General features: G+C 36.6%; 2 protein-coding genes across 9 annotated transcripts; both read right to left on the bottom strand.

Moving 5' to 3' along the window:
- Positions 1-61,807: 61,807 nt before the first annotated feature.
- LOC145689111 (tudor domain-containing protein 1-like) lies at positions 61,808-249,728 on the bottom strand. Of its 8 annotated transcripts, none has more exons than XM_081763241.1 (26): positions 249,653-249,728; positions 245,328-245,383; positions 237,014-237,134; positions 218,898-218,960; positions 210,580-210,643; positions 208,637-208,752; positions 205,601-205,789; positions 200,280-200,483; positions 197,580-197,703; positions 180,678-180,865; positions 176,310-176,961; positions 169,818-169,892; positions 164,510-164,670; positions 162,516-162,642; positions 146,353-146,442; positions 141,895-142,022; positions 139,580-139,780; positions 126,304-126,550; positions 114,030-114,354; positions 109,635-109,828; positions 106,699-106,812; positions 96,799-96,931; positions 92,021-92,254; positions 88,038-88,208; positions 84,263-84,476; positions 61,808-78,308 (listed from the first exon to the last, which is right to left on the bottom strand). In XM_081763241.1, exons 3-25 carry the CDS (start codon positions 237,124-237,126, stop codon positions 84,286-84,288), a joined length of 4,104 nt encoding a protein of 1,367 aa, XP_081619367.1. In that variant the 5' UTR covers positions 237,127-237,134; positions 245,328-245,383; positions 249,653-249,728; the 3' UTR covers positions 61,808-78,308; positions 84,263-84,285. The 8 variants fall into 8 exon arrangements, with proteins under 8 accessions (XP_081619367.1, XP_081619379.1, XP_081619375.1 ...); XM_081763253.1 differs by having other exon boundaries at positions 139,580-139,777; XM_081763249.1 differs by having other exon boundaries at positions 218,898-218,957.
- LOC145662992 (protein FAM200A-like) lies at positions 246,358-248,616 on the bottom strand. The gene has a single exon (XM_081729138.1). The coding sequence runs from the start codon at positions 248,614-248,616 to the stop codon at positions 246,358-246,360; it is 2,259 nt and encodes a 752-aa protein (XP_081585264.1).
- Positions 249,729-282,161: the final 32,433 nt, after the last annotated feature.

Genomic DNA, 282,161 nt, shown 5'->3' with positions numbered 1-282,161 from the left:
ACATTTACAGATTTATCCAAGGAAGTGAATAAAATTAAGTTATTAAGATTTCAATACGTGTTTATTGTTATTGAGATTAAACAATGAAGAATAAACTTTTATATTAATTCAAAGAAACATGAATTTGCTGAGAGAAACTAAATCAAATATAACTAAACATAACTACCAAAAACGTTTCCGTTAGATTACATAGAAACATTTACCACAAGGCTTAAAAATAAATTATTAGGATGAATCGCACTTTTTTCTTTTCATTAGAAAGGAAGGTATTTAAGTTGGTTTAACAGTCTTGTAGGGGGCAAATGGACTCGCAACTTTTTACTATATTCTTTCACCCTTTATCAGAAAATTAAGTGCTTGAACTATGTTTAAAACTTGATCAAATGAGACATAAGATCTGTGCTTTTCATCAAAACAAAACTTTGTACAACTGTTGTCCATGCATTTCAGATTTGTTACTCTACTGTCCCCATCTTCTTCTACATCACTTTTAGACACACATACATACCGATATTTAATCCTATTTCTGGAAGAACCACAATCAAATTTCACTAGGAGAAATACATCTGCTCTAATATTATCCATTCTGAGCCCGACAGTTGGAGGGTTCGAATATCATTATGAACATAGTCTTCAAAGTTGTATTCTGAATTAATGTCGCTCTCATCACTTGGTGAATATATCATTCTATACACTGGCACTCTTTTCGTTTTCCTTGAACCAATATAAATTAAATTACCTTGTTCTTCTTCACATTTTAGAGTGTTTTCCTCTTCTAAATGGCCAACAACGAAACAATGCGGATTGCGTTTCGCAAAAGGAACATGAGAGGAAAAGAGTTAATCTTTTAATTTGCCTATAACGCTGCATTCTCACTTTATTTTTCAGTCTCAAATTCTTGCTATGCTTAAGTCTAAATTTTCTAGCCCTTTCAGCGCCACTGATTGCTTTTGTTGATCGATTCAGTTCATCCCTGACAATATTACTTGGAACAGATTTACTTGCCTGTGAATCCATATTACTTATATAAAAAACTCACACTAAAGCAAATCTTCACTGTGAAGTAACAAATAATCATACAAAACAACCAAAAACCAATTTTTCCTTTCAATTCACTTTCCCGCATTCTGATAATGGCAGCGTTCAAACGACTCAACGTTTGGTGGATAGCACAGAGGATCGAGCAGCTCAACAGTTGTACAACATTATGTGGTTTGAACGCCACCAATCAACACTCAGACAAATACCCTAAAGACATGGTAATAACACTAAGCAAGTTGCCTAGCACAAGTTCGACTTTGATACTTTGGAATGTAATTTAATTTATTTAAATTAAATTATGGATGTAAATATTTTATGCTTGTTAATGTCCAAATTCTAATCTTAAAATATCAGTCTCTTTAGTAAGGATATTGCATAATAACAGTCTTAGAACAACCAAACAATTGCATGGTTACTTTTCTGTCCCGTGCGTAACGGCGAGTCAAAAAATAAAACATAGTGTAAAGCTAATTAAATTCTATTTTCCAATTTAAAAATTATAATGTACAGTAAGGAGAATGAATGTAGAACATAAGTGATGGCATATAAAATTAAAATGCTGCCATAAATCGCAGAGAATGTCCAATGAAATTGAGATTGTCAAATGAGCTTTTTGTCTGAGTCCCGTGCGTAACGCTTAATTTTGGCTTATAACTCAAATTTGCAATTGTTTTGTGTGTTTTATTTTATATAACTATACACTAATAATTTTTCCCCTAATTTTGACATACTTTTTATTTTATTTGAAAATACATTTTTGTTTAAAAAAGCAGTTTTTGTGTACGAATGTCCCGTGCGTAACGCTGAGAATCGCCCTTTATTGGTAGTTCTTTATTGGACTTACGGAAGAGAAGAGTTTGGCAAACGTAATACGAAAGAAACAAATTTTAATATTCATAAGTATGTAATTATTAACTTAAAAAAAAATACAAAAATTAAATCAATATGTTTTAATTAACATTAAGAAAATTATTAACAGTTCGTCTGATTCCTTCATTTCCTAGCTTTCTTATATAATACAAAAATTAGATCAGAGGTACAAGAATCGTGAACAAGCGAAAAATCAATCCATGACTAGGTTAGGCAACAAATGCCACAAACGCATTAAACTATTTAATTTAAATGAATAAATAAGATAGATAGAAAATATACGGATAAATGAGGTGAGATAAAGATAGAAGTGTAGGAAATGTATATATCTTGATTCGCGCTTAGTTTTCAGTGCCCAGCTTACTTTATATGTCGTAAATTGTGATTTTTACTATGTACCTCGTGCCCAAACGTCCTGTCCCGCTAGAACTCACTCTCGCTACCGCTCGGCCCCCGTGCTGCGCTCCTTCCTGACTCGGTTAGTTAACATTCGTACGTTTTACTGACTACCTGGTACAGGTTGGTTTATGTTTTTACACAGTAGTTTTTATGGCATATTTCCTGACGCAATAATTACATGCAAAACGGTCTTCTTAAAATGAATATGCAACGAGGAATTGTTGAGAAATATTTTGTAAGGTAGTGAAATTGAATTTCCTGAAAATGACAAAATTTTCAGGTTTCTAAGCCTGAAAATACTGGACCTACTCTGCGGTATAAAGGTCATATGAGGTTAACGTCCATGAATGTTCCGAGGCTAACAAAAATCTTGTACACAGCATTTGTCCACTCCAAAGCCCGCTTGGCGCGAGTTAAGATCAAACCAGTGACTCCAAATATCATAGGAAGCACTGTACTACTGAGCCATCACGTTAATCGTACGCAGTGTATTCTCAATCAGAAGGGGATGACGTAATAAAAACAACACGAAAATTGCCATTGTATATTATTAGTATAAATGCACCATCCTTTCCATAAAATCGATTGGCAACGGAAGGTCTTTTTCACTAATTTAGATAATCATCACATATACAGTACCTTCTTATCGCAAATTCCTTTATCAATCCAATTACTTCTGCCTTCTATTCACTGTTCAGAAGTGATGACCTTGACAATTACTGACATACTGGACGGAAATCTACGTTACAAAAATTTGAAATATTCGTTTTAAACGACTAGCGCAATTTGAACATTAGACCGAAATAATGCTGCATCATTATATGACACGAACTCGAACGTTCTAGCGTCATTCGTGTTGGTCTTCAGCCATACAATGTAGCTAATGTAAATCACGTGTTTAAAAGAGATTATAAAGCTAAAATGTACATATAATACGTACCTTCAACAATAATGAAAGGCAGTCCCAAACACTATTGCTCCTTCCTAACTTTAGCACGGATTTACCTAGTTTCAATTCTATTTTAGCCTGAGCGTGCTACTGCTAAATAAAATTGAATTTCCCCTTAGCAACCAGACGAACTATGCACTACCCCGCCCTCAAGGCTATTATCTAATAAGCCCTTATCATTTGACATTCCAAAGTAATGAGTACACAAAAATATAAATTACATAAGCGTGGTATTTACTTTCTACTAAATGCGAATACTTATGATAAGAGTAAATACAACACAAAGTAGTGAAATAACGAACGCGATTGATAAGGGTATCCCACAACAAATAGATCAATTTGATTTTCCTAATTTAAGGTAGAATAATATTTTTTGATGTAACAATTAATTATATAATGCAACTAGTAGTGTAGCTATACAAAACAGTTTATCATGACACAAACAACTATTAATTTCCAATTTAAAACACCCTACTGTCTACATCTAACTCTTACCGGCACACATGCGTCAGCCGCACAGACGAAAAACAAAATAATAAAAAAAAAAGAAGCCGGTTGATAACAGAGTTGCCAAACTCGAAATTCGTGATTATGCTAAACACGGGTCTAAATTAAGCTAGATTTTCATTAGTTGTGTCGTATTTTCAAATGATCTTTCCTTACTAACTTTAGGCATTTGTGCCGTATCGCCAGACCACTTTGAAAAATGAAAAAAAAAAAAAAAAAAAAACACACACACACACAAAAGTGTATTGCATTCGGTTATATTTTTGTTGGATTATACAGTGGTGCCCACCCCCCCTTATGTCTATGACGCACCCCCCCCAATTGTCTATCCGTAGGTGTTCTCCCATGAAAAAAATCTTCTTTTCGATTAATTTTACCCCCCCTCATCAACCATATTTATATAGATTTTAACCCCCCCCAAATATTTCAATGACGCAGTTTGCGTCATAGCCCCCCCTTGTGGGCACCCCTGGATTATATTAAGTTACGCTAGATTACGTTACATTAGGCGTGCAGTATTACTTTAATACGGAACGGATCCATAGTATAAGTATTAGTAGCAGTAGAAGCAGGAGTAAGAGTAGTAATAGACAGGGTGCGAATTGGCGGGGAGGATGCCAGGGATTTCCCCCCCTGACAAAAATCTTTCCCACCCTGGGGAAGAAAAATTTTATCCCTGGCAGGGATAACTTTTTTCCCCTCTGGAGTATTTTTAAATGGACATAAAAATAAGATACAAAAAGGGAACAGTTCTTACTTTGCGTAGCTAACCTAAATATTACTTGAGTGAAAATTTATGAAAGATTTCACATCTCAACTGTTTTGTAGTTGTTAGTTTATATACATGGGCGGCGATTAGGGGGGGCAAGAGGGGGCAGTTGCCCCCTACTTTTTTGAAGTGATGACAAATTTATATAGTTTCATTTGGATATGTAAACAGGGTGTCCACACAATTTGGAGAAAAGATCTCTGACTTTTCCCTGACTCCATGACGAAAGTTCCAGATTTCCCTGACCCCTGAATAACTTAAAAAAAAAAAAAAGAAGAAGAAAAACAGAAATCCCAGCCTCCACAGTCCCCATAGTTGGCCTTGTTCTCTTCCGCTTCTGTTTCTTTCTTTTTTCAATTTTCTTTCCAAAGGAATGTAAATTTACAAATATGTGCATTAGGCCAATATTGATTAGGCCTACGTATTACACAAAATGTAAAGTTACAAACGAAAGTGTCCAGTATACAGAGTACTTAAGATATATAAAAAAATACACATTATATGCTTACACATTAATTACACAGCATTATAATATTGCCTACAGTAATAAACAGTTCATACATGATTTAACTGATTATTTTTAAAAAAAGAAAAAAACACCCATTATGTAACACACACACATTACTACTTTTGCTGGTGCAGTGGTTAAATGCAACCCATTTAGAAATTTGTTTTCATCCTTTCTCGCGTAGTTTTCTTCTCATTGATCTGAATATTCTTCTTCTTGTCTCCACAGTTTTTCTTTTCTTCTTCTTCCAGCTCCTTTAGTTGTTGCTGAATCTTCCGTTTCTCTCTCCTCTTCTCGTTTCCAGCATTTATTTATCTGTTCTTTTCCGAATACACCTGATATTGTCTCATTGAACTTCTCACTGAATTTATCATACCTCTTGTAATTATTAATCCTGATGATCCACATATTCTCATCACAGAATCATATATAATTCGTTAAGCCACCAGAGATTCTTCTTGTAAGTTGTCAACAATGAGAATTTTATTTATTGTGAGACCACTTTCAAAAAATACGTTTCCGTGAAAGAAGATAAAACACAATTTCATAACTGACCATAACTCAATGAAGTTCTTCCCATTTCCTAAGACTAAGTAAAAAACTCATAAAGTCCAATACCATCTCTATCATTGGCTATGAATTCATTCGAGTGTTCCTTAAATTCTTCAATCTGAGCTTTCACTGTGAGCTGGAGATATTATTTCTTTCCGTTCTCAGCCACTTGTTCAGATATCCTCTTGGCACCATTCAGTTCTTCTAGAACAGCGTCTACCCTTTTGAAAAAATATGCCAGGATGCAGTTGATATGTTTCTCGCAGAAAATTAGTTTCAACAACTGTATCAGAGAACACTGACTCCCTCAATATCATCACTGAGAACACCACATTTTGCATCCAGTAACAGTAAAGAAAATAACCCTATTTCATAAATTCAGTAATTGACCAATACACCTTTCCCTGACTTTCATTTATTTTCCAGAAAGTGGACACCCTGGTATAGGTTTTGTATGTATTACTGTTTCATAGAAAAAATAAATGGTGCCATGTGATATTTACCGTTGTGTGAGTACGTACTGGTTATTTGTCTTCCCTAGAGTTAAGAAAGCTACAGGACTTGCGTTTTAATTGCAGTTCAAAGCAATTAATATTGGAATTGCATATTTCTTTAAATGTCATCTATGCAGTAGCATATGCTTGCAGTACTTACTGTATTTCATTTTCTAAGAGAAAAAAACATTCATTTAATAGCATGTATGGAATTAAAAGTATAAGTTGTTCATTAATTCCCAGTTTCAATATAACTTCTGTAAAACATGCGTCATTATTCATTACTATGATTAATATTATCCCTTTTATTTTATTTATTTATTTATTTATTTATTGCAAATTTATTAAATAATCTGATCACACAATTTTCCAGACAGAATTTTAAGATATTCATGAGCAAGAACTCAAATCTCTTCTTACACTTTCGTTGTTTAAGAGTACGAGTATAAAGGGCTAGTACCTACCTGTATTGCTCTTATGAATTTACTTAGGAAAATAGAAATACGATATGTGGTATTTTAAGTGAAAAAGATAGTATCCTATTAGTTATACAACCTTTCATTAAACAGTGTTAGAAACAACCAGGAAATCTAACATTGATATACAATTGTTCAGATCATGTCTTGCCCCCCCACTTTTAACGTCCAACCGCCGCCACTGTTTATATATATATATATATATATATATATATATATATATAGATAGATAGATAGATAGATAGATAGATAGATAGATAGATATAGATATAGATATGTGTGTGTGTGTGTGTGTGTGTGTGAGGACTGGGTGCGCATATGGATGAAATTCATCCCCCCCTGGGAAAATTTTTCAATTCGCACACTGGTAATAGAAGTAGTAGGACCGGGTTAGAAGCCCGGCAGGGGTTGGTTGGGTTCTGTTCTCGAGCTGAAATGGGCAAATTAAAGACGCCAATTTTTTTCTGTACATTTTACAATTTCTGAGTCCGTATAGTAAAACAAGTGTACCTCTCTGCGAAATAGTCCATCCGCCTCCACATACAGTGCCGCTAACAACATGAAAAACAATCAACAAATACAGCCACTTTCTTAACTTTTCCTATTCCCCTTACCTCCCTTGTACTCATTCTTTCTCACAAACTTAAACAAATTTTAACATTGACCCGGTAAATTTCCTAAAATTGGTCCGGCGATACGGCACTTAACCCCTAACTTTAACCCCCCTATCCTCTATCTTTTAACCCTAGATTAGGCGCGTGGGTGACAGGTGTCACCCAGTGATTTTTGTCTCTAACTTGCAACACTGTGCGTTGGTGTTCGGAGCCATGCCTTTCAGTTGGTGAAGGTTTATTGTTAGTGTTTGATGTGGCGGAAGTAGTACACTTCTGTTTCTCGTTTACAGTTTGTAAGAAATAAATTCTCTCTGCAGCAGCGTGTTTGGGTACCAATTGTCAACCACGCGCCTATATACGTAACAAATAAAATGTTAAAACGCTAAAAGACAAAGATGACAAAACATAAGAATGATGGGAGAGAAGCTGGCCCGCACAAATTGCAAATTTGAATGAAAACGGTACCCAATATGTACCAATTTGTACCACCAAAATTAGAATTTGTACCACTACCAACTTCGACAAATTTGAATTTTTGATGGCGGGCCAGCTTCACGTGAAGCTGGCCCGCACAACTTGCTTTTTTTTTTTCAAATCGAATGAAAACGATACCAAAAATTTGTACCCAATACGTACTAATTTGCACCACCAAAATTAGAATTTATATCCCTACCAATTTTGACAAACTTCAATTTTTGAATGGTGGGCCAGCTCCCCACTTATTTTTCTTTTCAATTCGAATCAAAATGGTACCAAAAATTTGTACCCAACATGTACCAATTTGTACCACCAAAATTAGAATTTGTACCCCTACCAGTTTTGAGAAATTTTAACTTTTGATCGCGGCGCACAACTTTTTTTCCTTTCCAATTCGAATCAAGATGGTACCAAAAATTTGTACCCAATATGCGTCAGGGGGCGCGGTGGCTCAGTGGTAGAGCGTTCACCTCCGGTGCTTGGGGTTCCTTGTTCGATCTCAGCTCGCGCCGTGTGGACTTTGTGGTGGACAAACACCGTGCTCGTGGGTTTTCTCGGGGTTCTCACGTTTCCTCCCACTTTCTTCATTCCACCATTTCAGTCATTTCTCATAATCAAAGTCTCCTTTAGCCTAACCGGCATAATCGTGGGACGTTAAACTTACAAATTTCATTTTCATTTTCCAATATGCGCCAATTTGTACCACCAAAATTAGAATTTGTACCCCTATCAATTTTGAAAAATTTCAATTTTTGATGGCGGGCCAGCTAAGCGTTTTGTTGGCAAGCCGACTTGACTATTTTTCTTTCTAATTCGAACCAAAATTAGAATTTGTACCCCTACCACTTTCGGAAAATTAATAATTTTGATGTCGGGCCTGGTTGATGTTAAGCTGACCTTCACAACTTATTTTCTTTCCATTCGAATAAAATCCGTACCAAAAATTTGTACTCAATATGTACCAAGTTTTACCCCCAAAATTAAAATGTGTACCAATATTAATTTCAAGAAATTTGAATGTTTATTGGTGGGTAAATCTGGCTTGCACAACTTATTTTTCATTCCAATTCGAATCAAAATATTACCAAAAATTTGTACCCAATATGCACCAATTTTTACAGTCGAAATTAGAATTTGTACCTCCACTAATTTCGAGAAATTTGAATTTTTGATGGCGAGTCAAGCTTGCCTGTCCGACTTATTTTTCTTTTCAATTCGAATCAAAAGGGTACCAAAAATTTGTACAAAATTTGTACCACCAAAATTAGAATTTGTAACCCCACCAATTTCGAGAAATTTGAATATTTTATGGTGGATCAAGCTGGCTGACGATTGTATTCTTTCGAGAGTGCTAGAAAGAATAAAGGAAACCATTATCACAAAACAATTCATTGGGGAAGCGATAGATTAAATATATAGTATTGGGTTTTGTACAACTTGGTTGGGGGAGAGAGTCAAATATCTTCACATGTTGAGGACCCCAAAATATTTTATGGGTGCGTGATTCCTTTCCCCAACCGTCTGTGATCATGGAGAATACTATTTTTTATTATAGAACACGATCAGAGGATCAGTTTGCTGTGAAGTCGTTACCATCCACTCATATCTCCGTTTCGATAACAGTCTAAATTCTAATTTTGTTGATAGAAATTGGTACAAGTTTAGTCGTCATCAATAATAAGTACCAGAGTAAAAATGTTGAATGGAACCAGTCAAACATTCGTTTGCATAGTGCTAATGTCGAACTTAAAACAAAAAATATTTGGTCTAGGAATTAATTCGTGCGGTTGGTACGCACACATTGAAGCTGTAGTACAAACACAAAATACATAAATACCTTAAGAAAAATATTGTCCATCGCTAGCCACCACTTTCGCCCATCTGTCAGGCAATGTACGGATTCCGTGGCGAAAGAAGTCCTCATCCTTGGAAGCGATCCAGTCAGAGACCCATGTTTCGATATCTTCTGAAGAAGTAAACCGCTGTCCAATCAAATCGTTGTTCATGCAATCGAACAAGTAGTAGTCCGAAGGAGCAACGTCTGGTGAATACGGCGGGTGGGGTAAAACTTCCCATCCGACATTTTCTAAATAGGTTTTGACCGGTTTTGCAACATGTGGGCGAGCGTTATCATGTTGAACAATAAGTTTATCATGTCTGTTCTGCCATTCTGGTCGTGTTCTGGCCAGAGCTTGCTTCAAACGCATTAATTGTCGTCGATAACGTTCTCCATTCATAGTTTCACCCGGTTGCAGCAGCTCATAGTACACCACACCTTTCATATCCCACCATATGCACAGCATAACCTTTGCACAGTGAATATCTCGTTTTGGTTGTGATGGACCTGGTTCACCTGGTTTCACCCAGGCCTTTTTTCGTTTAGGGTTCTCGTAATGGATCCACTTCTCATCACCCGTAATAATTCGATGCAGAAACCCCTTTCTGCTCTGTCGTTGAAGCAGCAATTCGCAAATGGTTTTTCGTCTTTCAACGTCTCTGTCTTTCAATTCATGTGGAACCCAATGTGACATCTTTTGAATCATTCCCATGGCTTTCAAGCGTTTGGAGACTGTTGTTTGATCAACGCCTAATGCTGCTGCAAGTTGTTCCTGCGTTTGACACGAATCCTGCTCGAGCAATGCTGTCAATTCTTCGTCTTGAAATTTTTTTGGCTGTCCAGCTCGCTCTTGGTCTGCCAAGCCGAAATCACCACTTCTAAACCGTGCAAACCACTTCTGACACGTTCGCTCAGCTAGAGCATGGTCACCATACACTTCCACCAAAATACGATGACTTTCAGTCGCACTTTTCTGCATGTTAAAGTAATGCAGCAGGACACCCCGCAAAAACACTTTATCAGGCACAAATTGCGCCATGTTCACTTAACTACAAACTGGTGTTGTTGACGCTTTAATCCACTGCCCTATACTACGAACGATACGCGATGACAGGGGTTTGCAACACATGTGTGGATACACGGAACTGTGGGACGCTCCGTTCGTTGCGCCATCTCTTGTCCACCCGCACGAATTAATTCCTAGACCAAATACGATTGTGCTGACTACCTTGATATCAAATAGATTCACATATTTAAGTAAACAAGTTAACTTTATTGAATTGGTGCAGGTACAATTTCCCCCTTATTGTTACAAATTGTCCAAATTTTTTTTAGACAATGTTCATTTGAATTCTAAACAAGACCTTGCGCTGGAGGATTTAACTTGGTGACAAGTTCCTGCTAGTTGAATAACAATCTCGAATCTTTATTCGTACATGATTTTGCTGAAGCAAGTTATATGCAAATTATTCGTGCCGTTTTTACGAATTCCAGGGAAATCTGATTATGCATGCTCGTTCGATTTGAATGCGAAAAAAAAGAGAGAAAGGTTTCGTCTGCCCGCCCAGACCGCAATGAAAATTTAATTTTTAGAAATTAGTGGGGATACAAATTCTAATTTTGATGGTAAAATTGGTACATATTTGGTACAAATTCTTGGTAACATTTAAATCCCAATTTGTAAAAGAAATGTGTCGCGAAAGCCAAATTTTGACATCAAGTTGGCCCGAGAAATAAAAACTCAAATTTCGCTAAATTGTTGTGGGGTATAAATTTCATTTTGGTGCTACAAATTGCTACATATTGGGTACAAATTTTTTGTACCTCTTTGATTCGAATTGAAAAGAAAAATAACTTGTGCGAGCCAATTGACGTCAAGCTAGCCCGCCATTAAAAATTCAGATTTCTCGAAATTGGTGGGGGCACAAATTCAAATTTCGTGGTATCAATTGGTATATAATGGGTACAAATTATTGGTAGCGCATTGCTTCGAATTGAGAAGAATAACCAGTTGTGGGGGCCAGCTTAACGCCAATCTAGCCGCCTTCAAAAAGGCAAATTTCTCGAAATTGGTGTGGCTCCAAATTCTAATTTTGATGGTACAAATTGGTACATATTCGATACAAATTGTTAATACACTTTGATTCAAATCGGAAAGAATAATAAGTTGTGCAGGTCAGCTTGATCCGCCTTCAAAAATTCAAATTTCTCGAAATTGATGGGGTAGAAATTTTAATCTTGTGGTAAAAATTGGTCATACTGGGTGAAAATTTTTGGTACCCTTTGATTCGTAATGGAAAGGAGAATAAGTTGCAGGGACAACCTTAACATCAATTTGGGCTGCCATCAAAAATTCAAATTCCTCAAAATTGGTGGGGGGTACAAATTCTAATTTTGATGGTACAAATTGGTATAAATTTTTGGTACCGTTTTGGTTCGAATTGAAAAGAAAAATAAATTGTGCGGGTCAGCTTAAACGTCAAGCTGCTCGCAATCAAGAGTTCTAATTTTCTGAAGGGATTTAGGTAAGTAGAGTGGGGTCACTCGGGGCAGTTTTTTTCTTACTGCGCATGCGCAAACCCTTGACGCTGATTGGCTGGCGCAGGTCACGTGACCCCGCCCCCTTGGCCACGCCCCTTGACGCTGATTGGCTGGCGTCGGCCACGCCCCCTTGACGCTGATTGGTTGACACCAGCCACGCTCTTTTACGACCTCCATTTTAGGAGTATCTACTGCGCTGACTGGCTGGCGGCGGACCCCACCGATTGGCTGGCGCAGGACCCACCCCCTTAACGCTGATTGGCTGGCGTCTGCCACGCCCCCTTGACGCTGATTGGCCGGCGCCGGATCCCCGTCACATAAGATTCGTTCCCTTTTATGAGCACTTTACGAACACATAGCAGATCGATAACACATTCTTCATCCGCCTATTTAACATAGCACATATTACACAGAGACTCGTTCCCTTTTATGAGCACTCTTTTAAACATAGCAAAGACTCGTTCCCTTTTATGAGCACTTTACAACCACATAGCAGAGCAGATATCACATTCTTCATCCACCTATTTAACATAGCACATAGCAGAGCTAATAAAAGAGTATGGCTTATTATAACATAACAGAGATTATTTTCTTTTACGGGGGTAGCAACCCCCAACCCTCCTCCTTTCTCATCCAGGGCTTGGGACCGGCAATGGCGGAGTTTAAAAAAATAATACCATCATACTCTCATAAATGAATAAAGCATAATATCATTAGCATCAATAGTGGTGAGTGAGAATTTGTTTAAGAAATCGTGCAGTGAATAACCAGATGCACGACATGCTAGATATAGAAAACAGTAATGTCCACAAAATTGATATAAATCACCTTGAATACGTCTATTATTCCATGTATAATACAGACAGTTTCGTTTTAAAAACCTCATATGATGTTGTATATAGGGAGGTATACCATAGCTATCGAAATACTCTCCCACACACATATTAGATATATAAACAGCAACCCAATGTTCACCAGGCTTATCACTAGAATCAGTGTTTATAATTATGGCGGCTGGAAATGTATGAATAAACAGAGGTAACTCATCTGCGGCATACACACCAATAAAATGATCTTTAGGTAGATTTTGTTGTAGTGCCTCATAAAGTTCAATTGTATTTAACATTTTTTAAAAGTTAATTAATATATGTTTTTCTCTGGAAATCGATTTCTAATTCTGAAGAGAATTCACCATAAATAATTGTTGTTACAGGAGATGGCAGTGCTTCTTTAAAATGAACCTCTAGGCGTACACTTCCTTGCCGTTGTGGACTAGTATGAAATCCAGCACTAGCACTAGAATCGGGAGTTAAATCAAACACCAGTAGAGTATAACCATTAGGATATTCGGCGAGTGAAATATTATTACCTTGATTAGAATAATAAATACCTGAACCTGTAAATAACGTGGAATATGCTTGTATATATAGCTTATTATCAAAATCAGGTTGTAGTGGTTTGGATGGCACAGGCGTTCCATCAACATACAATGTAAAAAATGACATATTAAAATGCTGAAAATTGAACGGATTTGTCTGATAAGTACCATTAAAAGCAGTATTACTAACAAAACCAATAATAATACGTTTAGGTACTAGGCCTGAAAATAGATCTGGAAGTACTATCCATAATTCCTTGTGGCAGAGTTTCAGTCTTCACTTGCACTTTTGTTATAGGATATTTTACTCTAAATTTAGGATTTTGTAATACTTTATTTTGTGCTATTTTAACAGCCGGTGACACATCAACCTTTTTCACAAGCAATGTTGCATCTGTAATTACAACTTTTCCATCAGCATCTGCGTCACCCATTAGACAAAATGTAGGTTTAGCTGGAATTAGTTTAATACGCAGTTGTACACCATTCAGTAAAAATTTCTCCTGATTACATATATCAGCATGAATATAGCCCAATAATTCAAATGACTGACTTAAAGTAGTGAGAAGAAAACGTTGTTTAAATCCTACATTACTATCGGCCACACTATCCATATGCCCTGCAGTATCTTTAAACCACATTGATGTTTGAAGTTGCGTTGATTTAGCTTCAGCATTATAATTTAGTAGTTTTTCAATATACGATCGATATGGATATGTATGTGAAGAGTAGGAAATAAGTTGATTATTTAAATATAATTGCAATTCACTGAGCATTGCGTTGAGAAAATCATTTACAGGGCCGATTATCTTATCGGCAGAAGTTAAATTAGAACCATCTGATTTAGTAATTTTACCTTTAATATAAAACATTGTGTGCGGTAAGTCAATATAGTCATCCCCATGACCGGGGACAACAAATTCTATTGGTGCATTATCAGCTATCGAAGCCACAGGCTTATATGGAACTATTTTATTACCTATAATACTGGTTTGAGTGGGTAAACCAGCAAATAAATCTAATTCTGATTTCATACACTCACATTGCATTTTTGTTTCTTACTATTAATATTCACACATGGTAAAATTTATAATACCGTATTACGTTTGCGAAAATGTAATTTTACACATACACTGTCATGTTAGAAAGGAAGTGGATTACCTGTACTATCTCTTAAATCAATAATAATTTGATCAAATTGTTTACGTTGCACGGGGACATAGTGAGGATTGTCAAAAATATGTACATTATTACCATACTCTGTAATATTTGTATTTATAATAGGTAACAATGGAGCTACGGTGTCACCCATCATTTGTGGTTCTACAATATCACTGTAAATATACATAAGTGTAGGTAGCGATTTTTGTAAATCAGGTGGATAACGAGCATGATGCACAACTGCAATATCTTCTTGTTGTATGTGATCAAAGCCTAGTATTCTGGCTAGTTCAGGAGATAGACGTACTTCTATATGCCTCTCTTGATCTTTTATCACTCTACTGACTTCAATTCGTTTTACTGATGCTTTAACTTTTAATTGTAAATTTAATATATCACTTTTATGATTAATTTGAGATAGAATATCATCAACATTATAATAGTGTCCTGGTAAGATTTTAGTTATGTTCCAGCTTTTTGTATTCATGAGACGGTAATAAATATTATTAGTATATTTGGAAACATTCTGAAATGAATTTGAATAATGTACTTCAACAACCGCCGTCTCCCACTCACCTTTCTCTAACACCAATGGATGATATAATTTGGTAGTATAACATGACAAAGTATTTTGTGGAAAATACTCCATAGAACTGTTACTCGGTAATGTAAGATAAAAGCTAGTAGTACTCTGTTCCATATTAATCAAAAATATCACTCTCCCTCTTCCTTTTCTTATTACCACCAGTCTTTGCAAAATGAACTTTTTTTCTTTTTCTTCCAGATCCTTCCAACACTTGATTTATTTTATTTTGAGCTTTAGTTTTTAAATTATTTTTAGCTTCTTGCCAACGTGATGTTAAAGCTTCGTCAATAGGTCTATTATCACCTAATACATCTCCAGCTACATTAATTCCTGTACGTAACAATTCTTTACCAACAGTTTTTGCTCCTTGTTTAATTAACGGAAATACACTTCGAAATAAACCACCTAAAAAACTTCCAATACCATAACCTTCTTGATATGGTGCACCCCTATACACGTTATAACCACCTCCTGCTTGGTGCGTATAGTATTTAAAGTATGGATCATTCATTATTATTTTTCCTATATACACAAATATAACAGTCGTTTATAATATTGTATTGTAGCTAAATGTTTTTTAAATGTGTCACAGGAATCCATGAATTAAAGGAAGGGGGTATCCCCGCCAACGAACAAGTACACGTTTACCTTTAACTTCTAAAATTTCGTCTATTTCATAAACTTTAGGCAGAGGCACTCCTTGTAATTCCTCTTCGTAAAATGTACCATCAATTACTTCACCATTTAAGTCCTCCAACACATAAACCACTTTCTTTTCCTTATGTATCACCTGTTTTATTTCAAATATTTCTACAGTCCACTTTTCTTTGTACCCTTTTTCAAAATGCCGTTTTGCTTTAGTAATGCGCACAGTATCACCTTTTTTATATTTTGCAATGTTAGTATGTGGCATCGGTTTTATTAATTTATTCCAAACTTGTTGAAAAGTGTCCTGGTTCACACTGGCGGGTGGTAATTGATGAGCTCTATGTGGTCTAGAATTATACGCCTGAACAAGTTTCGATAGCACATCTATGTATCGGTAAGTCTTCTTTGCTGTAAAATATTTCCACATTCGTTCTTTAAGAGTTCGATTAAAACGTTCCACTACACTTGCCTTAATATCGGAGTTTTGTGATGTGAAGAATTTAATATTTTGCTTTTTTAAGTATAACTGAAATGGTTTATTAACAAACTCTGTACCTTTATCTGTTTGTAGACCTAAGGGTCTACGACGGGTAGATGCAAATATTTGCTTAAATGCTTTTATAATGTTTTCACCAGTTTTTGTACGTACAGGCACAGCCCATGCATAACGACTAAACAAATCAATCACTTAAAATATACCTATTGCCATCATTATACTTCTGCAGACTGTGCATATCGTTTAAATCAGCTTGCCACTGATCATCAATATTGAACACTAAATAGGGATCACGTGGAAACTTTTTACGTACTGGCTTATGCAGAGTATAAGTCGACTGTTCTTTTACCCACTGTTGCACTTTGTGTAAAGGAATAGATTTCTTCACAGCTCTCCATAATGACGTAGCAGTTGAAAACGAGGCAGGTGTGAAGAGTTATAATAAATATCGGACAGCTTCTTCATATTTTATAATCACGCCATCTGTTGACAACTTTACGTTTACGTGGTGGCTCCTCCTCTTCTTCCTGTTTTGGATCAGCAGCAGCGGCAGATGATATATCTTACGAATATATTCTATACGCTGTGGGTTACCTATATACTCTAAAGGTATATTGGATTTTGCTAACAGTACAGCAAAGGGTTTCCAACCTTTAGGGGGAATATTTTTCTTGCGACACCTGACAAAATCTGCTATTAGATCTACTATATTAGCTCCAGGAATTAATTTATTATAAATATTAACATTACCATTGTCATCCCAATGAATGCTGGAATTTTGTTTTAATTTACGTAATAAAGGTCTTGCTTTATGCAGACAATTTTCGGGGAGAGTAGATAGTATTTCATCCTCATCCTCCTCCTCCTCCTCCTCCTTCTTAGTACCAACACTAGTTAATGTTGTTGCAGTAGGTTTTTGCACAATGTGTAAATATTTTTGTAACACCTCTTTATAGCGTATCCATTTTTCTTCAACACTCATATTTTTATTATTTAAAATATTTTTCATCTCATCATCTAAATTAGATATAGTTTGATATTGGTGCAATTTTTCTGGTGCAATTAAAACAAGCTTTTGTGCATGCTGCATAATTATTTAATTAAACTAGATAGTATACCTCCAATAATAGGTGCAAGCAAAGTAGTAAGAAACCCACCTTTTTGTACAATTATTCGTTTTTTCTTTTGTTTTGATGATGGACCTTTTTTCGCTAAATACCTCAATTCCTTTCGATATCTTTTTAATCTATTTTTCTCTTTTTTATTTAACGGAACATTTCCTTGTAATACGTTATAGGAACATTCACAAATAGATTAGGATGAGGATGAGGATGAGAATTAATTCGGGATCAGCATTTTGTAAAATTGCTTCGCGTACTTTGGGTTTTGCCTTTGCTAAAAGTTTTGCTAATCATTTTTTGTAGCTATTATATTAAAGTTGAGTATTAAAATATATCAGTTATTGAGATTATTTTTTACTGGTACATAAACATAATTGTAAGAATCTGAGGGGAAAACTTTGTACGAACACGATGTTCGTCGGGAGTGCCCTGTTTTAAATCAAAAACCAAATAACTATGAGGATCTCGTGTTGCGTCCTGATAGGCCTTCTGTACAAATTTTGTGTTACCAGGATATAATTGGCGTGCTAGATAATTAATTTGAGCCTGGTCTCTGGGGTTTTTAAGACATTATATAATGGCAATTTAATGATATGTCTCGCATACCTTTAGCTTGATGAAACATATTTTGTGTTATAAAAATAACACTTAAATTTCGGTGGTGGCTACCTTTAGTAAAAAAGTCAACAATTCGTGTATCACATTCTCGCATTAAATCATCAATAATTACAAGATGTGGGCCAGCTTGTGCTGAAAAATCATCTATTTTGGGGAGCCCTTCTTTAAATGTACAACCTGAGGATAGAGTTTCATACAGAGGTTGCCACTGACCATAACACCATACTATATTTTTCCATTTTTCGGCATAATGTTTTAAAAACTCTTTTACAAAATATGATTTACCACACCCAGTGGGGCCAGCTATAATACAAGTAAATGGATGTTGAAACTCCATATTCTGATACACCACAAATAATTATGAATATAATAACATATTATTATTATTACGGCTCAAAATGTGAATACTTTCAGACGGTAGATTGGTAGTAGATTCAGATATGTTTACAGTTTTATATAATTGAGAACAAGTAATTATGGCCCGCTGAATGCACGGCAAATGAAGCTGCAGTTTTCGCCATGTACAAACACAGAAATTTACCTGACCATTACTATCGTCATCTGACGAGTGAATAAAACACTGACGAATACCTTTAAGAGTATCTGACAATGATATTTTATAATTTTCACTAATGGAAAATTGTGTAGGCAATGAAGAATTTGTAACAGCATTAAAGTAGTTTTCAATATATGAATAATATGATAGAAAAGTATACCACTCATCAGGTGAAAGACGAATACGATCATAGTAATTATGTAAAGTGATAATAACAGAAAATTCTCCCTCATCATCGTATGCTTTATTTCATTGAATAATAACGATTTAAAATTTGATTATTCATTTTTTTACTCTCTCTCTCTCTCTCTACTTAATTAAAGAACTAATACTGTATTTACTGTATTTTCTTTTATACCCGTAGGGAAGTGTATGAAAATTCTCTATTCGTTTCCTTTTGCTAGAAGTAACCTGATAGATTTTATGCGCCTCCAGCTTAGTAATCAATTTATAATCTTTAGTACGTACAATTTGTCGACCGAGAGGAACGCTAATAGAAGGTGACTTATTTAAAATCATATCTTTCATTTGTTCAAAGTTAACATATTTTAATGTTTTATTATTCAGTGTGATTCCCTTGATTTTACATATTGTCTTTGTTTTACCATTAAGAGTGTTAACAACGGAATAGCCGTAACATTTGGGACCACCAGCACAAAATTCTTCGATATATGCATTCGGACCATATTCCGCCAACTCATTCTTCCATTCTCCTAAATGCACTCCTATTTTTAACTGTGGCTCACCAGGCGATTGAGTGTAAATAATACTATCGGCATCATAATATAACACACGCTCGCCAAGTAAATCCAAATAACGAAATAACTCGAGGCGAGCGTGTGTCGTGGTGTATGCTGCGATTATCACGTTAATATTTTTAGCAGGAGCAATAACGCTCTCATTAACACTCCAGTTGAGCACACGAAATTTGTCGCCGATTGGAATACACGATTTAACCTCAATATTCGGATTTGTTAATTTATCGAAATACTCCTCGGGAGTTTTAATGATAGCGATTTGCTCCATGTTTTCTCTTTGTGCGAACTTACCCCACAGGCTGTTTACTCCTATCATTGAAATTCGTTTCTTAGGTTTGTTGCGCATAATCTTTTCCCGGTCTAATTGGATACCCTCTTTCTCACAATACTCCTGTATGAACTGGTCTTTTTGTTCTTCAGTGACGCATCCTGCAGGCCAACCGTTACACTCAGTCTTGATCTTCATAAACAGGTTAATGTATTCCGTGAAAAGACCGCCCTCTTTCTTTTCAGCGTCATACATTAGAACCTCATAGCTCCATACCTCGTGTTTTTCTAGCACTCTATATCCTTTCTCGACAGCTACACGCACTTCGTCTACAACCCCCACTCCAGTCAAAGCTCTCTCCCCTTCCGAATGCGTGCATTCTTCTTCTTCATTAAGAGTGTCCGCGCACGTTCGGCATAAGGGGAATAATAACTTTCCAACACTCCGATAGGGCAGCACCGGGTGGTAGAGATTGGCCGGGGGTAATACCGTGCACTTTATTATTCCCTCAAACCCCGAAATATCAGGACACTCGTCATCACCCACATAAACTTTCGGATGACACACAGGATATTTTTCCCCTTACAACAATAAGGATAAAGGGAGATTATATCGGTATACATGATACGTTCTCCCCCTTTCACCTTTTTGTAGAGCTTCATGGCGTCGACTCTACCGCCATACAGAGCATCCCGCGGATGAATTGGGGATTTCTTAGCCATGCTGTGGTTTTTTACAAATATATTCACCGGTAGGTGTTCTTTCAGAAACTCGCGCCACCGGCATTCCCACATTTCATGTACTATATTCCTTAGCTCTTAATCGATTAATTTTGTTTACACTACTCTCTAACGCATATTAAAAGTAGTGTACGCGTCGTTATATATGGGGTTATCACGGCCTGTGGTTTAACACTCCCGGCATCCATGGAATAGACACCCCTGGTACTCCCAAACATGTTCTGCACCATTATAGTGCGCATAACCATCCACTTTATACCCTCCTCTCACCACAACCTCTCGTCCGTTACCAGAATGCTGGATTCGGGTTTTTAATTTGTCGGCCTCGTACACGAGCCACTGAACGGCGCCGACAGATTGATTATCACGCCACCTGTACCCACTATGTGGGATAATACCAATGGTGTCTGTTCTCAATAACTGTTTTCTATATATTAAGTTGCACGCGCTGGCAATGCTTATACTTTCTAGGAACGGGTTGACGCCAGATATAACCTCAAACTCGTTCATAAATTTTATGCAAGCATTGCGCAGCACGTTCACATCGTTTACACAGTATTTAATAAGCTGTTCTTTTAAAATGAAACCCGTCTCTCCAAGTATTTCCTTTTCCTCATTATACCAACGCAAAAACTTCTCTTTCTGCTTCTTTTTCAAGCCCCCCACATCGTAATACTCGATGCCTCGTAAAGCACCCCTATACTCCTGATTAGCTTTTGTGTTGAATAAATTAGGGAAATGACCCTTCGAAACGGGCAAATCGAACGCGTCGCCTAATTTGGACAAAGGCATTGGTAAGAAATTTAGACTATCAATAAATTTTAAATATAAATATTCCATCGATAAAATTTTGCACCCCCGCATAATTATTCGCGGCGTCCAATCTTTATGAAGCATCATCGCGCGTAAAATAAAATGGCCGTCGTAACCCTTTGCGTTATGAGCTACAACGACTATTTTATTTATTTCAGAACGCCTTTGTGCTAAATAATCTAAAAATTCGACAATGCATTTGTCCCCATAAAATACATGTTCTCTATCGCCGCATACACCACACCGTTCACTCGCACTGTTTTTACAACAGTAGCACACCTGTTGGCTAACTAACAGGTTAGGCTCATGCTCAAAAATACCACCGGCTACTTCTTTATCCTGGCGGCACTCAATGTCGTAAAACACTAATAGCCATTTCTGTGGAGTAAGCATTCGACACGGTTGTATATAACATAAATGTCCTGACGGCATCATATTATTACACCCTGTGCAGAATACTTCCCCACAGACATGGGGATTCCGCCCTTTTTTCACCACGTAGGCTTTACGACATTGAGGACACACTTTCAGAATATCACACAATGAAGCCTTATGGTTTTTAAGGCACTGAGCCCCATAAAAGCATTTATTGCATTCCCGGCAATATATTACACTTTTCGTAATTGTGCATGGTGGTCTGTTCTGGCATTTATTGCATAAAGCTTTACACTTCCCCACGTGCCTGTCTTTATTCTGAAATTTTTTGTGGCATTCTTCGCAATAGTAAACACATGAAAAGGCTGCTGTTAGGCTAGTGATGACATTATAATGGTTGTTAATATATAACAAATTAATCCGTTTCCCATGACCGTGACCCTCAAAAAATATTTTTTCCCCCGATAGGCCATCATACACGGTGATTTTACAATCCGCTAAATATGCCTCAAATTTTTTTAATTCCCGTATCCCCCCGCCATTCTCTAGGCTAACACCAGGCTTTTCACTTAGCTCGGATACCTTTTGAAACATATTTTTTGGGCATTGATGGCGATATCTATCTCTTTCTTTTGTATCATTTTTATATTCAATAAGCCCTATAGCTACCACCAGAGCTTGACCCAAACAATAGTATTCAGGGTTTTTAATGACTATAATACCTCTGTTATGTTTTATGTATTCGTTTATGTCAGAAAAATTGTTTCACCCGTCCCATACCAATAGGTAATTCGACGTGGTGAAAATAGAGAATAAAGCGATCTTGATATAAGAATGATGTATTGGATTGAATTACTTTTTCTAACGCGCCCCACACATTTTCAGCAGTCATATTATTAGCAGTTCGAAAAGACAAATAGAATGGTTTATCTGGGTGATTTTGGTTTATAAAAGTCAACCCTACACGATGATGAGGGAGCACACCTCTCATTACATACCGTACCAAATCATTAATGCCGTGTTCTAACCATTCAAGGGGGTTTTCTCCCTCTGGGGGAGGAGTTAATTCAATTGTCAGTAAATTCCCGTTATCTTTAAACTGTCTATAATATTGCTGAGATTCGGATATTATATTAAATCGCTCCATTCTTTTTGCTGTTTATCTAACTTTTAGAATATTGTAAAATCGTTAATGCTTGCTGTTTTATCATAATTGTGGTCTTTCAACTATATAACACCAATTAGTGTTTTTTCTAATAACCTATTATTCTTAACGATCAACAATTATTCACTGTAACGCTATATTGAAAGCAATGCTTATAGAATTTTTTCCTAATAATTAATTATTGTAATTTTTTTTGCAAAACTCTTCTCGGAAAAATCAGGTGTTTGCAAGAAAAACGTAATTGGGGCTGTTCCCACTATAGATCACCAAAAGTGTTTTTCCCAATAACGTATTCTTTCTAAACCTGTAAATAGAAAAAAAGGAATCTTACATTGCAAAATCATCCAAAAAACACCACCGAAAATTTTGACAAAGTTCAAAACACTTAATTTCTTTAAAAATCGATATTTTGCTTATTTTTGACCGCTGTGACCTCGGGTTTTCATGAACGTATTCAACACAACGTATATTTCAAAAAATAATCGGGCTTGGGTGCGGTTATAAGGAACACTTAAAAATTACCACCGAAAATTTTGACAAAGTTAAAAAATACTTACCCTTAATTCACACTTAAAATTCACTTCAATGTTCTCACACACTGCACACGATGTTGTATTTTTACAATCCAACGAATAACTGACTGAGAATTGCTTCGAACCTCAGTCCTTATATAGTTGTTCTGCTTTCCTCTGATTGGTTAAAATAAAACTCTTTTTCATTGGAGCAAAATCTGCAAGTCAAGTACCCCATTGGCTAAAATATAACTATTTACTATTGGCTCCAAACAAAAACGACTAAGATATGTGCTAAATATTTTCTAAGTCCATTTGAGCATCCAAAATTCATAAAATGGCCCATATCTCGAAAACGGTCAAAAATATCAAAAAAATAATCGAAAAAATCTCCCCGTACCTCACCCCTTGCCGTTTTTACACATGAAGAACCCATGGAACCATGTTTCAATCTTGTACGACAAGGGTGGGCCAAGGTGCCCAAAAAACTTCGGATCGTCATATCTTGAAAACTGTAAGAGATAGAGCAAACATAACATATTGAAGCACTGTTTCTCGACTTTCAGAGCGTCATTGCAAGAAATACTCCAGACAAATCGTCTAAGTTCATTTTTGGGTGTCCAAAATTCATAAAATGGCCCATATCTCGAAAACGGACAAAAATATCAAAAAAATAATCGAAAAATCTCCCCGTACCTCACCTCTTGCCGTTTTTACACATGAAGAACCAATGGAACCACGTTTCAATCTTGTACGACAAGGGTGGGCCAAGGAGCCAAAAAAAACTTCGGATCGTCAAATCTTGAAAACTGTAAGAGATAGAGCAAACATAACATATTGAAGCACTGTTCCTCGACTTTCAGGGTGTCATTGCGAGAAATACTCCAAACAAATCGTCTAAGATATGTGCTAAATATTTTCTAAGTCCCTTTGAATGTCCAAAATTCATAAAATGGCCCATATCTCGAAAACGGTCAAAAATATCAAAAAAATAATCGAAAAAATCTCCCCTTTATAAAAGCCCTTGCCGTTTCTACACATGAAGAACCCATGGAACCGTGTTTCAATCTTGTACGACAAGGGTGGGCCAAGTTGCCAAAAAAAACTTAGGATCGTCATATCTCGAAAACGGTGAAAGATAGAAATAAAATTTTAACGGCATTCGATTTAGGATCATCAAATGTATAATCTACCCACGTTTGGTAAACATCGCCCAACTTTCAACTTTTTTCGAAAATCGCAATTTTTGACTGCTTTGTTCATACAAGAGAACAAGTTTTTAATGTGTTACATTGTCCACCACTTTCTGTTCTCATCTGAGCCCTGCTATGTTATATTAAAATAGTGGTTGAATGAATACACTCCCTTACTATAGGGTTGGAAAATAAGCCAGTCTTTTATTAATTCTGCTATGTTTAAATAGGGGTTGGAAAATATGCCATACTCTTTTATTAGCTCTGCTATGTGCTTTGGTTAATAGGTGGATGAAGAATGTGATATCTGCTCTGCTATGTGGTTGTAAAGTGCTCATAAAAGGGAACGAGTTCATCCTTGTTATGTTTAAAAGAGTGCTCATAAAAGGGAACGAGTCTCTGTGTAATATGTGCTATGTTAAATAGGCGGATGAAGAATGTGTTATCGATCACCTATGTGTTCGTAAAGTGCTCATAAAAGGGAACGAATATTATGTGGCATGTGGCAAACTCCCATATCCCGAGGTGCGCGGGCGGGGGTCCGGCGCCGACCAATCAGCGTCAAGGGGCGTGGCCGGTACCAGCCAATCAGCGTCAAGGGGGCGAGGTCCGACGCCAGCCAATCAGCGTTAAGGGGGAGGGTCCTGCGCCAGCCAATTGGCGGGGGTCCGGTGCCAGCTAGTCATCGCAGTAGATACTCCTAAAATGGAGGTCATAAAAGAGCGTGGGTATAGCCAGCCAATCAGCGTCAAGGCGGCGTGGCCGGTGCCAGCCAAACAGCGTCAAGGGGCGTGGACGGGGGCGTGGCCGACGCCAGCCAATCAGCGTTAAGGGGGAGGGTCCTGCGCCAGCCAATCGGTGGGGGTCCGGTGCCAGCTAGTCAGCGCAGTAGATACTCCTAAAATGGAGGTCGTAAAAGAGCGTGGCTGGTGTCAACCAATCAGCGTCAAGGGGGCGTGGCCGACGCCAGCAAATCAGCGTCAAGGGGAGTGGCCGGAACCGGCCAATCAGCGCGAAGGGGCGTGGCCTGGGGCGGGGTCACGTGACCTGCGCCAGCCAATCAGCGTCAAGGGGTTGCTCATGCGCAGTAGGAAAAAACTGCCCCAAGTGACCCCACTCTACTTAGGTATTTAGGATTTAGATTTCTGGGCTTTTGGCATCTATGGCCATTTAGCACGTCTCGTTTTGAGGGATGACGTCCCTATTCGAGCACTCTATACGGGAAAAGGGAAGGAAGAAAGAATTGTTGAACGAAGGGGCCTGGGATCTATGTTAGGTACCACCACGGCATTTGCCTGGTGTGAATGAGGAAAACCCAGGAAAACCTCATTCATGGTGGCTGGTCTGAAAGAGCGTTTAACACTTTTTTGACCGAGTGCCCCCACCGGGAATCGGACCCGGGACTGCTCGCACCGAAGTCGAGAGCATTAGCGACTACGCTACGTGGGGCCACTAATTTTCTTAAATTGGTAGGGATACAAATTTTAATTTTGGTGGTACAAATTCGTACATATTCGGTACAAATTTTTAGTACCGTCTTGGTTCGAATTGGAAAGAAAAATAAATTGTGTGGGTCAACTTGATGTCAAGCTGGCCCGCCATCGAAAATTCTGATTTTCTTAAATTGGTGGGGATACAAATTTTAATTTTTGTGGTACAAATTGGTATATATCGGGTACAAATTTTTGGATGTAATGTTTGAAATGTATGAGATAGATGTGTGTAGAACATCTCAAAGACATTTGTGTAACAACTTGCAATCAGTCTAGTAGTCATGAAATAAGAAGTCCGTTATGTTCAGTAGAACACTGTGTACAACCAAAACTATAAACTGTAAAATAACATTTTATCGAGTAAATGAAAGAATCGTCATTTCAAGATGACTTTAAGCATTCTAGATGCATTTTAAAAGGTGGGTGACACCTGTCAACCACGCGCCTAATTGTGCAGCACAAACGTACGCGTCTAACGCAGGGTTAAACTGTATTTACACATAATATCAAGAAACATGACACTGTTAGCGGACAATAACAAAATAATTGGTAGATAATATATTCATATTATACACCCGTTTCATATGAAAAAAAATACTAGCATGAACTATTACAAAATAATATAAATCTAGTTCTAGAGGAAGTTTAAGTCACATATGTTCCAATGTTCTCTGAACATCTTCAGCAAAAGAATCGGTTTTATCAATGGATATTTTTGAGACATTCAATAACACATGAGAGAGAGAGGGGAAGGACGAATGAGTTAATATTTTATGAAGAGATAACATTGCAAGCAATATATACAAGACATGTCTCTTCTAACACAGCACTCACCCGAGATGAGTTTTTTTTTTTTTAAGTTTACGTCCCACAATTATACTACGAGGCTAACAAACACGATGATGATGACAATGAACGAAATGGTGGAATGAAGGAAATGGGGGACCTCTAAATAAACCACGGAGACGGTGTTTGTTCACCCAAAGTCCACTTGGCAAGAGCTGGGATCGAATGACAGACTCCATGCACCAAAGGTAAACGCTCTATCACTGAGACATGTGACCTGTGAAGTCAACTTTTTATTGACAATAATAAACCAAGCGATCAAGTTAGCAGTTTGTTGTCGGGTCACATTATATTTTTCGAGTGTATTTTTGAATATTTTTGAGAAACTCAACGACACAAAACAGAAGAATATACAGGATTGTGAACCAAGAAGGGATTGTACCTCATGATAGTTGAAACATCAAGATTTCTTGTCCTTTTTCCTGTCCTGAGGTAGGAAGGAAATTAAATTAATTTGGTCAAAATGTTGAAGCTAAGATAATATTTAAGTTGCTGAGTGTGCGTAAATGTATCACACTTAGCATCAAGATTCTAGATATAGTTTCACTGGTGGACAAGGACAACAGCAAAATACGACGGTTATATAAATACCGTACCAACTTGAACGAAAATCTATTCAAGTACGAAAATTATCTGGATTTTTTTTTAATCGGGGCCAGAGGATTATTCGCCTATAGTACGGGACTACAGTCATCGTTCATTCTTGTATGATTTTAACCACAGGACTGTGGGAAAGCCCCAAAGAAAAATCCTTAAGACTTTTTCTAAGGATCATACTATCTACAACATATTGCGGTTTTAAGCACTCCACTGAAATCCAGAATACCGTTACCTTCTGATGTTTTCAAAAAAGTGGTCCCGCAGTGGCCAAACAGTCAGTGATGGTTGGTTGTGTGGTGACCAGTGTCCGAAGTGGGGAAAAAAGCAGAGGGTTTTATTATGATTTTGACTCAACATACCGGATATTTAAATATTGTCTTGATCACTGGAAAACCAGATACGGTATGTCCTCATTACTGAAAAACCAGAGGAGGTATGGCATACCACCGCATACCGTCTCACTTCGACCACTGGTTGTGACCATTGAGACTTTCTCAGGATCACAATATCTACAACATTATAGGGTTGCCGACTGGCCGGAAATATTGCTGTTATTTTTATTAAAACCGGTGACCGGACAAACTTCTTACCAGCCCCTTTATGACCGTTTTTTTTTCAAATTTGTATCTAGTTCAAGGTGACCAGACGTCCCGTTTTAGCCGGGACAGTCCCTTATTTTCAACCGTTGTCCCATTTTTTCTGATTCTAAAACGGGACACCTAAATGTCCCGTTTTTAAGCAAAAATGACCCAGATGTCCCGTAATTATTATTCAAAATATAAATGGTCAATGCAAATTCCACACTCTTCCGTACCAACACTCATTGTGAAGGTTCAGCCGTGATTAGAATTTCTGAATATTCAAATGAGAATTGAGTGTTCTGTGGTTCAAGTGGGAATTGAGTGGGAATTCTGAGTGTTCAAGTAGTTAAAAATATTTTTGGGTAGTACTTAAGTTAGAAACGCTGTGTTATCATTCTTAGTTGTGTATTTTGTAAATTGAAAACACTGCTGACAAGGGAACATCTTATATTGATAGTAGCATTGCCCAAGCAAACAATGCGCAACCGATAGAGGAGTGAAGAAAAGTGAGAAATCCGAAGTTTTACGGGCCAACACAGAGAAACTCTGGAGATACAGAGGAAAGAAGGATCTAGAGTCATGTGAAGATAGCAATGCAAAAGATACACTTACACAGGAAAAGCTTTAAAATGATTAAAGTAATCCAAATGACATTGACAACAGTATAGTAAGCAAACACTGTACCTATAGGCATGCTTAATAGCATCATATGTAATGCAGTGTTGCCAACTGAGCACAAAATGAAATTTTGTTAAATGGCTCGGAACACAAATTATAACATCTAGCAAATGTAATTATGAGTAGAACCATACCTGTGAAGTCTTGACATACTGTGTTGCCAACGTTTGAAGATAGACCTATATGAACTCCGATATGAATCTTGGATGTAGAAGAGTACATACAGTACACGATTCCAACTAGTTAAAACCAAAATATGAGACCAGAAACAAGAATATAATCACCGAAGTACGAAAATAAGGGACGAAGCACAGTGTCGAAGCAGTTTTACCCAAGTAAAAAATCAGAATAGTATCAAACATAACACACAAAACTTTGTATAGAAAATCATATAGGTCTATCTTGAAACGTTGGCAACACTGCATTACATATTATGCTATTGAGCATGTCTGTGGGTACAATATTTGCTTACTATAGTGTTGTGTAAATGCCATTTTGATTACTTTAATCATTTTGAAGTTCTTTCTGTATCAGTGTATCTTTTGCATTGCTATCTTCACATGATTCTAGATGCTTCTTACCTCTGTATCTCCAGAGTTTCTGTGTGTCGGCCCGTAAAACTTTGGATTTCCCACTTCTCTTCACTCCTCTATCGATTGCGCATTATTTAATTGGGCAATGCTACTATCAATATAAGATGTTCCCTTGTGAGTACCAAAATGCAATGTGGAACACCTCCCTGTGGCTGATTCGTATGCGTCCCGTTTTTGAAAGTAAAAGTTCTGGTCACCTTGATCTAGTTCGAAGCAATGTCATATAGTTCGATAGATTTAAAAAGTAACTTTCATTCTGTAAATCCAAAACTGTCACTTTTCACTATCTATCAACGATTAATATATTTTGTTCATCTGTTTAGATAATTTTAAAGATATGATAGGGACTGTATCAGGGAAATTTGAAATTTACTTGTAAAGAATTTTACACATTTATTGATAGTGAAAATGGACTTCTTAAAGCCATTTCCTGTAGTTGGAGTATAAGTTTAAAGAATAAATTTCCCAAATCCAAAACTGCCGCGTAAGGATTAATATACTTTTGTTCATCTGTTTCGATAATATTAAAGAAGTGGCAGGTACTGGTAAACACAAAATGATCAATGCCGATTTCAGTTCCTTATTTATAGCAATGTATGCATTAAGCTTATTAGTGAATGTACAAAGGATATGTAGAATAGCTACAGGTGCTAATACACTTTTGTTGATGATAGTACATTTCCTTCCCATGGATGGGTCCGAACAGAGATACTTCACAGTTAGACCTATATCATAGGGAATTTTTAGGAAGGGAGGGTGACGGTTTTCTTATTTTCCAGAGTTGGCAACCCTAACAACATATCATGGATTCAAGCAATTCCACCGAAATCCAATTTCAATACAGATTGCGCGGGTAGGGTTGCCATATTTTAAAATTAGAAAAGCGGAGGATTCAAAATCGTAAGTACTAATGTGAACTTGTATATTACAAATACTGATCTGGGATCCTTCTGATTATTATTATTTTTTTTAGTGATTTCTTTGTTAAGTGACACTTCCAATATACTTTACTTACAAAACTAAAGTAAAACAAATTTATTTTTTGCCTTAATGTTTTATTAAGTTCAGTAGCGTAACGCAAAAATATCACCACCTCCCGCCCGCAGGATTATTTTTGGGCCCCCTTCCTATGCCCATTAACTTCCCACTATATTATGTTCCTGTATAAGACAATGGTTAATAAATCCATGGAATATAATAAAATTACAATTAAAATTAATACTTACCGAAAAAGGCAAAAATTATTTTCCCTTAACCTTCGAGTACTAAGATGATTTTTTAAACTGATGTTGCTAGAATAGATGAATTTTCACTCGGAGCATGTTTTTCTTTTCTAAAGTAAATATGTTGTTCAGGGAAATGGATATTCCGTATTCAGCTCACTTTTTGTAGCATATAGTTCTTGGTATTTGCTTCGCGGTGGGCCCCCAAACTCTGCGGGCCCCTCAGTTACGCCACTGATTAAGTTCAACAAATGTGAGTCTCAAATTACAAAGTATGTATTACAGTAAGATATCTGCAATTCTGAGAATATCTGTAAGATTTTTTTTAAAGCAAGCGATATATGACAGATATTGTTCATACTGTTTTCTTTCTAAGGAACACAAAATAATTTCTAAATTTTTATCAGAAGAAAGGTAAAACATATTTAGGAGTCTTGGTCCATCTCTTATAAAATTTCTAATCATTTTTAAAGGTTGCTACTTGAAATCGTACTAACATACAAAATTACCACTATTTCACAATATATGAAATAGGCTATATAAATCTTTTATTATCAAACGGCTCTACGCTCACACACTGGGCAAATTGCTCAGCCTGAACCTGAGCGCGATTCCAAATTTAACTCAATCGCGATTGAGATTGACACAAAGATGTAGCAGTTTACGTTGAATATAACAACAGTTTATCAACAAAGTCGTCTTAGATTTTTCTCCAATCCAAAAAAGCGGGTGGTTTTTCGTGATTAAGAGATGATTAAACGGGGGACCAATATAGGACCTGAAAATCGGGTAATATGGGGTGGGGTCCTTTGCAACATGGGATTGAATTTATCCTATTTCAACCCACTGTTCTTAATGGATTGCAATCCAAACAATAAAGTTCTATGGGATTGTTGAAGGAAACCACATACTAAATATAATTGAAATCGGATAAATTTTACGAGAGCTATCATTAGAGCCGTAGTTATGGGGGGCGAGCGGGGTGGTCGCCCCGGGCGCTGAGTAGAAGATATCCGTAAAAGTGGTAGTATTCTTTTCAATCGCGTCTCATTGAGACAAGTTATGGTAATTTCAAAATAAGGCTTATTGTTATAATTGAAAGGATGTCCGCAATTTATTACCGTGTATATGTCAATTGTTGAGTGGAAAATACAGGGTGTCCGAGAAGTCCTTCCCTGATTACAGAAATTGATAACTTAGGCTAGAAATAAGATAGAAATATGAAACTGGTGTTGAATTGTTTACAAACCATAAACGTTTTTGTCTGTGTTAGGTTTGTTCTGTTTTACCAAGTCGCAATTTTTTTTGTTTTAGGTTTGTAGTACGTAAGTAAGAAGCCCAAGAAGCCATGCCAACCAACCAGGAGAAGGCTCAGTGTGTCCTGTGGTACCATGAGACACGATCACCAACCACGGTGCAGAGACAGTTCCAGACAACATTTGGGAGGACTCCACCTGATGTCAAGAGCATTAAAGCCTGGTATGAGAAGTTCAAGAACACAGGGTCGGTTGCTGACCTTCCGAGGTCTGGTCGACCAAGAACCTCAGCAGACACGGTGGAGGCTGTGCGGCAGTCTTTTCTGAGAAGTCCTAAGAAATCGGTGCGCAGGGCCTCACGTGAATTACAGATGCCAAAAAGCTCTATCCATGACATTTTACATAAACGTTTATTGTTTCGTGCTTACAAAGTGCAACTCGTTCAGGCCTTGTTGCCCGACGACGGTACACGTCGATATGACTTTGCGGTCGAAATGCTATCACGTATTGAGGACGATAATGGTTATCTCAGACGAATTGCCTTTTCCGACGAAGCGACATTCTTTGTCACTAGAGTAGTGAATCGCCATAATGTACGCATTTGGGGTTCAGAACCCCCCAGGGAGGTCAAGGAGTTCACCAGAGGCAGTCCAAAGGTGAATGTTTGGTGCGCGTTATTGCACGATCGAATTATCGGGCCATTCTTCTTCGCTGAGGATACCATCACATCTGCAGTGTACCTGGATATGTTGCAGCTGTATGCTGTTCCTCAGCTGCTTCAGTATCGCCCCGATGTCAGCAAGACGGTGCACCACCTCATTGGGGTTTGGACGTCCGTGCCTATCTCGATAGGACATTTCCTGGGCGATGGATTGGTCGTGATGGACCAACAGCTTGGCCTCCACGCTCTCCTGACATAACCCCATTAGACTTCTTTTTATGGGGTTATGTCAAGGATGAGGTCTACCGAACACGTGTACCAGATCTTGAAACCCTGCAGCAACGAATGACCACAGTCGTTGCATCGATCCCTCCAGTGATGTTGGCTAATGTGTGGATGGAAATTGAATATCGTCTAGATGTGCTACGTGCTACCAAGGGTGCTCATGTGGAAGTGTACTGATGTGACCAAAACTTTTATAGTTTGTAAACAATTCAACACCAGTTTCATATTTCTATCTTATTTCTAGCCTGAGTTATCAATTTCTGTAATCAGGGAAGGACTTCTCGGACACCCTGTATGTGTTAATGATAATTTATGATCGTGAATGTCAAAATTCTTAGAAATTATGGAGGCACGTCTCTTTGAGTCGAGCCAAGTTAACTTCAAAATAAAGGCTTATTGTTGTGATTCGAAGTTTGTTTGTTTATTAATTACCGAGTATATGTGAAATGATGAAGAAAAGGCTTGGAAAGACCTGAATTGATCATTTATGTGTGTGAAAATCGAAATTCTTAGAAATTATGATTTGACTCAAGGTTTTTTGGGAGACGAGCCAAGGTTAACTTCAAAATTAAGGCATATTGTTATGATTGGAAGCTTGTCTGACATTTATGAGTGTGTATATGTGAATTGTTGACTGGAGAATATTTGCTAAATGATAATTCTTAGAAATTAGGGATGGAGTTGCGTCCCTTTGAGTCCAGCCAAGGTGAAATTCAAAATAAAGACTTGTTGTGATTGGTAGCTTGTGTGTTCATTTATTACTGTGTATTCTTACAAGAAAGGGGAGTCAGATAGAGAACTAGCTTTCTTTGTTCTTGTTATAGGCTACACCTGTGTGTACATGTGTAGCTATAGGTTGGGTGTTGGAATTTATGATGAGAAATAGAATTGGATAGACCTTCACCTCAATTGATCATTTATATGCGTGAGCAATCGAAATTCTTAGAAATTAGGGTTGCGACATAGAAGTACTTGATTGTTATATAAGTTTACAGCTTCCATGAAATTTGTGAGAGAAGAATGTGCAAGTATTTTATTGCAGAGTCACCTTCACCTGAATTGTTCACTTATATGTGTGAAAGATGAAATGGGGAGACTTGAAAGAATCCAAAATATTTGGAATACAATTCACGCAATTTAGTTTATTGGCGTTGTGCACCTCGGATTTTGTTTATAACTATGATAGAGACCGTGGAAAGAGTTGTGTAAGGGTTTATTTATTTATAGTTCACCTTATGTTATAGAGAATTTTGTTGATAGTGCATTTTAGGAATGTGACTATCCTTCAAGAAACTTCTGCTCAATTTGTTTTGTTGCCTTATAGAAAAAAGAAACTGGGGATATTGAACTTTGAAATTTTTAAGTCCTTGACCATATATAACCCCTTTTTACGAAAGAGTTACGTTGTTTCCTTAAAAAAAAAGATATAACGTGTGAAGACCTCGTTTTGTTACATGAATCCTGATTTCTACGAGTTTTTGTAAAGAGATACTATGGCGTTACATTGGCAGTTATCCTTGAGAACGAGACTTTAAAAAATCCTTCTTTTTATTGCCTTAAGACTGTTGAAAAAAGGAAAGAAAAAATGCATATTGAGGACCAGAGGCGGGGAACTGGAATTCACAGACTTGTTTTTGGTGGATTTGTACATGTTGTTGTTGTTCTTGTATGAACTGATAAATGTTCAATACAGACTCTTCTGATTATATTTACAAAACGTATATGCTACATGTAATGTTTATCACATAGCATTTGATGTATGATGACCTCATTTGTTGGTCCGTAAATATTGTTTGGAATGAATAGAGGTTGAGTGAATAATACTTCCTTTTTTACGCTTTGGTTGGAAGAAACACTAATGAAATTAAATCTTTGACTTTTACCATCTCCTTTCCCATCTTTTACATATCGTTTGTTACACAAACTCCTAAGAGCAAATTACATTTGCGAAAGCTCATTTAATTTTAACATTGTGTATGATACACGGCTAAAACCACAGGCTATTAAGGATTAGCTAGTTCATATAATGGATTTAGTTTATTGTGTTAATTGAAAGTAGGCCTACTTTTTACTTTTATTAAATTATGTAATTACGTCATTATATTCTAACCATTTAATATTTATTCCATCACTTGAATCTTTTTGTTTCCTTGAATTGTGATTTCTAGGAAGAAATTTAGATATTAAGACTGGCCACCCTGTAAAAATTCTTCACAGCCGGGAGTGGGTGGAGAAACTCAGCTGGAAGGGTCGCTAAGACCGAATTCCGTAGCCTTGCCACCCCCTGAGATATGGATTATACTTTCTTGGGTATTGAGGAAATGTGATGTGTTTTCACCATGACCACCGATTCTTCGGTTATTTATCCTGCTGTTTCGGTTGCTTTCTTTCCTTCTTCAGTACTACTGCTAGAACTGATGTTACAAACTTCTTTTCTTCATTTACCTGTGAAGATTCCTTTGGCCAGATGAAATTATCCTTGAAGTGTTTGGATGCTGAATACGATAAGAAACGTTCCGCTGGAGTACATCCAAGTGCATCACACCAAGAATGATTACATAGATCTTGCTCTGTTTACAGAGAGTTATTCCATTTGGATTGGTTCTCACTGCAATAAAGGCGGAGAATACGATGAAGGTCACGATGTCTTCGTTCAATAATGCCATGAGAGGCAGGATGATATGGTGAAGTAAGTATATGTTTGACACAGTGTTTTTGACAAAATTCTCGCCAAACTCCCGAACTGTGGATCTTGGTCACTCACTAAGTACTTAGGGTATGGCAGGTTATAATAATATCTTTTCTCAAGAACGGCCACAATCTCTTTTGTGTGTGCCGTCCATAATGGGAAGAAACACACAAGCGACTGTAGACGTCCAAGATAGATAAGATATATTTATATCCTTGGCTTTTAGGAAAAGGTCCTACCAGATCTAAGCATTGCTTTTCAAAGGAAGAAGACGCCTCAATATGACAGGGCTTCTTTCTAATCACCGTGTAGGAATACTTAGTACGCGCACAAAGAAGACATTCTTGTATATACTTAGTAAATGTCTCACGCATACCCTTCCATTGAAACATGGCCTTAGCGAACGACAAACATCGCTTCATCCCATGAATTGTCGAAATAACGTTTTCCACTAAGCTGGCAGGAATAACCAGCAACGAGAGGGAATTTTGTGAATTTTTGACGTAAACCAAACTATTCTCCAGACGTACCCTATTATTGTTTTGAGAACCCTTCCAAATAGTATGTAGCTTTCTGCAATACGGATATTTCCGTTGTTCTCGCCTCAGTTCCGCGACATTCAAGAAATCAGCGTCCTCCGCAGTCATGAAATTTATAAAATGATCATCTTCTGCTTGCTGAATTTCTGGAGGATAGCGACTCAATACATCTGCAATTTCATTGTCGGAGCCTCGGATGTGTTCAAATTGAAGATCAAAACACTGTAACGTTAATAGAAGACGAGTGGTTCTAGCATCTAAATTACGAAGACTGAAAGCATATGTAACTACGGCATTGTCACAATGGACCGTAGTCCGTCGACCCAAAATGATATATGAAAACTTCTCACAAAGGAAAAGGACAGCTGCCAATTCTAGTTGGAAAACTGACAAAGAAGCCTCGTGTGGTTTTATTCGTCGACTCGCATACGCAATAACCTCCGGATCATATTGTCCCGGCAGATATTGCGCTGCGTAACCAGCCAATGACCCCGCAGAGGCATCACTGAACAAATGAAAATCAAGATTAAAATCCGGTTGTGCAAGTGCGGGAGGACTGCTTAAAAGCTCTCGTAAATGATCAAATTTTTCAAGTAACTCTGGAGAGTATTGAATCTTTCGGTCCTTCTTAAGATCATAAAATGGAGGCGTTAAACCAGCAAAATCAGGAAAATGTCGCTTTCGCCATCCCACGAGACCGAGAAACCTTCGTAATGCCTTCTTGGTCCGTGGAAGAGGAAAGTGACGTATAGCCTCATTACGTTTCGGATTAATTTTGACTGATGATCCCGAAATTATGTCCCAGAAAAGGAATTTCAAATTGAAGAAAGTTACACTTTTGGAAATTTATAGAAAGATTAGCCGAACGAAGAGTTTCAAACACCGGTTCAAGATATTGGAAATGCTCGTCAATTGAAGAAAAACATAAAACGTCATCTAGGTACACTATAAATTTTTGAAGGATTCTAAGCCGAAAAAAGTGTGCATCACTGATTGAAACATTGCTGGTGATGATTTCAAACACATCGTTAGACGAGTCATTTGATACTGGCGTCCTTTATAGATGAAACTTACATACTTATAGGAGTCCGGATGAATCGGTACACTGTGATAGGACTGCGTACAGTCTAACGAAGAAAAGATGGCAGCACCACTGACCCGCGCGACAAGATCAGTGAACGGTTCGACCTGAATCTTTGGACTTATTACCTTCTCATTAATACCACGCAAATCCACACCGGTTTCAGATCTCCAGACGCTTTCCGCACCACATGCACAGGGTATCGGTAAGGAGAAGGGCCTTCGATTATAATCCCAAGTCTTAACCATGTATCCAGCACTTGCTCGAACTCTTTCTGAAGATGAACTGGCACATGATACAACTTTCCTACCACGGGGACGTCGTCAGAAAGCTGTAATCTATACGGCTCTGCAGTCACCACTCTTGGATTCTCTGTGAAGAGACAGCGATATTTGAATAACAACGAGAATAATCGATCCCGAGTATCTGAATCAAGATTGGTTCTCTTTGAAACGAAATCTTGAATTTCTTGCTTTGTAACAGACGGCTGATATAACGTGTCTTGCTCTTTATCTGATGACAGTTCTGCAACCGTTACTTGGTAACAATGTTGTTGTCCCATATCAACTGAGATAGTCTGTCCCGAATTGGTTTCAAAGGAAATTTTCAGGGATTTACAATTTAGAAAAACGTTATGCCTAATGAAAAAAGGAAAACGTAAGATACAATCCGCTTTTAGCTATTGTACCACATATACTGGAACTTCAAATATATGACCTTGGATAGTGAAATTTAGGATCTGAAAGCCCTTTATACGAAATGTTTCGTCTTCTGCAAAACCTCGAAGTGAAAGATTAGATGATGGAACAAGTCAGTGTGGGTGATGGGTAAGACAAAAGTATACATTTATCCGCACACACACACTCCTCGTCTATCACAAAACGAATCGAGAACAGAGGCGTGCCCGAATTGTGTTGATTTTTGGAATTAGCCAAAACAATCGATTTTGAATTTTGAGGTTTTATATAAAGTTCTAATGAGGTTCTGGCCAAACTATAATTTTGACTTCCCGATAAATTATTTTGCTCTTTCTGGGGAGTTGAGGAATCCATCTCGCAGTCCACACTCTCCCCTAATGAGTGTTGCAATATGCTATTCCCATACTATCCCCATTCGATTCCGGCGGCTTTACCATCGGTGGTATAGACGTCGGATATTGTGGAGGCCAACCAGTGGACATAGCCATGTTCACCGCTGGGGAAGGAGTGGACGTGAGAGTTACCAGTCCCCCTCCAGAAGGCAAACCTGGCGCATACACTAAATAAGCTTGCGCTCCCGCGAAGTTCGTCGGATTCGGCGCACACGATTGGGATGCACCTCGATGATATCCAAAATTCATAGCTCCCGGTTGAAATGATTAATTCGAACCGTATAGAGCATATCTATTTCCATGGTCTTCTCTTCCCCAATTCTGGTTTCCATTATTTCGCCAAGGTCTCCGCGACTGAAAATTTCTTCTACGGCCTCTGTTTCTGGAGAATATGTCACTCCTTTCTCCTTTTCAATTTGATTCCCCGTTTTCTTTTTCCCTTCGTCATCTTCAGTTTGTGACGAAGAATCTTTTCTCGGTTGTTTCGTTGTTTTCTCCGACTTCTTAACAACTTTCGCCTGGCGGACATGAAAGTGCTTAACTGCAATTTTGACAATTAGATGCTGGATACTTTCAGGCTCAACCGCTCGCAACAATTTAGCATCACCCGCTGGTAAACAATCTAGAACAATTTCGATCAGCTCGGTTTCGTCTGGATGCTGCGCCACCGCATAATATTCGGCAATGATTTTCCATGGGAAATCCGTGAGTCTATTATATTTTGTGCGATCATACTTCATGCTTTGTATGAATTTTTCTGTAGACGTTCCATCCTAGCCGAAAAATAATGTTCCTTGAACAGACGTACAAAATCTGCATAACTTTGGATATCTTTACTAATGGTTTGATACCATGTCTTAGCTCCAGATGTCAAACAGCAAGAGATTAAGATCAGACGTTCATGTTCGGAAGCCGAAATTAATCTGAAAGTTTGCTCTAAATTTTGTGAAAATGACCTGGCTAAACCGTATTCGCCTGTGAAGGTTGGTAAATAATTTAGCTCGGATAGCCTTAAATTCAAAGTTCGATTACCTGAACATTCCCTGTATTTGTTGGTATTTAGGGGAGAGTTGCAGTCACCCACGGGGCTCTTTGCACCCGGAAAATTTTGTCCGAAAGTAGGAAGAGTGTGATAATTCTGAGCTAAAATAGGATTATTTTGCATTGATACCACCGTGTGACTACACATTCCCTCCTGAACTACAAACGTAGAAGTCATGTCTGTCTAATTGTTTAAGGACACCACATGATTCGATGTTCTGTGTAGTGATGGGCAGTGGGAATATTCCCGGTGGGAAGGAATTTAAAAATGGGAATATTCCCGGGTTTTTTCCCTGGCTTATAAATTCCCGGGAAGGAATTTATTTCCATTTCTTTACTTTACTCTCCAAATTATAAGAACCATATGACTAATTACTTTATTTCAATATGTTATGATTTACTTCTACGTTTTAAAGAATTTGGAGGTTAAAAAACTTAAAATTATTTGACGGTATTTTATATAAATAATAATATGATTTTTAAGTTCCATTTTCATTTGCAGTAAAAAGTATTGTAATTGTTTAGTATTGGAGGCCAAAACTAGCAAAGAGTAGAATGATTTACGGAAGAAATGTGTTGATAGTGATGTTCAAGTAGTCAAGAAAGTATCGAACATATATTTTAAGGCAGTAGGGAATTTATACAAAACGGAAAGGTAAGTGGAAGTGATTTATGTGAGAAAAGAAAGTGAATTGTTGGTAACGAAGATATAAAACAACGTGCCATGCGGGGCTCTAACCCGCCTTCATACGCTAACGCTCGCTCTGCAATACTGTCTGAATTTAATGTTGGTAACGTAATTTAACGTATGAAATCAACCGCATCGTAATAGAATATCGCAAAAAACTAGGTGCAAAAGCTGGCCCCCAATGCTAAAGAACAGCCAAAATTAGCAAATTACAAATTTACAAATGATGGAAAGGACCATTTTGTAAATGAATTTAGAATTATGTAGATATAAAGATGAAGTACTATTAATAAACCCTGAAGTACTATTAGTAATAGATGTCGGTCTGTCTCCTCTCTCTGACTCTAATTTCTGAAGAGATACTCGGACTTCTTTTACATGTGAATTAACGTATGGAATTTGGAGAAATAGGTAGAATGAAAGGTTGTGTGGCAATGTTACGTGCTAAAATATAAAGATAAGTAAGTATCTTGCAAATTTTGTGAACATAAATATGTATACGCAAATGTTGATAACATATTCTAGCATTTACCCAATCTAATTGGTTTTTAACATTTATAAATTTAATGTGTTTCTAATATCAGTAATAGAGTGAAGTTGGGCAAATCCACTTACATATAAATTTAAACTATTACTATATATTTTTTCACACATATTTAATTGATAGAACATATTGTAAATAAATATACATTTATGCGTTCTCTCTAAATATAATAAAGTGTTAATAAAGTAACATAGTACCGTTCAGAATATATAGATTTTAAAGAATCCTCTGTGAACAACAGTAATAATATGCTGTGATATATAAATTAATTCAACTTTGAAACCATAATATAGCAATAGAATGCAATTTTCTTTCTGATTGTACATAAATTCCCGGATAAATTCCCATTTTGGGAATCTTCCCAGGGAATATTCCCGAAAAATATCTTCCCGGGAATTTACCCATCACTAGTTCTGTGTTTAGCCTGACAACCCAATGTTTCCCTACCGGATAAGTTTAGATTACTCTGATGTGGAGGTTGTGGGAGAAAGTCGAAAGGAAGTACACTTGTGCCATGAATACTAGTCGGCTGACAAACAGAAACTGTCACCGTGGGAACAGCATGACTCTCACTAACAGAAGAAACTGGTACATCCACTTGGATGTCTGACTCCGTTTCATCAGACTCAACCTCATTACAAGCAAGAATGTCACCTGACCGCTTACGACCGTACCGGCTACCTTTTCTTTGCTTTTGGTTTTCCGTTATGACCTGAATTTTTGTCTCAAGTGAACTATATGTTTCCCTGATGCAGACTCGAGATGTGAAAATTCCTTAGTCAATTCATCACATCGTCGATTCTGCTTTTCGACCGCCAATCTGAGATTTTCCTCAGCAGTGTCTACTCGAGCATTTACTGTATTCTGACAGTCCCCAACTACGGTATGCAAATCACGAACTTCGGTTCTGATATCATCTACGTCCTTGTTTACACTAGTTACCTTACCGTTAATTATCTGTAACAGTTGGATTTTGACATTTTCAAATTTCTGGTTCATCGCCTGAAAATTCTTTGTACACATCTGATTTACATTTTCAACTTTTTCACCCATCGCCTGAAATTTATCATTTATTGTCAAAGTCAATGTCTGACTAAAACGTTCTAACATCGCGGCTAAGTCAGAAGGAGGTGTGCTAGAGCCTACAGATACTTTTTCACTTGTTCCTGGATTTTCTTTTGTTAGGTCTAAGTTACGAAATGTTCCATTGTTACCTTCTCCTTCGGTTTCATTATCCGGCGACTCTGAAAGTGGTAATACTATTGTTTGTTTCACCATACAAGGCCTACATAGCCACGGTTCGTCACTTTTGTTTAGCACTTGCACCTGCTCATCCGATAAATCGTAACACTGACCATGCATCCATAAATGACAACTATCACAGTACACACTGTAACCCGTTAGTTCACTATTGCAACACACATACTCGTCTGCGTTACGAGATTCATTACTAAACCTGCTACCAGCAGACATCTTCACTTTCATGATTGTTTCCCCGAAACTACACATATACAGATTCACAAGTGACCATGCATCACTCAATGAGTCGATTGTCATAAATATACCCATTACATTCTATGCTGTGATTTTTCCTTTTCTTAGCACTCGCGTGAAACTAAAACAGAAATCCTGGCTGTGGAAAGCGAATTTTACAATAATAAAAAAATATATGAAATAAAAATAAAATGAAATGAAATAAATGTGTTAATGAAATGTGTTTTCTGTATGATGTTCACTTTCCTTCGGTCTGTGTAAATGTACCACAGACTGGTGGTCGCGAACCTACTGGGAAAGGTGCATGTATGCCACCAACAATCACCAATCCATTCACCAAACCAGTTGTCTCCGGAAAATAGAACTCAAATTTGCCCAAAGAATACGATTTCAGGTCCTCTTCCATCTCAACTCGCAGCTCGGCATCCAGGCCTGCAGTCCGTCGTCCGCGACCCTTCGAGTAAAAGGTTGTGAACCACAAACTACCGACACAGGAAGTCGACCTCCCAGTGGAGTCGACAATGAGGACTATGGAAATCTTAAAATTAGTCTGTAATGGCCCTACCAGACAAAATAAAATACTTTCAATACAATCCCAAACTGAATTTAGCGCAACGGAAAAAATATTCCAAACTGAAATTTTGGAAAAGAAAAATGATTATAAACTGAAAGAATGAATTTCTTCAGGATTCGGTTATTTTCGTCTCCGGTCACACTAAGAAAATACCTCTTTTGTTTTCTTCACAGCTGTACTATTCAATTTTACTAGAGTGTATTGTTCATGTACTGCTCTGAACCTCATCAATATTTCATACACATTGCACATTACTCTATCCTCAACTACTTAAATTTAAGTAAAGTGTTTCTCTGTTTGAAAGGAAAATCAAATATTCTATCCACGGCTCATACACTTTATTCCTATAATCAATAGAAATATTCATAACAAAGTTTGCAGAAAAATATGTTTAAAAAAATGTCAACTATAAATCAGCATACCCATCAGAATTCAACTTCACAAATTACTGTTAAATTTTCTTTGGTTTGAACAGTCTCATTCAATATAGGTTGTTTACTTTTAAAATTTAAAACAAATTTACTTAATGAGCATATATTAGTATTATAAGTTGGCAATGATAAAAGTGAAAATAACATCATACCGAGGTTGCAACACTTCAATAGTATTTAAATCATAATATATTTTCTTTCTTATTTTCTGATAAGTTATTTCTATGCGTTTCCCTCCTTTCTTTTGTTAATGTCAGTTCTGCATGGTGATGACCGGTCAGAGGATTTTACGCCATTCTTAGGTACCTCATTCTTCAACACGGTCTTCCTAACCTACCATGTTACAACTTACACTGACATTTCTTCCAGAAAAATTTTATTCAAGAGACAAGATATCTAACCTAATATACCTAACCTATCGTAACCTAAACTAACCTACCTTAACTAAACTAACTTAACCTACAATCACAAATACACTGACATTTTTATTTTATGATAGCACAATATCTTTCCAGATACCGTACAAGGACGTTTAGTTATCAGATTATTCATTTGATTACTATTAATGTTTCTAATTTGAAATTTCCAAAATTATTCCATAAATACTATAAACTTAAGATGGGTATCAGAATATAGATCGAGATTCGAACTACTGATGAAATCTCGCATTACCGGTACTAAAGAAAATGCACCCATATTGTCTACTTGAGCCGGGAAGATTCTAAAATGAAGTGGTTATACTTCTCGCATATAAGCAAAGAAAAGAGAGTTAAGTTACATCCACTGTCAAAACACCACAATTTTGAAGGTTTGAAACAAACAGAATTTTCCCCAGGTTAGCTATCAAACAACATTTCTATCCTGTCAGAATGTAAACACTACCACACTTAATGGTCAATCTTCTCAAAAAAAATTAAATTGGATACCTCTTATCCAGTGGTTGTTTGGACCATCTATAATTATTTCACACCAGCTCTCGAGGATTGAGAGCTTTCGTCGGTGTTTTCAAAAACAAATTTTCTATGTCCTGGACTACACAGCCATACACTTCTAAAACAGGGAAGATGGCTGACCCTCAATCACTCTCATCCTGGCGTGAAAAGACTTGCTCTTACTGAAGAAATCCAATGTCCATTGGGCACATCAACTTTCTCACTGCACTATTTCACTGTTTTAAAGATGTGAAAATCCAAAATCATTTTTTCTTTCTGTCACTCTTCAAATTTTCTTTCTCCCGTTTTATATAGACGAGGATAACTTTACGTCCAGCTCTTAAACTGCTTCTGGTAAAAGAGACAAAGATAATAGGCAAAAGGTTCCTAATTGGATATTTTCGATGACGTAACTATAGGAGCCTATTTTTTCTACTAGACATCAAAAGAACCGCACAATCTCAAACGCAGCTGTGATTGCGGATGATCCAATGATAGATAATTCTGACCGAAACAAAGAGATGTATCAAGAAGACATTATGGTTGACTTTTCTGAACTAAAATTTTTTAAGAATATACGAAATAAAATTTTTGATTTTCTTTGGAAGATATCCTTACTTCAAGATATCATTGGAAATAAGCTAAAAACCCACTAAAACTACCAAATATACTTTTATTTCCTAAAATAATGCAATATTTTCAATTAAATAAGCGAAATTCTGAAATGATAATACTATATATATATATATATTATGGAATATAAATGAATATTATTGTATTGGGCAAAATTTATGCAAATTTTGCGACTCACTCCTATAATTCTACGATAAATCGAGACATATTTTTGAAGTCTCTACTAATCGAAATCTTGCGAATATATATTTAGGATGTTCCAAATTCTCGGACCGTGTTACATTATACTAAAGTATAAGGTAACAAGCGCATGCACGTGGTGATGGTGCCTAAATTGGAAAACAGATGGTGTTTAGTATTCTAGATATTGCCAGTTTTTTCTGTATAAATGATAAATTATCATTGGTAAATGATGTTATCTTGCTCACAGCATAGAAACATATAGTATACATTATTGTTTTAAGATCAGCTAACATCACCTGCAAGCGATGTTATATAAAGCATACAATACTGAATATAGATAAATAGAAAAAATGTATAGTGCATAATAAATGGATTTTGAAAAGTTCACAATCGAATTTTGAGAATGAGTTTCCAAAGGGAACGAGTTCTTAATATAATCACAATCATATTTTAATAATTTCGAAACATTTTTTATCGGCTCACAAATAAATATGTTCATAGCTTGAACAAGGGAATCGGCAAAAAAATGAAATTGATCCATCAAAATACAAGTTGCAAGCAATTATTTGACGGATCAAAATCATAGATTGATTGAGTTTTTAATAGGTTCACAGCATAGCTGTTCTGAATTTGCAAAGCAAATGATCCTATTTAAATAAATATAAACTAACTAAAGTTAAAAAATAAAACATGACCGACTTCCACGTGATGTATATTGCCGTACAGTGCTTAGCATACATGACGGGTAATAGTTAATATATCTGTTGTATAGAGAATATATTTTAATCGATTTATAAGGGTTGTATACGAAATATGAATGGTGCACAATATGCTTAATAAATAAAAGTTACAATGTACTCCCATGCGCAATAAAAATTGCGCGTATACTGTAACTCACGATTTTTCGCATTTATTCCATTTTCCTTACGTTTATGGGTAAAATTCAGTTAGTATGTGGAGATAATAGAAAGCAATCCATCTAAGGAGATATTTCCAAAAAATATAATAAAATAAAAAAAATAAGCAAAAAACAAAATTATGCTCGGTTTTGTGTATACTGGCAATCATGTTCGAGGGATTTGTACAGTAGCAAAGCACGATTGAGGAGGGCAATTGACAATAGACAGTGAACAAGCTGGGGTAAGGAACTGGAAAGTGGAGTAAAATATTGAATTTATTGGTTTAAAACTAGTGTCTAGATGGTTTGCCAAATATAAATTAGCTTCTGTAACCACGATGTCGTACGGAAATATAGAAACAAAGAGGAAATCTCCTGTCTTAAGGTTGGAAGTGACATGCGCTATGGATATTGGCATTTATTTGTTACGAAAAAGAGAACAAGCAAAAAGTAGTCTCCGTGGTTAGGTGGGTAGCGTAGTGGATTAGTATTTCTTACACTATTTTGACACTAGATCGAATCCCATCCCATCCCATGCTTTTGTTTTTTTAAAAAACATTATAATTTTAATGTTAATAGGAACCGAAGCAATATAATAAGGACATAACTTATTGATATTTTGCTATGACTCATCGTGTGTAAACAATGAAATAAAAGAAACAAATAAAAAAATTGACGTGTTGTGTAAAAGTTTCAAAAATGTCAAACTTCTTGATGTAAGTTGTGTGCCCCGAAACTATCATACTAATCACGGCCTCCATTTAAATCGTCTGGGGAAATTGTTTTTACGCAACGCACTGTATAATATCATTATGTCAAATAAGTTGAAAGCACAGTGCACAACTTATAGTACGTTAATACCTATCAATTGTGGAAGTACATCAGCACTGGTAATAGACGGAAATGGAAACGATTGTGAAGGTGATCAAATTTCGTCTGAACAAAGGAGACACAGTTCGACTTACAATGGAGCGAATCGGGATGAGGGTGAAGTGTTAAAATTGACAGGAAACTCACACGTAAGCCATGATAAGGAGCCAGGAGTACTTTTGGCTACTGAAAGTGAAGAAATTGATCGAATATCGTTAATACAAGGTCCACATAATATAAATCACGGTACGAAAGAACCTGGACTGGATATTAACAGATCGCAGCAAGTATCCACAAATGGTATAGAACAAAACGATCCATCTAGTACAACTCAGCGAAAATCAAATAGAATAAAAAAGGTTCCTACAAGGTATAATGATAATAGTTTTTTAATGCAAGTCCCAATAAAAATTCCAAGCACTTAGCCAATAGAGGTAACAGTGACTACAATGTAATAAATGTATATTACCAGAACGTGCAAGGTTTAGCTAGTAAACTTGATTTTTTTGATGTATTAGTTGAAGAGGATCTTAAAGGTATGCATGTCATTTGCTTTAGTGAACATTGGTTATCTGCTAATCAGATGAATATGGTACACTTAAATAACTATCGGTTAGCTACAAACTATTCACGCGCTAGTAGGCAACATGGTGGGGTATGTATATTTGTAGGTGACCATTTACGTTTTAAGGAAATAAATGTAAGTCAATTCGTTGTTGAATTGCATTTTGAAATAGTTGCTATTTCAATTGAAAACATGTGTATAATTTGCATCTATAGGTCATCAGCAGGAAATATTAATGTATTCTTTAGGAGTCTTGAAACTGCTCTTGAGTCTCTGTGTAAGAAATATAGTACGGTAATAATTTGTGGTGATACTAACATTGACTGGCTGGTTCAATCAAAAGAAAAAACAAAATGTCAAAATATATTAGATATGTTTGGGTTGCAGCCTCTTATCAGAGAACCAACTAGAGGGAAATCTGCGTTAGATCAAATAATAATAAGTAAACAATACACAGAGTCAGTTACTTCTTTGAATATCTTTAAGCCAGGCTTTTCTGACCATGATGCAATAATAGGGCAAATACATACATCTCAAATATTCGTACCTACTCAATCAAAAATTATAACAAAAAGATGTTTCTCAAAAACTAATATTAATTACTTTCTACACTTGCTAGCACAAGAAACCTGGCACAAAATATATGAAATTGGTGATACGGATGGTAAATTTAACTTTTTTCTAGATACATTTCTCTTTCACTTCAATATTGCGTTTCCCAGAAAGAACTACAGTAAGGTTAGGTTGGGGAAACCATGGGTCACTATAGGAATTAGGACTTCTAAACTCAAACTACTTGAGTTATCAAAAAAACTAAAAACGTGTAAAGATGTAACACCTCAATTTATTGAATATGTAAAATACTATAGAAAGACATACAAAAGAGTCATACAAACAGCAAAACTTTTACACAGTACAAATTACATCTTAGCAGCGAGAAACAAAAGTAAAGCTATGTGGAAGTTAATTAATGGTAAGATGAATAAGGAAAAAACAACAGGAATTGATGCAATAAAAATAAACTCTCAAGTAGTATGTAACCCAGATAAGATTGCAAATCATTTTAATAAATATTTCTTAACTTTAGAAACATTTAACCCAATCAAAATAGCTCATCAAGAAAATAACTCTAAGCTACAGAGCGGAATAACTAAGTCGCTTTTCCTGAAACCAGCTACACCAGAGGAAATCTTACAAATAATAAAAAGCTTAAAAAGCTCCAGCTCTCCAGGTTGGGATGAAGTGCCATCCATGATTGTAAAGGAAAGTTCTCTTCTTATTGCACATCAACTCTGTCATATAATAAATCATTCATTTTTGACAGGAATTTTTCCTACGCGGCTTAAGTTAGCTAGAGTTACACCTGTGTATAAAAAGGGAAGTAAATTGGAGTTAAATAATTATCGTCCTATTTCAGTTTTGTCGTGCTTTTCTAAAATATTTGAATTAGCAATGAAAGCGCGACTAAATAACTTTTTCCTTTTAAATAATATAATATCCACAAGTCAACACGGGTTTCAAAGCCAGAAGTCAACCAACACTGCAATCTTTAATTTCATCTCTGATGTAGCAATGGATATAAATAAAGGAAAGCATGTAATTGGCATTTTTGTTGATTTATCTAAGGCGTTCGATTCTATAGACCATGGTATTTTGCTAGAAAAATTGTATTCTTATGGCATCAGAGGTGTGGCAAACAATTGGATAAAGTCGTATTTATCTGAACGTAGTCAAACTGTTGTCATCTGTAAAGAGGTAAATGGCAGAAGAAAAATGTTTAAATCATCTTTAATGAAAGTAACAAAAGGAGTACCACAAGGATCAATATTGGGACCTCTTTTGTTTGTTGTATATATTAATGATTTGGTTAATAGTCTAGGCTGTGTGAAGTCAACATTGTATGCTGATGACATAAATGTTCTTGTCAGTGGAGACTCAGTAAATGAAGCAGAAAGGCTCACTACAAAGACGCTAACAAAAATTATTAGTTGGTTAAACATAAATAAATTAACTATGAATTTAGGAAAAACTAACATTGTCAAATTTCGTTTCCCGGGCCAAAGAAATGAACTTGTACCAATAATTGTAGACACTGTAGAATTATGTCAAACACCATCTATTAAATTTCTAGGAGTATATGTTAATGAAGATTTAACATGGAATACTCATGTTGAATACATTAATACAAAACTCAGTTCACTCTGCTTTGCATTCCGTAGGTTGCAAGGTAGTTTGTGCAAGGAAGCTGTCATGTCCTTATACTATAGCAAAGTTTTTTCAATAATAAACTATGGTGTTATATTTTGGGGGAATTCGAGAATAAGTGCTAGTACATTCCGAATACAGAAAAAAATTATTAGAATTATGTTTAGTATGCCTGAACGATCCTCATGTAAAAATGTTTTTAAAAAATATAAATTATTGACATTACCTAGTTTATATATATATCGCACAATTATGTATGTAATCGAGCACAAGGATTTATTTACTTTAGCTAATACGATTCACTCATACAATACTAGGCAGAATTGTAATATGTATATTATCCAACAGAATTATGCAAATTTTAGCAAAACTGTGTATATGAATTGTATAAAATTATATAACAAATTACCAGCAAGGTATAAGGACATTAACGAAAAACGGATATTCAGAAATACTCTGTTAGAATTATTGTTAGAAAAAAGCTATTACTCTGTGGAAACTTATCTTACTGATAATATATAGAGAATGTAAATATCTGACAACTGTAATGCTTAATTGAGGATTGTCCTCATTTGTAAGCTATGAACAGGCAAATAAATATGAATATGAATATGAATATGTAATGACGTATTTATCCAGGATTAGTACTATTGGTAATAGCTACATCTCTTTAGCTTTTAGCTAAAAAAAATATTTTTTCTTTATAAGACTATGCCTTATAAGACAAGGTGTGTAATCACACCCCCAAATTTAGCTAGAGAGTGAAAGATAACTATTTATACAAACATTTTACAGGTTTAGGTGCATGAAACACCAATACACCATGGTCTCGCTTATCCGACCTTGCTTTCTCTCTCCGACAAAACTCTTCCTAACGAGAATGTGTGGTTTGTTTTTTCTCTGACCTTTAGACATTTGAAAGTACGTAAGAGAACAGTTTAATATGCACGAACACCCTGAACATATGCAGAAACTAGCGAAGAACAGTATTAGCATTCTGTGTACGAAAATTAGATCCAGATGGACGAAATATGTAAAAGTAGGAAAAAGTTTTTGAAATCTATATTTAAATGGTTATGCCAGTCTCGATTCAGGAACACACAAAATAGCGTCATGTTCATTGCAACAGGGTGCAGGTGATACACTCAGCAGCAACTGTCGTGGACGTCCACAGAAACGTTTTGCAGAATCAAGTGCAATATCTAAGAGAAGGGAAGTTAAAACTGTTGTAGAATAGAAATCACATGAAGAAATAGGACTGCAGCGCAGAAAAATTTACGTGATTCAGGAAAAAAAGTGGGAGAGGTGTCATTTGCCTCTTTACAACGCTCAACGAGGCTCAAAAAAGCACCATAATTGTTCGTGCAACGTAAATCTGGTATGTCATCTGATGAAGCTCTCTCCAGGGTGTCTAGCAAATTTTACTCAGCAATTTCCCAACTTTTTCCAGACCTTTCCTGACCATTTCCTTATTTTTCCCGATCTATCCTAAGAAAAAAAGTCGTAAAGTAAGGTTAAAATGTAATGAAAAAGTGTGCAAAATCTTACCTGATCAAAAAGTTTCTCCTTATTCATGTATGCAATGAAGTAATCTAATCGCCCAACTTCTTAATCTCCTCTTCCATGGTAGCGACTTATTTTGACAACTGATTTACGATTTTCTGTTTCTTTGCTTCAGGTTCTTTTAGCCTCTGATGTGCTTTTTTTCAGCGACCCTGTGATCATCTTCTGACTTCACTTTCATGTGGTATTTTTCGTCTTCCTTGAATCGCGCGTATGCATTTCTCATCGACAGTATCATCTGTTTTAGGATAGGCAGGGCCTGTTCGCCACCAGCTACATTAACAGCATCATACACTACACGTTGAGCCACCAAAGAATCCTCTGACAAGTTTTCTATTATTTCCTTGTTTACGGATAAACCCTTTCTAAGGCTGCATTACGATAGGAAAGAATTAGGCACATCTTTACTATCTTGCAGAGATATACATCATTTGGTGATAAAACACTCATCCAAAAGTCTAAGTGTGTGTCCACTTCTTTTGTAAGACTCCATTTTCTTCGAACGTATATCTGATCTGCTAGAGCCTTGTATTTTCTGTCTGTCTTTTCTGCATCAGTCGCTGAAATAATACAACTCTGCACTAAAATTTCGAACGTTGCTCTCATTTAACAAATAAGCAGCCCCCTGTGAATGAGCAACGATGCAGGGATTAAGAAACGTCAGTGCTTTTGTAATGGAATACTTTAGCGGAAACCTCTGCTGCTGCTTGAACAAAATGCTGATAGCATTCACAAACTTGTGTATGAAAACCCAGCATTTCCTTTTCAGTAACCTCTGCACATTTCCTCAGTGCTGATCTCGTTGTATACCAAGGTCAATTTCTTTGATAAGTACTAAATTAACATAGATGTTTTCATTTTTCTCCATAACATCAATCTCATTGATACTCTTTCTGTCCGTCGTTTTTTTTCTTTTTTTAACGAAGCGTGACATCAATATTTTTAATAAGTGAGTGAGGCTGCCGCGTAAAAATGGAGTCATAGCAGGGTGCGAAATCATTTGAAAATGGTGGGGGGGAAGAAGTTCAGCGATCCACACTAATGCTTCGTGGAGCCTCCAAAAAGTTGAAATTTTAATGGATTATTATTATTATTATTATTATTACTACTACTACTACTACTACTACTACTACTACTACTAATAATAATAATAATAATAATAATAATAATAAATGTTCAAACTAGTCAACATTATTATTTAAAAAATACTTTAATGTTATTTATTCATTTAACCAAAATTGATAACATATCTACTACATTTAATATACACTTCGGTGCGTATGGTCCAAGGTTAGAGTCCCGTGGGACCACAGTACCCTTGTGTTTACCATCATATTGAAGATGCATTCACGAAAATGCGGTAGAGATCTATAAGTCAGAAATAATAGTCCCTGAGAACCGATGTCCTAACCAAGCATTAGAACTACTAACTTGAAGAGCTTCACCTGGCCAGCCATAGATCCCCATGAGCAGTAGAGTCAGAGCATCGTTTTTATTATTTATGAAATTCCCGTTTCTTCGCTAAGTATTTAGTGTTTCAGTTTGGTCGCTCAGATATCCGGTCACTTATGTAAGTCTAAATAAGACTATGTATTTATATTGTATTATTAGCAAGAATTTATTATTATAAATAACAGATATGATTTTAATACAAATACTTGATAAACAACAAAAAGCCGTGCTACTTCAGTGGTTGAGCGCTCACCTCAGGTGCGTGGAATCCCTGGCTGGATCCTAGCTCGCGCCAAATTCTGCTTGTGGTTTACAAACAATTGTGTTTGGGTTTCCTCGGGGTACTCCCGCCTCCTTCCACTATCTTAATCCACCATTATTATCTATCTCATCATGACCGTCTTCCTTAGTTTTACTGAATATTCGTAGGACGTTAAACCTTAGAAAATGAAAGGACAAATACAACAATACGATTGATTTGCTTATTTAAATTTAGTGTCCCTTTTCAGCAGCGAAGCTATGAGATGTGGACTTACAGTTTAAGGTGGAATCCGAACCATGGTAATCGTTCAAATTTTTGTAAGGCGCTTCCTCCGGGAATCGAACCCGGGACCCCGTGCACCGAAGATGGTGCGCGAATGCTAGCCAGTAGACCAGCGGAGAGAGCCACAATAATACGAGTAATGAATTATTGTGTTACTGTATTTATAGACCTAAAATATAGTTTGCAATAACGTATCTTACCTTAGAGAAAAAAAATAAGATTAAACTTCACTTTCTTTCCGTGTGTAACGAGAGTTGAACATGTGATGGCCAGAAGAAGCCCACGTATGAGCAGCAGTAACAGCATCCCATAATTTTAAAGGAGATCCACTGAGTTTAATTGTTAATAAAGATTGAAAGGTACTCGCCAACATACGGATTCTTTCGAAACTTTTAATATAAACAACAATGAATCCACGTTCACAGGCAGCAGTTGATAATGGCACAGAACGAACTTTCCGCGTTAAGTCTTTTAAGAACTTGAAAATCATTTACCGACTTAGAACTTGACTTATACTCTCTCCATTGACACTGTAGAACCCCCGTTTGGTCTAGTGGCTAGCACGCTTGACTTCGGTTAACGTGGTCCCTGGTTCGATTCCCGGTGGTGTACAATTGAACGACCAAACTGGTCGGATTCAATTATAATCAGTAGGTCCACGTCTCCTTTAGCCTAGCAGGCATAACCGTGGGACGTTAAACTAAATCAAACCAAGCCATTCTAACACTGCAGTATCAGGATTTAATCCAAACAATTGAGTTTCTTTATATGCGTCTACGTTACCGTATAAACGATCTTACTCATGTTATTACGAACACTGAAAAGCACTTTAGGACAACATTAGAAGGAAACCTTCTTTCCACTTCTACTAAACCCTGGATTACCTACCCCTTATTTGATCAAACTCACTATCATCACTCCCTGTATCAGACGCTTGTCTGCAGTGCACTAATACAAAGACTTTGGTAGACATCATCTTTCATATGCATTTCTCTCAGAGCTTGCATTAAATATTCAATTCTTGCTCTATTTCATTGTACGAAACTGGTTCCTTTTGCATCGTTTTACTAATATTAGACAGAATGGACGCAATATCCAGAAGGAAACCGAGCAATAGAATGTTCTTTTTCTCCAACAGATTTTTTTTTTTTTGTAAATACCACTCAGTTTAAAACTATCTCTGTTGAAATGGTCAGCATTTTCATACTCCAAAAGTAGAAATTGCATTATACAAGAAAAATATGTAAAGACTGCAAATAATACATGCTCCTCATTTGAAATCCAACGTATGTGAAACAATCTTTTGATTTTTAGCAGTCCTGCGGCATCTGTGATTGACGCGATACTTTTAAGTTTTGCAGCTGTATGAAGTTCGCCTAACAAATATTCAAAGTTGTGAACAGCATTCACAACATCAAAAACTCTTTCAGATACAAGATCCATTCGATGTGCCATGTAGTGTACGCTAATTAGGCACTGGTCGACATTTATTCTAATTTGGGCAGCAACACCTTGTTTCTCCCAGTAAACACTACATCCCCGTCCGAACCAAATCTAACAAGCTTTTCTTTAAAATTAAAAATATGCCATCTTCGGAAAACGCTTGAATAATTTTCTCTTCAACGAATTTTGCATCGGCATTTTCTACAGGCACTAATTTATAAAAAAAACAACAATGGTTATTTTCTTCGTCCACATATGTTACATATAAAAGCAAGTGCTTATCCGCAAACCTGTTTGTAGATTCGTCAACTGTTTAAGAAATTTTACCAATTTTGCACGCAACTGGTACACTAGAGAATAAAGGTCTCCATCTCGTCACAAAGAAACAGCCGACAAAGTTAAACACCTGATACCTTTACAACTAAACTACGTTTTTGAAAAACAGGCATGCATTCAAATTTATTGTTTGAAAATTTTCATTATAGACCTACTTATATTTTCATATTAAAGTGTCCCCCCTTACATATTTTGGTGGGGGGAAACGCAAGTATAAAATTTTTGGTGGGGGGAATCCCTCCCATCCCCCCCGGGATTTCGCACCCTGAGTCATAGGGATATGTCTGACTGATATTCGGTAAGGAGAGGCTAACAGTCCTCAGCTAATTTTGTAATGAGCAATAGTCGTTCAAACTTCCAACTACTATTCAGTTACTATTCTGAAACTGCTACAGTTGGATACTTTGTCTGTTCCCTTAACAGTCTCAACATACTTTCCCACATCCGGTAATATTCCTTGGCTTCGCTTTGCTACTTTAACATTTTCTACCCACCGAATGTGCAAAATGGAAGAGGAAATCATTTATTTATTTAATATACAACACAACAGGCTTAGTGCCCAATTATAGTGTTGTGTACATACAGTAAATGTTACATACATAAAATTCTTAATTATTTCTGTAGAAAATTTCTTGTTTTAAATATGATCGGAACCTTTTTTTCTGATAAACTATATATATCCACTTTATCAAACTTATTTACAATGTCATATAACGTACACAGCCTCCATATAGGGGATATACATAATATATTGCTTCTGGCTTTCGCACAATAAAATGTACCTTTATTCTCTACTCTGGTTTTGCAAGTGGGAATCCGCAGTGATATTTTCGAGACCAACTCCATACAATCAATCTTATTATTTAATAACTTGTATAAGAATAACAAGTCTAACATCCATCTTCTTTTTTCTAAAGTTTGAAAATTTAAATTGTTTACTAGATCAATGTAGGAAAAATATTTTGGATAAAAACTAGTTTTTTTGTATGTAAACATTTTCAAGAATTTCGTTTGAATGCTTTCTATTTCTTGAGAGTGTTTTATTATTATTATTATTATTGGGAGTCATATAGTAGAACAATATTCTAATTTTGATCTAACATATGTAAAATAAAGTGTTGCTAGCGTTCTCACTGAAAATGTCTTGCCCTATTCTGTACATTAAACCTAAATTTCTATATGCGCTGTTTGTTATATTTATATGTTGATTGAAATTTAATTCAGGATCAAAAATAACACCTAAATCTTTAACAGTACCTGGCCTAGACAGTTTGGTTTCTTTCAGTGTATAGTCAAAGGTGATGGGATTTCTTTTTCTCGTGAAAGAAAGGGATTTACACTTAGATATATTTATTATTAATTTGTTGTCATCGCACCATGTTTGAACTCGCTGTAGGTCTTGTAGTTGTATGCAGTCTTCAGTTGAATTAATTCTAGAATATAATTTGAGATCATCAGCGAATAGGAGAATCTCAGAGTTTTCAATAAAAAGCGGAATATCATTAATAAGTAGGAGAAATAACAGAGGACCCAGATGAGATCCTTGAGGAACCCCAGACAGAGTAGCAAACTTTTCAGTGATATGACCCTTGTATAGAACAGATTGTTTCCGATTGCATAAATATGACACAATATATTCAATTGCCGGCTAGGAAAAATTTAGGCTTGCTAATTTCGCCACTAAAACATGATCCACGACATCGAATGCCCTACTGAAGTCGGTATAAATAACGTCTACCTGGTTGCCTTTGTCTAATTCCGTTGCTATAAAATTTGTTACAACTGCTAGGTTTGTTGCAGTAGATCTATTGCGTAAAAAACCATGTCGATGTATGGATATAGTTGGTTTAACGTGTTTCAGAATTCGTGCATATAAAATACTCTCAAGAATTTTGGCAAAAGGAGATAATATAGCTATAGGTCTGAAGTTTTGTATTTCGTTTTTATTTCCCGACTTTGGTACTGGACACACTAAACTTTCTTTCCATTTGTCCGGAAAAGTGTCTGTTCTTATGGATATATTGAATATAGTATGGAGTGGATACTTGAATATATCAATACAGCCTTTGACAACATAGGAAGGAATGCCATCAGGTCCACATGATGCTTTTGGTTTAAGTGACTTTATAGTCAATTCAATTTCTTGAAGTTGTATTTCTTCAAGTTGAAAGTTGTTCAACAGCCTACTGCATTCCGTCTTGCTAGAAATTAAACTATCTACGTCGTATTTTGCTGAAACATTGCTATAAACACATTGAAAGTAATGTGTAAAGGCCTGAGCAATCTCACTGTCATGATTTCTTTCTTTTCCATTGTAAGTCAAGGAAACTGATGACATGTTTGGTTTTGCTTTTGACAAAACTCCAAAGTTGACCCGGGTCATTACGAATAGAAAGTTCAGATTGTAAAATGAATGTCTTATACAATAGTGATATGTCGGTCTTTATCTGTTTACGTAACTCATGAAATTTCTGACGATAATATAAACTTGCAGTTATTCCACTTTTCCATTTTTTATGATGATTATATGATTTGGATTTTATTTGTTTAATTACATTGTAAGTGAACCAGCTCGGATAATTTGCATTAAAATATTTCTTACGGGGAATACACATGCTAAATACATCATTAATCATGTTGTAAAAGTTGGATAGAACACTATTGATATCATTTGTTTGCGAAAGACAGCCCCAGTTTATTTTGTTTAGTTCAACGTATAATTTTCTGAAATCTGCTTTCCTAAAATTGCAACCAAATACTTTAGGTTCTATGTTTTCTTTCTTTGGAAAGTTTAATGGGAGAGAGATACTTATTGCTGGATGGTGTCCGTCTTCTTTAGCAATAAGAGGATATTCTCTTTCAACGAGAACCTTATCAATACTAAATCTAGAGTTCGAGCATTGCTGTTATGAATATAAGGACAAAGTTATATAACTTTTTAGTTTGTTGTTGATGATAAGAAATCAAAATCACAGTTATTCAGGAATATTGATATCCCCTATGCAGAGAATGTTGTTACCTATTGGGCAATTAGTCTTGTTTCAAAATATTGAGCACAGCTTGTTGGCATTATTTTGAACAAGTTATACAAGGCTCTAACGAAAGGAATCAAATCCCATCCAGTTTTCTGTATGCCAGTCTTAAAACCAGTCAACAACTTGAAGACCAAACGAGCCAAGGAGCATCTGTACCAAGGTTGGCACAACTTTTCTCTTTAGTTAGCCTTAAAGTGCCAACTTGACGTCTGAAATTTGCAGAAGTTTAGTCTCAAGCGACTGCTATACATACTGTATAACATGTAGGTCTGTAGCTGCACTATGATCCATAAAAGCAATTCAAATACCATGTTCTGACTGTTGTTGCTGTCGTACACTCACATACATTAGAGCCCTTTGCGCAACATGATTTAAACTTTCATCAAATCCAACGATATAATGTTCGCATTCTTGCAACAAGGATTTAAGTTCATGTTGAAAATATGGACACAATCCATACACTATGCTATGCTACATGACACTGTTCTTGTGCAATTGCATCTCGCTAGCAATTGCACTGTCTGGAAACATCCTAGTGGAAAGAACAACATTATTTTCAGTACTGCATAAAGAGTCGTGATTCATCACCGCATTTATACACCACAAAATCTTTGCCTGTGTAACACTATCCTTCAGTTTACATTTGTCCACGGTCGAAGTACTACTGGGAGAGAGAGTTTCACTCGGTGAGCATGTAACAGGATCAGTGCTGGTGCGAGGTACATGTACACTCATGTCCAAAATTATTGTCGCATGTCTATAAATATGTTGTTGTAGGAATGCAATTTCATAACGAATTCGCCCGGTATTTCTTATAATGTTAGTATGTGTATAATCGGCAAAGACATGTATGTGGCAAATTTCATGTCAAAAGGGCAGTAAATAAGAACAATAAAATAAAAATAAAACTTTCTTGTCCACTTAGCAACACTTTGTTATACTCATTCTAATTTTCGTATTTATAGTTCTTTTCCTATGAAATTTACCACAAAGATACATTTTCTGATTATACACATAGTATCAGTATTAAAAGTACCCTGCAAAATCATTATCGAATTATATTCTTATAAGAAGACAGTTATAGATATGCGACAATCATTTTGGACATGAGTGTACATGTGATGCTCAGGCAGAAATAACTGAACTTTCTTTAGGTTTTGTTGGGAGATCATACGTCATTGCGAAAGTCTTCTGTCGAGTTGCTGCTTCTTGCTCTTTGTAAGAGCAGTAATGTCCCATGGTGTCAAACGAAAATGAAGTGTTACACCACACACACACATTCTGCAGTTAATTTTGTCTTCCTTTCTTTTACTCAGGGAAATTCAACTTTTCTTGAAAATTATTTGATGGCATGATGTATGTTAGAATTTGAAAACACGAAAGATAAATCACAGCAGCACTACACGACTATGTTGAATGATAAGACGTGTGTGTATGTAGGCAAAGTAAACACACAGTAGAATCAACGAATGGAAACAGTCATGACCAAACTAACTTTATTATAAGGGAAAAATGAAATATTCTAGAGAATATTAAGAACCAGAGCCAAGAAATGGTTACTAAAATATTTCTAAACTTTACGCAGATAAAACATTTTCGTAAGAGACGTCAATTTAACATTAAAATTGTGAGAGATCACTAAAGTCACTATACTTCACTGTTGGAAAATTAACCTTTAATTTTTAAAACAAATTTCTTGGTTTATCTTAGTATGTTGATGCAGAAAACGCCAACTCCTCCGATACACCTCTGACGTCTTCAATTTTACTTTCAGTTATGACTGTTGTTCCCGCTAACTTTGACGCGGTACACAAAATATTTCGAAGATTCTAAAATATTCTTCCTCAATTTTCATAAGTTCTGATTCGCTCCCTCTCGCACAGCGGCTGTTTCTTCATGATTGTCTGGAGTATTTTTTTCTTCACAAGACATTTTGACGAGTTTGCCACATCAACGATATAACCTATTAACTAAGTGGGGTTGTGATGGTAGTTCCGATCAAAAGCCGCTATAAACAAAAATTCGTGGTGGGTGAATTAGCGAGCGACGAATCTTTGTTTAGTATTTCTCTTGTGCCACTCAAGCTTGTTGCCACTGACAACGTAAAAAACGCAATACTTCGTCAGAATCCTAGACCATCAGTCCGCTACTGTCAACCCATAAAATTGAAGTTCGTGGAAGAAACTGGATTTAATTAGGGAAGAGGTAACAAGTATTCGCACACAAGAAGTGGGTTTGGTGCCAACAGAGATGGTTGTGAATGATAAACTCAAAATTGATGTTGAACATGAGCTGCACTTAACAATGGTGGACGGGAAGGTTTGCAGTGCATTGTCTTCCCAGTCATATCATATAGATGTTACGTATGTGTGGCAACGCCGAAAGAAATGAATAACATCACTAAAGTGACTCAAAAATATGACCCTTCCACTTCACAATTTGGCATATCGCCATTGCATGCATGGATTCGATGTTCCGAATGCTTGGTACACATTTCATACATATAAGTTGCAAGTTGCAAGATGTAAGTTGCAAATAAAAAGGGGAAATGGAAAAAGGCATTAGTTAATACGCGGAAGAAGGCTATGCAGGATTGGTTCTGGGTCTGTATGTTGATCTGCCAAAGGAAGGAAGTGGAAACTTCAATGATGGGAATTCAGCTAGGAGATTTTTTTAAAGGAGGCTTTCTTATCATCCAAGATGACAGTCATAGATATCGATTTCATACCTTTTTTATGGACACTATTAGAAGCAATATCAAGTGGATATACCATTAATAAAGGAGTGTTTGGTCTCTATACTAAAGAAACACGCTATTTATATATGAAACAATATGAGTGGTTTTGTATGCCAGCAAGTTTACACTAGTTGTTAATTCAGAGAGAGCAAATAATTGAATACTGCATTTTATCAATCGGTCAACTATCTAAGAAAGCACAAGAGGCAAGAAACAAAGACAATAGCGTTTGTAGACTACCGTTTACATGAAAAACTAAGACGGGATACAATTGACAGATCTTTTCCACAGACTCTCGATTTCTGCAGATTCTTATGTCATCAGTTTGCAGAAATTACGGTCAAGACAATCCAAAGCAATTTTTTCTAGATGTTTTACAACTGTTGTCCGAGCCTCATATAGCTGTTACTGATGCACAACACAGTGACTGCGAGGACACATGAACCGCCTCTGCAGAGTCTGACTAAAACTAAGTGGAAATATATACTGTCCGACTCATTGTATCTAGTGTTTTTGCCACGAACAATATTTCAACAGTTATAAAAATATTGTACTTGTATTCTGATTTCATTCATAATATCACAGGCTTCCTTTGTAGATATTAAATTTATAATTACTGATAATATATAGTTAATATACATAATTATTATATTATTATTATTATTAAGCTTTATATGAGGTGGCAATCAAAACGTCATTTTTCATGGAAATTGGACTATTCGTTGTCGAGATACGGTTTTTGGCCACCTAGATTCGTGAAATTACACACTGTGCGGTGCCATCATCATTGGATAGCAGCCCATGAACCGGTTCCAAAACAGCCGAAACCAGCACTGCATCAGAAGGTTTTCCTATGTGTTTGGTGGACTGCTAGCGGCATCGTACATCGTGAGCTGCTACCAGCTGGTCAGAGCATCAATGCAACTGTGTACTGTCAGCAGTTGAGCCGTGTTCAAGAAAAACTCAAAACTCTGGAGACAACACTTCCGAATCGCAAAGGGACATCCTGTTACAGGACAACGCTAAGCCCCACGTGGCTAGAATGACCCGGGACACAATTCTACGCTTTGGTTGGAAAACTATTGCATCCGCCATACTTCCCGGACATCCCACCGTCCGATTATCACCTGTTCTATTCCTTGCACAATCACCTTAGAGGACGTCAGTTGAAATCCCTAGTAGAGGTGCAAAATGCATCTGATACCTTCTTCGCTTCACGGCCCATCAAGTTCTACCGCGATGGAATTCATGGCCTTTTCCAGACGTTGGCAGAAGGTCGTCGATGCTGATGGGGACTACTTTTGATCTTCCAGGTAGTCTTACGTGACACATTGATGTTTGAAGGTGGTGGATGAAAAAGGGACAGAACTTTCTTTGTTACCTTTATATATTACGAACACTAATTTGGTTATACAACCTGTTATATCTTGCAGTAAATAAATATATCAATTCCCTGACAGTTAGTCATGCTTGAAATAAAGCTGTTCAGAAGTAGAGTGCTCAGGTATTATGATGATCTGTTTCATGCCAACTGAAGTAAGATTGTGGTGGTACCTTTCATGAAATGAATTAGGAACATTTTTAATGACAATATTAGAACAATTGAGTTCGAAATAGCTTTATTTAACATAAAAAACGAACGAAAATACATTTTTTAAACAAATACATTTTTTTACGATAAACAAAACTAAACTGCTTTTCAGTACAAAATAGGAGACAAAACAAAAAAATATTTACAATCTAAGGTTTAACATTCTTGCCACGGCGCCAAACAAAATATGATTCCTCCTTAGAAACGCGCAGCATGCAATAGCACAGCACCGTTCATTTTAATTCTACTTTTGTGCTAAGTTAGGTGTTTTCTCCTTGAAAATAGTACAAATTCTTTACTTTTATTATTACATAACATGTGTGTATCAGCACTTCGTATTTCCTCTTATTTTAAACCATTTTCCACTTTTACAATATACGACATAGTTCTACAGAAATTTAAAGCAGGAAAACAACGAACTGTAATGCCAAGGCTACAGTATAAATTACCACACATGAGAACAATCTTGAGTTATCAAAATTTTGTGTTTATTTAGACTACAAAGGTACTCAAAAATGCCTTTATCATAATACCTATTTTGTTTCTCTCTAAATTACAGATGTATTGGTTTACACTTTCTTTCCTACTAGTTATCTGAGTTTTATCAATGAACAAACTTATTATATCTTGCACTTCTGTACGAAAGTACTTTCCGCCAGTGAGTAATGCCGGTTGAAAGTGCTTCAAATAAGGATGTAACTTGTATAGTTTATTCTAGTAGTACGAGATGAATGAAATCCAAATATATATGAGTCTATCCCGACTACTGAGAGAATAATCATCAAGCATTACATAAAAATACAAGAAGCCTGAAGATTGGTACTTACAATTAATGTGACAAATAATGGTGTGTAATTCTTACGAGTCCACAACACACACAATTTTTTTATTGCATAAACTGTAACATTTTAGCAATGTATAAGATTGCTTGGGTGCTTATGTAATAGGCATACTTTGCAGATCCTCCAGTATTGTTCGTGTTACTATTACCATGGAAGCACTAACAACAAGGTATGATCATTTCGTATAGTGAGTTGGTTGGAATTACCTGAGTTATCATGTTTGAAATAATGCAAGTTCCTTGATAAAAAAATATTTGTTAACTGACTATTACGCAGTGTGTATCTGAACTTTGGCGTAAAAATAACCGTGACCGTAAACATGCAAGCAAACTGACTTATTTGCACCATCATATGTGTGTGGAATTAGATTTAGCTATTATTGAAACGTTGGAACTAATGATACGCGACATACGAGTATAATGTGGATAAAGTGAAATAATCAAGTAACTTTGATCGGGTTGAGAGATCAAAAGATAGAAAAAGAAAATGTGAAGATCTTGTGGCGGAATCTCCAGATTATTTTGTTTGTGTAATTAATGGCTGACGAACCGCAAACAAGGCAACTTTTAACTGAAGGACTTCGAATGTAAAAGGCTTATGTGAAGTTTGTTTCTCATATTTTGAAGAATGAACAGAAACAGCGGTGGTTGTAAGCTGTCGTAGATGCTTGGGGATAAGAGGTTCTTGAAAGCAACTACAGGTAATGGACCCTCACTATTTCCAATACCATCCCCAAATCAAAATCACCACAGCATGTAGTACAAATCCCACATCGAAAGAAAAGCACGTACGTCACTTTCTCAGTTCACGTTCAACATGCTAGGCTCATGTGTTTCTACCACTAAAACTCAATAGAGCACATTAATTTATTACTGGTACTAGTGATAAACGTCCAACCAACAATGCTATGTACAATATCAAAAAGATTATGGAATTCTGCTCAAAGAGAAAGATCTGACAAGTAGATCATAATGAGTTCATTGTGAAAAAGTTTGTGACGATAAAATAGTCATCGGATTATGTAGCGTCTCTTTCGGCAATGAGGCTACATAAGACGTGAGTCTACAGCTTAATTTGAGATTCGAACTGTGGACTCACACCGGAAATCGAATCAAAGTCTCCCGCGCCTAAGGCGCGTACGGAAACCATGTAACCACGCGGGAGCTCGCTTCTGATTTCTAGTTGTTCGAAGTGCGTACCAAAGAGAATTCTACGTTATCATAGTAACTAATGCACTCCTGGGAAGTGTTTTTACAGCACAATTGATGACTTCAGAATCTTAGATACACATTCCACACTTCGAGGATTTGGTAAATACCTGAAACTTAGTGGTCATATAATATGCCTTTGCTTGTTTCGTTTTCTTGGACGATTACTAGTATTATTATTATTATAAATAAGATATTCTTGGACATTATTTCCAGAAATGGCAATACAGTTTATACTACTGTATAGTATCACACATGGACTACTCTGAATGTGATGTCACTAATGCTGTCAATTTGTTCCTCACAGGGGCACTCCGAAAATTACATTATTATCACGTCTAGGACATGTGTGTACTCAACATTTCGACAGTGGCACAATATTTGCAAACTCTTCGGCCAATTGATCATCGTGCATTCGATTCACACACAAAAACTGCAGTCTCGTAGAATTATATTTGTTCTTGAAAATGTAGCCCCATTAAGCAAACACGTTATAAACGAGAATATTTTCCCGATCCACCTGTTAGAAACCGGTATATATTTTAAGGGAACTACATTTCAAAAATCCATATATGTTGATAAAGGAATAATACAAGAAAATGCCAGAAATTCAATTGATAACTTGCTGAGGGATACGCAAGTATTTGAAAAAATGGCAGGATAATCCAAAATACTTCTTTAACTCGGAACTGCACCAAGGAAATACAAAACACTAACTGAATATAATCAATTTCAAGTATTAAGTTTAAACTTCTGAAATCCTCTGATGTTTCGTTATGCATATACATTGAATAAAGAATCCTCTGAATTATATATAGTATCCTCTGAAATGGTGTATCAATTGAGGCGTTTTTCATTTCAATTAACCTTTTTCGAGTTTTCGTAAAATATTGTATTATTACTTACTATATTGGCGCAAAGAGACTATTTGGAGTGTTGGCCAACTATAACATCATACATTAAGCATATGCATTAATTTATTTAGTTTCTTTGGTGTAATATAATAACCAGCATTTTGTTAATAGGTACGTATTTACATGATATATACCACTTTCTACACAACTGAGTGAATTCAGACAGAATTTACAGAAATCAAATCAAATCTAACATTTTCATTTGTGAACCTGAAACAGTCTGCTCATTTTTTTCATCAAACCTACAAAACCAAATCCCCATAGATGACCTTTATACTGTGCCTTCGTATTTCGAAGCTATCTCGGCCTTTTAACAGTATACGCAATTTGAACTACATAGGCGCGCGCGCGCGTGTGTATGTATGTGTGTGTGTGTGTGTGTTTGTGTACGTATAGTCACCAAGTTAATTGATACAGTGAGAAATATCACTAAGAGTGTACTATAAAACATTTAATTCTGATGCAGTAGGCAGTACGAATACCAGCAGCTTCAGGTACTCAAACATGCGCTTATTTGTATCACGACTCACGTACTTACTAAGATCATTAGCACAAGTATTGGGTATTTCCGATAGAAGCTACCGCGTATTAGTAAAAATGATTATTCCTCGTTGAGATTTGTCTTACAACTCAGTATTTTTATAATGAAACTTTAATTGTAATGTTACTTGATCAATGAACATCTTATCTATGCAGACTGAAGTACTGCCAACTGTCCGATGCAAGTACAGGAGTTCATCATAATTATGCCAGGTAGTCTAAAATGTTCTGAATGTAATTGATGTATGTGTTTCAATGCCTTCTATGGAACTACACGTTAAGAAACGAGGGATTAGTCACACAAGGTAGAATCTGTGATTCCCTATAGTGTGTTGAATATAAGGTCTAAAGTTCCATTTTTGACATTATATTATTCATCTATATAAAAAAAGAAAAGAGTGAAAGCACTACACAGAGTGCAAGCAGATTTGTTATGAGTATAGTCAAGATGCTGCAAGTGAATGAAGGATTCGAAGATGGTTCACCAAATTCAAGCCAGGAAGTTTCAGCCTGCAAGATTAAGCTCGTGCTGGGTGACCGTTAACAAATGGACGACGACCATATTAATGCTCGTTTGAGTCCCACGATCGTCAATAAGTAAATGGCAGGCACAGAATATAACCTAAAATCACGTTTTATAAACATTTAATGAAATTTTTAATAGATCTTTCACTATTGTATTTGGGTCTCTTACGGGCTGCCAGAAAATGGCCTTGATTGTTATTTCGCCTGCAACATACTCCAGAAACGGATCATTCATTATTGAAAAAAATAATTTGTGGCTGGTGATAGAAGTGTGACTGTTGATGAAATACAAGAACATGAAAGAAATCCAGCGGTTGTTCAAAAACCTGCATACAATGGGTCTGATAACACCTCAAGGACATTCTAAGATACTCCCACTAAATCGGACAAGAAATTCAGACGTGTACTACACTGAAATTACGATACATCAAATCATCCAGTAGAAGCGGCTGGAACTACTGAACAGGAAGAGTGATGTGCTTCACCAAGACAACGCGAGATAGTATTACAGAAATACGGATGGTCATTGGTATTCGTAAAAAAAATTGAACGAGCTAGGCTCAGTTCCCCTTATCATACTCACCGAGCATTGTGCCATCTGACAATTACAAATCCTCAAACAACACGTCCCCCCCCCTCTCCTCCGGAACAGCTCAAATTCCACGCTGAGGGCACTGTGAAGTTGTCCGAAACATGAACTAAGGTCATCGAAGAAGTGGAAAATCATTTTTCTTCGCAATAACGTTTTGTTTTGTCCGGCGAAAACGTTCAGAATTTTCGATAAATTCTTTGCTAATCATACCATTACGATTCATTCTATCTTAAGTTTTTCAGTATCTGAACACAGAATCATTTGATCACCGTACTACATTCTGCAAATACACTTATGAATAACAAAACCTGTTCACTCGGATATTTCTTCCAGAATATAATAGAGTACCGTTTCATGAATAACGAACTAATGGAATGTATAGAACATATTGATGTGTGGATTTAGCCAAGTTGACAATAATTAATTGGCAGGACCGTATAACTTCTTGTCAATATATGAATAAATGAACTTTCAACATTCCAAATGGGCTTATCAAAATTCCTTAACAATGTAATCCACATCTGATAAAGTAGTTGCAAATTGGTAATCGATTACGTGCTATATCACGAATCATTCAACTTTCAAATGAATTACTTCATTTTACAAATGAAACCATTACACCCAATGTAATTCTGTATGGAATACCCGAAAGAAAAGTTTTGAAAGTGACTCGAACGGATCATTGATACTGCATGGTAGCAGATTTGCTAACGCATCTTCTACCTCTCGTATTTAACACTTCGTAACAGCCACGCAAACAGAGTACTACTCCGAACTGAACTAAGTATTCTGTTAATTGGAGTAAATTATATACATTTCGAATAGAAACGCATGCAACACACAGAATTAATGCCAGTACTAAATATTTGTTTTATACCAAAACTATCCCCAAATATAATTCTTAGTTTTAAGGAAATAAACCGTGTATATTGCAAAACTGCAGGTAATACCTTGTGTTCATCCGACATCCAACCCAATGGATCCATAATAGAATGGAACACAGTTAAAGCAGACCGTTAACTTTTCAGTACGTTATAGTAGATTTAAGTACCAAGTGTCCTACTTCACTGATTCAACTGTAAACAAAAATTTGTCTCTTTCAAATTTAAGTGTGAATTTCCTTGTTAAGTAAAAAAGATAGGAATTAGCAACCAGAGAACTTAAGATGTCACGAGAAGACAACCTTCACTAAACAGAACGAAAACACCTGCAAGTAGCAGCAAGGATTAATATAGAAAGTTTCAAACTGTAGACATATTTATGAAGTTATTACAACAGCGAAGAAAAATGTAAAAAATCCATGCTGTTTTAAAATCAGACTCATACCAAACATACACGAAAAATGCTATCTACGCTTGTTTTAGCTCTGTTCACAATTAGCCAGTTATCAAAAATAATGTTCTTTCAAAGTCTACACGCTACTCGCAGTAAGGCAGATATTTTTACATAATACGATAAAGGGTGGCCAAATTTGTCACTTTTTTTTTTTTTTTAATAAGCATTGTTGGAAAAATTTACGTCGAGAAATTAGATATGGTATGCGCGGTGTGTACTAGTTATTTCTGAATGTAAATTCCTTGTTTTGTTCCTAATCAGATATGCCCCTCCCCAGAAATTCTAAATTTTCTTTGCACATTTAAAATACAATATTGATTTTATAGATTACTCTCGACGCTGTATGGACGATTTCATAAAACGTATCAATTCACTATTGTCAAGTCAAGGAAAATAGGGGAGAAGTACTGATTTTAATGATTTTAGTCCAAAATAATTTTAAAAAATTTACTTCATAAGCGACCTTCCATAACGTACTAACAATAATTTTGCCAAATGCACGGTATATGTACTCTTAATCTGCACTTATACGATTATCTTGAGTGATTTCCCAATTTATGTACTAAACGATAACTCTTTGTTGACAACTCTGTCGGATGTTAATTTACCAGATAAATAACTAATTTATTTTAGTTTAAGCAGCTAATACAGCCCTGATTATTCACTGATAGTGTGTTGCATGTATTTTCTAGGTATATTATACGGGAATTCAATTGTGTGTTCCATCTGCTGCGGATTTTTTACTTTTGGTATATCATACATATATACATATAATAAATACAATGAATTTTTGTTCCGAAAGGGAACTACCGGATTTTTTTCATTGAAAGTTCGTATATTGTGCTAGACCAGGCGTAGCCGTGTTATTCACGTATGCTATTACCACCGTGAAGCTCGATATCAACTAGATATATCTATAGGACTTTTCATATAGGCGGTACATAATAAGAAAACCCGCTAAGTACAAAGTGCGGTTAAAGGAGTCTTAACTGACACTAGTATATTACACTATACCAGAAGCAGGACCTTTAGGCCCGAATAAAAACTGCTGTACAGCGGGAGGCAGGAGCTCGGTGCACTTGGGATCACGTTCTCACCCTATTGGTAAGAAAAGAAAGTTCCCTTCCCGCAGTCTCTCAGCAGAAGGGAATTAAAAAAAAAAATCCGATCTCTACTGATCTTGATCATACAGATGCTGTCAGAAGGTGGGAAAGATTTAGTAACGTACGTACATTATTATTATTATTATTTGTAGATGGGACAGTCATGCAGTCTACACAGAACATCTAACCTACGCAAGCTGGGAACCGAAGGTAGTGTTCCAATTGTGGCGACAAGCATTTTACACTTACAATATGTAATGTACAGGGAAATCACGAGTTTTTGATTTCCAGCAGCTATAGAAATCTTTTATGAGATAAAAGAAGAAAAAGAAGTTGGTTTTATTAATTCACTTTTCTCTTACTCGAATTTATACTTATTACAAATTGTTTTCAAATAGGACTAAACTAGATATTTTCAAATACGATGTACGGAAAGTTTTCTTTCCGTGTTATCAATGAGTTATAAGTATAATGTAAAATTTAGTTAAGACTGTACTCAGCTACAACGCGGGACTGTGATGCGAGTTAGATGGAAATTTATTGAGGTCCGCACACACCCATATTTTATATATAGAATGGGGAAAATATACAGGATGTACCATTTATCTTTAAACGCCCTTGTAACTTTTAGCATAACATTCACTTAAATTCTTCACGATGCAAATATTGAGAGGAAACAGTTTGATATACTCTAATACCACCAGATTAACATTGTTGCCAACCCAACATACACATTTTTCTACACGACACTATGTCAAATTATTACATATTTTGAATCTACTTATAATAATATTCATTATTCAGTGTTACAAACTAAGGACGCTAGAATATCGTAAACATCCAATGTTTGCAGGCATCTATGGCAGTAATAAGACACATGAGACGAATGGCGCAATGCACATCCGAAGTATCTAAGTGTCGAGTACTGTGGCCATAATGCGAACGAGGTTACAAAGAATTGAAAATTTGGAGTTTTCCCCACGGTTTTATTTCGAAAAACTGCGTAGGTAAGTGTCACATCCAAACACGTACGTAGGTGGTATAACAGACATTAAGATCATAATGCTTTTACAGTAATTTGGTATCTGAAATCATCCGGATATAACCACTAGTAAGGTTTGCAATACTGCTTAAAATTATGTAATCACAAGAGCTTGAAATTACAACTATAAAAAAACAAACTTGCTCTTGCGTTACAGAAATTAAGAAAAGCAACAATTGTTATAAACATTCTCAGAATTGTCATTTTAAGCAACACAGCAATTTCTACCCATGTTTTTGACCTTACGGAATACTGGTAGTTTGAAATATCAAATGCTGTAAACGGCATAGTGATCTCTGAGTCTTTTGAAAAGTATATAGGTGATTGGATGTGATACCTATCTAAACATTTCTTCGAAATAAAGCCTTTCGGAAAGTCTCATTTTCAATTCCTTGTAAATTTGGTTCTATTCATTTCAAATAGATCAAACCGTGATCACAATATTCGACACTACGGTACTCTGGATGTGCATTGCACCGTCCATCTCAGTTACTTTATTATTGTTATGGAAGACTCCCAAACATTGCATGTTTGTGTTACGGTAGGGTCTTTATTTTTGTAACTCTGAATAATAAATGTGGTAGTGTGCTTTTGCCCAACATGCAATACTCTGACGTAATGTTATATGAATCGCTGAGTTGGCAACTGTTAATCTTCTAGTCGTGCAGCGTATGTAAATATGGACTTAACCGAGATTTGCAGCACACAATTGTTTATTATTATTATTACTATTATTTAATCCATTACTTTAGAAGTTACAATGGCGTTTTACGATAAAGAATCCATCATGAACGAGAACACATAGGAAAATTAGGATTTACGACACAAGTACGACTTATCGGAAGATAAATATGTTGAGAGTTAACCAAATATAACTTATTTCAAATCAAGTTTCAACTAAAACTATAATCAAGAAATAAATTTTCTTCTCTTTCTCAAAACTATATTGTTTGCTGATCAACTTATTAAACCGATTTGTATACTTCACAACTCCATCGAGGGAGGGAGAGGAGGAAAAAAAAAACTCTGCACACTTGTAGTTTTTATCACATTGCTAGTAGCCATCATGTTCATAAAACGAATACGGAAAGTTCGGAAACGAGTGAAATGTATAGTTGTATGTGTGTGCTGTATATAGTGTAAGTACTGAAATGTGTTACAAATATGAGTATAGTATTAGTTGAGTTACGTAGATGTAATAAGCCAGCAAATACTTGTGCCGCATGACTATTTTTACCTACGTATAAATAACCAATTATTTCTTGTATAGGACTGGTAGAATGCGACTTGTATACGACTGGTTTTTAAATTATTCCAATAGAGACTTTTAAATCACGCTCAGAAATAACTAGGGACGACCTCTGAATTCAAGAGTGAAAACTGTTGTCACATACTCTACCTTATTGGCAGAAACGTCTAGGTCAGGATATGTATTGAAATTATATTCTAAATTTACTTGAAAAATGTAAATATAATCACATCAATTACTACAATCGTGTTTGAAACATTCTTTATGTTTGCTGATAGGTTAAGTGAACTGAAATGGTCTTTAATTACTTAGACATTAAATGAAGCCAACTGAACCACAAAAGAGCAACACTAATAACGGAAAAGGACGCCGACTTCCAGCCCCAAGGACTTCATGAAGATTGTGATGCGATGTAACTGTAAATCCGAAAAACCTACATCAAGATTCCACAATGTACGTTGTTAAGAATCTGTCTCCGTAAACAGGATGTACGTAACAGATATCGCTTACCTATTAAAAGCATATAGAACTAGGAATTTCAAGGAAAGTTACAGGAATATATAATGACTTCAAAACATTCAACTGGAAGTTCCAAATAAATACGCATGCATGAAAGTGACAGTATGGCAGACACATTACAGCGTATTATTTAAAATGTGTTCGTATGAATTACAATTGACAGTCATATCTTCTTGTCGGACGATGCAAGTTTCTCTTTAACCAAACTCTTCAGAAACCTAATATCTACAAACTCGACTATTTGCACAAAAATTTCCTTCTTTTTTAATTTGGTAGTTTGTAATACTACTTTAATTGCATCAAAATGTAAATGCAATTCATTTATTTATTACTACTTCAAGTTCACGAAAACTATATAAAAGTAACTCCCATTAAAATATATTACAGTACTATGTAAGTACGTGAAGTACGGCTAGAATGACAAAATACTCTTATTTTCCTGGTGAAAATACCTTACAAATATGAGCACATAAAAATACTAAAATTTGAAGTTTATACCTTGTAAGTGTAACAAACATTCAGTTTATTTATTTGTATTGAGTGTCGATTCAACGGATGATCGAGTGAAGGTTTTTACCTCCTAATAAAAATGCATACAAGCACTTGAGAATATGATTCCTTCAACACGCTTCTGAAAAATATTGAAAACAGTAATTTTATATTCTCAAATTGCTGGAATTACGTAAGAATTTTTTTGACACTGCAAATACTATACATTCAAGAAATTCTATCTGTAAGGATTCTTCAGAATCTTAGTTACGTCGCTCGCTTCTTTCCTGGAACTGCTTACTTATGAAATTTTCTTATTCCTTTTACTGTGAAATGCTAAATAAAAGCGAGGAAAACTCTTCAGTAAGAAAGAAAGAAAGGAAAGAAAAAAAAACGGATCAGGTAACGCAAGAGCTATAGAGCGCCAAAAGTACAGGCAAAAATACTTCAGAGATCGATTGTAGCAAAACTATTAGTCGAAGAGCACAGAGAATGTGTTGTCAGAGAACCTGCTCTATCAAATTACGCAAATTTTCAAAATAGTGAATTAGCTGTGCACGGAACTTTCTCCAACCGAGCAACAATTCTCTAAATTCTAAGTAAAATAATCATGTGTAAGAAAAATCTAGATTGTAAAAAAAATAAAATAAAATAAAATAAATGGTTGCGAATTTACATAAACTCATGACAATGTAAACTCACCATTAGAATTAAAGTTGTGGGTATTGGTAGGTAGTAGAGGGTTCGTAACTAACTAATAGAAAACAAATATGATGGAAAACTATTAAAAATGCGTTATTACGGAAGATATTGTGAAGTCTGATTTTCTAAATGTTCAGATATGAGATATTCGGGCATTAACATTAACAGACAATAAAATAGGATATGCAAGTAGCTCAACTACTGTAATTTTCGATGTCTGTTCAAGTGGATGGTCTGCGATCGGATTCATATGCCATTGCCGCTTCCTGTATTCTATCCTTGCCTCAAAGGCGAAATTATGTGCTGACAAGCAAAGGGTACGATATCAGGACTCGAATTGCGCAATAAGAGATATATCCTTAAAGAGTATCAAGTAGTTAGTTAATCGCCAAGTTATTAGCTGCAGTCCGCCAATAAGGAAAAAGTGATGGGACTTCAAAGGTAACACACGGGACTATGGCAAATACAAGAAATAATCTGTTTCTCCCATCTTTCCTATGTATTCAATATTTGGGAAAGTGAGACAGCGATTCAAATAACATTCAAGTCGCACAGTTGATGTGTAAAGTAGAAAAGATCGAATGATCCGAACAAAAGCAGTTTGTACAATGTGCCCATCTTCCAACAACTAACAAAGGCAACGAGCTTTCCGACAAATTTGTTCCTGCGAATGTCACATTCACGAAGAAACTAATCCCGACTGGATGCACAGGACTAGTGCAGCCCTTGGACGTGTACTTTTTCCGACCTTCCAAAAACTTTGTGAAAAGACCCCGCTTAGAGATTATAGAAATCCGGTTTCCGTTAAATTGGCTGGTATTGCAGTATGTCGTGTATTTTGGTCCCTTGATGAAAAGTCGCAATGGGCACGAAGCCCCAAATCCCCTGATTATTATCGTCACTCAAAGGCATACGCTCCCTCGTAAACTAAAAATAATAATTAGGTCGACATTTTATCTATGATGTATGAACAAGTCTCACTAGGGTATACTATGGTTTTTGGGATCGCTGATTCCGAATCCGAGGTTGGTTAACCTCCATGACGTCAGGTTCAAGGTCATTTGAAGATCAAATTGAGAGGATTTTTTTTTTAAATCTGAACAAAAAGTACTTTTTTTTTTTGATCCCCTGGATCCGATTGTCATTTTCTTGACCCGACAAGATCATTTCAAGGTCAAATTTGAAAAACCGTCGGGAAAATCTAAAAATCATTGATAGGGTTTTAGGGTGAGCCAGGATTGTTACGTTTTAGAATCTTTTCAAGATCTAGAAAGGCTACTCGATATCAAGTTTTGATCTATGCTTTGCAGTGAATGATGAATTGCTGGCCATGGATGTAGAAGATGATCTGATATCAGGGCTTTATTGCACTAGCTAAGGCATGCTTATCGAGTTACTGAAAGTTCGCCTCTGACAGATAGCTGCACATGCTGTAAACAAAACGAGAGGGAGGACTGTTCGCCAATCACAGCAGTATTCTTTCACGCTGTTGCTAGGCAACGAAGGTCACTGACCGCGCTGTTGCCGGTAGTTGAGACGATTTGTTAAATGTGCTGTCTCTGTTGCGGAGCCTCTGGCAACAGCGCCTGCAGTACTCCATGTGCACTACCCAACTGTCAGAAGCCACCTTTCCTTGCGCACACAGTAGGTTGTTGTGCACATGTAGCCAGTATCCTATGGTTTTTAGGATGGACTCGACATCAACAATAAATCACATACCCTAGTCGAGCTCTACTGGAATACATGCAAGATGCTGGTAATGGTAATGTGAACAACGATGGAAACGAAGGTGAAATACTGGAGGTTGAGTTTCAAGAATGATGAGATGTGAGATGCAGAACAAATCTTCATTGACTGCAAATGACTGGAAAACTAAATGGACAATATTAATGGTAAATTTGATTAAAACGGATCTCAGATTCAGAACTAGCTACACTAAACACCTATGATCTGTTTGAGGATTTTCCGACTGTTTTTCAAGTTTGATCTTGAAATGACCCTGCAATGACCTTGTTGAATCAAGAAAATGACAAATGTTTTTTTCAGTCGCTTGATCCGATTATGTACTTTTTGTTCAGATTTTTGCCACATTCCCTCTCGATTTGATCTTCAAATGACCCTGAACCTTACCTTACCTTATGGAGGTTAACCGACCTCGGATTCGGAATCAGCTATCCCCAAAACCATAGTATACCCTAGTATGACTCTTTCATATTTCATAGATAAAAATGTCAACCTAATTATTATTTTCAGTTTACGGGGGAGCGTATGTCTTTAAGTGATGATGATAATCAGCGGATATCTCGAAAACATAAGTTTTTCTGACTTCGTGCCCATTGAGACTTTTCATCAGGGGACCAAAATACACAACATACTGCAATACCAGCCAATTTAATGAAAACCAGATTTCCATAAACTCTGAGCGGGGTCCTTTGTCACTGACACAATCCCAAGACAAGAACATCTGGCAACGTCACAAGTTCTTGAATCTCCAATCGTTTATGCTGTATCAGTTCTATGGTCCTCTGTTTCTCAACAGGGTTCGATTTGCTTCCTACAAAGCAGTATACCTGGATATCGCAGCGGAAGCATTCCAGACACCCATTCAGTACTGCTTCGACTCCCTTACCACTGAATTGTGTTCTTACTGCGTGTCGATGGCCATTGTAAGATGTGCACATTGTGCAAACTGCTTTTGTTTGGATCATTCGATCCTTTCTACTCTCCACATCAACTGTATGGCTTGAACACGTTATTTAAATCGCTATCTCACTTTCCCAAATATTGAATACATAGGAAAAACTAGAGAAACTTTGTTTCCCATAGACCACCATGTTACCTTTGAAGTCCCATAACTTTTTCCCTATTGGCGGACTGCAGCTAACAACTTGGCAATTTAACTATTTTATGCTCTTTAAGGACATAAAAGGCTTATTGAGCAACTCCAGTCCTGATATCGTACCCTTTGCTTGTGAGAATGTCAACGCATAGAGGATGAAGTAAAGATGACAGTAATAATAATTGGTTATGCGAGTCAAACACGTGTAAGCATTTATTTCAATACATAATAAACAGGGATTATTACCAAACTGTAACGTCAATATATCTGTTAGTAGTGTCCACCACTTCGGTGACACGTTGTCACTGCTTCGGAAGCATGCAAATATCCTGTAAAGAGGCAACGCGTGACGCTAACTTTAAATAAGCTGAATCTACTATTCAACCCATTAGTGATTACCGGGTTGCACATGGCCTATTTCGGTGTGTTAGCATATCTGCAAAACTGAAATGTCAGAATGTCTAGTGAAATAGATAAGTATTTACACATATTTAATCAGGACAATTTAATATAGGAGGTCCAACTGCCCTTGCTACATTAGATATAGTGGTACTGAAATGTCAACTTTCCCACTTGGTAAGGCTAGTTAAGAAACCGAAGGCCACGGTAGATTATGATGTTCTATTCTTTTCAGGTCTCCTACAAATACTGACACTGAAAGAATAGAAAGAAAATGAAGTCATCATACGCACAACTTCCAAAGGCTGAGACTGATGAAAAGGAATTGGATAGAGGAGGAAGTAGTGGAATGAAGACAGTGAAAGGAAATATGAGAACCCATAAAACCACACGACTCAAAAGCTAGCCCATCAAAACAAGTGCATGCTGTAACATTAAGACCTCGGACCCAATGGTTTTTGGGCTCACTTGAAAGTATATCCTTTGCAACAATGAAGTTGCGCATAATAAAATCTAGAATAAACATTTGTGCCGTATAACAATATGTTTTATACAGGCAGACGTAAGTATTTTGAAGTCTGAACGTGAATATACCGTCTCGTATTTTCATGTAGGTTACTCTAAAGACATAATATAGGTATTTATAAACACCTTGTGTAATTTTTTAACCTCGCTTAATCCTTCCCCAGCTACGCAACTATTAAATTTATTATGTAAATCCTCAGCTACTTGTAAACTGCTCCAAATGTCGATTTTCTGCAGGGAAAACTTACTTCACGATAGTTGGTTGGTTAATGAACACTAATTTAGATCAGTTTTTACTTTGTAAAATTCTGAGATATCTGTTCCTCTTCGAAGTAAATTTTTGTGGAATCACTGTAATTTAAAATGTGTATAATTTAAATACTTTCACTCTGCTGGCGTACTATAGCTCAAAAATGACATTTCTCAACCTACGTTTATTTACAATCTTTGTTTCTTTAGTTGTCTTTTGGTGATGTAAGGTTTTCAGATGAATTTTATACACACACCATTCTATACACGATATACACACTAAATTTTATAGATACTTTGAAGCCACTTCTCAAAGTTATTTTCAGACTTGACTGATGTAAATATCGTTGTAACACTAAACATGTATTAAGCAGAAATCCATAGGATCTGCAACTTATGCACCAGTCACCAAATAGATGCAAAAGCAGGCGGAACTAATAGTAAAACCCTTTTAATTACATTAAAAGGTTTCTTAAAATATCCAAGGGATAAGTCTGAAGACTGACAGAAAAACTACATAATATTCAGTCGATATTACCAAAGCTCCTTACATGTAAGTATCAATTTTTTACTTTCTTACTGAAGCTTTCGAGGAAAGAAGTCCAGTATCTTTGTGTCGTATATTTATAGTTCACAGGAGATCATTTTCCATTTATTCTTGTTACCTAAACTTTGTATGGGGAAAAAATAGTTTAACTCACTTTCAATGCTTGACAATTCCAGCTGCAATTCACAATTAAAATAGCGTCACTACCTGAAACTTGTGTCACTTAACATGATAGATAATTCAGTCATGCTGGTCTCTATAAAAAATTCTCAAACTTGTTAAAAATACCAAGTAATTTCAAATGAGAGAACCAATTCTTTGCATAACGTTTCCAACTGACTTACATTTCTATCGGAATTGTTTACCGTATTGATTAATGGAAGTTATTATTTATTTACGAGCAAAACTAAAATGGCAACTATGGCAAAATTATGCTTATAGCTAAGTTTAGAGTAATTATATTGTACACATATCACAATCTGTCTCTAGTTTCATACTACTACTAATATATAAATGAAAGAACGTAACTGCAGATATACTAATAAGAAATCTTACTCAAAGGTAATCGTAAACAATAAAAGCCATTAACACAAATTCAAATTTTCCTGTGGATTCAACGAACAGTAACAATATACAACAGAGTTTTAACAGAAATGCTCTCACTGTTGAGAGCCACGACTCACAAAAGTTTCACTTAGCTTCAAGTGACTTGACCACTAGATTATACAAGGAACAATATGTGAATATAACATCTACATTATGAAATAACATAATAATAATAAAAGTGATACGCTGCCATACCACGATCTTACATATTTGTATGCGAGTCAATAACAAAGTTCTTCTCTAGTGAATACCTTCTTATTGCAGTCACTCCTTATACAACATATTTACTGAAAGAAATGAAACAAAAATGAAAGTCATTTGAACATTGTTAATTGGTAACCTAGTCATGCAAGATGTACCTCAAAAATACATAATGCATGAAAATTAAATTATTCAGTTCATTATGAAATGGAAATGGCTCGACGCGCCACTGGCACTTTCATCTGACTCTTAGGTGGTGAACCACTGAAGCCTCAACATTTGTCCTTTTCATTATATCATGATTCATAGCGACATTCTGCTCATGCTCTTGTATTTTAGGGAAGTTCAGCCACGAGGTTCCAAGATTTACACATCACTGAGTTAATACATAATGTATTGAATAAATAGTTTCAACACAACCGAAGTGTTTGGCAGGGAAAATTAACGATACTTCCCCGGTAATACCAAAAGGTATGCCCTCGTCAGCATGAGGCTGACCATCATTCCCGTATACAAGAGCAAACTACCAAAAATAAAAAGCCGAAACAAAAAAATTAATGATAAAAAATTTAAAGTAGTAACTTTCACCAACTCGAAGCAAGTGCGGATCTTTAAAAATAATCTTTAATTTATTTATTTTTAACGAGGGGCGTTTTATAAATCTTGAATCTACCTACGATGAGAATGTCCCAACGCATGTGCCATTTTAGGATTTTTCTACGTAACTTCCTGATGTTTTACGCACTTCTCCCAGCGAAGCTCTAGCGTTATCAATCCTTAACGAAAGAAGTAGCAGTAGCAGCGTCACCTGTACACTACATGAAGGAGTAATTTGTATGGTGTGATATTTTCTCAATATTGAAACCGGCAGTAGTATATTTCCACCACATCTCATTTCAATAGAGAGCTTACAGTTGAGACAAAATGTAGTCTCGGGACGCTTACCCTTCTTATGGCCCTGGGGTCAAAATAACTCCAAGGGACACATATTCCTTAAATAATTTCTTTGTACTTTGTTTTTGGTTACTGATAATTTTAGTATTCCTCGACCCAGTCGAGTTCTTTCCATAATCCAAAAATTAAAAGGTAATTATTTTAAATAACGTTGTTGAATAAAAAGGTAACACGTCAGACCTTGGGGTCAATATTTCTATTATTCATTCTTCTTCTTCTTCTTCTTATTATTATTATTATTATTAAGCCACACCAAGACACTAGATTAAGTATTATTTAGTCTATCTTTCATGTTTGCATGTCCTTATAAGAAATTAAATAATTGGGATCAAATAGAGCAGAAGGACGGGCGTGTGTGTAGGTTTGAGGGGCCATAGGAGGGTTACTTTATTGCAGAAAATCGCTTCTTGCTATCTATTAAAGTTTTAACAATCTCAGTTAAAACCGGAAGTAGCCGATTTTCTGCCAGTTTCGGTTTTAGCAGATTAGTGTGGAATTACGAGGACCACTATTTATATTTTGAGCCTTGGCACTGATTGTAGTTAGGCGCTATTTTTTGTTTGCATAGAAACTGACATTGTTGACCATAATGTTCTTCAATGTTTTGTCAATAGCTTTATTTGTGTTATTTACGTTCACCTGAAGATTGCGTGACAACAGAAAAATGGAATTAACTCTTGCAAAATTTTCGTCCGATGATTTATTACGATTTTCGACGTGGATTATCAAGACAAGAGTGCATCGATCAACTTACTTCCACATTTGGCGATGAAGCCCCATCCTTTGCCACTGTGAAACGCTGGTATAACGATTTTACTCGTGGCCGCCATTCGCTCACTGACGAAATTCCCGAAAGTCGTCCAAAATCAGTTATTCAAGAAAACATTGGTGGTGTTGATGCTGTGCAAAACCAATACTGCAAGATCGTCATATGACAAACTGAGATTGAGGCAACCCTAGGCATTAGTTCCACCAGCATATATAAAATATTACATGATCATTTAGCTGTGTGAAAGGTTTGTTCTCGTTGGATCCCACATAATTTGACAAAAACTCAAAAAGAATTTCGCGTCGATTGGTGCACACAAATGCTCAATAAATACAATGGCGGTGCTTCTAAAGACTATACAAGATTGTAATAGGTGACAAATCATGGATATATGCATATGAACCGGAACGTAAACAGCACTCGACTGTATGGGTGTTTCAAGATTAACAAAATCCAACGGAAGTTGTTCGCGCTCGAAGCACATCGAAACAAATGATCGCCTGTTTTTTTTGGGAAAACTGGTCATGTGGCAACTGTACCTTTAGAGGAAAGTAGAACGGTCAACTCTGAATGGTACACAACAATTTGCCGGAGGTCTTGGGTCAAATACGGAAAACAAACAAGCGCCATTGGATCATTCTTCATCGAGACAATTTGAGCTCTCATACATCTCATCTAACAACAGACTATTTGAACACTCAAAAAAATCGAATTGATGGGTCATCCGCCATACAGTCCTGATTTGGCACACAATGACTTCTTGTTCCCGAATGTCAAGAGTAATTACGGGGAAAGCTATTTTCGTCGGCGGAAGAAGCCGTTGATGCGTTCAAAAACCATATTATGAAGATGTCTCAAGAAGACTGGAAAATATGCTTTGACAAATGGTTCGAACGAATGCAAAAGTGTATTGATCATAAAGAATATTATTTCGAAAAACAATAAATAAATTTTCAGTGACATATTACTGTTTTTTCATTGTTAGGCTCCAAATATAAATAGCCCTCGTAGAATGTATTCTTTCGAAGTTCAACTGGCTGTGTTTCCTATTACCTATTAGTTTTAAATCTGTAATAATTAATATTAAAACTGGAAGTGGTTGATATATGAATTTTCGGTTTTAATAGAAAGTTAGAGATGATATGTATTATTGGGACACCTAATCGACTGAAGAAAACAGCTTCTCGCTATGAAGTACGTTACTGCTCTGTAGTGATCGTGAAAATCGGAACCGGTTTATTTATATCACTTCCGGTTTGAATATCACCTGAATATACGAAATTTTAACCCTCTATATCTTGACTCAATTTTGTTCTGATTTATCAACTAGTTCTTGAGATTTTCGTCTCTCGGACGGACACAGACAGTAAATATATAAAGTCGGTAAACTCAACTCCTTAAAAAGGATTTGTCTTGGTCCTCACACCAAACATGTACAGCTTCCATGGCGGCATCATTACCATGGAATTTTTATCCCTTGAGATTTTTGATGTGCGTGTGAGGAGGAAGGGGGGGGGGGGGAAGGGAAGGTGCAGGTTGTAGTTAGTGTCAAGTCCAATGAACATGATTGGTGTAGTAGCTATTTGAAGCTACAACCGTGGATTTGCTCAGAAGGGTAATACACTGCATTGTCTTGATGGAAAATTACGCCAGTTTCCAGTTCTTTTTTTCGGCAATTGCAGCCGCAACTGGTACAGGAGATTCGTTGATTTGGTCTTTCTTAATGAAGTCTCAATAGCATCTCCTGCATCCCAGAAAACGGATTCCATCATGTTCCAAGTTAAGGGTTGCACAAGAAATTTCTCGGATACTAGTGGTGATTTGCCACGTTTTCATTGCTTCGATCGATTCTTCGTTTCCAGGTCAAAATGATGCACCCATGTCTCGTCCTGGGAAATCAGATTGTTCACAAAGTAGTTTATGTCCACACGAATACGGGTCAAGTAGGTCTCTGGAAGCTGAATTCTGTGTCACTTCTGATTGATAGAGATATATCGTGCAACCTCGTGTATAGAGATAGCTTCCTCTTTTGCAGAACGTTATGGATAATGTGATGAATAAACTCAGAGTTCCGATAGTCACACTGCAATTATTCACAACGATATATATCAACGTCTTCTGTCACTGTTTTGGAGCGGCCGGCACGAGCTTGTAAGACAACGATGTCCTGTCTTGTTTGAATTCTGCTACGATCGGTACCTTCCTCTAAAGAACTGAGCTTCTCGCTGCTGAGGATTTCTTCAAATCACACAATTCCTTCCTAGATAGACTCAAGTCTTAAGTGCTCCTCGCAAGTTTTACGTTATAAACAAAAACACTGGACTAAAGCACAAACAGGTCGAGATGGTGCATAACTATCTCAGTCACAGGAAGACGTCCACTGATCATCCATTCGCAAGAGTCGCATCAAGTACCTGTGATTAATATATGATAAATGAATTCGCCCCCAGGTTTACCGTTTTCCCCTGGATGAAGGTTGGTTGAGTATGTTCGGATTACAATTATGAGGTAAAAGAATTAAATTTAAGAAGTAAATGGATACGAAAGAGATTGCGTAGCTTAATATTTCCAGATTGAAAATATGATGCAGTCGCTGAAGTGCCATAATACATTATCAAAAATACTTAAATAATCGAAGTAGTAGTAATAATATATAAAGTAGACACTGAACGACTGAGAAATAAAAATACATCTGGAAAGGCAAAAATGATTAGTACGAATTTTGGCAGATGCCGTTTATTGAAAACTACAGGATGTAAACAGTCTCTGACACAATTCACTTATTAATAAACCACGAAATGAAGGTATAAATAAACTGATAACGATGGCAGAAAGAAACAGTTTTGTGTTCTTTATCAGTACACTACTATATAGGGTCCTTTAGTCGAACGAAGAATATCAGAACAGAGTTCTTCCCACGTACGATTCTACATGTCGATATTCAGAGTCGTTAACGCGTTGGTTATTCTGGTTTTAAGTTCATCAATACTTACATTTTCACATATCCACGGAGGAAAAAAACTCCAGTAGAATAATGTCGGGTTATCTCGGAGGTAACGGATGCGAACGTTCGGAAAATGTTCTTTCAAAGCACGATAAACAATGATACCTCCAGTGAGGTGGTGCTCCGTTCTGTTCGGGAATAAAGTCGGGGTGAAGCTCTGACTTGTCAGAATACACAATTTTCTAACATGCCTTAACTGTAGTGACGGCCGATTCCACGAAAAAGACTAGAACAATGACGCGATCGTACGTACCACCACACCACACACTGACTTTTGAAATCTCTTTTCATTTTACGATATGTGTTCTTGGATCCCCAAATGTGCACATTATGGCAACTTACTGTACCTAAAGTATGAAAACAAGCTTAGAGAACATTATGCTTTTAAGAGGTGTTCTATTTTCTCCGTATCATGTCAGTTGATTGAATGACTTGTACAAGCTGAACCTCATATGGACAGAGTCATAGTTCTTTCGTAGAATCTTGTTAACCAATACACGCATATCCAATTTCTTTGCCTTTGTTCGCAGGATTTACTAGGGCTGACTATGAATGCATGTCGGACGCGTTCAATATGTTCACTGCTTTGCTTAGACGCTTGAACGATTCTAGTGTAAAAGGCAATGCGTTTCTACTTCTCTCTCTCTCTCCCCATTTCCTTGAAGGATACAATTTCTAGAAGAATGTGTTCTAACGTTTCTCTGGTGCAGCTTAAGCTTTCTCATTGGGAGTCGCCATTCTCCCAATTAAGGTAATTTTTTCCTCGTAGCGCCGTCTATGGACTTACTTCTGATCTAGAACGAGTTTATATGTCTGTCACGTCTATCAGTTTATTTGCATCTTCATTAGTTTCTCATTTATTAATAATTAAGTTATGTCAGACTTTCTGTACGTGCTGTATACATATACTGAGTAACAACATGTCTAAGTTAGAGCAGAATAATATTTAGATGAAGTAAATGAAATTTCACGTGATGTATTTTATTATTTCATAATCGATCTGAACAACAGTAACTTACAGCTGTTTTATGTGCATTCGAGTTTCTATAATTTGTATGATTAGACAATTGTGCATTATTGTATGTAACAGAATCCTAGATTAGTGAGGATGTTAGTTTATTTTCCCAGAAATTTCCACTCTTGCAGAACCTATCCTTTAAAAGACCCTCCACCGAAGCAATATCACTTTAACAAAATCCCATCACGAAGATTCTTTCCACTTTATTTATCTCCTAGAAAGTACCCAATGTCAAGCCTTTTATTTTGACGAAACAAAGTATACATTAGTGGTGAATATCACATAAGCCTCTTACCTATTTCCACGATTCTATTAACACTACTTTCTTGCTTCAGGCGGAACCACAATCAGACCTTCCTTCTCCAAAACATCACAAACTCCTTTTGCGAAACACTGGTCCTTGTTATAAACGTAACATTCATATGTCTCATCAGCTTGAACAAGTTGCTCTAACCTTTTCCTTAATTTCTTCTCTGTTTCACCTCCGGCTTCTAAGACTTCTGTGACTCCTACATTAAATGTTTCAATTAGTATCAAATAAAAACAAATAGAGCACGTATGCACTACGCAAATATTATTTCCTTACTCTCTCAAATTATCTGACACTTATATACAGCAACGGAATTTTGCAAGTCAGGGCAGGGTTGCCAACAGGCAGTTACTGTTTAGTACTAGATTGGGCGTTTGAAAATCACTAAATCATAATATATATAACTTACGCCTATCCTGAAAGGATATGAGATTGAATGTTTGAGCCCTCCTTGAGGAAATTCTTAGTACGTTACTATATGTTACGAATTTCCTCGTGGCTATATTAGCATACGCATTTTGGACGCGAGAGATCTTCGATCGATCCCCGATGAGAGCTCATTTGAATCGGATTCCAAGTTAAAGTATAGGTCCACTCTCATATAGCCACGCATATAATGGATATGTCGTTGGTACACTTATGTTCTAACTTGGGTGCAGTCGAAAAATTGTCAAATACTGAGCCTTGGACAGAAAAGTGGGAGGGACTGCCACAGAGAAAAACTCCTATAGAAATTGAAGCTTTACAGTCTATGCTAATTCTTATATATGAAGTAACTAGTTGACCAAGTTATAATAAGATGAAATACAATCACTTCCAAAAGCTTGAAAATAGGAAATATTCGCCAGATGTTATTATCCTTCTCCCTCCTGACGAAAAATGTAATATCCACGATCTCAATTTGTGTAAATGTAGTAAAGTTGCGATTAGTATTCAGTGTCCTCTTCCAGACATCCTTCCGGTGGGCTTGCTTCCTCCTTTTTCAGGAGTTAAGATAAATGGAATTTGCGATTACATGTTACTCTTGTACAAAGAACGTAAGTAGAGTCCCAGTGAAGCCCTCTCGCACTTTGTTTTGCCTCCGGACAAAATTTTCTAAAGGAAACCTTGTTAATATTATTTCTTTGTCTCTCAGCTAGGAACTTAAGAGTTAGGTTAATGGTACAGAAACAAAGTAGAAATATGCAAAATCGTATGACAGTTAATGGAAATCACCTCCTGAGGTCAAATTTTTATACGCAGTAGTGTACGCGGAAGTTCGTCAAGGGGAGGGGGTCCAAGCTCTCAAGCTTATATAACTTCAGGCATATACATATAAAAACTTATTTCTACATAATGCCATGCTCAAGGGAGTTCAAACCTGAACTTCCTTTCTTACGCCACTGATTATACATATAAAACGAAAGGATGGAACAAGTTTAGTGTGGTTGAACATGACATACAACTATGATTAACTGTCTGTGCTGCGTCTATTTTTTCTGGTGCATACGCTTTATTCATACTATGTATATTGTTGAAATATATTGAAAACAACAAAGACCGTGCCTCCATGCGTGACAAAATGTGAATGTACCTGATAAATTAATTCTCCAGTTGTTTCTCAATCTCACCCCATCCCAGGTCGGCTAATAAAAGAAGGTAGCGGGCCAAATGTAGTTTGTTTTCCTATGGTCATTTATAACAAGGGTTTCATTTAGTGAGAGGCGGGCAAATGAAATTGAGTTTTAGTATGTTTCGAACTGCAATATAGTTCTTTCTCTTATTTATTTGAAGAACCCCTTCTTTGTCATGTGTCTACATCAGAAATGGAATACCAAAAATCACTAGAAAGTTCAGATTTTTGCGAAGTAGGTACTAGATCACTAGTTCAATAGTAAAATCACTGAATCTAGTACGAAATCACTAACAGTGGCATCTCTGAGCCAGGGTCCCCCACTTATTTGGCAAGCATGAACTTTTCCAGATCACGATTTACATATTTCTAGTCATATACAGTATATAACGTAAAAAAGCAAATATATTTTTCCCGATTAGGGATTTCTCATCTACTATGCATGTACATAAAATATCCCCTACCAAACAGCCGAGTAAAGCAAAATGAGGAATCTAGGAGATTTGCAATTTGAAGATTCTGCAAGAAAGGAAATAAAGTACAATTTTCGAATTATAACCGAGTTCACGTACTTTGTGCAACGGTTATTCATTACAAGTAATTTCATTTTTCGTATTTTCGAATTCTTGTTTTATATCTGAATTAATTTTATTCGTAATAACAAAATAAAGGGTAATTAAGTATTTTGCTTTAAAATTTTATTAAAAAGGATATAATTTCTTAAATAAGTATTATTATGGACCTCCTTAGCTAAGGAATTCAGTATAAGACGCAAATCGTAGTTTCCTTCATTGATTGCAGCTGTGTAACCGAGCCTATAAGTGAGAAAATTTACATCTTTTATGTTTAATACCCGCAGTGAAAGGAAGCTCTTATCATAAATGAAGTATGGGTAGAATAATAACTCCGTTATTGGGAGTGAAAGCTTGTTATAAAAGCTCTATTACCCATGGATTGGAAATTCAACCTGGGTATATTAAGAAGTTCATTAAACTGTAAAATTTAAGCAGTGTTTATAATCAGTTAAATTCTAATGAAATGAATAAAAAGATATAAATTCAGTTATAAAAATCGAATGACAGTGAATTAATTCATTAATTACTAAAAATTAAGAGAATTCAGTTTGAAAGTCTAATTTTTCCGACGTTTGATTTTACAATCTTTATTTTTGTGCCACGTTTGCAGTGTGTTCTTTAAGAAGAATAACGAGAAAAGTATTAAAAATTTAAATTTTGAACTAAAATTCTCAACGATTTTGTCGTCAACCAGTGCAATGAAATTTACTAATAACTTAAACATTGTGTTTAAATTCTGGAGAAAGGGTGTAGTGGCGTTGGTTAGTATCATAGTTTCTGATCATATTCAGTAAATCAAGTAGTTCAATAAAAGTTGCATTAAAGAGTGCTGATTGACGAAGTATCGGCAATATGAATTTATCAAAATCTGTAGGCAGGAATTACTAGTTTAAAAAGGTGAAACCTTCTTATTATATATTGGTGCCATATATTAAGCTTTAATATATACATAATTTTTTAACAATAATTTTGTTTTGCTTGAGCAAGTTTGCGAAACTAATTGCAATTGAAGTGCGCTGTGGAAATATCACATACAATTACCTTTTACTTATTCGTAACCAATGACATGCTCAGTTGCACCAATCGAGGATTAAAATCAGATAAAAGTAATCCGTTGATTATTTTCATCTTTGGATAAAAATCTTACAGTGTCGTATCAAGAGGGTGAGAAAGGATTAAGGAAAGTTGCATAGAACTATGACGTTTATGACATGACGTCATGTAATGTACATTTGATTGGCTACAACGTGAAATAACAGAAAACTGATTCGCGTACCACGTGGTAACTTACTAAATATGGAAAGAAAGCGAACGAAGAACTTCAATCCTCGGGAAGGCGAATACGCCGTAATGCTAGTGGACAAATACAAACATTCTTAATACACTTCAATAAAATAGAAGTTACTACTTTATTGGTATAATTACACAAGTGTGTTACACTTTGATTATAATACTTTTAATTTCGACATGGTTTCTATCGATTGTGTTCTCTTTACATACTACTTCTAAAACAAGACTCTCAAAAATTTACGTAAAATCTATTAGTACCATGCAAAATTTACTGGCTACGTACCTGAAAAATGAAAGATGTTGCCGAGCATCGGTCTGTCAATGATAAAATCCGGTACAATCTTCCTAATACTCACATTTTCAATTACACACATATTTCCATAATCTGGGAACAAAACACTAACTACAGTTCCCCTTGCCTCCAAGGCTATTGCCCGATACCAAATGTTATCCTCTGAAACCAGAAACCAAAATATATGAACAGCTTGTTAAAGCAAAACTTATTAGCTTATAACATCTAAGTCTGAAAGAAAAAGAAAGTAATAGTATGAGGGGTGCTATTAAGCCAGCCTTCTCACGTTGTTAACTTTATAACGTTCAAATGCATTCTTTTTAAGTCACACCATAAGTTATATGGAGGTATAAAAATTTTTTCCTTCCTTTCATGTCCATGAAAAAAATGTTAGATCAAAAACCGAAATTAAGTCCACGGAATACTCTCTTTGAAAGGAAAGAACTACAATAAGAAATATAAAAGGTAAGAATTCGGTGACGCAGTAATAAAAACAGTGAATATGTTTCCAGACGGAATGAAATATTCAACTGAAGTTACAAACATGGAGCACAGATAAGTCCTTTTTCTTACGATTTCTGCCATTAAGAGCAAACAAAATACTGAAGTTTAACACGCACAATTACATAGTAAGTTTAAAAGAGGTGAAGCAACTAATAGTTCGTCGAGGAATTATTAAAGGCTACGCTCTCCTAACACAATTTTCAGATCTGAGAATTAAATACATAATTTAAATTTTGGGAATTCTTAATGCATTCTTATTTATAGTCACTAGCGTCGCTAAGGGTTTAGATTTCATGGTGCACAAAAATGCTAGTATATCTTTACATTTACATGATGCAGCAGAACCAAATTTAACATTAGGTTTTTCGTTCTTACCGAATGTCGAGTGAGCTTACGCTCTCTTACTACTGCTCATAATCCTTAAGACCAATAGTATATCTTTTAACATATTTTTCTCAAAGTTAATGAAAACGCAGGGAAACGAATGTTCTAGTGTTGTTCAATGAAGAACCTCAAGGGTTTTCTTGTTCAGTCACATACTTAGAAGGAATTAGGAATGCTATGATTGACAAGTGAGTATAATATGAAGCGCAGCATCATATGCAACAGTAAATTATGGTAAACCATGCAGAAATTTTTGTTACTGGTATGTGCAGTAATGACCATAGTCTTCCAAAACAGGCCAAGTTAAATGGTTTGTTGCAACTGATGTGCACTTTCAGAACGTTATGTCAATAACATTTCCTATAAAATGAGTTAAGCCCACGTCAAATTATGGTACAATCCGCGGCAAAACACCTGCAACATGAGGATGTTAGTTTATTGTGAAACTACGCCTAACAGCACAGGGAATGAACATAACGTCTAAGTGGAACGAATCACGCCAGTATAAACCTCGGCCTCCTCCCGTGCACACTTATTTTGGAGCAAAAGACTTCGTCATTTCACAATAAACTTATATGCTCATGTTGCAGGTTTTTTGCCGCGGATTGTACATTCCTGGCCAGAAAAAGTGGGTCTGCCTTCCAGAGACTAAGTCCAAAGAGTTGAACCTAGATCCTTACGTTCCTCGGATCTCCTTATAAAGGAAATCTATTTTCCCTCCACTCTGTTACAGACCAATATGCGTATTCTTTAATAGAAATAGACCATCTGGACATTGCCTCCAACAAATTAGTAAGATGGCATGTAGAAAATAATCATAAACTATGACAAAAATTAAGTAAAAACTTGCATACTACACGATACAAAATTAAATCCTGTGGAAAGTACACTTAACAGAATAGTACCAGAAACAATCGAAAAAGGCTAATAAACACAGACATGTATGTGGCAAATTTCATGTCAAAAGAGCTGTAAATAATAATAATAAAACGAAAATAAAACTTTCTTGTCCATTTAGCAACATTTTGTATTACTCATTCTAATTTTCGTAATTATAATTCTTCTCCTATGAAATTTACCACAAATATACATTTCCCGATTATACACATAGTACAGTGAAACCTGTCAACTTGGCCACCTGCTTATCTTGGCCTAGTTCGTCTTGAACCTGCATTTTCCCATAAGACATTCGCTACTTACTACTCTATAAGTTGGCCACCTGTCTATCTTGGAAGTTGGGCACACTGAAGCAATGTTTACCCTATGATGATAATGATGAATTTACCTGCGTATCTTGGCCACGAAAAATACAGTTTTGTTATTTTTCTTAACTCTTTCGAATTCCCATATGAGAGGCAGATGTTCTTTATTTGTGACTGGACACAAGAAGCATAGATTAGCACGATTTGTTCTTGGAGGTCAATGACCAAAACACTACCCTCATAAAAGGGTGGTGAAGGAAGATGTGAATAAGAAAAAGCACGTACAGGAATTCAGGAAATGGTTGTACGTATTTGTTTACCCTGTCTGTTTTGGTAAAACCATTAGCTATATCGGCTCCTTTCATCAGGGGAAAGCTTTAGTAATTCCGGAAAATTCTCAAGGTTAAAGCTCAATTGTCATTTATTGGTACCTGACTGCATGTCAAAAGGTAGCGGAGGTTTTGAGATATGAATTCCCTCAAGATTTTCTCAAAACATATCTTGCTCCGAGGGAAACATTTCTAGCTCATTAACAAGAGGTAGTTAACTACAATATTAGAATGTGCATATCTGCCAAAAAGAATAAAGCAAATATGTCTAGAATGAACCACCATTCAGTAACAACTGAAAAGAAGTCATAAATTGCATATGAATTTCTCAATTTATAACTTAGCTTTTCTTGTTTTCAATCTGAATAACTCAGTATGCTATAATATCAATTTCAATAAACTGCGTACATACACTTCTATTTCATGGTTGTTTGTGTTATTGTGTTTTCAATCCGAATAATCCAATGTACCAGACTAGTTTTCAGGAAGCGAAAGGTATGCATATATATCAAACATACTATCAATAGCGCCGATCCTGGGGGGACCGAGGGGGCCCGGCTCCCCCCCAAAGCTCATGTGGCCCCTATTTTATTTATGAGTATACAATATTTGGAATAATTTGAGTGCAATTTGTCATAAAATCTTGATATATATACCTTCTGCATCTGAATGGGCCCCCCCAAATTTACAGAGAAATCGGCGCTCTTGCATACTATAGTAATATTTTCTAGTACTGTATATTTTTATGGTTACTCTATATACATTATTTATAAGTAGCTGTCGTGCCACTGTTTATTAAAATTTTACAATCGAGTAGTACTAGAAATCCTATTCTAAAAATACACAAATCACACTTATTTTTTGTAAGTTGGCCACTTTTCGATGGAACCGATGGTGGCCAACATAGACAGGTTTCACTGTATCAGTATTAAAAGTACCCTGCAAAATCATTATCAAATTATATTCTTACAAGAAGACAATTATAGATATGTGACAATCATTTTGGACATGATTGTACATGAGGTTCGGGACTGGCATGATTTTTATCATTTCACTTTTACGGTGCACCCTAGGGGAGGGAGAAGGGATATATATATATATATATATATATATATATATATAAAAATTGGATTGAAAGTAATTACTGTTCCAGGAGGACTCTAAAATAGGAAACTTTAGCTGTACTTAATTTGAATGAAAACAAGTTGTTATTTTCTGAAACAATAAACATCTTGAACAAGAGAACTCCATCATCGCACATATTTCTGTAAGCTTTAAGAGGACATCAAGTTTTCTGTTATATCAAATAAACACAAAATCTACCTATTCATTACAAATCCCTCAAAAAATTTAAGTGAGGCTGTCAACTTCTTGTGTCGCACTTATTTCAATATGACTTATATAATTTGATTCAAACTGAGAACAGAACAGAACAACAAAAATGAGTAAGTGTAAACGTGTTGAAAAACTGAAGAATAAGATCAAAATAATTACCACAAAAGTGATAAGAGCTAATTTTAGAAAACCAATCATACGGTAATTGTTACCAACCTACCTGGGTACTTTGCAAGACACAACTCCTGCTTTCGTGGAACATAGGGATCTGACTTGCTCGAGTTGCAGTAGTCGTTTATTTCCTTTTGGAGAAGATGGAAGTCGTTCAAAAAGGGATTGTCTACTGGACAAGCACACATAACACCAGCATCCGGAATTGACAAGCATACCAATTTCATTTTTCCCCTTTCAGGTAATTCAATGAACTTCATGTGTTCTGCGCCTAACACTACACCTGAAATAGAAAATAAGATTAAAAATTAAAAAAACAGCCCAAATGTTGAGATGTGTGTCAGTTTTATATTAATGGAAAGTTCCTTCACAGTTACTTTCTATTCTGAGTGTAATGGTTATCTGAGTGGCAAGCACAAATATTACACTGATTTCTTCTTTTACATAGAGTACTAAGAAAATCAATATAGTATCATATGATGAAATATGATTTTTTTTTCTTTTACGCTGAGTTGCGTGGTTCTTTTTTCATTCCTAATACCTGTATTTCGATCACGTTTGCTTCTGTGAACTTTAACAGTAATTCGAAATTTAACTGTAAGAAACTTATTCTCCGAATCAGCTCGGAGTAGCGAAAGAGGGTGAAATATTAGGAAGAAAAGACCACATAACTCAAGGTTATAATAATTTATGAGTTGCATAAACATGAAATTCGTAACATATTTTAATCTTAGGTATTGAAAAATCACTAGAATAGTTTTCGTTAGCTACCACGGACATAAAAAAAAAAAAAAAAAAAACAAGAATTAAGGAAAATTGTAAAAAGATTTTTTTTAACCTAACAAGAAACTCAAAATACAAGAAACGGAAGACAATAGTCAATTAAAGTATTTCTTTTGAAACTTACGAAACACTAATAACTAGAAAATGAATAATTATAACAAAATTAGTAGAAAACTAACGTAATAACAAAATTGATAACATCTTTATTTTACAGAAACGCATTACGCGTAACTTTTCAGAACTTTCTTCAAAAATTAGAACAGCAAATAATCTTCTCACGAAATGTTAATGAAATTGTGCCAACATGCTTCATTTAGTAGTTCACTTAACATGTTTTTCCTGCACGAGTTACCTGCTGTCGTTGACACACATACACCTGATATGTTTACAGTTTTTTTTTTTTTTTTTTTTGTTTGTTTGTTTTCTGAACACTTTCTACTAACTAATTCTTTAATTTAAGTGCGAAATTTTTAAAAATAATTTTAGTAAAACTATGGAATATTGATTCCAAAGTTTGCCACTGCCCTAAAGCATGTTCTTTTAAGTTGCATTTTTTCTCTCCATTTTCTTTTCATATTTTTAAATTATGCATACTAACATGGGATTTTTATTCACCTTTTTCCCGTTCCTGGTATATAATACGGACAAACGAATGGTACCATTGGAAGTGGTGCTCTGTGTGTGTGCGAGAGACAGAGAGAGAGAGAGAGAGAGAGAGAGAGAGAGAGAGAGAGAGAGAGAGAGAGAGAGAGAGAGAGAGAGAGAGAGAGAGAGAGAGAGAGAGAGAGAGAGAGAGAGAGAGAGAGAGAGAGAGAGAAACGAGTTACGAACAGTGATCCTGCGGTAAATCGTAAGGCAGCAGTAGCTGTTTGAAAGTGTAATATTTACCTCAAAAAGTAGAAATCCCGAAAGGGGTAATTACGCAGGCCGTTTTGAAGAATAGTACGAGGGACGGCTGTAAAGTTCATGAAATCAAGAAGAAATTTACCTGGAAGAAACATTTTAGTACACTAATCAACGTATTCCCCCGAAGCTCAATACACTTTTCACAACGATGTTGCAACATTTCTAACCCTTGCAAATGGAAAGTCTTGGCCTGCTGTGCAAACCAACCCTTCACCTCCGCAATGAGCACCTCATCGGATGGAAAATATTTGCCTTTGAGATGTGGGAAGAGGTGATAGTCGGAAGGGGCTAGATCAGGTGAGGTACAAAGGTAAAACCCAGATCCACCAGCAATTGCATGGTTTGATGAGCCTAGTGGGAGGGTGCATTGTCCTGGAGAAACTGAACACCACTGCTCACTTTTCCCGACCTTTTCCTTCAGAGCCCCCTTCATCTCAATCAAATAGTTGGAATAAACCCCAGCATTGATAATTTCACCCTTTTTAAGATATTTGATAAGGATGACACCGTCCTTATCACGAAACACCGATGCAAGCACTTTCCCAGCTGATCTTTGGCCTCGGAACTTCGGCCGAGGAGATCCACTGTGGCACGACTCCATGGATTGCTGTTTAGTCTCTGGATCATAGTAGTGCAGCCATATTTCATCATCTGTCACCAGACTGCGCAAGAACTCACCAGGGTTTTGAAAGTTATGCAAAATTTCCTGTGACATCTGCACCCGTGTTCTCTGGTCAGCATTCAAACATTCTGGGATCCATTTGGCACCAAATATTCTGCTATTATGACATCCACACGCTCACGCGATATCCCCACACACGCAGCAATGTTTTTGATCGATAAGCGCCTATCCTTCATGATCATGTCATGCACTTTGTCGATGTTTTCCGTGGTCACTGCACTTGAAGGCCTGCCTGAGCGAGGTTCATCTTCAGTCTCACGATGTGCCATCAGTTTGTAGCTCAGAATAATCTCTAAAATATTCATTGAATAATTATGACTATTGGGGATGAAACTGATGCACAACACAGTTGCTTTAGTTGTGTATCCAGGAGCGTGTTCCCCCAAAGTATCCTGCAAAGTTTTATGCATTTCTATAGAGGATTTGTCTTGCAGTACAAAAAGCTTAACACTGCGAAGCTCATTCTTCTCTAATTCCCTTAGATCCTCCGCCATATCTTCTTACAGACCCTGTAACAAACGAAATATCATATACGGGATGAGAGGTTCACAATATATGACCTTTCTGATGACTACAATGATGCGTTTCCATTTTTATTTCTTCTTGATGATTTCATGAATTTTCCAGCTCCCTCCTCGTAGGTAACCATATATCAAGTGTCACTGAAGCCTGATTTACTACGAGGGTCACTACGAAAGTTTTGAGATGTGAAATAAGTTACATACTTAAAATCAATTTAACACTTACATTTTCTCAAAATATTCACCATTACACTGTACAAACTTTTGCATCCTCGAAAACCATTTTTGGAAGCAGTGTTGCCAGTCTTTTTCTTCAAGTGTTGAAAGTTCTTCTCGTAAGCCACTACAGCTTCTTCAGGGCTGCAAAATCTCTTCCCACGCATGCGATCTTTGATCATGGGGAACAGAAAAAAAAATTACACGGGGCAGGTCAGGGTTATACGGCGGATGAGTCATAAGTTTGACCTCCGTAGTTTCTAAAAAATGAATTGTAATGTTGGCTGTGTGCGCGGACGCGTTCTCATGATGAAGCAGGATCCCACGCAATCCAGTTCTTGGACGCCTTTCCCGAAGCTTCTGGAACACTTTTGTTAGGCAAACAGTGGTGTACCACTGAGCAGTAACAGTCCTTTGTTCTTCAAGTGGAACAGTTGCAACATGGCCAGATTTGGAGAAGAAAGTTGCGACCATCATCTTCCCCACACTTCGCGGTTGCTTCACTTTCGTGGGTAGATTTTCGTCTGGAAAGATCCAAACTGTAGACTGGCGTTTATTTTCAGGGTCAAATTGATAGATCCAAGTCTCATCACCAGTAACAATGTCAGAGACGCGTCGAGAATTGCCTCCATCAAATCTTGCAAGCCTTTCTTCACACCATTCCAAACGCATGCGTTTCTGCTGTTCAGTCAAAGTTGAGGCACCTAACGAGATGAAACCGTCCTGAGCCGAAGATGATCATGAAGAATTTTTGTTACTGCTGGCGATCCAATGTTCACTGTAGATTCAATGTCCTTGAAAGCTGTTCGAGGATTGTCTCGAATCATTTCTTCCACAGCGGCAATGTTTTCATCTGACACAGCTGTTGCCGGACGTCCAGCTCTCTTCATCTTTAAGCGATGCCAGTCCTCTTCTGAATTCACCAAACCACCGAAAAATTGTAGCAGGGGGAATAGCAAGGTCCCCAAATGCCCCCTGCAAACGCTTTGTGTCTCGTTCAAATCACTTTTGAAATCGTAAAGGATCCCTGCCCGAAAATGTTCCCTTTCGAGCTCCATTCTAGAAAGCCGAATACTGCTCACATCAACAAACAAGTGAAGGCGACACGGCCACGCTGATAAGTGAGGCGAGTTGAAACTTTCTTCGCTTCTTCCCTCTGGATACCACTACCGAACGCAATTGTTGGAATTCAAATACTGTGCCACAACAACGCGTATCTCAAGAAAACTTTCGTAGTGACCCTCGTATATTTCATCCCCAAAACAAAGAAGTTTTGCTAAGCATGTGATATTCATTAAATCTTGCTTAAAAATATTTAAAAAATGATCTTTGGATATTAATAAACAGTCGTGACAGTGTTGAGAGGGCAACGAATATACCCCTTCTTCGTTCTCCACTTATACAGCTCAAATTTCTCTTATCTCTGTAACTTAGTATAAGAAGTTTTAATATTAAAAACTACACACAAATTATATATATATATATATATATATATATATATATATATATATATATATATATATATATATATATATATATATAATTTTAAAAATTTGTCTTCCACAATATCCTGAATATATAAGAAAAAAGGGGTAACTTGTATATTAATCATGTCCTTTAATGTTAAGTTTATACAAATTGTTGCTTGTGCTTTGGTGTACAAGTACCGCTATTTAATTATGTTTACTAAACTATCTTAATCTTACATGCAATACGTACCACAATCTGAGGGATCATCATCATTTTCGAGAGCTTTCTTCCATCTTGGTTTCAGTAACGTTGCTATCTTGTCGTTAACGTTAGTACCATCCTTCAGCTTTAGTTCAACAAGATTCTTGTCATCAATGCTAACCTATGGAACGTACAATCGTAGATTAGTGAAAATTTACAGATCATACCTCATAAATAATTCTTCAAGCAAGATATAGTACTGATCTTCAGACCTATTTTACAATAATATTGTGAGAATTTCTCTCAAAAATTCTCACTCAAACCTAATATTAATTCTTTTTCGGATTTCAAATAATACAAAAACGACGGAATTTAGGAATTTCTTTCCTATAATCATGCCGTATAATCCTATACTTTGGCGGTAAGGGACGTACGCGTGCTACATACGGTTTAGACTTAAAAACTGCACTTCACGACAGGTATATACAGAGTGGACCACGAGACAAACGTTATCCTGCTGGAAGGTGGAGCCCTGCAAAGTATTAAGATAAAAATCTGGAGACTGACGATGCCCTTGTCTTACTCCTCTGACTGAAGACCAGAGGCATGCGATATGTATAACATACTGCACATCACAAAGGCAGGTGTGCTTCCTATATGATGAGTGGGAACATAGGCTACGTTTTTCCACCGGCCTCCGAATGAACTGACACGCATCCGGCCTCATTGTGTCGGTAACAAATTGTCCAATTCGCTGACACATTCCCCTTGCCACTGAAGTTTTTCACGACATTCCGAAGACGTTCTCAGCAATGAGCAGGTCTCAAGGGAAATTGTGAAGATGTATGTGGGAATGCAAAATTCTCTTACAATCAACTGTTTATTTCGTACACTCACTCGGTGAATAGGTGCCAGATAACGGCAGCTCCTCTCGTGGTTCCAATATACGGCCACGCAGGTAGCCACTATTAGACCTTAGATTTTAAGATGAACGTTCTTACTCTCCCTTTTTTTCCCAATGCAAAAAGAAGTGTGTGTCTAACGTTGTTAACGTAATTTTTCTGCTAAGATACAGTATCGTGTATGATCTAAATTTCCACACTAATTCACTCGCACTTTATGTTGAGAAAGCAAAGTTAAGTATTGTTCCAAGTACTGCAGTATTAACTTCTGCTAACAAAAATAACTACTTCAGGGGATGTCTACCCATCATCAGAGCCGTTTGAATCTCCATAAGATAACATGTAAAATTTAATTCATAAATATCTTACAAAATACTATACTTAGAAACTTACAATTTTCTATATGAATGCTAAAGAGCAATACAAAGTAGATGGTCATCTCAACTTTAAACTTAATGACTTGGATTAATTGTAATTACTTCCGTAATGAGATAATCACTACTGCAGGTAAAGAGTAAAAAGACCACTTGCAGACCTCATAAATTACTACGGGTGATTCTTTGAAGAACACATGATGGGGAGGGGTACATTGTGGAAAGATCCAGAGAAACGAAACTTATGTCTAGCACTTCCATTTTCATAATCATTTACGCCTTGAGCAACTTCCCTCTCCCAACCCCCATTTGCTTACAACTTTACGATGGCAACTACCTGAATTTACTTTTTCGGCGGAAGCTAATGAATGTGACGCACTTGTCAACAAAATACTTTGTAGAACCAAGATAATGATCTTTGAAAGCTCGGTATCGAACATACGTTTCCACTTTTGTAAATCTTTTGTTTCTTGTGCGCTAAAAGAATCCCCTGTAAACTAAGATAGATAGATAGATGGATGGATGGATTGGATGGGATGGATGGATTGGATTGGATGGATGGACACCTGATAGAAATATTGTACTGCTCTTGCATATACTTGCGAATATTTTAAGAGTCACTTCAAAAAAAAAATAAATAAATAAATAAATAAATAAATAAAAAAAAATAAAAAAAAAAAATGCAGAAGTGAACTCACTACAAAGTGTAGTTATTTATTCCTCCAAGTTAGTTCACTGAGTCAGAAATACAGTGACTGAATGTAACTTGCATATACTAGTCTACGAAGTGAATAACGATATGAATCATTTGAATTCACTCTGGTTCCGAATCATTTATATTATTTTTTTGGTTTAAGTCAACTGTTTGTTAGTCAATCCTGATTGTATGTATTTACCTCAACTCCAATAGAGAAAATAGTTTTGGTTCCCACAGTGGAATAGATATGAAGTTAGTGACCTGAGGTTTCACATCAAACAACTTAGGGAAATCCTTATACGGGAACATAAAATGAAACGTACGGACCACCGTACTAAAAAAATCCAACTCAAATTTCTTAAACTAAATCATATTATGCTGCAGTAAAGTACAATAAAAACTATAAGGCGTTTGGAAAACTGAATTTCCATCCCCGAAAATAAACCACCCTTTGTGGATTCTTTCATGAGAAATGACATGCCATATATTAGGGTTATTAATGACATATCTGTTTATGAAATAAAATAGCATAAGTCATATCTTAGGAAATATTAAAAGAAAGAAAGAAAGAAAAAAAAAAAAAAAAACAGAAGAGACAGAAGGAAAGAAAAAGCAACCCAAGAGTAAACTACTCCTTGGGGATTTTTCAGAGTAAATACATTATGACATTATGTCAAGTTATTAACCCGGGAACGATCGAATGTTGATTTGTGACGCGAGAGGTCGACAGGTGAGCGCGGCGCTCACTTACAATATAATAGTTTCTATGGCCGTGAATTAATTTTGAATACATTTCTATATGTTGAAATTTTGTGATTTTATTATTATTATCATTATTGTCATCGCAAGTAAAATTATAATACGTTTATATAAAACTATTTCTTATTATAAGTTATATCTATTTTTACTATCAAAGTTTTTTTATGAAATCAATTTCTGTTATTCCATAAACAATACAATTATTTGATTATCATTATCACATAAGGATTACATTTTCTAAAAAAGTATTTACATACTAAGAGTGAGTTTTCAGTATATGCTCTCCATATGTTCATACTATTCATATTTTGAGTTGGAAATTTCTAATGAAATTAAATATATAAATATCTTAATGTAAACACTTTACTTATGTCTCTTGATACATACAGTAGGAATTTCAATAAGAGACTGTTCTACTCATGTCTCATCACTGTCTTGTTGTCACCCATTACACTTCCAGCAGATGCTGACAGTGTGTTTCTCACAGATTGGCACTTCACAGGTAGCATACGTACAGCTTTTTTTCTGCTTTTCGCAAGCCATAGCTGAATCTGCTCCTTTTTGTTGTCCATGATCTCGTAAAATCACTCACACCGTCGGTCGACAGGTGAGCGTGGCGCTCACAAATTACGCATAGTCACATTTATGAAGCTTGTGCTACACCAACAGAAGAGAATGAAAAGGTCACACTTGATTCTCACACACAAGACACATCAAGAGACAGTTACACGAAGTCTCAGGTCTGTGACCCCACTAGGGCGGCTTTGAATCGAAAACAAACCAGGGTGAGCACTGCGCACACCTGTCGACCGTTCCCGGGTTAATGAAATGAGCAGTTTGAGAAATTGTCCCAATAAAACTCAACCTCGAAAATAAATTACCCCTTGTGGAATTTTCAGGATAAGTGATTTACACCATATTGATTTGATTTGTTATTGAGTTTAACGTCCCTTTCAGCAGCGAGGCTACATGAGACGGGATCTACTGATTAACGTGGAATCCGAACCACATGAGCTCCCGCTGGGGGGTCGAACCCGGGCCCTGACGGCCAAAGGCGCGTCAGGGTATTAATAAAATATTTAACAAAGTTGCCTTTGTCATTATTTTTAGAAAAAAGGAAACATTTCCAAGAGTACACTATCCCGTCGATTCTTTGTAGAACAATGAGTTACACTATATATATTATTTTTTATTTATTTATTATTATTATTTTTATTTTTTTGAAATGACACAGTATAGGGTTGTTAATACAATATTGATGTATGAAACAAAATCCATTAGAGACGTTTCCGAGAAAATCGTTTTCCACTCTAATTTTCACCCTTCAGGAAACTAATTACTGTAAAATTAGCGGTATTTTAATTTCGCCGGGATGAGGCCTCTTAAGGGTATTCAATACCACCACCATCTTGAATGTGTTACCCATTGATTTATAGGGAAACTTACTTTTTGTGCCTAAGTGAGACGGAATTTTAAGATTATGATTGTATTGATTTCTTCTGTGTAGTTACTCGATTGTCTTCATCTTCGCTAAAATGAATTTATTTCGTACATAAATATATTATTTAAAATAGCAAAAATTGACACTGATGATTTGAAGCATTTGGTCCATTTCTGCTTGGAAATTAAAAGAAATCAAAATAGCTACCGTGGGCGGTGAATAATATCGTTCTGTTGATAGTTCAAGTAGACAGAATGAAACTTGCAGTACGTCAAATTAGAGTTCCACTTTACATATATCGTCTCGATGAGGTCGATATGATGTGATCCGCAAAGGTGGGTTTTTCGTCAAAGACAATCTACATCTTTTTTTTAGATGAAACCCGTTTATTGTGTACATGATTAATATGGTTTTCTAATATTTTCGCAGTACTACACTTCACCTCTTGTGTATTGAAAGTTCCCCGGAGAGAAATCTGAAATCAGCACTATTTCGTAAACCCTCTAAAGTGCTCAGCTGAAAATGTAATGTTCATTGAACGCACGTTCTGAAAAATGTACTGTAAATCTGGTAACATTTGCTTGAATTTTGTTCTTATGCAATTATATTGTAAACGGCTCGAACACCCGCTAGTAATGCCTCAAACTGCAAATGTACATTTATGAAGTTTAGGGCCGAGAAATTTTCCGAATCACCTCTGAAATTAATTATGCATAGAAAAACTTAGCTCTACATACCGTGTGCATTATTATAATACCGTCATTACGTTTCAATATTATTTTTAAACCTTACTATCGAAAACCGCAAATAAAATAAGTTCATGAGTATACACTACGTACGAATACTTTTAATGCTTCTTGAAGATGATTCATAAGATTTGTGCTCATTTGTACTCGCAGAACATGTTTGAATTTCGTGATACACTAATTTGTCAGGAGTGCGCTTTTCTTTTTCTAACTACCTAATAGTTATGAACTGTGTAACTACCTAGTAGTTAGGCAGACCGTCCGTGTTAAGAATTGAGATAGAGTTCTCACATCTATTACTAGATATCTCTGATTTCTAATCTTCTGCAGTGAGTCTCCAGAACCGAGAAAGTTGAAATGCACTCGACATCGTTATTTTCATCTTTAGAAGTATTATTCGAAATTGCAACCCGACTGCAAATGTTATTTAGACTGACTGATTGTACAAATATGTTCTCAACGTAGACAAGAGTTCAGCAGTCTACCACATTAGCAATGATTTTCGTTGTGACAAACCTCTTCTACATTCGTCGATCTCTCTCGCTTAGACTTGGTTTCCATTTATTATGCCTTTATTTTGATGTTTTGCGGTGGGTTCTTTGTGCAGTCATCCCCTTCGACATTGTTGCTGTTAGTACACCTTCTATACTGGCAACCTTAGATATATTTAATCCAACTAACCGCGCACCCGAATTTGCTCTATCTCGAAATAGGAGGTTTCTTATTTCGCACCAGCAATGTACTACATCGCTTAGCGCACTACTCACTATTATCTAATAAAGTACTAACACCAGACAGTGGGAGTTCACGAATATCCAGTGTTATCGATTCTGAATTTTTAAATTTTATTTATTTTTGCATACATTCTGCAAATAATATGTTGCAGTACATAGCTGTTTACATTATTTTGATAACTATATTCATAGTTGAACTATGAAATTCCGATGCGGGAGCAGAAAATAGTAAAAGTTATCTTCCCTTATGCAAGTACGTCACAAGCCTTTTTGCAAATGTACTTCAACAGGGAGAAAGAGAAAAATTAAAGAAAAAGCTGATAAGGGTGCAAAGTAAGAGCCATGACGATTCCAACAGGCTCCAAAAATATTCCCCATATATTAATAGGGGATTAAAAAGCCCGCCATCTTCAATGCATTTCCACGACAAAAGAAACTTTATGAAAAACTGCATATCCTGAGGCACATTTATCTGTACTTACCAATTTCCACTCCGCACCATCAGTACAAATAAGATTTTTGGCTAATTTGTTCGAGAGGCAAGTTTCACCACGTTGTTACTTCTTTCTCTTTCCTTGCTTGGCACTGCACGCACTTCGGACGTATTGCTCTCATTACATTCAACGTTTCCAGCTGCATATACAGAGGTTTGTACGAATGCCTTTTACGTTTGGAAGGTGGAATGAGATTATCACTTGCAATGTCAGATGCCATGAATTATAACATTTGTTCAGACTGGGAATCATTATAAATATCACTTGAGTTATTGGATGATACGTCTATTGATGGTACAAATTCTACTTCATCACTATCGCCGTACTCTGATTTATACTCTGGGATATCACAAAGGAACGACAGGATTTCATTCACAAAACTTCGTATGTTGCGACATTTTTACAAACTGGCAAACAAAACACTGATTACAGCTATTCAGAAACCACAGACCGCTTGAGTGTACTGCTTTTAATCAACGTACAAAATAGTGATCACAATTGCCAGTATGTGAATAAATAAATAAATTTAAAAAAAAAGAAAAACACTAATTTTCCCTCCATAAAAATTCTCATTGAGTGATGTAAGACAAAAAGCAGTAATTTACTTCATGTAGCTGTCAAAATGTTGAACAATTTTTCATTTTTCGCGAATTTAGAATATACTGCAATTAAACAGTGAGAAGTTAAAATGACTCCGACAGACATGTACGATAAAACTTAAAATTTCCTGCGCAATTATTACTTACAGCTAGAGATGGGCGAGGGGGAAAAAACCCAATCGGAGGAAAAATTATTTTGGGTTTAAACCCGTTTTTTTTTTAAACCCCAAATAGTATTTTACCACCCAAAAAATGGGTTTTTATTAAACCTTTTAAATTATATCGTATATTTTTATACGATAGGGTAGAATCTTCATTATCCGATTAAAATGGTACCAATAAAGTTTTTACTATATTTTTTTTTTTTTTAAGCCTGGAGGCACCGCAGAACATGTTACGTATACTTTTACGCATTCGTGCGTCGAGACATAAGATACGATGACGTCATAACTTTGAAACCAAAGAATTTTTGTTAGGCTTATTTTTATTATTTATGGCGGGCTTATTTTTGCACCTAAAAGATTGAAATTTTGCACACGCAACCCGTAGTATTTTTCAGATTTGCTTTAAATCTCTTAGTTGAGGCAAAAAGGTAAAAATCACTTCTTCGCGATTTTACCGCCTGAGATATATGATTGAGACATGTGAAAGATGTCGTTTGAAAAGATGTTCCATTCTGAAGAGAATGATGTACGAACCATGATCCTAGGATGAATAGGGATTATGCTATACCTGCTTGACAAAGTCTATAATTTACCTTTTAAAAAGGCATTCTTTAAAAGGATTAATAAAGCAAAAGTACGTTATTTTTAGTTTATGTTTATTGATTTTAATTTTTAGAATCTTTACCGTTTAACCTACGTCAATTTTAGTCACTTAACTTCTTTGGAATCTGGTGACACTGGAAACGTTATTCACTTACGCAAGAGGTGAAAGTTCGGCTGTGTAGTCAGTGTCATTTCTATTTCTGATATTTGATAAACGCTTAGCTCTAAGAATGGGACGGCGTAAAGGCGATATCTGGAAGGCGTACAGTGAAAGGAAATAAATCTGTGGAATATAAATTCTGCAAAAAGACCTAGAGAGTTCCAAATGTGAAGAAAATGTCAGTCCACATATTAAAATGCTAAGAGTGTCCACAAGATGTAGAGAGAAAGCTCCTCCAAACAAGCCGGAAGCGTACGTCTCTATTTAGTAGGCCTATTCAAAACCAAGGGACAAATACAAATGCTAGGCTACAAATTTATACAATCTTTAAATTCTAATACAATGTCAGTGAAATGAAATGAAATATTTAAGCTTTACGTCCCACGCTTATGCCGGATAGGCTGAAGGAGACGGTGATGATGAGTAATGAATTAAATAGTGGAATGAGGGAAGTGGGTACAATGTCAGTGTGCAGTACGAGTGGAACTGCATCCCTACACTTAATTGAATTAGATTCGCAATAAAGACAACCTCCAACCATAGCTTTGTGGGAAGCTCAAGAGAGAGAAGTAAACTAGCATGAGATTCGTTCTTTTATGGATAGTATGGCAGACGGAGAAACGGTAAGTGCGTATTTTGTCCGTAAAAAAATTTTCAGAATCAAAGTTTACGGAAAGGTGAAGAAAACTAGTCCACTTTAATTACACATTACTGACTTCGGGTTTGTATTAGGTTTAAGTGTATTTTACTTAAAAATACTTACATATAACGTGATAAATGTGATTTAGTGATACCTGGCCCCTCGTACATAAGAAAATTATATAATTCTTACCATTTTGTGTGTGTGGTAGACCAGTTTTTTGATCCTTGCAAAAATTTACATCATAACCAGCTTTTCACTAGCTATGTATCGTTAACCAAACAAGCCAACCTATCTAACATAATTCCCGTAATTGAAAGTACAGCTGAGATTTTTCTAATATGGAGAAAATAATGTATTTATATTAACAAAGTGTTTGGGTTCTTTTGTTATTTCTTAGTAAAATCAAAGTAATTTTAATTGACCTAGAGAAAAGTTATGGTAGTGCGGGCCAGCCAACCACTATTTTCCGAGTCTAACCCGAAATTAGTGATATTTTTGGTCAAAGGTCCGTAGCTAGACCCCATAATCATTATTTATTAGTCATTAAGCAACTTTATGATACAGTGGACTTCATCAGCCAATACACAATCACAAACTTACAAACAAGATACTATTATTAGGATACTTGGTGTTCTCTTATTTTATACAAAAAATAATTTGAAGGATACACGAAAAAAAAAAAAAAAAAAAAAAAAAAAAAGGCTCGTTGCAATTTTTGTGAAAAGCTGACATGGGTAATACATGTTGGTGCTAGTCTGTACTTCTAAATGCACTATGAATATTGTGAAAAAAGTGACTCATTGCAGAGAAACTTACGAAAGAAGCAGCAATACATGGAAAGAAAGGGACCATCAACATTTTAAACTGCTTCTCCTGAAGCAACGTAAAATGTCGATTAGCCCCTTCTTTCCGTGTACTCTTCATTTGGCTTAAGTTATTTTAGGTGATATTTACTGTTACTATGCTAGTTTGCTCGGACACGTGGCACGTCCATAGGCTACTATTTTTGTTTTGTGTGTTGTATTTATGATTACTTTCAGAAGCATCTTAAGTGGTAAGTCCTGAGAAATATTTCTTAATTTCCATAAAATAGAAAAATTTATGAGAATTGTGTTATTGTATTGCGAAAGTACATGTAATTTTCTCCATGTCAAGAGAGAGAGCTACATTTAACAAAAATAATTGTAGATAAATATTATAGATATATTTTCTCGTCGTTACACGACAAAACCCTCATATTTTCCAATTGGAAAAAAAAAAAACTGGGTTTAAACCCAGAGAAAACTCAAAAATATTCTCCCGGATTTTTGCCCATCACTACTTACAGCTAACGTTTTTGTTAACATCATGTCCCTCTACTAAACACTTATTTCCAGCCTGCTCACACTGTCACATGATTCACATTGTAACATGGCGCTCAGAAGCTTTGCTTCACAGCTATTTTTCTACTCTCTTCTATATGATACGATTACTAAAAAGGTTTATATGCTCTTTTAGATTGTGTGATTATGTTTTCAGCATTTTCTGGTAATTCACTATAATGGATTAATCAAACACGAATCCAGTTAGTGTAACATATGGAGCAATAACCTTAAATTTGAAATAAAGAAGAAGGTAAAGAAAGATTCTTACCAATTCTAACGGCAACTCTTTGTTAGTCAAATCATCCAGGAAACTTTTCGCCTCATCAGTTAATTTACAGTCTGGTACATTTTTAAATGCACAGGAAACTGCGTAGAATGGATGCTGGAACAAGAAATTCAAGAACTTATAACTTTTTTTTTTGTAAAAAGTCTATCCATGTTCATTACCGAATAATAATATATTCTGCTAGACAGTGAAGTGGATCATGAACTAGAATTTTCAATTTAGTCCGGTAACGACAACCGCTGAAGCCTGCCATCTAATCTTTGCTTCAACAATAGAAAATGAAATATGGATAGCCGCCGTTACGTGTGAAGATGCTAATAGACTTATTCCATTAACGATCTCGGCTGAGATGATAATCACGCTGTAGTCCACGGCAACGTCGGCCAACCCGATTGGAGCAACTTGGCAGCGCAATAAAGTGGAAGACAGCTTCGACCGAAGTTAATATACAAACATTACGTTCCTAATCTAAAACTTAATATTTAAGGGTTCTAGAATATACTTTTCTGAGAATATTGGAAATGAAATTTTTAAGTTTACGTCCCACGATTATGCCGGTTAGGCTAAAGGAGACGGTGAGTGAAAATGGTGGAATGAAGAAAGTGGGAGGAAACGGGAGAACCCCGAAAAAACCCACGAGCACGATGTTTGTTTACTATAAAGTCCACATGGCGCGAGCTGGGATCGAACCAGGGACCCCAAGCACCGGAGGTGAACGCTCTACCACTAAGCAACTGCGCCCCCTTCTGAGAATATTGGTGAAAACCGTAATTCTAGAATCATTTGTTTGTATTTTACAATCGTTCTATTTTCCTGATTTCTTGTGAATATTGCATCATCATGAAAGTTTATTTTACCAAGAAGAATTAGCAGAAAACATTATTATTTAAATCCGATTTAAACTACTCGCTGAGCATAAACAATATGTTTATTGTAAAAATTATAAATGTGTAACAGTTTCGCCAATCATCCACTTGACTTCATCGGACACTATGAATACAGAGGTAATGGCAGATTATACATAAGAGACAGCGAAACAATTACTGAATGCTGATTGGCTATCATAGGCTACTGCAGCCAATCTTCTTTAATCACAAAACCAGAATCAAAAACAAAAAAAGCTACTTTCCCCCCTTCCCCCGTAGACACCATATACATAAATATCTAATTTACAAAATAACCTTTACAAACAACTTCAATATGAATACGAAATAAATAGAACAGAATAAATACATAAATACTAAAATTTAGAAATATAACCTGTGCAATTAATATATATTCAATCTTTAAGGCTCTTACAATTTATTCCATTGTTCATCAATTTTAAGTCCTGATTTTTTCCCCCCATTTTCTCACTTACCTTCTCGCCTTTTGGTTCAGCACTTGCCAAGAAGTTATATTATTTTATTATATTAGTATGGAGAGATCATGAATAAATACCAAAACTTTGCTGAATCAACTTCTATTGAGCTACAGTTTACGATGACATAAGCGTCACGAAGATAAACTCACTGCGACTATAGTAATTCATGTGAAGCAAATATAGAGAACTAGTCTTGTCTACAGGAAGTTTAAATTCTACTATTTCCCATTCAACATGCAGGTAAGTGAATTAACATTACCAAGAAAATGGCACCAACATTTTAGGAAAAGGAAGAATATATATATTGTCACTATGCCTTCAAAAATAGCTATGTATAAAAGTCAAATTTTTTATGAAAGAAAGAATAAATGAATGTATTGATTATCAGGTACGGTTATACCGAAATTTTCCTACTTCATCCTTCCCCTTTCCGCAATCAACGGGACAGAAAAACAAAAGCAAATAAATCAATGGGACGGATCTTCATATACAGTATATCTTTTCTTTTTTTTAAAAAAAAATCAACAGATCATAAAGTAGACAGTACGCTCATTGGCTATATTATATATATTTATATCCGTTCTGTTTGCTTAGTGACGTAGGGCTGCATGTCTTCATTTTATTGCAATATGCTGCTGCTGCCTGCACCGCAGAGAACTCTTTAAACGTGCTTGCTGTCAACTCTGATCTGGTACCGAATGAGGAAAATTCGCTAAACTCGGCGTAAACGATCTGTTCTATGAAAAACGAAAGGTGATTCGAGAAGGGAAAACTAATAAGGGAAGTATGACAGCAAAGATTCGGCATAATCATACCTTAAGCGGCTGGAAGAAAATCAGATGTGCTGCAGCGGAGCACGCCATTATTGTTACCATTTTAACGTGAAATAAGCTTTGTATATTAGAGAACACTTAGGAAAAAATAGTGGGAGCAATTTAACCGCAACATCACATGGCGGGTTTTGTTTTAGACGTACTTACCCTTTAAATGAAAGATACATGTAAGGGCTTTTGTAGGTATATGCGTTGCATCAAACTCCTTCGAAATCTGTAAAACTGCACTTTCAGCAAAACCGGCACGTAGCGGTTTTTGAAGAAATAGTAATGATATATCATCCTTCTTTTAGTGGAGAGCTCATCGAATTTGTAATATCTTTTTTCAAGAAATTAAAAACAACATAGTTTGAAAAATAAATATTTAATTTACATTTTTCCCTCAGAAAAGTTCTACAGGAAGGCAGGAACCCTACCCGTAAATTGCTAAATTACCCTACCGAATATAATTCCTAAATATGTCAGAACATAGGACCAGTCTGAAAGAATTTTCAATTCTCGTATACAACGACTTTTTATATTAGTTTTTTAGTATGTGTTTTATAACAACTGTTCGTAATTACTTGATGTAATATGTAAAATTGCCACGCAATATTAAATACTATTTCTATATATTTTATATATATATATATACACAAATATACAAGATAAGACAAAATTGTAACAGCACGTCTGCAAAAACACAAAGAAAATAAAAGAAAGAGGATCGAACATTATTTTACCTTGCAAAGTTCCTCTGATAGTGGTTTCAATCTCTCCAACGGCACCGTTTCTACATTACCAAAATCTACATACTTCACACGAATTGCCTTAGAATCCTTTACATCGAGAACAATGGCTCTGTAGAAATTCTCGTCACCAGTGAATTTGCTCGCAAGGATAGTATGTATTTGTGGAAGATCTTGCAAAGTTTCAGCTATATAAAGAAAAATTCAGTAACTATACCTACATTAAGAATTAGGATCAATATTGTATACGATAATAGCGAAGTCACCAAAACAAATGTAACTGGGCTGAATTGAAAGTACTTCAAAGAAAATTGTAACTGATTCGAGTATTAATTACTTTTTATAACGGCGATTGCTACTAGTCAATTACATGTTACTTCCTTGATTTTATACCACAGGATTCCAAACAAAACATTGGAAAATAAATGGACAATTATTAAATTAAGTAAAATCTGAGACGTGGCTACACAGTTAGCGAACGCACCTTTGGCTGGGAGTCCGAGGTTCGATTCCCGGTGGGAGTTCATGTGGTTCGGATTCCACGGTAATCAATAGGTCCCGTCTCATATAGCCTCGCTGCTGAAAGGGACGTTAAAATCAACTCAGCTCAAATTACCACATGGAGAAAAGATCAAATACCACAGTAGTGTGAAATAGAGCATTAAAAGATTTGGACATATGATTAAGAATGAGAAGCACAAAATGTTTCCTTATCCTATTACTTCTCATATTTGTAAACTTAAACCGTTCAACCACCATCAACTCACTCTATTGGATATACTCCTTACGTGTTATAAACGACGACTTCCCAAACAATGTAATTACACTCAGTTTACCAGTCATATTCTTAATAAATATGTGGAAGTCAAGACTAAACGCATTTCATAAGCATCTTCCAGAAACATTTTTATTGCAACTAACCACAAAGCTATTACCCATTCATTCAAAACATAATATTACTGTAAAATGCATTCTTAATGCAGACGAACTGCTCCAAGTGTTTTTCAGTTTCCATTTTCTATGCACAGTTTACATCGTAATCCTTTTTACGTATGCTAGCTCCAAGAATTTCCTATGTCAAGTGTGTCCCTGCTGTGGATTTACGTTTTCCCGTACCTCTTTCAAAAGAGAAGGAACAAGTTGCTGTGGTCGAGATCTTTCAACAGCTGGATGCAGACAGGGTTGCCACATTATTTCATGAGATTCGCTGTGCACTGTCTTGACATTCTAAGCAGCCTACGATCTTCACTCACCAAGACCAAACGACTGTCAAATTGGCAACACAATCGAGATCATTCACTTCTTTTAGCAAAGGGAAGGTTTCCTCCGTAAAAAGGATTGGGCGAGGGTGGGGCCGAAATATATTTTACATATTTTCCGAGGTCACACTTTAAATAGAAAGGCTCTAGAAACCTTTTTCTTTACAGATTGTCAACCACATTTTCTTTCAAGGAAGAGATGATATAGAAAAATGTGAAGCAACGAATGACGATTGGATGCTCTTATAGTCGGCACTAAACACTTTTCCTCAAAGATATTTGAAAATATAAGTAGGAGCTTTCCAGAAATTTCACCAACTACAGTCGATAAAGTTTAACTTCTAGACATCTTCGTACATGTCGCAGAGACTTTTCTGATGAACATTCAGTCTACGGCCTGCTCAGTACGTTCGAAGTGGTAGATATCGAAATCTAATATGTTCCCACGCTAACTGTCAATGCCCAATATGCTGTATGTTCATAGGACTTTTTTTTTTTTTTTTTTTTTTTTTGCGTATCTCGATGTTACGAATCACTTTCAGACGTTTGTTACATTAAGTTACAGCCTGTATATACAGAAATATAAGGTAACTAAAGAAGTTCTTGCCGTTCGTGCTCGTCAGAAACAGAAACAGCACGGTACTCAGTGTTAAGTAATTATTATCAGCACCCAAAGTTTCTGCAGGCGATAAAAACACACGGATCTTCCACGAAGAAGTCTATGCCACTGGTCTACTTCATTGTTCAAGGATTTCCCATGGAGATGATTGACCAGAGAATGGAACAGATAGTAATCTAATGGTGCTGGGTCCGTCGAGTATAGTGAATGACTGTCTCTCAGCGAAGTAGCTGAATGATATCCTGGTTGTTCTTGCCATGTATGGATTTCCATTGTTAACACCCTTGCGATCAACGAACACCGGCTCCTCCGGAATGCATGAATGCATGTTGTACTCGTTGCATCTGCTGTAAATATAGGATATGTCCTGGCGGTAGAAGCTCATAATGCACCACTTGCCGACTAGTCCACCACACAAGAGTATGATCTTAATCTATATGTGTGAGACACACGACCACGTGGTAACAACCAAACGCTTTGGAGTGTCATACTGGACGCACTTTTCATCACCTGTGAGAACTCTACTAAATATGAGTGTGTTGCGATGGCAGACTGTCACTCGTTCTTCCTTGATACCTGTTAATAACTTGTAGGTACCCAATTGCTCAATTTGTACTTTTCCTACGCGGCGTAGGTGGCGTCTGTTTTCTGGGAAACTTGATGGAAGCATCGGCAAGTTCAACACACGTTTGATTCCTATATTCCATGACTGCTACAGGACCTTGTAATCCAACAGATGATGTTATCAACTGCGTAGTTCATCACAAAGGTTCATATATCTCCCGACCTGAACTTCCGTAACCAATGCTTGACGGTCAATTCGCTCACAGCATCCTCCCCAAACACCTAACGTATTCGACGACTTGGTGGGGCTGCTATAGATCCATCTTTGAGTCATACAGAAAACAACCGCCAACAAGCTGCTTCGATACTTCCATTTTTCTTCCACAATGAACGAGAAGTGATTGCGGTTTACGAAGATCATTAGTCACACTAACCGCCCGTAGCTTTTCTGACGCATAAGTCACTTCGCTTTCTCTCTGAGTGATTAATCAAATAGGACGTCAAAAGCGGCAAGAACATCTTCAGTTATCTTATATAATACATTGGCAACAGAGAATGTAAGAAGTTGTGTCTCTGCATTTCAATCAACAGTCATTTCAGGTTTTGCATGATGGGGAGGGTAAAAATCGATCCCTTGAAGCACTAAATGAAGTCCATGATTGTCCACATGTTTCGTAGAACTCCATGAAGCATTCGGTTATCTACATTTTGTATGGCAAAAATTATCTTCATTTTTAGCTCTTCCAAGGTTCGTAGATTGTGCCTGGATACAATTACTTCAAATGTTCCAATCAGAACGTAGTCCGGAATGCTAACGTGTGCAGATTTTAGTGGCCACAGTCCTTTAGGGGTGATTTTGCCGAAAAACAATTCCTTCAGCATTATCATGGTGGCTGCAATGTCTTGCTGTATCCAGCAGTCATGATTATCTTTTTCCAGCAAAACTACGAGTTGTATCACAATACCTTGGTAAATTTCAGAATCCACAGTTGTTTCACCAGCATATAGGGGAAAATACGAGCTCTATTACTCGTCGCCTCAATAAGGCACACACAACGTTAATAGAATAAAGAATAAAGTTTATTAGAATAAAAACGTTAGTAGAATAAATACGTAGAGTAAATACGTTAGTAGAATAAAGAAATGACTTGGGTAAACAGATACGAGTTCTCAAACCACCATGTTCGATAATTATGACAATAGACATACTCATTTAAGTCAAATTACGCTTAATCTCTGAAGAAAATAATGTAAAATGTAAATATTCCACCTAATGAAGTCTTAAATCACTAACAATAGTGCACAATTACAGTGTTCAATAGAGTTCATGTTCATGGAAAACTCGTACAAGACGAAGTTCAAGCATTTTCCTCACTGCGATCTAAGAGTAACCTACAGAAATATTTTCTTAGCTTAACCTTCCTATGCTTTAGAGATAACAAATACGCACCTACATTGCACATCACTCCCTCACAAATGACGAATCATCTGGTGCAGAGAATTCACTTTTATTCCCCGGTTTTCCACAAAAACTATTTCCTAGCAAAACAATATCGGTACCGGGTTACCAACAATAAAAAATGTATTCAGTTCGGTACTCGTCAATGTCATAGTTCGAAACTGAACACACTACATAAAGGTCAAATATTGTTTGAAAATATATCTGAGATATAAGAAGTCATCTCTGTTACCGTTACAAAACAAACTAAACTATAAAGTACACATAATTATCTAAAGTATCGAACTGAATAATGAAATAATTGGTAGAACAAGAACAACAACTACCTTAGCTCAAAAATCGTTGTCGAAATCTTCATATATAAGTAGGACGAGAAAGACAAATTTAGCTTATTTTCAAATCAGTTAACTCCTAAATGATTGTAACAGGATTTAGAAGGTATTTACTGCATTTAAAAACCAGGATAGTTATTGCACATAATGCTTTACCTTTCATACAGTACAGAGCAACATCTTGTAGAATTCTATTGAATCTCTCAACCTGACGCTTATTCAATGGACGGACGAAAAAATGTTGAACAGAAAGAAAAGATGTGATAACTACATCAGAATTTCGAGTCAGTGAAACGAACTCGTATTGTGGTGACTGTTGTGAGGTAGTATTATCTGACGCACTCTTTTGCTTCAAAGCTGTAGGTACCAAATCTAAAGGTACGATTTCCACCTCTGCCCACAGGGTTTGATCTGAATAGAATAAACACACAGCTGAGTTTCCAGTGCATGTCTGAACTTCAACGGTGAACTGAGACCCATCCTGGAAAAAGAAACAGTATGAACTTTGAATAATGTGAATTCCATTTTTTTTTATTATTCATATAAAACTAATGTGGACACAAAGACTAATGAACCTACACATGGCCATGTTCTTTACAAAGCAGAATAGATAGATTTCAAGATCACTCTTCAATAGAAATTCAAGTTTTTAGTGAATTAATATCGAATACAGTAAATAATTGATTTTAGACCTGTTTGGCAATGTTCGGAAACTCAGTATATTAGACTCACCACACTACCACTGTTCACCATTTGTGCACTGTGCAATTCCGAGTTTAATAATAATAATAATAAAAAAAAAAAAAATACCAAAAATAATTATGTTCAGAATTAGCTTAACGTCCATTCTTCGCATGGAAGAAATAGTTCATGGGATATATAATGTCCACCTGCCCCTTTAGGATGCGTATTTCAATCGAAACTGAATGAGAACCCGGCCTGATCAGAGTATTAAAAATGTTCATTCGTTTCTCTCATTTAAATGCTTCCGTACGAATTTCTCTTCTTCTGCTTTTCGTCCATCGTTATCATGCTTTAATTTCCTTCCTAAGTTCGTTCGTTCGTTTTCTCCTAGGGTTATGTGGTTTATGTTGAAAGTCAATATTACGAACAATGGATAATATTTAATACTGTGTAACAATGAAAAACATTTAAGTATAAAAAATGAATATATTGTTGCGGTTTAAAAATATTTTTTAGGCATGAATTTTGAACTCACCTATTTCTCTTATTATATGGATTTTAATGATGGTGACAAAAGAAAACCTGAGATAGGGACTACGTTTAAAAGTCTATGTCGAACGGTTCAGTTGTTTCGTTGTGATGCCATCACAAACACGATTACATTCAATGTTTACTATAGGTAGAGATGCAAAAAAGCCGGCTTTTTTGAAAATTTTGGCTTTTTTCATTTTCATGATTTTTCTACCTAAATAGCTTTCGTATAGTATATTCTATAGTTAGGATAAGAATTCCGTGGCCTAAATGCCATATTTCGCTCTGAAATTCACCATCAAGATGGATGGAGCACATGTTTTACGAATTAAAGCTAACATGAAGAATGTAGTATTTGAGGGCAATTTTAGAGGTTATTTAACTTTATTTTAACTTTTGAGTTATCGACATTTTTTTCTTCTCTAGATCATTTAGTTTGTCATCCGTGTTTCATTTTTAAGAGCTTTTAATACTCTAGGTTCTAGCGCAAAAGTTAAACTTACGTTTTTCTATATATCCGTCAAGCCATACTTCCACATTTCTGTTATACTGTATCTGTGCAATGATTTAGCAATAATTTTCCGGATACAACCTTCAATAAAAATTTATACAAATAATCAGTAGCGGATTTAGAAAAGTACTTTGGGAGGGGTTTCTGTGATTGTTTCGTTTTCTAAAAAGTCCTAATTTTATTTGGGAGGTGCTTGAAGTTTATGAGTACAGGCATAACTAATATTCCGTTTCGATTATATGTTCAGCAATCATCTTCCGGACACAACCTTGAAGTCCATTTTATACTGAGAATCAGTGGCGGATTTAGAAAAGTATTTTGGGAGGGGTTTTTCTTACTAATGTTTAGTTTTTCTAAACATTCGTAATTTTTATTTGACGGGAGCTTAAAGTTTATGAGTAAAGGCATAACCAATAGATATTTCGTTTGTTTTAGACATTCCGTAACTTTGGGGAACAGGCTTCAGTCCGAAAGACCGCCCCCCTAACCTTCGCAAAACCGTCACTGCTGGTAATTAGTAATTATAGCGATTTATAAACAACAAGAAAGGAAGTCGGCCAACTCACAGTATACGCACTATTTCTACATTCACAGATGGAATGAAGAAAAACTTTGTCAGAATGGTCGAATGCTGGATTGAATCCCTGACTTCCCAATAGAAGCGCAAAAGCTAACCACTCAGTCACGTTTGTTGTGCAGTTATATTTAGCTTAAATATATTCCGTAGTCCTTTTCTTTGGGAGGGGGGGGGGGTCGGTCCGTAATGATATGTTGCACCCCTCTTGTTACAATTTCAGAAAACTTGAGGATGGGGTAAACCGTGATGGTGGTTATATAAAACATAACTGTAGATTTTCAAGAATATACAGAACCAAAAGCTCTAGATCTGCAGTCTTTAAGTGTATCATATAAATCTAAGTATTTCTCTTGTTCTTTTTTTAAATTTTATTTTGTTTCAAAAAGAGGGTATGAAATATTTTGAAGTAAAAATACTACATACAATTTTGCTAGTTATTTGTGTATTTTTTAAAGAAGTGTTTACTTTTAGGGTTGGCAGGTTTACACCAGCTGTTTTTTTTAAATAACTGGTTTAAACCAAAAAAATAAAAAGAACGAAAAATGCGAATCGTGTGAACTTCATGGTGACGTTTCCACATATCAAACCATCTGCATTAGTTTTATTTCCTTTTCATCTTAAGATGTTCCATGTTCAATTCTCGGTCGAACCACAACCCTTCCTTCATGCGTAAACCAAGTAGCGGTTAGGATGTCACTTTAAGCGAAAGTCTTCTCCTTGATAACATCGGTATTACGTAAGGATGTTGAAATTAAATTGTATATTTTTGCTTGCCTGAATGTCTGTTTTATAAAAAAGCCAGGGTTGCTTAAATATATTGATAGAAATTGGCAAAATTTATCGACTGTCTACGTAGCTTCCAACATTAGCTTGGATTGGACTTTCAATGATATCTACATATTAAATTTGTACTCAGTTTTAGCGTACTGATGATACATTGACCTTAAATTTTACATGCAAAGCAATAACAGGATTTTTCCGTTATTGTTTTACATTTAAAGTAATGACGGGGTTTTCTCGATGGCTAGGGCGGAAGTTTCTCAATGTAAGAAATTTGATGACCGGACTTCTTTAAGCTTATGGGACCTCTTCCAGCATAACCACGTTGTTGCATAATAATATAAATACATAAAGCAAATATCTAAATCAAAAAACCTGGTTTAAACTTCCACCAAAAAACAGGTTTTTGGCATTTTCAAAAACAACCATGGTTCTTGCCAACCCTGCTTACTTTTGTACATAAGAGGTTAAAAAATTCTTATTATATACATTGGTTAATCCTTTGGAATTAATAATGTAAATATGTTGAAGTAAAATTGTTTGAAATAACTTTTCGAAATTCATGGTTTATTTTCGAGGTTTTATATTATTATCAGCATCAACCACTAATTAAATGACTTTTTGTGTTATAGAGAAGCGAAACAAAGTCTGCTTTATCAATTTAAAGCAGAATTTTGAAAAAAAGCCCAAAATTTCCCAAGCAAAAAAGCGAAGCAGAAAAAACAGTTTAAAAAAAAATTCCGAGCCCTTGCATCTCTAACTATAAGTAAGAACCAATTTTTAACTTATCATCCAAATTTGTTGATTCCTTCGTATAATGTTTCAAAACATTGTTTTCTTTTTCATAAGATTTAAGGACTAAGAGGACAAAGATCTGGGAAACAACTTAATGATATTACCTAAGCCCGTTTTATCTCCCTCTGAACGTTCATTTCTCGCACAGTAACATTCCTTTCCAATATTCAGTAGTCATTTTTACGTAGTTACGCTAACACTGAGATCGAGCTGAAGGCATTATGTCTAAGACATCCAGCTTTGTCAGCTTCTGAATATAATGCATTCACTGCTGTAAGTAATTGGCAAAGTTACTTTCAGTAAGTTCTTAGGGCGATTCTACTGTGTTGAACACAAGGGACTGTGACGCTTCTTATGTCATATGATAATGCCTCACCAATCGCCAAGTTTTCCCACTCCGATTGGATGACATGCTAGCTTTTATCTTCCTTTGGCGGGTGGCTAACTACGCCATGACCATCTCGTTTCATGATGTGTCAAATACTTGCTTATAATAGTGTACACCTTTGTATTTTCTTTACATTACGATTATATGAGAGAGTTAGTCAACACTTCATGTAAATAGAAAACCATAAAATACGAGCGCAGATCGGATCGGACAGTAACGCGCAATATTTTGTTGCTCCCCAGGTATTGCAGCTGGAATGGTGAAACTGCACGACGAGAGATTTTGAAGTTTGCGCTACAGAGGGTATTTTGTTCTCCTGTGCAGCTCTAGCGAGAGAAGCCTGAACTACGAAAAGTGGCGCGTATTTTACTGTCGTCCACGTGTGAAGAGCAGCGAGGTATGGTTCGATTTTTGCGGGCCAAAAGGGTATACATCGAGTGAAATTCACAGGGACATACGCGGCGTGTATAGGGACGGTTGTATAGACCGTAACAATGTCTCCAGGTGGAGTGTATTCTTAGAAGAGGGACGTGAGAACCTTAGTGATGTGCCACGCTCTCGTGTCCGTGAGAAACTCAACAAATTTGGGTGGAAGGTGCTCGAGCATCCTCTGTACAGTCCAGACTTGGCACCGTCACTTTCATCTCTTTGGTCCCATGAAGAAATTCCTGGCCGGCGACAGATGCAAAGTCAAATCAGCAGTCCGCAGATGGCTACACTCCAACCAAACGGACTTCTACGAACAGGGATCTTGAAACTGGTACAGTCCGCAGCAAAAAACTTGCAACATGAGCATGTAAGTTTATTGTGAAACGACGAAGTCTTGTTCCAAAATAAATGTGCAGGGGAGGACGCCGAGGTTTCTCCTGGCGTGATTCGTGCCTCTTAGACGTTATGTTGATTCCCTGCGCTGTTAGCGTAGTTTCACAATAAACTTACATGCTCATGCTGCAGGTGTTTTGCTGCGGACTTGTACCACGCTGGGAGAAATGTATTGAGAAATTTTGTGACTATGTAGAAAAGTAGGTCAAAGATGTAAGTTCATTTGTCCTTTGTTTGGTTTTGGTACATATTAAACTTAAAAATAAATAAATAAATAAAAATGTGCGTTACTGTCCGATCTACCCTCGTATATTTCGTGATGCTACGATAGATGAAATTTCATCATACAATAACAGCAGAAGCAACTTTTTGCCAAAGATTACAACTGCCTGTGAGATCGTAACTTCGCTTTATAACACAGGCATCAGCAGCAGTTACTGAATGCAGGTTGAAGGTGTTTCGTAGTGTAGAATAGTGAGCTTATATCGAATCCAACAAAGAACTGATAACAGCACATTCACTTCTGAGATTCTTACCATACGTTATTTCATTGCAGTGACAACGAAACGAGACAGGCCACAGTACGATAGCGAAAGTAACAAACCAAATGCGCATAAAATTTAATTATTTAAGTGATTTTGTCAGCTAGCAAAAAATAAAAGTGACATGTAGAATATATATGTAATTTCATGTTTGTAGTTTGAACGTGTATGTTTCTCTTCTAAACTTTACTGACATTAAAAGCAAGTAAAAACTGTATTTGATGATCTCAAATATTTGAATCTTGGAGGTTGTGACAGTTTAACCATTTCTCATTCTTCCTTCTTACAACGTCGTACGTAAAAGTGATACGAGAAATTTCCCAACGTTTGGAGTATATTCAATGATGCGACGTAGGAACCAACAGTTGAGAGGAGGTTGTATGAAGTAAACATTTTCTTCATTTTGCAGCAGAGAACTGTTATTAATCTAAAAACAGTATCTTTCTAGAAAAATCCACAACTATTGATTGCACCCGTCAAAGAAGGATCAATATCTTCCATCCGAAAAGTGGTGTCTGATCATCACTGTACACCTAGTCACACTTTAGAGCAAGATTGACCTATTGTTCATAGATGCATTATGTATGAATCAAATTTTCCGTGTAACCATGTTTCAACCCACGTCCAAATCTAACGAGGCTGAGGTTAATCCATGGTATTTAACTTGAATAAACAAGGTTTCATCGTTTTCTTTTGTCTTATTGCTAGATTTTGTACTCATCGTGTGGGTCGTTTTCTAAAATGTTGTGGTAATCTCGAGTCAGAAACATCATTTATATCAATAAGAATTTTTATCACTCACAGAAAAAGTTGTATATCAGTCACCTAACAAAGTAGTATTTCTTCAAATGGCAGTACGCAGGATCATTACACATTTCAAATCTGTACGTGGAACGAACACTTCTTGGGTCTTATATGATTTCCAATAGTCCAAAAAATTATAATGCCGTTTACAGTTTTAGTTTAATATACTACGATTATGTACCGAGGCTACGGGAAACAAAACCAACCTAAGGATAAGCAATTTATTTCAGATCATTTCAGATATGAAACAGACTGCTATACTGCTTAAAATAATAAGTGTGAAAATATTCAAAAGGCCATTTGCTTTCTTTTGCTCCTAGAAGATCATAGCAGCAGGTTTTGGTAGCTATAATTATAATTTTAAGCAATGTTGCAAATTTTTCCAATATTTATCACATTTCCGAAATGGTTTGGGAAATTGCTGTAAACGGCACTGATTTTCCTTTTCGACTCTTGGAAACTAAATGACATCTTAGGTAAAATCTCCAGTTTTTTAAAATAAATCTTTAAAAAATTAAATTTCCAATTCCTTTTAGCTCTGTCCCTATTTCGAAATACGTCATGTATATTATGATCGTAGTATCCAACTAACTTACTTTTGTCAAGCCCTTCTTCGTCACTCTCATTCTCTTTTCATCAGATGCTACTCAGCGAGTTTTTTTTTTTTTTTTTCCACGGAAACATTCGCGCTCTAGCTATGATTGATTGTCTTGTGTTGTCGACGATTTCCAGGTGCTGCCTGCGTCGTACGTAAGACGACACGTATCTCACATGTTAACAGGCTGTCGGAGAACTGAGAGACGTAGACGTATAATTCTAATCGAGTCAGCTCCCGGTATCTCTATAGGGAAAGTCGCGAAATGCTGAACAAGTTAGCCTATTTGTAATGGACCACCGTAGCAACGTACGGAAAACTGGGAATGCATCTAGGTGCTTCGGAATAATTGCCAGACAGCAAGAAATTCTACAATCATAACACGTAGGCAAAACTATACGCGTGTACTTAGTAAAAACTAACATGTATCATATGGGTGTTCATAAAATAAGTCTATACAAACTAAGATGAGATATTACATATACTTAGTTATTATGTTGTTACATAAATGGATATACAGGGTTCATTATGAAAGTAATGAGCATGATGGTACCCTGACAACAATCCACCGCAGCGCGCGCTGCAGGCGCGGAAAAAGTAGTGGGTGGTCTGTCCTTCCAAACGCGCCCGCTGCTGCGAGCAGTGGCAGCGTGTGGATGTCGATCCGCGTGAAGCACGTTTTTACAAGTTGTAATACGGCGCGATGCAGGGTTCGCTCGAACAACGCTACGCCATAAAATTTTGCGTCAAGTTGGGTAAGAATGCTACGGAAACTTACCAGATGCTGAAAGAGGCCTACAAGCAAGAGTGTTTGTCAAGATCCCAGGTCGGAAAATGGCACAAGTCGTTAAAGGAGGGTCGGGAGGAAGTCGCCGACAAGCCCCGTTCTGGACGCCCAACAACGGCCAGAACTGACGATGTTAACCGTGTGCGTGAAGTGCTGCGCTCAGACCGGCGTGTGAGCATTCAACAAATCGCGGACACCCTAAACATGTCAACATTTGCGGTGCATGGGATAGTGACCGAGGTCCTGCAAATGCGAAAGGTCTGTGCGAAGCTTCTGTCGAAGGTGTTGACGAACGAACAAAAAGAACTTCGAGTTTTGCGCTGCAAGGAGTTGTTGGCATTGTGTGAAAGTGATCCGGACTTTTTAGACACGGTCGTAACTGAAGATGAATTCTGGATGTTCGAATACGATCCAGAATCCAAAAGGCAGAGTGCGGAGTGGCACACCTTATCCTTCCCCCGCCCCAAAAAGGCGCGCATGAGCAAATCCCGAATCAAAACCATGGTCATGGTCTTCTTCGACGTTCGAAGAATCATCCATTTCGAGTTTGTGCCACCAGGACAACCTGTCAATGCAGGATTTTATGTAGAAGTGCTCAAGAGACTGAAACGTAAGGTCGCCCGCGTTCGAAGTGACATCAAAGACTCAATGAAACTCCACCACGACAATGCACCAAGTCACACCGCCTTCATCGTCGTCGACTTCCTGGCCCGGAGCAGAACCCCAGTGGTCCCCCACTCACCTATAGTTCTGACCTGGCTCCTAGTGACTTTTTTTCCCCGTTTGAAGAGACCTTAAAGGAAAACATTGGGACTCCGTGCAGAACATTCAAGCCCATGTTACAAGGTTTTTAAAAGCCATTCCAGCCGAGGACTTTAAAGATGCTTTCCAGGCGTGGAAAATACGTCTCCAGAAGTGTATCGATGCAGAAGGAGCGTATTTTGAGGAATTTTAAAGATTTGTAACTATCGGAACAATAAAACAGTTTTTCTAAAGCAATGCTCATTACTTTCATAATGAACCCTGTATTACAAATATTGTCAAATGGTGCAGCAAGCATGTTTATAATAATAATAATAAAAATATGACATGAACATGTATGTTTCGTCATATATATATATATATATACAGGGTGGCCACTCATTTGGAATTTCAAAATTCCCTGACTTTTCCAGAAATTTTCCCGGTTTTCCAGAAAATTTCTAGAGAGATCTAAAATTGGTATATCATTGTTTTTCAAAGCTTAAACAGAAGCTACAAGTGAAAGGCAATGTGGACTAGAGGATCATTATTAAAAAAAGAATCACAAAAAACACTAGCGAAGATAAATAGTCTAATTTTAATCACTTATTTGCCTAATTTTCAATTCTCCTATGTGTTTCCACTCCACTGTAACCAACTGCTGCACAGAACGAGAAGAGGAATGTCTATCCCTATCGCTTTCCAACCTTAAGCTTAATACTAGTTACAAAAGTACACACACTTACAGTCCACTACTAAAACACAAATTACTGGAACGAACACTACTTTACTGAAATGTTTTAAAACCTCAAATCACAGATTTGCAGTTCACTAAAATCAAACTGAAGTTAAGACCACATCCACTTAAATGTTTTAAGACTTCAAACCAATAATCTCATCATCAATTGCAGACAGTTTCTCCTTGACATCATTCAACAACTTCATTTTCTTCGCCTCGAGTTCAATAACTTTATCCTTAATGGCATTTCTCTTCTTCTGTTTCTTCTCTTCCTCTTCTTGATTCCTCAGACTCAACATATACTCCATGAGCATTGCGGGCAGCATGGACAACCCTCTTTGTAATTGGAAACTTATCAATACCACCCACAGCTGAAATTTTATCATGTACCTGCCTGAGTGCAATTAGACTCAACTCGCTTTGATTTTCAATTAAACATTCTTTGTTGATTGAAAATCCCCTCTCCACACTAGCATTTCCATGAGATAAAATGAGGAGAAATTTCACAAAATCAGTCATATGTATTGAGCATGCGCCTAAATGCAGTATCTCCATCCAATGGTCATCTAATCTCTTACTTTTCTTGTCATAATTCCTCATTGCTTCCAATACAAGAAGATTTTTAGCAAAAACTTTGAATTCACCTTGGATTTCATCAGCTAATGTTCTTAAAATCCAATATTTGGATACTACAATTTCTAGGCAATTGGACAATCTCTTTACAGCTACAGTGTCATCCATAACAAACACACTTGGATCCAGGAAAGAAATTGCTCTTGCCAGGTTGAATTTTAGAGGTGACCTGTCCATTATTTTCAGTATGAATTTCTGACATCCTGCGCGAGTCTTATCGAAATTCAAGAGTCTGTCTATCCGATACGGTATTGGCTTTTCGTATAGCATCCTTTGATGTGTACCCAATGTTTACAAGCTTGGCTGGCTTTAAGTTTTCGCTATTATTGAAATCAATCTTAACCAATGGCCGGCCTTCCAAAACACTATCTTTCACAAAACGACCTGCAACAGACAATACTATGGCCTGGAGCAAGTTGTAAAGGAAAGGAGCTAATGGAGCTTCTCCCTGAAATTCACGCAGGAAAGGCTCAACAGTTTTTGCTAATGTTGTGAAAAAGCCAAGTTTTGCACCAAGCAGGTTATCATTTGTGAAATGTCTTACAGTATCAAAGCTTTTGCACTGTGGTACTTTCTTCTCATCAACAGCCCACTGTACGTATTTCTTTACGTTCGGTAATATTTCCATCGCCCGGCAAGCAACGACTGAATTTTCTGTCCATTTAATGCTGCAATTTTTTTTCGGAAACACAGAAGACCTTGTGCATCTTATGTAATCTGCACGACGAGTGGAACGTCTTTGAATAAATTATAAGACGCCCTTAGGAATTCTTCTAATTTCCAACCTGTTGCTTGCATGGCAGCTTTAAAAGCACAATTCATAATATGCAGCCCACAACTTCTAATATCAAGAAGAATTGGATCTGAAGGTGAACTTGCAAGATCTTTCTGCAGGTCACTTAAAAATTTGAAGTTAACATGTGGGCCATCCATCGAAACTTGAACAATTTTCTTGAGGTCCAAACCTAAGATACCATTCTTGAAACTAACTTGAATGTCTGCTGACGTTGAATGTTCTAGGAACACTGAATTTAAATATCTTGCTGACACTTGGTTTCTTTCATTGTCCCAAAACTGAATCGTAAGGTCCATTTGCTGCTTTTGCGAGACTTTGTTAAGGCTTTCATCAAACCCAATAACATAATGCTTGCAAGCTTCTATTTCTTTGAAATGATCACCTTTAAAAAGTCGTCCAAGACCATGAACGATAGTATAAGCTAACTTGGTACGTTGTAATTGCATCTTACTACAAATTTCGCTATCAGGGAACATGAGCTTGAAATTTGTTAGCCAGTCGGGAAGCAGATCGGAATGACAAGTGTTGCATTACTGCCTGCAAACACCACAGAACTTCAGCTTTAGTTACTGACTCAGACACTAGAAACGACTTCATAACATTAGCATGTTTATTTTTAATAGATTCTTACTCAACTATCGTTTAGGCTTTATATTAATCACGTGACTACCAAAACGGGATGCAGGGGCGCAGCCCCGAGCGAATTCTGAAAATCAAGCAGCCATCGAACTAAACAAGTGTGTTAATTACAAAATGGTCCCGATTTCGCTCCAGCTCAATTCATGGGCAGCACTAAATGACAAAAGAATATGAAGAAAGTATGCGCAGCCCAAACCAGCAGAGTTAGATAAACGAAACCTGGAACGAAGGAGAAATCTGGGGGCGAAGCCCCCAGCGACCAAAGCTATTTTGTATATAAATAAACCGGCTAAATGGCTATGAATACAGCAGAACGTAAATTTTCCCCCGAGTAAAAATTCCATGTTTTTCATCAAAATTCCCTGACTTTTCCAGAATTAAAAAATTCCCTGACTTTTCCCGGTTTTCCAGGTTTTCCAGGTGAGTGGCCACCCTGATATATATATATATATATATATATATATATATATATATATATATATATATATATATATATATATATATATATATATATATATATATATATCTTAAATATGACGAAACATACGTGTTCATATCATATTTTTGTTGTTATTCTATATATATGTACCATGAATAACAATATACCTAGCGCAGATATCCTGTCTACAGGTAAGTATTCCTCTGCTCGGTGGAGTAATCCCCATTAATTATTAAGGTAATGTAACTACTTTTACTATTTATTGTTTCTTCTATTTTATAATATTTCTATTAATATTAACCACTTAACGTGTATATTATATATAATTACTCTATTTCTATAGCCACACGTACTTTATTCGCGCAGAATTACTTCAGTGACATATAAATTTAATTGTGTCCCGGATACCCCGGTTGCCCATATAAACGCTACAAAGAATTTTAAGAAGAATTATGTCTTACGTTAGAAAGCATATTGATAATAACTTGTAATAAAATGTGATCGTACTATTTCACTATCATGTGCATGCACAGCAAGATAACGCTTAAGTGACTTGTACCATATTAACTAGACGAAACCTAATTGAACTATGTTGATTCCGTAATATTAAGCAAATATTTCGCTTACCTCTAAGGACTTGCTTAACTCTTCTGGTGGTACATGGGGCTTCATTATTTTGCATGTAGCACCTAATATTGGGAGGTCTGCATCCTCAACTTTCAACTGTTTTATTATTTGTATGTTCTCCGAATTTCCGTAGTCCACATACACTACATGGAATCCGTTCTCTTGAACTTCCTTTACAAAACATCTATAGTACATGCCAAAATTTGATGAAAAACCGGCAACCATTTCGCCACCTATCAGCGATGATCTAAATGAAAATAAATAAATAGAACTAAAATTAAACCTCATGAACGTACCGCATATATTTTCTTAGATCTTTAAAAAAAGGTATTAAATTCAAGGGAATGCACCATATCTCACATGAAATATCATTTGCAGATCAACCATAGCGTTATATACAATTTAAACTAAATTACAGAAGTATGTAACTCACTGTAAGGAACGTCTGAACGTTGTTACTTCACTTCTTATTACGAAAGATGCTTGGAAATATTACTGTTCTGAATAGAACAAACTTCAGAATATTACTGCACTTCCTACAATTTTTTCCCCCATTATGGAAAGTAATGTTTAAACTTCTTTAAATCATTAGAAATTACATATTTATCTCAGCAGTCATTATGCCTTCGTCTAAGACCAGAACTAAATGTATCATGAGTACTTTCACTACTCATTCACATATTTTTTCTTGGCTGGTTTATCATGAATATATTACAAAACTAGTTTTTCGTCTCCGGGAAGCGATCATTTACAATTTTATATGATCCTATTGTTTAGACTTGCAAACTATGCTATACATAAGCATCAGAAAGGCTATGATCGTCTGTTGCCAGGTTTCACACATCCACACCATCAACCACACACGCACAGACAGACAGACACACTAACAAACAAAAATCGAGAAGTGTTTTTCATTTTTGTAATCGATTCAGCGTCCCAAGAGTAGGTTCCATCTCCTCTGTTATCCTGTTCAAATCAAAAGAGGTAGAAATCAACCACTTCCAGTTTCAACGTTCACCACTTAAATATAACAACTAAGGCAGTGACAAGCGGTCTTTTGGAATCGATTCAGTGTTTTAAGAAATTATCTTCCTATTCTCTATATTAAAACCGAAAGCAGTTGGTATTTGCTACTATTTCCAGTTTCATTACTAATTTCCATAGACCAAAAGAAATAAAAGATCGAGACTGTTTTCTAGAATCGATTCAACATCCGAAGAATATATTTCTTCACTTTCATTAACCCTATATTCAAACCGAAAGTGGTAGAAATAAGCTTTCAGTTTCAACATTGATCGATATAAAGGGTCTAGGTCAAAACCCCCACACTCAAGAAATGTCAAAACGCCCACACGATCGGTCATAACCCCCACACAAATGGACAAATCTCCCAAACGCACGAACGGTCAAAACCCCCACACTCAAGAAATGTCAAAACGCCCACACGATCGGTCATAACCCCCACACAAATGGACAAATCTCCCAAACGCACGAACGGTCAAAACCCCCACACTCAAGAAATGTCAAAACGCCCACACGATCGGTCATAACCCCCACACAAATGGACAAATCTCCCAAACGCACGAACGGTCAAAACCCCCACACTCAAGAAAAGTCAAAACGCCCACACGATCGGTCATAACCCCCACACAAATGGACAAATCTCCCAAACGCACGAACGGTCAAAACCCCCACACTCAAGAAATGTCAAAACGCCCACACGATCGGTCATAACCCCCACACAAATGGACAAATCTCCCAAACGCAAGAACGGTCAAAACCCCCACACTCAAGAAATGTCAAAACGCCCACACGATCGGTCATAACCCCCACACAAATGGACAAATCTCCCAAACGCACGAACGGTCAAAACCCCCACACTCAAGAAATGTCAAAACGCCCACACGATCGGTCATAACCCCCACACAAATGGACAAATCTCCCAAACGCACGAACGGTCAAAACCCCCACACTCAAGAAATGTCAAAACGCCCACACGATCGGTCATAACCCCCACACAAATGGACAAATCTCCCAAACGCACGAACGGTCAAAACCCCCACACTCAAGAAATGTCAAAACGCCCACACAATCGGTCATAACCCCCACACAAATGGACAAAACAGCCACACATAGCAACGGTCATAATCCCCACATAAATGGACAAAACTCCCACAAAATCGGACAAATCCCCCACACTCTGAAATGATCGTTATTTCACGTCTTTGTTGCGGCTCTTTATGATGCCCAAGAAGAATAGTTGCAACATCAGTTTAAGTGGAATAAAAAATGTTATTAAAAAGTACAAGGGCAATACATGAGTATGGGGTTTTGTCAATTTGTGTGGCAGTTGTGACTATTTCTGCATGTGGGAGTTTTGTCCATTTGTGTGGGGGTTTTGTCCATTTATGTGGGGATTGTAACCGTTGCTATGTGTGGCTGTTTTGTCCATTTGTGTGGGAGTTATGACCGTTCGTGTATTTGGGAGATTTGTCCATTTGTGTGGGGGTTATGACCGATCGTGTGGGCGTTTTGACATTTCTTGAGTGTGGGGGTTTTGACCGTTCGTGTGTTTGGGAGATTTGTCCATTTGTGTGGGGGTTATGACCGTTTGTGTGGGCGTTTTGACATTTCTTGAGTGTCGGGGTTTTGGCTGTGGGGGTTTTGACCGGTTCCCGATATAAAGCATAAACTGTAATAGATAGCGACAAATTGTTTTTAGACTAGATTCAGCGTCAAGAAGAGGCATCTCCACCTGTATTTCATTCAACGAAGTCGTGGAAATTAGCTAGTACTTTCGGTTTCAACTGTAGAGCAAAACTAAGCGATAGCGAGAAATGACTTTTGACACGGATTCAGGGGCCCAAAATCAAGTGTAGTCTCGACCTTTATGTTTCTATGTAAATTGAAAATGGTAAAAATCAGTTTCCGGTTTCAACACTGATCGCCAAACTTAAAAACTATAACATAGAAGTAGCTTTTAAATGAATTCAGTACCGCAAGAACAGGTTCCATTTTCGACTTGACTCATGTACTGAAAGTAGTAGAAATTACCACCACTTCCAATTTCAATGTTGATCTTCATACAGCGGAAAATATAAAGAGGAGATAAGAAGTTGCTGGTATGGATTCAAATTGCCAAGAACAGAGGACATCCAAGCTTTATTCTTCTACTGAAACCAGAACAAGTAATAACTAGTACAAGTACCGGCTACTTTGAATCCTACATGGTGATAATTGCAAAAGATGCCGAAAAACTGTTTTTGATATGGATCCAGCATTCGATAATCAGGTTCCACCTCACATTGTAGCCACAACTAGTAGATTTACTACTTCTGGATTCAATACTGAAATCACTTAGTTTGGGTATCTACCCTAGTTCACAACGTGAAACTAAACTAAATTTGTTATCCCTATATTACGTTATTCTCCTTACTAATATCTGTAAGTCTTATCTTCTCGTCGCACTCGAGAAAATTCAAACTTCAAAGAGATAACTTTTAGCGTGTAAACAGAACTAACTAATCAAGCCATTAGTTCTATGTAACGTATAACTTTTATATAAGTTATGTGCTTTCAGGTACAATGTACAATGTAACAATAAACAGGATCAATTAAGTGTGCAAATCGTCGCTGTCCAAAGTAAAGGGAGAAATTTTCTTTAAAGTATATCGCGGATAATACATATTACGTCTCAGGAGGGAACATATGGGTGAGGACTAAAAACATTTGTTTCTTACGTTTTTAAATTGTATTACTAGTATATGAACTGCGCGGCTAAAGACGACTTAAAAAAACACTTTCGGATGAGGGGAGAAAAAGAACTTTTTTTCTTTGATTTTATTCATCATGTCAAAGTAATTTTCGCTCGATGGCCACTGATGTTAGGAAAACTTATTTGTAAGATTTTCCTCTAGTGGCAAAATCATAAGACTTTTACGTAGACATATAACTCATGCCCTAATTGAAGAAGAAATGAGATACACCTAATTTAAATTGAAATTACGTGGCCTTTCCTTTGGTATAGATTTAGTTTGAGTGTCTCCAAGAACAGGGAAATCACAGAGAAGTGCCGATAAAAATGTTCGATTTTTATTCACTTATATCGCGGCAATACTATCTCTGAGACAAACGTAAGAGAACGGAGGCATAACCCGTGACATTTCAAATATACTGTGTGAATGTGTTCGGTGTTCTAATAGTACTTGAGGAAAATATAATATGTTTTCACTTACCGTATTTGCGCGAATATAGGCCGCACTTTTCCTAAATTTTGGCTTGAAAAATCGTGGTGCAGCCTATAATTGAGATTTTTTCCCCTCAGATCAAATCGTCAATTTCAAAATGACGTACGCGTATCTTGTGATTTGAAATTAATACCATTACAGGTTAATGCAGTTACACTTGTGAACCATCAAAGACTTAAGAAAATAGCAGAAAAACATTCCTTCGCAAAAAATGCCACCTTTACTGGTACCAGTAGCACTTTACTTTGGCATAAAAAGCACTTGTACACTTAACAGTTCTATTAACAGAATTACATATCTTTGTTATACAGTATATATAATATATACGAAATATCTATATACAGTTGCTGTTCCTGAAGAAAAAGAAAAAAAAAAGCAACTGTTTCGCAAGACTGTCAGCTTATTAGTACCTTTCCAAATCACGCACAATCACTTCCCACTATTTCAGCATCGCGTTTGATTTTTCACACTCGCTAGACGATCCAGAATGCTACTCAAGGTCACTATTACAAAGAATGTCATCTTCATGAGTCTGTTATGCAAGAGTTGTACAAGGAGGAGGGGGAGAGTGGTACATTTCCGAGTACTGTCTAATTGAACTTTCTCGTTAATTTAGTACCGCGGTCTATGTTCGCGCAAATATGGTACAATGAGAAAGCAGAAATTGGGAAAGAAAGCAAAGGGGAAGATACTGTTCATTCGTACAAGTTCGAACTGAAATATATATACAGACAAAAACCCGGCTACTGATTTTTCTTTAACCCGGCAACGGTTGACACGTCAGCGCAGCGCTCACTCTGGCATATATTTTCGTTTCAAATCCGCCCTAGTGGGGTCACAGACTTGAGGCGCATTCTAGCTGTATCTTGATTTGTCTTGTGTATAAGAGTGAAGTGTAACCTTTTCATTCTCTTCCATTGGAGTAGCACTGGCCTTATAAAAGTGACAATGCGTAATTTGTGAGTGCCACGCTCGCCTGTCAACCGACGCCGTGAGTGATTTTTCTGAGATCATGGACAATAACAAGGAGCAGATTCAGCTATGGCTTGCTGAATAAAGAAACAAACTGTACGATATGCTGGCTCTAAAGTGCCAATCTGTAGGAAACACACTGTCAGCATCTGCTGGAAGTGTAATGGGTGACATCAAGACAGTGATGAGAGACATGGAAAAGAACTGTGTCTTATTGAAATACCTACTGTAGTACCAAGAGACGTAAGTAGAGTGTTTACACTAAGACATTTATATCTTTAATTTCATTAAACATTTTCCAACTCAAATTATATATAGTATGAAAATATACTATATATACTGAAAACTCGCTATAATTATATAAATATTTTTTTAAGAAAATGTAATCCTTATGTGTAATGATAATAAAAATGTAATATGTGATAATGATAATTAACTAATAGTATTGTTCATGGGATAACAGAAATTGATTTCATAAAAACTTTGATAATAAAAATAGATATAATTTATAATAAGAAATGGTCTTGTATAAACGTATTATAATTTTATTTGCGATTTTATTTTATTAGTAATAATAATAATAATAATAATAATAATAATAAATCACAAAATGTCAACATATGTGTTCAAAATAAATCCCATGTAAACTCATACACAACCATAGAAACGATTATATTGTAAGTGAGCGCCGCGCTCACCTGTCGACCGCTCGCGTCACAAATCAACACTCGACCGTTCCCGGGTTAAATTAAATTAAACAAACGTAAATTTTCATCATCTACTTGAGATCTTTATTATTTAGAGCCGAATTATTACAATTTTCTTCCTAAGGTAGCTAGACTATCGCTTTTTAATTAAGGGTGGTGGTCAAGATTTATTGAACAACACTGTACAATCTATATCTACTTTGAACTGCAGATGGCAGAGCCTCCTTGAGCTTCCTTTTAATAAGTTCTATGTTGTGCTTGGGCACAAAGTACGAAAAAGTAATAGAGGAATATTTTGAAAATTTACTTTAGATATCCAAAAGCTTATAATGAATTTAGTTATTATTTGGCAGCCACGTGTCTGTGACAGGTAAAACAATCAAGACATGCCCTTTCATGTCGCAAAGTATCCTGTACGTATGTGTTGATAGCTCTAATAGTACCTTTAGTATTAAGATATAAATAAATAAATTAAAAATATATTTACTATACTAAATAAATTAAAAATATACAGAATGTTTAAACTACATTGCCTATTTTCGTGCAAATTGTCCGAGTGGAGAAGGGAAAGGGCGGTGGCAACAAGTGGGATTTTCTGCATCAACAATACAAAATTTAACATTCACACTGTTGTTGAGAAGTATTACGTGTATTAAAAGACTTGTATTAAAAAAGGACTAAAATTATAAACGAAAAAAATAGGAAAAAGTTTTAGTTGGGAAATTTGGAAAATTTAAGTTTTTGAGAGTATTCAAAATGGACTTACACCAAAGGAAAGGCCACTTAACTGCAATTCTAAGGCAGTATAGATTGTTCCTGTAGAACTTGTGTAACAATCTATACTGCCACTTTCACTGTGCTAAATTCAAATTTTCTACTTTTTCATTACACGTGCGAACATATCGTATTTTATCACAGGTTCTATTGGGGCGCTGAACTCGACATCCATACAGTGTCGACGAAATGAGGAATGAGAATTCTGGTTTATTTGTCTCCGAGGTGGGGTTGCCAAGTTGTAACCGAATAAAACCAAGAGACATTTTTGTTGGGAAATTTTCAAAATCTTCCTGTTTTGGGAAGTACTCACACTAAACTTATGCCGAAGAAAAGTTACTTAACTGCAACTAAAATGAGGCATTACTCGTATTTCTACTCTGATTACAGCTTGAGTTGTATGCGCCTAAGTAAAAATCTACGACTTTCCCGGCGATCGAATTGAGGAAATTTACCTGAGCGTTTATTTTGGTATACTGATTTTTTTTTTTTTTTTACGCTCTCATTCAAACGTTTACTTGTTGGTGTAAAATAATGATCAAAATAACTAAGATTCTTCTAAAAAATCTTGATTAGCGAATACTCCACGGCTTAAAATTGGTATTAACATGACCGATGAATTCGATGCCACCAGTGATTGATTATTACAATTAAAAAAGAAAATAAAAAATCTGAAAAATACCAGAAGCCGCCACAAGCAAAGGGTCTTTTCCCAGTAAGATAGTGAAATGGGCCCTTGATCCAAATTGGGTTGCTATTGACCCAAAAGGTCACCCTTAACCTGAAACTACCTTATATAATAATAATAATAATAATAATAAACCTATCCCCTCCGCTTACTGATTTATCATATCATACATGCTCAAAATTGAATATTTTTAAAAATTTTAGTGGGGGTACGCCAAAAATTGAAAGTTTCGCAGATTATAGATACTTTTTAGATGTAAATGTGCATTTTTTTCAAAACTATCGATGTGTATTTTATTATTATTATTATTTTTTTGCGTGTTGAAAATTTCAAAAAATTGTAGAAAAAAATTTGGGGGACACCTTCCAGATTTTTTGGTTAAAAAATTTGTTATACCCTTAGACACAACATATATTTTTTTTCGGGGCCTGAAAGTGATGTCAACGTTCTCAAAAAGAAATAAAACTTAAACGTGTTTTTCGCACAGTTTTTCCACCATTTTAGGGTCCTCAAGGTGAGGGCCCCTTAAAAAATTCTTTGCCAAGTTCAAAATTTTCCTTTCTCTTGCATCCCTTCCGCATCTGTTGTTTTTTAGCTGCTTCGATTGTATCCATTTCGAAACAAACACCAAATATATTTCCTCAACAGTGCTTCCACTTCACCCGAGTCTTGCACAACAAAGTTACACATACCTCGCGTCGGCTCCCCATATCTATCAGTGTTTGCTTCACTGGCCGCACACAGTGGCGCTCTCTAGCACGAGCTGTGTGTAACTGTTTTGCAAAAGTCTGCTGAATATTTTGTTGAACCGCATCGATATTTTTTTTTAATGCACATTTACATCTAGATAGTATCTACAATCTGTGAAACTCAAAAGTTTTGGACCACCAAAATTAAATATTCAATTTTAAGCATGTACGATACGATAATTCGGTAAGGGGAGGGAGTAGGGGGTCTTTTTCTTTACAGGTAGTTTCAGGTCAAGGGTAACCTTTTTGGTCAACAGCGACCCAATTTGGATCAAGGGCCGATTTCACTATCTTACTAGAAAATACCCTTTCTTTATCGTGTAGATTCGTGCTCAGTTGCACCAAACTAGCATTAAGATCAGTTAATATAATCCGTTAATTATTTTTAACTTTCGATAAGAACTTTACATAGTTGTACCAACAGTTAGTGGGAAAGGATTATTTACAAATAATCAGAAGCTGTATAAAACCATGACGTTTACGACATAATGTCTTACAATATCTTACTACTAATAACTGCTAAAGTGCGTGTAAGAGCTGAAAACTGATTCTCATAGTGCGTGTTAACATTTGGTACTAGATTTGGAAAGAAAGAGCGAAGTTCACTCCTCGGGAAGACGAATATGTCTCAATGCTGGTGGACAACAGAAACGTATTTCTTTAAAAAAGCAAATACTGAAAAGAAATCTGCATGAGTAAGTAGGATACCATGAGAGATCCGCCGACGGGAGCTCATGACATTCGGATCCCACGTTAAATTGTAGGTCCGCATCCATATAGCCTTGTTGCTGAAAGGCAGTGGTGCTATTCAGCCGGTTCGGGAGAACGAGTTGTTAAAATATTTTGAATTCGCAGAACCGTTTGTTATACCCAGACAAACACACACAAACGCAAGACCTAGCCAAGAATGAAAGTAAGAAGCCAAACAAATTTGTGAAAACAGCTCTTTATTTTCCCGGCATTCTTGTGAAAGCAAGCAACTTGGGATTATTTCAATTCAATGGGCAGACATATTGGGGACTTGTGAGTGTAATGAATGTGATCTATATAATGTTTATTACGTGTGGTATCTGTATGTTTTTGTATGATTCCGATACTTTCATCAGTTCCGCAGATATGTGTCTTCGAAGCAATGTGCACGAAATATTGGTCTTTTCATCGATATCTCGAATGACTGCTTGTCATGACCCATACTGCTATTCCTCAAAACATGGCCCATCCCTGGTGGGATACCATATTTTATATATATATATATATATATATATATATATATATATATATATATATATATACCGAGAAAGCTAATTAGATTAATTAAGATATGATTAAATGAATCCCAAAGTAAAGTCCAGGTAAGAAAATTTTTGTACACGAGCTTTCACGTCGAAAATGGCCTGAAACAAGGAGACGCGTTGTCGCCATTATTATTTAACTTCGTTCTGGAATACGCTATAAGGAAAATCAAAGATAGCAACCAGGGCCTACAGTTGAACAGTATTCACCAGGTTATGGCATATGCTGATGATATAAATTTAATAGGGGATGATAGGAGAACAACAGAAAGAAATGCAGAGATCTTATTAAACGCTTGCAGGGACATGGGTTTAGAAGTAAATGCAGAGAAAACTAAATACATGGAAGTGCGTCGGGACCGTAATACGGCAAATTGTGGAGGCGTTAAAATATTAAATAATACTTTTGATAAAGTGGATAGTTTCAAAAATCTAGGATCAATGTTAACAGAGGAAAATCATATGCACGGAGAAATTAAATGTCGACTAAAAGCAGGGAATTCGTGTTACTATTCGGTTCAAAATCTCTTGTCGTCGCGAATTCTGTCGAGGAATTTGAAGCTTAAAATATATAAAACGATAATCATGCCTGTTGTTCTGTATGGTTGCGAAACATGGTCGCTTACTCTGAGGGAAGAACATAGACTGAAAGTATTTGAAAACAGGATCCTGAGAAGAATATTCGGACCCAAGAGGAACGAGAATGGGGAATGGCGAAAGCTTCATAACGAGGAACTACATAGTTTATACGGTTTACCCAACATTGTTAGGGTCGTCAAGTCTAGGAGGCTTAGGTGGGCAGGTCATGTAGCTAGAATGGAAGAAATTAGAAACGCTTTCAAAGTCTTGACTGGAAGACCAATTGGAAAACGACCATTAGGAAGGCCTAGGCGCAGATGGGAGGACAATATTAAGATGGATCTCGCAACCGTTGTCCACCAAGCCACCGTTTCAAATGCAAGAAGAACTAAACGTTGGGAGGCAAGGTCGGGACTGTATGGAGGGTGATCAAACAGATCCTAAACGAGAATCTTGAATCTTTTTCTCGACGACGGCAGCGGTATGAGAACGCGCATTGTCGTGAACGAGGATGATTCCGGACGACAGTTTCCCGCGGCGTCGATTTTGAATCACACGACGCAGTTTGGTTGAGCGTATCGCAGTACACGTCAGTGTAACTGTTGTCCCACGTTTCAAGAAATCAACCACCAGGACGCCCTTGTCGTTCCAAAAGACAGTAGCCATCAGTTTGCGACTCGAGTGCAACGACTGCTTAAACCTTTTTTGGCTTAGGGAACCTGAATAGCGCCACTGCATGGACTGTTTGGATTCGGCGTTGGTGTATGAGATCCACGTCTCGTCGCCCGTCACAACGTAGGAAAACAAATCTGTTGTCGATAGCGATCCAAAAACTGTCGGGCACTGCACATTCGTTGCTCATTGTGCTGGTTCATTAGCATTTTCGGCATCCACCTTGCACTCAACTTGTGATATCCAAGCATTTCTGTGAAAATCCTGTACATGGTGGTTCATGCAATGTGGGGAAAGTCATGAGCCAGAGCACTGATTGTCAATTGCCAATCACTTCGCAGTTTTTGGTTCACTTGCTCTACGATGTCATCCGTCTGAACACTAGGCCTGCACTCCGGTCTTCATCATGCACCACCATTTTGAAACTCGCGACGACATTTACGAACCTTCCCTGCACTTATTACTGTAGGTTCATACACTATGCACAATTCCAGATGGATATCAGCAGCAGAATTTCCTTTTAAAAACAAATTATCACACCGCGCACTTCACAACTAGCGGGAGGGACAATTCTCGCGACCATTGCACGACTGCCAAACTCCTAGTGACTCAAAACAACCATTGAGTGGCTTCGTCAATATTCTGTCATTGGCGTTGAATGCTTGAAACTGTGTTCCAGCCTATCCCCATTTCACTATACGTCGACGGCCCTTACTTCTGGAATACGCCATATATATATAGACAGAAAGAGAACCGGTTGTTAAAAATTAGAATAGCACCACTGCTGAAAGGATATGATAAGATCAAATCAAATCAAATATGGATAATGTACTATATCCGGAGTCCAAATATTAAAGGGAAAGAAACTTGGTTCTGGAAGATTACACTTTACCTGCCTTTCAAGCGACATTTTCAAGCAAGGGTGGGTTTGAGGGGAGCAGTCCCTTTTTCTTTACATGATGTTAAGTTATAAACTACGCTAAACTTCACACAAATACTGTCTTCTCTTAAATCAAATATTTGGCTCTTGCATTAAAATGCAAGGTAGGATAGAGATACAATGAAGTACTGCAAATATGATACTGCAATTGTTCCGTTGTAGTAATGACATTTTTATTAGCATAAATATCACTTTTCTTGCTACAGGAACAACTGAAATTAATACAACACCATGATTTATATCCACATTGCCACATACGATGGCTGTTACATGAATTCTAAGCCTAACTAAGAAATATTGTAACTAGACATGTAATACTTTTAGGCCGTATTTATTAAACCTTTCTATGTCACACCAAATTTGACATTAATATCGACTTTTATTCTGTTGTTACTTGCCCAGAAAGACAGAAGAGTGCGAAAAGTGAGACCAAATGGAAAAACTGAAAGCGAGAGTTGTTATTGAGTTATCTCCATATGAAGGTTTAAAGCTGAAAGAGATCTACGACGACGTAGCTGCTACTTTAGATGATAGTGCTCCTTCATATCCACAGTGAAGAATTGAGCAGATGAATCTGAGAGGGAGGAACCTCTATTGAAGATATTCGATCAGGAAGGCACGTGAAAAACACTAACTCAGGAGAACATTGACAAAGTTCATGAAGTCGTCATGAATGATCGGCGAATGACCATCAGGGAGATTGCTGAGACAGGGACTTATCTACTGCAAGCGTTGATCGAATTATACCCCTACATCTGAGACTGAGCAAGGTTTTCACGAGATGGGTACCAAAACTTTCGACAGGTGATTAGAAGCTCACTAGATACATTTCAAGGGACAATCTTCATCTCTTCGTAAAAAGCAATAAAAATATAAAAACTTACTGAAATAATACAATTCTCTGTATCGGCGTGTAAAACGCATTCTACTTTTGAACTTATTCTGAAAAGAACCAAAACTGCTTATTATATGCAGGCAAATACAGAACTTCCTCTACTAAAACATACATTTATATACAAATAAGACTTATACTGATTACTCAGACACGCCCATAAATTGAAAGGCTGGCTTATATATCTTTCTCGGACCAAAAGAAATTTTTCTCTTGGCCACCATTCAAAAATTTTGAAAGGATCCGAACATAATAGCGTGACACTGTACTAACATTATTCTGATTATGTTGGAGTTCGTCACCTTTTACCATCTCAAGGTTACATGCCGCAATCTAGGTTAACGTGAAATCGATACAATTCTCAACAATGCTCACATCATAAAATTATGTAACAAGATAATCTTATTTTTTTATTTATTTATTTAACTATTTCTTTAAAGAGCGTAGATGAGTAAATATAAAAGGTTTGTGCTAATGTAAGCTATTTTCGTATACCGAATCAATATCTTGTTATACGCAGAAAAGTGTAAGCCTTACTCCTATTTATTTAAGAGACTCCTCCATTAAAAAAAACTGAGCTTAATTGCTCAATTCCAAAACCTAAATGTGCAGGACCTCTGAATTTCACCTCTGTCAAGCCACTTCACAAATACACTATTTTATACGAATTATTTTTTTTTCCACATTATTCAGAGACATGTTATTTATAAAAGAACAAGAAACAATTACCATTTTACCTTAATTTTATTCAGGAATAGACTTACTTGAATTTCTCATCAACAGGTGCATTGCTGTATACATCAGCAAAAGAGGCAGAATTAAGATGTTTATATGCATCCATTACATCATTTACCAGCACACTGACTGTGAAGGTTTCTGAATCCACTAAAGCGGCGAAGGCACATAGCATAGGTTCATCCTTTTTCACATACTGTATTACAGACGCAGGAAGTTTAATGGACCTACTAGTATAGTTGAATGTCAGTATTTCGTAATTTGAAAAAGTCAGTAATTATAAAATTTTACTAACACTCATATTGCATAAATATGCATTACTTACTAGAAAATAGTAAAACAGACTAAAATATTAATATATTATACTAAAGTACTTTCGCTACACGCTTATGATACAAAAAATCCTATGAAGTCAGACAACTGAAGAACAGGAAAGTAACTGCGTTCAAGCTACCGCTCTAACTGAATCCTGATTTCTTTTAAAAGGAAATTATGAAAAAAGCACCTAGATAATAATAATAATAATAATATGCCAATTAACACAAACTCTTCCAACGTTTGCTGAACAAGTCCTCAGTTAAAATCACCTGTCATTCTACAACTAGTCAACTCCGTTGATACGGAAATAAGATTTGACAAATGTGTGATTATTTCAATTTTCATCACGGTTTCTTGCGGGACAATCAGTTAAGTGAGCAGCATAAAGATGATTAACGTCTTTTTATTATGCCACTCCTTTTTCAACACAGTCGCTTAGGTAGACGTGCTTCGTCTATTATTGCAACCAATTTCCGATGGTTACTAGCTAAGTACAGTTTTGCTCCTCTTCGCGGTATGTCGTGGTGTTAACGCATGTACGCTGTTCTTGTGTACAGTTTGTAGCCTCAATTTGTGATTATTTACACCATTCACTGTTGATTATGCCATATTTAATAGTTTGGCTGTAACACACTGTAGTAATGGATTCTCACAGGCTGCATACCTGGGATCGTCTTTAGTACACGTTTTGTGACTTTCAATCGCTAGAATATCAGTGAAAATTCCATAAAACTTTCAGAAAACCCAGTGACATAACGATTAGATATAGACTGGTTGATGGAAGCCTGAAATTAAACATTCCTGCTCGGAAACCAAAGCTATGACAAAAACATTAAGGATAGCGTAGCATTCTCAAACTTACACTAATTTGAACAGACCAATGGAAAACTTAGGTTTTCTAATAAAACAACATTCCAGCAATTCATTCATTAGAGACTACTATGAACAGAGGTACATTTATTGTTTTGTTATCCAAGCTGTGGAAAAGGCAGAAAAAAGAATCGTATATGGGCATTATTTAGAGAGCTTATAGTGTAACAAACGAAAATGCTTTGAAATGGATAGAAGAGAAGAGGATACTTTTAACCAGCATTTTTCGTAGGAAGGCCAATTGGATTGGACACATCTTGAAGATTTTTTTCTCTTCATACCGCAATAGAAGTAGAGGAAAGACGACTGCGCTTTTTTTTTAACTTACGTCAAAGAACAGAACCATCGGAGGGTCAGTGTATCTTGGGGATTCTTCAACAGAAGTTTCCAGCATCTTTAAACATTTACAAGGTACATATTTTCAGCAAGATGCAGTTAACTCCATGGCATTAAAGCAGCAGTCGCTGCTTCATATAGTTACTGATTGCTTGATTCATGACGAAGTAATTTCCTAGACACGTTATCACTCATGAGAATAAGTTGAATCTCATTTACTTTTACATATTTCTGAGTAATACAGGCACCTATGGCCTTACGCCCACCACTTACGAGGGATGCCGTCTCTCGGCAACACAATATCCAAGAAAGGGGACAAGAAAGGAAGCAGCTTGGGACCTGTGAAGTACAATCCCGGAATTTGTCTGGTGTGAATAAAAAACATCTAGGAAAAGACTTTCAGGATGGCTGGTCTGAAAAAGCTGTTCAACCTTTTCGACTTAGTATTCCCACTGGAAACTGAACCCGGGACCGTTCGCACCAAAGGTGAGCGCGTTAGCCTATTAGAATAGTATATGAAGCGTTCCTCCAATTCTAGACGTATATTAATCTTATTACTATATTTTACAGATATTTATTTATCAATGGATAAATGGATATGAGTGTATGTATGTATTCGGAAAAAGAAAATTGTAATAATGAATAACGGATATTATTATTATTATTATTAATCATATATAAAGAAGTGATATTATTCAACATTTACGACAAACTCACACTATAATAAGAAAAACACAAATAAGCTATGATCTACAAATACTCCGGAAAATTAAAGTAGAAAAATTTTCATCTAATACCCGACATGGTAAAATTATAATACCTTTCTGGCCTTGGCTTCAGTGGTGACTTTTCCCCATTAACTATCGGTAAAATTTTCTGTGGCGACGAAGATGGAGAAGGTTGGTACACACAACCTTTTAAATGTACTGTTAACGAGCCATCAGAATTCTGTAATAGAATAAAAATTCTTAAGCAGTTTATTAGCAATAGTGCATACATTGCATCTTAATTATAAAATAAACAGTTATGTATAAAGTCACAAAAAAAGAACATGCTAAATACATCATGATAAATGAATATAAAGATGAAAAACGAACATATAGTATCATATATAGAGAAGTGATTGAAGTGCAATTTAAAAAATACATGTAAAATAATTGCATGTATATACGGTAAAATTATATGCATGAACATGAAAATTAAATTAATATTTAATATTTAATTAATATTTATAATATTGAATCCATCTGGTATGTAGAGTTCTCTTGCTAAACCGTATGGTGGTGTTTGTAAACATTAGCGTGAAGAGTTGTTTACACACAACACCACGTTGGACATTACAATATAAAGACAGACATTGATACAAATAAAAGAAAGTATATGCCCATGTTAAAGGCACCCATCCGAACAAGACTAACAAATCTAAATTAGAATTTATTAGTTCTCTCAACACAGATTTGAAAAAGTCTAGTGCAAAGAAAAGTGGTAAATTTCCTGGTTCTACAATAAGGAACTCTAAATAAAAGGAAACCATCTAAATAAAAACGTGCATGTAATAGATTATGTGAGAATTTTAGATCGAAAAGATTGTGTCTATTACTAAGGGTTAATAAGCTTAAATCCAAGCGTATAGCACTTAAACTCATATTGTTTGAATTTAAATTTTAACTACACAAGAAAACAATTCTGAACAGAATCAATGGAGCTTGCAAAATATTTGGATTCATTATTCCAAATAATAGTTGCATATTAATAATGAGACCGTACATTACATAAAATAAAGAACTTTGCATGTATTGATTTAAAATTTCTACACAACCATTTAATGAGTGCTAAAATTATCTTCGCTTAAGATGTTATAACATGAAAATGTCTACGAAACAACAGTTTCGAATCCAAAGCAGGGTTGGAAAAAAGTTTAAAAAGAACAAAACATGTGTTTGAAACATGAAAAAGATGGTGTTTAAAATGTTTTAAACATTTTGAACAGTTTAAAACATGATTTTAAACATATACAGTGGACTGTTTTAATTCGAAGTCCAAGGGGACACGAAAAACCTTCGAATTATCCAAAATTCGAATTGTCCAACAACATTCGTTTTCACATATATAACAAACAAACAAACCAAAGTACTGTGCATCAAAAACATATTCATATGGTGTAGACTTTACCTTTAAAGCAGCTTATTTGCGTGATCGAATACCGCAAACAAACGACATTGACTCCACATAATTCAAACTACGTGCACAATGGAAAATATATTTACGTACAACACTAGCCCAAATAACTGAACACCAGTAACAATTTGAATATTCTGCTCTCACTTTTAAGAAGTCGTAAACCTCATTTGCTTAAATTTGATTGTTTTTGTACGGTCAATAAATCTTGAATTTCATGTATTGCGTGGAATACGATATTAATAACATTTGGTTGACTTTATCAATAATTCATCTTAAATTTTCAACCAATTCTGAAACAAGATGAGATTGGCACACGTTCTCTATCTTTACTTCTTCCCCAACTCATCTTCATCTTTATCATTACATAGATTTTCTATTTATCTTTTGTATTACTCTTCCCTATGGCTGCATCTGGATAACTGAAAACACGTTAAAACTGTATTTCTCTGTTTACATCTGTCCAACATTAAAAATTTTCAGCTGTATTTACTTCGAATTATCCAAATCATAGGTTCAATAGTTCGATTTATCCACGACTTTTTACTATTGTTTTCAATACAGTTTTCAAGGGGAATGGACTTCTGTTCGAATTATCCAAGTACGAATTAACGAGACTCCACTGTATTTCAAAATCGGGTAATAACTCATTTGTTAAGATTTCTTACTCTTTACTAGCAATCAGTGATGTTATTCTAAATCTTTAACAACCGGTTCTATTTTATATATATATTTAGAAGAGAGAGTAGATGAGTAGGTTGATAAATAGATATAACTTTCTTAGGAAACAAACCGTACAAGGTAGACAAAAGCAGTTTTTTACTAGATACCAAAAGTGACAAGAAGAGACCTACACAGCATTCTAATACAAGGTGGTGTGACGAAATTAGATACTACTGCAAATATCTAGGAAACAAATTACCCAACATAGCTGGTTGTCAAAAAGTATTGGAAAGACCTTAATCCAGCAACGGATCGGCAAGTGTTGATAATGTGTATGAGTTTCAAATATGCGTAGACCTAAATAACCCTCATTACTACACTCATGTGATCCCAATTTTTACTCTTGATATCTGAGCATTTGAAATTGAGAAACAAATCGCTTATACTTTGTTTCTCGGAATCATATGTATAACCCTTTAGCTGTGATAATTTCTAAAACTAAAGATAGTTAAACTAAAATTTACTGTTCCTGGGTATAACTGGGTAAAATTTACTGTTATGTTTGGTTATAACAAATAGTTCTGCGAACTCGGACTATTTAACAATCGGTTCTCGTGAATCGATCGGAACCGGCTGAATAGCACCACTGCTTATAACAGACCTTTTCATTTAGTTTATCCCTGTTAAGACTACAGTTCTGAAAATATTTCAGTATCTATAGATTAGTAATTTTCATATCACGACTCCCTTTTATTACAGCCCCTATTGTCAATAACTCTCATAAGTACTTTCTTGGTTGTAATAAGCTTTTTAGGTAGATTTTAAAATCTACCTACTATGAAGATTTCACACCATCTATCAATATAGATAGTGAAATACAAGTCCTCACCATCCTTGTGTGTTGAGAACGGGTTGAGGGAGAATGATGAAACTTGAAAGTGGTCTGACACATCAGATGGTGCTATCAAGCATCATGGCGGCCATCTTTGATTGCAATTCGAAATTTCAAATACAAAGGGAGTCATTTTACAGGTTTTAATTTTAGAATTTTACCAGAAATATGCTTGTGCGTTTATTTTAGCCCTAAGACAAGTCATTTCAAAGTTCTGTTTCTGAAAGTTTCCTCGTTATGTCCTTAGGGGCTAAACTCAAGTATTGTGAGGCGGGTGAGATTTTAGTTGCAAAATTTGATTACTATTTCAGAACACTGATGCTAATAAAATTATTTTAAAATAATAAATTTTCGAAAAGTAATATTTGGAGCACACTTCGCGCTGTGTTAACTTTAGAATATTTTCTGCAAGCCTATATGTAATTGATTCCTTTTTTTCAAGCCAATAATTTATTGAAGAAAAGTAATGTTTGGGGCGTTCAGAGTACAATGGATCCAAGTCCATTTTCAATAAGGTTCAGTTTTACTTAGGAAATGAATTCTGTTTCAAAACGTAATATCTTTACAGTCAAGAGTCCGAAATAAATGTAACTAAAACCACGTACAATGGCGTAGGATAGTTTCATATGACAGCCGTTAGACAGGGGCATCAGTGCGGCAGGAGGCAGCCGCCCCCAATACCACCCTGAATCTCAGATTTTGGGAACAGTAAGGCAGTTTTAGAATACCTTTTGATAAGCAAAGTCATGTAGTTTTTCTTTCTTTCATTTCGGATTTTCTTTCTTTCTCTAAAGATTTATATATGAAGACTGACAACCAACACTGATTTAAACGAATGCCTGCAATATTTCAGAAGCACAATTTAGCAAAGAACTCTTTGTTTTCTGAATACAACACAAAAACTTGTTTCCATGATAATTTTTATTTTTGTTTCCATGATAATTTTTATTTACTTTTTAATATCAGTTCTATAAGAAGTCCAACATTCGACTACGACACTTTCTCGCAAGTTAACTGATAAGCATTTAAACAGTACAATAAACGTTAAAAACAAGGGAAAAGAAAAGAGACAAAAGAAATTGTAGATCACCACATTGACCTATTGTAGCCGCGAGAAATCAAAACATTCACATGGGAAGAAAATAGTCTTTTGAATGAGAAGCACTTTTTGACCATTTTCTTTCTCTGCAGATTTTTTTTTTTTTTTTTTTTTTTTACAAAAATGAAATAAAATAAAAATATGTTTAAAACAAGTCTTAAAAAGTACACGTGTTTAAAACAAAATGTTTAAAACGTATATAAAATTTGTTTAAAACAAAACAAGCCTGATCCAAAGTAATTCCTAACTCATTAATATAATTTAGAAATTTAATATGATGTTATCAATAAATAAATATATATATATATATATATATATATATATATATATATATATCGTGTGTGTGTGTGTGTTAGTGTTTTCATTTTATTTCTAATTTTTGCATTCTTTTTTATTTATTTCATACAATAAATAAAGTTCGTTTACTTTTTTCCAAGCACACTTACCCTTTTCACGGGTTTTACCGTAATGGACTCGTCAGTTTGTCGCTTTAGTGAATCTTCAGGCGTTCCATCAGCAAACTTAATACGCACAGCCTGCAATGAAAACGAATAGATGTATTAACTAGCAAAACATTCTCTCTCATACGAAAAGATGGAGAACTCAATTTACAGAAAGTTTATACTTATTATTTACAAATGTATACCTTAAGTTAAACACACAATTATGATCAATTCTGTCAAACCTTGAGACGCGTGCGAAAAAAAAAAAATCAAAACTACTACAATCACTGATCTTTCCTAGATTTCATTCCCCTTTAAGAAGTTTCTCGCACTACGGGTTGGATACAAATTTTACGAAAAAGCAAAATATAGCCCTACACAGCGTAGTCGCTAACGCCCTCAACCTTTGGTGGCATCGGTTTCAGATTTGTTTTCCTGTAGGGACACTCGTCGGGCCATCCATCCTGAATGAGGTTTTACCTTACTTTTCCTCATTTATAACAGGTAAATGGGGTTAGAGGGAAGGAAGGACGGTACACTTCTGATCACAAAAATCGTGACTGCCTTCCCAAGCTGTCCAAAAAGCTGAACTTAGATCCTTACGTCTTTCGAATCTACTTACAAGGGAAATCTATTTGCCCTCTGTTCTGTCACAGGATCCCAAAATGTGATGAAAAGTAAACAGTTACCAGAACAGTAACAAACAAACGGAGGTGGCTAACAGTCATGCGCTCTTGGTCTAGTAGCGAAAACTCAAAGCCTGTCTGTCCCGTTCAACCAATGAATAAGACAATGCAGTCAGCTGAAGCTGTCTGTTAATGCCGCGGTGTCGGGAACGATAGTAAATGACAAAGTCGTCAACATAAAGCAGACTACATACAGGAGCCTGGACCTGTAAAGAACACAGTTGACGGCGACAAGAAACAACGTGACACTACGGACACCGCCTTGTAGAAGACCATTTTCCTGGACAAAGCGCTCGGAAAGACTAGTTCTCACACGCACTCTGAAATGTTGCTCATTAAGAAAATTGACAAATTGAGCCATATGCCGAACTATATAATAGTTTTAATACAACGTAACACCAAATGATATTATACGCCTTCCGTAAGTCGAAGAATGTAGAGTAGGGTGCATCGAATTACCACTTTATTTGAAATCAGCTTACCCTTAGTGAAATTTTTTTGCGAAATGGTCTCTATATGTCATATAGAAAATCGCACGCCGATTAGTTAATTTCTTTAGGTGCCACTAAGGGCCTAATGTTTCAAAAAATTGTTAAAAATACATTTTTTTAAAAATAAATTATACATATTTACTTTTACGAAAACATTTTATCCTTAGTAGCTATTTTTGGCAGAAATGTACACATTGTACGTGAAAAAATTTCAGCTTGATAGGTCAAGTCCTTCAGGTGCCACCAGAGTCTTAAAATTTGGACGAAACGGCCCCAAAAGATATTTTATTCAGTGTTTTGTAAAAAAAATCGAGTTTTCGTCTCTTATAAACAGCTAATTAGGTAAGAAATGGGGTAATCAAGGTTAAAAAAAGACTTTATAGTAGAATGAATGTTATCAAACAAGACACATACCAGTGGTTGTCCAGCTTATGTTCGTAGCGCGAAAAAATAAATGATTATTTTTGTAGATAAAACTCCTTTCGATAAAAACACCTGCACTGCATAGAATGAAGTCGCCCAAAGGGGAGTTTGTCGCAAAATTAAAAGTGGGAGTAGCATCGAGAGAAAAGAAAAAAAGTGACTCACTGTTAGTGTGTCTGCAGATGAGATTAGGAGTAATTTTGCGTTTCTTTCTAGACAGAAAAATTGGTGTTTGATGTGGAAACTGTTTACGTTGCCGATTGTGTTTAAGTGAAAATACATGTGCATTTGTGTGCGTTTTTGAAGGATTGCGTCCTACTTGTGCTTATCGGCAGTCATTGAATGTGTCAGTTCGTCATTCCAATGGTGCGACAAGTTTTTTGAGGTCTTGCATTGACAAAAGTGTAACTGTTCAAAACTGGTTTCGGTGAATAAACTATCAAGTGTCCGTAAAGATGTCACCTAAAAAGAAGTTTGAATGTAAGTAACTTTGTCCATAATGTCATTGGATCTCCTGCGGAATTTATTTTTAGTCAGCTTCCAACAATCGCTGATATCCTTAAGCAATTATTGTGGGAAAGAGAGAACACGAAATGGGGTAGAGCATCTCAGAAGGACCTCTCTGCTAAAGTGCTAGCTCATTCAGTGGCAAGGAAAGTAATTCAAATTTGGGAAAATGCATCAATCAGCGGTGCAGCTATTTTGAGTGAGCAACGGGTTATAGCGTTGATTTTACATTATACATATCACAAAAACGTCCGTCAGCTGTAAAAGTTCAAGGACAAACCCGTTTCCTTTGCTTCCAAAGTTGCAAAATTCCAGAAGTTCGCCAGCAAAACTTTGTTTGATATCGCTTGTTGTAAATGCATCGACCCGGTTGCTTGCACTTGTGCGAGAGAGAAGAAAGTGCCTAAATTGGAGGTTTCATTTTTAATTGACCAGAGAACCACCCGACAAATGGGTATGGCAGGACTTGATAGAAAGGAGACACAGAAACGTGTTAAACATTTATTGCAAAAAAAAAAAAAATCGAGGTCAGAAAAATCAACCAAAGCCCAATGAAATTAGTAGTTCCGGAAGACAAAACGATAGTGTCCCTTTACAAAATGAACGGGAGAAGAGTCAGATTCCACTTCAAGTTTCTGTAAAAGAAATAAGATTAGCCCTTCTAAACAAATGAAAGTTAGGTTACCGACATTCTCCAATGCAGTATATAGATGTAATATATCAGACCGCAAGGCCGCAATTATCGCTTCGTCGCTTTTGGTAGATATCGGACTGGTTACCCCAGTTCATAAGCAGAAGGTGATCGACAAAAGCAAGATTCGGAGAGAGAAGAAATGATTAGGAAACGCCATCGTTGAAGAGGACAGTGCATCACTTGAATCGACCTAAGTAAAAGCGTTATACTTCGCCGGAAGAAAGAATCAGATTCTCACCCTTGAGACTAAAGACGGCATCAACCACCGAATAATGAAAAAAGATCACTACGTACTGCTACAAGATCCAGGATCGAATTATCTTGGCCACGTCTCTACTTTATCTGGAAGAGAAGAGAGCATACGGGTTGCCATCACAAAGTTCTTTGTTCATCAAAATATCCCCCTATCAGATCTGGTTATTTTGGGTTGCCACGGTACTACTACCAACACTGGTCAGAAGAACGGTGCGATGGCACATATTGAAGTCTTCCTGAACAAACCCCTTTAGAGAATCGTCTGTATGATACACACGAATGAGCTCCCATTTCGACATTTGATTGAATTCATAGACGGCAAGTCTACTGGACCAAATACATTTAGAGGACCAATAGGATCAGCACTTCCAACCTGCGAAGAGTTGCCACTCCAGAGTTTTCAGCCCGTTCCAGTAGACTGGGAATTCAACTTCACTAAGGATTCATTAAGTACTCATCAAAAATATTTGCTGAATATCTGTCAAGCGGCTTCTTCAGGAGAATGCCCCGTTGGATTAGCTCACATGAAGCCTGGTAAAATTAATCAAGCCAGATGGCTAACTACAGCAAATCGAGTTTTACGTTTGTACGTAGTAACAAAAGAACACACTAATGAACTTGAAACCATCGTCCAGTACATCATGATGGTCTACGTACCACTCTGGTTTGCTGTGATCCGTAATCCATCGTGTGCAGAAGGAGCTCGTCATTTGTGGCAACTTATCATGACTCTCGCCGCATGGAAGCTAAATACAGGAAAATTCATCCAGTGATCCGTAGAAATGTGTGGCACGGCCATCCTGAGAACCTATTTCTATTAATGTTGACTGACCAAGATGCTAAAGTACGAGAGCTTGGCTGAAGGCGAGTCCTAAAAGCAAGACAAACGACCCTACCTGGTGATCGCGTACTGGTACGAGAATTCGTCGTCCCTGAAATCAACTTAGAAGCGGCAAACTATGTTGATATGATTAATTGATCAGCATGCACGCTGATGGAGCCACCACTGACAAAACGCTTGAGCCTGCAGAAGCTAAGAGAAAATGTAAACACGGCTCCAATGTCTGATGAATCTATTACATCCTTACCCTGTCACACTCGCGTTGTAGAAAGAATGGTGAAGTTGGTGACAAGCGGCATCAGCGGTATGTGGGCAAGAAGCATGACATACATTTGTCCTAGCAACACTACAGTCAAGAAAAAAACATACCAGAATTTAATACAAAAAAACAATTTGAGGTAAAATAGTAACGATATGAACTTGCACTGCCATATGCAACATTAGTATATAAGGGTGGGCGAAACTCGAACTGCAGCCACCTCCTCATGGTGAGTTCTGGGTTATTTCCATCATTAATGTTTGGAAATAAGCAAAGAGCTGCAGATGTAAAACAAAATCTTTCTTATCTAATTAACGATCCAGATGAATCACAAACAACGCAACTTAATTTTAAGGAATGAAAAAAGTAGGGACATAATTGTCCATATTTTAAGCCACTGGTGGCACCTGGATGACTTGACTCATCAAGCTGAAATTCTTTATACGTAAAATATAAACATTTTACAGGAACAACACCACATAGGATAACCATTTTTCATAAAAGTACATATTTTACATTTTTTTAAATAATATTTATTTTTTTTTAACAAAATTTAAAACTTTTCGGCCGTTGGTGGCACCTAAAGATATTGACCAATCGACTTGCAATTTTTTACACGTTATATGGATCCAATTTCGCAAAAAAATATCACTAAGGGTAAGTTGATTTCAAAAAAAGTGGAAATTCGATGCACCCTAATGTAGAGCCGCAAGATGTTCGCCTTTGAGAAAGGCGTCGTAAATTTGCCCCTCAAGAAGAGCGAAACTGTCATTAGAGGAGCGGAGAGAGCTAAATCTACTTTGATATTTGCTTAAGAGCGAATTAGATTCCAAATACCATACCCGACCCTTATTAGCCATTCATTCAAACAGCTTACAGATGCAACTCACAAGAGCAATAGATTCGTAGCTCATAGCCCTAGTTGTGATTTACACCGGTTTTAAGATGGGAAGAACCAAAGCCAGACGCCGAGGTAGAAAAAATCCCTGTGACCAGATGACATTATACACGCCCAATAATCCAGACTGTGTATCGCAGGGGAGGTTGCGAAACGTATCATACGAGATACGATCAAATCCTGAAGCAGTATTGGACGATTCGCGGAGAGCAGAATCAAACGTGAAGCGGGCCTTATAGTACTCGCTGTTGACGTCACGAAGTTTAATGGGTTCCGCACTAGCCGTGGCAGAAAATGAGCAAACGCTGGATGGTAGTGTGCAGACTCAGACAGACGAAAAGTTGTAACCCAAAGTATTAGCTATCTCTGAAGCGTTAGACTGAGGACACCATCCTCATATAAAGCAGACACATCAAGAAAAGAATTATGGCCAGTAAGAGAGCGAACCCAATGCCACACAGACATGGGTGTTCCAACTACTCAGAGATGAAACTGTTTTTCCAACTGGTGTTTAGCGAGTTTTTAGAAGACGTTTATACCGAGTACGCACAATACGAATTAAAGAGGCCCCATCACGTCGAAATTAAAATACTGTTAATGTTACAGTAATTATGTGCTATCTTCAAATAGATAAAAGATAATCGAAAAATGGAACAAGAGCTCGCTAGACAATATTATTTTACATGAGATACCGTTACATCACGAATCCCTTATCTGCTTTCGATTTCCAGCCATTTAGAAAATCGGTATTTATTTTCGCGTTTCTACATAGCTGCAAACGGAAAGCTACTAGGTGACTCGTGATAACGGTACCTCATGTAAAATAATAGTCTAGCGAGCTCTTGTTTCATATTTCGATTATCTTTTATCTATTTGAAGATATCACATAATTACTGTAAAACTAGCGGTATTTTAATTTTGCAGTGATACGGCCTCAGAGATTTTCGTTGGATATTGATTAAAATTGTCAAGAGCTCGCCAACGAGTCCGGACAGCCTCACGGAGTTCTGCAGACTACCATGGAACTTGGTGGTTGGAAGCGTCGTAATGGTATTCTGGAATGGAAGCATCAGCAGCATTGAGAACAGTGTTCTCATAAACCTATGCTACAGTAGCTACGTGGAGATCATTACGACCATGGAATTCTCTAAGCTGACGGAATCTAGGCAATCCGCATGCTTCAGATTGAAATGGCCGAGAGGAAGCTGCGGGCAACAGAGACCTTCGACGAACAACGGAAAGTGATCACTGCCACAAAGATTAGGATGCACTCGCCATGGCAATGAGGTCGAGAGACTAGCACTGCATATGGACAGGTCGATACAGGAATACGTGCCATGGACAGAGGAGAATTGATTGATTGATTGAAATGGTTTGGGTGGGCGCGTCGACAACGGGGTCTTTTGCACCCTTCTTTGACAGCAAAAAATAAAAGTATCCAAGAAGAAAAAAAAATGTTAGCACAGACATAAGTAAATAAAAGAGGTATCTGGAGCATGCTAAAGTGTCAGGGCAGTGATGAAGTAAAATGTCATAGCATTTAGAAAATGTGCAAACTCAATACACAAATACTAGGGTTTGGTAGTACACAAAAACATGTTAGTCTTCTCTGCCGGGGCAGCTCGGCAATAGGTGAACACACGTAGGGAAGCCATAATTAGTATGGAATATAACAGTGCAGTAATAGAATAAAAGCAAGGAAATGTATGACAGGCATAAAATCATCATGAAAGCTAAGAAAGATGAGATAAAATCAGAAATAAATTAATTAAAAGAAACTTGTGAAATGCACTCACAGAGCATTCAGAACATGCAGATGCTGCAAGTAAGTGAAAACTTTCTGGATCATGGATTCATCGTCTCCAAGCAAGATTGCCAGATCGGCTGGTAACCCAAGGCGAGCTCGCTCAGGAGCAAGAGGCACACATTCCACTAAGAGGTGACTAATACTCAGGGGCTGACCACAATCACGACACACAGGTGGAGGCGTACGTCGCAGGAGATGTGCATGAGTGAGATGACTATGTCCAATCCGAAGGCGTGCTAAAGTCCGCTCTTCCAGGCGAGATGAGCGGGAACTCGTCGACCAGACTCGAAGGCGGGGCTTCACTGCATGCAGCTTATTGTGAATCTGCTCATCCCAGTGTGTCTGCCAGCGGTGAAGAAGAAGACGATCGATCATAGGACGAATATCAGAGCTGGGGAGCGGTGCCGGAGAGGCAGGGCCTGTAAGGCCAGCTTCTCGGGCAACACGGTCAGCATGTTCATTACCTGGAATACCAGCATGGCCAGGCACCCAATAAAATTGGACGTCACAACCTGCAAGACGTAAAGAATGGCAGGAGAGGAGAATTTGTTGAACGATAGGGTGCGCAGTTGACACGTCGGTGAGACTACATAAAGCGCTGCTGGAGCCAGAGCAGACAAGAACCTGTCGAAGATGACGTCGACGAATATAATGCAGGGTCTCCAGGATAGCAACCAATTCAGCAGTGAAAACAGTGGAAGTAGGATGGAGCTTTAAGCCAGTGCTATGATCATCCGTGACGAAGGCACAGCCTACAAAATCTTCATGCTTCGAACCATCTGTGTAGAAGATAGCGTAGGTACGATACGCCTGCAGAAAAGAAAAGAATTCCTGACAAAATTGTTGATTGCTGGTGATAGACTTCTTAAATTGCAGTAAATGAAAACTGACAACTGGTGGAAGAACAGTCCACGGAGGAATAGGAAGGAAGCCCAATGGACAGATAGCAGGGACTTCCAGTCCTAATGAAGCCACAAGGTCTAGAGCACGAATGCCAAAAGGCCGAGTAGCAGTGGGTCGTGCTTGATATCTGGCGTAGCAAGCACCAGCCTCAAGTGCAAAGGCAGAAGGATGGGCAGGTAAGGCTTGAAGATGAATGTAATATCGCAGAAGCAAGCAGTCTCGACGGTGGGAAAGAGATGGCTCATGAGCCTCAACATAGAGACTAGGAATAGGGCTGGTTCGAAAAGCGCCAAACGAAGGCCAAGATGATGAACTGCATCCAGATGACGTAGGATGGAAGGACGAGCAGAACCATAGGCAACACAGCCATAATCCAATTGTGAGCGGATGAGGCTACGGTATAAGCGCAGCATAACTACACGGTCAGCACCCCACGAAAGATGAGACGCCATACGTAGTAAGTTCATGGAGCGCAGACAGCGATACTTCAGGTCCCGAACATGAGCAGCCCATGTGAGTCTGCGGTCAAACTCCAAGCCCAGAAAACGAACATGATCGACATAGGACAATCGAGAACATCCAAGGAACAGTTCAGGATCGTAAGCACAGTGACGTACGCGACAAAAGTGTACACAGTGTGTTTTGGTGGGAGAAAAGCAGAAACCAGTAGTGGAAGACCAGCGGTGAAAACGGGTAAGCACTAACTGCAACTGGCGAGTAATAGTACGGAGGTCACGTGAGCGACAGTAGATAGTAAAGTCGTCCACATAAAGCAACCCATTAACTGTAGGAGAGAGTTGCGACATCACACTATTCACAGCTACAGCAAATAGTGTGACACTCAACACACTACCCTGTGGAACGCCATTCTCTTGTGGAAACGGAGCAGAAAGAGTAGTTCCAAGCTTGACTCTAAAAGAACGTTGTTGGAGAAAGTTCTGGATGAAGAGAGCCAAGTGGCCACGTAAGCCCCAGAGATGGAGTTGCCGCAAAATGCCATATCGCCAAGCGGTGTCGTAGGCCTTTTCAAGGTCAAAGAAGATGGCTATCCGATGTTCTTGATGACGAAAGGCATCCTGAATTGCACTTTCGAGATGCGCCAGATGATCAGTAGTAGAGCGGAAGCGCCGATAGCCGCACTGAAGATTAGTAATGAGGCCATGGTGTTCAAGAAACCAGACTAAGCGGGCGTTCATCATCATCTCCCAACAGTTTACACAGACAGCTTGTCAAGGCGATTGGGCGGTAGCTCCCACTAGAAATAGCAGGTTTGCCAGGCTTCAATATAGGAAGAATAAAGGCTTCACGCCAGGCAGCAGGGAAGGAGTTTTCAAGCCAGATACGGTTGTACAGTTCAAGTAGGTGTTGTTTGCCATCATCAGGGAGGTGCCTGAGCATAGCATAACAGATGCCGTCAGGATCAGATGCCGTATCCTTCGTAGAAGCCAAGACCGCAGCAAGTTCAGCAGGAGTAAAAGGGAGATTGTAAGGTTCCACCGTTCGGGATTTGAACTGAAGTGGTGTACATTCGATGCGGTGTTTCTGAGTGAGAAATTCAGCTGAGTAGTGAGTAGAACTGGATACATCAGCAAAATGACGTCCCAGTTCTGCAGCGATTCTATCCTGAACAGTAACCATAACACCAGCAATGACAAGAGATGGGACCGCAACAGTGGAAACATGGCCCTGGAGACGACGAATCTGCGACCAAACCTTTGTCATGGAGCTGCCGGCAGTAAGAGAAGAAACATAAGTGCGCCAGAAATGACGTTTTGCTTGCTTAATGAGATAGCGGGCGCGAGCACGAAGACGACGAAATTCAGCCAAATTATCGGCTGTAGGAGCAGGATTAAATGTACGGAGTGCTCGACGCCGGGCCACAATAGCACTACGAATCTCATCAGACCACCCGGGAACGGTGCGTTTGCACCGGGAACCACCATAAGTAGGAATAGATTCGACTGCAGCTGCCAGGATACTCTGCTGAAAGGCGTTACAATGATCATCAACAGTATAACTAGGGTCTAAAGAGAAATGAAAAGTTGCAGAAAAATGACCCCAGTCTGCTATACGTAGATTATAGCCAGTGAACGGAGTGGAAGGGATGAGCGGAAGACCGTGTACAAGAATAGGGAAGTGGTCACTGCCACACAGGTCATCATGCACACGCCAAGTAAGATGGCCACCAAGTTGAGGACTACAGATGGAGAGGTCCAAATGGGAGTAAGTACCAGTAGCAGTAGTAAAATGTGTGGGACTGCCATCATTTAGGAGCAAGGAGTTAGTGTTATTCAGGAAACTGGCAATCTCGTGACCTCGAGGCTCAGTACGAGGGGAGCCCCACAATGCATGGTAGGAGTTAAAGTCACCCACAAACAGAAAAGGAGGTGGAAGCTGGCGTACAATCAATTCAAGATCAACAGCAGTAAATGTGTCATGGCGCGTAAGATAGACACAGCAAACCGTAACAGGTTGTCTTAAGAAGAACGAACAGCTAGAAGCTGGAAAGCACTGTTCACATGTAGGAGAGTAGAGTGGTAGGCATCAGACACCAATTGCCACACCACCCGCTGCACGACCGATAGTAAGCTGATCATGACGATATATACTGTAACCAGAAAGAACAGAGTTGCTAGTAGATGTAAAATGCGTTTCTTGAAGACAGAAGATTATAGGATGAAACGTTGTCAATAACTGCTTGAATTATTCGTAGTGAGTGGAGTATCCATTTAAATTCCATTGAAGGAGAGCCATGGTCAACAAGAATCAAGTACAAGAAGCGAAGTACTGTGCCGGCTTTTTTCACAGCCTTCCACGAGGGTGAAACTATCAAGCTTCTCTTCCACCGTAGCATCCATAAGAGACTCATTATCACTGGAGAGGCTATATGATTTATATATCTGTTTCTTCGCCCCAGGCGGACTAGCAGACTGGGTGCGTGAAGCTTTCTTCGTTGATTTGTCAGAAGTAGCTGCAGAGGAGGTGGAGGCAGCCTTGGAAGCCTGGGCTTGGAGTTGTTTCTTTCTTTCCTTTTTTACTGAGAGGTTTCGGCGGAGGCTGGTTATTGGACCGCTCCAAAAAATGGGCGATCGATGGAGTAGAGGCAGATGATGGAAAACTAGTAGACTGAGCAGCAGAAGTGAGACTTAAGAGTGGGCTTAACACTTCTGGAAGGCGAAGGGTCCGTTGATGGAGGCTCACGTTGCGAAGCAGTAGAGGACTTTTGATTCGTGCGTGAGAGATCTGAGTTTGTAGACGGGGCAGTGGCACGGGACGCCTTGGGATGGGCGGGCACACTGCGAACCTCAACATCTGTCTGTGTGGCAAAGTCAACCGTCTGAGTCCCTTGGGATCGACTGTTCTTCAAAAGAGAAGAAAATAGTGCCGAAGGTGACTTTTGGTTGGATGCGTCTTTTAGCCTCAGCTGCAGAGATCTTTTCGATGACCATCAGTTCTCGGATTTTCTTTTCGGCCACAAATTGAGGGCAGTCACGTGACCAGGCTGGGTGGTCACCTTTACAGTTGGCGCACTTCGGTGGGGCCGCACATGGGGCCTGACCATGAGCTGCAGAACTGCAATTTCCACAGAGACCAGCTGCATTGCAGGAAGGTGCGGAATGTCCAAAATGGTGGCAATTGAAGCATCGCATCGGTAGTGGAATGTATGGCCGGACTTTTAATCTATGATACGCAACGTTCAAATGCGTCGGCAGGTCAGGTAGGGCAAACGTAAGGATGTAAGAATCCGTAGGTTGCACCGTACCTGCTTTCTTGGTGGTGATACGATGTACTTCCGTAACATGACAATCCTGAAGTTCTTCGCAGATTTCAGCCTCTGGTAAGTCTCGTAAATCAAAACAGGTAATAACGCCCTTACTGGTGTTGAGTTGCCGGTGAGGCTCAACCACAATAGGAACAGGTCCTAATTGGGTACAAGCTAAAAGGAGTTTTGATTGCTTGTCCGATGTCGTGTGCACAAGTAAGGTTCCATTTCTTAACCTTCTAATGTGGCCAGGAGGAAACGTGCCAGTAGCAATATGATGAAGCTGGCGATTTACAATAAACGGTGATAATTTGCTTAAAGCTCCAGCTGTGTCAGACGATCTATCTTTGATTATTAGATATCTTGGTACAGGACCAAGCTTTTCCTCATTCTTCTCTAATCCAGTAGCCTGGGAGGGTGTTTGATGCATAGCCATATTTCAAGTAAGCTCAAAATCCTCTCGGCTTCCCCGTCATGGTTCAAGCGGCCAACGAGGCTGGCAGGTCCTACCTGCATGACACTTGTCAGCAAGCTAGACTATGACCCGAAGTCAAAATGACAAGGGGGCAGAGCCACTTGCACCGCCGACTGATGGGTACTTCTTGAGAGGACCCACGTCCCACCGTGTTAGGGGAAGAACCAATGGTCCATTGGGGATCCCCGCACCGGGGATCACTCCTTCCGGTCCTGCTGGGGGCGCATGCGCTTCGCCCCGCCGTTCCATGGCTCCGGGTCCGGCGTCATCCAATCGAATCCAAAAACATATCAAGTCCACAGCAAGGTTGTCATCCAAAAAGGCAGTCCATATCCGAGGCTTATTTGTGAACAGTGCTCGATCGCAAGTTTTAGATGCCGGGGGATCGGCCCGGCACAACCCCCAACCTGGAGGACCAGTGGCTGATTGCAGTTCCGAAGAACTGGGCGATAGGGGCGACAGAGGAGAAATAAGTAGGAAAACCACCATTGAGGATAAGCAACCCAGAGGTTGGTTCTCGTCACATGACCCTCTTCCTCACACCTGAAGACCACTTCTGCACACACGAATGATTCTGCTCTCTCTATGGTGGGATTCTCGGCAAGTGGTGCATTATAAGCTCCTTGCACCTGTCAGATCATCACTGCTGCCCTCTACTCTCCGCAGTTCCAAACGGTGCACTGTGCATTGCGGTAGGAGCCAGGATTGGTGAATCGCAAGAGTGTGCTGTTCCTGCACGACAATAGCAAGCCACATGTGGTAAAGAAGACCCAGGAGACCATTCAGCAACTTGACTGAGACACTATGCCATGAGCCATATTCACCGCTCCGTGCACCAACAGATAACTACCTGATTCATTTCCTCGACAATCACCTCCGTGGGAGATTCGCCGCAAATGAGGGACACCTGTGGAACGTATTCACGGACTTCTTTACATCCACGACTGACGAATTTTATCGCCAGGGATTAAGCAGATGCAAGAACATTGGTAAGAAGTGTTGGATACTGATGGAGATTACTTCGAAACCTAAAGGTACATACCGTCCACTGTATTGCTCTTTGTTTATCACTGCTCTAGAAGAACAAGAACCTTTTTGGTTACCTTGTATTATCATTCAATATTCAACCTCGTGTGTGTCAAGAATACAGGGAAAATGAATTGGACCTAAGGAAATTCGTAATGATCTTGCGTCATTTTTTTTTGGGGGGGGGGGACAGTCTAGACGGCAGTCTGGAATTTTGTGAGCAGAAGAGAACATACAGATCCTAGGTCGCTTCCTTCTTTCCTCCGTACCTAGATAGTGTCTCGCCGAGGGACGTCATCCCTCACACATGACAAACTTAAGGCCTTAGATCAGGCCCGTAGCCAGTCCAAAAATTTAGGGGGGGGGCGGTAGAAGTTGGGGAGGGCCCGACCCAATCATTACACTTCATCACCATATTATAGTCCATTTGCAAGCTTACCGTGAAATTTTATGGGGGCCAGCCAAAATTTAGCCCCCCCCCCCCGTGGATACGGGCCTGCCTTAGATGCTGGTAATGTCCAGACACGTTTAACCGAACTCAAATGTCATTACAGGGTTCAATCATAACAGTTTTCATAATTACTTAACTCTATGAAGAACCTTTGTTTCTTGTAATGTCAGTGTGCCTTACACCGAATAAATACTGATTATGTGCGAAGACAAGACGGCAAGAATTACCAATTCTTGCACAAAATATACCAGGCTTTCTTAATGCTATTGAAAAAAATATAGGAAATCACGACTAAAAAAATTATGTTTCGTGAAGCTGTAAAAAAGGAATATATCATTTATCCAATAGGTAGAAATAATAAAGAAAATCACATGGAAATTACACCGATTGTTATATGAACATATATTCTACCCTAAATATAACTAAATGGGTAATTGTCTCGTTGCAAAATTTTATACGAGTTTCTTAGTGTTTTCGTGCGTAGCTCACCAGTATTAAGCAACGACCAAAGGGAAGTGTGAAAAGGATCCGCATCAGAAAATTGTTTTTAAGTAAGTATTGATACACCTAAATAAGTCTTTAAAATCACTACTTCATGAATATGACGAAACTATATTTTTTGTTCCATTTTGTAGGTGTATGAATACTTTTTGCACTAACTGTATATTGTTTGGTCTAATTATCTTTAGACAATAAGCAGAAAAGGACTGACACAAAAAAGTCTCCATTCAACCACTCTGCTTTGGAGACAATCACCTACACCTTTTTCCTTATGTTATTTTCTCAAGGGGAAGTAGCAATGCCACAAAAATATAGGAGGTTTCGTTGAAATGTAGGAAATAAAGGAGTTTATAGGAAAAATAGGAGCATTGGAAAGCCTGTGATTACTTGAGACGGTAGGGCTATAAATAGGGACTAAGTATTCTTTGTGTTGTATTACTAATTATTCTATCCCTTCATTCTCCAAATCCGTGATGACTAATATATAATGCACTGCGAGCAAGAACAAAGAACTAGTGGTGGGCACAAAAACCGGTTTTAGGAAAAACCGGAGTTTGAAAATGTTCAAAAAATGTTTTTCGCCGGAACCGTTTCGGTTTTTTTTTTTCAAAACTGGCTTTTTTTTTATCGAAACCGGTTTAATTTTTTCCAACACTGTTTCTATTTCTGACCAGAATAGTGTTTCGTTGTTCTCCAGAAACTGATTCCATTTCCACAGGAATAATTTGTGTTTTCCAAAAGTTTTGGGTTTTAGTTTTACTAAAACCAGTACTATTCTTAGGGAAGCCAGTATTGGTTTCATCTTATGAGAACAAATGTTTCCTTCTTATGAGACAACGGTTTACGGTTTTTATATAAAAACACGTTTTGCCCATCCCTAATAAGAACTATAACTTCATGAGGAGCATTTCCCACCCTTCCTGAGAAAACTAACGTTATTGAATGTGTCTAAATCCTATCTTTCCTGAATCTTTAATATATTCCGGGTATCCTGTTCCTAGCTTTTTGAATGTGCGCCATTTAGGACCTGAATTAAATATGCCTTTTCCTAACAATGGTAACGGCCTTACTTTGCAGAATAAACTTGGTAACCGAAAGGTTAAAGAAAATGTATTCACAGTTAAAAGTCAAGTTTCGATAACAGGTTTCGCTACTTTTTTTTTTTTTTTTTTTTTAAATCCATAATGCTCATCCGGATATTTTGAATCTACGCTTTAGTAGTAATCTGGACAGTCCTACTGTTTGGCGACACGCGAAAACGCGAAATTTATCAGTTTTGTACGAAAATGTTGTGTACCTAAAATATGTATTTTTTTCACTATTAGCCATATAACGCTCGCGATTAAACGCGACATTCTGTGAATTAGCGAAATTTGCAACAAGTCTCGATATTCCACGAAATTTATGCAGAAGTTATAATTTTTCGACGCTTTTATGATTTAGTCATTACCATTATTTCTCCCTTCTGCATACTTGACTGAGTAAACGATACTACTTCGACATTTGTCTACCACAATGAAATATGGGACTGCTGGATGTCTGGCGCCAGCCTTCCCTCAGTTTGTTTTCTTGGCTGCAACGAATGTGGTCCCCCATTTGCCTCGCGTACTTCTGAACGGAATAGCAACCGGTACAATGCCGAAAATCACAATGTGTTTCGATAGAGCACAAGAAATTAAAGATCATGGTTACTACGTTCTTGATGCACGTCAAAAAATAGTTATCTGTATATTTTGTAATATTAGACTACACTGTAATAAAGAAGAAATTTAACACCAGAAAGCACCAGAACAATGATTACGTATTATTTGTATAAGTAAGCTGTGAACACTAGTTATTTTTTTTTCTATTAATGTTCTCTTCGTTTTTTTTTTCTTTCTTTAAATGATAGTTTTATTCAATGTGATGCTTGGTGTTATTTTTTAAAAACTCAAATATTGTTTAGTATTCTAATGCATGAGCTCATGTCATGATGATTGATGAGTGGAAATTAAGGTGAAATAAAATAATTGTAATTGCTAAGGATAATAGTGTTCTTACACTGAATTTTTATTCGCAGATTTTATCCCTCTTTACGCATATTTTTTATAACGAAATTACGAATTCTTATTTACCACAAAATCCTGTCTATTCATGAGGAATAAAAATTGACAAAACCTCTGTTGAGAAGATTTATATATACATACCTGGGGTGGTATAGTCTTTAAACTGGAAGGAAGTTGTTTCATATCACTTAACGTGCACTCTTCCTCATTACCAAAATCTATGTAATGAACTTTCAACGGTGGCAACGATATAACCTTTGCACGATAACTGAAAGAAAATACAATCTCATTTACATACTTACAATGGAAATATACTAGTAAGTCTAAAAATAAAATACTATTTCTAAGCACTGACCGCAACACTATCTACTTAAGTTCCTTTATCAAATTAATTTTTCGTCTTATACCAGGGAATGATTTACCATTATGGAATACATTGCCCTCTTTAACGTAATATTAAAACACTCATATCCACGTTCCCTGAACACAGATATGAACAATCGTTTGCAATTTTTTAATATATAATTGAACTTCTTCCGGTAGCAAGTGATTTCGAATTTTACCTTAGAAATGTGTATTTTCTATCAAGCTTGCGAAGAAAGAAAAAGAAAAAAACTTACAAACTTGGGAGAAAATTAATCTATATAGAATCGACTTACTTGTATGTTCCTAGCCACTTGGGTAGCAAATACAAATTATTTTTACGTTCATATAACAATGGCGGGATATATGTTTACTGCATAACTTCGTTTATTATAATTTTAATTATAGAAACTACATAAACTAGTTTAAATAACAGGTTTGGTACATACACAGCTGTTTGTGTTGTGTGGAAAGGGGATGGTTATCAGGATTTTCAATGAACAGAAAATGTACGAAAAAGAGAGAATTTGCCATCAGTTAATGCCGGAAGTAGTACATATATTAGGCTCTGAAATATAGCTAATGATTAGCAACCAGCTTTATCAATCGTTAATAATTCATTAGACCAGTGAATCAAGGTTAATGATTATAAAATGTACCATGCTCCTTTACAACGCTAAATTACCCGAGTTTTTTGCCCTTATCATACCACAACTTAAAAGTTTTACCATGCGATTCAGAAGATAATTTCTCGAGTATCAACTTACAACATTGTAATAATTTTTCATTTCCTCTCAGCCTGTAATAACTTTTCAAATCTCTAAGTTTCGAAACCACAACAAAAATAATATAAAACTGAGCAGTAATCGTTTTAAATTTAATACTATGAACTACAGTGATCAATGCATTTAAGAAATAGCATTTTATTTATTTATTTTATTACTATACAACTTCTTGTCTGGTATACCGTTACGTGCACAAACCAAGATTATAAAATTTCTATATGATCCGGGCCTCTAACAGTCGAAATCATTTAAATTTTAATGCGGATGTAATATACAAAAACCTACAACTCTTCTGAGGGAATTATGATCGGAAATCAGCCATTTAATTATCTGATCATATTTCAACTATTTGACCTTTGAAATCGTGTTTTGGCAACACTGACTGGATTGCGGAGATTAAACTGACAATTATGTGCCGTAGCATCTGTGACAAATTACTATGGAGAGATGCAAAATTCAACAAGACGGCCCAATTTGCTATAACTCGCCACACACTAGACTTATTACATGAAAAGTTTCCCGGATATGCTGTCTACAAATCGTGATGTGAACCTGCCGCACAGATTAAAGGTTCTCTTGATTCGGATTATTTCTATAGACTCAAGTCTGAGAACAAGCCACGAACAATTCATAAACTGAAAGGGAATATTGAACCACCATTGCGAATTTACCGTGTAATGTCTGCGTGCAAAGATGAGTCTAAATTGCGGAGAATCCACTTCAACTATCGAAGATTACGAGGACATTTGAACATTATCTTCAAAGCATACTGCTATTGATTTATTTCTGTAATTAAAACTTACCACTTGTAGTTCTCATTCCATCTCCTGTTAAAGTTCAGACCTTCTTATTGATAAAACCCTATATATAGTCACATTTTACGTCGAACTGTAAAGAACATAGTAAGAATGTCACGCTACTTTTAACGGAATACTACAATTCAGCCTAAAAGTAATAAGATGTGCAGTGTAAAAGTTATAAACTTACTATAAGCCTTCGTATACAGCAGAGTACAATGCTCCAATTTTGGGATCTGTTACTTTTTCGCAGAGATTGTCCTGATTTAAGATAGACATTATTTCAAATATTTTTTCCGTGGCTCCCTGAACCCATACATCACCTGTTCCAACTACATGAGTAACAGTTACCTAGAAAGAAATTATAATAAACGTAAACAAACAAACAAACGTAAAAAAATGTTCTATTTAAAATAAACCGCTGAATCATTTTTAAGCAAAACTCACTCGTGTAACTACACCAAATCAATTCAGAAGGCAGTAATACATTAAGATTACACTGATACCATTTGCAAATTTCGACCACATCCTCTATATAGGCATTAAATATGAAAAATACAAGTTTTAACCAACTTAATACTCTATATTTGAAAAAATGTCATTTCTTTCATGAAAGACTTCAGAACAACCTCGTCCTAGCTTCGTGATCAAGACATGATTTTCAGTCAAAAATTTGACGAAATTAACTTGGACCGCGTCCACGTGTAGCACAGATTTTCAGTATTTTCTTGAAAACTGAGGAAAACAGAAAACTTCACTTTGCGATAGGTTTTTGAATTCAGTATTTCTTTTGCATACGAAATTGAACAATATAACTACACAAATCCGTCCTTTTGAGCAGATTGGCATGATCAAATCCAATGAACACAACGTAAACGTTTTATTAGAATTAACTTCTGAAAAAAGAGTAGTGTGCATTTTCACACAGGAAAAACAAAATCATCACTTGCAAGAACACGGAAATACACAAGATATTAGGAAATAGTAACTAGTTACTTAACTATTGCTTTTTACGAAAAAAATCTAAATTTTTTACTCGTCAGTTCATAATCGAGCAGCTGACAAATTATCTACAAAATATATCTGGAAGGCAATTATTACACGTTCGCATATTCTGATAAATACTAACTATTACTCAACTGACAAATACAATTTCATCTGTAGGAAGAATTATATATATTTGGAAACATTCGTTGCTGCTTGCAATTCTCAAATACTAGATGGAATTCTTAACAGATTTTGTTGTAATATTTATGTTGAAAATTACAATACCATGCAATAACAGACTACGTTAATAATGCTTTTAGTTTCTGAAAAGCTGAATGCACTAACAGTTTAATATTCTCGTAATGTTCTTTTCATATACACTGTCTACATTATATATACATACCTACTTGGGTGTTCAGAAATGATTGGCACTACAATTAATTTGTTTTCACAGGAACCATTCATTGAACAAACGATTACAGTTTATTTTAGAGGTATTCCCCGGCAATGTCTATGCACCTTTGCCATCGTTCTGGAACCTTCCTTATTTGTGTAGCAAACCATTCTTTGGTGGTATCTCTCTGCTACTGGCGGACAAATGCGTGGAGTTCATCATTTGTGTTGAACTTTTTACCTCTCATGCCCTCTTTCATTGTGTCGAATGAAGCATAGTCGCTAGGAGCCAGATCCGGCGAATATGGAGGATGCGGCAGTACACCAAACCCTAGTTTATGCACTGTGGCAATTGTCTGGCGACTGACATGTGGCTGTGCACTGTCGTGTTGAAGAAGAACGCCACAGCCCCATTTTCCTTGTCCGCGTTGTTAGATGCGTTGACGGAGTCTATGCAGTCAACTGCAGTAGCTCTCACTGTCGATGAACGTATTGGGAAGGAACCATTCCACCAGCAGTATCCCTTCCTGATCCCAGAAAACGATCGCCATTTTTGTTTCCGCATAAATAGTCCCATTCGTGCCTTCTTGGGACGAGGGCTTCCAGTATGCCTCCATTCCATGGACTGGCGTTTCTTTCCTGGAGTCTCGTAGAGGAACCAAGTTTCGTCGACGGTAACCAGACGCTCAAAGAACTCGGTCGGATTTTCACTGTACTGTTGCATAAACTGCTGGCAAATCTCCACACGCTTTTGTTTTTGTGCAACGGTGAGGTCATGAGGTGACCTTGTGCAGCTTCAAATCCTCATGAATAATAGTGTAGAGGGAATCCCGTGATAGACCTGTTTCTTTCTCTAGTTCAAACTTAATTCTCCTGTGCTCCATCATCAAATCATTCACTCGCGCGGCATTGCTTGGTCTGCGTGCAGTTGCAGGACGCATAGTGCTTTTGTTTTTTGCAGCACTGTCTTTGCCTCATTTGAAGTCAGAGATACCCAACGAAACACGGATCTGCGACTTGGTGCTGTGTCCCAACATACGGCTAATAATCTGTTGTGGATGTCTGAAGTATTCACTCCTTCCCTCCAGAGAAACCACACTGTCCACCGTTGCCCATGTGAGTCTGCTTCCATGTTGCTGGTTTTTAGTTGTCCACCAGCGTCCTGACGCGTTGGAACAACTGTGGCTATAATGTGCTACTTACGGAAAGAAACAAAACCATTTAGCGGGGTTTGATAATACTATAGTTTATCTTAATGCACACATCCACAAACATTTCAAACTGCTACTTGGCACCAGTTATAGGGGGGGGGAGTGCCATTCATTATTAAAAGGGGTATATATATTGGGGGAGGGGAATTACTGGAAACTAGGGTCTTAAGCCCGTCACGTACGAAGGATGACGTCCCTCGGCGAACACACTATCCGGGGAAAGGGAAGGAAGAAAGCGTCCTGGTCCTGTAAGATAGGTACCACCCCGGCATTTGCCTGGTGTGAATGAGGAAAACCCCATTCAGAATGGCTGGCCCCAAAAAGCTTTTTACCTTTTTTCGACCGAGTGCTCCCATCGGGAATCAAACCCGGGACCCTCCCAATGAAGGTGAAAGCGTTAGCGACTACGCTACGCGGGGTCACTCATCCTGGTGTGTGTGTGACGTGAATAAAGAAATTCTTAGGAAAGTCTCACTCAGGATGGCTTACCTGAAAGAGCTGTTACACTTTTTCGACCGACTGTCTCCACCGGAAACCGAATTCGGGACCACTCGCTGAATAAGAAAACGAACTTGTTTGGTTAGTTAACCTTACATTAATATATGACCTTCACCCGTACAGATTTGACAGACTGAAGTTGATGGCCTTATATGTTGAAATAGGCTGTGCAAATGAAAAGAACTGCATTCAAAATTATATGATCTCCGAAATAACACAAAGAATAATGTGTTTTGGTCCTTACTTTTAGGATCTATTTAGTAACTTTAAGGAATACAAATATACTAATTTAACTTTCAAGCAAATACGTTCCTTACATCTATATTTAAGTTTAATTTCTGGCTTTTTCGTTGATTAAAATTTTGTAAAGCAGTTTAAATCAGTTACAACTAGACTACCTATTTTCTTGTTTAATCCAGCACGGAATAAACCTGAATGTGCATATTTCATTGTTAATTATGACCAAAAATACTAGCTGAAATTTTCTTATAAATGACTGTACGAAATCCTGGCCTTTTTCATCTACTTTGAGAATTTTCAAAACAAAGTTATTTTAAACACAAATCGTGACAAATAGTTGGAAATAATGTTCCAATACAACGGAATTCAACGGAATCAGTGTAAGAAGTCAACTTCAATATTGCAAACACACTGAACACTTTCTAAAGTCATTCTAAATGGAAGAATGTTGGTAGCAAATATATCTGTATCTTATTCTTTTGATTTCATGTGGTTTACAATTTTAGCAGCCTACTTGTGAGGAATCCATGGATTTATCTCAAAATTCTATTCGCAAATAGGAGGAACTGATATACACTCAAGTACATAATAATTGTAGTTTAAGCTAGATATGCAGTCAAACTACGTTCTCAAAAATACTACAGCTTACTCTATATTGGCAACAGGTACCTGAAGTAACATTACGGTAGGCATTAGCAATACAATGTCCACAATATTCAAAAGTAATATGACGTGAACCTAGAATCGTACTTATTATTTTAAGGTAGGTACACCGAAAAACTTAGTACTGCAACTATTATGCTACATAGATTTATCAAGTAAGGACTACATTTGTTAAAAGCACAGAAACTTTTAGGAATATAGAAAGCAGTTCACAACAATATCAAGATAGTAGCGGCGATTTCTAAATGGAACAGTCCTCCCTTTTTTGAATCTCCGAGATAGATTTAAATTATTATAAAACTTGCACTTTCTACGGGGGAAAAAAGTCCATTTGCTGCCTCACTGCAAGCAAGCTCCATTACATCTGATCTGTAGCTGTCGGTGGTGAGAGGATTATTTCTTCCGTACAAAAAAGAGCAGACATGAACATAGCGATGAAGAAGAGGAAGCTATGCGTTTGGCCTGCTCTTATCAGTGTATTAGTCATAGTGGAGTTGAGCACATCATACAATTCAATTTGTTTATGTAATTTAATTTGCTAAAGAATAAAAGAATTTGTTCATCCTTTTGTATAACGTTGTATGTGATATTGTAGAACTTCTTTTTTTAATGACAATCGGCAATGTTTAGGATTCCATACTGCTAGTTGTGTAAAGAACACAACGGAGCAAACGAGTGGTACCTGTTTGAGGCTCACGAATTCGGAAATTTCGTTTTGCACCAGTTGGGCACACATCTACACTCTTCTGGGCCTGATATGGGTCAACTCATGTGGCACAATACACAGCTCCTGATAGTTTTCCCGAGTTTGAGAAGGTAATGCATTGCAGTGGGCTGGAACATGCAAAGCTGGTACTGGTGGATGGAGTTTCACCAATGGCGTGTCGTATGACCACAGACTGTTTTACAACTTGCACAAAATTTCTCGAACCAATGAGTTGCTGCACTGTGGTTCACTGCACCTTCCATTTTCGCATAACAAATGTCTTGGGTTGCTGTCGCAGCGTTATGACCGAGTTCGAACTCACATAGTAACAATTCATATATCAAACGTTGAACATTCATAGTCACTCACTAAAAACTGACTCAAGATGCTGATAGACTGTTGGCGTACGTGTTAAATAAACCGCTTCTCACATTACATTTTGGATCAATTTTGTCCTTGCACTTAACGGTCGATTACGGCGTACACACGCACATGCTATTTGCATTCTGGAAATGTTGCAAGACTTACGACACAGGTTTGGACTTACTTTGAAAACTACTACTAAATCATGTTATCGTAGACAAGGGTTACAAACCACCTCAACTGTTAAGGATTTCACATTTGCGGATATTCACTGGGTTTTACTGATACGTGTTCCTCGGGACTAGTAACAATGCAGTCAATTATATCGTTTATCTACATTTCAAGAAAAATACTGCAAAAAATTAAATCAGAATCTGCACTTTTCAGCTTAATGTTAAGAAATAACATATTTAAAAAATTAACAGATTTGTACGCACCTCACTAAAAGTTCCAAAAGGAATCACATCCGTTAATGGTTCTAGTACGTCTGGCTCTGGGTCTTGTTGAACTAACTGAAGGAAACAAATATACAATTAATACTGTCAGGAAAATTACCTCAACATTACACTTGACATCACAAAATAATAATAATTACGCTATTTTGTTTAAAATTCTAACTCCCTTCGAAATATTGGTGACTGGTTCAATTTATTTATATGTATTAGAACTAGCTCTGTGAACCTGAGTGGTTAGCGCCCGCAATTCCTAATCCGCAGGGAAATGTAAACCGATTTTCTCATCCAAGCCAGGGAAAGAATGAAACCGTAAAAGTTACCTTGCAATACATATGCTAAAAATGGAACCTTTAATCATATACGTAAAGGGCTGACAAATCACTGAATACTTTCACAAAGAAGAAATTATACTTAAATCTACCGATATGAAACAGACATTGAGGGAAGTTGATTTTTTGTTACTGCTTATTATATATATATATATATATATATATATATATATATTTCGTATCAATAAAAGTGATCCTCAGAGCGCTATACTAAGATCGCTGACTGAACAGCATTACTTTGAAGCTTCGACGAATGATCCATCGCTACGTAAGAACCTATAGTACTATGTGACCATCTCTATCGGGAACAGTAACGACAATGTTATTGTATTGTGGCATGTTCTCCATTTCATATAAAGCATGCTGTTGTAAGAAAGAAATTAATGTTAAAATTATTGTGACAACAGGTTTAAATCCTACAGCATTTATTTATTTTCTAAATTTTAATAATCAAAGCTTTTTCTTTTACAACATATATTATCCAATACGATATTTAATTATAATGCAAGGGCCCAAACAAGCTCAGTCACCAATTTTGTTTAACGTCGACATTAAAGAAGCAATAAATAATAAAATATACTCACAACCTAGGAATATACGTAGTTTCAGGTTTATGGTAACGAGTTCGATCCTTTGGTAGCAGCACGCGTGAACAAGTCCAAAAAGTTATTGAGATAGTCAGAAAATACTGCACGTTGACAAACGAAAGATTGCTGTTGTGCGTGGGTTATCTCATGGATCCGAAAATTACAGCCTTTGGGAGGGTTACATTTGTGTTGTTTCCGACTTTGGTTACAGATATAAAAAAAAGTACACATTGTATGAAAAACAGGTTTCTGTGTCAAAGAAAGGGATCAACAGCGTATTGAATCCTAACAAAACCGGCACCTGTAGTTGCTGTGACTTCAATATTGGGCACGCAGCTATTAGAAGATCGGGAATATCCTCAATGTGGTACAAGAAGTGAGTTTCTTTAAGAACCAGTCTCCAAAAACAGTACGTTTCGGAGACCGTAGATCGCAGAACTGAGCAAGAGCAAGATTTACATCTGGTACAAAACGTTTGAGTTAATTGCCTATGATCCGAAAAATCGGATGTCGTCTTTATTACTTTTCAATTCATTGTAACTACATGTACACAACTTTTGCGGGCAGAGTATTGTTGTGTGATCCTATAACAATATTGAGAGGAAATTATTGTTCCCAAAAAGCTGGCAACTTCGGATTTACAGAGCAAATAATTCAAAAAATACCACTGTTACTGAAAAGACAGTTGAGTTTCAAATACATGATGGTAAAAAGATGTCAATTTGTAGTCAACAACTAAAACTGTTAACCAAAGTAACCAAGTGTTAATTTTGCATTAAGAATAATGTAATTTTTAAAACACAAGTATTGGTAAAAATTAGGAATAGCCAATTCCGGCATTTTTACTTTCCGGAATCCGGAAAGTAAAATCGGAAAAATTCAGGATTTCGAAAAATTTTCAGATAGAATCAGGTACGGATGTTTGAAAGTGTTGTAAACCTACCCTAAAATAAACTGTGTAAGGAAAGTCCTATAGGAAACTTTATGCACTGACAGGTTAATATGCTCCGTCCTCACGTATGGGGAGGAAGAATAGTCGGAAGTTTGTACAAATTAGTGCTGTTAAAATTCGAAAATTTGATACTTCGGATATCCGTTATACGAATAACTGTTCGAATACTGAAAACTAATATTAGAGTGAGAATAAAACTACTCGAAAAATGTCAGTACGAACATTAATACGAACGTCACCTTGTAGGACAGGTGGAAGTCCGAAGTGACTATGGATCTGTAGGAAAGAGATAATGAAAAAGGTTCATTTGTTATCGTCTCTGATTTTAGGGATCGTTGAAAATGAAAATGACATCTGAGTTTTACGTCCCACGTTTATGCCGGAGACTGATGAGAAATGAATGAAATAGTGGAATGAAGAAAGTAGGAGGAAACGGGAGAAACCCGAAGAAACCCACGCACACGGTGTTTGTCCACCACAAAGTTCACTTAGCGGGAGTAGGGTTTGAACCCGGGACCCCATGCGCCAGAGGTGAATGCTCTACCACTGACAAGAAGGCAGCACACTTTGGTAAGAACTTCAGGGCCATTTTCTGCGAGGCGGTAGTGCACATTTAAAGAGTTAATTAATATTACGAACTAGGAGAGCGCAATGGGCAAAAATGACGGAGAAAAACAGTCTTAAAGTTTTCTAATCGACGTATATATCATACGACGCGCAAACTTATCAAGTGGCGGCGTGGCAGAGTGAGAAGAATCAGCGACTCAAGTGCAAAGGATCCCGGGTTCGATTCTCGTTCGAGTCATTTTTTTTTTGATTCAACTAATAAAGTAGCAAGACATTTATAACTATAAGTAAAATATTAATTCACCATGTGTTTATAATGAATAAAACAATAGAAATTTTCAATCACTTGTAAATTCTTTTGATGTTCCATGTTAACTAGGAACAAAATTTAATCTCTTCCGTAAATATTATTGTTACTGCAGTCGTTGTGTAAAAAATGTTCTTGAAGCTTCGTGTCTACATCTGTTGACAGTGTGAGAATTAAAACGGGAATGAGGGGGAAATTGCTTTCGTTATAGCAACATCCAGCATTAGCAAAGGGGATTTTCCCCCTCAACTCCTTTGTAAATCGCACACTCACTGTCAACAGAAGTAGACACGAAGCGTCAAGAACATTTATTACACAACAACTGTCGTCAAGGGCGCCGATCATGGGGGGCCGGAGGGTCCATCCCCTCCAAGCTCATGTGAGCCCATGTATTTTTATGAATATGTATTTTTTATTGTTACATGTATTTTTTTATGAATGCCCCCTCCCCAAATTTACAGAGAAATCGGCGCCGTTGACTGTCGTAACCATAATTTAACTCGTGATATCAGTATATTTACGGAATAGATTAGATTTTCTTGCTAGTTAACATGGAACATTGCAAGATTTTACAAGTGATTATAAACATATGGTGAATTAATATTTTATTTATAGTTGCAAATGGTTACTTTATTAGTTGAAGCAAAAAAACAAGAATTGACTAGAACGGGAATCGAACCCGGGATACTTTGCATATGAGTTACACACTTTACTCACTGCCACGCCGTCACTTTACAAATTTGCGCGTCGAACAGTATATGTGGCGAGTAGAAAACTTTTGGGGGGGGGGTTCTCCCTTATTTTTGCCCATTGCGCTCTCCCAGTTTGTAATATTAACTCTTTAAATGTGCACTACCTCCTCGCAAAAAATGGCCCCGAAGTTCACTTACCGAAGTCTGCCTTCTTGTGAGACACCGCAGCCCCTTCAGGGATCGTTCTGACTAGGTAAGTGATTATGTAGAAAGTTTTCCACGCGGCTCTTTGTTGTTAGCTCTGCTATAATGGAAAAACTTTTCGTATGCTCAGTGAACAAAATGGCTAAAATCAAGGCAGCTTATTACCAAACAAATATTTTGGAGCTACTATGTTGCCATGATATTCCATCCTAATATAGAAGCGACGTCTCACGTTGTCAATCACCACTACAAGGCGTCCAGTCACACGGCAACGGAACGTAGAATTTTGTTCAAGACAACCTTGATCACTCGTCTCTCTCTTCGAAAGATCTATATTCTTACACTCGAAGGCTTTTAAGGGGAGAGGGAGCAACTGAGATTTTTATTCGGAGCCAACGTATTAGAAATGCCTACACACGATTGACAGAATATGGCCTTCAAAGCGAGGTAGGTACCTAAAATTTTTTGAATGAAACTTCACATATGGCTCGTCAATCGGGAATTCATGCAACCTCTTATGACTGACATTCCCGTGAAATTTCCTTACGCACCTCCCATGGATTTTTGTGGGTTCCTGTTGAAACTAGCGCTAGGCTATCGACAACCACACACAATCGGCTAGTCTTGTAGAAGTGTGTCACGGGAAGGGAAACTAATTTTATCAAACTGTGTTTCAACGCTGTCTTCTTCAGTGGAAATAGGGTGACAGCTAACAGATGCAAGCACAAGCGCTGTTGGCGTCGTCGTAAGGGTGGCAAATTTGTTACCATAAACCATCCTGTAACTGTTTGATAGAAAATATAAATGTTGCGATTTGAGGAAGATATCGCGCTGTTGGTAGGAAGCGAGAATAAATTTGAGGCAGATCTAAATGTAGTGGAACAAGTGTTTATCAATAAATTCAACAAAAGCAAAATAGAAGTTGAGATATGCAATTAAGGTCAAGATCAAAATAGATTATATGATGGAAGAGTTGCAGGAATTCTGTTACTTTGGTGGTAACATAACAAGCGAAAATCTTAAACTCAACGCACGGTAATTGTAAATCTATCTTAGTGTTACTTGTTCTACTGTACCGACAACGCGCTGTTCCACATTTACTAGTTGATCTTCATTACAAATGGTCAGTATCCAACCTAGCATTGTAAGCTAGTTTGACAACAGACAAGCTTAATTGCCACTTTCCAATATATCTGTGCCATTATGAGGTAACTGTTTCATTTATATCTTATTTTTACTCATGAGTAGCACTTACTTCGCATTAGATTATTGTTCGGACAGTTAGGTTTATTTTCTAATTTTTGCTTCACATCTAAATTCCTTTCTCCATTATTCTATTCATATATAATGTAAAAAAATCAACCATACTTCGTTAATTATATCTTTTTTCGTTAATCATGGTTTTTTAATATTATTGTATGTTTATATAAGTTTATTTCACAGAAATTATCTTATTTTCATTCTATACTTAATTATTGGGTTTCTTGTTTTCTGTACTGCTCGAAGTTTCCATTTCACTCCATAATTCCTTTCCTCGTCCCTGTTTTGAGGCCCATTATACCTCTTTTCACACAATACTATATATTCTTTTGGTTTCCACATAGTTTTTTTTTTGGGGGGGGGGGTTAAAAACATTTTCTTATAAATGCTATGTATTTTCTATTCGTTCGCCATTTAGAACACTTCTTCAACTGGTGTATATTTACCTTTTTCTATATATTAAAAAAAAAAAAAAAAAAAAATTGCATTCGTACTGATATAGACGGTCATTTATAGTTATCGGGATTATGTATGAAACATTGGTTTTACTTCTTCATGTTTCCTTGACTTCTTTTAACAGCACAAGTGATTAAAATTAAAACCTTGCTATAGTCGCCGCTGTAGGTTTTAAACTCTAAACCCACCCAATTAAAACTCTAAAATTACTGAAATTGAACCACTAAATTTGGACTGTGTGGTGGTTGTTAGAATTTCAGAGCTTCTTCCAAACAGATTCCGGATGTGGGTGTATGGATAACAGTGAGTATTTTACCTCATACCTAATTTATTTCGTTCATAATCGGAAATTTAGTATCATTTTTCTTTCCTGTTTCAGTTACCACAACAATGGCATAAATGGAGTGTCCCGAAGGTTTAGAACTTAAAAATCATGAAACCTTGAATAATTAGTTAAAATTAATCTTTTAGAGTGTACCGGTCAACGCATCCAACGAAAGCAACAATGAACAGAACTACATACAGTCACTACTCCAGAAAAATTTAGTCTTACATTTAAAACTTGTATAATTATTATTATTATTATTATTATTAAAAGTGTGTCGCGATGTTGTGGGCGTTGAGTAAAGTGTGTCGTCAGTTAAGAAAGGTTTGGAACCACTGCCCTCAGTTATAGTACATTCTGTCGGTAGTCGGTAGTTATCTAGTTTTTATTAGTATCTTTTAAATTCAGAATTACTACAAGTGCAATTTTATAGATGTTCAAGCTCGCTAAGCAGCCAGGGAATTTGTGTACTGCCAATGAAAGTACAGCATCTAGATGGCCGAATGTTGGGATCTAAGAGGAATATAGTCAAGGGAGTGTTATCAGGGTGAAAGTAGATGTACACAGGAGGAAGATAAAACTGGAGACTGGTGAACTGAAAAAGCATAGTAAATCAAAAACAAAAATTGTAAATATTAATTGAAAATGAAGTGTAGAAGAAGAGACAATTAACAAAAGAACAACTATTTTGAATCTACACGATGATGCATTATAATGAATGCATACAAACAGCAATAATTACAACAGAAAAGAGCACAGCTGAATTTCAAAACTACAGTAGGAAATAATAGTTACCTTCTCTTCTGATACCAGCTCATCTTTCTCAATACGATTCTGGTTTGAATTATTTTCTTTTTTGCTTTGTGTTTCACTATTTGCCTTTCTAGGTGATGGTTTTGACATTTTAGGAGAAGCCTCTTGAAGAGGGACGCTGCTAACCAACTTATTATCCGCAGCTGATTCATCATGTTTTGCTTCGTTTGTATCTGTTTTCACCTCTTCATCCCACGCCAGCTCCTCCTCTCCACTCTTCACGTTCGATTCTTGATTATATCTATCACGTCCACGTCCTCCTCTCGATTGATTTCGATTTTGACTTGATCTGCCATCAGTTGTATTAGCATTCTCTACATTTCTTTTATTACTGCGACCTGGGCGACCTTTTCCTTTATCATCTTTCCTCTTTTCCGTTTGTCTATTGTCTTTACTCTTTCCATCTTCAGTCCTATCATCTCGATCTCCCCCCTTTCTACGATCACCTTGCCGACTCTGTATACTCTTCCTGTCGTTCTGTGATCGTTCTTTCTGGTTCCAATTTTCTCTATCCTCTTCCTTAGCTCTTGCCACACTTCGTCTTTCCGGACGTGAGCCACTTCTTCCGCCTGGTCCTGGCAGGCTAAGCCGAGAATTATCCATATGATCAACTGTGCGTAGTTTATTTACATATCTGTGAATAACAGCAATAATTAGTGAACAGTAATCTAGCCATACGAAAAATTGGTTAAGATCTTATTTTAAAACATCAGAATAAAACTGTAAATCGTGATCACAAATTGAATGATTCGTACAAAATTGCATGCTAGAAACTGAAATTAACAACATGGACTACCTTCTTCTATAAATAAATTACACCACTCACCTCTCTATCCTAATAAAACTATTTTAACAATTTCGCTTTTCTCTCTAACTTCAAGGCTGCATTTACACCCTTATATATGCAATCTCGAGAAGTGTTATTAAGACAGGTACCAAAGAGAACGGAAACGACATAAAAATACAACTTTTATTTGGATACAGAGGTAAATGATACAATTTATTCGGTGTTATGTATTCTATAGCGTCCATTAGTAAATATTTGTGACTCCGCATTACATCTATAATCCTATCTGTAACTGCCTAACGTAGGACTGTAAACTCCTTTTCCAAATCGGAGTAGTTTTTGAGGCTAAATTAAACATTTCTGAACAATACAGTTTTCTACTCTGACTTGGTACTGCGCTGAGGATAAATTGCAATAAAAACATTCTTACATGCTATATAATTTAGAAAAATCTTCCGTTTTGACGAAACATCGACTGCTAAAACAACGGCCGAGTAAAACAGCGATTAGCAAAATAGGCTATCAATACGAAAAGTCTAAATTAGGGGGTAATTTAATTTCGCAGCAAAGTTCCCTCGAATAGTTGCAATATTCCGTTTCACGACTTGTGGTCCAAATAATAGTTACAAATGACCTACCATTATTGAATACTGCTTTGAAATAGTTGCTTATTGCACCTAAACGGTGTAAGAACTAAAATTTAGGTCTAGTGCTTATACTTTTTAGATCTTACGCATGTTACCCGGCAAAATCTGAAATCACGTTAATTTTTTTTTACTTAAGGTACAGACTGTCACAAAACTTTCTTTCTGAAACATGCGACTTCTTGTCAAAAATCTGTTTTGCTAAGCTTTACCCCTCTTCATACCTTTTCCCTTTAGAAGTCTATTGTTCTTTGATGGTGTTACTGTCAGAAATGCACATTCTTCACACTCGGAGAATATTTTTATAGAACGTATTTGAACCCTTTCTCACTTATATACGCATTTCAATGAAAGTGTAATGATAAAAATTCGTAAATGTTGCCCTTTCCACCATCGTGCTGATGGGGCTAAACTTGAGAGACGGAATCGGCAGTGTCACTATCTATTTCAGCTGCCTCAAACTATGGATTAAACACTAATATCGGTCACTTGATTATTTTTACATGTAACTTCTTCCCACCCAACCTCTCACCCCTTATGCCGACAACGTAATAAAAGCCTAGGCATGGTCCACTTATGTATAAGAAATGTAATTAAATTCAGTATAGCGGTCTAGGAGGGGTTGGCCGCTAAAGATAGTTACATACATTTTTATTTATTTCGAAAAGGCCGCTCTTCTCCTCCCCCCCCTCCCGCTGGAACATGGATGCCCTTATTTCTAATACTGAGTTTCGACGGGCTTGGGCTTGTGACATACTGTAGCTTTGGTATGAATGCTTCAATCACTACTCCTCTAACGATAAGCATTCCCAGAAAACTAACATAAAAACCTAAAAGGCTAGCCAAAATTCACTTATGTACTAAAAATCATCAAAATGGTCTAGCGGTGTAGAATGAATTCACATCAGTTTTATATTTCATTTATATATATATATATATATATATATATATATGCTACGAGGTAGCCTGGAAACAACTATATGAGGTAATATATACAGAACTACAGTATTGGCCAATAATCAATGAAAATCAATCAATTGAAGTACTTGCTGTGGAAATTAGTTGCAATTAATTTCCACAGCAATAACCTTCAACAGATTGATTGATTAATTGCAATTGATTCTGATTAATGGCCAGATGCAATTAATAACTGACCATTATTTATTTCAACTGTTAAGTGCAACCAGCAATTAAATTTACAGATTAATTTTTAATTCAACTGAAATTTGCCCAACACTGGTTCACATTCACAGTGACAAACTTGGTATATATTGGTAGATTTAATAAACTTGTTCAACAAAAGACATAATACAATGATTGGATATTTACTTTTGTACTGCTTATTTTAGTTTATTTCTTCACAGCATATTTTAGCAATTGCTAGTGCTTACCTGCATTCATATTTTGACGTATTTTAGTGAATATCAATCCGTATTCTAACAATTACTAATTTGACTACTGAAAATTCACCATCCTTTATGGATGTTCTTATATATAGCGTATGAATCTGCTTATCCATAGCTTTGAAACAGGTGTATATCAATATTCACTTGCTTTTTTTTTTTTTTTTTTTTTTTTTTTTTTTGTATTAATATATTTTCAACTAACCGCCTTTATCCACAACATTTGCCAGTAATTTTTAAATCTAAAAGTTTCCTTGATTGCTGAGTTATTCTAAAAGTAATTATGTTCCAGGTAAAAAATATTTTAATATACGCCAGGAAGACGGGACGTAGAAGAAGGAATAAACTATCGCGCTTCTATACACAGGGTGTCTACTCAAATTCCAAAATGAAATTTCGTGATTTTTTCGTGACCTTTTCTTTCCAAACCATAAAATTAGAAACATTCTGAAGAGCAAATTGGGCCAAATTTTCATGCATGCGATAGAAACGTTCTTTGCTTGCGATTTGTTAAGGTCTAAAGACAAAAATAGACATTTTTGGTGGTGAATTTTCACGTTTTATACCTGTAGAACAAAATTTTCCAGTCTATACCATATTTCTAAATAAATAAATAAAAAATAGTGACCTAAAAGCTAAATTTCGTGACTTTTTCTTGACTTTCATGACTCGTGACCGATAGACACCCTGATACAGTTTTTGCTCTAAGGAAATCCAACAAATGAAACCGGAAGTCAAATCTACGACTTCTAGTTTCAACACAGATAAAAAATCTACCCTTGGGATACTGAATATATATGGAAGAAAAAATTTTTTTCTTATAATTTTTACTCTGCAAGGAACCAATATTGAAAACCGGAAGTAGAAAATTCATCATCACTAAACACAAGGATTCACCATGAAATTAGATCTATTCTTCGGACAATGAATCCATACCAAAATATAGTTTCTCGCTATAACTGTTTCTGCTCTATGTGAATCAATATTAAGACATAAATTTGCATATTTATTCAACTCCCAGTTTAACAGAGGAATAAGAACTGGGATAGAATCTATTTTTAGATCGGTGAATTCCTATTAGAAAATGATTTCTTGTTATACCAATTTTTGCTCTAATATTGAAAAAGGACTAAGATGGAACCCAAAAATTATACATTAATATATATTGCTATCTTTCAATGCTTCTGCTCCGATACTTATCAACAGACGGACACAGTCATTTTATAGGACTCCAAATACTTACCCATAAGTTAGCTTGAAAATATAAAGTAACGGAGAAGTGGTTGAAAGGTATTGAGGTATAGGTTATCTTGAAACAAAAGGTCACGTGATATTTATATTGGACGAGACATATTTTAAGAAAAAAAAAAACTGCTCTCTCAATGTACTTTGCTAGTTTTTAACCTTGTATAAAATAATGTTTGACGTATGACAGTAATCTTCACTCTTAAGTATAAGGGAATTTAGTGAAAACGCGAGTTTGATACTCCTGTATCCTTCTTTCCTAAACACTTACCCATCACATACTTGCTGATGTTTTGGCCAATCCTGAATTTGGCATGCTTGCGAACAATAAAATTCATTACAGCCACGGCAGTATGAAGAGGTTCTTGCACCACAATAAGCACAAAATCCTATGCAAGGATGAGCCAAGCTATCACCAAATTCGTAGATATTATTTTGCGAATCGTACACACCGCCATTCTATAAATGAATAAAAGCAATGAATTATCAAGCACTACTTGATATAATCACATAATGAGCAAACTAAAATACACGAAAACAATTCTACAAATACATAGAATACACATTTTATATTCTGACACCATATAATGTAAACTAACTTGTTGGGAGTCTGGTGGTGCAGTTCGTTTTTAGGTGATACCAAGGAAGATGTTGGGGGGTAAAAGTGCTAAAGGTTAGTATACAGATAGCGTAAACAAAAGAAGAACGTAATTAGGTTTAGAAAATAAAAAGGGTAACTAGGTGATTGTTTATATGTGTATTTAGTTGATGACTGAAATGAGACAGATGTGGCTGAAGTTGTTTGTATGTTCAGGAGGTATTATAGCCTAGTGTGGCTATTGATATATTTTAAGTGTATTGTATAGACAGGTGTGGCTTACATTACTGAAATGGTTCTCAGAATACAGGAAGGTTCCTGTTTAGTGGATGTAGTGGTATAAGTGAAGTAAAGATAGATCGGGAAAGAAAGTGATATAGTCATTCATTTGTAAAGCCTAATTAAAGTAAATACGTTTGCACTAACTAATTTTGGACGACCTAACATAACTTTTAAACTATCAATGAGACTGACAAGAAAGGGTCATGAATTTGTTACACGAACTTCCGAATCAAACGAACTCCATTCGAAAAGCACAAAATGCATGTTTACAAAAAAAGCAACGGCATAACTCTCGCACAATCACCCGTGTTACGTAAAATATTTATTTTAGGAATTTACATTCTAGCTTATAGTGTTATTATTGCAGACAAGATTCCGAGTTCCTTGCTTATAAAATAGGCTGTCGAGAGGGGTAAATCACATTGTCCTATGATGTACAGTAGGGGATCACTATTATTTTACTCAGCTTTTCTACAACTTTGTGTACACTACTGAAACATTAATATTCAATTATGTTCTAGCAAGTACTTTTTCCTTCATAGTTTTTCCTGTTCTTCGTAGGCATCGAATCATACAAGTGGTGTCCATTTTTTGTGCTCCGACCTTAAATATATCGATACTCAGTCAAAATAGTATGAACACTTGGGAAAAACTATTCCAGTTATCTTAGGATTCAGGTGCAACAAAATTATACAGTAGTGATCGTAATGTGAAAACAACGAATCGAAACAATATGTTACGCTGTGCGTAATATATGATGTAAATTATAGTTTAATTGGAAACATACACTACAAAATACCTGTACTTCATTAAAACAAGGGAGCAACATAATGGCAGGTTAAGAGATATAGAAAAGAGAAAGCGGACATGGCTGAAGATGAAAACTGACAAAATGAATTTACTCCAATACAATTTTATATAACATCGTTGCTTTTTATTTCACCAAGCGTCTGCACAGGGCAGAAGTCTGTGTGCTCCCACGGAAAAACCAACTCCTCAGAATCCGTTCTGTTCGTTTATTGTTTTAAAGCACCAGAATACACGAGGACAGAGCAGACAGCTCTTATAATTTATATGTTCTTGGGAATGGAGGTTAGTTTTAAAATATTAACAACATTCTTGCAGATTTATTACCATATTTTGGAGTAAAAATAAGACCAGCAGTCTATTAAATTTCTGTATTTAACAATGTACCAACACCTGGAGAACATCTAACTGCATAACAAACCCAAGAACAGCTAATGAATGGCAATACTGTTATTGATGAAATACATACTCTCAAAATTGACGACAATGAAAGAGATGGAAGTGAAGTCTGACGATGTTCAACACGGTGCAGGGTGGTAATGTAGTAGTTTCTCCTGGGTTCACTGACTGTGAAGAAAGTAGCAGTTCCTCATTCGGTCCATCTCCGAAGACCGCTAAGGTTGTCTCCCTTGATTATTTCGCGGGTGAATACAAGTTATGGACAAGACATCCACGCGGGAAAAGAAATAGCGATCCCCGATTCTGTGTGTTCCTGGGAAGTCCACTGACAATCAACTAGTTCGACTAAACATAACAGTTAAGACAAAACGACTGATCAAGACTCGAAATCTGTAAAGATGCGAGACAGCACTGAAAACGTCTTAACAGCGAACATGCAGAGAAATGCAAAAACATGAATAATTATGTATTGTAATTTATAGACACTAGTTGTTGTCACTTGATAATTCATGACCTTATGATTCATAATTGGGCAACAGCCATAAATAACAATATTAATCCATCCAATACTACCAAATTTCAGACAATCCAAGCTCTGTTTAGTGTTGTATCTTCAAAATAACATACTAAGTATCGTAGGAAGTGTGCGCATATATATATACAGGGCCGGATTTATATATATACAGTGCGGTAAAATGGGCGACCTGGCAGACTTCCAAAGAGGCATGATCGTTGGTGCCCGTCTGGTTAGAGCTTCAGTGGCAACAGTGGCGAGCATTTTGGGGGTATCGAAATTGCACTATGTCCAATGTCACGAGGGCATACACAATTCATGGGAAAACTACGTCTGCAAAACACAACAGTGGTCGAAAGGCAATCCTGTTAGATAGGGACCAGAGAGCATTAAAACGGATTGTAGCAGCTAAAAAGAAAACTACTGCAATAGAAATTACGTCTGAACGCAATTCCGGCCTACAGAACCCGGTTTCATCGAAAACAGTGCGACGGGAATTTCGTAAAATGAAAATTCACGGCAGGGCCGCTATCGCCAAACCCCTGGTCACAGCAGCAAATGCGAAGAGGCGTATCCAGTGGTGCAAGGACCACAAGGCGTGGACTCATGAGCAGTGGAAGCACGTAATGTGGTCCGATGAATCAACTTTCACCTTGTTTCCAACAACCAGTCGTGTTTACGTATGGAGAACACCGTCGCAGGCCTATGATACAGACTATCTGTTCCAAACGGTAAAGCACGGGGATGGTTATGTAATGTGGGCAGTGATGTGGTTTTCCGCAGATCCCATCATAGATGCGACACTGGGTCCAAAATATGGTTATCTTGCTCTTTATTGAAGGAATTAAAAAGGTCATTTTGGATTAATATGCATTTTAAAAGATATTTTCTCTCTTGGCTTGACACAAGCTAGCAACAGAGAAAGGAAATACGCAAAACTTCTGAAGGTGACTGATGTGGCTTTTACTGCGCAATTTTCGTAGGAAGTTTACTTGTTGAAGATTATGCTACTCACCATACAGGATACACAATGACGTTTTTGACAACGTGACCCTGCATTAATGTGCGGAAATTGGTCAAATAGTTAAGGATTTATGGATAAATCCAGAAATCATGCCATTGAATTCTTCCGGCTGTGACTGTTCACGCTGTCCACGTGTGTACATGTGTGTCATGCCATATATCCTGGGTGCGGCGCTTGCTAAGAGCCAATCAATGCAAAAGAGCAATAGGTTTCCATATTTAGGAATCTGATGCAAACGGATGAACTGACTGATACGAGGCTTGGGTGTGTCCCTCGAAAATAATAAAAAGGGAGCTCAAGGTCTCAAATTATTATTCGGAGATTCGAGACGTCGATTGTGAGTTGCCAGAAGCGCAGTCAAAGATTCTAAGAGTTACAAGACTACTACTGCAAGGTATGTATGAGCACTTCTTGCATAAGTGATTTCAAGATTAGAGATGTCATGCAGTACTTTAAAATGTTCTGTCCACCCACAGTAAAACTTTCAAGATTAAGACTGTTGTCGCATATTTGCATTTTATCCATCATCTCCAATAACATAATTACCTAAATAATTGTGTTAAATTAATCTATATTAAGGTATCAAACAATAAATTTTGCTCTCAAATAATATAAATAACTCTTGTTAAACCACTCAAATGATATGTTGTTGTATATTACCATTTAGCATGTAATAAAACTTAAATATTTTAGAAACTATGTTATTCCCCTAGATTAGTCCACTTTTCCCATGAAAATCATGGTGTACTCTAATTATAATTCTTTTGTGACAACCGCTAAAATATAGCGTGAGCAGTTCTCTATTGAATGTGGAATTTAACGAGCTAAGCAAACAGAAAGAGACCTGCACCTTCGTCACATAGCCCTACATGGAATGATAAATGCTAAGGCGTATGAGGTCATTTTGGGGGACCAGATTCTACCCATGGCCCAAATATTGTTCCCTGATGGTGATGCATCTACCAAGATGATTTGGCACCCTGTCACGCTGCAAAAACGGTGAAATCATGGTTTGAGGACCATGACCAGGAGCTATCACACCTCCCCTGGGTCCCACAATCACCAGATCTGCACATCATTGAGTCATTGTGATCTGAGTTAGAAAGGCGTGTGCGGCCTCGTTACCCTCCACCAGCATCCCTTAAGGAACTAGAGCATGTTTTGGAGGAACAATGGTACAAAATTCCACACACCACGATTCAGGAGCTATATACGTCCATTCTACGTCGGATCCAAGCTGTTTCAGACGCGAAAGCAGGCCCCACACCATACTAGGTATGATTTTCACACTTTTGCAAACGTTTTCGATTATAGATAGATAGATAGATATAGATATACAAAAAAGTCGTAATTTTGAATGAAGTAAAAACATATAGGAACATGATTTCAATTCTGTGTAAGTCTGTAATGAGATCAGTCTAGGGATGTAAAATACTTGGGTATTTATTTCAGCAGGGAAATGCCCGGGTATTTACCCAAAATAGGTATTTTATGTTTCAATTACCAATACGTGGCTTTTATCGTTGTCAATGAAAAATTATAATGGTAATTTGTATCACCTGTAACAGGATAACCACCTAATTAATCATTTTTCTAGTAATTAAAGAATGAATTTTATATTTACTAAGTAACACAGTACAGATTTCCTAGCTACTCACCATTATTTTTCTTTCTACTTACACTAAATTTCCTTCTATTACCCTTGGCGGAAAATTATTGTCCATTCTATCCCATGAATTCTTACCTTAGTGTGGCCCAGAGGCGTCCAATCCGCTGCACGGTAGAATTCGATAGTGGGTCAAGCCAACACGAAAATATAAAATTTATAACAGAACATGACGATGATTAAAGAAAATCATACACTAATATTAAATATTCTGTCTTTCACAACTCCGGGTATTAATGACACGGAATTTAAGTTTTTCTTTAGGTTCGCGTCTGACGAAACTGCTTTCTCCATTTTTCTCGATCAGGCGCATCTTTTATCTTCCAATACCTTCTCCAGCTTTTCAAATCACCGATGAACACACTAACTTAACTATTTAAGTTACAGCAAGATCTCTATAACTAAAATGAACCAATTTTTCTTTTGGTTTACCAAATTTATTAATCGCGAAAAATGAATTACTAATGATTACTTTCCTACTTCAAGGATCTACAGTTTACATTACCTTAAAAAAAATTAATAGTACTAACAAACAACTTTAATAATTAAAAAACAACTGATATTCCAAATACAGCTGGTTACCTTCTTCACGCAAAATGTTATTTTTGTTATTTTATCTATAGGCAATGGGATGTCCTGGATTGACAATTATGAATAAAATTGGACCAATAAGTTTCCTATATTTTACTCCTGGTTTACTGAATTAACAAATTAAATCTGTTTAAGAAATTACACGTAACAACTAAGTTGTTAATAAAGTTATATCAAAGTAAAGAAACAAGACTTTAGTAAGTAGCCTAATTACCTAGAAAATACTTAAAAACTAAACAAATTACACATTTATCTAATTTGTTATTCTGTAGAAGTAATTCTATGATTACAAAAGTTGTAGAATAATCAAAGTAACTAAATTTAATAAATTGGTTGCTCAAATTACTTACTAAATATGTTGTTGAAAGAAAATTATCCATGAAATAAGGAATAACAGTTCGTAAAATACTTAAGTAACTAATTCCTGATTTTTAGAAGTGTTCACTATTTGGAGTTTAACACCAACAATAATACTTTGTGAAAGTATTGGAATAGCATATTTAAAATATTAATGCGATAAACAACGTTAAGCTGCATAGTAACTCAGTGAAGGAAATATTTATACCTTAAATTATTCAGTATAGAACAGCAATTAACCTCTAAATGTTTGGAGCACTATAAATAAAACTACCACAAATTTTACCGTCCTACTCAGAATCAACTGTAAGATCAGAGTCGGAATCATCACACAAATTCTTCAGTGTCAACATCATTATCACTCGTTTCTTCATTTTCTTCTATGTCACTCATTTCTTATGTATCCTCTTCCAGTGTGTCTAGTGTTTTCTGTTCCATGCCAACAGCTAGTGACTTCTTCCTTCATGACCCTGGTCCTGCGTGTTGCATCCGTGAAACTTCAGACAATTTCTTATTGAAAAGCTTCCAGTTATGTGAAAGGTATGTTAAATTCCCTGCTCTCTCCTATGATAAACGATTTATTGTTTTACTATGATCCAGCTAAATGTAGAGAGACTTTTTCCTGTAGCAGCAGATGTAACCGGAACACTAAGGATTCGAATGGCGACATCAGCTAATTCAGTAATGCCTCGAAACCCTCTCCACCAAAGTAGTGAGCTCAATTGTTCCACTCCGTCCCACTAAAACTTCCTTGTCCCTGTAGTCAGTCAAATGTGCTCTCAGTAAAATAGAATTCAATCCTATTTGTTTTCCAACTTCACAAACGAAGTTGACTTCAACATGCAATTCTTCAGCGGTCAACTTGCAGCCCTGGAAAGTGGGATTGAGGAGATCTGCAGTCAGATGCCTTGGACCCAAGCCGAATTCACTTTATTTTTTTCCATTATTGATTGCTCTTTTGTTTTCGAAAGGATTGATGATGATATATGTTCGGTCAGAGTTTGATGAAGGCTCTGAAATTTTGAGTGCATAGTGTCTATCTCAGGCTAACTTTACTCAAAGCAATTAATCAAATGCACTATAGGTTTCAAAATGGCTACAAGTTTTTCAATACAAACCCAGAATACATAATCAAGAAGTCTTTTCTTAATTTCTGAAGGTAATTACGATTCCTCACTCACAGCGAGCGTCTGAAGTCCAGTTTTATATGACAAGCGAACCTTGGAGGCAGTGTAAATGGCTTGCCCATCTTGTTTATCCAAGCAACTTTAACGAAATTGTAACCCTTTTCTCCCTTGAGATTTGCGTAAATAGTGCTTGCAAGTGATGGCTAAGTTGAATTATTTTAACTACATCAATTACACTTCCCAGTAATATCTTTACCGATAGACATCCAATGATGTCACAACAAAGCAAATGGAGATTAGCAAGACAACCCAAAGATACTATACTAGGATGCTTCTGTTTTACTAATTTAAAAACTGCTCTGCTATTATGTTGGACGCGTTGTCTCCTATGATTAGGGCCTACTAAAAAATTTTCAGGGTTATATTTTCACAGAACTTTCGTAATCTCTTCAGACAAGTAATGCGCATCGTGTTTATTTTCTTTCGACAACACGAAATAAACAAAAACAGGTTCTGGCTTTGAAATGACGAAATAAATTATAGATTCATTTCTCAAGTTACTCCAACCGTCACACTGTAAATGTAGGTTTATTGATTCCTCTAACTTCATTTTAATTTCCCCTTGCATTTCACTGTATTGAACATCCAAGTAACTCGTAGCCAGGTGATACCTTGATAGGAGAGCATACGAAGGGCGAATTTTCTTTAAAAATTCAATCCACAAAGGGTAACCAACAAATGACAGGGGACACCCACTAACGAAGATCGCTTTGCCAAGGATTTCGTTCAACACTTCCTGTAAGACTTCGTTATCATTGTATACGTCGGTATTTGTTTCAAGAAACATTAAAATCAAGATTCTATAAAAAGTCCTAAATAGTAACGTTGAACCTAAAAAGCCATTTAAAAAATTAAGAAAAGTCTATTGATGGAAATTGATGTAATGATTTTTCCTTCAGCATTTTTTTTCATATATTAAATGCGACTACGCCAAATATATCGAACTCGCTTTCTTTTTTCATGATAAAACTACTCTAAAATGTCCTTTTAAATTCGAAACTAGTAGACATAAGGCACAATCTTTTCATGATTAATTTCAACTCCATAATGCTCGACTCGGAAAGATTTGATAATCTTGGTCATTTTTATTCAACTAGTTGAAGCCTCTGATATGTAATGCTTTAGATACATGATCCAGCTTTCGTTTATCTTTTGTGTGTCGGGTGTGAGCTGTTTTATGAGAATTTTAAAATTTAAAAATTTCACATTTCGGGAAAAATTGTTGGATTGATGGAGTCTCAAAACATCTGTTCTCAAATTAAAATACACAATAACTTGACAGGGTTCTCGAAAATCGGTGGCGTGTCGAGATTTTACATTTAAAACTGGGGCTGCCTCCCAAAGATTCAACAAAGAGGGTTTATGTATGATTTCTATGTTTGGACAATCTCAGGCTTGAAGTAATACTACGATGTCTTAATTTTATTAAGTCTTGGTGAAACTAATTCAAGTTTAAAAACCGTTCACACTTTGGTGAAGAAAGAGCATAGGTGGATTAGTAAAATAGCCCCAGATCAATCCTGAGACAAGTGGGTGGTAATGTAGTACCCCGACGAGACATTAATCCCCCAAGTTTCAATTCCGACTATGATTCTCAACACTGATTTGTTCGAAAGCAATGACGTAAGATCGGAAAAGTTGTGTGAATTATTTCTCAAGATTGGCTCTATCGATGTTGTTCAAACTTATATATATATATATATATATATATATATATATATATATATATATATATATATATATATATATATATATATATATATATATATAATGAAATAACTACATAAAAGTCCCATATGAAGATTATTTTTGTAACAGAAAATAAGAAGAAATGCTTTGATTTTATTGTGTTTAACACTCGTAAATCATAATTTCAATATTGGAATTTTGTATAATAAACATCTTAGAGCAGATATTTGTATTGTAAAACTAGCATTATTATGTATAAAAATGTATTGGAAATAATGACGATTCGATAGAACAAGTACATACATATATAAAAAAAGAAATTTTTTTTTTTTATTATTATTATTTTGTAAATTAAAATGAAAAATTGCTTTTTGAAGGAATTACTTGTTGCTTTTAGAACGCAGCGCTAATAGTTTAGCTTTTTACGTTTATTTTATTATTTTATTGGAAGAACAACTACACAAATCAACTTCTTTATTAGTTATATTTCACTTTCTCTTCTGAATGAATGTATGAATAAATAAATGTTTATTTCCAGAAAATGGTCAGTATTTGTTTTTATGAGTTACTTCAACTCGAATTTTGGATAGTCAAAAATTTACAGTAGGCACATTATATTATCTGTACTTATTTATAAATGTTGCAGTATGTAAATCTAGAAAGGTAGTAAAGCTATGAGAAAAATTCGTCTTACGCGTATTGAACTTACGAAATATAATTTTGTGAGATCAAAGATGGATTCTGAGGGAAGAACATATTGAAGTTTTTGAAACAGTTTTGAAGAAATGAAGAATAAATGTAGACTCACTTCATGAAACTTTTAAGACGATATTACCAATAAACTTTACGGCTAACCAATGATGTACGAATAAGTATGTTTTTATGAATCGGAAAATATTCATCACTTTTAATAAATTTAAATTTTAAATAATAGAATGGGGTATTTGTACTCTACGAACTCTGTGTTCTCGGCACTTTACATATTTTATATATATATATATATATATATATATATATATATATATATATATATATATATATAGTATATACAGAGCGCGCGCGAGGGAGAAACACTATGTAAAATTTTACTTCCCAACTTGAAATATTAGAAAATTTTCCGGTTCCCGAAAGCTAATTGGAAAATTATAATTTGTTGCTGACTAACTTTCCTCTACAGAAATTCAATTTTGTAGCTCTGTGTGCAGTTAAATATAGTGGAAAATTTTCCACCTAACATCACTATATATAATATCCAAAATTGTCCGGCTTATGAAAAGTTTTTTCCACTTGTTTCTACATCGTAATGAAAATTTTCCGATCTATGAATATTCCTTTCACTTGTTTCTACAGAGCAATAAAACTTTCGGATTCACAAAAAGTTTTACTTTTTGCTTCAAAATGATGAAAATTTTCCGACTCAAATAGTTCAATTTTTCCATAGAAAACAGAAAATGCTTCGATTCATGAAAAATTGTTTCGCTTATTCCTACATAGTACTGAAAATTGTCTGAAACATGAAAATTTTCAGTTTCTTTAAACGATCTTTCACTTTTTAACATTTCTATACATGAATTCAATCAATTTTGTGATTACTGAGGAATTGTTACTTGATTACTGATATTTTCTTAGGACGGAAAATTTTCCACCTCACATCACTAGATATGAGTTTTTCAAATGTACGTATTTATTAGAAAGACCTGCTTCGTCTGCTTCGAACATGGTCTTGCCGAGACGTGTCAAAAAGATGATTGTTCACATCTGCTATTCATAATGGGCTCACTGTAAAACAATGATTCTGCCTTGACCATTGTTTAGTTCAGAAGTTAAACGTTCTGTGACTAGCTTGGGAGGTTTCTCGCACTTTTTGAGGTAAATGTAGAAAATAAAATCACATTAATACTGTTTCCGGGTGGATTTCTTTTAAGTTGCAGTTTTTTTTAAATTCAGTAATTTTCTACTTCTTCAATGGAGCTGCATACCTTTTTCAATCGCATGTGATAAGCTTATATATTTAGGAAAACCCTCGATCAAAGAATTTTTTTTTTTCTCCTCTTGTAATACAAGTTTCTAATTAAACTGAAACTTGCAACATTTATTACCTACAGTGTAACAAATTGTTTAAGCTGGTTTTCACATGATCAACTGGATAGATTTGTCCTAGCCGGACAAGTTTCTTTCCCAGGTCAAGAAGTGACCAAATTATTTTGGCTAATGGGTGTATTTACAGTAGTGTGATATTTAGGTCAGTGTGACTTCTGCCTCTCTACAGCCTATTTTATTATCGAGCAACTCCTGTATGATTCATGTCTACAAAATTTACGCTACAAGCTAGGCATAATTCCTGATCAATAACTGTTTTACACAGGTGGATCGTCCAAAGGAGATTATTCTGTTGTCCACAGCACTTAATTTTTTGAGACAACATATTTAGGTTTCTCGAATTTACTATGTTTCATTCAGAAGTCCGTGTGATATTAATGATCCTTTCTCGTAAATTTGAATATAATGAAACCAACCGGGAATAAGTGATGTGGAATGATTCAGTGTGTTCATTCTTAGACGAATAACTAGTTAACTTGAAACAATGGTAAAAACTGAGTCAATATGTTTCACGAATGAATGTGCATTTTCAGGATTCAAGATGTGAAATAATTGTGTTCGTGCTTAGAATAATAACTGGCTGGCTTGCAAGTAAAAGAATTGAATTTCAATATTTCACATTAATGCAAAACCATACGCAGATAACTAATTACTTAGCAGGTGGTATCTTTCGGTGTATTTTGTTTTTCAAAATCTTGAAGTTTGAGCTGTCAGTTTCACAAGTGATAGTATTATGTTTCATATACGCTATTCAGGACAAGAGTGGCGTGGGACAGTTTCGTGTTCCAGTGTGCAGATTAATAATATTGACATTTATTTACTTCAAGTTCAGATACTGGTAATAGAAAGACAACTCGAACTATGAAGCAAGAAAACTTAAAGAAAAAAGATCTCATACCCTAAGTTTCTACAAGCACGGAGAAATGGCAAAAATTTAGTTCTTCGGGCAACCAAATTTAAAAAGACAAAAATACACTGACGATCGTGACAACTTATTGCTGAAACTGTTGGCAAGGCAATTGTTTTTAATCGGACCCTACAGGTGGATATCAAGACTACTATTAATTAGACATCCTAATGTACGAAGATGGATTGGAAACTTCGTGGCCTCATATCTACAAAATTAGAAAATATTTGAGTAATTTATGTTTTATTTTCCCACGTAATCATCCTCGATTGAGATACATTTAAGCCACCTCTCCGGTAGTTTCTATATCACTTTTAAAATGATTCCTCGAGCCCTTCAAATATCCCAGTACAGCACTTTTCACCTCTGCATCCGAAGAAAATCGCTACCCCCCGTTTTTTTCAGGTTTCTGAACAAGTGGAAGTTCGAGGGCCTGATCAGGCGAATAGGGCGGGTGCTGAAACAGTTCGAACCTACAGGAATGTATTTCTACCACGGATACAAAAGACGTCTGAACACATGCATTGCCTTGGTGAAATATCTTTCTTCGCAGCATTCCTGGCCTTTTAATTTTGATATCCTCACGCAAACGTCGCAGAAGGTCAGTAGTATACAGAATTGACAATCTTTACCTTTTCCAAGAAATCAATCAGAATAATGCCCCTAGCATCCCAAACAATTGATGCAATAAACTTGTTTGGGACAAGAGATCCAGGTGTTTTGATTCCGGTGAAAGACAGTGTACCCATGTCTCGTTCATAATCACAAATATGCCAATAAACTCCTCCGGATCACTTTCAAACAGTTCCAAACACTCACAGGAAAGGGTGAGTCGATTGTGTTTGTGTTAAACTGAAAGCTACTTGAGTAGCTATCTCGCGGACACCTTAGAAAACCCTAATTCGTTTACGATAATGTTTTGTGCTCACTCATAGGAAATACCCATAGTCTCAGTTATCTCTCGGATTTTGATTCTGCGGTCATTTAAAATCAGATCTTTATTGACATTTTTTGTAGTAGTCGACGTTGAAGGTTTGCAGGGGTCATCTTCAATGCTGTTTTCTGTCACGCTTAAATTCAGCTACCCACTTTTTCACCATGGAATACGAGGGGCGCGGAGTCTCTTAATGTCTCTACCATGTTCATAGAAATTTCCTGTGGTGTTTGTTAAGCCTTTTTTATGCAGGCACGTAATCACAGCTCGATGCTCGATTTTCTACGTCACAAATTTCCGTCACTTCCGCCGACTTAGCGTCTTATAAATTCCTCACCTGAACCAAGAAATGAAATCTTACACAGTGACTACCAACGGATATAGCTACGTAGCTAATGTATAAAAACAAAATCATTTGTTTCCTTCCTAGTCGACTACGAATTTTCCAATCCATACTCGTATAATTAAGTAAATTCAAGAGCCTGAGCATAATTTTGTTTTCGAAATGACTATCTTCAGTCCTGCAAAATCGTAAAAGAAGCAACTCATAAATAACCTTTGTTTTTTTAATGTACTTGTAGCACTAAGAGAAAAAAAATCCTTAATTTCCAAATAAAGTACTACCTTGAGTAATTTGTTTTCTAAATTAAGGAAAATTATACTGTATTACAAACCGAATTTTTAAGTCGGCCAATTTATTACGAAGTTAGTGACGCTTTAATTTTTCGGAATACTCGGGTAGTACAAAGAAAATAGGCAGTAACCATGATAGATTCACAAGTTAACTGAGATACTGAGCTTATGACAATTAGAGTACCGGTACATATAAAGTTTTTTCTTTCTCACGTCGCGTGCGGGAACGTAAATGAGAATCGGCTACGTCATTATTGTGAAAATTGATTCCGCAGCGATAAAAATCTTCAACGAAGCAAAACAGGATCCCCCAGAGCCAATTTCGAACCGATTTCGGAAAGCCATCTTTTAGTAGGATAGCCATCTCTAAGACTGGCAACTGAAAAATCTACTATTTATACGAAGATAGAAGTCCTGCCTCTGAACTATGTCGATTTGGTCGTCTATATTAGAACCAAAATAAGAAACTAATTGAAATTAGGAGGAGCGTGTCGCGCCAAGAATTTCGCTGAGGCGTCCACTGTTATTTTCACTTCCATTAAACATTCTGAACATGTTACAAGGCACCAACAAACAATATAATGTTCTTGTCTCTTTCTACAGATACTTTCCAGTTGTAACTACCGCTACGACTTTTATGATTGACCCCTCTTTTAGTGACCTTAATATAACCCCGTGATGTAAATTCCCTTCTCAACACAAATTTCCATGTGGTTCTGAATTGTCAATTCGTTTCTCATTTCGATCCGAGTATAAGACAACAATTGTCAGACTCACTTGTGCATACAGAACACGGGTTTCAAATTTCTTGTGCCAATTAGTCAAGACATCGCACTTGATACTACACTTTCGAACAGTATTTGAAAATAACGTTGCGAAATAGTAACAACAGTAGATTTTAAAGTCAAACAATATATTAGTTTTTCACTGCTGAAACCATTTTCATCAAGGTGTCACTTGAATCTGATAGCTTGCATCACTGTAGAAATTTGAAAACTAAATTTAATGATTGAAACGAATTCAATCCGAACTCTCAACTACGCTTCGTTTTACACGCTCGACCTGCATATTTCAATTGTACTAACTTGTAACATGTATCTTCTGAATCGATAATATTTACTTCTACAGCGCAGCCCACTTATAACGAATTTCAAGGTACCAATAAAATTTAGTTCTCTGTCAGAACTTCGTTATAAAACAGACTGATGTATTTTTCCGAATTATGAAAAAAAAAAAAAAAAAAAAAAAATAACAAGCAGTTAAGTTTAAAAAAGAATATGCAGCAGTATAGCAATACATCTGAAGATAATCTTATTAATTGGGTTGTTATCTAGCCTATCGTATATATTGCAGTTCTTCCTACCAGTTCAGGCACGCTTGAAGTAGTCTTTCTTTCTGAACCGTGTTTGCTGCTACTGGTCGTAAAACCGCCGCTTCCACTTCCTCAAATGCCCGAAATGCATTGTCCGGCGCCGTGTTCCTATGTTCGAAAAGATAGAGTTGGAAGTTTTCCAAACTTTGGAACTCTCAGGTTGTTTCAAATTTTCCACCTCTACCTCATAATCGGATTCTGCTTCATCTTTCTTCATGCATTCTGGTATTGAATTATCAACATCGGGATCCTCAGTTACAAGCGCATCATCTGCAGCGACGTACTCGACAAACGTTATTCCTTTTGTCGCTGCTTCCTGAAATTCACTCCAAGTTTCAGGATTTCCAAGTCTCGTCCGCCGCATTTGTAGCAATGACATCAGGTTCATCACGAAGATGATTTACGTGGCGCCAACAATTTGCGATGACCTGTGGCTTCAACGTGCGTCATGCTGCAGCGAGCATTTGAACTGCCACATGCAGAGATGCTGGTTTACTCTTAAGGTGGATGTTAATTAACATCTTTTCAAGCACTCTCATGCGGTTATGGCATTTCACGGCATTTATGATGCCTTAGTCAAAGACTGCACCTTTGAACTGCAAGGATGAGAAAGGAAAAGGATTGTAGCCTTCAGTTACAACCATGTTGTGCACGGTGTAATTGTTTAAAAGCAACAGTACGCTTCTTCCTGCGTTTTTAATCTTTTTATCGAAGTCCAGAAGCCACTCGCGAATGATTTCCTTCGTCATCCACGCTTTCTTGTTAGTATAATACTTAACAGAAAGATAATTAACTCCCCAAAAACAGCGCATTTACACTTTCCCACCACAAGTAACTTTTGCAAATTTGACCCGTCACTGTTGCAGCACAACACCACGGTAATGCGAACTTTACTGTTTTTTCCGCCTTCACACTTGCCTCCTCTAACAGAGAAAGTCTTTTGCGGCAAAAGCTGGTTAAAAAAAGTTTCGTACACATTATAAATGTCATACGAGGCGAACTCTGATAAAGTATCCTGGTGACTTTTCTTCGGGTCTTCTACAGTGCCACCACTCACTGAAGCACTCACCACAAACACTCTTCAGTCCGATGTTGTGTCTATCTTTGAACCGCTGTAGCCAACCATTCTCAGGCTCAAAACGATCGTGACCCAGAAGGGTAGCAAACGTCGTTGCTTTTACTTTGAGCATCGGCCCACTGTCTGGAATATTTTTGGCCCTTACATCGCAAAACAACTTAAAAAGAGCATCTTCAACGTCACTATATGAAACACTACGCATTTTCTTCCTATTCATAACCAAACAGTTCTTATTTAACTTCTTTCTTCCACTTTCTTTTTTTAAAATCATTGGAGCGTATTTGACAGGATTTCTTATTTTTTAGCAATCTCAATTTTCTTCAATTTTCCCTCTCTCACTTTGTCTATAATTTTCATTTTTGTCTGAAGAGATACGGCTTTCCTTTTGTTTGGCATCTTTCGATCTAGCGATGCACAAACACGAGTTAAAAAAATTAACTTGCGGCGCGTTCTACCTTACAGCTACCGAAAAACGCACCTCACTTTCTCTCCACGTCTATCAGGATGAGCTCCAGTGGGAAAAAAAATAAAATAAAAAAATATATTAAACCTGGACCTTAACTCGGGTGGACACGTGGTGTCGGAAATATCTGCACCCGGGGCGATTTCTGCTGACATCCAACTGGGAGGGGAAGTAGTGGGTTATGCCTGGCTTGCACAGCAACAACAGCTATGAAAACCAGTTTTGCGATACCTGAGTTATCCACGAGCAGAAGAAACCAATTCTGTTCTAGAAACTTCGCTATAAGCGGCCCTTACGGAAAATAATGTTCGTAATATACGGTCATTTCTTCCTTATTGTAAATAGGCGCTGTAACGGGGACTTTATTTATGTTCGTAATATCCAATAATTTGTTATTGCCGAGTTTGTTGTAAGTGGGTTGCGCTGTATGAACGTATTTCACAGCCATTGCATTTTAATTTCGCAAAAAACTATTTCTAAATAGGCAATGGTGATTTTTGGAGTACTTGAATAATATACATTTCAATCAATAATGAAATGCATAAAGCAAAACACCCGCATTTCAGCCCTACCTGATCATGTAATCCTGTTCCTTGCAAAGCAGCAGATCGATATCTCGACTGAAGGCCATTAGGTAAACCAGTAGATACAGGCGTAGGAAGCAGTGGTATGCGAGGCGTAGGAAGCAAAGCTGGTCTGGAAAAAGTACAAGAAATACATATTACGAGAATTTTTTAACTTACTTGTGATGTTTAAAGCTCATAATACCCTTTTTAGACGAACAGCGCGAGAAACCAATGTCTTGAGATATAATTTTAAAATTTTCACTTTTCTACTCGGAGCGAAGAAGCTAATTGACATATGGAGAAATATGTTACCCAATGATATTTCAATGAAAAACTGGTAATTTGTGTGTGGCGGAGAGAGAGAGAAAGGACGAGAAGAGAAATATTATGTTTTACTTCCAACTTTTCATTTAAAAATAATAGAGTGGATTTTTCTAAATAAATAAAAATGAATGCGGCGATGTTTAGCGGTCAATCCCTCCTAGATCGTTATATGAATTCGATAACTTCATACATAAGTGGACCATGGCTAACTTTGGCTTTCTTTTATTACATTATCGGCGTGAGGGAAAAAACAGGTTGAGCTGGAAGAGGTGACATGTTAAAATAATCGAAAATGACCGATATTAGTGTTAAAATAACCGAAAATGGCCGTAACGTATTATTTTCGGGCTTACTACGATAGACAGTGACACTGTCGATTCAATTTTACTCCAAGTTCAACACCATCTAGAGATGGAGTGGGTCATCTGACTCTGGAAAATGTAAAATGAGCTTCCAACTAGCACGAAGACGCTATAACTCTGCTTTCGAGAAGGAATTTTGATCCAGCTATAGGTTCATCATATCTTACTCTTTCGGACGATCATGACGAAAATACTATTAACTATCGGTTCAAGCAAAACTCTCAGATCTCTACAAATAACACACATTATTTTACAGGGTGTCTACTAGATGCTTGTTTTTAAATTCTATGCCTTTCCCAGGTCTATTTGTATTATTCTCCAGGTCTATTTTCTTAAGCAAGAAAAAGTTTTTACTATTAATATCCCCCTACCAGAAGGTCAATTGAGGAAAGTGTGCAGTAACTGAAAAAGCAATCAAGAGTTCTCATCTTTAACTAACGTGATATTCATATCCCTCTCGCGTTCAATTACCTGCTTATCTTAAATAGGCAAAACGTAAAAAATCATTTCTGAGAAAAAAAAAAAACTATTTTCAGTTTAAGTACCATTTCCCCTGACAGGTTACTTACTTTTTCATAAAATTTCCTTTTCCAGTATTTTCCTAATTTTTAGATTTGTAATGTAGCACAAATTGTTTTCGAACTGCCACATAAAATATGGATAGAAATCCCACCTAAAGACTTTCTAGGCCAGAGAACTCTGGCACAGGAGACAAAAGAAAAAAAGTGTGACAAGTTTTACGGGTGCTTCATTTGAAAAGGATTTTCAAAGAAAGCTGTGTCGTCAATGAGAATTTCTTGGGATGTTTCTCATAGGTAGATCGGGTCCTGGGACCGGACAACACCAGTCTCAATTTAAGAGAAATAAAAGTGAGGATTTCAAGATATTTGAAGAGAGAGAGTGAGTGAGTGTAGGTGAGGGAAGGAAGGGATGAAATCTGATATCACAGTACCTGACGTTCCATCTTCTCCACTGGGCTTCCTGATGTCCTCACGATGATCGTCCGGTGTTCTGCCGTTCTAATTATAACGTGACCTGACTCTATAGCCACTGAGCTAGATCCAGCCATTGACCGAATTACTGATTGTTCGGCTCGTTTACTTAATTACCGACTCCGATGTTCTCCAGTCGATTCCAAAGTCTGGCCCCGACTGACTCCCGTGCACTTCCCGGTCCGACTCTGTTGACAGCCTCTCGACAACCCCACGACTGACTAACTCCCAGTTTCCGGGCTGAAGAGATTATTTAAGGACCCAAATCTGCTGGTGATTTTGCTGACTCCAGACACGTGTCGACGTAATAATTTTGTCTCAACAGGTACTTTTGACGTCAGAATGGTTAGATAATCGGGAAAGGAACTCTCTCAGCTTTATCACATAAAATACACATTGACATAATACATCACATAACGTAAACAAACACTTCCACGATTCAGCAATGAAAACACAAAACTACGGAAGAAAACATTAACCGAATTCCCAAAACGTAAATGAATTTCATTAGCTAAGTCTTCCGAATGTCTAGCGTTCTTGATGTATACAAAACAGTTTTATGTAATGAAAAAAAAAAAAAAAAAAAGAATAGCTTCAACTTTGGTGACAAGTCTAAATGAAAATTATATTTCTCAGGCAGACAATAAATGAATATGTGGGAAATCAACATAAATTAATAAATAATAAATACTGGTCTCTTCACAGAAGCAACTGGAAGCAGTGACAGAACTCAGCTCAGCTATCCCTGCGGTCCCCATCAACATAATCACAAAACATAAGCCTTTACGAAAAGTGAGGATTTTTTTCTATTATATGCAGTGAAGAAAATGAGATTGAGAAAAATCCAGGTTTGTTATTAAATTCCAGGTTTCCAGGTACAAAAATAAATTCCAGGCTAATTCCAGGTCAGTAGACACCCTGTTTTAACATATTAATATCTATCAATCTTTTCTGTTGTGACTACCAACGGTTATGTTATACTGTTACAGCATATTCCAATTTCAGGAAAAGGTACACACTTCACTAACCTTGCACCTCGACCTATAGCCGCGACGGTTCTTCTGCCGTCTTCATGAGTTCTTATAGTGAGATCTTCTACGCTACTAGCTTCTGAACCGTCACAATAATCTGGCATATTATAATCCCAATTGTTAACATGATCGTCATTATTGCCTGGACACCTTCCATCTCCGTGCTGCCGTAAAAACTGAGAAGTCCCTCGGCCTCGTCCACTATTAAAAACAAAAAATAAAATGAAATTAAAACTGCACTCTAAGCATGTCAATGGATATTTTACATTATATGATAGTTAATTGTACAATTATGTTCACATGTGTACAATTACGTTTCGTAACAGAACTTGCTTGTCATCAATTTTTAACAGCTATGAGTTATTTGTAACTGTGAATATGGTATTTAGTGAAAGACCTTAACTAAATACATGAGAATTGGAAAGATGATAACGTCTACATTTGATACAACGGCACCCACGAATTGAATTATAAGGCTTTCCAAAGCAGGGCGGATATATTACTCGCACGTACGAAGCCTCAGGGGAAGCAATGATAAATGCAGTGAGTGTTAAATGAAAGTGGTATAAAAGAAAAGTGAAACTGAAGAAAACCCAAGCACACAACACACTACAACTTAGGGTCGAGACAGGGATACGTCACCTCAGCATGAGTACTATAGTTAAGCAACTACAAATCCAAACAGAAGAAAAAATTTATTAAATGTAAGAGACAATGAGAAACTCGAAATATACTTACGCTGCTTCCTCTACCCAATTATGTTTTGTTCAAAAAATAGTGTCAAATGTCGAATTTGTGCTAGCCGCTGCCACCATAGTCAAGACAAGTAAGAAACGATTTAAATGGTATAGATCTATGGGAATTAAATTACAGAAACATTTTTAAAACATTAACATTAGTAGTTAACTTCTTGCTGTACGGAGAACAAATCCCAAATATCTGTGTTTCTTCCTTTACTTACTGAAATTCTGCGTCCCTTTAAAACATCGAAGGTATATGAGATGTGGACCTACAGCTGAACCTGAAATCAGAATTACCATACGCGCTCAAATTCCAATGTAAACCTGGGAGTAAAACGGTTTACCAAAGAGCCTCAAATTTCAAATTGAGCATCAAGTAAAACCGGCTTCACTGATTTGTTTCAGTCACGTGCTCGATTGCAAGAACGAATAACAAATGATTGTTGGATTCACACTGTAAACAGTGAAAAAATAAATATATAAAACAACTTGTTGACCTCCCTGGTGGTCAAAACCCTGAAGAACGAATCTCTATGAATCTAGAACTAAGATCCAGTAGTAGTGAAACGGAAGGATGTTCCTTTTTCCAAAACCGACGATCATATCTGCAGCTATTGTCATAGATGGGTGGGAGAAAAAAAAAAAGGATATGCCATAACGTTTGAAGTAATTAGCACACTAAAATTACAACATTTACCTCAATGTCCCAATGCAAAACTAACAGTTATTTAACACATGTAATGTTTTTATATTGTAAATTTTACTGTGTTATTTGGTTGGTTAGCTACGAGCTGAATACCCCTTTCAGCATGTAGGCCATAAGAGACGTGCCTTTACACTTGGAATCAAAGCACATCAACTATCATCGAGAATCGAACCTAGGTCTCTCGTGCTGAAGTTGTGTACCGTAACCTCATACTCAAGTGTGTGTGTCCTGATATATGTATTATTTATAAGATATAAACTGAATCGAAGGTAAATAGTGCGTTAGGAATGCGTGATTAAAAAGAATGTCTCACGGTTATGCACCGTTGCTAACGACGACTGTGAGGATGAGATGGATGATAATGGTAAATTACTAAAGGAGGGGGGAACGCCAAAATCCAGAAAAATATGCACACGATGTTTGTCCACCACAAAGCCCACTTGGCGACCCTACGAAAAAAAAAGAAAGAAAGAAAAAAAAAAGCTTCAATTACTTATTTTCTCTAAGTTGGTCCCTTTTCAATGGAACCGATGGCTGTAAAATATGAGTGGCTGTGAATCGTCATGTGTTGTTTGAGAATGTATATATATTATATAGGGTGTTTCAAAACAACACCAACGTTTGGGAGGTGATTCCTGACACCAAGATAAGATAAAAAGTATAGACCAACCTGGGTGTACAAATGCTTCCTTTCGGAGTTCTAGGCTGCCGAAAACATGAAAAAATGAAATTTAAAGGTCCATAGCTCCAAAAGTATGGGACCTATCGTAGTCGGGTCAAGACTTCGCTTAGGAACTAATATGTGCTATCCAAAAATACATGTTTCAGAATCTTAATACAATTTTTATAGAGGAAGTTTTGAAACGTGCATATTATTTGAAGTGCTCACCAATTACTTCTATAAAAACTATTGCGAAAGTAACGCAGGATTGTGAAACTTGGATATCTGGATAGGGTAATTGGTGACACTCCCTTCCCCCCGTAATGTTATACTTTCTTGTTAATGACATTTAATGTTTATATTTTTTGTGTTCTATTTACTTTTGTTCGATTGTGTTATTCTTCAGATGGTTCTAATAGCTTCTTGCTTTCAGTACACTGTAACTATTTGTCGTCATATTCGTAATACATGCATATTGCATTTTAAACTACTTCTTGAACTTAATCAAAATGGTGGACACTACGGAATTATGTCTACGAGGAAGGATCCGAAACTAATGTTACAAGTCCGATATTTCTGGAGTTTTGAGGAATGGGGAGTGTGCAGTAATTTTAATACATGGAGTTGGCAACTGTGAAGTTTAACCACTTGTGACCTAAAGATGCTAGTTGTAGGTAAACACAAATGGCGACTCGTTTGGAAAACTGCTTTCGCGAAGAAGTCCGCTCAGTTATTCGATTTCTGTGGGTGAAACAACAGCGACTGGAATTCACCGGAAGCTGGCCGAGGTTTAAGGAGAGATTGTGATGTCTCGTCAGCACATCGTAGAATGGTGTCGAACATTTCACGAAAATTGTCCTTCACAACAACGTGCGCTCGCATACAGCCCATATCATCACCAAGCTGTTGAAGCAGTTTCGCTGGGACATCCAACCACCCTTCCTATAGCCCGAACCTCGCTCCAGGCGACTTTCATCTGTTCTCGCACTTGCAGGAGCACCAAGGTTCAAGGCCGTCGCTTCCTTCAGACGATAAGGTGAAACACTTCGTGACAACGTGGCTGAATACAGAAGTACAGGGTTTTACCAGGAGGGAAAATTCAAACTCATTCCACGATGCGACAAGTGCCTGAACCGATATGAAGACTGTCGAAAAATAACCTAATGTATGTACTACCTGTTGGCTGTATGAAATAATATATACACGTTTCACTGCAGGCTTTTTAATTTTACTTTCTGATCACCCCTTGTATATTTCGAAATTCTGAATACTGTAAATTTTTATTCATGGTTTCTAGTTTTGGAAGATACACGATTGTGAAAATCATGGCGAAAAGCGAATTAATGTAACCGAATATTAAAGTAGTATCTTCACAATTGTTAGAAGTATGTGTATCGCTGCTATGTGAAGGAACTATTTGATATTTTTATACATATACATTACACAAATTTAGATATAAACAATCTGTAGATTTTCTCGGAAACTACGCATCTGGTATCCTCAGGCATATGATTTTAATGTATTAAGTGGCATATGTCTTATCTTTGGACAATATTTTAGTCAAATAGAAACAGAAAAATAAGAGTTAATCATAATTTAGGAGTATATCTTATTAACCAGACTACCAACTGTAGTACTGTTAATGTCATAATGGAAAGTCTGAAGAGCTTATATGCCAATATCAGTTTCACCTAACATCAGTGGGAGATGTTTCCCACAGCATCGTTCTTTAGGTTTTGAAAAGATTAGTTTCCCCCAATTTTCTCGAAAACTACGCATAAACTTTCACACTGGCATGTTCAGCCCAATGGGACCTATCGATTGGTTTGTTCTATCTTCGGACATTTTTTCGTTAAACGCTAATAACGTGGTAGACTTTCTTTAAGTACTGTATAGGAAAAATCGGACAACTTTATTGTCTTACATATACAATGAACTTTATTGTCTTACATTTGAGCAGCTGAAAAACGCTAAATTCATGTCAAATTTATTCGAAAATTAAATCTTTGTTTTACGACCCACGCTTATGCCGTGTACGCTAAAGGAGACAGTGATCCGAATTAATGAAATTATGGAATGAAGAAAGGAGTTTGTCCCACTTCGTGCGAGGGGAAATCGAACCAGGGGCCCACTCACTAGAAGTGAATTCTCTACGATGAGCTACCGCAGCCCCCACTTATTTATTCGAACGATATCTTTTAAGCAACACAATACGTACTGGCACTTCATACGAAGAATTTGAGTAAGGCACTGAATATAATTCTATCACATATAATATAAGTGAATATAATTCTATAGAATCAGAGGTTGATCATAGTAAGGGACACCCTATCTCAATTTCACGTCCAAAGTTTCTGTCCGCTAGGCTACAGAAGACTATAAAAATTGAACTGTCCAATATCTATGCCATGAGCGCGATTCGAATCCACGATGTGTTGTGATCGCGAGCCTTATGACTTAAGACAGATCGACCATACTAGGCAACGGATGGAAAATATGTACACGTGCACAAAAAACTGCTTAGAAAGTTAACTTCGGGATCTAACGGAGGTGGGTAATAATCCGAACTATTTTCTTCCAACGAACACGATAAATCGGCATACTTTTATCTTTACAACATTGAAGTATGGAAGTCACTTAAATTACTGAGATAGCAACATGTTACGCATTCACTCATGCGTCGTATATTTTGATATATCGAGTTGACAGAAATGTCGCAAAGGAAAGGACAGAAATAACAGGCTTTGATTTATACCAATGCACACGGTATTCAAATAACACAAAACTCTTCAAAGAAGTGAGTATTCATTTAAATGGAGAATATATGCAAAACGCTTGAGAAGCAGACCTGTAGGAAAGAACGGAAGTACTAATGTTCCAATTTTCCTCCATTTGAACTTTAAATTATTCATTTAAACATCACAACGCTGCTTTTGTAGTCGAAATCGTTGTTTGTACGTGTCTGGGAAAACTGGTTTGATAGGAAATATGTAACAAATGGACAAACTTTCAATTTAAAAAAGGAACATCAATAATTACTGAAAACTCCGAACATACATAGTTGTTGAGTACTATTTTAACTGTTGACCACGGGCAAATTTCACACTATTGAACAAAAATAAAACAGTATTCTATGTACTATATAGATTATATAATGTGTCTCGAGATATACGGAACAGTGTACCCAAAACAACCTTCAATGTTCACTTACCGAGGTGTGCTACTTTGAGGCCTCGCTGGTTCATGTTTAGGTCTACGATCTCGTACAGCAGATTCAAAAGGAACATATCTTTCCATTGGCACTTCTTGTTTTCTGCCTTTGTCTGAGTTTTTAGAGAACTGAACTTTGAAGTTGAAAGGTTCTGTATCATTTAAGGCGTTGATCGCTTCTTGTGCTTCGCTACAAAACAAAACAAACATGTAGTATAGTTTCGTTAAAATTGTCGGAACAATTTGATGTAGTGACACATAGTATAAAAAATTCACTTACTGCACAATTTTACTCGCTAGTGAATGTATATACCATACATCTGACTTAAGTATGGTTGTAGTTATTCAACAAAGTTACAGTTACTTTTGGTACATTCGTTATACTATATTAAGGGCAAAAAGTATGTTACAACACTGACGACTTCAATAATAAATAGGAGTAGAAATAGTTCTAATACCACTAAACTACTTTAAATTTTGTTTCTTCAACTCATATGAATTATTGTGGTATATCTGAAACCATCAAAAGCTTTGTCCTTCATTTAACTCAATATGAGATAAAAACAGAATCACACCTCACAATCTACAAAAAACAATACACGATTGTTGTTTTTATCCACTATCACCGCGAGCATTCAAATTTTTAGAAAAATGAAAAATACTGAATCTAATTTCATTCATATTAACTCCTCTAACACAGCAATAAACATTAGCAGTCATCTTCGAATTCCAGCTGCGTGAGCCAATTGTCGAAATAGTAAATACATGAAATTCGCTTTGTAATAATAATAATAATAATAATAACAATAACATATAATTTGATGTTAATTTCAGATCCGAGTTAGTTATGGCAGCTATTGAAAGCCAAGAAAGAAAAAAAAAAGAATCCAATCATCAATATTAGTAACAATGACTTCTTAAAAAAAAAAATATTAACAGTAAAATCAAGTTACCAATTTCTTCTGTTTATATAACTAATTCTAAACTCAATGGAAGCCGGGTGTTCTATGTCGTGTTAACAGAAGCTCTCTACCAGTAACGTAGCGTGAAGTTTTGAAATGGGTAGGCTGAAATTAGATTCGTAGCTAGAGGGTGGCTAGGAGGGGCCCAATCCTCTTAAACTTGCAATTTTTGTTGTATATATATATATATATATATATATATATATATATATATATATATAATGAATGTAAAGTGAATTTAAGTTACCCCGCCCCCCCCCCCCAAAAAAAGCATCCCGCCCTTATTTAAACGATCACGTCTTAGTGTTCTGACTACGCTGTAATGCTTGATAGAAAAATGCTAATTCATGCAATATATTTTTCATACAATGCAAGAAAAAGTATAAGAGTGGTACTGCTTCATATTTCCCTTACACATACGGTTTCCTTACATATGCGATACTCGCATATCACACATACACTGTATTACTGTTTCAAAGAAACAAATAAAAACGGATAGCTATAGGACGATCTTAAGTGTAACTTCCCCAAATCATAAACAAATTTAAGCACTTCACCCACAACAACACATATCAGCACGCTAATGAAAAACAGTGGAGCAGTAGCTCACAGTCAATTGATGATTTTTACAGAAAAAGCTATTTTTAGATGGAAAGTATGAAAACAAAACTATACCTCATCTGAGGTCCCTTCAGTATCGATCTTCGAAAAACTTGCGGATAGCAACGCAAAGCAAAAAATACAACAAGCAATTATAACTGCTGTCAATTATCGAAAACTAAAATGTAAATTTTACGCTGTGATAACCAGTACGCAATAAGGTCCCTGATGTATTAATACTATTCATAATAACATTTTTATTCTCTCTCTTTTTTTTTTTCTTGGTCAAAACTCGTTACTGAATGTGAGCTTCTAAATTTTTCATAGTCTCTGTTCTATACTTTCTTACAAGACCGCATCCTGTTGCTTTTGTTTCGCCAAACACCCGAAAGGCTAGCCTTTCGTCAACATTCGTCCACTTTCGTTGCATCATGTTGAATTTGTGTATCGCTCAAGAAGTTTTCGTCTGCTGAGGGTGGCGGGAAAATGATTGTCACCGCCCCATTCTCCCAATTGCATGAAAGAAGCGGAAGGCTAGCCGCCGATAGCCTTCAATGCGTTCTTGCAGAAGCTTCGCTTCAACTCGCTTGATGTTTAAACAGCGTATTACAAAATAAATATATTTTAATAAAATTAATTGTATCAATATCCAAAAGCAACATTTGAGGCTGATGTATAAATAAATGGATAGGCTAAGCCTTATAGCCTTAATGGACACTACGTCCCTGCTCTCCACTGATTTCTGAGAGATCCATGTTAATATTGTCCTCCCATTTGCCTCTAGGTCTTCCAAACTGTTTTTTCCCGATTAGGTTTCCAATTAAAATTTTGAAAGTGTTCCTACTTTCTTCCATTCAGGCTGCATGACCGGCTTATTTAAACCCCCTAGACTTAATAACCTTAACCATGTTACGTAAACGTATAAATTATGCAGTTCCTAGTTATGAACTTTCAGCTATCCCTCATTCCTGTCCCTCTTGGATTCCTTTTGCCTCAGGATTTTATTTTTAAATACTTTTAAATGTATTCTTCCCTCGGAGTAAGCGACCAAGTTTCGTAACCATATAGCACAACACGCATAATTAGTTTTATATATCCTAAGCTACAAATTCTTCGACAGAATTCGGAAAGATACAAAGGTTTTGTTTAAATAACACGAATTCCCTGCTCCGACTTGGCTGAGAAGTATTACTTGGAGGTCATTTCATGTCAAGTTCATCCAGGCCATTTAACACATGTCCGATTTTCATAACTTCTGTCACTTCTTAGTAGTACGAGTCATGACGAAGCGTTTCAACTAAAGAGCTTATATATAGTGTTTTAGCGTGTGTTATGTTTTAGCTATTTTCTGATATGTATATATACATAGAAGAAACAAACCCTGTTTAATTAGGACAGACAGTGTGAGCAAACAAGATACACTTAATATTTCCACAACATTCTCGACATATTTCATAACCGTCACACACACTTACCGTATAGTATCATACTCGACGAGGGCCCATGTTACGCTAACAATGCAATCTTTCGGAGGACTGACGTATATATTCTTTGCCCTCCCAAATTTATTGAATATTGTCTGCATACCCTCCTGTAAAACGAAAAATCACACAATCTTATTCAAAAAATTACAAGCCTTTAATAATACACGAAAACACTAATTCCAACAAATTCGACTTTTCTTCTTTGAAGATTACTGTACTACATTATTCTATTACATGATCCTTGTAGTTTTTATAATACAAAACGCGTAAGACTTAAAAAAAGGATTGAACTCTCGTACAGACTTACATCGAAACAGGAAAAATTACCATTTCTTATGTTAAATCAAGAAGTGGGAAAACTACTTCCGAAGTTTTATTTTGTTTCTCTAATAGTTGTGAAAAGAGCTGATCCCATCACAAATAAATAAATAAAAAATAAAATAAAATCTATATTCCTACACTCTTCATATCTTTGCACAAATTTATACATTTTCCCTTCAATTGGAGAATAGTTGTACACGACGTTTTAATCATCCAATTTCACAAAATTATATCTTTCACATGCATGTACACGCTCACTAAATCTTCCGAATATATTGTAGTTTACGACTTATCGCATTTATTATACTTTGTCTTCCGCCTTCGGTTGAAGTTGAGTGATTACTAAGTGGAAATGATAAAAAGCATTTCTTGTATTAAAATGTTCCCAAAAAATTTTAGAGTACAATTGTAAGAAAGAAAAAAAAAAAAAAAAAAAAGAATTAAGCTTAACTGAGTGAACCCAAGCAATTGTGCTTTCGAGGGATTTTTGTAGTAGCGAAGGAAAATTCAGTAAAAAAAGCTAGATAAGAGACCGAAGGGAGTAAAATGAGCCAGTTGGTTTAAACCTAATATCTGGATTGTTTGTCAAACAAAGCAGGTTCTGTAATAAAGATTTCGTAGGTAAATATAGAGACAAACAGAAAATCCCTACTCTTGAGGTTCAAAGTGATGCGTTATGGTTTGGAGAGTTCAATGTACGGCATAAAAGAATAAAGCTTTCAATTTCAAGAGTGTCCCTATGAATGGGTGAGTAGTGAGACTACAAACTCAAAACATTTTGATACGGATCGAATCCCATTCCTTAGAATACTAGGATATCTAAGATTTTCATGTTCAGAAGAACTGAAACAACATAAGAAAGCAGCTTTTGTTAGTGTTTTTCTTTAATCTACTCAGAAGTAGAGTACTAAACAGTCACGTTCGAAGATATGAACAATTACTATTCAATTTAAATTTAATAGCTATTTCTATACGAAACTAGTTCGATCTTAAATAATAGTTAAATGAAACAGCATATAATGTATGTATGTGTGTTGGGGAGAGAGAGAGAGAGAGAGAGAGAGAGAGAGAGAGAGAGAGAGAATGAATGAATTTGATACATCAATATTGTTTTGCGCTGAAGAGTAAAGTTCCATTTGTACTCAAACATTTCTCAGACTTCAAAAACCGTTTAAAAAAACAGATGGCAAGCCAAGGTAGCCATTACTAAATTATCTAAATCAGTGTTAAAATGATTACAAATAATAATAATAAATAAAATGCTGTTTCGTAAATAGGTACATTTCCAAATGATCAACCAGTTTATATATAGATATGTAATCAAGAGACCAGATGCCACCTCTCTATAGCTATTGGAAAACCAGAAGTATATGTAAGAACATCACATTGAGTAGTATATTCTGATATCTTCATACCTCCCCGGACTTACACCCCCTTGACTACCCAGAACTGAAATCTGGAAATTTAAAACTTGTAGAAGACTAACTCTGTAAGTACTTTATTCTCACTTTATAAAAGGATCACTATTGTATACAGACTTTTTTTAAAATATATAATTCTACATATCATATCAACATTATAGAAATAGCAGAAACTATTAAAATGAAACTTACTTTAGTAAATGTGACTGGAACGTTACTGACGTATAGCTTCACAATTGGCTTTTCTCCGGGAACCCTGAAACATAGTTTTTCTTAAATATATATTCTCCTAATAAACTAAAAACAATCAAAGAAATAGTTTCCATATTATATACATATTCCACACAATCCAGCTTTACAATGACAAGGCCAACTCATTCTACTCCCACCAGCTTTAAGAAACCTAGAAGGAAAAGCTTATTTTTTTTTTTTTTTTTTTTTTTTCATACAAACTAAGCCATTTGGTGAGATCTATGCAGTCGTTTCACTATAATCCATTATTATGAGTTACATGCAATTTTCAAAAAGCCCTTCCGCGCACCTGTAAAGAATTTTCAGCTTAATACACTTGGAACTAGAAGGAAGACACGAAGTTGCACCAAGCGTGGAAGGAGTCATACGCTTATAAAGAATGATTCAGACAATTCTTTCTTTCTTATTATTTACAGCAGCACAGACTACTGAATTCTGTTGCTTTCTCAAGGCGATTACAACTAACCAGTGTTGCTGTAATTGCGATTGATCACAAATTTTAAAAAATCTTGAGAATCTAATGTTGAGCCACGATAATGCAAAGCGTACTTTTTTTTTCTTTCTTCACACATATTTAAGTGCAAGCACTTTAGCACCTTTTACTTCATTACTTGATCTAAGAAATACCATCCACTCGTTAATATTTCTAGTGATGTATTAGGGTCTTTGTGAAATCTTGGAACTCGCTCCCCAAACTCCTGAGTTTTCGGCGCTTACAGATTATTCTAAAAGTTAACACTGAATGTGTTTTACTCATACAATAGGCTGAGTACATATTCAAACTATGCTTGCTATTCACAAAAATGAATTGTTGTGAAATAAATCCAACATAATCCCTACAGATCATCATCATTTGTACTACAGGGTGGCCATTCTTTTGGGATTTTGAAATTCCCTGACTTTTCCCGGTTTTCCAGACCTTTTCAGAAAATTTCCAGAAAAGATCCAAAATGGGTATATTCGCATATTTTAAAGGAAAATTCGACACAAAGCTGTAAGTGAACTACAATGTAGAATTACTAAAACTAAAAAGAACACTACAGAAAATAACTGTAGTCTAATTTTAATCTAGTTTTCTAAGATCTAATTTTAATCACTTACCTACCAATACTTCTCAGTCACTGATCCATATCACTTTGGTGACATTCAGTCTGAAGATTAACACTACTTACAAAAGATGACACACTGTAATTGTTTCTGAAGTCCAACACGACATTCACGGAACTGTTTTTAATATCTCACAACACACTAACTGTTCACCAAAAACCAAACTACTGAGCAGGGTTGGCAAAAACCATGGTTTTTATTAAAAAAAAAAAAAAAAAAAAAATTAGTTTAAACCAGGTTGTTTTGGTTTAAATAATCTGCTCTATGTATTTATATTACATATGGACAGAAGTAAGTTTGTTTCGCCTTGCTGTCATTATGCAACGACGGTTATGCTGGAAGGGGTCTTATAAGCTTAAAGCGGGATCCAAAAAGCTTCCCGGCTTACATCCGAGAGAAATTGTACTTCATTTGGACTCGAAACCGGGGCTAATTGGTCACAAATGCAATGAGTCTGCCGACTCACTCACGAAGGACTCCTGATAAAATTACGTTGTACTGATCTTTACATACTTGTTAATATAATTGTCAAGAGTCATTTCAGGACAAAAAAGAAATAGTTGCACAAGTGAAACCATTATACAGAATTACATATAAATCGGGAAACTCCCGCGTTAGCCATTGGGAAAATCCTGTTATTACTTTAAATGCAAAGCAAATCCTGTTATTGCTTTGCATGTAAAATCTACGGTCAACGTATCATAATCAGTACGCTGAAACTGAGGTATTAAAATCCAAATTTAGTATGTAGATATCATTCAATAAAATTAAAACGAAGTCCAATCCAAGCTAATGTTGGAAGATACGTAGGCAGTTGATAAATTTTGCCCCAATGTCTATCAATACGTTTAGGCAACCTTTGCTTCTTTATAAAGCAACAAGCATTCAGGCAAGCCAAAACATACAATTTGGCTTCGTTTCGTACGTTTAGGCTTAACATCTTTATGTAATACCGAGGTTATAAAAAAAAGACTTTCGCTTTAAAGTGACATCCAAACCGCTACTTAGTTTACACATGAAAGAAGGGTTATGGTTCGACCGAGAATTGAACATGGGACACCTTGATTAAAAGGTGAAAAGGAGATAAAACTAATGCATATGGTTTGATATGTGGAAACGTCACCATGAAGTTCACACGATTTAAAGCTTTTTTTTTTTTTTTTTTTTTTTTTTTTTGTTTTGTTTCTGTTTAAACCACCTTGGTTTAAAACCAGCCAACCCTGCTACTGACATAAATACAACATTCGTTGAAATGTTCAAGACCTCAAATGACTGACTTCCTGCAGATCTGATCAATTGCAGACAGCTTCTCCTTAACCTCAGCCAACAAACTTCATTTTCTTTGCCTCGAGTTCAACCACCTCACCCTTGATGGAATTTCTCTTCTGCGGTTTCTTCTTTTCCTCTAGGGCAGCATAGACAACTTTCTTTGAATTTTGAACTTTTCTATACCACCAAGAGCCGAAATTGTATCGTGCATCCTCCGTAGTGCAATTAGACTGCTCACTTTGATTTTCAAACAATCTTTGTTGATTGAAAATCCTATCTCTACACTGGCATTCCCATGCGGATTAGGAGAAATTTCACAAAATCAGCCATCTTCATTGATCATGCGCATAAATTTAGCATTTCCATCCAATTGTCATCTAATCTCTTATTTTTTCTGTTATAAGTTTTCATTGCTTCCAATACCAGAGGATTCTGAGAAAAAGTTTTAAAATTCTCCTTCGATTTGATCAGTCAATGCTCCTGAAAGCCAATTTCTAGATACCATGATTTCCAGATAATTGGACAATCTGCAGCTGCCTTGTCATCCACAAATACGCTTGGATCCAGAAACGAAATTGCTCTTGTCAGCTTGGATTTCAAAGGTGACTTCATTATTTTTACTACAAATTTCTGACATCTTGTATGACAATCTGCGAAATTCAAGAATCTTGCTTTGGGACACAGAACTGATTTTTCATAAAGCATCCTTTGATGTATAGCCAATGTTTACAAATGTAGTTTCTTTCAGTTTTTCATTGTTCTGAAAAGTAATGTTCACTAACGGATTGCTTACCAAAGTTCTATTTCACAAAACGACCAGCTACAAACAACGGCATAGACAGAATTGTCAAGGAAAGGAGCTATGGGAGCCTCTCCGTCAAATTCGCGCAAAAATGGTTAAAAAGCTATTGCTATGTTGTGAACAAGCCTAGTTTTGCACCAAGGAACTAATCATTTATGGAATTTCTTACAGTATCAAAGCTCTTACACCCTGGTACTTTCCTCTTGTCAGCAGCCCGCTGCACATATTTCACCACGTGTGGTAATATTTCCATGGCTCGGGATGCAACCTCTGCATTTTCCGTCCATCTAATGCTTTAAAAAAAAACATGGAACATTCTGTGAATTTTATATAATCTGCTCGACGAGCTCGAAAGTCTTTCAATAAATTGTAAGAAGCCCTCAGATATTCTAATTTCCAGCCTGCTGTTTGCATGGCAGCTTTGAAAGCACAATTCATAGTATGCAGCCCACAACTTCCAATAAAGACGGACTGGATCTGAAGGTGAACATGCAAAATCTTTCTACAACTCACTAAGAAACCTGAAATTAATATGAGAGCCATCCGTGGAAATTTGAACCATTTTTCAGGTCTCAACCTAAGAGGCCACTCTTAAAACTTGACTCAATGTCTGTACACGTTGAATGTATAAGGAAAACTGAATTCAAACAACTTTACGAAACTTGGTTTTCATTCATATCCCAAAAGCGAATCGTGAGGTCCATTTGCTGCAATTGTGAGACTTTGTTAAGGCTTTCATCAAATCTAATAACGTAATGCCTGCAGTTTTGTACTTCATTGAGATGAATTTTAGACAGCAGCTCTAGCCCATCAACAATCGTATAAGCTACTTGTGAAGCCGCTTATGGCCACCTCTTCACTGATGTACGACGATCCTGGATATTCAATAGCAGTACTAACTACTTCGATCTTTTGACAAAAACTTGAAATCAGCTGATTGACCAACGAGTTCTAAACAGCTGCACTGTGTTTCTTTCCTTGCATGGGCAGCCTGCTTGCCCATATTGCTGAAGCTAAAAGAAGTTCTGTAAATTTTTCCAAAATGTTGCACATTTATTGTGCTTCACAGGAGAAAGCCACAATGAAAATTTTGAGTTCAACAGCCAGTTGTTTGAAAACGCTGACTTCTTAGACATGAGTGCGACGTAACATGCAATTTCAGTAAACTAACTAAACTAAGAAACTCGACAACTACATTTCTACACAACAAGGTTTGGTTAGGGTAGACAAAGAACTACCGCCGCACATATAAGAGGAATAATTTCGTATTGGCTACCCAACCTTTACTTATACTTCAAGAATTACTAATAAATCAATTCCGGTATGGCCTGCAAGAGGTAGGTTGATTTCGAAGTAGGTATTGCATATTTTACGCTACATTGCGTTTTTACACTAGTTCTCTTTGGCAGCACTTTTGCAACGCAACGCAAGAAATGCAAAATCCCGTTATAATTTGCTATGCCGTGTACCAAAAATTAACATGTAAAGTTTGCGTTGTGTTGACGCAAACCGGATGGGAATATGCTCCACGAAACACACATTGACTTACGTGATAGTAACGCAAAATTTGCAACTTCATTGTCCCCTAAGCCCCATCTAGTTACCCCTATGCAATATTAAAACCAGTAATACGAGCCTCGCATTTGACAAAATAATTTATTACCGCCGAAGATGGAATTCTCCCTTCTACACTTTTCCTTTGTCCCAGTAGTGGCGGGTCTTGAAGGAAATCATAGAAAAAAATTAAACTTTTATCGATACAAGTTAAAGGATAAAAGCTTATCTGATGTGCTAATTCCTTTATACAGCTTTATGATGATGTATGAAGTTTCCTACCCTTACCTTGTACATGATAAAATTTAAACTTTTAAAAAGCCACCACTGCGCCCAAGGCCCCGCAAAATTGACGATATGAAATGGTAATATATCACTCACATATTTGTGACTGCATGCATGCATTTACAGTGCCATTTCAGACAATTTAAAATGTAACTATGATTTAATATAATTATATAATACGCACGACAGAACATTACCAGCGCTCTTGCTTTAATCACGTGACAGTCGACTTGCTTTGGCACAGCAGAAGACAGACCATGTTTGCAACCATGGTGTTGACTAGCTGAAGGTCACGCTAACAGCATCGGTTTCGCCCGCTCTGTTAGCATCGAAATACTGATTGATTCATTATTGTTGCAAGTGGGAGTCTGGGGGCGAATTCCCCAGAAACCGAGAGGATTTTGAATGAAAACAGAGGTTAAATGGCTAGAAAGAAAGTAAATACTTATATTTTCATGGAAGCAGAAATTCCAGTTTAAAAAAAAAATCCCTGACATTTCCCGGTGTTTGTAAATTCCCTGACTTTTCCATGTTTTCCCGGTTTCCCAGGTGGGTGGCCACCCTGTACTAATTTTGTGCACACGCTAGACTGCAAAAGCGGAAAAAGTTCTTTTATGTCACAATTGTAACTACTGAGTGCAGTGTTAAATGAAAATGTCTCGAATTGTAAATGAAGTGAAACATGAAATCTTTTAGCTTCAAGTTCTGAAAACTGAATAATAACATTAGTAGCAAAACGGTTTGGAGTTCATCATGCAAGAATAAATCTATTATCCGAAAGTTTACAGAACATGATATTTTTGAAAATTTGGGGAAGTCAGGACGAAAAACGATGTAACCCAAAGTTGGAACTAAATTGATAAAGTTGAAAACAAAATCTATGCTTGTCTACGATTTGTCTTAAAAAAACGTGTAATGCAGAGAAAATCTAGAGAGCGCAAGTTGATTTAGCGAAATTCGATTAATCGCGGAAAATATACTTTGATAGACGATGAAACATTCGTCAGAAGAGACTCGAAAACACTTAGTTCCCAACATTATACAACATGCATAGAAGAGGATATAAATGGCTTGGACAAATACGTAAAAACACAAAAAGTACTTGAGGTAGGCTATCTGTTCTATGACTTACGTTCAGATATTTTATATATATATATATATATATATATATATATATATATATATATATATATATAGAGAGAGAGAGAGAGAGAGAGAGAGAGAGAGAGAGAGAAAAGAAAAATTATTCCCGAAACTATTATTTGTACGAATGACTACTTCCTCCGTACAAAAGAAACAATCGACTCCCTTTATTCCACTTAGATCTAGCACTGTTCATTACACGGCATCAGTTGTATAATGTTTACTGACAACATTGATTTTGTTGAATAATCAACTCAACCCAACTACAGCTCCGTCCAACCAATACTATTGAGCAGTTGGGAAAAGATACTCTGGAAAGGATGCCCGAGACACGAATGTATTTAAAAACTGGTCTGCTGTATTCAGAAAATGTATCGCGGATAATGTGCAATTTAATGGGAGGTGTACAAAGAAAAGAGTTTATTCGTCTGAGATAAATTATACCTTTAATTTCACCTGCAGGTTATATATAAGTTATAGTATAAGTTTTTTCTGTAATTTTTCTGGATTTATTTGTATTTGTTCTGATAATACTTGTTGATATTCTTCTTAGAATAAAAAACTTACCTAATTTTCAAGGCCTGTTCGAAATTTATTTTGAAACTAAAAGAACAAAGTAAAGGCCTTCTAACGATCCTGCTTTTGACTGAATCCACGAGGAATGGGTGGAAGCGTGTTTGAATACGATAGTTTCCTTTCTGAATATCTTTTACGAATACCAAACAACTTATATCCTTTTGTCAGAATACAAAGATTCATTTTCATTATATCTGAGAATCTGACACACACATACCATGCAAACACTAAATACGTACACTCGCAACACAATACACGTCTAAAACCTTTTCTAATAAAGAGCACCAAAAAAAATTGAAATGAAAAAATACAAAAAAGCAAATGAACGTTACATAACGTACTAACTTCCTGAATGTACAGAGTGATTTACAAGTGTGGCGCAAAAGAACCTGTTTGCTATTGGTGCAGATGGGCAATAATTGGTTTCGTTCGTTCTGCTCTTTGACGTTCATCGATGTTTGTGCAACTGAACAGGAGGCACCACTACAGGTATTAGTAAATGAACTTGCACCACCAAAACTGCTATATCTCGTGTGACTCCTTCCTCCCCCTCCCATTATATATGGAGAATGGCAAAGAAGGTATATGAGGCTCCCTAATGGAGAAGGTTCGTTGAATACCCTTCTGCGAATATTCCGTGACAGTGAAGGTGCTATTTCTGCGAGGTTGTTCTGATTTTGTACTGCAGTTTAACTGGTGTTCAGGGCCTTACACTATTCACTGTATACCTTTAGAAAGGTAACAATTGGGTTTAAAAAGCTGCCTTATTTTGATATCTAACAATGGAATTAAAATTGGTTCTTCTTCCAAAAACTGGAAGACCTCGTACATAGGGCGGAGTTCTGTGGATTGACCGCCTAAGTCGCAAAATCTGAAACCAGTGAACTACTACTTCAGGGGGTACCTCCTGTGTACAGTGTAAACCAGTAAGTCTCGACCACAGCCTGCTTTGCACGATATCAAATGAATGCGTGTAACGGAATATTTAGTAGTGGTTTTATTCTTGTATTCTAATATGCCTAGTTCAGAATAGTCAACTTGTACACCCGCGTTAGAATACACGGCAAGCAAATTAGAAATCATCACTGTACGAACTTCCATTGGAACGTCTTCGGTCTTTTCATGCAATTAATCAAGACCTATGGATGTCAGTGACTGGTGAAAGGAGCAAGATTTTCAAGTTCCCAGTAACTATTCTCTTCCCAGGTCTTACAATCTGCACTGATAGCAACTCGTATGGTACCCACTTGTGAATTGCTCTGTAAGTATTCATATATGTACTTCTGCCCTGCAATTCTGCTGTATTCTCCAATCAAATAATATATGTGCAACTGAATATACAAAAAAGTTTAACTTAGGAAATTTTTTGACTCTTAAGATCACAAGTATACATTCCACGTATTTTCTCAAATACAATGAAGCAAGCTTTGCAGAAGAGAAACTGGCAAAGGCTTATCCAACTGAAACACACTTGAACTAAAACAGCGGCAATCCACAAAGCAATTCAAATTGATCTACTTACCTACGAGCAACATGATTTCGAGGGTAGTTTCCTTGGATGCTAACCCCCTGGGCAAGGAGTCTGCTAAGATGTAAAGCATATTTATTTAATAATAAGACACAACCCTTCACCTTCTGGTCGCAACAAACTAATCTAGGTCATGAGAAGGCACCTGCAGTTATGATATTCCCGTTACTAAGCCCTTTTAAAATCAGCAGCCCCATCCTATGTCCTCACCCCACAGAAGGGTGTTACCATTCAACTGCTATTTATTATGCATCTGTACTCAATTACATTATAATTGTATCTTATGTAATACCTCTTACACCTAAGAATATGGAATATATATATATATATATATATATATATATATATATATATATGAAAACGCCTTCCCTTTCTCTGCCTGTATTGCTCTTAACGTCATTGGGTTTTTGGCTCGAAATCAATCTACGTCAATGAAACTTTGTATATATATCGTAATCGGAGCAAAGTAATACATATAGATTATATACTATATTTTGTGTTCAATTTTTAGATCAGGTACTTAACCTGGGTCTGCAAAGATTGAACATGTTTCTCAACGATATAAACTGACTTTTCCCGGATTTCCTTGAACTCACGGATTGTGAAGCACATGTTCAGTTGCAAGTTGAATGAAAAGTAATTCATTCTAAAAACAATGATGTACGAACCATGAAGCTACGAAACTAGGGTAGAAGCCGCAGCTCCGTAAGTGGAAATCTGGAACTTACTTCGCCTATTCGGAATACAACGAACTGCCAGAATAGGATCTTTTTCCTTATTTAAGACTGTTCTCGGTATGTTATCTTTTAACTATTATGCTCTGCGGAACAGTTCAGAGATCGTAGTGTATACGCTGAAAATGGAGCTAGGAAAGGTTTGCAACTAATTAATCTTATGAGTTAACATAATAAATCATAGTTGAATGAAGAATGACATGCACAGTAAACTCAAAATGTCAGTCACTGAGGATTAAGAAGACAAGTCACTACCTCCAAGGAATGTGCGTGACCTCGAACGTTCAGAACTGCATGAGAATGTGCTTAGATTATAAATAGCTCATACCAAAAACAATGGTAAGAGTTATTTCCATGCAAAACAACTGTTATCTGCTAGTCCCATTCGACGGCGGCATGTTATACCTGCACGAACAAGTATTTACTCTAGTTGTGAATAGTGTAACTGCAGAAGGAGGCCTTTTGGAGTGTTCGGTTGTGGATTAGTGTAAAAAGTGTACATCGAACAACGCACTGAGTAAGGCTATGCGATAAAAGTATATAGAAATACAATCACGTAACAGTTTCAACACACTAACTGGGTCTTTAGACCTCACACTCCTCTTGTGTTTTTATATATATTTTATCACATACCTTTGCTTAGTGTGACAATATGGAAACAAGGCCTGATAGAATAGTGTACACCGGTATCATGAGGCAAATTAATCCCATGAATGTTGTTAAACTGTTAGAGCCAAAGCTGCGACGTGCTGAACATGGAAACATAATAAAGTCGAGAATATGGAGTTTGCGAGTATGTTTTATAGCATAATAATTCACAAATGTAAGGGGATAACGAAGAAATGTAGTAAGATACACTGAGCAGTATAGTGATTTTGAAGGACAGGCAGAGCCCATAAGTTGGCCTGTCCAGCAGTACAAGATTTTCATCTCGAAGCAACAGGAACCTTCAAGTGAAAGTTAGTACGAACTATCTTCACCCAAAATGTAGACGGCCAGTATATTACAAGATACTAATGATAACATACTGGAGAACATTTATGAAGACTCACAATCGTGGCTTCAACTCCTATAGCAAACTTATCAAGTGCTATAAGTGCATTTGAAGTAAATCAAATTGCAAGGTAATACAATGAAACCTCCCTTAACGGACACCTCTATAATACGGACAGATTTTCTTGTCCCGGCAAAACTATATGTTCTCTTACGGAACAAAACTCTTCCTTTTACGGACACTCAGATACGAACGCGGACAGTCCTTTTTTCCCAACAAAAAAACATTTCAATAACCTCTTCATAACGAAAAGAAATTATTCTTGGTTCTCCGATATTACAGTAGACCAAAGTCTCTTCCCCACAAGTGTATTTATCATCAGTCTAGACCTGGTGAACCATCAAACAGAATAGCTTGAAGATGAACTTGGATTTTTTTTTTTTTCTGCCAGCAATAATCTGCTTTCTGGTGGAAATCCTAGAAAACCTTCAATAAGCAATAACACTCCTGCAGGGTCAGTCGTAAGGTCAAGAATTCTATGCAAAATATCTTCTCTTCCCTAACAAATTTAGTCCTTTTTCCTCTGGACCTTGCATCTTTCCCGACAATTTCATAGATAACAAGTGAATTAATGGATTTTTTTTTTTTTACAGGGTGATGACATACTTAAGAAAATTACCATCACGCATTATCTTTTGTAGTATACGAATACATTAACACATCCACCAGCAATATTATTTAACAAAAATTAATTTCTCCTTCATCCTTCTCAGTAATTCAAATATGAACTAAATAGAGTATTTTCATATTGAATTTTACGTATTTACGCTCATACATAATGTATTTACTGTATACGAGGCGTGTTTTTTAAGGTCCGTTTGAACATAAGTACACAACTTAAGGTTATTTCAAAAAAGTAAATGTATTTTCAGAAAGTACATACTTTCCTCTATTTTTCGATATAGTTGCCAAGTTTGTTCAAACATTTATCATACCTCTCAACCAATTTCAAAATACCCTCTTCATAAAAACTTGCCGCCTGCTCCGATAACCAAGAGTTCACTGCCGCTTTTCGGGACCCAACGGGAGCAGTTTCCTAAACTTTAGGTGTTCAGAAACAACTTTGTAGAGCACTGATCTCGACACGTCAGGAAATTCGTTTGAGAGACCTGTTATTGTGAAGCGCGTTCTCACGAACCCTCGCTTCAACTGAAGCCACCAAATCGTCTGTAATCGAAGAAGGACGACCGGAGCGGTCCTAATGATGGACGTTGTCACGACCATTTTTGAATTCTCGTACCCACTTACGCACTTTGCTTGCACTCATAACAGTATCACCGTACACTTCGCAAATCTGTCGATGAATTTCTGCAGCAGGCAGGTTTCTTGCTGACAAAAACCATATCACTGAGCGAACCTAACACACGGCGGGCGACTTGATAGTCTTAAACATTGTGAAAGCACAGAACACAACCGTACAGGTCAGCTACAGAGCTGAAACTGAGCACAGTTGTTCCCGAGGCATGCCGGTACACGACGCACACGTTCGTTGCGGTATGCGCGCGAACTACTAGTGTCTACAACAAAACGGACCTTACTTAAAAAACACGCCTCGTATTACTGCATACAATTACCATTGTGAGAAATTAACGGACACAAATTCATGTCCCAGTGGTGCAGGGTTTGAAAAAACCCGGGTATTTTTGAAAAACCCAACCCACCTGGGCCCATGTGGGTTTTTTCGGGTTTTATTGGGTTTTTTCGAAATATTTCAATCTCTTTGGGGTAAAAATGTTAAAATATGATTTACATTTTATGAGTGTCATTGTCACAACTTGAAACAACTTTTTATTCACTGCTGTTTTGAAAACATTGCTGCCATTTTGAAATTTTATATTGGATCGCCGAAAAAAATCTATACAGCAAATTTAGAAGTTCTTATGCTTCTACCCTCAAAATATCAACTTAAAAAGTCCGAAAACTGCACCTTGTAGCATGGATACTCGCTATTTTGAAAAATGGGCGCCATTTTGAAATTTTATGCCGCCAAAATATATACAGCTAATTTAGTCACTCGTGCTTCTACTTTGAAAATTTCAACTTGAAAGACCTAAAATTGCGCTTTGTAGCGTGGATATCAGCAGCGGCGCAAATTTGTCTTCAACATTTGGGGGACGGGTAAGACGATATATATATATATATATATATATATATATATATATATATATATATATGCGCGATGTACAAAATATTTATGAAGGCGAAAAACAATGCTGGGGAGGATTACCCATGTCGGTCCCGGCGTCCTCCACAGGGGACATAAAATATGACGACATTATTATTGCTTTATAACTTTAAAATCCGACTGGCAACATTGAAAACTGTTTACAAGGGATGATCTCCAAATATGATCATTCCCTGTAAACAGTTTTCAATGTTGCCAGTCTGATTTTAAAGTTGTAAAGTAATAATAATATCGTGATATTTTATGTCCCCTATGTGGGACTCCGGGACAACATGGGTAGGGGAGCAAAGTTGTCTTCAACATTGGGAGGCGGTCAGATTTGAGGCTTATTCTGGGAGGTATCAATTTCATTTCACTTTCCTTTGTGACAGTTTGATACAAATCATCACATTTCTTATTAAAAGACACATTTCCAATCGGATTATTGAGGGGGACAGTTCCAAGATTGTAAGAGTTATGTCCCCATCATTCCCCCTGGATTTTCGCCAGTGGATATCAGCTATTTTTTTAAAAAAGCACGCCATTTTGTAATTTTACGTTGGTATGCTGCCAAAATCTAAACAGAAAATTTAGTGTGTCTCTGGTTTGAAAAATGAAATCTTTAAGTTTTACGTCCCACGGTTATGCCGGTTAGGCTAAAGGAGACGGTGATGATGACAGATGAGTGAAATGGTGGAATGAAGAAAGTGGGAGGAAACGGGAGAACCCCGAGAAAACCCACGAGCACGGTGTTTGTCCACCACAAAGTTCACTTGGCGGGGGCTGGGATCTAACCCGGGACCCCAAGCACGAGAGGTGAACGCTCTACCACTGAGCCACCGCGCCCCCTGTCTCTGGTTTGTATGCTGCAAATTTAAAAGACCGAAAGTTGAACACTGTGTGGTAAAGGCAGGCAAACGAACAAATGTAGATCGAGTCATCCTAGGAGCCTCAGTGACGTTCGCCAAATATGAATACCAAATAGCTATATTAATTTAAAACAAAGACATAATTCATCAAAATGTCTTAAATATTTTTCAACGTAAAATAAATGGTCTTATTGTTGAAGTTCACTTTCGATGCTATGTGCATTCAATTACGGGAATTACCCTAGCACTTGTTGCAAGACCGTTCTTTTCCGAAAATTAATTTAAAACAATTAACAAAGATAGGCCTATAATTCATAGTTTATAAAGTAAATGTTTCAAAATGTCTAAAATTAAATGAAATATCCTCCAGCGTAAAATAAATAGTTTTATTGTTGAAGTATTCACTTTCGATGCTTTGTGGGTTCAATTGCGGGAATTTCCAGAACACTTCTTTCACGACGGGTTTTCCCTGAAAATGCAGCTTGCTTTACTGTACATCGAAACTTCCATTAATACTGAAGTTTGTATGCAGCACTTGAAATAGTAAGCCTTACGTAGTCTTCGGAGCTCCGAGCATTACGGTTCTTAATTTTGACAAGAATTTTTACGTTATTGCTAGTGTTGATTCTACAGAATGCTTGTTTGAAAGCTAGCAACAAATGACTGAACTTAACTGTTGTTGTTGGAAAACCAAATTTTACTGAAGAATGCTTGTGTTAGCACCAAAGGTAAGAAATAACACTAATAGTTTTACTAATGTATTTACATATTTACTGTTAGTACCGGCACCTATGACCTTAAACCCGTCAACGTATGAGGGATAACGTCCCTCGGCGGTGCCGAGTCAGGAAACATACTATTCATGGAAAGTATTTTCTAAAATATACAATCGCTTACTTTACTTCAAATAGCCTATAAGCGTAATCCACACATTAATTTGTTCTACAATTATTTCAAGCTAAGGTGAGGGTTTTATTTATTTATTCATTCATTCAGTGATTTAGAGCTTTATAAAGGTCTTATGTTGAATATTGTTGTCTATCTTAACATGAAAGCATATAATTCGCTCAAAGAAAGTTTAAAATCTGATAAAAATAACTTTCAATGTGATCACCTTAGCTGTACTAATAATACACTAACAAAAAAGTCAAAAACCCAGGTGGTTTTTTTCAGGTGGGTCCAACCCGAAAAAACCCGGTGGGTTTTTTCGGGCTGGGCCCACTTGGGCAAACCCTGCAGTGGTGTCCGTTATTCAGGTTTCACTGTATTAGATAATATGACCAGCAAAAGGCGAGATCGACTCACTTCAAGGGAAATAGGCTGTCACAATTAAAAAACGATATGAGAATATGTCATGTCACAATTTGATAGGGCAAGAGCGTATGGATCTGCTGTTCACTATTGGCAACTGCAAATATGGGCACTAGAAGCATGTCAAGAAGGTTGACCTACACAATGTCACAGCTTCGATTATTTTTATCAACAAACTTAAGCCTCATGCGGCACTTCTTCCAGGCATATTACTACGTTCATCACATGTAAGAACATACAAGAATATCACGATATTCGTCAGAAGGCACAAGTGTTTGTGAAGGAAATAAACATGTATGTAGAGGGGAATGTGGACCAAGAAATGTTTGGAAAAGTAACCAAAGTCAATTTAACTATGGAACGTATTCACTGTCAACATTATCTCAAAGTCCAGAAAACCACAGGTGGTGCACTGCATTCTGTTCATAGCTCTATAGTCACAGCTATACAATTGATGTGGCTTTATCAAAGAGTGGCAAATTAGCTTACAATCTCTATATCTGATCTGGTTTCAAAAAGTTTCAAAAACTTGAATCAACATGTCAACGAAATGTTCATGTGGAGGCAAAATGACGAAAAAGCACATAAAACGCTTTCTAACTACCGTCATGATGAACATGGCACATGATGCAAAGAGCCTATTGCTGTGATTCCTGGTCAGACCATAAAGATCATACTCTATTCGATATAAGCTTTTCAAAGGAGGATGTTACGTCCAAGATACTACCATTGAAGACAAAACATTGCCAACCTCTTGATGTGCTTCTTTAGACAATGTGAGAAGGATTGTTAATCTTTTAAGACTACAATGTGAAAAACACGATCATTTCACTATCAAACTTCACTTTGTAATATACAATCAACTTTCGGCACCGAAGTACAAGCTTATGTTATAATATGCTTGGCAAACGGCAGGTTATGATCTTGACACACCAATATCATAGTATGAAAATTTAATTAGTGTGACGTTTGATATTGGACTACTTGAATGCAGAAGTGGTGTTGAATGTGAAAAACTGGCTTCAGTCAGATAAGCATTTTGTTCTGTTCCACTTTGCTTTGACTATTTCACTGAAATCCCACACCTACACTTTGAAGACTGAATAGCGGGCAAGACAATAAGGACAGTGGAAAACTTTTCTTGTTCAAATTGCGTAGTTATTTTAAGCGATGGAAATACTGAAATTGATCACGACATTGTAATGTGTTTTGGTCTTATTATATCGATATTTTCTGTTTTCGCGTTACCCAAGCTCCTCTCTTAGAACTTGCATAGATGATCATTCAAATCTCTTGTGGTAAGACGAACAATTTATGTTCTAAGCACATTGTCGTGCTGTTCTGAGCTTTCGAGGTCATGCATATCCCTTGCTAGAATTATACAAGGGTTCTCGAAACTGCTAAGTTACACTGCAATTACAATGTCTTGTTATAAACACCTATTAATTTATAGACGTATCAACTTTTTTTTTAACAACTTGACACTGGGCAATTACTTTCTTATGAAGTCATACAGTTTAACCCCTGCTTACCGATTCCTCAGAAATATGTTTCGGTTCTTTTAGATTTTTTTTATTCTGGTTGTCGATTGTCTGGATTGTTAAATTTCGTTCTGTGTAGATTTTCATTTTTGAGAAAGAATAAATATTTTGAAAATTCTATAAATTCTTCCAGTGCATGTTGCGTTACGATCTGTTTTCTGCGGTTCGCAATAAATTAGCCTACTTAAAAATCTCAGAACAACGATTTCTCAAAGCACTAGTAGGAGAGGTACCTAAACAGAGGAAAATCGTGAAAATGCATATAGAAATGAGCACAAATATTAATTTAAAATGAAGAGTGCTCCTGTTTCATTTCTGAATTGTGTTATATGGTCTTTGTAGTGAACAATACTACATGTATGGACTTTCTAATGGCTTGCTTTAGCCTCGCAGCACTTTTCATTTCATGAATTATTTCTTTATTACCCCATTTCGAAGTATTAATTCTTTAGCCTGAAGGGCATGACCGTGCTAGAATGTTGCAACTAACTTTCCAGCTACCACGCTAACAGGGGAGAAAAGGAAAGCATGAAAACTGCAAAACATATGCCACACATATTCCCTTTCGTTTGTAGACATCGTGTTTAAAACCTAATTTTTTGAACTGTACTTTTCGTTGACCCTGCAAATGAAAATCATTTGACCCAGTCATTCAAAAATTGCAAATCTATGGTAATAAATTAAGATTTACAGCTGCAACCATGAAGTGTTCGGGCATTACATTTCAAGTATTGGAATTTTCTATTTTCCCTTTAATATATAAACAATTTGTTTTGTCGGAAAAAAAAAAAAAAGACTAAAGACCAGCTCTTTTATTGGTTTCACAATGGTTTGCTGTCTTTTCTTGCGGAAACTACATTTTAGGTCTATTAGAATAAAGACAAGGAACGAAAGTGGGAGATCAAGTGTTTACATAGACAATACACTTTGGCCACATATGTGAAATTCACATTCTTCGTTGATTTTACCTACTTAGTTCCCTTAACATATATGCACAAGTCATGTTCTTGTAAGTACAAGAGGTGAGTGGGATGTACACCTTTGGTCCACACACGCTTGGCTTCCGCTTTGCTGCTATATCTCCAGATATGCACACGGCCACCACTGTGTGACAAATTCGAGTCCTCAGTGTATATAATTGCACTGTCAGTCAGAGGGCGACCCGAGATCCTTCTATCCATTCCTTCGTTGCGGGAACAGGAGGCACAAGTCTTATGTGAATCGTTTGTCTCCCATACTGTACACTACCGACGGATCACTTATGCGTCACGATCAACGAAAGCGCCAATTCTGTGCAACCATCACCGGTCTCTAGAAGTTCTACTACACAGCCATATTAGAAGTTACTTATATGCGCAATAGGAGTTTGCTGCATCATCCTGGATTGTAGGCAGACTGTGATCCATGCACACAAAGTTACTCTTATGTTGCCCGATAACATTTAACCATTAGCAGTATGCTCTCTAGATACAAGCAATCTAATTTCGTCCGAATCTGGCATTGAATACGATATATTTTTAAATGCCTTTCCGTCAGTGTATCTTAAGTGTTTACACCACTGAAAGTTCAATGTGCATTAAACCCCCTCTTTTTTTTTTAACTGTGTGTCTGGAACTCCGCGAGTACAAGGTACATTCACAAAATGTTCTCTCGGGATTCGTGTAAAATTGATTCAAATGCAAAGTTCTTTGTACCTCAATGTGTATTGTATTAATTTTAGAGGCCGCTACGGGTAATTTGTATATTTAGGGTCTTCATATTTCCGGTATTCAATCATACACTACTATAACGTTCAGACACAAAATTGCTTTTAATTTCTTTAGATGTAACTAGACATGAATGTGAGCATATGCAAAACAAATTGGATCAAGTATTGCTTCACCGAAATCCAACACCTACACTTTGAGGACTGAACAGCGGGGCAACACTATCAGGTCAGTGGAGAAGGTTTCTTGTTCAAATTGCGTAGTTATTTCAAGCAGAGGGAAATACTGCAATTAATCACGACATTGTAATGTGTGTTTTGCTCATATTATATCGATATTGATATGTTAAATATAAGACACTGTACGATTATTAAACCAAATAAAAAGTTGTGCAGGGCTTCGTGTGTATGTTATTTTTTTACGTGATTTATCGTTGACAAAATATTCTTTGAACGTATATACATATTGTCTAGACACACACACACGTCAATATGGAAATCGTAGATTTACATCCAAATCTGGTCATATTTAGATTTAAATTAGGCTTTTGACAATAATACAATACTTCCTTGTTATAGTATAACATGGAAGTAATAACAATGACGCACAGAAATGTAATAAGATTATGACACCAACATTGTAAAGAGTTTGTTTATACCTACAGTATTTTTTGTTAGAACTTGTTTTGATTTGTCAACATCAAAAACGTAAACGTAACTGATACATCCATTCTCGAAGTTCCTGGAGGGATTTAACATGTAATACCTTCCAAACGGTACAAGCTACGGTAAAATTCATACACCAGTGAATTTCCGAAAAAACTGTACATGAATTTTATATAACACTTGCACCTATTCCCCTCTGAAAAACCCAAAGTTGAATGCAATATGGCGGCCGGGGTGGGTATCATATATCAGAGAAGCAGTACTTGATTCAATTTGTTTTGCATATGCTCACATTCATGTATAGTTACATCTAAAGAAACTAAAAGCAATTTTGTCTGAACGTTACAGTAGTGTATGATTGAATTCCAGATATATGAAGGCCCATAAATATACAAATTACTTTGCATCTGAATCAATTTTATGACAATTGCGAGGAGATACTTCGCGAATGTATCTTGTTAGATAAGGATGAACAATAAATAAAGGTAATTCGGACTTATACAATTCTCACTGAGTAATCTTAATATATTTTCCTTCCTTTGGTATTCTGTAAAAATGTTTACATAATATTATACTGTTATTTTATAATTTACACTATACATGAATGTGAGTGTAAATTTACACTATACACTAAAATTTGTATATATATATATATATATATATATATATATATATATAAAGTTCATTCAACGAACCTTCTGATCCTGATGTAAACATTGCAGAATGGTATTATTCCGCCAGTCATCGGATGATTGGCTATCGGTCACCGCTTCTTTCGAGAAGCACGTGCTTGTATCCTGTCAACGTTTTGCATATTCCCCGCAAATGGCCATATTGTAAACTGTGATTGGCGCATAAGTGTGGATCAAACCCACTTTCTACGCATGCGTATCTCTGTTATTGCATTAATTCAATTTAGTTCTTATATACAGTGCTGTTTCTGTTATTTCATTGTAAGTAAATTGTATTTCTGGTAATGAGCCTTATAAGCAACAAAAACATTGAAAAAGAGCTTACTTGACAATGGACTATTTTCTTCTGTCGCATGGATGCTCAAGGCTGATTAACCAATAAAATGAAACAATCACCACATGCGTTTGTTTACATGAGGTACTGAACGTTCCTTGAATGAACTATATATATATATATATATATATATATATATATAGCACGAGGGAATGACTGTAAAGTTTTGAGCCTGACAGAAAATGAGAACCTAGAACAGAATACTTGTATGTATTAAAATAGTAGTCACGAAAGAAATAAGTCAGCCGGGGCAAGAGGAGAAAATATTCAACCCTGTTTACGTGAGTTAACTTCTCCGAGAGACTTGCTGCTTTGACGTGAGGTCTGCAAGCAGCTCTTCAAACAAAGCCAGTATCTGCTGTAAAGCAGATCTTTCGGTCTCCTGTACCGAAGATGAGCACACTATTACGAGGGAAATCCCCGTGGTCCGGTGGTGCTATTCAGTCGGTTCACTAGACAAAAAAAAGTGCATTTTAGTTTATCTTTGTTTTTAGAACCTCTTACAGCTACAGGGTTAAACATATGATCTCTCAGAACAAAGTATAAGCGCTTATTTCTTAATCTCAAATGCTCAGATATCAAGAATGAGAATTGCGATTACATCAGTATAGTTGTGAGGGTTACTTATATTCCAAACTCATACATACCATTATCAACATCGACGTAATCTTCGTGGTTTTGCTAGTGTTGTTCACGACGGAAGTCTCTCGTCTCGTGAATTATCATGGAGATTCAATTTAGTTTTCAAAAAGGCTTAATTATTTCTATTGGACGATGTCGTCTTGCGTCGTTTCCTCAGCAACACTACTTTCTGCACATAATCACACACACATGAGTAAATAGCATGTGTATCACTTTTCAGTATTATAGCGTTTCGTTTACTCGTCATACATTTCAATTAAAAGATCACATAGTTGTAGCATCTCTACTATCGTGTAAGTTGCGTCTTACATATTCTAACCATCTATTGCGTAATTGCTGCTCGTGAAATTTTCACCAATGCTGTTTCAATCATTTAAGCCAACAGGTTTCATTATTCCTCTTTGTTAAGGGAGAAGTTTGGATCACAAATTCTTTATAATTGAGATTAGGAGGTTAAGGAAGAATCGTGCTTAAGTCTTGAAGGAAGTAGTTATTTAAGTAAATAAATAAATAAATAAATAAATAAATAAATAAAAACACCTTACGTAACGGGAAGAAGACCCTTAGGTAACAGGAATAAGAGAGTTTGTAGTTGAATATTATGCTGCCCACACTAAACGAAAAATTTTATTTTCAGATGGACAATGACAGACATTTTCATCTTCCATTAAATAATCAAGGATCAGATCTCATATAAAACGCTCCCACAAAACTGTTGAGAAATAAGATGTTTCATTCACTATGTGTACGGGGACATTTGGACTATGTGTAACAGCTTTTTCAGCCCAGCCATTCTGAGTGAGGTTTTTCTTCGGTTTTCCTCATTCATACCAGGCAAATGCCGGGATGGCGCCTAACATACAGGTCCCAGTCCACTTCCTTCCTTTCCCATTCCTGTCTTCCTTCGTCACTAATTGATTCAATTTCTCCTCGAATCAATACGGTGATAGATAATCGTGGTTCGTGGACACGATATTAGGTATAAAAACTAAGATTTTTATGTTTATTGAAAAGTGTTTTGTTCAATACTAATATTAGTTTGAAGATATGAAGTGCTCACGAGCAGAAGGAAAAAAATAGTTCTAAGCATTTGGAATTGCCAAGCAGACTGAAATATTTTATCTTGTTCTCTTTGTTTAATAAGTGTAATTACATTTTTTTCTTTTTCTATGGAAATTAACAATTCTTATTCCATCATTTTTCTGTTGGAATTAGAAAAAACATTCTGAACAATTTTGAAATACACAAGGCAAGGCGTAATTAAGTAGAATGTTTTGTTATCGGTTCGAAATATATATTTTTCTGTTTCGTCCTATATGAGAATTAACGTTTCCCTTTATTCTTATTATGGAAATTAGAAAATTGATATTCAGAACAGTTTTGGTTTTCAAACACTTAATGCCAAGAAGTAAACATATCTCCAAGAAATAAGCATATCATTTTCTTTCTTTCTTTCTTTCTTGACTCTTATCTAGTCGATCGCCAGTAGTTCGCCTGAAGGCAAAACATCGCACAGCAAACAAGCTGATTCGACACGTGCCAATGTACCTTCTGAGCAGGGCTGGATGTTCAGTTTTTTTCTTTCCTGTTTTCATGAAAATGTATCTATCTTCCCTTCTATATAACCTTTGATCATGTGTATCAAGCGCTTGGTTCTAAGTAATTTCTTTTGCCTTTTACAGGCCTTTGAAGTGAGTAAGATGGCAGAAGTTGAGAAAATGGAAAAAATCGAGTACAGGTCAGTCATCAAGTATCTGCAATTAAAAGGAATATCGGCGTCTGAGAGCCAGGAGGATATGGTCAATACCGTAGGTGAATCTGCCCCTTCATATGGCACCATCAAAAGATGGGTGCAGGAATTCAAGCGCTGTAGACAGTGTTGAAGATGAGCCGAGATCTAAGAGACCATCAAGTGCTACCACCACGGAAAACATTGGCCTAGTACTTGATATGATCATGGCAGATTGTCAACTCGATAGAGAGCAGACAGGCTGGGCATATCACAGGAGCGAGCAGATCATATTCTGAAGAATGAGCTTGGTTTATCAAAAATTTCTGCTCGATGAGTCCCACATCTTCTGACTCCGGAACAAATACGCACTCTGTACCTCCTATGCGTGGACAAATTGAAAATGTTAGAACGTGATGTAGACGATTTTCTCTGTCGATTGATCACTATGGAGGAGTGTTGGGTACACCATTACCAGCCAGAAACAAAACAATCCAAACAATGGAAGCACCCTTCCCCCAAAAAAGGAACTTTTGTGATCCCCTCCGCTGGCAAAGTGATGGCCTCTGTTTTTGGAATTTCCAAGGTGTGATATTCATTGATTACCTGCAAAAGGGGTCATACCATCACAAGACATACTATAGTGACCTTTTGAAAAAACTTCGAATGATAATTCAAGTAAAAAGGCCATAAATTACGTCCAGATGCGTTCTCTCCCATCATGACAATGCTCCCGGTCACACATCATCAGTTGCCATGGGTACTATCCACAAATGCGACTTTGAACTCTCCTCATCCACCCTATTCTTCAGATCTCTCCCCCAGACTTCCACTTGTTCTCTAATCTAAAAAAGGCTCTAGCAGGACGACGTTTTGCAAGCGTTAATGACGCCATAACAACCATGGAGGAGTTTCTGTATTCACAACCTAAGGATTTTTTTCTACTGGGATAAGAGCACTGCAGCACCGTTGGAGCAAGTGTGTTGCTGTCCAAGGGAATTAGGTTGAAAAATAAAGGTATTATCAAATCTGTGCTACTTATAGTTTCCTCAAGGCTCAAAACTTTTCAGTCACCCTTCGCATATATATATATATATATATATATATATATATATAGAGAGAGAGAGAGAGAGAGAGAGAGAGATAGATAGATAGAATTTCCAGTACACTTTAATACTTGTACTGTTTATTTTTATTTTTTTCTTTCAATCAAGCATTTTGAAAAGTCTTTCAGTAAGCTTTAAAATAACACCTTAAGCAACGTCTTACGTAAACCGCAAATGACAATCAAACAAATGTCACTCACGCAACTTTTGGTACATTCTGAGAACTTTGGAAGTCTGCAATTTCAAAACTGGCTCATAAATCAACTTCAGCTTTCAGTTTCTTTTACACACTGATGACAGTGGTTAGAATATAAAATCTAAGTGGAATATATAAGGGTCAACCCGAAACCATACGTTGATTTGACTTGGAATGGCTCGTGCCTGGAGGTTCACGAAAGAACTTTCTCCAAGCAATCATAACCAATAAATTGCTAACAGGATATGAGCTATGTCATTAAAAACTATTTTTGAAAAACATTTTAAAAAAACTACTGCCCTAATATATACGCCTCTACACACTTCATGCATGTATTAACGTGGAAAAACAAACGCAGCCCACACAATACGAGCTTTGAAAACAGTAGATTACGATTTAATTCAAAAAAATGAAATGAAATTTTGAGTTTTACGTCCCACGGTTATGGATTTAATTCAAGAACAATGTTCCTCGCCATAATATGTATGATGTAACATCCTCAGTTTGAACGATTTAACACAAACTGCGTTGAGCATTGAAATGTAATTTTGCAGAGTAACCCAAGCAGGGTTTGAAAAAACCAGGGCTTTTTTGAAAAAGCCCAACCCACCTGGGCCCATACGGGTTTAATCGTTTTTGTTTTTTTTTTTTCGAAATATTTCAATGTCTTTGGGGTAAAAGTGTTAAAATGTGATTTATATTTCAAGATGTCATTGTCACAAATTGCAACAATTTTCTACTTATTGCTGTTTTGAAAAAAATGGCCGCCATTTTGAAATTTCACATTCGATCGCCGAGAAAATCTATACAGCAAATTTAGCATATCCCGTGCTTCCACCGTCAAAATTTCAACTTAAAAGACTGAAAATTTCGCTTCGTAGCGTGGATACTCGCTGTTTTGAAAAAAAAAAAAAAATGGCCGCCATTTTGATATTTTACGTTGGTATGCCGCCAAAATCTATACAAAAAATTTAGTGTGTCTCGTGCTTGCATTCTGAAAATTTTAACTTCAAAGGCCAAAAGTTGTACCCTGCAGTGTGTGTGGTAGAGGCAGACAAACTAGTTGAATTGATTTTGTGTTTAACGTCCCTTTCAGCAGCGAGGCTATATGAGACGAAACCTACTGATTAACGTGGAATCCGAACAACATGAGCTCCCTCTGGGAGGCAAACCCGGGTCCCACGCCGAAGACACGTACACTAACCGCATAGCTATGAAGGAGCTCGGCAGACAAACGTACAAATGTAGATCAAGTCATCCAAAAGCCTGACTGACGTTCGCCAAATATGAATACCAAAAGGGGTCTATTAATTTAAAACAAAAATATAATTCATGTTATATGAAATAAATAAATGTTTCAAAATGTCTTATATGAAATTAACATCTTCCAGCGTAAATAAACCTGCCATATTTTCTCTATGAGAATACCGGACACCTCAGATCCCCCCCTTCCTCAACTTTCCAACAATGCAATGAACTGTAGTCTGGTTATGAACAAAAGTATAATAGGCCGCAGTGGCTCAATGGTAGAGCGTTCACCTCTAGTGCATGGGGTTCCTACTTCGATCCTAGCTCACGCCAAGTGAGCTTTGTGGTGGACAAACACCTTGTGCGTAGGTTTTCTCGAGATTCTCACGTTTCCTCCCACTTTCTTCATTCCGTCATTTCATTCATTTCTCATCATCACCGTCTCCTTGAGCATAGCAGGCATAACCGTGAACTAAAACTACAAGATTTCATTTTATTTATTTTTTTTTTTCAATAATATAATAGGCGAAACTTCAAGTGCTATAAAAATGCTTTAGAGGAAAACAATATGCAAATTATTTAAATCAGTGGTACAATCTAGTTTCAATATTTTTGCTCCCTTAGCAATATTTATTTACATGGCTGCATCTGCCAAAATTACTTTCGTCAATTTAATATGATGAAAATCTAAATTTTCTCCTTGTGTCGTGTGTAATTGTCAGGACCGGATTTACAGTTTTCTAAGACCTAGACCAAAGCACAATTCTGTGCTCCTAGCCTCTGAAAAATATTATAATTTTTGTTAACTTATCTAATGTGTTGCTGAAGAAAAAGGTTAGTCATCTTTCCTTTTTGTAAATGTAGAAACACTCAAAGCTTTTTTTTTTTTTTTTTTTTTATGTTGCGGAGAGTATCCGAGTTTCCATCAAGTGCAATGGTAAAAGTAGCATTGCAAATTTCGCTCGCTACCAAGTCGAACAGGGTGGTGTTATAACTTCCTCGAAACTGTTACATGCAACAGCGTACTGTTGTCACTAATTACAAGGATTCCCAGCCAATGTCAGAATTTGTTTTTTACTTTTCGAATAAGCTGATATTGATAGCAGAAATGGAACGGAGTTAAAATACGGGATATTTCCCTGTCCCAACTAAATTTACGGGGACGCGGGACACTCGGGCCCAAAAACGGGACACTCCCGTTTTTTACGAGACGTATGGCAGGCTTAAGCGTAAAATAAATAGTTTTATTGTTGAAATATTCATTTCCGATCCTTGTGCGTTTAATTCGGGAATTTCCCGAGCACTTCTTTCGCGGCGTGTGCATAAACACTTCCACTAGCACGGAAATTTGAACTCTAGCACTTGAAATAGTAAGCGTTACATAGTCTTCGGAACCCCGAGCATTAAGCTTCTTAAATTTGACAAGGAATTTTTCGCTATTGCTGGTGTTGTTTCTACAGAATGCTTATTTGAAGAGTAGCAACAAATGACTGAATTAAACTGTTATTGTTGGAAAACCAAATTTTAGTTGAAGAACCTTGTGTTTCACATCAAAAGTAAGAAATAATACTAATAGTTTTACTAATGTATTTACATAATATATGTACTATTAGTACTATTAGTACCGGCACCTATGACCTTAAACCCGTCAAACGTCTGAGTGATAATGTCCTTCGGTGTCGACAAGTCGACGAGCATACTATTCACGGAAAATATTTTCTAAAGTACAAAATTGCTTATTTTACTTCAAATAGGCTATAAGCATAATCCATACATTAATCTGTTCTATAACTATCTCAAGCTAAGGTTTTTTTTTTAATTCATTTAGTGCATTCAGAACTTTATAAAGGTCTTATGGTGAATGTTGTTGTATACCTTAACGTGAAAGCCTCTAATTCGCCCAAGGAAAGTCTAAAATCTGATAAAAATCACTTACAATGTGATCACCTTAGTTGTATCAATAATATACTAACAAATAGCTCAAAAACTCAGGTGGGTCCAACCCGAAAAAACCCACCGGGTTCTTTCGGGCTATGCCTACTTGGGCAAACCCTGAACCCAACATTTATGATTGTCTTTATGCATGTTATAACAATTACTCAATATTCAATTAGCTTACCTATGCCTATTCCCTGGTTGCAACATTGCGTCCATCCTCGCACCCGGTCCATCAAGGTAATTATTGAAATGTGGATCATTGTAATCCTCACGCATATAATCGAAGTCACTCATGATTCAGTCTGAAATTAAAAATAAACAAGCTTTAAGTTAACAAACGAAACTTGAAAAATTGCATAGTGGACAACAGAATGATTAGCACTAGTAGAATTGCACAGAGATTCACTAACTCACCACGCTTAGTGCGAAATGAAGTAACAATTTTTTCCATGAAATACATTCTAAAATCTTTTTACTTGTTGAGACAAGAATACGTATAAGACTTTTTTTCTTGGTAAGCCATGAACTGTGTGCGTGTTAATATTTAAATGTAATGAATACAGTACAACATTAGTATTGAAATAAATGAAATGAAATCTTTGAGTCCTTCGTCCCGCGCTATTATAGTTTGGTTTGCGCATGCGTATCTTTTTTGTACATAAATTAACAAATGAACGTCAGTTTATCTGAAAAGTCGAAGTTTGCGAATTGTTTTCGAGCACTTCCGGTTCGAATTTTGAAATTCTGTTTTCACGGTTGGTAAGACCCAGTTACCTGCTTTCCGAAAAACAAAAACAAAAAAAAAAAAGTACCGCTTCTGTGTGCAACCGTTTCGTCGCAAAAAAAAAAAAAATGTAAAATTTTCAAAAATCATTGAAAACTGGATGGCAGTAACTGGTCACCATGAACTAACTTCATGCTTCCCCCGAAATCGAGCTTCTGCAATTCAAAGTGTAGATTTAAGAAGTCTGCAAAAACGAACTTTTGTTACATATGCGCAAAGGCGCTGATTTCTCTGTAAATTGGGGGAGATGCAGAAGGTATATATATGAGGATTTTAAGACAAATTGCATTCAAATAATGCCAAATATTGTATATTCGTAAATACAATAGGGGGCCCACATCAGGATTGGCGCCCTTGCATATACGTATGATAACCAGTGATGCGTAGCAGAATCATCAATAAATCATGAATTACGTCAAGTTGAAGTGCTGTTTCTTCTTCTGGGACGACGATCTGGGGTGTGTTGAGTATTATCTAAGTGCAAGAGAAGAACTTCCTGAACCATCCACACCAAATATTCAGCCTAGTACTCCCACGGCAATATCACCTGGTACTAATGAGCAGAGGTATGAAGATCCTGCAGCTCTCACACATTCTTTAAATTTGGCCGCACGAGTAATGGAAATAGACACTAGTCCCCCTGTGCCACCGACAAGTCTCAAAAGTCACCAACGAATGTCATGCGTAATATATAAAAAAAAAAAAAAATCGTAAACTGTCTCAAGAATTTGGAAAAGTTGTAGCGAAAATAGTAAGCTCAGTGCACGACGTCGACCTTACACCAACTAAAACCACCCGTCAGTCAGTCCCGTTAAGTGTTCCGCATGTGTAGCATGGGGTCAAGAACAGTAATAAAAACCAAAGGAATTTTCAGAAATCCCGACCCATACTGTGGCCATCCAATCGATGAGAAAACAGTTGAAAGAGCTTTGAAGTATTATCTATGTGACGGATTTGACTCCTCCCGTCAAAGCCCAAACAAAAGCGATGTTGTCACCGTGGTAGAAGATGGTATTAAGACAAAGAAAGTTAAGCGATACCTAACACGGTCAATTAAGGAAAATATGTGAAGTCTTTAGAAGAGAAAATCCAGAATTGAAAATGAGCCACTCAAAATTTTATAGCCTGCGGCCGAAATGAGTTACACCCCAACCCTATAGAGACGTTTGTGTCTGCTGTGCGAACTTCGAACTTGCCGTTATTGGTTTAAATAATCTGAGAAACAAAAAACTAGTGAAGAAGTGTTCCAGGAGTAGTTTTCACTTGTGATACATTCAATTGACAGTCAAAGTTGCAAGCTACAAGAATGTGCCGATTGTCATGGTATAGAAGGAATACACATCGCTTCTCTGGAATTGGAAGAATACCTAAAAAAAGGTTTCTTATGCAGTTTGGGAAAGCAATGATCTTATATCGAAAATCGTCCTTCTGCAAGTTTTGTCGCGTACATTGGTGCAGTCAAGTTAAAGTTCTTGTGCATAGGCAAGTGAAGGAAATTCAAAGGAAAGCAGTTGCTACTGAAAAACTTTAGTGCGTGATGATAGTTATCTAGTAATGCACGTTGATTTTGCAGAAAATTGGTCTGTAATACTGCCTGGGGGAATACAAAGTTACCACTGGCAATCCAACCAAATCTCAATTTTCACCTCAGTTACATACAGTGGCAATGAAACCTGATCCTACGCTGCTGTTAGTGACGATAAAGTACATGACACCGCCCATGCTATATACGCTATGGAAAAAGTTGAGGAGCACATTAAATTAGCAAGCCAAGCAGCTAGCCACTTCAAGAACCGATTTTAGTTTCAGGAACTGAAAAATCACTCGTACAAATTTAAACAATGGCTTTTCACGGCAGCTGGATATGGAAAAGGACCGTGTGATGGCATTGGGGGACACATTTTGCTACACATCACAATCTCAGCAAAAGCGCTACTGAAGTGATCAAGAATGCACAAGATTTCGGGACAGGACGTTTGGGCGTGGACGTTTCGGCGCTGCCGTTTGGGCGCAAAGCCGTTTAGGCGCGAGGTACATAGTAAAAATCATAATTTACGACATATAAAGTAAGCTAGGCACTGAAAACTAAGCGCGAATCAAGATATATACATTTCCTACACTTCTGTTTTTATCTCACCTCATTTATCTGTATATTTTCTAAATTAAATAGTTTAATGCGTTTGTGGTATTTGTTGCCTAACCTCGTCGTCATGGACTGATTTTTCGCTTGTTCACTATTCTTGTACTTCTGATCTAATGATCTAATTTTTGTATTATATAAGAAAGCTAGAAAATGAAGGAATCAGACGAACTGTTAATAATGCCGGGGTGGTATCTAATTTATAGAAAGCTTCCTTCCTTCCGTTTCCCCGGATAGTGTGCTCCCTCAAACGTGACGGGTTAAATGGCCTTAGATGCCCAGAGCCCAGAAATCTAAAAATCCTAAATCCTAATCGAGTTGAGGGAAAGATGTTAATACAGGGTGTCTAAGACATTGAGTTTAGGAACTGCAGTATGCCGTATTTCTGGTATCACTTTTTTATATTAACATTCCAATATAAAAATCAAAACTTAACACACTTTTTTTCGTCCCATTGTAAGCATTTAATCTGCATTAAAGAAAGTGGCGAAAGGAAAAAAAGAACAATTTCAAAGTGAAAAATATTGTTAAGTGTACATATATTGGTCATTTAGCCACTAGAAATGTGTTTGACACTCACACTTATTGCATAACTACAGTAGAAGGCCTGTTTAAATTTTTTTAATGGAATAGGCTCACTATGTATGTAATGCAGTCAATCATATCTAGTCTGGTCTACTTACCTTTGGCTTGAAAAGTTATCAAATAAAAAGCACACTTAACTTTGGCTGAAAATTAAATTTACAAAATTTAATTGTTAATTCAGTTTCTAGAATTTTTGAAATTCCAGTATTTCTAGTATGTAAAACAAAATCCAGTATAATTCAAGGACTTCCACTACAGTAGACACCTTGTGATATCTTGATTGGAACTTAGTACTCAGCGCCTAACATAATGACTTTTTAATTTAACTCGCGCCCAAATGGCTTCGCGCCCGAACGTCCAGTGCCCAAACGGCGGGCTCAAACGTCCGCGCCCAAACGTCACGTACCGCAAGATTTTGCATTAACTGTCCAAGATTATGTATCTTTAATTAAAATTATATTATTACGAAGTTCGGATGTGGAAGATTTTCGAAAACAAAAAGTGTCGACGTGGCAAAAGGTTCGTCCTATTGTAGGTATTCAGGAATGTCATAGTTTGCTTTCCCAGGACGACAAAATGTACTTATCTCGCGCAGTCAATCATCTTCACGAACCAGAGAACACTGGGACAAAGTATGTTGGGGATGGCTTTGTGCAGTTAAATGATTTTAAGTCTGGTTGCTTTGTTACTTGTCTTTATGACAATGAATGGTGGATGGCAGAAGTTTTAAGGGTAGACTACGAGTTTCATGATATAACTCGTTTGTGTTACCGCATGGGCCTTGTGGAGGTTATATATTTCCCGCTGAGCACATGAAGGAAGAAAATACATGTTCTATCCCCCTAACAAACACTTTAAAAGTCGTTAATACACATGTACCGGTACGCAGCACAGGAAGGTCACACAAAATAAGTGTTTTTGATACTGAGGAAACCATTCATCGCTTTTCATGGAGGACACACTAGTGGTAAGTATTTATATTTGCATATAAACATTTGTGTTTGTAAGCATGCTAGCATATTATTCCATTATACCCAAATTGTTCCATTGCGTTATTACTGGATGAGTAACAGATTTCGACTGTGCAGCAGTGTTCATAGATGATCTCATTTTGCGAATGAATGTTGTCCTTTTCTGTTTTTCGATCAATATAATTTAACGATGGTAACTAATGTACTGTATCAGCACATGTTCTGCGAACTTCGCAAAGGTGAGAAACTAATTATCGGCGAACGGAGAATCATCTTCCATCAAATTTCAATATCCCGCGACTTGCCTCGTGAACACAATTTTCCGGAGGAAACTTTTAGCCATAAAATCTAAATCAGTGCGTGGTCGAACGTAAGACATGGTGAGCCTTTAGAACACATACATAGCTCATTTATACTGAAAAATTATATTTTTTGAAAATACGTTTTCTAAGAAAATGGCGTCCAAATATGGCGAACTTTGCGAAAACGGCCAACTTTTCGTTGTTGTTACTGCTAAAATAACAGTCACAACCTCTTTAAAGTATTTTTGCGTTAAAGAGCCTAGTCATACCTACTCAAAGTTTTAAACAACAAATATATATATTGTTACGGAAATGAGGGGAAAAAATCCGAAATCGTGTAATTTTCAATTTTTTTTCTAAAGTTGCCACAATTTTGGACACCCTGTATACAAGACATAGGAATAACCTTCTGACATCACCAACTACACACAATTAACTATTAGACGTACCATATTCAATCAAAGACTATTTAAGAACTTTTGACTCATATTGGCTGCTTACAGTCTATAATAATGAATCTGTCATATCTTTCCAGGCTATAGTACACATTTTTATTTTCCGGTGCAAGAATAAAAAAACAAAAATTGTTGCACTACTTATGATTCTTACGATCCTTATCGATAAATTACAACAAAGGAAATACAAACATATTAAAATTAATCTCATTTATTTATACTGAATATGAAGCTATGAATTTTATATTATATTTAAAGACTAAGCTAAGTAAATTGACTTTCCTTTTACTTAAAATGATGTGTTATATTTTCACAATTTACAATAACACATCAAATAAGTAAGAGTGCCATATTAATAAGACTTGGCCCTACCGGTTATGACGTATGAGCCTCGTGACGTTAGCGCTCTCAGGCCCGTATATCGATTGCTACGCTCGGGCCTCCGCCCTGGCTGTTAGCTATTATGCTGCCAATATGTCTTGAGCCGTGGCAAAAATGCGAACTAAAGCTCACACCCTCGACACACCCACGCGTTGAGCCAATAGGGATGAGCTGTTGCTGAGCGAGAGAACCTTGCAGTCGTCTACGCTATTGCCAGATTTAAAAACAAGAAACTATCGTATAGAATTCGCACGTTCTGTACTGACCGCAAGATTCGCGTTCCGAAGTGCGGCAACATTGCTCTACGGATGACGAAAGAGAGTGGAATTCCTTCAGCCGATAGCAGCGCTTGGAAAGGAAGACTAAGTATCAAGACAATGTGGCATCTCTATAGCACTCGTGCTTTTCAGTGGCCGCTTAGCACACGTTGGTTTGTATTTCATGCACTGCTGTTTTTATACCATTCGCCCACACTTTATTTATACTGAGCCCTTCTGAAGTAAAGCTGCAAGTAGTAATGCAGCTCCTCATTTAGTGCATGCTCTGCTAAAGGAAATACAAAGCTCTAACCTAACATGAAAATGTAACAAGTGTACCAAAATTTGGCAGAACCGTCTACTCGAGTAATGCCTTCAGATTGCGACCAACCTATAGAATAGTACAGTAAATTCGCTCTCAATGTTATGGATTTTAAAGCAGATACTACCTAACAAGCAGGTTAATGACAGTTTAATTAGGCATAACTAGAGTACATGTAAACAATATTGAAAAGCTGGCGGAGCGCAACGGAATAAATGACCAGTTTTAAACTGTAGCTTCACATCTGGTTATTAAACTGATATCCAATAATTGTTTTAGGGGATTCGGTAACCCTTCTTTTCCTTCTAAACGGCGGGGTACCCTACATGCAGTGGCGTAGCAATAGGGTAGGCAAAGTAGGCATTGCCTACGGGCGCAGGGCATTTCAGTATATTACGGGGCGCATCAGGTTTTTAATAAAAAGAAGAATCAAATTACATAAATGCAGCCCCAAGTTTTGACGGCTATCATTTCCGAACAAAGCAAGACTAAAAATTCCGACTCACTTCACTCGCAGTTTGTTATATTTGCATATCAAATTATTGGCATTACTGTAAACTAGTCGAAGTTATAGCATTATATGATTGATAGATTAATCCTTCTGTATTAATACGATATCAGCCCTATGTACTGAGCTTACTAACTTTAAATAAAATTCCCCTGCGCAACAGGCTTCATCAATAATGACTAAGTCTAGTGTTGTCATGATTATGAGGCACAGCACAAAAGCCACGTTAACTAGGTTAGACAGAACTAACCATAAGCACCAAGCGTCGGGCAAACTGGACAACTGCCCAGGGCGCCCAAACGAACGTATTTTCTAATACCACTATACAGGGACGGATCCATGACGGACTTCTATTAGGGGGCGGTGGGTTGTAATATTGCTACTTAGAGCTACTTAGCTTCAAACTCTGGGATGGGTTTTATTTATATATAAAATAAGTGTTTTTCGTCTGGGGGGCAATCGCCCCGATAGCCCCCCTGGATCTGCCACTGTCACTATATAAAATGTAAAATATAGGCTAGGAATAGGTGACAAAATATTTTACTCATGAATTGGACATCTCTGATCTGATAAAAGAATTTGCACAAGCAAAAATGGAAGAACTACTTCTGATTTTGTATACCTACGCAGAATTTATAATTATATATATATATATATATATATATATATATATATATATATATATATATATATATATATATATATATTATAACTATGTAAAATCGTAATATACTATATATATTCATTTGAATCCTTCTGGTAATACTGGTTTATTTACACTACTGGAAAAAAGTAACAATTTTACATGAATGTATTTTTAATGAACAGCGCACTCTGTCCAGTTTACTTTTAAAATACACCACAACGATATAAAAAGAATAACGGTCAATACCCTCCCACTGATAATTTTCGGTTTATGGCTGTTTCTGCGTGTATCCATAAGTTATAGATGGTCATGCATGGGACCTATTGGATGGGTGAGTGGGCGCCACTAGGGATGTTGCCTAGGGGCACCAAGGGCTATTGTTATGCCACTGCCTATATGGAGTGTTTTCGTACAGATCAAGTTTATGGATCCATTACTTGCTTGTTCTATTCTCAATCCGTTCTTTTTTTTATGCCAATGCATATTTTCACCAATCTTCTTTTTCTACTTGGATGTTACAACGAATGAGGAAACTTTTTGTCATTAACTAAGAAACTGGCTGTTTAAAGCCCTCAACTACTTATTCTTCAACGAGTATGCGTTTTATCTATTCACACAAACTAAATGATTTCAAGCATTAGTTATTTTTCTCAGTAATACACATCTACAGGACTGCTGACCAGGATTTCAAACAAAACACAGGGTACCTCAGCATCACCCTTCGCAAGAAAATTGTCCCCACAAAAGCACACTATTATTTCAACAGTTACTTTGGACTAAGCGAACACAAATACTACCTCTTGTAGTCTTTGTTCCTCTCAACCTTGAATTACAAATTCAACGAATCCCCACTGAACATACTTAACACTGATTTTTCCTGATTGACACACTACGCAAAGAGAACAAGTTATCAAAATGAAATCATGGAATATAATTATGCAGCCTTGATTTAGAAACCTTTTTCTTTTGCAAGGAATTACAACGCAACACGTGTTTAAACTATTCCCGCCTAGTTCTTTTGTGAACTTTCCAGTCAAACGTCAGATGCATGTATGTCCATGATTTATTGTATACAAAAATATATATGCACAAGTTTCTTATTTTCTTATGACATTCATTTCCAAATGACACACTTAAAACTTACCGACTATAAAACGTCTCAACTGTCTATAAACTCAAACCCTGAATTACACTCTCACGCAGGGTTGCCAACGAACAATTAACATTTAGTACTAGATTAGAGAGTAGAAAATCACTAAAAATCACCAAATGTTAACACTCCATACTATATATATATATATATATATATATATATATATATATATATATATATATATATATATATATATATATATATATATATATATATATATATATATATATATATATATATATATATATAATGTAATGTAATGGAGAGAGAAAATCTGAATTAACTTTATCAAACTATAATGGCTAGATACTATTCCTACTTTCTAGTATGCCCCGTATCCGGAACAGGACAGTAGGGGAACGAAAAGATTTCGGATGAATAACTCAGTGGCGGCTCTAGAGGGAAGTCATATTGGTAAAAAATTAAATTACAATTTAGTGCTACAAGCTAAGGAAAGAAAGCTTATTCCATGCGCTAATTCCTTATAATGTATACAAGAATAAATACATTAGGTATTTCTTCCCTTAGCTTAGCGATAAAATTTAAATATTTACCATATGACCTCCTATACATCTGTAGTTTTTTAGTACATAAATAAACGCTATTAATATGTACTACGTAGAAACAAATCATTTGAAATACACTGAACGATTAGCACAAATGTGATTTTAGCAACTTCCCAAAATTAAGAATTCATTAGTAACTGAACCTGAAAGACTTGAAATAAATGTATGTGTGTGAAACACAATTGAATAGGGGTCTACAATAATAATAATAATAATAATAATAATAATAATAATAATAATAATAATAATAATAATAATAATAATAATAATAATAATAATAATAATAATAATAATAATAATAATAAACTTACCATGCAGCATAGACGTCTTCAAATAAGGCACTAATTCCTACGTTGCAATTCACACTATATAATTATCAAATTTCGGTAATTGTTCTAGATAGAAATTATGTATGATATTCATATTTACATATTTACATTGATGCACTTTGTCTTTCAATTTTGGGGCCTTGGTGAAGATAAACACGATTTAGCGCGTTTTATGAGTTTCTTTGAAACAACCATACTTGCACTGTTTTGTCCCTTCAAAGCTTGTTTTGTTATGAGAATACTATTTAACATTGGAACCGAAAGTTTGTTCCTAATTTTAGTTTTGTTCAAGGTGACCGCTGAGAATATTCGTTCTGCAGCGGCCGATGAATGCGGTAATGCCAGCATCCCCTTTACAAATTTTGACAATGTCGGGAAAGCAATTTCTCCTGCTCCGTTCTTCAATTTACACACTTGCCACCAAAATTCCTCCATATCTTTATCCTTGAAATCGATTTTATAGTTCTGTAATCGACGCCACTCGGAATCAATAATTTCAAATTCGTTCTCTTCCACTATATTAGGAAAACGCACAGCCAAAGGGATCACAGAATTATACTTTTGTACATTTGAAGGGTCAAGCATCAGAAGAGATTGCAACGTGTGATTCCCAAATTCAACACGTTTCAACAATTGTCTGCAGAATTCAATATAAAATCGCTGACATCTACGTCTGAACTCCATGAATTCTTTCGAGAGATTTTCATTCCTAATAAAAATCGCCTGCACTCGAGCACCCAAATACATATCTTCTATTTTCAAGAACTCTTTGGAATTTGCAGGGTTAATTTGATTTAGAGGAGTGTTGTCTACGTAACTCCTATCCATGTAATATTTTAAAATTGTTTTAAGCGTTGCTCCTACATTTTCTAATAGAGTGTGCAGCCTATACTTTTCGCTTTGGAATTCTAAGTTCAATTCCGTCACATGAGGGAGGAAAAATGTTAGAAAATAGAAATAGGCCTTCATTATTACATTTTCCAGGCCTCGTAGCAGATCTTGGGGGCGGCTGTCACGCTTTTCCTCTAGTGATAGTGATCGGAAGTATGCCTGCAATACATCCCATTGCTCAATAATTCGGGAAATAACTTGCTGGAGTGAGAGCCATCGTGTCTGGCTTAAACTTAATAATTTATGGGGTTTCATCTTGAAAAAATCTTGAATTTCTTTCAGTTCGGAGACTCGTTTAGAACTTGCATTGAAAAAAGAGGTTATATCTCTACAAAAGTTCTCAAGTGATTGAGGAAGTTCTTTACAAGCCTCAGATGCACATATATGAAAGCTATGGCAAATACAGCGCGCAACAAAAAGATGTCTATTCAATTCCATTAGTTTTGCGCTTACACCTGCGTTAACTCCCATCATAGTACTGGCGTTGTCAGCAGCAAATCCAATTAAATTTGAAATTGGGATATTTCTCTCTTGGAAAAGCGTAATTATTGCTTCAAAAATTGTATTGCTTTTCCCACTATGAATTTCCAATAAACCTAAAAGACTATCCAATACTTGACCCTTTCCGGAGCTAAAGTAACGAACTACAACAGCTAGAGTTTTGGAATTACTTATATCTGTAGATTCGTCAATAATAATTGAAAAATAATTGTTTCGCAGTTCTTCGGCGATTACTTCAATGTTTTCTTCCGCTAAAACATTTTTAATAATAGCAGCGGATTTTGTACGACCACATCGAATTTGTTTCGCAATTTGGGAATCCGGAAAACACACTTTTAAGAGTTCAGGTAAAGTGTCCATGACCGAAATAGGTAGATTTTGCTCTGCTAAATATGCAGATAATCTAACCTCGGCTTCTGTCACTTGATCCCCTAAGCTATTTTCAACAGGTATTCGAAACGCACTGTCCAAAGTAACAGTGGTTTTCCTTTCTTCGACGCGTTTCAAATGCTTTGAGGTATGTAAATGGCGTTCCATTGCTGATACACTTCCTAAAAGCTCTATATCGCAATATTTACAATATGCTTTCCCAGGGGTTTTAGGGCTACACGTAAGCCAGTCTTTAAATTGCGGTTTGTCTTCCCAACTTTTTTTATATTTCTGCTGGTAATGCTTGATTTTTTTAGTTGAGTGTTCGACATCATTCATATCACTTGGTGTCACACTTTCGTTAGCTTTTCTTTTTGTACGAATGTTGTCGAAATTACTGTTATCATTAGAAACGCGTTCATTCTGAATCTCGGTATTGTTACAATTACTGGAAGTACCAACACAGTTACGCGCACTTTTTTTCACTTCAGGGTTATTAGTAATCACACACGCAGTAGTACTATTAGAAATTTCACCCCCAACTTGAGAACAATTTGAAGACACCTCACGCACACACGCCTTCTTAAAGTAATTTAATAGAGTTGACTTTTGATTATCACCCATGTCCTCAACTCATCAGCACCACCGATGGGACACACTATGGGTCAGTGACTTGCAACACAAGCCCGAACTTAAGCAAAAGAAAAAATATCCGCGAGAAATTAATTAACACCTCAAACTGAAAGTTCTGGTGGAAATCACTACGGATATTATGAACAACGAGAACAACCTACGTAGCGACTCGCGCTGCACAAGATATTGCACGAAATTACTAACTAAACTAATATAAGACTCAAACGAGCTGATTTGAAAATCTACCAAACAGCGGCGGTTAGTATTATTGACCTTCCTGTTTATTGATGTCTTTCTTAGAAACCTAAATTAGTTTACTCATTAGCGAAAGAAGAAAGTACAAGTGTGCAGATTTCAAATCCCATATGCTAGAAATTTTCTCGTGAGAAATTAGTGAGGTTAAAAATTGTACAGATAATACGAAAGGGTAAGACAAGTTTAGAGTGCTTGTACGTGACAATATCAATAGATTTATGCTCAACAACTGAGTCACAGATGGAACTTTCGTCGGTACTGTGCTTATTTGCTGGTACATTTTATTAATACATATATTAGTATGGTTTCCTCCTTCTTTAGACTCATTGGGAAAAAAGAAAAGGGAATGATACTGCCAGCGCCTCCGTACGTGACAAAACGTTGAAGCAGAGAATTATTATTTCTCCACTTGCTTCAGAAACCTACCTGCTCACGATAAGTAACTCTCAATCTCATCCCATGTCGGCGAACATAAAGAGGTGGAGGCCAAAAGTACTGTCTGTTTACCCATGGTCATTTCACAGCAGGGGTTGCTCTCAGAGAGGAACAAAAAGATTAACTCTTTAAGTTTGAACATTCTTTCCGAACCGAAACACAGTTTTCCTTGTTATTTGAAAAATCATTTCCTTGTCATTTAACTCCATGAGAAATGAAATGACAAAAATCACTAGATTGTACATATTTACGCGAAGTACGTACTAGATCACTAATTCAATGATAAAATCACTAAATCTAGTACGAAATCACTAAAAGTGGCATCCCTGCTCTCACGTTCTCTATCCTTCCTTCCCTTTCTTTAGCCACCTCAGCAGTGTTGCCAAAATGATGACAGAGGCAGTCGCTAAACCCTGTGGCCAGATCTGAATGTTAAAAAGTAGTGAAGTTGTGCTGCCAAAGTAACAGGTTTGAACTATTGCATTTGTAGCACAAACCTAAATGTGAATCTTTGGCAACTATACACCTCAACTGTAATCATATATATATATATATATATATATATATATATATATATATATATATATATATATATATATATCAGGCACGTAGCCAAGGGGGGGTCCAGGGGGTCCGGACCCCCCCCTTCGAGAACAGAAATGAAAAAATTAAGGAAGGATAAAACAAAATCAAATGACGAAAAGAGTGATCAGCGTTAAAAATTAAAAAGAAAACTACAGGAAGCTTTTGCTTACTCTTTCTTATGAGGAGATTTGTATTACTTGCAATATGGTGGCGAGGTAAGCGAGGTATTCTGGAAGAGTCAGGGAATTTGAAATTTCAAGAAAAGTTATGGAATTCTCAGAATTCCTGCTACTAGTCAGGGAGATTTCAAGCTTTCGAAATCATAAGTGCCGTTGTGTAATAGCGTGGACATTTTTAATCATAACTTTTCGTCATCGCATCCTTCCAGTATCAAACATGTTACTTCAAGGACAATTTTCTGTTGTTCCTTTAACCTGTCATTTGGAACCGTCAGTAGTTGACGGAATAATAAAAGAAAGAAAAAGTTGAAAGAAAGTTCTGTTAGCATTTGATTCAACAGAGAAAGGAACGTATATATTCTAAAAGTAGTTGAATATACACATGCTTCGCACAGGGGCTGTATTTGGAAGTCAACGCCTATGGAAGTATTACCATTGATCTCAACGACCGCGAAAACTATGGACTTGATACCAATATCGCTTATTTTCGGCTATTTTTTACATGTCTCGGTATCCACCCCCCACTGACTCCCGGCCCGCATACTTGCAAGTCATTGCTAATGGAAGTGTCACCATTGATTTCAACGACCGCGAAAACTATGGATTTGACACTAATATTGGTGATTTTGGAATACTTTTATATGTCTTCGTATATCACCCCCTCTCCGGTGACCCCCGGCCCGGAGCCGAATAGCGTGAATTTCTAAGTTAATGCGACTGGAGTTTCATCATTGATTTCAGCGACCGCGAAAATATGAATTCGACACTAATAGCTCAAGTGGTAGAGCGTTGGCTTCGCATTCAGGAGGTCGTGGCTTTGAATCCCGCTGCCTACCATCCTGACTGAGGTTTTCCAGGGTTTCCCTCAGTCCTACCGGGTAAATGCCGGGATGACACCTACTAAACAGGCCCTTTCCATTACCTTCCCAAATCCTTTCCATTGTTAATGTTGTTGGATATTCAGTGTAAAATGGCCTCTGAGCTGTATCTGGTGATTGTTAAATAAATAAATAAATAAATAAATATGGCTCATTTTCTACTACTTTTACATTTCCCGGTAAACGCCCCTCTGAGACTCCCTGGTTCGAATTTCGACAAAAACGTTTAACTCTAGTCTGGAGCATGGACCAAGGTAAAATTTGGTAACTCTCGGTTAATTTGTCTGGTTCCCAAGCCGGTTCCGGTAAACGCCCTCCTGAGACCCCACTGTTTCGAAATTAAAAAAAAAACGCTTCGTCTTGATCTGTGGCCTGGGCCAAGGTACCCCTGACCAAAATTTGGTAACTCTCGGTCCACTCATCTGGTCCCCATGCCGCACACAGTCAGACAGACAGACAAACATATAAACTCTTTATTTTATTTATATTAGAAGATAGTTTACAAGACAGTATTGAGTATGTACTTTTTATAATAATTGAGGTCATAACGAAAGGAAAATTGTTATATTTGAATAAACAGGAGAAGGACGTAAATATTGCAAAATCTTTTTCAATGCTTTTTTTTTATTATTATTATTTTGCTCGAAATTTCTTCATAGTTTGTTATTAAAATACTTGCCAACATATCCTCATTTTATTGTCCTTACAAAACAATATATGTTGATAGTAAAGTAGTTTAGCTTGATCGAGCTCCTGAGCCTTCAGAATTTCATGTCACTCCCCCCCCCCCCCCGTTACGAAATCCTGGCTAAACGAACCAATATATGTTGCAGTAAAATAGTTTAGAGTGATCGAGCCCCTCTTGTGATGACCACAGTATTTCATGTCACTGACCCCCCTTCCTTCACGAAATCCTGGCTACGTGTCTGTATATATATATCAGTAGCGTAGCTAGAATTTTTTTCAGGGGACCAATGTAGGCTTCAAGAAAATTTTGAGGGGGCCAACTCTAATGGATGAAAAATTTTATTCACACACAACATTATACAGGGGTGTAGCCAGCAGGTTTGTGTAGGGGGGGCCCGTCGCTTTTGAGGGGGGGCCAGCTACAATGTACTCCCATGCGCAAAAAAAATTGCGCGTATACTGTAACTCACGATTTTTCGCAATTATTTCATTTTCCATATGTTTATGGGTAAAATTTAGTTATTAGTAAGTGGAGATAATAGAAAGCAATCCATCTAAGGAGATATTTCCAAAAAATATAATAAAATAATAAAAATATAAGCAAAAAACAAAATTATGTTCGGTTTTGTGTATACTGGCAATAATGTTTTCGAGGGAATTTTTGGAGTAGCACAGCACGATTGCAGAGGGAATAACAAGATTAGTAGGAGAAGACCTGAACCAAGGAATGGAAATTGGAGTAAAATATTGCATTTATTGGCTTAAATCTAGGGTGTAAATTGTCTGCCAAATATAAATTAGCTTCTGTAAGCAAGATGTTATGCGAAAATATATAAACAAAGAGAAAAACTGTTGTCTTAAGTTTTGAAGTGACATGCTCTATAGCCATGAGCATTTATTTCTTAAGAAAAAGTTAGGCAACAAGAGAAAATCTGTGTGGTCAAGTGGGTAGTGTGACGGACTAGTAATTCTTATACTGTTTTGACACCAGATCGAATCCCATCCGGTCCTGTTCAATTTTTTTTCTTTACAAAACATTGTAGAAAGTGTATAATTTTTATGTTGATAAAACTGAAACAATACAATTAGGAAATAACTTTTTGTTTCCTCTGATGACGCATTTATTTAGAATTAGTGTACTATTAGTAATACCGATTCCTTTCAGTTTATGGTGTTGTATAGCTTCCTTTATCATCGTCTTTTCTTGAAAAAAAAAATCTCCAATAAAGTATGAAAAATATATATAGTCAGAAACAGACATCTTAGTATCAAACGTGATTTATCGTGATGAAATGAATAAGTTTCCCGTTATTAAAAAAGAAAACTATAGAAAATCATTGAATTTGGTCTTAAGGTTTTTATTGTGCTATATGTATTCTTTATAAGACTATACTTTATAAGGCAAGATGAGCGATCATACCCTCAAATTTAGCTAGTGAGTGAAGATGTTTTCGGCACAAATATTTTACAGGTTTAGGTGCATGAAACACCAATACGCCATGGTCTTGACCTTCTTTATTTCACATTATTATCCGACATATCATAGCAGGTAAAAAGCAGCATCAATCGGCAAGAAGAACTGCAAGTTGTGGTCTTAGTCTGTTTTTGATGCTCCGGACTCGATCGCCTAGCACGCTCGTCTATACCTTGACTCATACGTCTATCATTCAGTGCAGGCACATATCCAGCTTTTCTTTTCGGAGGGGACCCGACACGAATCCTCGTAAGCACGTAATTCTAATGTTTCAAAAATATCAATAATAATAATAATAATAATAATAATAATAATAATAATAATAATAATAATAATAATAATAATAATAATAATAATAATAATAATAATAATAATGCAACAGTTCTGTATTTCTCTTAAACGTTTCTTACTTGTCATTTATGAACCGGTCAAACTTAATTCTAACTCACACGAAATCAAAAAATATTTTCTAGAGACATGTAAGGAAAACTGTCTGCTACGTATATCACATAACAAAAATAGCAAATGGCAATGAGTGTATCGTTCTAATACAGTAATGTTATAAACAGACTGGAAACGAAATTGTAATCATCCCATTTAAAAGTGTTCTTTAATTCCACCTGGTATCAATGGCATTACGGTATATTCTTACAAGTAACACTTCCCAAGTGTAACACTCCGATTTTTGAAAGTTGACGCCCGAAAGACAAAAACAAGTGGACCAAAGTGTACGAAATTGTGCACAGATATGGCAGACGTAAAATGAAGGAATACGTGTTTTGTATTTTCCTGGAAAAAACGATTAGGTGAGACGCAGACCCCTCCAAACCTTTGATCATGAAATATCAAAAGTGCTAGTAACAATATGTCTGATGTGTGTAAAGGACGAAGAATTCCGATGACACTTTGTGTATGGACAATACGCAAAAACTAAACGAATGCCTGTTTTAGGGGACAAAATCCCCTATCCAAAATGATGAAAGTTGACGCCCGAAAGGCAAGAAGAAGTGAACCGAAATGAATGAAATTGTGCACAGATATTGTAGACGAAAAATGAGGGAGTATGGGTTCCGTATTTTCCTGAAAAAAAAAAAAAAAAAAAAAAAAACGTTTCGGTGGGACACAGACCCCTCCAAAACAATGTCAGAAGTGCTTAAAGGACATGAAGAAATGGAACGACACATTGTGTAGGGACAATACGCAAAAAAAAAGGTTTATTTTCTGCGAAAAATTGGTTTTAGGGGGCAGAATTCCCCCCCCCCCCAATTTTGAAATCGTGCACAGATATTCTAGACGTAAATTGAGGTAATTGTGTTTCGTATTTTCCTGGAAAAAAGCGATTGAGTGGGGCTCGGACCTTCTAAGCTGTTGATTAGGAAATATCAAAAGTGCAAATAAGTATGTATACGTCAGAAGTTCCTAAAGAGTATGGAGAATTGCAACGAAACTTCGTATAGGAACAATTTGCAAAACAATAAATGAAATGCATTTTAAGTTGTATGAAAAAACAGTGTTGGGGCCTAGAGCCCCTCCAAAAAAAAGTTAATATTACCGTAAAAGTGCAGGAAGGAGTGGACCGAAGCAAATCAAATTGTGTGTAGATATTGTATAGACTGTATGTAAAATAAGGACTTACGTGTTTTAAAGATGTCCCTATCAATTTTGGCACATCAACAGCAAACAGGAAATTAATCGGCACGTGTTTTTGTTTATGCGGAAAAACATTGTAAGGGTTAAAGTTGCCTCGTGAAATACTACAAAATACGCTATACTGTTTGTGCTTGTTGATCTGCCAAATTTGAAGAAATCTGAGGGAGACACTTGTGAAACACGAGAGGCTTTATTTTTCATATCCAATATCTACAGACAATTTCATTCGCTTCGGTCTAATCCTTCCGACACTCAACGCTTCGGTCCACTCAAAAGGTTTTTTTCTCTTTTCAGGAAAATACGAAGAACGTATTTCCTCATCTTACCTCTACAACATTTGTGAACAATTTCATTCAGTTCGGTACATTTTTTCTTGCCTTTCTTGCGTCAAATTTCAAAATTTATGGGGGGGGGACCTTTTGTCCTCTAAAACCGTTTTTTCGCAGGAAATAAAAAAGCCGAATTTGTTTATTTTTTGCTTATTGTCCTAACACAAAGTTTTGTTCCAATTCTTCATGTAAATTTAGGCACTTCTGACATACTGTTATTAGCACTTTTGATATTTCATGATCAAAGGTTTGGAGGGATCTGTGCCCCACCTAACCGTTTTTTCCAGGAAAATACAAAACACGTATTCCCTAATTTTATGTCCGCAATATCTGTTCACAATTTCGTTCACTTTGGTCCACTTGTTTTTGCCTTTCGAGCGTCAACTTTCAAATTTTGGGTGAGGGCTTTTGCCCCCTAAAACCGTTTTTCAGCAAAAATAAAAAATAAATAAATAAATAAATGAAATAAAATAAAAAAATAAAAAAGCACTTATTTGTTTATTTTATGTATAGTATCTACCTGCCAAATTTTATCAAAATCGGAGTGTTACACTTGGGAAGTGTTATTTGTTAGAATTATAACAACAACGCATTGTCCACAGTTTGGACACTGACTCAAAGTAATCTGACATAAAAAAAAACCTCAAAAGGGAAAAAGTAGGTTTATTAAAAAGTGCTTGAGGTTTGGTAAGGGACAGCTTCCAGGACCTCACGCTGGATATCACTGAGTCAATGCATTATATTTGTTTCTTGCAAAGATGATAATTAGATGCGTAATGTGTAAAATTATATCATAGTTTGACTTTTTATAGGTCTTTCCTTAACACATCCATATTATCCGGCGTTCTGCCTGCCTGTTTTATGTCGGATAAGCGAAACTCTACTGTATTTTCAGATAGCATATACACAGGAGCTAGAGGTCTGCACGGGCCCGAATTTTTAGAACGGACCCGGCCCGTCCCCTTTAATTTATAATCTATAAGCATTAGCGGATTAAGGGCAGAGCCAATGGAGCCCAGGGCCCCCAGCTCAGGGGGCTCTTTAAAATCCCTCTGTTTAATACTTACGCTCGCGGTATCGCTAGATTTAAGTCTTTGCATCAGCAGCATTTACCTGTTAATAATGAATGCAATTATTTAATTGTTAATAATGAATTTAACTAAACTAATTATTGTAAACTTGGAGCACATTCAAATATTACAGCATAGTTCTCGGTAGTTCCATAAGTAATTTCAGAGACCACGGTATTTCAGTGGTAGAGCGTTCACCTTTGGTGCATGGAGTCCTTGGTTCGATCTATGCTCGCGCCAAGTGAACCTTGTGCTGGACAAACACTGTGTGCGTGGGTTTTCTCGAGGTTCTCCCGTTTTATCCCACTTTTTTCATTCCACCATTTCATTCATTTCTTATCATCACTGTCTCTTTTAGCCTATCCGGCATAATCGTGGGACGTAAAACTTAAAAATTTCATTTCAAATCATTTCAATCAAAAAACAGTTGCAGGAAGTACCGGTATGTAATTTCGAATAAAACAAACTACTATATACAATTCTGAGTATATTATTCTTTTATGAAATTCTCGCGAACCTTATTTCTAAATTGAAGGGTAAGAAGACTAAATTCATTCTCTTATTATTATAGATCCATTTCAATTGAAGCAGTTGGAATAGTTGAAAAAAAAAAAAAAAAAAAAAACATACCCTATATTCCAGTGTGCCACAATCGGTATAACGCGCCACACTGGTGTGTCCAGCAAAGTGAACAGTGTGACGCAAACTTTTTCCTATTATTTGCAAGAATATTTGTCGAGTTCCTGTTATTTATTATTATTATTATTATTATTATTATTATTATTATTATTATTATTATTATTATTATTATTATTATTATTATTATTATTAACGATTTTTTCATGGATCAGCTGTCTGTATACGGTTAAGCAACCACAAGTATCACATTGAAGGAATGAGTGTAATTATTTACTTTAATAGTAATACAAAAGTCTATTTGCTTGTATATTCTACCGGTAATAACTGCATCCGTCTAGAAAGCTAGGACTAACAACAAAGGGATACCAAGTTGTGACCACACACCGCCCCAAATCGTGGGTGCCACAAGTTCTCTTCTACGCCTTAGAACAATAATGGCTGTAGCGTTCAGGGAGAGAGAGAAACAACTTAATTCCATTGCAGTTATATGCTTATTAAATGTTAACTTATATTTATAAATTGTGTAAGTGATCGTATCGTTTTCTGTTTATTATTATTATTATTATTATTATTATTATACATTTCTTAATACGTTGATTGCCATGTGTATGGAATTCCATACACACGGCTGTCCTGTACAGTAAAGCGTGATTATTTTCCATACGCAAACAATGTAGATATTCCAAGTTTGTTGTGTTCGTTCTATAGGTGTGTATGTAATTAGATACATATGGCGTAGAAATCAAAATTTAATGTCCATGCCACGTATATGCAAAACCATACACAAAGACATTTATGAACAAAGACATTGAGTTTGAGTTTAACGTCTCGTTCAGCAACGAAGCTATATGAGACGTCGGCCTACTGATTAACGTGGACTCCGAACCACGTGAGCTCTCGCCAGGAATCGAAGCCGGGTCTTCCACGCCAAAGGCGCGTACGCTAACCACTAAAGAGCTTATGACTGAGACATTTATGAGCTAAAACAAAGGCGAAAACAAAGATGTGTGATGTGATTTTGAGTTTATCGTCCCTTTCAGCAGCGAGGCTATATGAGACGTGGACCTACTGATTAACGTGAAATCCGAACCACATGAGCTCCCGCCGGACGAAAACAAAGACCTTTGGAATTGACAATTGTTTGGACATTCCAGTCGAACCTACCTAATATTAACAACGTTTCTACGATAATTTCGTAACTTGTATTATTTCTTTTGTTGATTAGCTTGGTTAGGCTTATTTAACCCTAGAATGGCAAGCATTCGTAGATTTTACGAAGAGGGTTAAACTTTTAGCAGGTACTTATTAATTGTTGCGTTATCAACTCTGACAGTCCGGCTATTCCCGTCCCGTGCTGTCACAATGTCAGTGTGGTGGCGGCTTCCCCTGGAGTCCGTTCCTTATCCCTGATCTGAGGGCGTAGTCGTGAAAATTACGAATGCTTGCCAGTAGAGTTACTTTTTCTTAACTAACTTTTTTATTTTGTTTTGGTGGTTTTGCGGCGAAAACGTTTTAAATATCCCATATTTTTAGGCAGGACATGGCGTTAAGTTAATCTGAAATAGCCAAATTGTTAGACGATGAGTCTCCAATAACATCTAGTGATGAATCCTAGGAAAGTGGCAGTGAATTACATGATAACATTTTGTCTTATTCTCTGTCAGATGAGTACCAACCATCCTCAGATGAACTGATATCTGACGATGAGTTTGAAGACACTTGGCCAAAAAGGAAAAAAAAAGGAAAAGACCAGCGAAAGTGCATGATGAATCATGTGTGGGATTGGAAAAATCTATATCTGATTTACTACATGTTATGGATGACCAGCAGTCAGTAAATTCAAAGTCATCACAAGGGCCAATCTCGTCATCATGTTTTCAGCAGCAAAGCACTTCAGTTTCGTCCGTGCAGTTACAACGTTCATCTACAATTCAACAGCCAAACCCTTCAATTTTGCCCCAGCAGTTAGAGCCTTCATCTTCAGATCAGCATCTTCAGATTAGGACAATGATAACAAACGTTCTGTGTCTTCCAAAAGAGGTCCCTACTATTCCCAGGCAAGAAAACAAAAAGGACGATATGCAAGATTTGTCCTTATCAAAAAAGACGCATGACTGCAAGCTATTGTGATCAATGCCGACAGCCGTTTTGCGCCGAGCATCGAGGTAAGGTGTGTGTCGCATGCACGGAAGAAAGTTAAATTGCAAATGTAGACTTTGCGTACTCTGTTTCCAAGTTATATCACAAATTTACGTCTAAGACTTAGTATTATTACTCCACTTAGTAATTTTGAGCAAATTACGCATACTTTATCAAGTTTAACATATATTTAGTTTATATATATTTTCATTTACATTTTTCTTTATCATTATGTAATACTTTTTTATATTGAAATATATGTATAATGTATTCTTTTACATAGGTCATATAGCAACGATATCTTATTGAGTACTAAATAAACTTTCAGAATATGTATAAAATATTTAGTTTTTTTTCATAACCTTACCCAAATTTGACTTTATAATATAGTCGTAATATTTACTAATGCTTGCCAATAGTGCTTCTCTTAACATGCTTGCCATTCTAGGGTTAAACACTTTCTTCTTTGCACCGACGTGTCACATCTCTTGGATGAAGATACACTAGCTCTCACTGGAAATCTAATCCAGAACCAATGCACTTGAACCATTTGACCACAACAAGGCACATTTAAAAAGAAGTTTCGATTTTGTTCGGAAAATTGTGATTAGGTGTAACATTTAAAAATATATTTAAGAAAGGGTACGGAGTAAACGCACTGTACTTTCTCGCTCGAATTTTTTACACTGACTTACGTTAGGCTGCAACTGTTATTGAAACATTTATTTGAGAAATTGCGAATAAAATAATGTTTTGGAAAACTTTGCTAGAAGAAACTTCAGGCCCAAAAGTAAAGTACCCATTGGTCATATTTCCGTTAGAAATAACTTGATCCATATATTAGAATTATAAAGGATATAATTGTATGTGAACTATAAGCAAAAGCGTCTGAGTAATTTCTGAGAAAATTATGCAAAAAGTCATCCCCAAGAATAAATTATCCCTTGTGGATCTTTTCAGTACAAACGAGCTATGCTATATTGTTAGTGTTTTCATAAAACATTTATTTATGAAATACGATCACAATCGCCTGAGTCGTTCTTGAGAAAATCGCAGGGTAAAACTTACTGTCAAAAGTAATATACCATTTCTAGATTTTCCGGATGAGGGAATTATACCATATAGCTAGGTTATTTATGTAACACGTATTTATAAAATATGAACAACAAACATCTCCTGAGTTGTTTTTAGGAAGGTCATCGGGAAAAGTTTACCCCCAAAGGTAAACTCTTCTATCTGTACTTTTGACAGTATATCGAGTAATTTTTAAGCAAATCGTCGAAAAAAATTTCACTGTCAAAGTAAACTATCTCTTTTGGATTTTTCTTTTCGGAACAAGCGAGTTATACCATATTGTAAGATTATTACAGAAAATATTTTTACTGAAATTAGAACAAATTTGTCTCAGTTATTACTGAGACAATTGTCCAAAAAAAAGTCAACCCTTGAGAAAACCACTTCTTCTGTATGTTATCGGAATAAACTATTTATGCTCTATGTTAGTTTATTAATGAAATATTTCTTTACGAAATATGAACAAAATTGTCTGAGGCGTTAATGGGAAAACCATCGGGGGAAAGCTCACCCTAAGATTAAGCTACTCCTTCGAACGAGTTGTCATATTGTTAGGTAATTAATGATACGTTTATTTATGAAATGTGGTTGAGAAAATTGTGCAAAAAGAACGCATACCATACAGTAAATTACACCATATATATTTTTTCAGAAAAATTATTCATATGTGGTGGAGATTTGTTAATAAAATATATATTTATCTAAAGTAAATATAATCGTCACAGCTTTTTTTTTTATTTGAGAAAATTGAATTATTTTAAATTTAAATCCTTCAGTAAATTACCCTTGCTTTTAGGTGTCGAAGGACATAAAATTCGAAAGATATTATGTTATTAAAACGTTATGTCTAGAATTCGGTGCAGATACGTTGAACAGTATGGCCTCTATTTGAGTGCGTGTAAAAGCGTGATGAACCGAGAGACAAATAGATGGACAGACATCGAAAAATCATTTTTTTCGATATGTAGGAGCCATGTAACTTGAATTTATTAAAATCTAGTATTCGGTTTTTATAACTATCACCACACTTTCTTCCTTCGTCGCTCGAATGTGAAAACGAATAGGCCTACACCGACACGTACTGTGATAATTTGTAATCCCAAAAATTTAATTTGTTATGTTTAATGTGTGGTTACTCTAGAAAAAAAAGCTTATGCATGTTACATAATTTTATTATCAATTTTTCATGCTACTGTATAATTCGGTACGATTATAGTTAATATTCATGGCATCTTTTGGAAGCATTCGCGTTCCTCACAAAGAGAGCTGTAAAATTTAGTTTTGTTTAAAGAAAGCACTCTTGATTTTTTTTTCACACAGACTTGCATTCGTTGCACTTGTGGATATGAAACAAAAGGAGAGAGAGAGAGAGAGTCAATACTTTAAAAAGAAACACACACACAGAAACACTAGAACAGTTTTTTTCTTCATGACAACGAGCTATCGCTGTGACTGTGTTCCTCACGCTGTGTGTAAAGCTGCAGGTTGCTCTTGTTTTGTTTTTTCCTGTTCCTGACTCACAGACACTCGCAGTGAGTTGAAGCTGTGTAAAAACGGAGAGGGAACGGTTAAGCATACTATACCATAAACTAAAAACAATCGCTATTAGTAATAAATAGTAAGCTAATTCTGAAAAAATACGTCATCAGAAAAACAAAAAGTTATTTCATTATTATATTATTTCGTTTCTTATTATCATAAAAATTATACACTTTCTACAATGTTTTGTAAAGAAAAAAAATTGAACAGGACCGGATGGGATTCGATCTGGTGTCAAAACAATATAAGAATTACCAATCCGTCACTCTACCCACTTGACCACACAGATTTTCTTATGTTGCCTAACTTTTTCTTAAGAAATAAATGCTCATGGCTATAGAGCATGTCACTTCAAAACTTAAGACAACAGTTTTTCTCTTTGTTTATATATTTTCGCATAACATCTTGCTTACAGAAGCTAATTTATATTTGGCAGACAATTTACACCCTAGATTTAAGCCAATAAATGCAATATTTTACTCCAATTTCCATTCCTTGGTTCAGGTCTTCTCCTACTAATCTTGTTATTCCCTCTGCAATCGTGCTGTGCTACTGCAAAAAATCCCTCGAAAACATTATTGCCAGTATACACAAAACCGAACATAATTTTGTTTTTTGCTTATATTTTTATTATTTTATTATATTTTTTGGAAATATCTCCTTAGATGGATTGCTTTCTATTATCTCCACGTACTAATAACTGAATTTTACCAATAAACATATGGAAAATGGAATAATTGCGAAAAATTGTGAGTTACAGTATACGCGCAATATTTTTTGCGCATGGGAGTACAAAGCCAAAAAAAATGTGTTGCTGCTAGTGTTTTCGAGGCCTGAAAGAAAGGAAAATTTTAGTTTCCTTATGGAAAACTAAATACTCTATTTTAGCTTATTATTATTATTATTATTATTATTATTATTATTATTATTATTATTATTATTATTATTATTATCCATAAATTATATTCAAGATAGTTTTTATTATGCTTAATCAAGAACTACTGCCCGGGACCAAACGCTATACTTTTGTGCATAACTATAAATGCAACCAAGAAAGTTCTGTCCCTTTTCGTGGAGGTCTGTGTTCAATTGGACCTCACACCGTGAATTGAATGCGAGTGGAGATAAGGCGAACGTCAGTTGTTGGTGTGGGTATATCCAGCATACTACCAGGTTGTGGCAATTCAAACACACCGTGAACTTGCGTAAAGACACAGGGAACATGGGACATCCACACAGCGTCATAAGAGCATGCATGATGAAAGAGTTCAAATGGAGGTCAAACGCCGCTGTAGCGGGACAGAAGATATGCCAGGCCTTTGGTGATTGTGTCGTGACGACGCGGACATTGCAGTGATGTTTAACAAGTTTAAGGACTATGACGAAACACCCGAAAACATCACGTGCCAGAAGACCAACACATGTACAAAGAGGAACTGCGACTACAATTCAGTGTGTGGAGAAACCATTCGGCAGCACATCTATCAACTTGTGAAGCACTACTAGTTGGGTCGATGGGTCTCTCATGTTTTGACTCCGGGCCAGAAGGCAACGCAGCAGTCGCCTGTGTTTATTTACTGTTTCGGAGCCATTTCTGGACAGGGCGTTGACATGTGATAAAAAGTGTGTCCTATACGAAGCTCCACGGTGCCGTCATCATTGGTTAGCATCTCATGAACCGATTTCAAAACAGCCGAAACCAGCACTGTATCAGAAGAAGGTCCTTCTGTGTCTTTGGTGCATCGTGCATCGGGAACTGCTACCAGCTGGTCAGAGTATCAATTCAACTATGTAGTGTCAGCAGGTGAGCTGTGCTCAACAAAAAACTCAAAACTCTGGAGCCATCACTTCTGAATTGCAAATGGGTCCTCGTTTACGGGACAACGCTAAGTCCCAAGTGGCTAGGATGACTCAGGACACCATTTTTCGCCTTGGATGGGAAACAATATTGCAACCACTATATTCCCCGGGTATTGCACCGTCCGATTATCACCTGTTCCATTCTTTGGACAATCACCTTAGAGGACGCCAGTTAAAATCCCTAGTAAAGGTCCAAATGCACCTGATACTTTCTTCGTTTCACGGCCCACCAAGTTCTACCGCGATGGATTCTATGGCCTTCCAGAACGTTTTCAGAAGGTCGATGCTGATGGGGACTATTTTTGATCTTCCAGGTTAGGTGACATATCGATGTTCGAAGGTGGTGGGTGAAAAAGCAACAAATCTCTTCTTGGTTACCTTTATATTTAAATTTAAGACCTTGTATACAGAACCTATCTACACAAGATTGATTTTCTTTGAAATTTCACTGAATTTTTTTACGGTTTCCTGACAAAAATATTTATTTATTATTCGTGACTAAAAAACAGAATTATTTTATTACACTGAGTAGAAATGAAAGAGAGAGCGAATGAAATCCAAATTGAATAAAAGCATTGTTTCTCACCAAATTTTCCATCCTCTATGTCTTTTAAAACACTTGTTAAAGCATATAAAAATATACTGTACTTACAAATCAGTTTAGTACCTTTGTTTTATGGCTGTATTTGTAGTACCTTGTTAAAACGTTTGTCTTCAAACTGTCAAATATAAATCGCAGTAAATTGTGTAATCTGCTGTCACAAAAAATATTCTATTTTTCGATCGGTATAAGGAAGAGATACTATACTATTTTTTGATCGGTATGGAAAAACAATATTTCTCCACACTATTTTATCATAAACTACTAACTGTCAATAAACTTTGTTACTTTAAATGAATGAAGCGAGATAATTTTACTATGATGTTTTAAAAGCTGGTCATTTGGGGGGGGCCAGGAAACCATTTGGGGGCCTGGCCCCGATGGGCCCCCTTGGCTACACCCCTGTCATTATATATATATATATATATATATATATATATATATATATATATATATATATATATATATATATCGGGTGTTGCAAAATAAGTGTTACAACTCTTGGGAGGTGACTCCTGCCACTGAGACAAGAAAAAAAGTTCTGTTCTCTTGAACTTTCGGCTATCGAACATAGTTTCGGATCTACAAGGTGCCGAAAGCATGGGAAAATGACTTTCGGACGCCAATAATTCGGAAACTATCCAACATAAAGAGGGCGGGTAAAAAAATTCACTAAAGAAGTCATACCTGCTCTATTGAATTTTGTATGTTTCACAATCCTACCATGCACGCGCAAAGGAACGTTGGGAGTCCCGGATAATCTACCAAATGAAACTTGGTCTAAATGGATATTAATTGATAGGCTTTCTACCAGGTAACAATAATTCGTTTGTATTATATCGATATCTGGAACAAATACAAAATGGCAGACACTTTCATGCCCGTTATGTGTGGTTGCATAATCGCCAGGTACGGATGCTGGCCGAAAGTGAAGTTCTGAGTATTAAGTGCAGCGAATTTGTACTCAAATGCTCTACAAAGACATCTGGAGTGTCGGTAGAGCATAACAGATGAAGCAGGGTGATTCACATGTGTGGTAACACTTAACGAAAAATGCCCAGAAATGCACTCATACTCAGTAAACGTGAGTTCAAAGCGTCGGAAATGTAAGGATTAGCATCAAGAACATGAAAGATATTGCCAATTCACCAATAATATTCCTTCAAACCGATGGAATATGATGTGCACGGTTGCATACCAATAAGGATGCAACAACTGAGGCCAAGTTGAAATTGTGCAATTGGACTCACTAAGAAACTGGGTAAAGTAAAGAAATGTCACTAGTGGGATCGCATGATCGATATTGAAATGTGGCCAATGTGTGTGTTGATATCAACATATAGTTAATGGACAAATGTCAACATGTCGCACTCCTGCTGGGACACCGTCTCACGTGCTAAAACTAGGAAAATAACATTGTACACTCTGCTATTACATCTGTTGCACTTTTTGTTAGAACACGATTGTATCAATGTCCCTCTTTGTTTGGGACATTGACCCACAGTCGACACATATGAAAAGAAATCTCTTAATGCAGGGTTCAAATTCTAATAGAGCGTGAAAATAACAAACTTGTATCATGTCCCACGTCTTCTGGGACATATGACGTACTCGAAATACCTCCAGAAATTCGTATCTTACACACAGTGCACATGCCAAGACCAAGACGAAACTGAATCTTTTGGCACATTTAACACTACAGCTGGAATACCATACATATGGAAAATGAAATGACATGAGAAATAGGAATAAACGTATTAAAGCTCTGATTGTTTACAAGTGTGCAGTAGGAGTAACAAAACGAAACATACAAGCATGTCGGGAGGCTGTACAAGGGCGCTTGCCAAACAGAGTGGGTACTACTCAAAGAAATGAATACAGAGAAAGTGAGGCTCCTTCGAACCTCACGGCTAGAACACTCGCTTTTGCTCGCGTGGTCGCAGTTTCCAATCCTACTGGGAACCCACCCCAGATAGCACGAATACTTGCGGCAAATTATTGCTTTGTTTAGTGGAGCAAACAATCTGAAAGTTTGCGAAGGCAAATTTTTTTAATATTTATTAAAAGCTTTCAATATGATCTCCAAATTTTCGCTGATTTGTAAAAATAAATTCACCACTGCAATTAATTTGCATCTTTTTTGAAAATATAGCGTTGAAAGTTTGCCGTCGCAAACAGTTTGCAACTCCGTAAAAAACTTGTTTCGAAAAACTTGTTGAAAGCAAATATGTGATGATATTACCGAGTGCGCGCACATGGTACCCAGAATTCACTGCGCTACATCAACTGTGACAAAACAAGCGGGAAGTGAGAATCGAGAAAAACCAATACATCAGAGGACTCCAGAATAAACTCACTGGTCTCTTATCAGATGTTTTTATTGACCCAGGCAGCTTGACGTTATTTTGTGAATGTGTGTGAGAGTAAGTACAGGGATATGATAGTTGAGTAAGTAGATAAATTGCGATATCCTTTGTCTGTGCATTTATCGTTCGCAAGTTTTTTATCTTTGGCAAGTAGCTAAAGATGTTTAATGCTTGCCACTAAGAAAAGACGGATCCACATTATAAAAATTTTGATGTTTCATAAAGTTAGGTTTCACTTTATAAATTTGCAGCAAACATGATCTTGCGATCGTGAAAACACTTTTTGCAATGTTGCTGCAAACCTTTTAATGTTTTCAGCAAATTCATCAGCTCATTTTCGGAAATTTTGTCAAAGAAAATTTGTACAAAATATTTGCAGCAAAATTCTTGGCAAACTTTCTTGCTGTGCAGTCGCAAACATTTCGTTTGTATTGTCAGATGTTTTCATTTTCTGAGGCAACTTTGCTGCAAACTCAGCCAGCGTCAACTTCGTTATTTGCATTGAACTTTCGGCAAATTTTCTCATTTGAAAAGGCAAATATTTTGCAAACTTTTTAGTTTGCTTTTGCAAATTTTTAAACATTTTTAAAAATTTTTCTGTGCTATCTGGGACGGTCTCAGATTCAATATCCGAGTAGTTCTTTTCCTATTTTTCGCACGTGGGACGGTGTCCCAGCAGTAGTGCGACATGTTGACATTTGTCCATTAGCTACATGTTGATATCAACACACACATTGGCCACATTTCAATATCGATCATGCGATCCCACTAGTGACATTTCTTTACTTTACCCAGTTTCTTAGTGAGTCCAGTTGCACAATTTCAACTTGGCCTCAGTTGTTGCATCCTTATTGGTATGCAACCGTGCACATCATATTCCATCGGTTTGAAGGAATATTATTGGTGAATTGGCAATATCTTTCATGTTCTTGATGCTAATCCTTACATTTCCGACGCTTTGAACTCACGTTTACTGAGTATGAGTGCATTTCTGGGCATTTTTCGTTAAGTGTTACCACACATGTGAATCACCCTGCTTCATCTGTTATGCTCTACCGACACTCCAGATGTCTTTGTAGAGCATTTGAGTACAAATTCGCTGCACTTAATACTCAGAACTTCACTTTCGGCCAGCATCCGTACCTGGCGATTATGCAACCACACATAACGGGCATGAAAGTGTCTGCCATTTTGTATTTGTTCCAGATATCGACTTAATACAAACGAATTATTGTTACCTGGTAGAAAGCCTATCAATTAATATCCATTTAGACCAAGTTTCATTTGGCAGATTATCCGGGACTCCCTACGTTCCTTTGAGGAATCCCTTGCGCGTGCATGGTAGGATTGTGAAACACACAAAATTCAATAGAGCAGGTATGACTTCTTCAGTGAATTTTTTTACCCGCCCTCTTTATGTTGGATAGTTTCCGAACTATTGGCGTCCGAAAGTCATTTTCCCATGCTTTCGGCACCTTGTAGATCTGAAACTATGTCCGATAGCCGAAAGTTCAAGAGAACAGAACTTTTTTTCTTGTCTCAGTGGCAGGAGTCACCTCCCAAGAGCTGTAACACTTATATATATATATATATATATATATATATATATATATATATATATATATATATATATATATATATATATATATATATATATATATATATATGTGTGTGTGTGTGTGTGTGTTTCAAAGTGAACGTTTCCATCCAAAAGAGAAATACACTTTTACAGGTAAAGAAAATAACTTTTATAGATTCATAGCTCTATTTAAAAGAGGATCTTTCTATTATTGTGGGCAGTAGCAAACTTATCAACAACTTGTTAGCAATTTTCTTCTCAATATAAAGTAATCCTAAGTTTTTTCAACCTATCATCAGTCATTGAATTGCGTATATATCTTTAATCTTTTCAAACATGAGAATGACCTTTCACATGTAGCACTAGAAACTGGAATCATAGGTATATTTAGCTTGTAGGTTTCTAGGAATGTGCTTATGCAGACACAAAAAGATTAATCAAGAAATCAACTTTGGTTTTCTCTCGTCTTCATATAACTTAATTGTGTTTGGAAGGATTTTGAGTTCATATTTGAATGTTTCCAAATCACTGCTGGGCCATAGGCTCGGCAATGTTGTCATTTTAAAATGTTTTCACTTTTTTTATGTAGAGCGGTGATTTTGCTGCATGATCCAAAGCAGTTTTCCGTATCAGTGATTGCCTCATCAATAGTAGATAGAAAAATGTCTCTTAGTACATTATCTTCAAAAAATTCGTTTTCTGCATCTAATGAAGGAAGAGATTCATTTATGATATTTCAATCGCAAATGTCTATTTTTTTTTTTTTTTTTTTTCACGAGGATCCCCTGTAACCTATCTGTTTCCGGCTCGGGAATTCAAGACCATTTTCTTTGCACGTCTCCAAACATTCTTGATAGATTTGTTCGAATGTTATTCGTTGAGAATCGTATTCAACAGACCTCATTTTCAACAGCGTTTGAACTAGTGAATCTAGAAGAATCAAACCTTACGACATGTCTGCATCTACTTGAGATTATACGAAGCTCAAAGTTTAGCAGCCCGAAAACATTCCCTCTTGTACAAATCACACTAATTTGCTGGATGAAATCATGGAAGTAAATAAACATCATAAGTTTCAGATCTGTTTTAATACCGCATAACAATATAAATAGTTGCTTGGTAGATTAACTGTTAATAATAATAATAATAATAATAATAATAATAATAATAATAATAATAATAATAATAATAATAATAATAAAGTAAAAAGTGATGGACAAGGCCAAATGTTAAAAGAGGAAATGTTTTTAAGAGACAAACGTCGCACAAGATCAGGATCAGGATGACACTGATTTGCCGTCTCGGCCCACTTTAAATTTTGAGCCTTGCTCTTGAAACTTAAATTTCACTTTAAAGTAAATTGCCTGTAATCGTCATGAGTTCTTAAAATTCCGATTTCACACTCTAAAAATATGGTAGCTTAATCAGTGATGAAACTAGACAATTGGAGGACGGGGCAAATTTTGCAATTAGCATGCCCTTCATCTACATCTACACCAATTAACACACATATTAGTTTACTGTTGCCCGGGACAACTGCCTTGGTTGCAGCCTCTTGTTTTGGTCTGGCCGTAGTTCAATTATTTTTGGCTACTTTTACCCTTGAAGTCTAAAACTGAGTAATGAATTTGACTGTACTTTATTAAAATGATGAAGTGAACACACTTTGAAGCAAAAAGAGGAAATGTGTGTTCCTTTTCCTAATATGAAACAGTGTTAGAAAAGTATTTCAATCGGAACTCCTTACATCGAAAGAAGTATAGGGGCCTTTTTCTTCCTTTCTTTCGTTTGTTTACCTTCTCTAGATTTTAGAATTTGACGTGAATTCAAATACATAAACACTTAACACCCACACCGAATGACTAAAGATCAGCGGTACAACATCGACTTAAGATTCGGAAGATGGTGTGATCGATCTCTCGTGGGTAAATATTTCATCTGAGGAGTTTACCAAGATTTTTCCTCGGCTTCGCTAGGAAAAAAAAATGAAATCTTCGAGTTTTACGTCCCACGATTATGCCGGTTAGGCTAAAGGAGACGGTGATGACGAGAGATGAGTGAAATGAAGAAAGTGGGAGGAAACGGGAGAGCCCCGAGAAAACCCACGAGCACGGTGTTTGTCCACCACAAGGTTCACTTGGCGGGGGCTGGGATCGAACCCGGGACCCCAGACACCAGAGGTGAACGCTCTACCGCTGAGCCACCGCGCCCCCCTGGCTTCGCTAGTAAAATGTTTATGACTCAATTGACTGATTTACCTCTTTTTTGTCCTCTGAGCCTCTGATGTTTCAAAGCCTTAAAATAAATTCAAATGTAGTTGAAATAACGCTTCTATCCTGTAGTCGATGCTAAATTAATATTGTTAGTTTTGAGATTAGATTTGAAAGAGGGGTATTATTAAGTATATCCTGTTGTAAATTCATGTCAACATTGATTTACTGCTCTGCATAATTCCTACAATGTAATTTCCTCAGAAATGCTTAAGGCTTAATTTTCTCAGAAATACATAGTTTGACAAAGAACAAATATAAATCTGCGATAAAATTGGGTATTCACTAACTGAACTTACTGAATGAAATATCTGCGGACCAGTCCCACAAACTCCTGATATCTCTGATTACTGAACATCAGATAACAGAATGATACAACCTGGTCAGGAAAGTAACTACCACTTTTACTACTGCCGCGAACAAGTTGAATCATCTCGGTATCTTACCTGATGATTAGTAAGCAGGCGATTGTAGCACTAGCTCTGTGATCAACTTTGGAATTTCTCTAGTAGTAGCATTTTGGGAATTAAGATACAGTTAAATCGTTTAAAAGAAAACACTTCTGAACGATTTATTTACAAAGAATCACTGAATTTTACTACATTTCTCCAGTCTTTAGTTAGTAGTACAGACCCACTAAGTGCTGACTCGTTTTACCTTGGAGGTCACCAGTGACGACGCTAGCTTTAAGTTCTTAGGGGGGCAAAGGAGGGGCAGATACATTTTCGTGGGGGCGGCTATTTGCCATACCAAAAATGACATATTTATTACGTTTGACTTATTTTACATTACATTGTGCATTTCGTTGCTGTTTTCATATTAGACCTATATGATTATATATTAAACTTGTTTCAAGTAAAATTTGTAACTGACAAATAAGTAACATCTGCACATGAAATATTTTTCAATGAAACTTTTGAAGTCCGGATGTAAATTGAATTACTTTCGCGTATGCTACAAGTAACACATTCGTCTAGTACTATATGCTACGTACCTCTCTCTCTCTCTTTACGAGAGAATTTACGAGGAGCTGCTGAAAGTGTCGTAGTCCAATCCAGAAGGAGTGTAGGTACTAGGTAAAAAAATGAAACGTAGTTTAGAAAAACATATCTCTGTATCTATAAACAAATTCAAATTTTCATATTAATAATGAAATTCTTATTGTTTCTCAGGCCTCTGAAGTGATTATGTGTGCCCAAACATAATTATACGAACATCCAGATCCTAACTGTTATAACATGTTTGTTCCACCAAGGGAAGTTACTGAAGTAAATTAATTAGGAAATCAGTGAAACACTATGGGACTCTCCTCCGTTATATACAGTGGTGAAGAAGTAAGTGGCTTAGTATAAATGTGGCGATTTCTCAACAAATTATGCTTTACATTCATAATGATTAAAAGCAATGACTCTTCCCGAAATCATGGATGCAATTTGTGACATTATCCTTGAAAATTGCAGCATTTCAGCCAGTGGTGGATATAACCCGGGGCCGTATAGCCTAGGCCACCCCAGTTTTTGAGGGACAAAAATAATTTAAGCTATTATTTATATGGTTTTTAAAGTGTATAGTAAACTCACGATATACTTATTATAGTCTGAGGTCTGGCTGCACCTCGCTTTCTCAGAAAAACCTCTCACCTCGTTTTTACCTTCTCAGCAAAACTTGTGTCAGAGATTGTGTGCATTTCTTTGGAACGCGTCGGTAGCATAATTCAGAATGGCTTGGGTATGCGCAAGTTCTCGGCATAATGGGTTCCCAAAAAATCTGTCAGGAGAATAAAAGAGTGACGGCATTAAGAGAAGTCTTCTTCCAATTTGACCGTAATGCTGATCAATTTCGCTCACGAATAGTAACCATGGACGAAATATGGTTCTACCACTATGATCCTGAAACGAAACAACAGTCAATGGGGTAGTAGCACTCATTTCTCCCTCGCCCCAAGAAGTTCAAGACACAGAAGTAGGTTGAGAAACTATTTGCAACATTCTTCTGGGATAAGTATGGAGTCGTACTCGTAGACTACCTCCGCTACGGTCAGATATTTAATCAAGAATCTCTTCATTACTTACAAAACTGAAAGAAAAATTCGAAGTTCAACGCCGCGGAAAATGAAAGGAATGGAATGGAATTATCCGGCTTCTTGGAAAACCTCAAAGGTTTTAATGTTTTTGAAACCACATAAGGATAACACAAAGGCAGAGTCTTACCGCCCAATACAACTTACGTCTACACTGGGAAAGATACTTGAACGCATATTAGTTCGTCGCCTACATACTCACTTCTTCCACAATCACATTCCTCTACACCAAACTGGTTTTCGCCCCAACTACAGTCTCAATGATAATCTACTCAAACTTACCACTATTCTTACCAACCACTTCAATAGCATCCAACCTTTCTGTTTATTGTTATTTGATTTGGAAAAGGCTTTCGATTCAGTTTGTCACGATGGATTAATTTACAAACTTCATCTTCTGCGACTACCACTCGCATATATCAGACTGATTGATCACTATCTTACCAATCGCATAGCATATGTCTGCATTAATTCATCTTTATCTTTTCCTATTTTCCCCCTTACTGGTGTACCCCAAGGGTCAGCGCTATCGCCACTCCTATATATATTATATGTTCGAGATTTGCCTGTTCCTCCTGACCCTATCCACACCTTTACTTTTGCAGATGATACTGCTTACCTTGCCTGTGGAAAATCTATTCAGCATATCAATAGCATACTTCAAGAGGCAATAAATAAGTTCTGTGACTGGTGTAATACTTGGCGACTCCGAATCAACTGCACTAAAACACAGGCACTTGTCATCCTACCATCAGGACGTACCGACGCAATAGATCTCTTTTACATCTTACCATAGCAGGCACACGCATTTCTGTCACACATACAGCGAGGTATTTGGGTCTAATCTTTGATGACCATCTTTCATGGCGTGGACATCTTCAGCATCTCATATCTCTAGCGTAAAATAAACTAAATCTTCTGAAGAGATTAGTCGGTACTTCATGGGGCCTTCATCAAGAGACTGTGTTACTTACTTATAAAGTCTTCATACGACCTTCTATACTTCATGGACACATCGCATGGCTTAATGCCAGGAACAAATTCTACACCCGCCTCCAGATCATTGAAAGACATGCATTACGCCTGGCATATCGCATCAAACTGCCTAGTCCTACCCGGCTACTATATGATCGTATTCCGTTTCCACATCATCTTCTTCATTTGGAAAAACTGCGTACCAGATACATCACTACTCGTTGGAGGCAAGGCCATCCCATGCTTTGCAATAGTATACGTATAGATGCTGAACAAGACGTTCCACCCCGTCTACAACCTACACCCCTTCACCATTTAATTACAATGTATGTTCTTTACCATCCTGACGAACACATAGACGACTATCTATTAGCATATCAACCACCAGATTTATCACCCAACATCTATCCATCTTTTGCACCTTAATTCGCAATAACAAGGGCATCATACTGTCTCTCATTATGTGCCGAGTCGCCCCGGCACACGAAGATAACCCTTCATCTGTTTAACTAACCAATATCACTGTGTTGTGGCGTCTGATTTGCACTGCATCTTTCATCCCATCATACATGGACAATGACAAATAATGAATATACATTGAATGACGATTATTATTAATCAATTGATGAATAAAGATCCCATATAATGAATAAATAAAGATATCAAATAAATGAAATAAAACCTCTTTGCCCTTCCACTTTATCCTTAGTTTCCCTATACCATTAACTTCACTCCCAAGAGAAGGTATTCCCTTCTACGGGTTTTGCATGGTAATTTTTTTTTCATTTCGGCTCGATTGACAAGATTGTTTCGAGTTCAATTCAGAAAACAGCATAGAGGAAGGATCAGGAAGAACAATTTAGGAAAAAGCATTTGCAAAGCCTAACTACGACTAAAACTACGGCCTGTCAGTTGAACTTCATGGAAGAAAACTAAGCAAGTGGTGTGGCCTTGGAAGATGAATCACCTTATGAAGCAAACACATCCGACTCTGAAGACACAGATTCCGAAAAACGGCCAGCACAAAATAGGCATCAGTACCCAAACTTAAGCCAAATGATGGAAAGAACTGGCGTTAGTAACCGAGATGCTTGCAAATTAATTAATGCATGCCTGAAAGACCTGAAACTGGATAAACCGGAAAATATACTAGAACCAACAAAGTTGCGGAGACAGCGAATTTATTGGAGAGACAAGGGAGCAGAATCTCGTTCGTTTGACTTGCGCAGGCTAATTTGTGTTCGTTTTGATGGACGCATAGATGAAACCAGACTATTTGGACCAGATGGAGGACAACTAACAAAGAATGAGGATCACTACGTCATTATTGCATATCCTAGTGAGCAATACATGGATCATATTGCTCCACAAAGTGGCAAAGCAGAAGATATTTCAAATGAAATACTCTCTGTTATACGTGACACGGATTCGACAGCTACTTTGCGTTCTGTGGTATGTAATGGAGCAAATACAAACACCGGCGAACATTCTGGAATTATACGTCGACTGGAAACAGCTTTAAATCGACCTTTACAGTGGCTCATTTGTATATTGCATCTGAATGAGCTTCCACTAAGAGAAATTTTTAAAAATATTGATAGCAAAACAACTGGTCCAAAGGGATTTTCGGGGCATATCGGAAAGATGCTAAGTTTTGATCCACGGGATGTTCCAATAGTTTATTTCCAGCCCGTCACTGGAAATGTCAAGGAATTTTGTGTGAATATCACAAAGGCTTTTTGGCGCTGATCAAAAGTATTTGCTGAAGGCTTGCATCGCAGTACAAAAGGAAAAGGACAATGCTGATGCTGCTGTTATAAAATTTTTACAAACTGCTTCTCCAGGTGCCCTTAATCACGCCAGCTGGTTGACGCTGGCCAATCGAACCCTTCGTTTGTTCATGAGCACAAGAAATCCATCCAAAAACCTATTGCAGCTTGTAACCTACATCGTTAGAGTGTATGCTCCAAGTTGGTTCGAGATAAAAACCCATTCCAACTGCACTGATGGATCACGTAACTTCTATTTTATTTTGGAAAAAGTTAGAAATTTACCCGATAGTGAGATGAAGGAAGCTGCAATAAGATCTCTAAAGTTAAATTGTTATTTTGCCCACAGTGAAAATATTCTTCCTGCAGCTCTTGCAGATCCAGACATTGAAGTAAGAAAAGGTGAAGTAAACAAGATTGTTGTTGCAAGAACGACCAATCAAGCTGGAGTGAGAAAATTTTGTAAATCAAATATTATGATTCATCTCGAAGCAGAAAACTACTACAAAATGATTGATTGGGATGCTTCCGTCACAACGCCACCTCCACTTGTAAACTCAATGTCAGATGAAGAATTGCTGGCAAAGATTGAAATAGGACCACTGGAATTTACAGGAATTTAATGCCATTCATGAGCAGTTGAACGAATCGTAAAATAAGTTTCCAGGGTTTCCACAAAAGTTTTTGGTCATAGAGCCAGACATGGAATGATTGCTTCATCCGAGGAATCAAGAAGGAAATTTGGAAATTTGGATACTAAGCATGCGTTTCTGAAAGCAGATAATTAAGTAATACCTCTTTTTAAAAAAATAATGCATAAATTTAGAACAATAAACCTACTGAACAGAAAGAAAAAAAAAACTACTTTTTATCATATGCCAATAATAGCTTCATTGTTAATTCAAAGTTGGGACCCTTAAATCAAAAGATAAAATCTGAAATTTTACATGCGAAATTATCTTTACCTGTATCAAGTTTTGGAACTAGAGACAAAAGCTTCTGTTTACATTTCTTGAAGTTCACCCCGCCCTATTGACCAGTAATCTGGAAGTTCTCGGATCGGAACTACGTAATAAATATTTTTTACTTTAGAAGTTTTCGTGGCGATTGATCGGCAATGACACAAAAGTTTTATATCTTCAGCTATTTAAACACTCGGAGTATCAATACTTGAAGTATCAAATATTAGGAATTATTATTATTATTATTATTATTATTATTATTATTATTATTATTATTATTATTATTATTATTATTATTATTATCTCTTAAGAAATTAAAAGCTAGGAGCGTATCATCGTTCAGGTTATACCATTACAAGCAGAAATGTGACATTTGACAGGAATATTGCGACTTTGTTTAGTGTTGCTCGCGAAAAGAGGAATTTCTCATCTCGTTTCTTAAAAAAAATAAAATAAAATAAAATAAAAATAATCAAGATGAGAATTAACATTTTACATTCGAGACGGGACAAGGATAACTCAAATTATCGTCTCAATTTGGAGATAAGAATCGAGGTGAAACGAAAAGTATCGTAAACATTTCTCGTCTTATCTCGATTCTCGTGATAGTGTATGTTCTCTTTTAGTAACAATTGCTCTGTAGACTGAATTTTATATAGGCCTATTTTGTTAGTTTGTATTTTGGAGCTCATTGGTTTATGGTCTGTGTACGTATTTTTGTAATAAAGCTTTTATAATTACTTTTGCATATCCTAAAACTTAGTTTATTATATGCCTTACTTTTCAGTAATATTCAGATATTTTTTATTAAAGTTACTTTCCATAAATCGTACAGTAGAACACTTTCAACATAAAACTTTAGTGGAACGCTTTCGTTTAATATTTGGAAAGTTGCGGAAGTTTGTCGTGGAGGTCCGGACCCCCTCCCCGAAATCCCGACTTTTCTGTAAGGTTTGCCTAATTTTAGGGCAAGTTTTAAAATTTTAATACCATTATTATTATTATTATTATTATTATTATTATTATTATTATTATTATTATTATTATTATTATTATTACTGAAGTTTTTTGAATTTAATGGTTCACTCTGTCCCTGGATCAATCCTAGCTCCCGCCCCCTGGGCATTATGCTGGACAAATTCCGTGTGTGTAGGTTTTCTCGGGGCTCTGTTTCCTCTCACTTTTGTTAACTCCACTATCTATTGGTGGAGGGAGGCCTGTTTACAGGTGTAGAAGGGTTTCTTTATTACCTTTCTGTTGTGACGGTTTCTGGAGGCCAGAAACTTTGTATAGCTTACGAGTACGGTGATTCAGATGTCCAACGGCAGATAAATTTATTGGGCTTGCATCGGGTCACTTCACTGATATTTAGTTAAAGGAAAACCATTAATTGCAATGAACACAGTCGATGAAATCTGAGAGACTGTTATGGCTAGGCGGTAATATTCAGTGATAATAGTGGTTTATGTTTTGGAGACAGTAACGTGTGTGTGCTTGTTCGTAAACGTGCAGCTGAGTAGAAAATTCCAGTGTGTATTCGTACTCCCCACAAAGGATACACACCAGTCTAGTGTGGGAGCAATAAGCTGCATATCCTGGTCGTCTTGGCCTCAATTCAAAAGAGTATGAGTAGGGGGTCGCAAATTCCGGACTGAGTCAATCCTGTCCGCCTACCTTATCTGAACACTGCTGGTCCCTGTAATGCATTAGGATAACGCGAGTCTCCATACTACATGGGAAACTCAGTGTGTACACTAGTTGTTTCTTTGTCCCCAATTCCAGTGATCGAAGTGAGACGGAATGCGGTGGTATGCCATACCGCCTCTGGTTTTTCAGTAATGAGGACATACCGTCTCTGGTTTTTCAGTGATCAAGATAATATTTAAATAACAAGTATGTTGAGTCAAAATCATAATGAAACATACTTCCTCTGCTTTTTTTTTTATTATTCAATTCGAACACTGCCTAATCCTAATGACTATCGAGTTCGTGTGGACATGGTGGGACGTCATCTGATTGTCAGCAACGAGTATTAGCAAGATTTACATTGAGCGCGGGATACTCTACTCTAAATTTTAGTGGAGATATTAGATACAGACGCATAACTCTTCTACTATTGAAGAATTATATTGTCGTTGCAATTAAAGTTTATTCAAGGAACGTTCAGTACCTCATGTAAACAAATACACGTGGTGATTGTTTGATTTTATTGGTTAGAGAGCCTTAGAACACCCATGCAGCAGAAGAAAATAGTTCTTGCTTATAAGGCTCATTACCAGAATTCCTTAGAATTAGAAAACAGAAACAACACTTTATCTTAAGAACTAAATTGAATTAATGCAATAAAAGAGAATACGCATGCATTGAAAGTGGTTTTGACCCAACTTTAGCGCGAATCACAGTTAACAATATGGTCACATGCGGGGAATAAGTAAAACATCGACAGGGTACAAGCACGTGCTTCTCGAAAGAAGCGGTGACCGATAGCCAATCATCCGATGACCGGCGGAGTAATACAATTCTGTAATGTTTACATCAGGATCAGAAAGTTCGTTGAATTAACGTGAAAGGTTGTAACGACTTGTACATTTTCACGTTCTTTCTTGTTACTTTGTGCCTTACTCAGTGATGATTTCAGAACATTTTTTCGGGGGTATTAATACACAGGGGGAAGAAAAGTACAAACCATAAATGTCCTACAGCATTTCCCGCTATAATTCTTACTTGAAGAAGAGGCATAAATATTTATCAACTCTGGATAGGCCGACAAAAATTGTGAAAAACTATTAAAATATTTTAGAGTCAAAGTTTATTAATAGAGAGCAAATTTTTAAATTTTAGAAAGTTGAGTTGTCGTTGTTCCTATATATTTGAACTGACAATTCAAAGGCACACACACACACACACAAATACTGCTAAATTCAAGAATGTTATAAAATAGAGGATGTGCCCATACGTATCTTCATTATATGAACTAAATGAAGCCATAAAACAACCGAGCATCGTCTGAGCCGGAACGTCTGATTGGCTACTCTCGTTTCCGCCACGATTGTTGGCTCGAAACATTGCGATCTTAGTGGCGCAGAATGGGCAGAGTAGGTGTGGCGAAGCTGTGACGTATGGCTTCACGATTTTGTTGTATAGGCAGATCCTCTATTTTATAACATCCTTGGGTAAATTACATTGAGCATAAACAAGGATATGACGTAAGGAAATTTTGTTAATATTTTTCTGGTTATTCGTACAGTTTATAATTGTGTCTCATACAAGTAGTCAAATCCGCGCAATAGTCACAAACTTGCATATATTATAAATATCATAATATATTAATCTATATATATAAAATTGCAAATCACAATGTTTGTTACTAAATCTCCTGAACCGCCCGACCGATCTCGATTAAATTTGTAACATGGATGAGGTTCAAGGCTGGCTGGTTTTAGGCTATTCACTTTGAAGATAGAACCGATTAGCGGGGAAGTTAAGGGAACATAAAAATAAATAAAAACTTAATAACTTCTGAACCACTTGACCGATCTTGATCAAATATTCAACATAGATGAGGTTCAAGCCTGGGATCGTTTTTATGATTTAAATTTGACAAAGCAAGGTAGGGAAGGAGAAGGAGGGGGAGATATATAAAAATCAATTTATATAAAACTGAAAGTGACTATTTTTGTAACTTAATAACTCTTGAACCAACCGACCGATCTCAATAAAATTTTCAAGATACATGAGGTTCGGATCTGGAAACATTTTTGTAATTTCACTTTAACGGTAGATCCTCGGTAAAAGGGAGGGGAGGGAGACGTATAAATAAAAACTAATAAAACCAAATAACTTTTGAACCACTTGACAAATCTCGATCAAATTTTCAACATATATGAGGGACGATCCTTGGGTGTTTTTTATCGTTTCACTTTGACGAGCCAAGGTAGGGGAGGAGGAGGGGGAGATATTTGTAAAAAAAAAATAAAAATAAAAATAAAAAATATATATACAGAGAGAGAGAGAGAGAGAGAGAGGATATAAATGGTCGAAAATGACCGATATTAATGTTGAATCTATAGTTCTTGGGGTCGCCGAGATGAACAGTTACACTTGTGATGCTGTTTAAATTCAAATATAGCCCTGCATCTTGGGAGAGAGGAAAAGGGAAATAAATAAAACTGATAAAAAATAACTCATATTAGTGTCGAATCCATAGTTTCCAGGGTCGCTGAGATGACCGGTGACACAACCAACGCTGTGCCATGCAACATAGTAGAGGAGGAGGGGAAGATATATATATATATATATATATATATATATATATATACGTATATACAAATGATCAAAATGGCCGATATTCGTGTTTGATCCGTAGTTTTTAGGGTCGCTGAGATTAAGAGTGAAGATTCCGATCCCGTTTAAAACCAAATTCAGCTCCGCAACTTGGGAGAGGTGGAGGTAATAAAATGATCGAAAATGACCAATATTAGGGTCGAATTCATGATTTTCGGGGTCGACAAGATGATCAATGATCTTTCCGATGCCGTTTAAATCAATGCCATTAAAAACACAAACCGCATTTTTCACGGATACTAAACACATGAGATACGGAGTTGTGATTTAAATTTTCATTTCAACCCAGTGAAGCGGGTAATATATGCTAGTAATAGATAATACATTATTCTTAAACTTGAAAAGTTCTTAAACTTAAGTTCTTAAACTCTATTCTTAAATTTCAAATTTCAGTATTTCCACTTCCTAACTGACAATAACGCAATTAGAAGTAATAAATGGCTACCAATATGAAAAAACTAATATTACCTAAAAATATACAGCAGTGTTTTTCAAAGTGTGAGTCGCGACCCATTGGTGGGTCGCGGACTGTTTGTATGTGTCGCGAGAAATTTTCCTTTCAATTATGATTTTTTTTTTTTAATGCAGAAACATATGTTGTAAAGTACTATTCAGAAAATGAAAATTGGAAGTGTTTGTTAATGAGACGAAAAGTAAGGGGTTACACAGAGCACTGCCCTGTTAAACAATCAGTAGAGATGCTGGGATAGGATGGGAAGATAGTGGGTGAGTCAAATTCTGTCAGGAGGTAGGGCATTGCGTCGGAAGTAGTATTATCTCTGTGTTACCTTTGTATGAAAACACTTTAACCCTCTTTGCGCATGTGTACAGTTTCATATGATATACTTATTGTGAAAGAAATTTACATTACATTTGCTCGATAGGCACTTACTGGTATTTTCTAAACTAGTGGTATTCAAAGGAAGTACGTACTCCTAAAATAAGCATATCTCCAAGTTTTATTGAATGATCGTAGTTGAAGAAAATTTTGAAATTTCCCATGTTATTTTTTTTTTTCGGATGTGCAATTTATCCCCCCTTAAATGGTCTTTTGATTGGCATTCTTTTATTGCGTCTCTATTTGTCCCTCTTTTTAATCAACAAAACATGAGTATTAATTTTAATGAGTTCATTTCGATTTAATTTTTTAAAAACCTTCAGGGGTACATAACTGGATGGCGAACTGTGTCTAGGGGTACGCGAGAAAAAAAGATTGAATAGCACTGGTATAAGCGACTGGACCACTACATTCATAAATTTACATTACAATTTAGTTTGAAAGTGAGATATTTACAATAGACATAAAAAAGAAACCAACTGAATTTGGATTTATTAAAATTTACACATCGATCTCTACTTTGTAACATTTGTGGTCGCTCGAGGTGTTCACAACATAATCCCCAAATAAATTTCATGTTAATCACTCTTACGGACTGTTATTGAACGAAGTGAAATTAGAGATATCATTTACAAAATTTAACTGCTTTGAAATACACCACCATTTCCTAAAATGTCAATGTGAATTTGAATAAAAGTAAGTGGGCCACAAATACATTTTATTATTTAATGTGGGTCGCAGTAACGACAAGTTTGAGAACCACTGATCTACAGGATTCAAAATGTTTAATTACACTGAAAGACACGTGTCGAGCTAGACTCGCTTAACTGATAAAACGTACGTACAAATTCTGTAAATGAGAATGATTTATTGTATATGCTTTAAAAAAGCTTTGTTGAGTTTTCAAATCACAAGTTCTATTTCAAATTATTATAAAATGTAACAAGTTAGAACAGTTA

This window comes from Thermobia domestica, chromosome 1, assembly GCF_964235325.1.
Source record: "Thermobia domestica chromosome 1, izTheDome1.hap1.1, whole genome shotgun sequence".
NCBI lineage: Eukaryota > Metazoa > Arthropoda > Insecta > Zygentoma > Lepismatidae > Thermobia > Thermobia domestica.
This window is presented reverse-complemented; position numbering and strand designations above follow the sequence as displayed.

Coding starts and splice junctions, on each gene's coding strand:
- LOC145689111 (XM_081763241.1), bottom strand. CDS start 237,126: ATGAGTGACTTCGATTATATGCGTGAGGATTACAATGATCCACATTTC. Junction 96,932..106,698: donor AAGAGTTGCCGTTAGAATTG/GTAAGAATCTTT, acceptor TACGTTCCATAG/GTTAGCATTGATGACAAGAA. Junction 92,255..96,798: donor TGATGATCCCTCAGATTGTG/GTACGTATTGCA, acceptor TTTCTATTTCAG/GTGTAGTGTTAGGCGCAGAA.
- LOC145662992 (XM_081729138.1), bottom strand. CDS start 248,616: ATGGGTGATAATCAAAAGTCAACTCTATTAAATTACTTTAAGAAGGCG.